At 42.6% G+C, this 241,725-nt stretch overlaps 1 protein-coding gene across 1 annotated transcript; it reads left to right on the top strand.

The window, feature by feature from the left end:
- Positions 1 to 18,310: 18,310 nt before the first annotated feature.
- LOC111141588 (docking protein 5) lies at positions 18,311 to 173,115 on the top strand. Its single transcript, XM_022494253.1, has 8 exons — positions 18,311 to 18,709; positions 86,881 to 86,988; positions 118,440 to 118,554; positions 118,640 to 118,759; positions 121,843 to 122,032; positions 138,139 to 138,274; positions 164,943 to 165,063; positions 172,612 to 173,115. Exons 1-8 carry the CDS (start codon positions 18,644 to 18,646, stop codon positions 172,674 to 172,676), a joined length of 921 nt encoding a protein of 306 aa, XP_022349961.1. The 5' UTR covers positions 18,311 to 18,643; the 3' UTR covers positions 172,677 to 173,115.
- Positions 173,116 to 241,725: the final 68,610 nt, after the last annotated feature.

The raw sequence follows: 241,725 nt of genomic DNA, 5'->3' as shown, positions 1-241,725 counted from the left end.
ATCCACTTCTGTCTTCCCATCTTTGTGTCTTTGTGAGGGAGAGCCAACCCAGTAGACCCAGAGAATCTCTCAGGAAGCAATTCCTACACCAGGACAGTGAGCACAATATTAACGCACCAACGATTATAAATCCCATACCTATATCCCACTAAAACCAAATTAAATGTGTCTTAAATTCACCTTCCCCTTAGCTAGATCCAATCACTTTATCCACTTCTGTCTTCCCATCTTTGTGTCTTTGTGAGGGAGAGCCAACCCAGTAGACCCAGAGAATCTCTCAGGAAGCAATTCCTACACCAGGACAGTGAGCACAATATTAACGCACCAACGATTATAAATCCCATACCTATATCCCACTAAAACCAAATTAAATGTGTCTTAAATTCACCTTCCCCTTAGCTAGATCCAATCACTTTAATTCCACCAGATGACTGGGATGTGTAAGAAGCAGGAGGTTGGTGGTGAAGGAAGGGTTCTAACTTAGTTGCGCCTAAACAACTCACTCTCACAAAATATGGAAAAACACAAAAATATATGTTTGTGGGAACATATGGCTAATAACCCTCCCTCATTCCTCACTATATCCCCAGTGTCTTGACCATTATCTGGATTATAATAGGCACTCAATAAATCTCTGCTTAATGATTAAAAAAAATGCTTAAGGAAGCAGTATGAAAGTAAGGATATATTTATGGGGGCGGGGTTGGTGCCCTCAGGAGATGCTTGTGTATATAGAAAATACTATTCAAGAGGCTGTTTTGTTTTGTTTTTAAATAGTATTCAATTTATTGAAGTTCAATAGTAGTAAATAATATTCAATTTATTAAAGTTATAATCATAAAAGAAAAACTAACTCTCAGGCTTAAGTTTAGCTCACAAATGTATTAAACTTAGCTTGCAAATATATCTGTGAGCTCAATATATTTTAAATCCAGCTAATAGAGTAATCACTTTCATGGGATCTCTGATAAATATTTGGTTTCTCTTACAAGCTTAAATGCCTCAAATATTTTAAACGGCTTTTATAAATTTAACATATTCGCATTCTTTAAGTGTCTCCCAAGAGACTGTATTAATAAAAATCATCTTTCTGTATAGTTATCATGTCTTTTTAATTTATGAATATTTAAGTTCACAAAAATTTTAAGTTTTAATTTTGTTAATGTGTTTCAAACGCATATGTATAAAGTACATGCAAATTTATTATTTACAGAAAGCTGTTAATACTATGGTTTTGTTACTCTTAAATTTTTAAGACTTAGCTTTAAGGTTTAAGAAATCTATTCCCATTGAAGGGAATATAGTTCTCATTCCCACGAACCAGAATGATCTGTGATCAGAGGCTTTGCCCAGAGATTCTGTCCACTATGAGTGACTACCACGCTGGGGCTCACCAAGTTCCATCTTAATTTCCTCCTGTTTTCGGAACTCCAGAAGGTGACTGAGTAGCCCTATTGCCCTGAATTCAAGTTTCACATTTACTAATTCATGTCCATTCACAGGCTCTGTGACTCTCACGCAACTTGGTCACTTGATGTAATTTTGCATTTGCTTTTTCCTTCCCCATCTTAAAAGTACATGGCATTGCTCTTTGCCGACTCAGACTGAAGCATTTGATGAAATTTTAAAGACAGAGAAATAGAATTTCTACCCAAGGATAAACACTCCTCTGTTGGATGAGCTCGTTTTTTAAAATACATATTCTCAAATTCGTACCACCGATGGAAATGTTGGGAATGATATCCAGTTGAATTTTGTATACTTCACATGGCCTTTGTGTGATTTGCATTTAAACTCATGAGGTCATTCCACTGGCAGCAAATGTCAGTTCCTTTCCTAAAAATAAAATCAAAGCCACCCTCCTGCTATTTGTAAGAATGTATCAAAGAATTTCAGAGAAGGAAAATGACAGTCCAGAAAACTGCCATGGAACAAAATAGGTGAGACTTCATTAAATGTGATAGTAATAGTGAACACAAATTTTAAAAATAACTCTTTTTTTTTTTGCTTGCCCCTATTATGATATTATTTCTTTTTTTCTTTTTTTTTTAAGATTTTATTTATTTATTTGACAGATAGAGATCACAAGTAGGCAGAGAGGCAGGCAGAGAGAGAGGAAGGGAAGCGGGCTCCCTGCTGAGCAGAGAGCCCCATGCGGGGCTCGATCCCAGGACCCTGAAATCATGACCTGAGCCGAAGGCAGAGGCTTTAACCCCCTGAGCCACCCAGGTGCCCCTATGATATTATTTCTTAAAAGTTTTTATTTAAATTCCAATTAGTTAACATACAGCACTGGGTGATGTACAGAATTGTCGAATCACTATTTTGTACATCTGAAAAATAACTCTTGATTGACAAGGTGCAGAAGAAATGAATAATAGATCTATGAATTGAAAATCTCAGGTTATGTAAATACATACTAATAGATACTAGAAGAGGTAGGATGGGAATGGTATAAAACAATGTGCTAAATTTTCCACCACAGATGTTTATATGCTTATAAAAGCTGATACAAAGGTCAAAAGTGATTATTCAAAGAGCAAGGATGTTGTAAACTCATCACTATCTTTATCATTATAATCTTGTATCGTGTATCATAGTAACAAAAGCCAGAAAGGGGGGGCTCTAGGAGAAATAAAAATTCATCAATTTTTTAACTTGTACAAGAAGTTAGACTTTCGAAAATAGATTAAATGTATTCACAGAATTGTAAAATTAACAGCCAGAGGGGATTAAAAAGAGGATAGTGTTGACTGTTGACTCCCCAAAGAGACCATTAAAATAACCTACAGATCAAGCAAAGCCAAGTTTATTGTTTATTGCAGTAAGGGACAGCAGAGTCTCTGCAGCATCTCTAGAGGGGAAAGTCAAAAGCGGACGTCTGTGAGGTTGTTGTGGTCTGATTTCAGCGGATCTTTCAGTTCAGGGACTTCATTGGGATTTGGCAAAGTTTGTGATGTCGTTGAGGAATGATGGATGTGGAAAGGTGAACATCTTGAAGTGAGTCTTTCGAGAACAAACAGTAATTTGAGGAAGCCACTTGAGCAATCTATTGTTCAGTAGGAAGAAGAAACTATTGTTTCTTGTCCTGAACGGAACAAGGGGAATAGTCTATTGTTTCGGTAAATGGATTTTCAGCAGATTCCTCAAACAAAAATAAAGTTATTTGCAACTCCATTTTTCTGGGCAAGAATTTCCTGGCATAATAAAGTCATGGTAATGTAGAGAGTAAAGTGGGTTAATGTAGAGAAGAGCTGTTGTCGACAGCATTTTTTAATATCAGCATTATTAAAAATTAAAAAGAAAATACAGCTTGTATATAAATGGGGGAAAATGAAATGTAAAAGGAGTATAAAATCAGAAAACAAAAATTAAGCAGGCAGGAGGAAGTGAATGTTAAACTTACCAGTGAATGTTAAAAATGAAAATGAGGGGTACCTGGGTGGCTCAGTGGGTTAAAGCCTCTGCCTTCGGCTCAGGTCATGATCCCAGGGTCCTGGAAAGGAGCCCCACATCAGGCTCTGTGCTCAGCAGGGAGCCTGCTTCCCCCTCTCTCTCTCTCTGTCTGCCTCTCTGCCTACTTGTGATCTCTGTCAAATAAATAAATAAAATCTTTTTTAAAAAATGAAAATGAAATACTATCTAGTGAAAAGATACATTCCATTATATACTAACTGAATACGGACAATTTTTAACATCATACCTATAGATGAAAAATAAAGGATGGACAGTGATGTCTCAGACCATCACAAGAACATTGCGAGGATGTATTATATTAATCTAAGATATTAGATTTCAAGGCACAATTTACTGATGTGAAGGAAGCTCATTTCTTGTTGGTGTTACAAAACTCAACAAAAAAATGCAATCATGGATCTTTACGTGCAAAATGAAAGGGCATGGAAATATATAAATCAGGAACTTTTGCGGATAGAACATAGGAGAAAGAGGAATTAAGGAAGTGTGTGGAGTTTGGGGTTAGGACAGGTATTGAGAGAGTGAGTTGGGTGGGATGTGGGAAGGGGTCACAGGTGTGGAGGGAAGATGAAAGACTGCCAAGGGGTCAGGAGAACGGCCTCCGTAGTCAGATGTGAGGAAGCAAATCGTAAAGTGAAACCATTTTGAGTATCACTGAGTTGTGTGGTCCAAGGAGAGAATTCACGTACAAGAATTCAGGATTCCTGGGGCGCCTGGGTGGCTCAGTCAGTTAAGCATCTGCCATTGGCTCAGGTATGATTTCAGGGTCCTGAGATCAAGCCTGCCTTGGGCTCCCTGCTCAGCGGGGAGTCTGCTTCTCTCTCTCCCTCTGCCCTTCTTCCCGCTTGTGTTCTCTCTCTCTCTCTCACTCTCTCTCTTAAATAAATGGATAGTTAAAAAAAAAAAATTCAGGATTCCTGACAAATCCACCGGTATTCAGACCCAGCTAGAAATGCAGATTCCATTCAAGAGTGCAAGCAGAGTGGGGGTCCACGTTTCTAGGAGTAGACCAAGTTAGGATCTTGAATGTCACTGGAATGTAAGGTGGCAGCCCATGTGACCTGGCAGGCCAACTTTTCGTATTTTCTGTGGTCCATGACAGAGCACCTCTAAGGTGGAGCTCATGATGAATCAAAGTATTACTGAGACGTATCAGTCAGTGTCCCAGGCTTTAGGAACCTCCAGCATCAGAATAGGCAAGCCCCAAACTGATCTGAGCGTAAGGATAGTGGCTTGGGGCTTAGCCAGACTCTCAGCAGGACAGGGATCCCAGCCTGTGTACACTGAGCAGACACACCTTCCTCTGTTCCATGCCCCCTGGGAGCCAGGAAGATTGACAGGTGAGTATAGAGGGGTTCAGCGGAATCAAAACCACATTACTTATTTTATTTTATTTAAATTCAACTAGCCAACTTCTGACTTCTTTAGTTTCAGATGTAGTGTTTAATAATTTATCAGTTTTGTATAACACCCAGTGCGCATCACATCACGTGCGCTCCTTAATGCCCATTTCCCATTACTTCATCTCCCCACTCACCTTCCCTCCAGCAACCCCCAAGTTTGTTTCCTAGAGTTAAGAGTCTCTCCTGGTTTTTCTCCTTCTCTGATGACTTCCTATTCTCTTTTCCCTCCATTCCCTACAAATCCTCTGTCCTCTTATGTATATTCCATACATGAGTGAAACCGTATAATTGTCTTTCTCCATTTGACTTATCTCACTCAGCATAATCTCCTCCAGTCCCATCCATGTTGATGCAAAAGTTGGGTATTCATCCTTTCTGATGGCTGAGTAATATTCCATTGGACATATAAACCACATCATCTTTATCCATTCGTCTGTGGACATCTGGGCTCTTTCCACAGTTTGGCAACTGTGGACATTGCTCCTATGAATATTGGGGTGCAAGTGACCCTTCGGATCACTACATTTGTATCTTTGGGGTAAATACCCAGTAGTGCAATTGCTGGGTCGTAGGGTAGCTCTATTTTTAACTTCTTGAGGAACCTCCATACCGTTTTCCAGATTGGCTGTATTAGCTTGCAAAACTACATTTTGCCACATATTTTAATTTTTAAAAATTTATTTACAGAATTTGAAAGACTTTGGTGTATTCAACTGGAAGTTTTATAACTCCACAGGAAAAAGACCGTCTCAAAATAAATAAATAAGACATCATTCAAAGACTCTTTAGAAGTGAAAGTCAAATTCTGTGAAACTAAGAAACACAATATTAATTTTTAAAAGATTTTGTTTATTTGACAAAGAGAAAGAGAGAGAGAGCACAAGCAGGGGGAGTGGCAGAAGGAGAGGGAGAAGCAGGCTCCCTGCTGAGCAGGGAGTCTGATGCAGGACTTGATCCCAGGACCCCGGGATCATGACTTGAGCCAAAGGCAGATGCTTAACTGACTGAGCCACCCAGTCTTCCCCCACAATATTAAGTTTTTACAGTTCAAGCGAAAAGGAAAAACGAATTTTTTCTTTCACTTTTATTTTGAAATACTTAAAGGACTTACAGGAAGTTGCAAAGATAGTACAGAGAGGTCCCCTGTACCCTTCACCCATTTTTTTTTAAGCAAGTAGGTTTTTTTAATTTGTGAGTTTCAAAACATTGAGTATTAACAAAATTAAATTAAAAGCAAACATGTAGATAATTTTTTTTTTCCTACAAGTATCCGTGTGTGAGTGTGTGAATGCATGTGCGCTTACGCATGTACTCAGTTCCTCCCGGGACACTGAAAAACTCCCACTAACAATAGCTCATATTGGGACACTCTGAGTTTGGCCAGTGCTGGGGACATCTGGCTAGAACTCCCCAGTAAACTGTGGAACAGACTGGCTGAGCGTGTGTCCTGCTCTGTCCCCGGTGTGCCCTGCCTGCCTTCCCCCACTCACCAGCACTGAGACCTTGAGCCTGTCTCTTAACCTGTGCACCACCGCTCTCTCACGGGTGACTGGATGGTGACAGCAGTCGCTGCCACACTGGGTTGTCGGGGGGTTCGGTGAGCGGATGCATCGCAAGCTCCGGTACACTTCTGTTCTGTACTCAGCCCTTAGGCCACTGTTCTTATACATCCGGTTATGACCTGGGAGTGAGGTCACAGTTCAGACATGTATCTGGGAAGCATATGGCAAGGAGAGCCTAAAGAATTTGCGTAGAATGAGAAATAAGAGAGAAGTCTACGGACTCCCAAAGAGCACCAGCATTTAATCTTTTTTTTTTTTTAAGATTTTATTTTTATTTATTTGATATAGAGAGAGAGATCACAAGTAGGCAGAGAGACAGGCAGAGAGAGAAGAGGAAGCAGGCTCCCCGCTGAGCAGAGAGCCCAATGTGGGGATGTGGGGATGTGGGGCTCGATCCCAGGACGCTGAGATCATGACCTGAGCTGAAGGCAGAGGCTTAACCACTGAGCCATCCAGGTGCCCCAAGAACACCAGCATTTAAGGCATAACAAAAGGAGAGGATCCTGGACAAAAACAAAAAACAAAAAACAACTAAACAAAAAGCCCCCCAAAAGAAGAAGCACTCTTAGATGCGGAAAGAACATTGATATGCAGCCATGATCACAAGGGAGTGGGCATTGGGACAAGCATATAATCGAAGATCCAAAAGCTGACCCACATGTGGGAACTGGATCTATGACAGGTGAGACCCCTCAGATTGATTCGGAAAGAGGAATGTCGTTGGTGGTTTCACGTGGAAATAAACGAATTGGATTCCAGTCTTCCATGACACAGTCATTCACAATGAATTAAAGACTTAAAAGTGAAAAGCAAAACTTTCAAGCTGGTGCAAAATGTATTGTAAAATATTTTGTGACATTAAGATCCTGAAAGATTTATTTAAAAAGACACCAAAGTGACTATGACAGAAATTATCAAGAAGTTTGACTCCATTAAAAATTAAAATGACTTGTGTAAGACTGGTGAATCACGGACCCATGCCCCTGAAACAAATAATACATTATATGTTAACAAAAAAATAAATAAAATAGATAAAAAATAAACTATACAATTTGAACATATTTTCATTTTAAATTCGAATTAAAGTAAATGTGTAAGATTTTACAAACAAAATAATTTGTTCTCAAGAAAGTTATTTTTCTTCTAAAATACTAAAATGTATTAAAAAATAAATATAAATTATAATTAATAAACTTAAAAATTTTTTAAAAATTAAAACTTCTGTTCATTAAAAGTACCATAAAAAAAAAGAAAAGACCTCAGGCCAGGAGGTTTTTATAACACTTAACAACTGACAAAAAGTTGTTAGCTAGAATACACTAACAAAAATACAGTAACATTCGACCCCACTTTCACCAAAGAAGGAAGTTTAAGATCTCATGTTGATATCCAGAGAGAAGAGCATTCTAGCCAGAAAAAGTGCAAAGACTCTGAGGCAGATACTTGCGTGTCTTGTCGAAAAATAGCAAGAAGGCCAGTGTGCTCTACCCACTCTGTTTATATGCCAGACAAAGACAGGTAAGAGTCTAGATCATTATTTCCATGTCTTGTAATTTAACCTTTGACTTAAGAGGCCAGCCAGCAAGATGCTTCATGAGAAAAAACTAAAATATTTAATCATATAGGGGACAGATTAGAGTGACCAAATGAATTTTGAGATTAAATATTTAGATTTTGACTAAATATTTATTTGATATACATATATCAAATAAATATCTGATAAATATTTATATTGAACTTTGATTAAATATTTAATCATATAGGGGCTGGTTACAGTGCCCAAACGGATTTTGAGAGAAAGGGACAAAGTATAAGATGAGCAAAATTTAAGATATTTTAGGCAATTCAATATTTAATTTATCAAGACCACATTAAGTAAGCATCTGCTTAGGGCCAGGCCCTCTGTTAGGGACTGAGTGAGAATCAAAGAGAAGAAGGAAAACCCCAACCTAGAAGGAGCCACACGCCTCGGTAACTAATAAGGAGAAGTGATAAACAATGTAACATGTAACGTCATAGTAAACATAATGTTTATTTGTTGACTTCTCATGCTCCAGACACAGAGCCTTCAACACAAGCTTAACCATCCCCACAGTAATCCTAGATGGTTGGTATTATTTATCCCCAATTTGCAGATGAGGAAATGAAATAGAAGGGAGAGTAAGTAATTTGTTTAGAGCAGGGTTTCCCAACGGCGGTGGTATTGGCATTTGGGGCTGGATAATTCTCTGGCGTGGGGCTGTTCTGTGCATCGTAAGATGTTCAACAGCCTCCCTGGCCTCCGCCCACTGGAAGCAAGTAGCTCCTCTCCCCCCATGGTTACGACAACCCAGATGTCTGCAGACCAGTTATCTCCTAGGTGATGAAAGGATCCTGCTGGGGGAACACTGGTTCAGAGACAGAGTACACACTGGGGTGGGACTTCAGACCAACTCTATTTGACTCTAATGGCCAGAGTTGCTGGTTGTATCTGTTTGTTTCCTTGGACTTCTTTATGAAGTGTACAATGTCTCTACGAACAGGAGTATCTTGGGTCCTACCCACTGATGTTTAACTACCTTCATTGAAGGCAATATAGTGTTGACCTCCAGATGGCTCCCATCAGAGGAAGAGATGCGGTGAAGCCATGGCAGACATTGTCTGAGGTTTCTACTATTTGTTCAGTATCTCAGGTAATGATAGACCATGAAATGATAAATAACAGCCTGCAGACACTGTTTGTGTTGCTTTAATTTCATTCACTCATTCACTCATTTGTTCATTCATTCATCGATGCCCACCTTGCCCAAGGCACTGAGGCTCACCATGGACAATTCAGAAAGGTTCCTCTTCATGCTCAGTTTTGTAGAGGGTAGGGAACAGACAGGAGACGTGGTAACACATCGTTCAACAAGGGAATGTCAATTTGCCATACGCATTTTGAAAAAATAAAATGGTTTTTTGAGAGCAAGTGACTTGGTTAGAAGGAGTGTGTGAACTGGGGATTCAGAGATCATGAGAGGCTTCTCAGAGGAGGTGACACAAGCTGGGGCATAATAACAAGAAGGAATCAGTCCTGTGAAAATCTGAAGGGAGAGTTTGTGAAGAGAGGAATAAGAAAAGGTTAAGACGTGGAGGTATACCTCGGGAACGGAAAGGTCTTTATGGATGGGAGGGGAATGTGCAGGGCAAGAGGTAGCAGACATCAGGGAGGTGCATGAGGACCCACGGGCGTGTTTGACCTTGTCGGACAAGGAGGAGTGTGGCTTGTATTCTCTGTGCGCACTTAACGTGATCTTCCTGAAGTCGCTTCAAGAGGAAGGCCAGGGGGCACCTGGGTGGCTTAGTGAGTTAAGCCTCTGCCTTCGGCTCAGGTCATGATCCCGGGGTCCTGGGATTGAGCCCCACATCGGGCTCTCTGCTCAGCGGGGAGCCTGCTTCCCTCTCTCTCTCTGCCTGCCTCTCTGCCTACTTGTGATTTCTGTCTGTCAAATAAATAAATAAAATCTTAAAAAAAAAAAAAAAGAGGAAGGCCAGGTGTAGTCCTTCTTTGAGCTAAACTGCGAAAGCAATATCCTGGGTGTCCCTGCCACTATCAGTTTTATGTTTTATGTTTGCAGTGATTTAAATGGACTGATGTAAGAGTTAGAGTTTGAAGCTTACAAGGGAAATCAAAGAAATATTTAAAATATGTTAGTTCAGTTTGTTGTTCTCCCTGCAGAGCTTCTGCAAAACAGACTTTTTATTGCACTTGTTCCTTAGAAGGTCTGTTGAGTGTTTGAATTCATAAAGAGCCCACAAGCAGCTCTAGTGTTTAAGAATTTTGATATTGTCAAGGTTTTCAGTGATTGTAGATTTTTTTAAAGAAGGATTTTATTATGGTGGTCATCTCCTTTCATGTTTTAGGCATAACAATTTCATGCCTATTGCTGGTAATGGGATAAAATGGAAATAATTTAGATGTCCATCAGTAGAGAAAGGAGAAATAAAACGTATTATGGTCAAATGATGAAATGTGATTCAGCAGGTTAATGACCTAGATCTACATGGATCAAGTGTGCAGGTCTCCGTGAAATGAAGAGGGGGAAAGGTAAGTTGTAGGACAATAGGTATAGAAAAATGTGATTTTTTTTCCCTGAGCTATATTGAGATATAATTGACACATTACGTTGAGTAAGTTTAAGGTGTACAAGTGTTGATTGGATACATTTATATATGGCAAAATGATTACCCCCAGAGCCCACAGCATGGTGGCATGAGACAGAAGGGGCGTGAGAATACTTTGGGGGACGGAAGATACATTTATTGCCTCGATTATGGGCATGACTTCGCCGGTGTACACGTATGTCAGAAACTGGGAAATTTTACATTTCACATACCCGTGGTTTGCTGTCTGTCGATGATACTTCTGTAACAAGTCATTACAGACTGTTGTGGTTGGTCATTGATGGGAAAGGCTGGGCCGGCAGCAACTTTTCTTCCTTACTAGGACATACAAAGTGGTGGTACACTTTGAAACGAAGGGCGTCTTAGATTTTTGTCAACTATAGCAGTAAATGCCTTTGGTCTGAGATTCCGGTGGCTGAACTTTTTGCTATTTCAGCTAAAAACACGCTAACGGACATAACGGACAAAATAGGAAACACTAGTAGGGGAATATGTCAAGGAGACTGTGAATCTGTGTTTAGCCATGTTAAGACGGTAGGGTGTTGGGATAACTGGTGACCCCCGTCATTTCCTTACGGGTCACTCTGTGCGCTCAGGCTTTTTTCTCTGATCCAGTCTTCAAGCCAGCAGCCCTCTGCCCTTGCTGGACACTCCGGCATTTAGCCTGGCTCATGGCTTCCCGGAATACAACCTCCATTTTCCCTCTTGCCCATCTTCTTGTAAAGCCAAGGGCCTGTGACTCAGCTCTGGCCATTGAGATAAAAGTAGAATTGATGTGTGCAGCTAATACAGTCACCAGCTGAAGAAAGCCTTCCTTAAACTTGCCAGTGGAGCTGTCTGTCATATTTTTTGGTCCATATGGCTGTCTTCCCCCCCCCTCCCCGCCTTACAATTCATCGACCCAGGAAGTATGTTTTCAAAATAAAACCATCCCAGACACAATTCACTGAATTGTATTTTATGAGTGAGGTGAAAGTGTTGCTGTTTGGACGCCACCACTCTCACCGGCCGAGCCCCATTCTGACGCAGGCTGCTTCTGTGTCTTTGGACGCGTCATTCAGGCTTTCTGCTTCGGGTCCCTCGGCTGCGAAATGCCAATAATATGACAGGGCTCATGAGTGCTGTGAGGATTAATTAACACCGGCAAAGTGTTTTGAACATAAGTCATTGCCCTCTTCACACGTTTTATCCGGGGACTTCAACAGAGTGCATCAACGAGGCCGGTCCCATTTATCTCTGTTTTCCAGATCATGTTGTAAGTCTCTCGGTGAACTAGGGAAACAGCCCTGGGAAGACCTCTGGACTGTCGACCTTCTGATCTTCTTGCCACAACCCTGGATACATGCTTCATTTTGAAAAGGGGCTCTGTAAATGCCGAGTATCTTTGTCATCTACTTACTTCTCTTGGTCTTTTTTCATGCGTTGGCCTAGATCTTCCTGGATTAGCTCTGCACTGACCTACAGCGGGGAGGGCTCTTCTCCTCAGAAAAGAAACTCAAATATCTGGGAGAGCCTAACGATCACAAGACTCCTTGTTTTTGGTATTCTAAATCAAGTTCACTAGAAGATTAGTTTTGCTTTTGTGTCCTTGGTTATAAAACTCAAGACGTGAGGTCCACCCATGCAGGAATAGTCATCCTACTTTTAGAAGTTGTATTTAGGATTTATTTATTTAAAAAAAAAAAAGGACACAGGAGAAAGTTGACATCTCCAATACTCCCACAACAAATAACTACCGCTACTATTTTAGTGCAGATATATTCGACCTTAGTTTTTTTATTTTTTATTTTTAACCCATTTTTTAGAAACCAGGCCCTCTTTCATAGATCATCTACAATACACTGAAAAACCCTGTTATCTTCCAGGGCTCATTCCCCAATACCCACTTTTCATTCTCCAAATCCAGTCACTCAGACCTTCTGGGCTAGATGTTCCAGATGTTCTTCTGTCTGGGACACATGACCCCTGTTGTCCTTGTCCCCACCATCCTGTCTGCCATCACTCAGATCAGAACACCTTCACCTTCCTATCCCAGCTTCCAATTTCTCCACCCCCGCATCTCCCAAAAGGGTCAGGTCCTGTCTCTTTGTCCTTCCTCAAACAGCATCATGTAACTTCCCTCTGTGCATAATTTGATACATATTTGAGTATTTTTTAAATGTCTGTGCTCCTGATGGCTCGCCAGCCCCTCAAGCTCAATCTGGTCCTTTCCTGTCTGCATCACTGGCTCCTCAGCGCCTAGTGAGCCTGGCTCAGATGAAAGTTGCTGGATGAATGAATGAGAGGGAATATCCTTTATGTGCACTCTAATGGCTCTGGTATGGCTTTGTAAGAGAATGGTAAATGTGACTCTTCCTGTTGACTCAGTTTCAGCAGAAGCCTCAAAAGCCCAGTGGGCGGGGGGGATTAGAAAAGTTTCTGAAGCCAAGTATTGGACCCTTTGTGCAGAAATTGCAAAAAGAGCAGCAGCAAACCATTTTGTCTGCATTCATTGACCATGCACCCCCAGTGAAATAAGCCATTGCGATTCAAGGGTTTAAAGAAGGAAGGTTCTTTGGCAGAGAGTTGGTTTTCTTCTCCCCATGAGACAAGGAGGGAAGATCTCTCCCCTTACTCTATAGCAGGGGAGTAATTTTCAGGTGGATCACTCTTGATCACTAGACATGAGTCTCTAGAAGCATAGAGGACACAAGGACTGGTGGTAGACCCAATCCTTAATATTTTAAAGGTGGAAGCCTGGGGTCAGCTGGTTGACTTGCCTTGAGGCAGAGCTAAGAGCAGTGGCCGCCCTGGGAGTGAACCGACCATTCACTGGCATGGACGATACTGAATAGAGTTTTTCCTTTGACCAGGTAGGGCTCGTCTTAGCATAAATCCACCAGGAGAACCAACTGCAAGGGTAAAAACCCAGCATGGACCTGGAACTTGAGACACTGGGGTGTTCACAGCCCGTCTGAGAAGGGCATTGGAGATAGAGTTCTTAGCGGGTGCATCTCTAAGGAACTTACAAAAGCTCCTTGACAGAAAGAGCAAACATTTTATGTCTTTGCCCAGAGGGCATCACCTCCAAGGCAAGACTTGGAGCAAGCAAAATGTTCCTTTCCTTCCACACCACCTCCCCACCCCGAGCTCCATGGAAGCCTATAGTTACTACATAGAAGAGGGGGCAGAGCAGAAAACCAGTGAAGGAGCCATCTCCAAGCCCTACCCTCCCAGTCCTGAACTGGGTTAAGGGATAAAACCTAAATCGAATGATATTCAGTGTTATATGGCTACTAGGCTGAGATGACTCTTTATGACCTCATAGTAGCCAAAAAAGCCAGAGACCTTCTGGAAACTCCATTCAGGTTTAGAGAAACAAATTTTCAATAAGCAAAGTTTAATGGGAAATGATCATACCAGGTGGATCCCAGTTCCTTCAGAAATTTGCTTACACGTGTGTACCTGTTTCCATGTAAAACATGTGTTTAGATGCAGACATATTAACATATGTGTAGATAATATGAAGATAGTTATCCATATTATCATAAATAATGCTGTTGTGAATATTCTTGTAACTAAATCTTTGTGCCTTTGGATGCATTTCCAGAACCGGATAAGCAATTATGAAAGTTTTTAAAAATCTCTGATAGATAGCACTCTGCTTCAAAACAGTTGTATCAATTGATATAAGTTTATATTTTCAGTGGAAGGTTCATTTCTCTTTTCTTAAAGATTTTTGGGTACAGGTCTTTAGAAGTAGATTTTTTTATTTGGTCTTACCACTTCCAGTTCAGTGTCCAGTCCACTTCCCATCTATTTTTTATTCATCAGAGAGAATAATATTTAAAAAAAAATACAACTTTCCTGGGGCGCTTGGGTGGCTCAGTCAGTCAAGCATCTGACTCTTGGTTTTGGCTCAGGTCATGATCATAGGGTCCTGAGACCGAGTCCTATGTCAGGCTCCGTGCTCAGCATGGAGTCTGCTTGAGATTCTCCCCTCTGCCTCTGCCCCTCCCCCTGTGTGTGCTCTCTCTCTCTCTCTCTCAAATAAGTAAATAAATAAAATCTTTTATATATAACTTTCCTGCATTTGGCTTTCTCAAGGGCTCTTCATTCTAGCTGGAATGCACTTTCCCAACGTTGCCCATAGCTTCTTCCCATCTTTCATGTCTTAGCTTAAATGTCACCTCCTCAGAGAAGCCTTCCCTGACTCCTTCTTACTGAAAGTAGGGCTGTTTATTACCACCCCCCCCCCCCACAGAGCACACCACTTCTGTTCTTTAAACTGTCATCGATAGTTATGTTTATCTGCTTGTTTTTTCTCTTTCCAACTGGGGCTACAGGCTCCATGGGGACAAGATTGTGTGTGTGTGTGTGTGTAAGCTTATTGTGGACAGACCAGAGCAGGTGCTTGGTCAGTATTTTTTGAAGGTAGGACAGAACCAATGAATCAATGAAAGACAGAAGAGACCTGCTTCCAGGTTTTCTCTCAGCTGATTTCTGTATCATCTTCCAAGTCATCCTTCCTTGGCTGGGTAAGGGCTGGTGGAGAGCGACCTGGCCGCCCAGCAAACAAGCTCTCTCCTTGGTGATCGCCAAATCATTTTCATTAGCACGGTCTCTCCTTGCCAGAGGAAAGGCTGTCTGTTTCTGGCCTCGCAGCAGGCGACGGGGCCAAAGCTCAAGCTATTTTTGGTAAAGACATCGGACGAGTGCCATTTCAGCCTCTGCCTTGGTACTTTGTGGTACTTGGTGAAAGTAACACCTCCTTGGGCCAAGCATGGGAGCCCATCATCTATTCTGGAGAAGTGCAGAAGCCTCTGGATTTCTGCACGTAATTTTCTGTCTTGGAGAGTTTTATAATAATAACAATAATGATAATAATTGGCTGGATGGGATACAGAAGGGATGGCATGAGTCATTCATATGTCAGGCTTGAGTGGGTTCCCACTTTGAAAATGGTGCAGTGGGGGGAACTGTGGGTTAATTCCTGGCTCTGCAATGTGACAAGCTTTTGTTCCTTATCGACAAGATGTCCAAAGAGGAGCAAAGTGCTACTGTATGTAATTCATTCTGATCTCACACTTACTTCATTTTAATGCAATCAACTCTTAGTCCCCCGGCTTAGACGGAGAGCAGGGGATTAAGTATACTCAAAATGAGTATGAGTACCACTGTTGGCAGAAGGGAGTCTCAATGCTGAGCAAACAAACAAATAAGCTTGAAGTGTTGGAAATGAGTTAAAAACAGGGATTGAAATAATGATTTTTAAAATGACTAATTTACTTATTTATTTATTTATTTTTGAGAGAGAGAGAGAGAGAGAGAGAGAGAGAGAGCGCAGAGGGAGGGGCAAAGGGATAAGGAGACAAGCACACTCTGCACTGAGCTCAGAGCCCTATGCGGGGCTTGATCTCAGGACTCCGAGATTATGACGTGAGCCAAAATCAAGAGTAGGATGGTTAACCAACTGAGCCACCCAGGTGGCCCAAATAATGATTTGTGCGTGTGTGTCACCCTTCTCCCTAGTGAAACTGAATTGTGTGTGACTGTATGTCCATTTCGCAGCATATAGGGGTGTGAATTGTGCACTGTGCAAGTCTATCAGCACAACTTATGTTGTATATCTCTGAATTCCTCTTTTCCTCTTCTGCCATGGTTGTGTATTACACGATTTGGACAAGTACAAGTGACTGTCCATCATGTGACATTTAATGGTTTGATTTAACGAAAAACAAACAAATAAAACCATATATTGGGTTCCGTCTTGCAGTAAAAAAAAAATCACTCGTCTTTTCCCAACCAGTTTGATATTTTCTAGTTTGATTCTAGTTTCCTCATGTCTGGCTTAATTATTTATGGATATGGATTATACTCAACATTAATTATCATGAGATGTATTTCTCAGTTTCTGGTTTTGTCAGTAATTACTTCTTTTTTCTTGAGCCATTCACCTCTAGGCCCTTATGCCTCCATTCCTTCATTCTTGGTTTCTGTGATACTGTTGATTTGGTGTACAGAGATGTGTTGGACAAATACCTTCCATGAACACGTCTATTTCGTGGCAACCATGGACAGTATTTTTTTTAAGTTCTAAGCCTTCAAAAAGAACTCACCCAATGATTTTATCATTTCATCCTTCTTTGGTGAGAGATTGAAACTTAAAACATCATTTATAGCAAATGACAACACCATGACAGAGCAAATGATTTATTAGATAATAAAAAGAGTTCTCCTCCCAGAGTATTTGCCTTTTGACTGTCCCAACTTAGTCTCAGTCCTCCTATGACACATTCTTGGGTGATTCTCTTCTTTATCTGACACCTACCAAACCAAAGTAACTAAAAGCTAGTGTTCTTGGCCAGAAAGGAAAGATTTATATAAGCTTACAGTTGAAAGGTCTTCAAATTTCATCTGGTCAAAGTAGTCAGCACTCAATAAATGAACTTTCTTCTCCCTAGCTCTGAGTAGGGGTCACCCAACCTCGGTTTGGTCCCTCCTGTGAACAAGAACTGTCTATTTCTGATGCTGTCTTTGTGCCTTTGCAGATAGGGCAAATTAGAAAGATCTTCCTTGAAGGAAGCAAAGCTGCCTCCCTCATGACCTCTGCTCTTCAGAAGGGCTATAGGACCAAGCTGGTGTCACACACATCTTCCCTCTGTCCCTGTCCTGCGGTACCTGGGGCAAGTCTCAATTTGTTGGAGCTTCAGTTTCCATGTGTGCGACGGTAGGGATCTCATTATGACATGTGCGTGATAGTACCTATTTCATTATTCCTTTAACAGGATTAGGACCCCGTCTAGCAGCCTGGTGCCCCATGAATGTCAGTGGGTATCAACCCAAGCATGCTTCAGGAGGGTCGTGCAGTCGAGGCAGTGAGTCCAAAATCTGTTCCCCTTCTTCATCTTACTCTATAGGCAGCCCCGCTTAATGGTTTTGAGGGTGAGCGCCATTGCTAGGCTACTGGGGCATAAATATGGGCCTGGCATTTACATAAGGGAGGACGTATCTCATGGGTGCAGGGGAGTTTAAGTGAGTTAATCCGTGCGTGCGGCTTAGAGCCTTGCCGGGCACCAGAATTTATCAAGCACCCGCTCCGGACGAGGCTTTGGGGGTACACATATTAATGAGGCCAAGCGTTAGCCCCTGGGAAACTTACATTCGGGCGGGAAAGACAGGCTCAAACAAGGAAAATGTAGCAAATGATATCACCAGGATGCCAAGGAAACTGGAGGAAGCTCTTTCTGTAGCTTAAGGTAGGGCAGTATCCCTCCCTGCCTATGCCAAGGTCAGGGCAAACCATGGCAACACCGCTACCCGCACAACAGAAAATCAGCCCTTCTCTGGTAAGAGATGGGGCTGGAGAGGCGGGGTGGGCGGTGGCTGTGATAAAGTGGAATTTCCTCTCCTCCTAAAATCAAACACCGGAGCGAGAAGAGAGGGCGCGTGCTCTCCGCAGGCTGTCCGCGAGGTGCGGGGGCGGGCCGGGGCGCGCTCGGGGTCCGGGAAGAGGGGAGGGATCGGAAGGGGAAGCGGGTCGGGCCAGGTGGGCGGGAGAGGCAGGGAGGGGTGCGGCGCGCTCAAGGGTGTCTGCCCGCGGGTGGCCGCAGCCGGGCGCTGGGACCCGCGCGGCCCCTCCTCCTGGGGGGGCCCCCACCCCTCCGCGGTCCTCCTTCGCTTCCCTCTACCTCCTTCTCCTCCCCTCCCCCCTCTCCTCCCCTCCCCCCTCCTCCCGGGCCCCTGGAAGAGGCAGGGCTGGAGCCCTGAGCAGCCGCCGCTCCTCCTCCCCGCAGGCCGGCGGATGAGTCAGCTGACGGCGGCGCCCCAGCCTCTCCTCGCCGCGCCGCGCGCTCCGCGCTCCCCCGAAGTGGCTGCGAGCCGGCCGCCCACTTTCAGGGTTTGGGGGACAGACAAAGTGATGTGCGCCTTCTAGAGCCGCGCCGAGCCGCCGCCGGAGCCGCTTCGCCGTGTCAACTTTCTCCCTCCACGTCTGCTCCCGACCCGGCCCTGAACCCGCCCCAGAGCCGCTTCGGGTGCGGGCGCCTGGGCGAGGGGGGTCGCCGGCCGTCCAGGATGGCTTCCAATTTTAATGACATAGTGAAGCAAGGGTACGTGCGGATCCGGAGCAGACGCCTGGGGGTAAGTATCGATCCTTTTTTTCCCCTCCCCTTTGCTTCCCTCCGTGCGTTCAATTGTCTCCATCCTCCGCCAGCATCCCCGGAGGCCGGCCCCAGAGTCGGCGGCCGCGTGCGGGCGGATTGCGCGGCGGCTTTCTCAGCCGAAATCCACATCGCCTGCGGCTGCCCCTGCGAGGCCAGGTCTCGGTATGTCATGGATCTATCTTTATCTCTCGGATGACTTGGCTTTCTGCTGGTGGCCGCGTGTTTGGCTTCAGGAGCCGCTGGAGCCCATCGCCTGGAAATAAATATTTCTCGGTAGCCAAGGGAGTCGGAGCCCAGAAAGCCGGCTAGGGGTGCTGAGTCTGCCGGATGCCCCCGGTGCCCCTCTTCCCACTCGCCGCCAACTTAACTTTTCCAGGGGATGGATGGGAGGCTGAGAAAGAGGGCAGGCGCTCTCGCTGTGAACTAGGTCGGTGACCCTCTGACCCCAGGGAGAATTTGCTGCCCAGCGGAAGGTCTCTTCCGGCGTCCGGTCCTGGACGATGACCCGCCTCTGTCCCAGGTGTTGGCCAAGGCGGTGTGGGCTGGCCCTCGGGCCAGGACAGCTCGGGGTGGATCCCCGAATCGGATTTTTCTCTGGTCCTTATCCGGGGTGGTGGACTTCTGTTGCTGTAATACACACAGGAAGCCCACTAGAAGATTCTTTGGGGTGGAACATAACACCTGGTGCAGAGCGGGCTCTCCCTAAATATGGACTATGAGAAAGAATGAATGCATCTGAGGGTACTTGTTGGGGACAGAGGTTGGCACAGGGATGGCTTCTCTCTTAAAACTCCTTCTCTTTTGCCCCCATTCCCTTTGCTCTGCCTTGATAGGACTTCAGAGAGAACTCATTTTGCTTCTCTTTGAGATTGAGTGATGAGGAAAGAATTCTCCAGAGACGGGGAGGATACTGGAATGATTTTTTTTCTCCCCAGATTCCAACCTATATCATTTCCCTTTGCCTTGTGTCAAATATTGTTGCTGTTTTTTTGTTTGTTTGTTTGTTTATTGGGTGTGTTTGGATGCTGGCATTGGGGGGCAGAAAGTTTAGTAACGTCTGAAATCATATCCCCAATGATGTTCAGTGGCCACACTGGGAGTATATTACAGTGATAAACTGAATGTCTTTCCCCACAAATACATGTCATTAGCACCTTTCTGTGCCTTGGTTTTTGTACTTTCTTATGTGTTAGATAATTTTACTGAAAATTGAAAAGAAATTTCAAAGTGCTAACCAGCGAGGGAGGATGAGAGGAAACATCTGTAATTATTAGAAACTCTTGCCTGATTTGTTTTGACCCTTTGCTTGCTTGCTTGCTTTTTTGCCCTGCTGGTTACCATGTTTCAGCAATTATGTCCCGTGCTATTGTGAATATATACATACATAATTAGGAAGAAATGTAACAGAATTTACCAGTCCCTATCAGCCCTGTGCAGGTTTCTTTGATCTTTTCTGCCATGCACATATTCTCATCAGCAGGAGCAACTACTGTTAGGGTACTTGCTTAACTTAGTGACTCATGCAAAGGGCAAGAAATAATAGGAGTTTTATGTTTATGATAACCTTAAGGGCCAGCTGAATTGTTACCCTTTTAAAGGGAGCACTAAAAACACCATTCTAATTTTAGATTTACTCCATCACGTCAGTTGAGGAAATTGATAAGAGACATCCATTCTGTGTTAGGGAGCATTCCAATAGGAGGAAGACATGCATTATTAATGCACAAAATGTGAATTATTCATAAGGATCAGGGTGTATGCCAAATTGTGACGCGTGGTGATTTATTTGAAAGACTGGTTATCCTAACTTCCTAGTTTATGGTAATTGAGATTATTTTTCTATATTATTACAGCTGACATAATATGGTTCTATAAATATTGTGCCAGTGTTTACAGACAGATATTTGAAGCAGAAGTAAAGGAAATACAATTTAGTTTGTACTCATCTTATATTGTACATACTGTATATTGGATGCCAGCAAGCAGTCTCCTCTCTCAGGATTTCTTCATCTTGTCTGTGTTACTACTCAAGTAGATTTGAGTATCTACGGAATGATGCTTATTGTTCATGGAGAGAAAGGTCAAAGATGTAATCAACAAAATCTGATTGTACTTATTAATAATTTATTAATACCAGTTTATTTTTTAAAAAGTCTTCTTATGATGTAATTGATTTATAAAATGAAAGAGGCTGATCACACAGTTGTCAGAAAACACTACAAACTGAAGTTTTCATGGAGGTCCCAAGTAATGAGGAAGAAGGCTTCAGGGAACGGTATGGACCCTTTGTCCAAAGTGAGGAATGTCAGTGGTATTAATCCAGTGTTCATAGAGCCTGGAACAGCATGTGTCTTGTGTAAATCTCAGCCAGCGCTGGGGCATCACTTCTAGTTCAAAGCAGGCACGCATACATGCTCGTTGGACTACAGGGTGATGTGTGACTTTGCCGTTCATAAGCCTCTTGAGGAACTACTATGACATAGTCATTTTATTAATGGAATCGGACAAATATCTGTGGATTAGAACCATGTTTGGGAGGGTTTATAATTAAACAAGAAAACAACCTTTCATGGTAAGCAGCTGTTGTGCCAAGGAATGTTCCCTCAGACTTGGAAAAGGAAGAAAGAGCCATTTCTGCTTCTATTACTCATGAACTCCGTGACCTTGACCTCTCTCGGCCTCAGTCTCCTAATCTGTACAGTGAACACTATTTCATGATGTTGGAAGTATTGACTAAGATCATATCTGTGAGAATGTAATGAATGCGTAGCATTGATTCTCACTGTGTTATTTGATGAAATCAAAGGTGAGTTCGGATTGGCGGAAGGATATGGGGATTATAAATCTCTTTATGTCCAGAAGTGTCCAATGGTATAAATGGTTTTTCAGATCTGGATGTTTTCCTTGAGTGAAGTTTTTACAAATTCTGTACATTTCAGTGATTTTACAGTGGGACACGAGACATTTTAAGACTATCTCCATTCACATGAATGAAAGATAAATGGTCACGTTTAGTTGGGATCCTATACAGTTTAAGTTGATTAAGCAGTCATTTTACATACAGACTTTTTTCTGTAAACATCAAAAGGCTTAATGAAATTCAACTCCTTTAACGCAAAAGTCTCCGTGTCTTTACATCTGCATTCTCCAGCCTAATCTCCATTGGTTCATGGAGGTCTCGAGCTGTGTCCTGGATGCAGGGTTTGCTCAACAATGTCTGTGCCACAATTTAGGGGGCTCTGGGAAGGGGGAAGGGAGCAATTGTCTACAATTATCTGGTGAATCCACAGAAGGCACCAAGAATGCATTCTTAGAGGCATGGTGAATCAGGCGATTTGCACGTCATTAACCTGACTGAGTTGGTGTCCTATAACTGGTGTCCTATAACTGGCCTCACTTGGTTTCTTACTTTGCAACAGAGAGAATTTCCAATCAATAATTGCATGCTTCTGAGTTTAAACTCAGACCTGTTCACCTCATCTACATGCAGTCTCTCGATTACTCGCCTTTAAATCACATGTTGATGTGTCTGTACACCAAGGGCCTCTTCTGTCTAGCCTGCCTTTCCCACCTGGACATTTAAGAGTTTCATACTTAATGCATCCAAACACTCGTTTGTTTCCTCCAAGCCACCTTCTCCTGGAGTCTGCATCTCCGCCACTAGAGGTCCCTGCATTTTAGTTGTCCTGGTTAAAATGAACCAGGCAAGCAAACGAATAGCAAGCAAACCTGTGTTGCACTTCTGTCTTCTCTTTCCAGTCTTCCCACAACCAATCCAGCACGAGATCCTGTGGGCTGTGTTTTTGAAAATGCATTTACAATCTGTCTTTCATACTATCTGCCACTCCCATCCTGGTCCAAGTCCCCATCATCTCCTTCCTATAATGTTATAAAAATCTCCTCACTTGTTCCCCTGGCTCTTCAAACCAACAATGCCTTTCCATGCAATTCAGGGGAAAAGACTTAGATGGGCTCAGAGGCCCTTTGCTGATTCAGAACCTTTTCTCTTGCTGTTACCTCTGGGTGGAATGCTGTTCCCCCCATATCTCTTCCCAGCTGGCTCCTTCATCCCCTTCAGTCTTGCCTCAAATGCCACCTGCTCCCTGAGGCCTTCCAGATACTTAATTTTATTTCTTGCCTCCTCCTCCCCCATATCTTTTTCTGTTTCTCTTCCCCCATATCCCTTCCATTTCTTCTCTCTAGACTTATCACCCCCTCACATACTGGACTTTATTTTACATGTTGATTGCCTGTATCCCTCAAAGAGCACATGAGGCTCTGCGGGGCTGTGACTTCTCTATCTTTTAACTATAGCTGAATGCCAGTGCTGAAATCATGCCCAGCACTACATCAACAGTCTTCTTGATGAAGATTTCTTGAATGAATGAATGAATGAATGAATGAATCACTGTGAACTGGTTTAAGAGCATATACTCTGACCTGAGGCTGTTAAAATCCCAGGTCAGCGACGGGTTATATGGATTTTTGGTGAGTTCCTTAATATTTGTAAGCGTCAGTCTTCTGTAAAACTAGGGAGACTCATAGTACCAACCTTATAGTCGGTCCTCATAAAGGGCTCCACACAATGCTTGACACAACGGAAACCTAATTCATGTTTATTACTGCCCTTTCTCACTACCACGGCTGTTAGGGATGATGAGGCTTAGGTGGTTATTACGTTTATTTACTGCTTCTTCTGGAATAACTCTCATCCTTAAAGAACTTGCTGTTTAATTGGGAAAACAGACTTAATACATGTGCAGTAATTAATGGATAAGCACAAATATTGCTTGACAGCGATGCTAGGTATAGAAGGAATATTTGCCTTTGTAAGATTTTTCATGATCCTTGGATACATGGAAAAGATCATCAGAGACAAAGAAACTCATCTCCATGAAACTTCAGTTTGAATGAGCTCATCAGACTAGGGGGGATTTCTGCTAATTTAGGGGTCTTTCTCTTGGGTGCTAGAGAATGGATTTGAAAAACGGGTTAGTTAATGGCCAGAGTTTAGGCAGAAATATTTTCTCACTCCTTTGCTTCCTTGTTTGACCAGACCCAGTATGACAAAGCAGCTACAATATTCCCTTTAGGGCTTTGGGATCTATAGATGATCCACAGATGACCCACCGTTTTAATGACAAAGTTATAGTCGTAACATCGAAATTCAACCATTCAGGAAGCTACATGGAGCACTGTTTTTCATCCTCAAGAAAAAGAGGCTTTGGGGATAACTTTGTAGTGGTGAAATTCATGATCACCTAGACTGAATACACTGGCCTATGTCCAGACCACTCAGCGTCTTGGCCCCATGTGAATCAACTTCTCCTATTCCTGTGTCAGAAGTGCTTTGCAGCTGGTATTTGTGTCATCTTTACATGATGGTCTGTGTGGATGTTATGATTAATGGTGCATAAAGTCCAGCCTTTCATCATCCTCACCCAAACTGACTTAAGCAAAGAATGGCCGATTTAGTGACTTCATGTGTAGACATAAACGAGATTACTGATGGCATGATTGTCCCCACGTCTGCCATATTTTGCCCCACATCTGCTATATTTTTTTAGCTATATTCATTGACTAGAAGTATTTATTTCTTAAGCAGCTTTGTAATTTTTATGAGAAATCATGATCTTGGGTATTTTAAGAATTTAGTTTTTCATTTGGGCTGTATTTGCTTTCATTTGTTTTATCGTTCATCAGATATTTATGGAGTGCATACTAGTACCAGATCAGGGTAAACCACCTTAAATAAGACAGGTCCGGTCACTGCCCTCAAGGGACTGATGGTCTGTTATTGGTCTTGTATTGTTAACATGAGATTAATATATTCACTGTACTTAAGGATGAATTAGTCTGAGTAATAGATACAATATTGAAGTGCAAAGATCTCTGCAGAAACCGCCCTGTTCTGTTTTTGTGAAATGAGGAAGGTCAAATTTGATTTTCCTCTTAACTCCAGGAATTTGATTCCAGTTGGGTGGAAATTAAGCCTTTGGAGAGTCTAAGCCGGGAAGAGATTATGGTGCCTCCTTCCTGCAACCTCTGTTCCTTTGAAACTCAAAATGAAATTGTGAGTTTAGAAATGCCACAGATATGTGTGAATGTTGAAGTTTTAAAATAGCTTCTTTCTAGGATGCAGATGGCTAAATTTTGAGTAAGTATCTGGAAGCTGATCTTTGCCAAGCAGTAGGGGGGCTTTCTTTATTTTACTAGTGTTCTGTGTCTTTCTTCACGCCCTGGTTCCCAGAGAACATAAATGTTAGCGTGTGTGTATTATGCTCTTGTGTGGAGTCCTTTAAGTAGGTTCTGGGGATAGAATGCAGGTGAACATTCTGGAGTGACGCTTTATAGCTTTTATCAGATTCCTGGTGATGTCCAGACCACCCTGCCCCCAGGCCTCTCACCTCCCACCCCCTACAACTTCAAAAGATTAAGAACCACTGTCTCATTTTTTAAATGTTTTTTTAATTTTTATTTTTCGATGATGGTAGAGTCACATGCAATTGTAAGAAATAATGCAGAAAGATCTCTCATACCCAGTTCCTCCCAATGGCAATATTCTTCAAGTATATACTATAGTATTACAACCAAGATACTGACATTGGTACAATCAAGAGAAAGAACATTCCCTCACCACAAGGTCCTTCTTGTTTTTTTTATAGCTTCCCCTACTGCTCCCCCTCCCACAGCCCTAAAGCCTTGACAACCACTAATCTGTTTTCCGTTTCTATAATTTTATCATCTTGAGAATATTATACAAATGGAATCATATGGCGTGTAACCTTTTGAGATTTGGGTTTTCTTTTTTCCTTTTTTCTTACTCAGCATGATTCTCTGGAATTGTTGTGATTGTTTTGGGTATCGTGGTTCATTCCTTCATGTCCCATGGAATGGATGGACCATAGTTTGCTTAGCCATTCATCTGCTGAAGGACATTTAGGGTGGTTTCCATTTTGGGGCTGTTACAGAAAAAGCTGATATAAATGTTGGTATACAGATCTTTGTAGGAATATAGGTTTACATACCTTCTAGATAAATGCCCAGGAGTGCCACTGTTCGGTGGTATTGGTATTTGCATGTCTAATTTTTTAAAGTAACTGCCCAACTGCTTTTCATAGTATTTGTACTGTTTTATGTTCACACCAGCAACATAGAATCCGGTTTCTCTGTGTTCCTGCCACCATTTCATGTTGTCACTGGGTTTTGGTGTCCCTACTATTTTTTATTTTAGACATTCTGATATATGTGTGGTGATAGCTCATTGTGGCTTTGATTTACATTTTTGTAATGGGTAGTAACCTTGAGCTGCTTTTCATGTCTTATTTGCCAACTGGATATACATTTTGATAAAATGTTCATGTCTTTTGCCCATTTTCTAATTGGGTTGTTTGTTTTTTTGACTGTTGAGTTTGAATGTTCTTTATATATTCTAGGTATCAATCCTTTCAGACCTGTGGTTCTTAAATGTTTCCACTCAGTAGGTAGCTTGTCTTTCCTACCTTCTCAACAAAGTCTTTCACAGAACAAAGGTTTTTAATTGTGATGAAATCCAGTTTATTCCTTTCTTGCTTTTGTGGATCATGCTTTTGGTACTAACACTTTGCCCAGCTCAAGATCCCCAATGATTTTTTTCTAGAAAAAAAAAATTTTTTTTTTAGAGTATTACCTTTTACATTCAAACCCATGATCCATTTTGAGTTAATTTTTGTGTAAGTTGCACATTTAAGTGTAGATTCATTTTTTGCCTATGGATGGCCAATTGTTGCAGCATGCTTTGTGGAAAAGTCTTTTCTTCATTGAGCATATTTATGTGTTTTTATTCTTAAGTCATTTATTCTGTTCCATTGCTTTGTATGCCCATATATATGTAGCAGTATGTCTGTATATGTCTATATGTATAGCTATACAATAATCTTGAAACAGGGTAGACTAATTCTTCCCACTTTATTTTCTCTTTCTCAAAATTATTTTAGGTATTGTCATTCCTTTGCCTTTTGATATGGAATTTAGAATAATTTTGACTGTAACTACCGCAGATATTGCTGAGACATGCTTCCTCCCTCCCTTTCTCCTTTTTTTCTTTTCTTTCTTCCTTTCTGACTTTCATAACTGAATTGATGCATTATTTCTTTCCATGGTGGAAATAGCGTACATTTGAAACTGACACTTTTGCTTGGATCTCAGCTTGGCCACTTACTGATTCTATGGCCTTGAGAAAATTGCTTATTCTTTCTGAAATTTTGCTTCATCATGTACAAAAATGAGGATAGTAATATACTTCTCACAAAAGATAAGTATATCAAACTCTTAATCCTGCACCTGACTCATAGGAACTTAATGAATGGTGATAATGTTGATTTTTATTTTTTTATTATTGAAAGATTGAGGTGATATTTGTTGTTCATTGTCTATAAGAACAGTAAGCTGGTAAAAATAAATTCACTCATCTCAGCAGAAGTGTCACGGTGTTGGTAATGAAAATCAGAAAGCATTTAGCTTTCCTCTTGCTGTTAACTTTAGTAATATTGGACTCATTTTGGAGTCACTCCTGAAACACTGTGTTAGAAAATATAGAATTGGCCCATACCTTTGATTCAAAGACTGATCACAGTATTTTTTGCCTACCTACTCTAATAGTGGCCCTCAAACCTGGGAATTGTATATCTTGAGAGAAAGTAATTATTAGGGCAGTCAGTAACATCAAATCACAAGATAAGAAAAATGTTATTTCTTAATTAACTTGTCTGAAAGAACAGATGCCTTGAAGTCCTTTTACTTTTAAAATTTTATTTATTTTATTTTGTTTTTATTTTTAAAAGATTTTATTTTACACAATCTCTGTACCCAGCATGGGGCTCGAACTTACAACCCTCAGATCAAGAGTTGCATGCTCTACCAACTGAGCCAGCCAGGCACTCCCTGAAGGCCTTTTAATAGGGAGAACACCGTACTTAGCTGCAGAGGCTTCGGGTAACAGTCTTATGTTTTATTGTATTCATTAACTTCATATTGCATTAAATTTTACATTTACCTTCAAGGGATATTGGTTTTCCATTTAAGATAAAAATGTGTAGCTTCCTCCTTAAATAAGCTTATTTAATTTAAAAAGTAAAGTTGTTTAATGGATCGCTAACTCATAGTGCAAGCATACCACAGAGTAGCAAAAATTAGGAAGGTAAGGGCTCCTGGGTGGTTCAATTGGTTAAACTTCTGCCTTTGGCTCAGATCATGATCTCAGGGTCCTGGGATTGAGTCCCACATTGGGCTCCCTGCTCAACAGGGAGTCTGCTTCTTCCTCTCCCTCTGCCTGCTGCTCCCCCTGCTTGTGTTCGATCTCTCTCTCTCTCTCTCTCTCGCTGTCAAATAAATAAAGACAATCTTAAAAAAAAGTATGAAGGTAGGTGGTGGAACTCAGTATGGCACAAATCCAAATGTTGGCCTATGCATGACTGAGCTTGGGAGACTCAATGACGATTATACTTCTCTTCTTAAGTAGGTTCCTCAACCCTTATATGTAAAGCTTATACTGACCATATTGCTTGATTCGATACAAATACTTAAAAAATTGGTTCCTAAGAAAAAATATCCCAGGTACTCAACACATCCTCTTTTAAAAATTCCATCTGATATCACCATAATGTATATGTTCCTTCTCACCCTAAAAACCTCCACAAATTTATCTCAAATTTGCCTAAACCTTTATTTTGTCTTTTCTTCACTAATGTTTACAGTGAATACTTTAGTGGTTAACAGAAAGAAAAGTAAGTCTATCTTATGAATGGGCTAACTCAAATTAAAGCCCTGGTTTAAGTTCAGAGCTTTTCCTTAATACAAGTTTCACTATTTAGGAAAGCAATTAAAGCCTTAAAATGCATTTTATTATCTTAAAACCACTCAATAAAAGAACTTTATTTTAAAAACCTTCAAGAAATCATACCTCTCTGAATCCCCTAGGAAAACTGACTCTTCATATGAACAATTTCTTTACTTCAGGTTTCCATTTCGTGGGCTAATCTGCAAAAGAACCACTTTTTAAGCCCAAGTTGTATTATACCAACATTGACCCCAGATCCAGATGTTACGAAACTGGGCTAGTTCTCAACATCCATGAATTCAGATGGAAAATGTGGTGTGAAGTGAAGTTTGAAAGGAACATTTCCTGGGGAGTTTGCCCTGAGAGGTCTTCATCGGTTTGAACAGATCTCCATTAATGGCTCCTCTTTTCTCTGAATTTCTCCTGCACGGCTCTCTCTTGGTCTCCAGATTTTAACTTTATAATTCCTGCCTCAGAACAACCTGCCAGGACCACCGCATCTAAAATGTCTTTTTCTCACATCCCTCTAGAGCATCCTTCTAATTGAAGAGTATGAAAAGGTTTTTAAAGATTTTCTTAACTTTTGCGCCAGATACTTTTCTTCATAATATTTTTGTAGGTTATTTCTTCTCCTACTAGGGTTTAAGTTTTAGGAGGCCAAAGACCTTAGCTACCTAGTTCACTCTGTATCCTCAGCTCTCTGCCCATAGTAAATGTTCAATATTTGCTGACCAAATGAATGAGTGATTTTGCTACAGATCAGAATAGTAGAATGAGATATTCACATTATATCCCACTTAATTTTGTTGTAGATTTTGTGCTGGAGTGGCATAATGTTCTAGAATTTCTCATAATTGCGGTTGGTATGTAACCTGCAAAGTCAGTATCCGGGAATATAGCAATTAATGCTGGAGGTTTAGACTGACCCCCTTAAAATTAAATCTTGGTTTCTTCTTGTGGTAGGCAATATGTATATTGGATTCAGATTAGAAAGTTCAAAGTTTGTACATTGAACAATAATATTTCCTTTGAACTTTGTTCCCAGAAATCTAGTTCCCAGAAGCAATCACTGTGAATATTCCAAAATAGTCTATGTATAGCTAGTTTTGTATGTGCATATGTGCGATATATAATTACATACTCTTCTGTGCTGTGGGCTTCTTATTCAGTGATATATCATGCTTTTCAATTATTAGGGTTCCAGTGTATAAATAAATTCTGTCAATTTATTTAATTACTCATTCTTCTTTCTCCCTTTTATCTGTTATTAAAGATGGGCATGAAGAAGGTGTTTTGTGCCCATTTTACAGATCACAAGACTGAGTGCCTGAGAGGGTAAGTTTTTGTCCAAGTCACATAGCTGGTATACAGCAGAGCCCAAGTTTGAGTCCTAGCTGCCAGTCGTTGTGGAATAGTTGAGTAATTCTTTTTCTTCCCTGTGACAAGCAGTGCCACAGATGACCCCTCCTCCCACCCAGTGGTGAGCATACTAGTAGATGAATTCCTAGAAGTGGGACTCAGTGTCTAAAGTGTATTTACACATAAAGTTTTATCAAAGTTGCCTTGCCATCTATGAGAATGCCTGGTTCTTCTCATCTTGCAAAAGTATGCTTTGAGAGCTTTTCCGAGGTTTTGCTAATCCAGCGGGTGAAAGACGGAGCCATTTGTGTACGGATTTTCTCCAGTCTGAGGTTGAGTTCTTGGCAGTTTTATAATTAGAATCTTTTCAATTTTGTCATCTTTTTTTCTTTTAGGGTAACATTCAACTTTAGTTATTACTAGGATTTAGTAAGGAAGCAAGGATTTGCTTTATTAGAAAAGCACCTTCGTGGGAAAGGCTATGCAGAAATCTTTCATGTAGAAGATACAGTAAATCATATGTTTACAGTGACTGTTTTTAATTTTTATTCTAAAAATAGAACTATAAAATTAAAAATTTGATCAGTATCTATTGGGTAACAAGATGTTTACTGAATCAAATAAATAAATATTGACTAATACAGCCTGTATATATTAATTAATGCAGCTGGTGTCTTTATTAACCTGGTCGTATTAACCTATAAGATGCTTCAAGTGGGTCTGGCTGGGAGGCGGGATGAGATAGCTAGATGCAATTTCTGAATAATCCATTTATGTGGAATATTAATATCCTAGATATTAAGAACCACAAGTCCTTGCTTAGTGCGGTATCTTGAACTTCTCTTCATCTTTTTTTTTTTTAAGATTTATTTATTTTATTTTAGAGAGAGAGCGCGAGCAGGGGGAGGGGACAGAGAGAGGGGGAGACAAGCTCACTCCCACTGAGCGCAGAGCCCGATGCAGGGCTCCATCCCAGCATCCTGAGATCAGGACCTGAGCTGAAACCAAGAGTTGGAGGCTTCCCTGACTGAGCCACCCAGGCGGAACATCTTCTCTTTTCTTCTTCCTCTTTGTCATGTAAGTCTTGTGCTCTTACTGCTTCCTTCCATCTATAATGCCCTTCCCCGAGTGGCTGGCCCTCACTTCAGTCATCAGCTTAGAAGTCACCTCCCCAGGGAACGGTTGACCATCCGGTTGCGGGTGTGTTCCCCCCCCCCCCCCAGTATTTTCGGTCTCATATCCTTTTTGTTTCATCCAGAATCACATTCCTCACGACTGTAATGATCTGTTAGATTACTCATTTCTTTATGTCTCATTTTTTCCCTACTTACCTCTAAACATCAAGAAGATAAAATCATCAGTTTTGTTAACGGCAGAATTCTCCATGGCTCAAGTAGTGTCTGGGCACACAGTAGGACCTCAGCCAACATTTAGGTACAAATGAAACTCTGAAACAACATTTGGCATATTAAATTATGAAGTAGACAATAACCCTCACAGATAATGTATGTATGTATTTATAAATATCAAGGAGCTCCAAGAGTTCTGCGGTGTTCCGTTGCATGATTTTTGGTTGTAGCCATTTTTCAGGATCCAGTTTGTAGTCCTTAGTGCAGGCCCGGCATGTGGAGGAGAAAAACCTGGCTGGCATTAACAAAAAAGGGCCTTTCTTTTGTTCTGTCCTAGTGCTGCCGGCCATCTGCTGTGACCAGAGCTTGTCATTGAACTTCTCACACCTCAGCTTCCATTGCAGCAAGACGGAAGTATTAATGTCTGACCTTTCTGTCTCACCACCTGTCCACCTCTGAGCCAGAGTGCAGTTGTGGGTGGGAAGAACACGCCCAAGCACATGAAACGTTCTGTTTCGTCCCAGGCAGGTCTTCCCAGGGCCCCCTAAGTGGAAAATAGAAGAGAAAACTTGGATTCCATTGAGCTGTTTGGGTCAGACCCAGGACAAAACCAGATAACTTTGTAAATCTATTATTTACCTTGAATTTCAAAAGATAGAGTTGACTATCTAGTAAAAAAGTAAAAGAAAAGAAAAGAAAAAAGGGAGGGAGGAAGGAAGGCAGTCCACTTTAGCTACAACAAAAGATTGCTTTTTTTTTTTTTTTAAGATTTTATTTATTTGACAGACAGAGATCACAAGCAGGCAGAGAGGCAGGCAGAGAGAGAGGAGGAAGCAGGCTCCCCACCGAGCAGAGAGCCCGATGCGGGGCTCCATCCCAGGACCCTGGGATCATGACCTGAGCCGAAAGCAGAGGCTTTAACCCACTGAGCCACCCAGGAGCCCCCAAAAGATTGCTTTTAAAATAATCTATCTCTGTGTGTGTGTATGTATCAGTTCTTTTTAACTAGTGTTTTACATTACATGTATGTGGCAAATAAATAGAACAATGCAAAAAGAATAGAGTGAAGAGGCAGTTTCGCTCCTACCCCATGCTTGTCTCACTTCCTAGGCATACCATTCTGGGCAGATACTTGTCTATTTTTGTAGAGATATGTGTGCATAGACATACATAAAAATGCAGGTGTTTTTGTATAGTTCATTTTGTACATATGGGTTCATATTTAATATTGTTGTATACCCTGTCCCTTTTCTTCTAATTTATGTTGGAGGACTTTTCAGCACCTTTTATGGATGCCCACTGTTCGTTTATTTGGCTGTTTCACAATTTCTTTAGTTAACACTCTTAATGGACACTTGAAGGTAATGTCTCGTTTTGGCTAATTAAACGGTAAAGCAGGGCACATCCTTGTGCATACCTGTATACATACACAATACTTTATTTCTAAGTTAAATCAAAAAAGGAGTTTCTCTTACAAAGTGGTGTACCTCACAATTTTGATAAATAGAGCCAATTTTCCTTCAAAGAGTTTGTTCCAGGTATGTTCCCACTGAGTGCTCAGGAGTTCAGTACTTGTTTCTGCCAGTCGTAACGTGTGTGTGTATCTGTGGGTGTGTGTGTGTGAGTGTGTGTGTGTGTGTGTGTGTGTGTGTGTGTATAACTCTTGAAGGGTATTCTCCTGCCTCCATTCCTCGGCTCAGTCCTCCACTCCCCAGATCTATTCGGCTTACTAGAAATTGATCACCTAAAAAAATATCAAACCCAATCCTACCCTAATTCTATTTTTAAATATTCTCAGATGCCTTCCCCTTACACGTAATTATTCTGTAATGTAATTCTATACTCAAGACACCCTGTGGTCTAGAGCCTGCCATATCTCATACCACCCATATCAGTGTTCAGATCAGTGCACCCCCAAATCGGTGCTAAAGGCAACTATGCCATTTCTAGTTCCTTCACTGTCCAGGCTTTTTCCTTTATTACTATCCATATGCCTGCTGTTTCATTGATTAAAAAGTTCCTCCTTTTCCTTTTACTTTCTCTATTTTTTTTCTCACCCCGAAAATCCCAGCTGGATGTCCTTGATTTGGAGATGCTTTCCCCGACACTATAACACCATTCCCCATCTCAGTGGTGGGAGGTCCCAGTTGCCACATGTATCCCGTTACATTTAAATTAATTGAAATCAAATAAAATTTTAAAAATTAAGTCCCCTAGTTAGACTAGCCGCATTTTAAGTGTTCAATAGCTAGATTTCTTTAGCGGTTACCATCTTGGACAGTACAGATTCAGAATATTTCCATTGTCCTAGAAAATTCTGTTGGACAGTGCTACCTTATGTTTCTTCATAACACTCATTGCTGTTTCAAGATACATGTTTTGAGAATATTGTTTTAATGATTGTACCCTCACTAGTCTGTGAGCTCCATAAGGGCACAGCTTGTCCTTGTCTGGGTCCTTGCTTTTTCCCATTACAGAGGTTCTACAATTGGTGAATGAATGAGTGAGTGAGTGAGTGAGTGAGTGACTCTTTATTGTGCTTCACTGATCAGTAGACCTTCTGGGAAGGGGCCGAATCCTCCATGCCTTTACCCAAGTCCCCTTCACATTCCAGTTGGGAGTCTTAGCAGAACCCTCATTCTTATAACATCATGATCCAGGAGGATTTGAACTTTGCCATTGGGCTTGATACTTCAGCATCCATTGCCTAACTATCAACAGGTTGCCCAGGATTGGGTTAGACCTGTGCAGTAGGCATCTTAGTGGACCTCCCAGATCTTCCTCCCCATCCCTCCACCCCCACTTGGAACTGAAGCCCTTCTTTCTCCAGCTGGGAGTGCTCAGAGTGGTTCAGACTGACAACTTGCAGCTATGCCCCCTGTTTCTCCCAAAGAGAGCTACATGGCCAAAAGCCAAACCTCTTTCCATGGGGCACAGCCTACACTCAAGACCTGCCCCATTTGGGATGACTCTGAGTGGGTGGTGGATCTTCAGAGGGCATTGTGGAGAGTGGGTCACAGTTGACATGCACCCTTGACTCCCTCCTAGGTATTGCTCTTGAGAGCCCTTCTCATTGAACTTCCAGAATTCAAATCTCCTTCTTAGAATTTGCTTCCCAGGAAACTCAACTTACAGCAATCTGACTTATAATTAAAAATCTGCAGCTTTAGCTCAGCCTTCCAAAGAAGGATCCCTGATCTTTTGTAATATGTTTTTGCTTGATTTGTTGGCCCACGGATTCTGATTTTTACCTATTGTTCTCAAAACTAAAACGATTCATTAATTTAATTTTCATAAAAAGTTTGGTGGCTTATTTCATTTATTAGGTTGTTAAAATGGTCCAGTCTGTTCAGTAGAATCATCTGATAAATGAATTAAAAAAATACCTTATCCACTTTATTACATTGAATCTGGACTCCATAAATTATTAGTATCAGCCTTGATTTTTTTTGTTTTGTTTTGTTTTGTTTCTTGGAGGAGGAAGCTCCAAATAAACAGTAGGCAAGATTTATATGCATATTACTTTAGCGTTTCTTGCCTGAAAGTCTTGATTTCAGTCCTTTTTCCTGCATACCTGTTCACACTGTCATAAAAGGGGAGTGCTGGTTATAGCTTTGTAGCCAGAGGGAAGATAAATGCTTTTGTCTGTGAGTGTGATTCTACTTTATTCCTGAACAGGACACTTGGCCATCACGTAGCCCACTCGCTGAGAGGAGACAATTTGATTTTTCTTTATAGCTGTCAATTTCATTGGGCAACTGTGAATTTCTGGGGAAATATATGGAATATATGGAAATAGATGGAGTTACAGAAGATACGCTGACTGGCAGATGTTTTGAGATTGATTAAAGATTTAGAAAGAAGTACATTTCCCCAGGCTGCTGGGCTCCCTTTTAATGAGATTGACAGTTTTACACATGGGGCTGAAAAAGTTCTTTATCATACAGAAATAAATGTCTAAAGTTAAATCCACTTGAGAGAGATGGATACAGGGTAAAGTGTATGTGAAGAAGATTGGACATTTTACTGGTGTTTAACTTTGAAGCTTATTTTCTAGAGAAAGATGAAGTCGAATATTTCAAAGATGAAAAAATCCTTTTGTTAGACTAATTGCTCTAATATTAACTCAAAGAGTGGGGCAGCTTTCCACGAGTTCAGGTCACGCATTCCAGGGAACTTGTAATCGTGATTTTAGATAGGCTTTAGGCACATGGAGATAAAAATTAGCAACTTTCATTTCATCTTCCAGAGGTTCAAGCTGAAAAAGCCATTGGCATATTGGTTGGAAAAATGACTAATAAGGAGATTATAAGAGTTATTAAAAAATATTTCTTACTATTCTCTGACCTAGAGAGGCATGCAAGTGAAGGTTATACTAAATATAATATATAAAAAGAATAACATCTTCAAGTTTTGATACTAGAGGATAGAGAAAAGAGCCAGAATAAATAGACATCCATAATAAAAACAGTTTGATACTGACTTTTCTGATCCCTGTATTTTACTGATGGGGAAACTGAGGCCCTGAGAGATTTCATGACTTCTCCAGAGCTCTGGCCCCTCAGGAACTGACCTGTGAGTCTACAACCTGGGGGCTCAGAGCATAAACTTCGGTGACAGGTGGCAGACAGATCTTTCTAGGCCGCAGACTTACTGTAATTTTGTTTATGTTTCTTAATCTCTCTCAATTTGTTCTCTCAGTTAATTGGTGTCTATAATTATGGTGCCTATCTCATAGGGGTGTGTGAAAATTACATAAAATAATTGATGAAGTGGTTTTCATAGCTTGTAGGCTACTTTGAAAAGCAGATTTTGAAGTTGGAGAGCTAGACTGCTTTGTTCCCATGGGTTTGTAAGCCACGGCCTCTGCCAGGAGCGTCGTGGGTGCTTAGTGAATCAAGGAGTGAACACCAAACACCAAAATATGAAGAGGCTGCTACTTGGAATTACCAAGGCTAAACTTGTGATCCAATTAAAATGTTAATTTAAATAGTCTTGTGTTCGAAGGACATACTGGTATTTTACCCTTTGAATTCATATTTCCAAACTCTTATAACTAAATTGTGAAATCATGTAATTGAGGTGTTGGTAAAGGCAGGAGTGGGTGGTTGAAAGGTGGTGTAATCTGTTGTAAGGTGAAAAATTGCCCACCGAAAATCGGAAGCCTTCAAGTTTTGCTCTGTTCTGCTTTACTCCATTGTTGTATCTTCTGGAAGATTGTCCTGATACCTTGTGGTGTATGAGAAAAAGCAAATGACAGAAAAAAAAAAGAGGAATTTTGGTGCACATGTATTCACAGAATATATTACTGTGTGGGCATAGAAAAGTGAAGAAAGAAATGGTTTCTGGTAGTAACTATTAAAAATGTAACCGTGGGGGCGCCTGGGTGGCTCAGTGGGTTAAGCCGCTGCCTTCGGCTCAGGTCATGATCTCAGGGTCCTGGGATCGAGTCCCGCATCGGGCTCTCTGCTCGGCAGGGAGCCTGCTTCCCTCTCTCTCTCTCTCTCTCTCTCTGCCTGCCTCTCTGTCTACTTGTGATCTCTCTCTGTCAAATAAATAAATAAAATCTTTAAAAAAAAAAAAAGTAACCGTGCTTTCCTCTAAGAAGTGGGACCGGTGCAGGTAAGGTGAGGTGGGTGGTCATCTGCTTTTTACTCTTAGGCTTTTCAATTTCTTTATTTACCTGTTTGCTTATGTATTTTTATGATGCACATTCATATCTTTTGTAGTATAACAAAAACAAATATTATGACCGTAATTGGCTATAAATAAAGAACAAAGAACATTGGTTGGGAGATGAGACTCTTTGTGAATTCATTTTATTTAAAAATATATTGAAAATGCATCTTTATACAAGGGCATATACTTACATATTGTGTTGTCCTAAAAGATATCATCCAGTAATGGCACTGACCTTTTCTCTTATGTAGCTGTTGGGACCTTGGACAGCAATGGATCATGTTCATTCATACGTAAAGCCACGCATTTGTCACTTCGACTGTGTATTTTCCTTTGCAAGAGAGCTAGCAAGGCAGCGGGACCTCCTGCACCTTAGCATAATTATTATGGCTTGTCAGAAACATTATAAGACATCTTCCCAATTAGAATGAAATATACTTTCCTTTAGTGATCATTATTAATGTTGTTTTAATTAAGAGCATTGATAGCTCAGGGTTTCAGCCATATCTCACTCGCTGTGGTAAATTTGAGGATTAAACGGTCTTTTCACATACCCTATTATCAGAGGAACAATAGCAGCTCTAGTCAGTCAAGAGAGAAAGACGGGACTGCGTTCTTATGCTCAGATATTTCAAGATGGCTGATTTGGTAGTGAGAGACAGTGGTCAGACTGAGAAAATGGGAAAAGGAGGCTGGGTCAGATTTTTAGAGCAAATGAAGCTGATTTGGAATTGCAAGTTACCTTGATAATTTGTTCACTTCTAGTTTCCTGTGTTATTTTGCAAGTGTTGGTGTTTGCTTTTATGTAGCAAAATTACATGAACTGTTTTTGAGTTGTGGTCCCAACGATCTGTCTAAATTGCGTAACCGACATATATTAAGACTATAATATAAAGCAGGGAAGGAGAGGATTGTGCCCCTCTGAGGTTTGAATCCAGTCTCAGCCCCTTACAATGTGCTGTCCTTGTCCTCAATTTATAGATGAAGGAGCTGGGCTTACAGGGAATCATAATCTACTCAAGATGGGTTAGCCTAAGTAAGAACCAAAGGAGCAAAAGAGTTGAGGTCCATGCTTGTCTCTGTTTAATCTCTGTCACACTAATGCAGGTCTCTATACACAGTCCTTGTAATTTTAGCATCAGTAATAGGACTAAACTGAATGCCTTGAAATGCTACTATAGGACTGCCTCTTTTAGATATTTTCTTGACCTATTTTATTTATCCAAGATTCTCTGAAAATGAGAAGAAACTTCAGACTTGCTAATGAGCAAAAGAACTAAAAGAACTGCATCTGAGTAAAAACCAAAATTTTATGACCATGTGAATGTCATACAACTGGCTTGAAAGATAGTGGAAAGACAGTACAGCTAGGGTGTCTGAGCATTCTTTGTGTGTTTATTTATTCCTTAAGGAATAGACCGTTGGACTAAGTGAGGTTCTATAAATGGAATCTTTAGAAGAATTTTAGTAACCAAGATCTTTTCATTCAAATTAAGTTTGAACACTGGGCACAATGAAAATAGGAAAGACTACATCAGTGTCAATAAAATGTTTCTGTCTTTTTTATTGTTACTGTTTTATTGGGTTTTCCAATGGTTTCCCTGTAATAATATAAACCAAAAACCCCAACATGAAATTATTATTTTAGTATATATACTTTACATTTTTTCCCATACCTATCTAAAATTTCACTTTGCCAAAAGCAAGGGACACAAGGGCAAAAATGAACTATTGGGACTTCAAGATCAAAAGATTTTGCAAAGCAAAGGGAATAGTCAACAAAACCAAAGACAACTGACAGAATGGGAGAAGATATTTGCAATTGATACATCAAATAAAGGGCTGGTAGCCAAAATCTATAAAGAACTTACCAAACTCAACACCCAAAGAACAAATAATTCAGTCAAGAAATGGGCAGAAGACATGAACAGACATTTCTGTAAAGAAGACATCCAAATGGCCAACACACACATGAAAAAGTGCTCAACATCACTTGGCATCAGGGAAATACAAATCAAAACCTCAGCGAGATACCACCTCACACCAGTCAGAAGGGCTAAAATTAACAAGTCAGGAAAGGACAGATGCTGGCGAAGATGTGGAGAAAGGGGAACCCTCCTACACTGTTGGTGGGAATGTCAGCTGGTGCAACCACTCTGGAAAACAGTGTGGAGGTTCCTCAAAAAAGTTGAAAGAAAGGAGCCTAGATGTCCAACAACGGATGAATGGAGAAAGGAGTGGGATGTATATATAATGGAATATCATGTAGCCATTAAGAAATGAAATCTTGCCATTTGCAACAACATGGATGGAACTAGAGGGTATTATGCTAAGTGAAATAAGTCAATCAGAGAAAGGCAATTATCATATGATCTCTCTGATATGAGGAATTTGAGAAACAAGACAGAGGATCATAGGGGAAGGGAGGGAAAAATGAAACGATGAAAGCAGAAAGGGAGATGAACCATAAAAGACTCTTAATCTCACAAAAAAAAACCAGGGTTGCTGGAGAGGAAGAGGGTGCGAGGGATGGGGTCGCTGACTGATGGACATGTGCTATGGAGAGTGCTGTGAATTGTGTAAGACTGATGAATCACAGACCTGTACCCCTGAAACAAATAATACATTATATGTTAATAAAAAAATTAAAAAGATAAAATTTCACATCCTTGCAATTATTACATACTTACAATGTCATAGTCTGTGTATAATATCTAAAATGGATTGTTTTCTATTACAAATATTCCCCCAAAGGGATACATAATTTTTAAAACCTTAATTTTGAAGTCTATAATACTCCATTGAGTAGGTACATGATTTACTTCCTAGTTAAAACAGCTAAATTGTTTCTAATTCAGATAACACTCAGGCTTATAATAACTTTGACCATGTTTTGGATTGTTCCCTTTCAGTGGAGGTAATTAGGAGGCTAGAAAGTGTGAATGTTTTTATGACTCTTGATATACATTGTGAATTAGCTTCCTTATGGGCCACACCAATTTACATCTCTGTCAGCAACACCTGAGGGAATGAAGACCAGTTTTTAAGACTAGAACTCTGGCAGCAGGCCACAGATGAGCTGATGTTCTGTTTGCTTTGCAGTCACCCATTCACTGGTGATAGGACTGGGTTGAGGATCCCAAGTTCTACAACAAAGTCATACCTCTAGGCCTCCGTACATGTTTTGGCTCTTAGCATAAGAATATACACAATGTTTTAGGGAAACAAAAGCAAAAATAAACTATTGGGACTGCAGCAAAATAAAAAGCTTCTGCGCAGTGAAGGAAACATTCAACAAAACTAAAAGACAACCTACTGAATGTGAGAAGATATTTACAAATGACATATCAACAAAGCGATAGTATCCAAAATATATAAAGAACTTGTAGACACCCCAAAAACAAATAACCCAATTAAAAATGGGCAGAAGACATGAACAGCAAAGAAGATACACAGAGGGCTAATAGATGAAAAGTTGTTCCTCATCAGTTACCGTCTGGGAAATGCCAGTCAGAATGACACTGAGTTAAACCCTCATGCCTGTCGGAGTGGCTAAAATCAACAACACAGGAATTGACAGGTGTTGGCGAGGATGCGGAGAAAAAGGAGCCCTTGTGCCCTGCTGGTGGGAATGCCAACTGGTGCGGCCACTCTGGAAAACAGTTTGGAGGTTCCTCAAAAAGTCGAAAACAGAACTACCCTACAATCTAGTGATTGCACTACTGGGTGTTTACCCAAAGAATACAAAAAACACTAGTTCAAATAGATACATGCCCCCCCCCCTTTATTTATAGGAGCATTATTTACAAGAGCCAAATTATGGAAGTAGTCCAAGTGTCCACTGATTGATGAATGGATGAAGGAGAAGTGGTGTCTACACACACACACACACACACACACACACACACACACACAGAGGAATATGATGCAGCCATAAAAAAGAATGAAATCTTGCCATTCGCAATGACACAGATAGAGCTAGAGAGTGTGATGCTAAGTGAAATAAGTCAGAGAAAGACAAATACCATATGATTTCACTCATCTGTGTATTTAAGAAACAAAACAAATGAACAAAAGGAGGAAAAAAACAAACCAAGAAACAGACTCTTAACTATAGAGAACACACGGATGGTTACCAGAGGAGAAGGGTGTTGGGGGATGGGGAAATCAAATGATGGCGATTAAGAGTACACGTCTCACGACGAGCGCTGAGTAACGTGTAGAATTGTTGAATCACTACATTATACACCTGAAACTACTATAACACCTCATGTGAACTAACCGGAATTAGAATAAAAATTTAAAAAAGGAATATATACAGTGTTTTGTGAGTTCCATAATTCAGGCCCTCTGTAAATTCCCTAACTCATTTAGGGGTTTTATTATCGCCAGAGAAAAATGAAATAGGCTCTTCGAAGTGGTGAGCTGAGCTGTGTTTAGCACATTAATAACTGCTGCAAGTGATTTCAATGAACTTTTTGGTTTCCTTTGTTCCAAAACTGGAGAGAGGACACATCATATCTATTTCTGAATTTTGAGCAAACTTCACATTCCTCAGTTAATACTCGGAGTGTGGTTCTCTTGTCATGCTTGCCAACAGTGGAAAGCATCAAATTTGGTTTTGTGGCTTATGCCCTTTATTGATTATTCTCCATCAAGAAAGCGATCTGCATCGACTCTGAAGTTGGGAAGTGGGAGCTTTTCTTAGTTGTGTCCTGAATGAAGGGTGCACCTCTGGCTTTTAGTCGTCTGTGCACAGCACTACCAGAAACCACATTAGCAATCGAGACCTATTTCATAATCATTATACCAGTGATCTGTTCCTTCCTGTAGTTTAAAATATTTACTACACTTATTTGCACGTGTGGGTCCGTGCATTTCACACATTCATTTATTTATCCAGCTCCTTTTTCTTGAGGACCTATTATGTGCAAGGCTCTGTTCTTAGTGCCAGTAGAGAAGTGGTGAATCAGAATAAACTGGAAAGATAGGTTAATGATAAATGCACTTGTTTAATCCATAATGGTAGTGTTACCGTAACAGTTTTGCACTATTTGATTTAAAATTTTTACGGGATTCACATGTCTGAAAATTCGAGCATTAAAAGTTAGAACGGATACACAATGAAAAGTCTTCTTATAGCCACAACAATATTATCCAAATGGGCAATCAGTATTACAGTTTGTTATGTGTTTTTTGAGGCACATAGCAACATACACACATACAGGTAAGTTCACATATGTGTTATGTTGTATACTCCATTTTTCCACATCTGTGGCATGTGTGCCTATAAGTTATTCTGCATCTATCCTGTGTTGCTTAGTAAATTTGGAACACCTCTCCTCATCATTACTTATAGAAGATCAGGCTCATTTCTTCTTTTGCCTGGCTGCATGGTATTCCATTGTGTTAAATATTATATTAACTTTGAATTCTTGAGAAGATTCATTATCTCATTTCTATTTTTATAAATAGCACTGCAAAGAACATTGTTGTGCAAAGGTTTCATTCCTTTAGACTTTATTTTTTTTCCTCAGTAAGTGTAATTGTGAATTTAAAGAGGAGTGAATTTTTAGGGCTCTTGAAAAATATTTTTAAAATTATAACCCGGAAGTACAGATCCACAGTGTGCACAGAATACTGTACTTTGTATAAGAAGTGGGCAGTGTAAGGCTATATATTAATATTTGTCTGTATGTGCTTGTGTTTGCATGAGAAACTAATAAATGTGGTTACAAACAGGCACTGGTTCAGGGGATAGAAAACAGAGGAGCCAGGATGATCAGTATATACCTCTGACAGTTCAAATTTTGAACCGTGTGAGTGGCTTAATTATAAAAATCGTGAAATTTCAATTTTAACTATGAAGTTAAGAATTGAAATGTAATTCTCTATTATACTGTCATTTTCAATATATGGATATGAGCAGCTTTTTTTTTTTTTTTTTAAAGACTGGTCTATTGGAAAGTACTACCATCAAGTGAAATGTGGGAAGTCACAAAGTCCACATGGCCATGAAACTTGTTCACTGGTAGGATCTAACTCAGAGGTTTGTTGCTTCCGTCCCTGACTCTTAAAAACAATGGAAAGGTAATGGTGTATTTCCCAGACCTCGGTGATTCACGTGTCCCCTCCACAGTCTTTATCATAGTTGCAGACAGCCTTGACTGGTTAACTTTTCTTTACGCTTATTACATTTTCCAGAAGTAGCCAATATGAAAAACCAGTGTCACCTTTCGTATATAGAAGCTGTGTTAGTTTGCGTTCCATCAGAGAAGCAGAACCAGGAGGAGGATTTGTTTTCAGGATTCATTCTTAACACATTTTAGGATCGGGTTTATGGGGTCTGGCTGTGTCCGATGCTGGAGGCTGACATCAGAAGTAAAGATGGACACAAAGTGGTAGGAAGCAAAAAAAAAAAACTGGTGCCTGTGACGACAGGCTGGGAGGCTCTGATCGACAAAGCACCTAATCCACCATCTTCAACAATGGGTGTGTCCTCCAAGGAAAAGATGGGAAGATGGTACCCATCATCAAGAAGTTAAACAGACACTTGGCCCAGGTTTCTGAGAAGCTGAAGGAGGATGTGGCAGGAACCGAAGAAGCTGCAGCCCAGCTGTTGCCTCATATCCACAATGTGAACCAACAGAGCCCAGACAATCCCTGACGGTCAATATGGCGCCCTGCGCTGAGCATCCAAGGTGTAAAAAAATACAGAGCTTCACCTCCTCCTTCCAGATCTTGTGGTCCCTACTCTGATCTTCTCAGGGAAGGCGATCCTTTGAAAAGTATTTCTAGCCTAACTGAGCTGACCTAATATGAATCTACCCCAGAAGGTAACGACCAAAATAAATGCCTTGAAAACTAAGCAATATTATCGAATTCTAACTGGACACATCGCTCACTAGAGGTGCTGATCCTGAACACCTCTCTTTGTTGCAGAGGAAGATTAGCACATTTTAGAGAAATTTTAAACTCATTACTAGCAACTGACTGGAACATTCTCCTTGACTCATTTGGAAGGATCGAAACGACAAAATGAGTATCTTGCTCACTGTGAGAGTCCGTGTTATTTAGTGCCTTTGCCAGTGCAGTTCTTTCTGGTCCTCCCACAGTTCAAGGAGTACGTGGTGGTGAATAGAGATGGTGCCATGCTCTGTTCACTTGTCTCTGCATGTTACCTTCTTAAGTAAAGGAAATAACAAGGCGGACGACAGTGTGGTAGACAGGAAAGTACAGAGCAAAGCTCCAGATGTGATTTTATCAGCTGTAGACCCAGCTCATGGAAGACCTGCCTTGAGTGCACCCTTGAGTGCATAGGTCATCAGTATCAAAGGCTTGTTGGCTCTTGAGGGGTTGGCTGGGAAACGAGCAGAGCCTGGCTCAGGTCTCTGAGGGTTGGTGGCCGTCTCCACTGATTGGAGTTCAGTTATTGCCAGGAACTGAAATGCGGGGAAAAGGGAGCTAGAGCAGCGTTTGGAGCAAAGATTAAGAATTCAGAATTGAGGGGCGCCTGGGTGGCTCAGTGGATTAAGCCTCTGTCTTCGGCTCGGGTCATGATCTCAGGGTCTTGGGATCAAGCCCCGTATCGGGCTCTCTGTTCAGCAGGGAGTCTGCTTTCCCCTCTCTCCGTCTCTGCCTGCTGCTCTGCTTACTTGTGATCTCTCTCTCTCTCTTTGTGTCAAATAAATTAATTAAAAAAAAAAACCAAACCTTGAAAGCTCTTCTTATAAAAAAAAAAAAAAGAATTCAGAATTGAAAACATTCATTTTGACATGCCTGTTAGACTTTCAGGTAGGAATATAAATGCCTAGAATGATGCCGGCCACTTAGTGAATAGTAAATATTCGCTATTACTACTGTCATGACTGATGTTATTATGAGAGCTCAGTATCTGTGTGTGTGTATGTGTGTGTGTGTGTGTGTATATATACATATATGTATATATTAATATATATACTTACTATGTATCAGCACTAGAGAAACAACATTGGATGTGTTCCTGTCCCTGTCTTCATGGTGCTGGTGGGGAGACAGATAAATACTCAGAAATTTTAATTGAGATCACTGGTGTGGGACAGTGTGGGGGAGTCACAGACACCATGTAGATCCAAATCATGGTTTTTATAAAATTAGTTATTTACAGCTTACTTAGTCTTTCCATATTCCTGTGCTCATCTATAAAATAAAGACATCAACTTTATTTTTATAATGCATCTAAGTGCTCAGTAAACATTAGATTGGTATAAAAAGTGCTATAAAATCATTTGTTTGTTATGAAAATATTTGTTGAATGTCAACCATGTGCCAGGAACTTGGACGGCATTAATGGCATAGTGTGAGCAAGACAGATGAAGACCCCGCCTTCCAGGAGATCCTAGAGGGCAGGGGTGGAGAACACATGGTAAATAAATGAAACGGTAGGTGAAGCTATGAATTACATGAAAAATTCAATATATTCTAGGGTTACAGTGTCCAGTAGAAATATAATGTGAGCGGCATGTATGTAATTTTAAATTTTCTGGATGACACATTAAAAAAGTAAAAACGAAACAGGTGAAATTAAGTTTAATAATTACTTTAATCCAATATATCCAAAATGTTATCATTTTAACATATAATAAGCATAACAATTATTAATGAGACATTTTACATTCTTTTTTCCTAGTAAGTCTTCAAAACCTAGCGTTTTATTTATTACAGCACATTCAAGTGCTTAGAAACTACATGTAGCTAATGGTGAATTGGAAATGGTTCATGGCTGCCATATTGGACAGTGCAGATCTAGAGTGAGTGGGTGCCTGCTTTGGATCGAGTTCTTGAGGAAAGGTAAGTCCTTATGACAGGAAGGATCCAGCCATATAAAGATTTGGCAGAAGCCCTCCATGTAGAAGATAGAAGTAGGCAAAGAGCCTAGGACAAAATGGGCTTCCTGTGGTAACTGGGAACAGATCTATAAGGCCAGTGGGGCCAGAGCCCAGAGGGCGAAGGGAATGGTTATATGAGGTTGAGGAACTGCATGGGGCGAGATCTTGTAGAATTTAGAGTCCACAGTGAGGGGTGTGGATGAATTCTGAGTGTGTTGAGACCTGGTGGAAGGATCGAAGTAGGAAGTGAAAGGATGAAGCTGTCACCAGCTGCTGGGAGGAGAGAGGATTGGTAAGACACAAGAATGGAAGCAGCGAGGCATCGGAGATACCTCCAGTCCAGCTTTGGGACTTCAGGGATGGCTTGGAGGAAGGATGTCAGAAAGTGGATTTCTCCAGGCACAGTTGTATTGAGATGTGACTATAAGACACAGAGGGTGTTTTTAGATTCATACGCTTCAAACTTTTTTGATGACATGATTCATTCCATTAAGACAACTCTAATACCTTTATTCTTGATTATTCATTATGCATGTGCTCTATGCCCAATCCACAAATTACAGTGTTATATTTTTAGTAAACTTCTTTCCTTACTTATTCCAGACACATAAGCAAATACAAGTTTTCATATTGTTTCCCTTCATGTGGCTGCATCCTGGTTTGGAAATGACTGTTGTGGATGGAGGGAAGGGCACAGGGGAAGTGAGGCAGCGTGATGGCAGCAGCTCAACACATCTGGAGGGAAGCGTGTTATAAAGGAGGTGGATGGGCGATGGCGAGGAAGTGTTTGGGGCTGTTTCTGCAGATCTGTGAGGGAGCTAGATCATGAAGAGTGTATATATGCTCTCAGAAGGATGCCGGCATATTTCTGTACACGATGGGAGGCCACTGGTGGGCTTTAAGCTAAGAGAGGTTAGCCACCATTTATTTGGTAAGCACTTTACATTCTCCTCTTATTTGTCTTTAACATACACAGAGCAAGAGCCAATGAAAGGGTTTAAGGCAAGATTATTTATTATGGACTAGAATATTCTCCTTCCCCTCTTCTCCATTCCTCTAATTAAATTCTCTAAATGGGAAACTCATGCCAGTTAAGACTATAGCTTGATCAGAGAGAGATTTTATTCCTGGACAGCCCGCATGCGCTCTCGCCCTGACCTCTACCTCCCAGCAGCTCCGGAAGAAAAACACTGCCTAAGGGCTGATCCGGTAAAAACCATCCACTTACACTGGAGACTTAAATGTCCACCGGAGCTTTCGGCAAGAGTACGGAAGCTTTTGAAAATACTGATTTATATTTCCTTTCCTTTGCATTCTTTGTTCTTTCACACCCAATGTCCTGGAAACAATGCTGCTGTAAGACACAAAGCTGTTCCTTTCTCTTGGCCATGGGTTCTTTTTCTCCTTTCCTTGATTAGGCAGAGGGACTGTGGGAGTGGCTGGCTCTCTATCCACACTCAGTAATTACCAGTCACACTTTATACTTAATCCTAAGATATATGCACTTGAAATATCATAACATTTAGAACAGCCTTTCTGCACTTTGTACTTGTATGATTTTTAGCTTCTCACTAGAATTAAAGAGACAATAAATAAACCCTTTCATGTTCAACTTCTGGTCATGGTGAAGAGAGGTGTTTTGTTGCTGATCTCTTTAAACCACAGCCAGAGATGTACACTCAGAAAATCACTTTATACTAATGACCAATTGGGCAAACGGACAATATTGCGAGAACAGTAAGAGAGATGTCACATGAGCTTTCTAAAAGGATTCGGCATGGGATCCCATGGCCTAGTTTGAGAGGGAACATTTCTCCGTCCCGATCTGCCAGAATCCCGTCAGGCCATCCCCTCCCTGCTTCGCTTGAGTTCACTCTGATTGCCCTAGGTTGAGCTGGATTGGAAGGCTGCATGGCTTTGTGCCCTCGCTGGGCCAGAGTAACAGTCCCCGTTTGGCCATTGGGAGCACATGCCTTCTATGAATGTATCCACTGGACTTCACTTCCGGACTTCTGAAGTCGAAAGAGCAGCCCGTCAGAATGGGACTGAGCCAGAGGGCTCAGCCAAACTGGCCGGATCAACAGTGCTTTCCCGTTGCACTGCACGGGACAACACAGAATAGCATTTCCCTCTGAGGACATTCAGAGCCACCAGACTCCCAACAACAGTGACAACATCGGCAGTAATAGCTACCATTCCTTGGGTGTTCTGTGTGTATCCAGTGCTCGGCTAAACATTTTCATATACTTCCTTATAAAGCCTTATTGTGACCTTATGAGGGATGTAGCATGACTTTGGAGGATGAGTGTGCTTGTCCTCGGTATGAATGCTGTGTTGACCACTTCCTTGTTCTGTGACCCTGTAGGAATGGCCTAACTCCCGGAGGGATGAGGTTCCCCATCTTTAAAAGAGGGGTAACAATAGTAGTGACTATCCAGAACTGCTGTATTAAGCAGGATACTGTAATGTCTGGCCCATAGTAAGTGCTCAGTAAAAGTTGTTGAATTTGCTTTGCTTACTAGCAAGGTGGCCGTGGTGGTTCCACAGCCCATATCCTTTCAGATTCTTAGCCAGTGGAAGAAAGAGATCATCTTTCTCTCCTAACAGTTGAAGAAACAATTCTGAGCCTGACCCTTCCTGGCCAGAATTAGATCACAGATCTATGATTGAACCAATCCTGTGGCTCAGGTGATGGGGTAGGCGAGTTGCCTTCAGCTAATCAGGTTCTTGTCTTGAACCCGAGCATGGTCGACCTTACCTAACCCAGCAGAGCCAAGGGGGTTTCCCAGGGAGAATCTGAGTGCCATTCACCAATGGGAGTGGATAGAGGCCAAGGGACACAAACAGTAGAAATCCACTAGATGAATGAATAAATAGTGAGCAAATTCCTCCAAGAAGCTTCAGAGAAACCTATTTCCTTACCTTTTCTTTCTCTCTTCCCTTAAATTTTCTTTCCGCAAATTATGCTTCCTCAGAGAATGAAGGAATAAAGAAAGATTTATCATCCTCCTGAGAAAACCGCCAACTGTAATGCAACCTTTTATATTTTCTGTGGGTCCCCTGAATATTGTGGCACATCAGTTATACTCAGACAATCATGACATTTAATGGTCATTAGCAGAAATGCTAAGGAAGTGACTCACTTGCACAGTTATACTTGCTAAGACATATGAATTGTGAATCTCATCATTATTTGGGTCGATTTGGGAATTCGATGCTGCCATTTATACCCTGTTTACTTCACAGTGGTAATGTAGGCAATGGCTTAAATATAGGCCCACCAACCCTTTACCTTGGGGATGGCGAGGGTATAAAATTGGTTTGGTGGGAATGTGTGGCATTTTTTTTTTTAAAGGTCTTATTTATTTATTTGAGAGACAGAGTGAGAGAGAGAGAGAGTGTGCATGTGTGCGCATGAGCAGGGGCAGAGGGAGAAACAGACTCCCTCCTGAGCAAGGAGCCCAATGTGGGACTTGATCCCAGGAACCTGAGTTGAAGACAGACGCTTAACTGACTGAGCCACGCAGGTGCCCAGAAAGTGCAGCATTTTTAATAGGAGTCTTTCCTATTTCCTATTTCAAAATACACTTTCGAAAGAAATGTGCCGTGAAAGACCAACTCTGAGTGATGGTGATTAGATGTTGGCCTCAGTCTCTGTGTATTTACTGTCACGTGATCCTGAGGAAGACAGTCCTGAGAACACCTAGCAGCTGTTTCAGCACAAGAACGTGGATGGAAAGAGAGAAAGGACGGAGGCAGGAGCATGGTTTTGTGGAACGGGAAGCCTGTTTCAGAAGTTTTCCCCCGACTATTTCACAACAAGGTCACCATCCCAGTAGGTGTGCTTGGTAGACACCACTGGACACGTCATGGATATCTCTTCTGCTTCTTATTTACCAACAAACAGATCCCTGGTTGGCTTGGGGTCATGGCATACCGAGCTAAAATGACTCCGTTTCTTGGTTTGGGTTCGGTCACTCCATAGGGCTGCTAGTAAAACCCTTCAGTAAAGGTCAGAGTCCTCTGGCAACTCATCTCTTACCCTTTTCTCAGAGCATAACATGGAAGGGCTGTCAGAGGTTGAGCAGCCATCTTGGGAGCACAAGCTAACCAGCCACAGTAACTGGTTTTCTGTTACTCAGTTCCTAATAAGTAAACTAATACTTACGGTGGTTTATTGAGTTTTAATTGAGGATGTGCTGTCTGCCAGGAACAGTGCCAAATGCTTGAACTTCATTATTTTATTCAATCCTTACTCCAACCACATACTTAATGATAATTGCCGTAGTATCCCTGTTTTACAAATGTGGGAACCGAAGCTGAGAGATTGTAAGCAACTTGTCCTTGAGGGGTTACGTGGGACGAAGGGTCTGTTCCACAGCAAAGCTTCTGCCCTTAAGCAAGACATAAGCTGGCTTTTTCATAATGGGCTCGTGTGGTGACATTGGTAGGTAAAACTGAATGAAATATAAGCTAAATAAACAAGTAAACACTCTGCCTCCTAGGAAACAGTCACAGCTACACTTAATTTCAGAAGAATATGGAAATCATAGATTTTGTGTGACCAGGTAAGGAGCAGAGAAGTTGGTTCAATTTCTTTGTCCCAGATATTAAACTGGTCATCTGGGATTTAGCTTTCTCAGTTCTTCTGAATTTTTAAGCAAAATAAGAATTTCAGTTTTAAGGGAAATTGATTGTAAAATATTGGTTCTTTTTTTTTTTTTTAATGCTCTTTGGACAAAAAAATTCTCCATTCCCATTTGCAAGCTGCCATTTTGTCACTCCTGATCATTGATTCCTTTCATTGATTCCTTCGACAGAGTGTGGACAGGTTGAAGGTAATTCAGAAGTGAGTCACGAAAGAGCCAGAGAATAAGACTTTCAAAGGAAGGTAAAAGATGCTGAGATTATTCAAGTCCGAGGAATGGGCCGTGAGTTGGCTAATTCATATCAAGGAATTTAAGCAACTGATGTTGACTAATTATCCTTTATTTTCTAGAGAATAGTACAAGAGGAAAATGGGTTTATTTTTTCAAGGAGAATAATTATGAAGGAATAGGAGAAGAATTTCCTGGATACTGGGCGTTACTAAGTTTTAGGAAAAAAAACAAAAAACAAAAAAACAGGAGAAAAGACCGTAGACTCTTACTTGGTAAAGTCTTTTAAAAAAATAAGACAGGTTATCAGAGGGATTTGTTTGTATGGATCGGATGACCGTGGATGCTCCCCCACCCCAATCTGGAATTGTGAGGCTGTGCCTCCTTTTACTGGAGGGGTCCAATAGCTTCACCCAACATTTTTGTACCCGCTGTTCATTGCAAGGTGCAAGGCAAGGGAAGGGCTGCGAGGTCCTGAGTGATTTTGGATTCTGATTACTCGAGAGGGTTTTTTGCCTCCCATATGCCAGCACCGCTCCAGCTAATGGACACATGCTTTGAACACAGGGTTCCTTTCGGTGATGCAGAAAAGGGGTTTCCCCCAGGGAAGTCTTGTCTCCGGCTTGACAGATACCAACTTGACATTTTCATCCTCTTTCATTACTCTGAGTCACTCTGCAAAGCCCTCCTCACTCCAGGACTGTACTGAGCATGAGAATTTGCCTTTTCCGCTTGTCAAAAGATGTCAAGAGTTTTTAAGAGTCCACAGTTGTTCTCCGGTTTTCAGACGGAGGAGGAATTCCAAGGATTCTAGAAATGGCAGTAGATCTCTTTTCTTACTAACTTTGGATCAGGTGCGCTTTAAAAAATTTGAAGCTTGACAGGGTCTTGAATATTCCCTTTTCTTTTGCTGAAGAACCTCAAGTTATTTTAAAATATATGGAGGGTTGCCTAGTAACCGCAGCTTCGCTAGCTGTGCAAGAGAAGTTTGCCTTTTTTTTTTTTTTTTTACTTTTGCTCCTACAGAATTGGCAGGTCAGGGAAGAGTGACGGGAGACAGGGTTCGCTGAGGAATTAATGAAAATAAGGTGTCTCTCTGGGATTTGAGGTCACACAAAACCGATGTTAGTGGGGACATGTAGCAGTAGGTTCCTGTCAGTGGTAATTAGGAGCAAGTTCAAGGACATCAGCTACTCCTTTATCTTTGTTGATGCTGAATAGTTTGAGTGAAGTGTGTTGTAGAGAGTTGAATTACGTAAATGTTCTGTTTCTTCCTTTTTCCCTCGGTCTGTCCTTCCCTCCCTCCTTTCCTCCTTCCTTCTGTCCATCCATCCTTCCGTCATTCTTTCCTTCCTTTTTTAAAACAGCGTTTATTAGTCCACTCACACTGCCGTAACAGAATGCCACAGATGGGGTGGCGCTTAAACAACAGAAATTTATTTCCTCACAGTTCTAGGGGCTGGAGGTCCAAGATCGGGGTCCCCAAAACGTTGCTATCTGGAAAGGTATCTCCTTCATCCTTGTAGACAGCTGTCCTCACATGGCCTCATAGCCTTTCTTCCTTGCGTGTGAGGAGAGAGAGATCTCTGGTGTCTCTTCCTCCTCTTACAAAGACATCGGTCCTGTAGGATTAGGGCTCCACACTTGTGACCTCATTGAACCTGAACCAGCTTAAAGGCCTTATTTCCAAATACAGTTACGTTGTGGTTTGAGGCTTCAACATGTGAACTCGGCCAGGTGGGTGAGGGGGTGGGTAGGACACACAATTCAGTCCATAAGGAACAGCATGGATACTGTTAGTGTCTTGTGGATGCGACTTTGGGCTCTGAGGTATGGGTTAGTTATAACGGATTTCATAACTGACTTTACTCCTTGTGTTCATTCTGCTTCTTTTAGGCTGGGGGGGGGGATCATTCATCACCCGTCAGGATACGGTATAGTTGGGCGTGGGGCGTCCCAGTGTGGGGGGCTGGGAACCCCGACATCCGTGGCTTCACACCACTGTGCCGCTCGGGGAGTTGCCTGGTTGGGAGGAGATGCCCTCTACCACTGACTTGCTGGGTGACCTGGACCAACTTCCTTCCCCTGTCTGGGCCTCCGCCTGCTCGTCTGTGAACGCCTTGCCCGGCCGGGCCCAGGTACAGATGAGGCCCTCCTGGCAGGCGGTGATGATGCAGTCCTCCAGGAAGAGGAGGACCGTGAGCCGCTCCTGGGCGATCTTCTTGTACGCCAGGGGCTCGAGCAGGGGCACCTCGTGGATGCGCGGGCACAGCGCGGTGCCCAGCACCTTGGCTGGGTCCAACCGGCTGCGGGGAGCAGGGCCGCTGGGCTTGTCCCCGCCGCCCCCCCCCGCCCCGGCTGATGTTGCCCAGGCTGTGGTAGCGCTTGTGCTCTTGCTCCGACCCCCGGTCCCGCCGCTCCTGCAGTGTGAGCGTGGCAAAGCAGCCGATGCTGAACGGTGTGCCCGGCTCAGTTGTGGCACCCGGGCCGCCGGCCTTGCCACGGCCTGCCGGGTGCGGGAGGCTGTTGGAGCGAGACAGATAGCAATCTCCTGGCTTTGCAGAGCCGGTCAAGATTTGCAACTGAATTGTCGAAGAGCTGAAATAATTGGACTTTGCCGAGTTGTATGGGGATGAGGAGAGTTTCATGAACTTCTTAGTTCAGGGGTCTCAGTGCACCTTCCCATATTCGGGGACAGTGTGTGTTCTCTTCCACCCCCCCTTCTCTCTTTCTCTCCCTCTGTTTTAACACGCTTTGACCTGTAAGGAAGAAGACTGAGGGAAAATTAAGGGAAGGGAACTTCTAGTACTGTGTGATGCAGGGAACCTTGAATAAAACATATTCAGTAGTTGCTGTCCCTGAGCCCGGAGCACGCCCTCAGGATAGTACGATGACCAAGACAAGCAAGGACCATACCCCTAGAGCATTCCTTCCCAGTTGATTAAATATCAGTCTTCCAGCCGTGGAAGTGCACTGAACTTGAAAGAAGTGTTTTTTTTTTTTTTTTTTTAGGGAAGGGACAATGAATTAATAGTTTACTGAAGGGCCGGGTTGATTCACAGCGGTTTTAGGTATGCTGCAGGCACCGTTCGTTCCAGGAAAGTCAGCTACCATCTAACCTTTCAGAGACAATGACCTCGTTCTTTCACTGAATGTTCTCTGGAGTCTCGGCCTTGGAGGAGTCATCGGCCAGCCTGTTCTGTCTTCTGAATTTTTCTTGTGTCCCCTTGAAGCCCCATGCCATGATCACCGTCCTTCTCTTTTCTGTATCTGGCTGACTCTTCCTCAGTTTCTCCCCATTGATGCCTCCTTGCTTGGCTTCAGGAGCATATGCCACTGTAATGCTTTATTATTAACTTTACATGAATAATGCAAAGCACGTTCTCATTATAGGAAGTTGAAACGCTACAAATAAATGCCAAGGCAAGTGTCCCTTGGCAATATCATCCTGCCTTTAATTTCTTACCAGGGGTAACCATTGTTATTAATTTGCATAATATAATTACTGACAGTCTCTAGGCATATGCGTAAATGTTTATAGCCCCAGAAACAGAGTTATTTGGTACGTGTGCTCTTTTATGTAAATGATACCTTGTGGGGAGTGTTCTGTAGGTTGTTTTACTTACAGAGAAATACATGTGCATAACCAGAGATCCAGTAGGATGACAACCGCATCCAGCTCGTGTGGTGGTATAAATTAAAAACAGTATCTGTCCACTGACAGAGAGCAGCCATTGATTACGCATGCTGTGGGATTCTGTATAGTCTTAAAAAGAAGGAAGGAGCTATGGAATGAAATATTCACATGTGTATTTATATATTATTCATTTAAAATCTTATTTATATATAAGATTGGAGAGATCATCTCTATAGACTATATATATATTAGTCTATATATACTATATATATAATATATAGCATATATAGACTGTGTTTTTCCTTAAATTGCTAATGACATGTACTGACATTTTTGACCTTTGTTTTTCCTGTATTAGACCAGGAGTGACAAGAGGGTAGGAGCTGAAATTTTCATTTGTGTCTTTCTCTAATCTGCTTTATCTCAGAGTGGGCTTTCGATAAGGGCTGTTGAAGAAGTGAAATAAAGTATTAAATGGGTGAATAAATGAATGTGTTATACTTGGGCAAATAAGCGAGGAACCACGATAATAAATATATTTTTTAAGAATCAGAAGTAATTTTGTTAAGTTACAGTACGTCCTGTTCAGTGGTCAGAATAGTTCCATGTTTGGATTTGGTTCTCAGACATGGAAATTAATCTTAAAAGGTTTTTCTGAAATTTAACAAAAAACAAAAAAACAACCCTATATGCATTATGTTCCTATTGCTATTGTAACGAATTATCAGAAACTTAGTTGTTTAAAAGAACACAAACTTACTAGCCTACAGTTCTGGAGGTCAGAAGTTGGACCTGGGCCTTTGGGGGCAAAAATCCAGAGGTCGGCAAGCTGTATTTCTCCTGGGGACTTTCAGGAAGACTGTTTCCCTGCGTTTTTCAGATTCTAGAGGCTGCCTTGTTCTCCTTGGTTCACGGCCTCTTCCTTCATCTTCAGAGTCCATCTCTCCAGTCGTTGATTCCAGTGTCACGTGTCCTTCTGCTGACTTTGCCCTCTTGCCTGTCTCTTGTAAGGAAATGTGTAATGACATTGTGCCCCCTCGGATAATCCAGGATAATTTCCCCATATTAAAATCCTTCTCTCAAGCCTATCTGTGACTGTCTTCTGCCATGGAGGACAGCCTCTTCACAGGATCTGGGTGTTAGGACATGACCATCTTTGTGGGGACACTTTCTCCTCTACTGTAGTTGATCTTGTTGTTATTGATTACTAAAATCTTCCTTTTTAGATCGTATAAGGGGGAAGATCCTACCCTTGTCCCTTCGGATGCAGATACGCAGAGTTTTGAGCTTGGGTTCTGTCTGCTTAACCCATTTCGGAAAGTTAATTTACGTACCCAGCAGAGCAATTGTTCCCTCTACTGGTTGCCAATGAAGAGAGTCATGGTTCAGCCAAGGAGAGCATACCCTGATGGGTTCCGTGCCTCCTGAGGAGAAGCTAGCTACCCAGAAATGTATGCTAGTGACACAGAGACGTCAGATTGGGCCCCGAGCCAGTTCTGTCAGGTGATGGCATCAACGTTGCGAGTTTGCTTTTATGCTATCCACGATGTGGCAGTGATTGGGCAGTGCCATAGCTGACAGCAGCCCCTGACAGAGCCCATCTCTTTCTAGCTCTTGTTACTTCTGACTCTTAAAGTGGACAGGGGAAACGAAGAGAAAGGTGTGTATAATAGTAAAATGTTCATTTGCAGTGTGTCATGCACCATGAGGCTAAAGATAGACAGCGTCTCAGAATCCGGCTCCCAGATGCTCCTTTCCCTGTATGTGATTCCTTAAGTGGGCAGAAGTGTGTCTGGTTATATAACCGTGTTTTAGTGGGAAGAGGAGCTATATTTAAATATGCATGTGGAGAACCCATTGTCAGCTACAGATACATATTTAATTACTGTAAAAAAATCCACAAATTTGAATATGATGTAGAGGTTGATTTTATTCAAATTAGGGTTCTAATTCAGTCTAAAAAGAACTGAACAGTGTTGTTTAAATGATTGCCTCCGAGGAGAGATAGTATGTGTATGAGTATCCATAACCCTGCTTTATTTAAAGAGGCTTTTACAGCAGATGGAAAGCTGTAAGTGAGGGAAGAAAGTAATTTGCATTTAACTCTTTGGAAATATTGTAGCTTTAGGGACATTTTGTTGTCTTCTTTGGGTCTGGTGTCTGAACTCCGTCTTCTTCTAACGTCCTGTGCTAAGACCTTTATTCTCACAAAACTCAGGTCCTTCTAAGTGATAGAGACGGGAATCCAACTCAGATGGTTTGACCCCAGTTCTGTGCTCTGCACTGACCCAAGATCAAGCAGTAAGTGAGGAAAAAATTAACACAGGCATTCATTCATTCAGTTACTAAAAAGGCATTTACTACTGACTACGATCAGTTCCGACTCATGGATGTGTAGGTTTTCCTACACATGGGTGTAGGAATGGGTGTGTGGTTTTCCCACACCAATCAGTTCTCCAACCCTCTTGACATCAGCTGCTTTCCTAGAATTCAATTCCATTCTGACACTAACTCTCCAGAGCTTGGGCAGACCCCCTAGGTTAAAGGCTCACCCACAAGACTGCCCACCAGTTCAGATGCCAATTGCAATAGTGGGTCCCCAATGTTACCCACAATTCTCTCTTACTTAGCTTCAAATTGGGGGTTCCATGACCCCTCCTTGGGTTTAATAATTTGCTAAGGGAGCTCATGGAACTCAGGGACACCCTTATTCTGGTAATGGTTTATTATAAAGAATATAAATGAACAATGAGATGAAAAGGTACATAGGGTGAGGACCTGAAGGGTTCTGAGTCCAGAAGCTTCTGACCCTGTGGGTTTGGGGTGTGCCACCTTCTGGGGGACACATTCACCAACTGCATGCTCTTTGAACCCCATTGTTCAGGAGTTTTGTGGAGGTTCCATTCCGTTGGAGTTGTTGGTCTAATCACTGGTCATTGGTGGTTTTCTCCATCTCCAGCCCCTCTCCCCTCCCTGGAGATAGAGTGGGGGATGGGGCTGAAATTCCAACCCTTCAATCACAGGGTTGGTTTCTCTGGCAACCAGCTCCCCATGAGTCACCTCATTAGCCTAGCCTCAGGTATGGTTGATGGGACTTATTATAAGTAACAAAGGATGCTCCTCACCCCTTTCACTCAGGAAGGGGTTTAAGAACTCTGTATTAAGAAAACAAGGATGGGGGCACCTGGGTGGCTCGGTGGGTTAAGCCTCTGTCTTCAGCTCAGGTCATGATCCTAGGGCCCTGGGCTTGAGCCCCGCATCCAGCTCTTTGCTCAGCGGGGAGCCTGCTTCCCCCTCTCTCTCTTCCTCTGCCTGCCTCTCTGTCTACTTGTGATCTCTGTCAAATAAATAAATAAAATCTTAAAAAAAAAAAAAAAAGAAAACAGGGATGAAGACCAACTAGGTATTTCTTATCATATCACAAGATCATAATACGGAAGATCAAAGTCTTTGCTGGGCTGTGAAATGTAGAAGTTAGATTTAGTTCCTGCCCTTCAAGAATCTACATGGTAGGGGGAACCCACTTTGAAACCAGCAATTAAGTCTTTAACATCTTCGCATTTATTCTGCAACACTGAATTTAAAGCAGGTTTTTCACAGAAGCAAGTTCTGTTTTTACAAACTGTTTCCCGGGCTCGAAATTCCTCCTGTTACCAAGTTTCTTGAAAGCCATGCGCTCACTTTTAAATATAACATGTTTCTTTGTTTTGTAATATTCTTTCCATTTCTTCTGTTTGTTCGAGAATTTGAAAAATAGGAGTTGCAAAAGCTCTGAAGAATTAGCAGGGTTGACCTGATTCAAATGTGACTTCCACCCTCTGTGCAACGTTAAACCACGGAGTGTGATAGATCTGAGTTCTAACCCCTTCTGTGTGTCTTGTCAAGGTTTTGTTAGCATTTGGTTAATTCACTTGGGTTAACTTGGCCTCTGTTTCTTCACGTGAATAATGGGCGTAGCTATGGATTCTTAAGAGGATCAGATGCTCTTCTGTAGGCGTTCCCTGAAACACAGTAATGCCATAGCAGGTTTAAGTTCTGAAATAAACTAGAAGCATCGTGATTTCGCAACATGCGATACCAAAATGGGCTCCCCTCTGTGTGCGCTGGAGTCCTCCAGCTTGACCTTGAATGAGTCTTTTAAGTAAATCCTGGCTCTAACATTCACAAACTGTGGCTTTGGGTTATTTATTGAGTGTCTCTGAGCTGTAGTTTCCCTCTTGGTAAAACAGGAATGAAAACAGATTTTCCCTTATAGGATTGATGATGGTGAAGGTGCTGGTTGGGATGGCAGAGTGATGATGTGGATAATAATGCCTCAGGGTCCTTGATTTTGGTGGGCACTGTGCTGGGCACCGGCGTGCATCACCTCATAGTGTCCTCTGTGACCCTCTATGGCAGGTACCATAATAATCTCATTTGTTCTGTTTTTTTTTTTTTTTTTTTTTTTAAAGATTTTATTAATTTTATATGAAGAGAGCACGGGAGAACGAATGAGTAGGGGGGAGGGGCAGAGGGAGAAGGAGAAGCAGGCTCCCCGCTGAGCAGGAGCCCAAGGGTGGGACTCAAACCCAGGACCCTGGGATCATGATCGGAACTGAAGGCAGATGCTTAACCAACTGAGCCACCCGGCCACCCCAATCTCGTTTGTTTTAAATGGAAAGGAAGGAAAATGTGATTTAGCGGCATTAATGAATGTGTTCAGATTCACCAAGGTAGGAATTAGCACACGTAGGACTTCAGTGTAGACTTGACTGACTTTTAATGTGCGCCTTGTCTCGTTTCCTGTTTTCATTGCCCTCTGGCAGTTTGAACTGCACTCTCTGGTGTGAAGATTAAAAAAGATGTAGTAGATATTAAATGTTGAGTATTTGTCCCAGACTAAATGCTGCATAAATACTAGGCATTTAATTAACATTGGGTTTATATTTTTACTTATCTGTTATAATCTTTATTCCATTACTGTTATTCCCTTTAACATTAAAACCACTGATTAAGAAATGATTAAGGTATTTATTCTCCTCTGCAGAGACACAAAAGTTAGCATTGCCCATACCAGTGAAGATGAGGGAGAGACACGGTTGCTATTATATCTGTTGAAAGGCAGAAACAAATTCTTCATTTAGGTCTCAGTTTCAAGTCAAAATATGACTTGCGCTCATTTTTTCAAATAACTAGTTTGTATTAAAAAAAAAAAAAAAACACCATGAAGTCTGTAACACCATCCTCTTGGGATTCGGTTAAGAAAGGGCAATAGGTTGTTTAACCATGATACTGTACCAGTTCATTTGAGAGTGAATGATGTCTTCAGTAAGTATTTGTGAATTTGGCTCTGCTGCGTAATCATCAATTTGTTTGATTTTATCTTTAAATTAATATTTGTTTTGGCTTCAGGGAGACGTGATACATTAGAAATTGCATATTACCTGTGGTAAATCTGCCTATTTCAAATTCTTAAAAGAGAATTCCAGGGCTTTTTTTTTTTTCTTTTTAACATTTTTGTCTTCGAAAATCAAGTGTGTTATAACTTTCATAAAGTGCACATTCCTGCCTACTGATGCTCATTGACCTAAAGCTTCTACTGACCATCAGACTCTTTTTTTTTTTTTTTTTTTAGATTTTAATTATTTGTTTTTGAGAGAGAGAGAGAATGAGTTGGGGGGGGTGCAGAGGGAGAAGCAGGCTTCCTGCTGAGCAAGGAACCCAATGCAGGACTCAATCCCAGGACCCTGCGATCACGACCTGAACTAAAGGCAGACGCCTAACCAACTGAGCCAACCAGGCACCCCCGAGCATCAGACTCTTGTTGCAGTGCTCATGTCACTGGGTCCTTTTTCTTCTAGTCAGTTGGACCAAAGGTATCTCAGTCAATCTCCTTGTCCTGTTCCCCAAATTTGTCCCTCATATGTTCTTCCCATCTCAGTCGATGGCATCTCCATCCTTCCAATTGCTTTGACCATGAACTTGAAGTCATCCCTGTCTCCTCTCTTTCTCCCACATTTCATTAGTCCTTCCTTAGCAAATTCTGTCAGCTCTCTGTTCAAAATAGATCTGGGATTTAGTTCTTAGTGTCCGTATTATTATCCCTATAAGTCAAAACTCCATATCTTATTGGCTGGACAATGACAGCAGCTTCCTAACTTGCTCCCTTGCTTCTATCCTTGCTTGCTTTACTTGCTTCTTTGGTTGAGATGATATTTGAGACTATGAATTAGAGCACGCCACTATTCTGCTCAAAATTCCACAAGTCTCAAATTTTATTAAGAATAAAATCCAAAGTCCATCCGTGGCCTCTGAAGTTTCACATAATCGTGCCATTTGCTCCTTCCCTGGTCTCCTCGACCACTTGTCCATCTGCTCTACAAACAGCATTGCTTTTGCTTAATTATGTCAGGCACATGGCCTCAGGGCCTTTGCATTCACTGTGTCTTAGAATGTTCTTTATCTGTAAATGGCTCAACTTGCTCCTTTACATCATCTAGCCCTCTGGGTGAACGACACCTGTCAGAGAGACCTGTGAGCAACCTCTGAAGTAGCACATGTCTTCTCCCATTGGCTTTACCGTCCATTTTCTGGCTTCATGCCTTTTCCCACACTGGTTCTCCAATTTTCCAACACCAATAGTGTGTCCAACAATTCCATGCAGTTCTGATGCTGATTCCTAGAGTTAGTGCAGACCCCCATAGGCTAAGGGCTCTGCCCCACAAGACTTCCCCAATTGCAGTTGGGATGCCTAGGCTGACTACAAATTTGGGGCTCCCATGACTCCCTCTTCAGGTTCGGTAATTTGCTAGAAGAACTACAGAACTCAGGAAAACTTTACTTGCCTTTGCCAGTTTATTGTAAAAGATGTAACTCAGGAACAGCCCAATTGAAGAGAGGCCTAGAACAGGGAATGGTGTGGAATTTCCATGTCCTCTCTGGGCCTGCCACCCTCCCAGCACCTTTACCAATCCTGAAGCTTCCCAAACCCTGTCATTTAGGGGCTTCTATGGAGGTTTCATTATGTTGGCATGATTGATTAAGTTATTGGCCATTGATGATTGAATTCAGTCTCCAGCCCCACTCCCCTCCCCAGAGGTAGAGGGAGTGGGGAGATGGAGCAGAGACTTCCAAGCCTTTCATCACCTGCTTGGTTCCTCTGGCTCATCAGTAGTCACCTCATGAGCATAAATTGAGGTACGGGTGAAAGGACCTGCTTATGGATAATAACAGATGCCCCTAAAACTCCTATCCTTCCAGTTACTCAGCAAATCCCAAGGCTTTTTGGAGCTTTGTACCAAGAACTGGGAACAAAAATGAAATGTCTATTTCTTAGACCACCCCCGCCAGCCTGGTTCATCTGGCACTTAGGTGTTGATGGTCTGCACCTGCTGGAAGTAAACTCCGCTCCGGCAGGGGATGATTTCCAGTTGTGTTACTGCTCTCGTTCAGCACCCAGAACAGTGTCCGATGCCCTGTAGACACTCAGTCAATAGTCAATGAATATATTGAATGAGATACTTAATTGAATTAAATTGAAATGTGAGTTAATTCAGGAGTTAGTGGAGGAAGACCACAGAGAGAGGCTGAGATGAGTAAACACGTGGTCCTTGAGAGTCAGAACCATGAAAGAGAAAGAGAGAGGTTTTCTGGAGAGATTTCTGCTTTGAGTTTGAGTCCTTTGTAACTCTCTTATTTCTTTAACTTAGAAAGTTCCATGAGCTTTGCGTGTCTCCTGGAAATAAATCCCCCTTCTCTTAGGCAAGGTTGAATGGGCTTTCCACTTGTTGCAAGCCAAAGTGCCTTGGCTAGCGAAATCCTAGTAAGCCTTGAAAAGTAAAAGAAATGTGCCTGGCACATGATCGGTGCTCAGTAAATATTTCCTAATGAACAAAAATACCCTCGACCCCTCACCTCTCAGCTGTGCCCATCCCCTGCACCTCTTAGATAAAGCCAAGTTCAATGTCTTCCCATTTTGAGGTGGTGGAGGGATGAGGCAAGGAACGTTGTGTGTTGGAAGAAGGGAGGACAGGCTGTGTAAGGAAGTCTGAGACTAGAGAAGGAGCCATGACAATGCTTAAGCAGGAAGAAGTGAAGGGACAGCTTTTCTTAGGGTTTTGTCCCCTTGTCCTCATATATCGGTCTTTTCCACTTATTAAGCAAATATTTACTGGTAAGTGTCCTCATTAGGATGCAATGAAACTTAACAGGATTTGCCCTTGAAATCCCTGCAGCTCTCAGAAACCCCAAATTCTGCTTTTCTGACTGTGTACTCTCCTTGAATAATCTGATTTTCGGAATCTCTATTACAGTGATGAACAGTGAAATACAGACCATCGCATCCCCCCCTCCAGTAACCGCGCTATGGAGTAGCAAGGAAGGTGTTGGTGGTACTTATTCCATTATTCATTGGGGGGAAAACTGAGATGCTGAGCAGTTAGGGAATTTATTTGCCCAGGATCACACAGTAGAAGGAGAGGAGGGAGAGGGTTTCAAACTCCGCTGCTCCCTGCTGTTCTTAAAGCAAATTCACAACACACATCCTTTCTCGGGGTTTTGATATTTCCCCTCTGCTGTGTTTATCTTTCTTCATAACTTAATTTTCGTTAAGATAATTAGTGTGCTCTTGCGCTTATAGCTGGCATTGATCTCTATCAGGTTAAAAATCAGACCTTAACAAGAAAATGAAAAAGGTTGGGTTTTTATAGCTTTTCATATGCGGTTCCCGGGTGTCGTGGGCTTTCAGCTCTTTGGAGAAGAACATTATTCGAGGGGGTTCCTGAGCTGGTGATGGTCACCGTCTGGTGAGAGAGCAGGGCCAAGCTCCTGCCCTGCTCACATGTTAAATATTCCAAGTGGCACCGCTCTGAAGCCCGAGTTATTTATAGTGGGTCTAATTATGAATGTCCTTGCCCTGAAGGAAGCGTTTTCCCCAAGGGTGGGAGACTGGCTCACAGAGTCTTGAGCTCCGGCAGGAGGACTTTACATGAGTCTTCCAGGTGACAGTGGGGTCCCGAGGAATATTGCCTGGACGTGAGAAATCTCACTGAATGGACCCAAATTGATTTTTCTGGACTTGAGCATTAAAATTCTTCATTTTTGTGTGCGCTTTGAGTGTATTTATGCGGGGAACAATTCCTGTCCGGGGCGGGGGGGGGGCGGTAAAAAGTCTCACTGAAGTGCCCCAAAGAGCAGGTAACACATACTTTGGCTAGTTTTTTATGATTTTGTTTCTTCAGGGCTTCTAACAATGGCGGGACGCCTTTCTGAGTGCGAATGAGAGGGAGTAAAGAACATCGTAGATGAGCATCAGGTTTCGAGATGTCAGGGCCTATCATGTAACCTTTGGGGAGTTTCATCATCGATAGGATGGCGACAGCGATCATAATACCCTTGTGGACAGAGTAAAATAGGCTCCGTTTATGTAGAAAGCCAGAGCGAAGGTGCTCTGTAAATATTGGCCGTTATTATACATTTGAAATTAAACCACATAAAACTCATGCCGCCTACTTTTACAACTTAAAGTGTATTACTATAATAATCGAGGCAGTCCTTTCACCTTTGGGGAGATCATAGAGGGGCTTATGTGTTGTGTTCGGGTCTTCTCTTGCTTCCCATTTGGTGATTTGATTTATTTTGAAGATTTGCCTGCAAATTTGGGGCCAAAGTCTGAGAAACAAATTGCTTTTTTATTTTAAGTGTGTGTGCTCCAGTGGGTGATTTTTCTGGGCAAGTTCCCTGTACGGGCTACATTGTTTCCTTTCTGTTCTAACCACTTGCTCTAAGTTTTACTGGAAACCTGGTTGCCTCTCCTGATTCAAGTCCCCCATCCCCTGCGCCTTCTCTGATTGATCTCTAGCAGAGAGGTCTGCCTAAAAGCCAACCAGAGTCTTTTAACCGTTCCCCACATTCCTCTCTCTTAGGTTCAAAGAGGTCAGGTTTCCAAACGGCCAAACTGACAGTTTTCTCCTCCTTCTGGTGATGGTGTTGGATAAAACCAGGCTGTTTCAAGATCGCTTTCAGTCTGAGGGGTGTCCTTTCTCTGCATTGTGAGGGACGAGGCCCCAGAGCTGGGACCTCGACAGTCTGGCGCCAGGATTCATGGAGTTCTAACTGGTGAATATTCAGGAAAGAAATGAATTTGTTCTCTTTGATCCAGAGCCAGCTGCCAGAGCTGCTGCTGGAAAGTGAAAGGAAATGTGGGGCCTGACAACTTGGGTATTAAGAACGTTAGAAATAATGATTGTCTCCTTAGGAATGAACTTTTTTGCTGTCAACTCGTAGTTATAAACCAAGTGAGTATTTGGCAGAAACTGAGCACAGTTGGTTTAAAAAAAAAAAAAAACCTTGAAAACACAAGAAAAGATGTCCAACTACAGCATGCCTCCTCGAGCCATGTAATTAAATTAAACTGTGTTATTTCAGAAATACCTGGAGCCGCTCCATCTTCCAATAATAGATATCTCCTCGTACACACGGCTGGGTCTGAACTCAGAGAAGGCGGGACAGCCGCCTGGCTCAGAAAGGAGCCTTTCTTTCTTCCCGAGCACCAGTGTCAAAGACAAGCACAGTTTCGCATTCAGAGGTAGAGGTGTTTTAAAATCAGTTGCTTACCTACCACCAGTGGGTAATGTCTGTGAAATAATGAGATTTTATTTATCACGATCAATGCTTATGAAGGCACAGTTTGCCTGGTCTCCTATTGTCCTGCAACGTGATTCAAAATCGTCCTGGTTTCTGTACATGTCTGATAAGGATGCTGCAGTAATTGTGCTTGGAGCCTAAAGGGCAATCCAGAGAATTCTCTCATTAGTATTTCTCTCTAAAATGGACAGTCAGAACAACTTGCCTAAAAACATGGGTTTGATCTTCTGATGGCACAGGAGATGTACGCCGGCCATGCAACCACAGGTCAAGGTCCAATGGCAAACTTTAGGGACCGTGTTTAAGAATTTGCCTTCCTTCTCTCTGGGCATGACGAAATAATAATAATTATTATAAATAAATATAAATAAATAAACTCTCTTAGAGTTGATTTTATTTTTTTTTTAATAGCTGTTGTATGGCTTGCCAAGTGAAGATACATTGACGTGTATACTCCTGTGCTTAGAATTCCATGAAGCTTCTTTCCATTTGCAAATACCCGGTTGTCCCAAGAAGCACATGCTCGCTTCCTTCCTCCCAGGAACCATAGGTTGTCCAGGCACTTACAGCTTCTGTTGCACATGCCTCTTTGTATGGTCCATGAAGAAATCTCCTAGCACTCATGAGCACTCGTCCCTGATTTTCCCTTCTCCTCAGTCCCTTGCAACCATGAACCTACTTTCTGTGTGTGTGGATTTGCTTCTTAGGGCTGTTGTGTACAAGTGGACTCACACAACATGCGACCTTTTGAGTCTGGCTTCTCTTCTAACACACTGCTGATGTTTTCAACTTTCATTCCTGTTTGAGAACTTTTGTTCCTTTTTGTGGCTGAATCCTAGTCCATCGTTCGGATAGACCGCGTTTTGTTTATTCATCAGTCAATGGACAGTTACGTTGTTTCTACCTTTAGATCATTGTTTTGTGTGGATGTCTGTTTTAATTTCTCCTGGGCATTCACTTTGCTTTTTCATTTAGCATCCTTGCCTGAAGAGACCATTTTGATAGATTCAGAGTAGCCTCTGACTTCTTGACAACTGCATAGTCATCTCTGGCATTTGTGTTTTGTTCACCAGTGCTCTCATGATGGGTATTCTAGTTGTTTCTAGTCTTTTCTAGTACGAATAGTGCTATGGGAACACTCTTACACACCCGTTATTTCACTCATATGAGACTACAAGGGTAAGCTCAATTTCTGGAATTACTGGGTCAAAGGATATGTACATTTTGGGGGAAGAGCTTGCCAAATTGCCTTCATGGAAGTTGATGGAACTGCAGTTCCATCTGTTATGAAGACCCCGAGGAAACATATCTGTCTGGATCTAGTATAAAAAATGGTTGCGATCTCCTTGGTGATTGGCTTGTTTTCATCTTATGGAGCACTGACTCATAATTCATCAAGTTTGTATTGTGTTGCACCATTATTGAGTACATGGGATGGTATTAGATTTTTACGTTGGTGTTTTACTTTTGCTTATCTCATGGTATTGCAAAAGCATTACTTTGGATCTTCAAATTCTCATTCAGATGAGTACGAGTCAACTTCCATTCTGACTTTGGACCTCAGAGCTCCGAAACTGCCATAGAGCCTGCCTTCTGGGCCAGGGAAGCTTTCCATTTTGGGTGAGTTTGAGTACCATCCACTACAGATAGAACATCTAGGGATAAACTGATGTTATAAGAGAAAGGAATTACCAACTTGGCTTCATTTCATAATGAACCAGAATGGGAATGCCTTTCCAAGGTCTTGGAATATTCAACAGCTTCCTACATGGCTTCCCTTTGGTCTAGAATTCAAGGAAGATGAAAGTTGAATCCTTGCCTCCACATAGCACTGGTGGAGACAGAGTCTTGGGGAAATTGGTTCCAATTACTTTTTCGTGGAAAAGCTCTCGTTTTCTTCATACTCTTTGTAAAGACAAAGGCATTTCTAACAAAACTTTGTAGAGACAGGTTTCTAAGAAAGCGAAAAGAAGGAATTTGTGTGAAAGCTACTGGCTCTGCTCACAATCTTATTTATTTTTTACGCATTCATTTATTTCCTCATTCCATTTGGGAACTTTTTTGTTGTGTGCTCGCCATGGTCCAGCCGTCAGAGTGATGGAGAAAGCAGGCACTGCCCTGCACAGAACTTATAGTCTAGAAGAGAGAATGAAAAATTACCATTCAGTATCATTTTTTTATGATGATGGAAAGTCAGAGTGCTCTGGGAGGATCTAGGGGAGGACTCTGACAATTTATTTCCTCAGCAATTATGGAGTCCCTTCGATGTGGCCAGCATTGTGCTGGAGCAGAGGATGAACCAGTTAAGAGTATAAACCAACACCTCCTGCTAATGGAGGTTGCACTCTCATAAGAGTGTCTATCACTTACGAAAGGTCTATTACTTTCCAGGCATTGTTCCAAGGTGCTTTAAATGTCGTAACTCATTGAATCCTCTCAAAAGCCCATTGAGGTAGGCATATTACAGTTACCCCATGAAGCCCAGAGAGGTTGATAACTCGCCCAAGGCCACACAGTGTGTGCATCGTGGAGTGAACATTGGAGCCTAGGAATCTGGTTTCTGAGGCTGTGCCCTGACTTCTGTTGGATGTGCTGCTTTGTGTGGTCTGTGTGGATATTGGCCTGGAGGTGACAAGGGAGGCTTTAGTGAAGGCTTCCGAGAGGAAGTAACAGGACAAAGGAAAGGTAGGATGTGATGTGGGAAGATTTTTCTCTGGGTGCAGGAAGGAAAGGGGGGTGGTTTTGGCAAAGAAAGGTACTGATGATGGGGGAGGCTGTCGGTGGGTAGGTGTCTGGCTTGGCAGGAAACTTCCATATCATGTGCACGCCTGAGCCTTCTGTGCCGGGATTGTGGCTCTTCTCAGCCTCTGTTGTGTTTCTTTTCCTACTGATTAATCCTTACCAGGCCACTTCTTCCTCTTGTTTTCCGTACTTGGGTGCCAGTGACTCTTCTCACCAGGCTGCAACTTGGGCGAGATGCCAGCGGGCTTGGCGACCTGCGGACTAGGTGGCACTGCCTCAGGCTTGGTCCGGACCTCCTGGTCCAGCACTAACTGCTGCCCCCTGACGTGGAAAATTCTTTGAAGTTTTGAGTATCTTGTCCTGGGACCACGGGCATGTCCCAGCTTGTTGGGATCTGTGTCAACCTGACCCCGAAGTAGTTCCAGCACATGAACAGCTGACTTTGATCCATTCGTCCTCTTGAATCTGGGATAAAGGCTGTACTTTTGAGAATACTTTTCTTTATCTAACATCATCTTTTTCTCAGCTTGGGCACTATTGCTATTTGGGGCCCGATAATTCTTGGTCGTAGGGGCCTATCCTGGGCACTGTAGGATGTTTAGCAGCACCCCTGGCCTCTACCCACGAGAGGCTGGTAACATCTTCCCAGGTGTGACAAGTAAATAATGTCTCCAGACATTGTCAAGGGTCCCCTGGTGGACAAACTTGTCCCCGGTTGAGAACCACGGATATAAACATACAGGACAATTGTTTATCATCTGCATTCTCTGTCATTCAATTATAGATATTTTTAACATGTTTATTTATCTGAGAGAGAGAGAGAAAAAATGAGCAGGGGGAGGGGCAGTGGGAAAGGAGGCAGCAGACTCCCTGCTGAGCAGGGAGCCTGACTCGGGGCTTGATTCCAGAACCCGGGGATCATGACAGACGCTTAACCCACTGAGCCCCCCAGGCACCCCTAGATATTTTTTTATAATCTAGGTGATATATAGTAAAAAGCCATTTCACGGAATTTTAATAATCATGGCTTTGAACATCTTTTTCTAACTTGTTATAATTAAATGCATATGAATGGTAATAATAAAATAATAAAAGACAATTAAGAAGTGAATATATAAAGAACAAAATAATAATAACATTAATTAAACACTTAGAAGTATACACAAACCTGTGCATAAAGTACTAGTATCACCATTTAAAAGCTGGAAACCCATAAGTTCCAAAGGGTAAGTTATTTGCTTGAAGTCAGACTGATGGTATTTTTATTAACCTTGATTAATGCCAAACTTCCTATTTTTAGAGCTTCAGTTGTATCTCTCTTAATATTGAATTATGATACAGCAACCAGTATTTTTTTATTTTTTGATCATTGTTTATTATTAGATGAGTCCACAATATGTTATTATTTTTTCTAAAGAAATATCAAAATTAAAAGATGAAACTTATATTTTGATTGACTTCTATAATTTTAGAGACAGTAAGTCCACAGATGCTGTTTTCAGCAAGTGTCTATGGACAGCACCTATATTATAACTTCTTTAATAATCATCTCATTCTTTTGACTGCTCTGATAACGGCTTAGCTACGTGTCACTTTATTGTCAAGAGTAACTTCAGTCCCTGAAGAGTGAATTCGAAAAGGAAATGGCCAGTGTGGCGGGACAAGCAGCTATAAAATAAAGACGGTTCTGAAGTGTGGCTTTTGTTCAGATGTTGGGGATTTGAGCTCAGTGCAGATCATAGTCTGGGAGGCAGACAGACCTGACTGCAAGTGTTGACTCCACATTATATTAGCTAATATGTTCCTGTGGCCACGGGCACATGGCTTCAGTCTCAGCTGTAGTGTTTTCACCCGTACAAAGGGAAAATTAATAGGCCCTCACTCACACAGCATGGGTGACACCTGGGTAATTCTTGTCCATCATGTAGTCGGTGCTCAGCGAAGGTTGATGAGGATGATGATGTGTTCCAGACACTGAATGTGCTGGCAGTGTTCCATACCACTCATCTGTAAACAAAACCAAACCAAAAGCAAAACCAAAAAAAAAAAAAAAAAAAAGCCCCAAACAAGCTAACCACCTTGCCAGTGCTGTCAATTTCACGTCTCTTCCCATCAAGAATAATATTTGCAAATATGTTTCTTTGTTGTAAATTGCCCGTGAAAATCTGTGACAGATTTCTCAGTGGCCACCTGGGTTTCCTACTCATGAATTCTTGGCTCAGAATTTTTTACAACATGACTGTTATTCTTCACCCTTCTGCCCTTTTCTGGCAACGTTTGTTCCTTGTGGGGCTTTTTTGGTTGCTTTTCTTTTCTTTTCTTTTGAAGAGTGCCTTTTCAACCGTGGAATTCATTTCTCTTCCTTTCTTGGAGAGTAACATTCTAATTTTCTGTACTGAGCCTTCTCATAGAATGACTTTTACTCAGTGTTGTCCCAAAAATGTGGAGGAGCGAGCCTTGTTGAAATGTTTCCTTCTGAAATCATTACAGTAAGTGCTCCAGAATGGAGCATTTTTAAATGAAAACCCCTATTTTTACATACGTATGTATGTATGTATTTATTTTTGCCATAGTGGGTAGATCTCTTTCCAGTTTGGTTAGAGCCTGTTTCTAATTATAGGAACATATTTGCTTTAGTATATAGGGAAATACAGTCATTTTGAGGTTCTGTGGTTTTAGAACAAAACCCTTGATTTTTGAAAACACTGACATGACAAAGAGCCACTGACATCTTCCTCCATGGCACAGAAAGTTAACATTTTGTGAAATGCACTTTTTAAGGAAAAGTGTGATTATATGATTGTTTCTTTGAAAAGACTGTCCCTCAATATCATTTTAATGTTTATATACTAAATAACCTGGACTTTTTTTTTTTTTTTTTTTCTCTTGCTTAAAGATGTTAAGGTTGGTGTGGAAATGTCAGATCCATTACGAAATTCTAGAAATCTCTTTTGAGTTCTGAGTGTGCCTTTTTTCCACTCGTTTATTTGCTCATTTATTTATTCACTCAGTCATTCAAAATAAAGCGATGAGAGCCTCATGCTTTCCTAGGTCCTGAGGATTCAAGGTAATTAAGATAAAATATAATTTTTTTTCTATATTCCATGTAAATAGTGGAAAAATTAACAAGGGAGATAATTTCAGATATTGATTTGAAGTTTGCGTGTGTGGGGGTGGAGAGTACTGTAGATTTGGGAGGTGGGAAGTTGCCTCTGCAGAGGTGACATCATGGTCAATTGTGAGTACATTGATGGTCTCAATTACTTCCACGACTTTCACTCTGAAACTTCGTTATCCCTGTCTGCCCTATTGGACCATGGGGGATGAAATATTAGCAAACTTAATACAGGCAGAGGCTTGATAAAAGCATTTTATTCAGAAGCTATAAAAAAACATTTACCTTCTGCGCTGGGGCAGGTGAATAGACATACCTTTTCATGTTCTCCTGTTAAGTACAACTAAGACCCTGGCCATTATATGTCAATCAAACCTGAGAACCTGAAAGGTGAAGAGAAGGTAGGCAAGGTAGGGAACTTAAGATGGGGGAACAACACAGTGTTGACTTTCCTGGGTTTTCTTTTTACCTCGTATATGCTAGACTTAAAGCTAAAGAAGTGAGTATGCCAGAAATGCCCATAGGTACAGACAAAAAAGGCACCCCCCCAAAAAAAAACCTTTTTTCCCCCCTCTAGCCAAAGGCCAGGAAATGAGGCACCCCAGCAATACAGAAAACTTTTGGAAAGTAACTACCCTGCATTAGCCAAACCCCATAGAATAGACTGTGGCCACTTTCTAACCCACGCCAGTGAAGGTGGAATAAGGATCCTAGAATTAAACCCTTGAGAGAATGTGTAGAAGAGTATAAACTTCTCCTATACCCTCTTAAGTGCTGTACCTGGGCACTGTGAATTAAGCTGACAAAAACAGGTGTATGGGAAAAAAGACATACAGATATCATTTATGCTTTTACATGCATGGGGACATCACAGAAAAGAATTAAAAATCCAAAGAAATGGTTAGGTTTGACATCTTATATACCATTTTAACAGAGGGTGATAAATTGGGGAGAAGTGACTAGACAAAGGACAAAGGGGATTTGAGTTGCCAGGGATGGTAAATTGTGGGAGGGTGATTAGGAAATGTATAGTATATTAGGGTTAGTAAGGTTTGATATACAGATTCATCGCAGTGCCATCTCTGGTCCTCCTGGCACAAGACGCAGAAACACCTAAAAATATAGGCTTATGTCACCTTTAAGGGCATATTTATGCCTTTCTCTTAGGCAGAAAGGGGTAGTACAGACAGCTTTTCCTGTGTCTGCTGTTTCTCAGTTGCCTTCGGCTCAAAATAATCTTATGCCGAAGTGACATGTTTTAGGGTAGTATATTGTGATCCCCTTCATCTGTAACAAGATGCTCTGTGAAGTGGTGTCTATGAAGGCCAAGTCAGGAGCCAGGACTTTCTTCCCCATTGGTTGATAATTAGTTCTCTCCATCGTGGTATCAGTAGAGACCTCATGGGGAGCCTGGACTTCTACAGTGAGGTCCTATCTCTTTCCCCACTGGGATGGTGTCAGAGGAGGCCTATGGGAGAGTCTGTACTTTGACTACTACCCAGTAGCAATGAGACCACTCCCAGTGCAGTGTGCATGAAGATCACATGAGGACTCAGAACTCTCATCCCAACTCAGGTCTAAGGAAGGGCCGCCTCTGGTTTCAACGATTCCAAGTTGGGAACCTGGATTTTCACTAATAGTAACAGGGAGGCACGTGCTGCCTCCTACCTCTTCCCGTGTTGGAGTGGGGTTGGAGGAAGCCAGCTAAAATAGACAGTTTAACGAAGATCCAGAAACTTGTAACACTCCATATGTCCACATTTGCATAACAAAATGTATTTGGTGTACCAAGAGAAGTCAGGAGACTTCAGGCAGTGGCTGTCAACACCGAGATGACAGGCATGCTAGATTTATGTGGCAAAGATGTTTAAGGAAGCGTGATAAAAATTCTCCCATGAGTAATTACCAACATGCTTGAAACACATGAAACAATTAGATTGTCTCAGTAAAGAAAGAGTTTCTTCCAAAAGAAATAAGATTGAAAGGAGAACCAAGTAGAAGTTTTAGAACAGAAAATATGATAATTAAATTAAAAAATTCAGTGGATGGGCTCCACAGCAGAATGGAGGCGATAGGGGAAAGACAGAACAATAGGAAACCCCCGATTTGAACAACAGAGAGAAAACGGACTGGAAAATTTCACAGAGTTTCAGGGACATGTGAGACCATAACAGAGGATCTAACATTCATACCATCCGAGCCTAGAAAGAAGGTGGAACTAGAAAAGTCCTGAAGAAAGAAAGTGTGACAGGAAGTAATGTGAGGAATTGCTTTGTCAGGTGCTGAAGTAGACAACCATCAACTTGGATTCTGACACCTACAAAGCGTCCTTCAGGAATGAAGGGGAAACAAGACATTCTCAGATGAAAGAGGGCTAGGAGAATTTGTCCCCAGCAGGTCACTCTGAAATAATTAAAGGAGTATTTCTAAATGGAAAGGAAAGGATAAAAGAAAGAAGAGTGAAACATCTGGGAGGAAGAAATAAGCCAATAAGCAAAAATATGGGTAAATACAATAGGCTTCTCCACCCCTCGTAAGTGTTCTAAATTATATTCTGTGATTAAAGCAAAGATTATAACACTGCTCTGGTGTAGTTCTCAATGTATGTAGACGGAATTTTTTAAAAAAGATAATCATAAGCCAGAGAAGTATAAGTACATAAAGGGTGATGAAGTTTATCCTAGAGAAATGAAGACTTCTCTTCACTCAAAAGTCTGTGTGTGAATGTTTATGGCAGCTTTGTTCATAAGAGCCAGAAACTTGAAATGACCTAGCTGGTCTTCAAATGAGTAAATGGCTAAAAGAACTATAGCATGTCAGTACCAGAGAGAATTAAAACCTGATGACTCTTCAGAGAAGTTTTCGGACTGGGAGAAGCCAAACCCAAAAGCACCTGAATGACTGAATTTATACAACATTCTTTTTTTTTTTTTTAAGATTTTATTTATTTGAGACAGAGAGAGAGTGAGAGAGACAGAATGAGTGGGGGAAGGGGCAGAGGGGAGTGAGAGAGAGAGAGAAGCAAACTCTCTGCTGAGCAAGGAGCCCAATGCAGGGCTCAATCCCAGGACCCTGGGATTATGATCTGAGCTGAAGGTAGATGCCTCACTGACTGAGCCACCCAGGTGCCCCAAATATAACATTATTACAGTGTAAAAATTAGAGAAATGGAGAACAGATTAGATGTCACCAGGGCTTGAGGAAGGGGTCATGCAGGAAGGAAGTAGGTATGGCCTTAAAAGAGCGACATGGAAGATTCCAGTCTTGTAGGAAATGTCAGCATCAGCATCCTGGCCTGGATATTGTACTGATATTTCTCAAGATGTTACCTTCATGGGAAACTGATTAAAAATACATAGGATTTCTCTGTAGTATTTGCTACCACTGCATATGATTCTACGATTATCTCCAAATGAAGGGATAGATTAAAAAATAAGAAGCATCTACATTGTCCTGCTTGTTCTCTGAGACTGCTGCTTGCTCCAGGAGAATAAGCTCCAGCTAACCTGTTGGAGAATCCACGACAATGTAAGACAGAGCTGAGTCACGCCTCGCACACTCAAGAAAATCTGTGACTTGGCTGCTCACGTGTGAGTGAGCCCATCTATGATGAAAAAATGAAGCCAGGTCAGATCATACGTCATATTCATGAGGAATGATTCATGGTTATTGTATTAGGCTACTAAGCTCTGTGGTGAGTTTTGTGCAACAGTAGTTAAGTGGCAGAGAAATTTCACCAAAGACCCAAAGGATAAAAGGAAGCAGCTATCTGAATGGTATGGGGAAAAAAGTTCTGGCAGGTTCTCTCATCCTTTGTCAGAATGGCATGTAACATTTTGGAGGCTGGTGTGTCATGTGTGAAACAGGAAGTGGTGGGAGATGAGGTCCCGCAAGTTGGCAGGGGTCCAATTGTGTAGGGCCTGGCTATGAAACTGGACCTTAGTCTTGGTGCTGTGGGTTTGGTGATCACTCAAAGACTGCTCTGGAAGTCACTTTGGAAGCCACAGTGAGATCATTTCTTTTTTAACTCCACCAAATACTTAGTTGAATACATACAACCAAATGACAGCATTCCACGAATGTCGTCTCTTGTTGTTATCACTGTGTGCTAGGCATTGTTCTAGGGTCAGGGAGACTTAATTATCTGTCTCTGTACACTGGAAAGTATGCTTTGTGGACTTTGCTTTGTGCACTGCCATTTCTTCTATGTTGGAATAGGGCCTACTGTGTAGTAGATGCTCAACAAATATTCACAAAATTAATGAGTAAATGAAGGGACCAACATGCGTGTTGTCCTTGTTTGCAGGCGGATCACCCCCTAACTGGGTGGGGTGAGTTACTGACTGCTCTGGAGGGCTCCCCAAGTAACGGAAGCACTTTAAATGCAGCCCTGTGGTGAAGATGGTATTATTAATTTATTTTATTTTATTTTTTTCTTTAAAGATTTTATTTATTTATTTGACAGACAGAGATCACAAGTAGGCAGAGAGGCAGGCAGAGAGAGAGAAAGGGAAGCAGGCTCCCCACTGAGCAGAGAGCCTGATGTGGGGCTCCATCCCAGGACCCTGGGATCATAACCTGAGCCGAAGGCAGAGGCTTTAACCCACTGAGCCACCCAGGTGCCCCTATTAATTCATTTTAAAATAGAAAAAAGTCTTGTATATACAGGCTCACGTAGACAATGTATATGTAACTGCCTCTTCATTATGTTTGATAATGTAATATTAATATAAACTTAGTTGTTTCATAGGCATGGCAGACTCCTTATATCCATCACCAAATTCTACAACATCTTTATAAACCCTGGTCTCCTTGCAGGCTTGCTCAGCTGCTGGGAATTCCATACTACTTGCCTGAGCTAAAAACCTTGGAATCATCCTTTGAGTCTCTCCTTCCTCTCCCTATGTGCAGTCCAGTCGCATCAGTGAATCTTGCTGGTTCTGCCTTCCAACAAGATGCAGATTCTGACTGCTTCTCACCCCTTCCTTGCTATCATCCTGGCCCCGGGACCCAATCTCTTCTTCAAGCCTTATTACAGTAGATCCTAAAGTTTCCCTCCTCCTGCCTTCAGACCCCTCCAGTTTGTTGACCATACTTCAGGTTATGTTACTTCCATTCAAAACGCTTCAGCTCACTTCTCATCTCATTCAGGAAAAAAGCCAATGTATGCTCATATGCAGGCACACACATCTTCCTGTCTTCTCGATGCCCTGTAAGCCCAGCAAAGACAGCGACTTCTCCCTGTTTTCTTAACAGCTGTGGCCCTGGTCAGTGCCTGACAGTGCCCCGCATGGGGTAGGTGCCCAGGAAATGTTTGTCTGATGAATTAATGATTGATATCAGCTCCCAGACATGCCCATACAGTAGCTAAGATTTTCTACTATCTTTTTTTTTTTTTAGGATAGTATGTGGATTTTTGTTTTTTGTTTTGTTTTTGTTTTTGTTTTTTTCCTAAAAGGCTAGTTAAAAATAGAAGCTAAATAAATGACTCTTACTGCCTGTGGCTTCTTGAGGTGGTTCTTTTGTTCCTCATCTTCCTCTCCATCTTCCTCACCCCTCAGCCCCTCTCACCCTGTCAATCTGGAGGACAGAGAGGAACCGGAGATGGAAGGAAAGGGGGCATAACTTTCCTCTCTCAGCGTTGGCTCTCCTGACACTGGCCAGCTTTGTACGGACAACCAGAGAGTTTCCCTTGGTGATGAGAACCGTTTGTGGCAGATAACTGATTCCATGAGAGTTTTTAACAGTTACGTATGACTTGTTTGATCATTGCTAAACTATGCGTGTCTGCATCTTTACAACTGAAGAACATAGAAAAGGGAGAAAGCCGCAAAATAAGGCTAGAACGGTAGGGAGGGGCTAGTTCTTGCAGGTTCTGGAATGTCTTAAGACTTTGGTTTTTACCCCAGAGGCAACGGGCAGCCACAGAAATGCTTTAAGCTACGGATTGATACCCTCAGATTAAGTTTTTAAAAGATCACCCCAGATTCCCTGTGGGAAACGGATTGAAATGCAACCAGAGGGAAGCAGGGCATCTCTGAACCTCAGGAGATGGTGACATGGGTCAGTGTGGCCATCCCCAGCGAAGCGCTAAGGACGTTCCCAGCTTAGCCAGAAGGAAAGTACACAGGACTTGGGTTGCTGGATTGTGTTAAAATATGATTATCCAAAGCTGGTAAAATCACAAAGAATGAACACGTTACACATCCCGCTTTAGCTCATTAGTTAAATGAAAGAACAAAGCAGAATATTATGAGTACTTCAAAGAGTAACCCAGGAGCCCACACATTTATGTGCAAAGTGAAATGAATGTTGGAAAGGAGGCAAAACCTTGCCTCGTTGGCAGTGGGGGAAGGAAGTGAGTTGAACCTCTGTTTCATGGGACAGAATTTGCCTCTTCATGGTCTAGAATTATGTTGCATTTCTATGAGCTATCTACAATTCAGATGCAGAATAGCACCCACAGAATCCGAAACACATAATCCTACAAGTGTATGTGTTAAGGAATGCAGTTTTCCATAAAAGCATGGATTTTTTCCCCAGTAATTGCATGTATGAGTGTGTGTGTGTGTGTGTGTGTGTGTGTGTGTATGTGTCTCTGTCTGAATGAGGGCTAGAGGGGAAGGGTCAAATATAGCCCACAATCTTAAGCAACAGGACTGAATAAAACTATACTGGACTTTGGGGGAAATTGGAGGGGGAGACAAACCATGAGAGACTGTGGACTTTGAGAAACAAACTGAGGGTTTTGGAGGAGAGGTGGGTGGGGGGGTTAGGTGAGCCTGGTGGTGGGTATTAAGGAGGGCATGTATTGCATGGAGCACAGGGTGTGGTGCATAAACGATGAATTCTGGAACACTGAAAAGAAATAAAGGGAAAAACAAAGGGATGCCAATTTCTACTCCAGTTTCTACTGGAATAGAAACAGGTTAAAAAGCAGGAAAAGCCTACTTATTAAACTCAATAATTTACTAATGGCATTTTCTATAGTATAAATATTATGTGACAATATCATTTTTAATAATAGCAATTTCCAGTTTACAGACATGCCACAATTAATTAAACCACCCCCGTGGAACATTGAGAGTATTTCCAGTTTTTATGTGGAAGAACCTTATTCCCATATGTTTGCATATTTCCTTAATTATTCCCTGAGGGGGGAAGTTCCTAGAAGTGATATCTCCAGGTCAAAGGGTAGGCGTAATTCTGCCTCTAGAAAGTTTGTGCTAATTTACCTCACCATCAGCAAATAGCTAATTTATTGCCTGTGGATGCTTATTAAGGCTTTTTAATCCTCTTTGTACAAGTTTTATTTTATGATTAATTATCCTGTTCTTGCTGTCTTTTTCTTTTTTCTTTTTTTTTTTTTTTTTTTTTGCTGTCTTTTTCTTTGCAGTGAATTTAAAATGTACCTTGCTACCCACTGTGCAATCTTCTCTAAATTAGCATTCCTTTCCTTACAAGTAAAGGTATAGGTAAATGATAGGCATGGGATCATGTTGTTTACTCATTAACATTTTTTTCCCCTTCATGAAATACATAATTCTGAACCGGCTCATTATTTTAGGGAGTGGCTTGGTCACAGCCTACAAGTTACCATTCCAGGGTGCAGAAGAAATCCTTGTATACGCTTCATCTATCATGTTCTGAAATCCCACAAAGATAGTCGTTTGTAGAACTGGAAAGTTGTAACCACCCTTGGTTTCAGAGATCTCCAGGCCAAAGCTCTCACAGTGTGGAAGGAGAATTTTGCAGACCCTGGCAGACAGGACAGAGTGGGGGTTATCTGCTGGGCTCCTTCCTGCCTCGTCTTTGGATTGCATGGTTGGGCAGTATTCTCTGTGGCCGTTGGGCCATCCTTAGCTACTGGCATTTGCTCCGTCTCGGAGTGATGGAGGAGCCTGAGACTGTAGTGGGCAGCTGGTCCCTTGGGTCATGCACCCAAGCCGAGGGGCGGGCGCTCCTGGTGAAGGGGTGGGTCAGCCCCAGCTCGGTGACTGCATGTGCCTGCGGGGAGCCAGCCAGTCAGGGTGTTTCTCAGCAGCAGCCATAACTAATTGAGAATAAGAGGTTGAAGTTTAGCAAGGCAAGGAAGGCCAAGAAAAAAGGAGGTACTCCTAATGTAGTTAGAGATACTTTTGCCTGTTTGGGTTTCTGGACTTTGTCACTTAAAGAGAGAAATTTAAAAAATTTTAAAATTTGTGAACATTTTTTAAAATTTTAAATTGTGAAATTTTTTTAAAAGCAAACACTTCATATAAATTGGTAGGATACCTTCGAGTCCTAGCCTGGGATGTTAAGACCCCAGTTGCAGACATACTCCCTTAAAAACCATCCCTGGAGGGATGCCTGGGTGGCTCATTGGTTAAGCAGCTGCCTTTTGGCTCAGATCATGATCCTGGAGTCCTAGGATCCAGCCCCGCATCGGGCTCCCTGCTCAGCGGGAAGCCTGCTTCTCCCTCTCCCACTTCTCCTGCTTGTGTTCCCTCGCTTGCTGTCTCTCTCTCTCTCTCTCTGCCAATAAATAAATAAAATCTTTTTTTTAAAAATTAAAAAAGTAAAAAGAAATAAAATAAAAACCATCACTGGAGATGAACACTTGGTGCCAGAGACATTACCAATGCAAATGTCACTCTGAAATAGCTAAGCTATAAAGTCGTTGTCCAGATGAAAGAGCATATGGTTACAACGAAATGTCTCTTTTTAGATTGGGATAAGCTTGAAAATAAACTTCGTACAGACCGTTCGGCCCTTGGCATAAGTGTGTGCCTCTCTAGGAGTCCCAGCTTTTCTGGGAAACTGCTGGGGTAATGGTTCGCTTGTTCTTCAGAGCAGGGCAAACCAAAGGTGAAATCCTGGCTTTTTTCCTGCTACCTTCATGCCCTGAAGTAATACTTAGGGAGTAACCTTCCTGAGTCTGTGTCCTTATGCAGTGGGCACAGTGGGGCACCTGCTTCCCAGGGCTGGAGGGGTGGGGGTTAACTGAAAGAAGAGAACGCACAAAAAGGGCTCTGCACTCTGCAGTGGGAAGGTTCTGCGGGTGCTACGTGTTGATATTAAGATCCTGGATGAGAAGTGCATTTGGTTTGTTTTGGAGAGGAGGTAAGAATAATGTTAGGCCGTGAGCAGGGAGGTTAATTTAGCAGTGTGTGGCTGAGGGTGTATCTTCACAGTTGCAGAGAAGGCTTTCAGAAGAGCCCACCTGATTAGAGAGAGGGGATGTTGGCAAAATGGAAAATCTACCTTTTCTCCCAGAGTGCACCTTGACTTCACAAAAAAAGATAATGATCAAAAGCTAACTATATCTGAAGGCTAAGAGGGGATGCTATGTTGGTGCATGGCAGAGCTCTCTTCAGGACAGTATCCGAATTGATTGCCAAGGGGTAAATCCCAGACAGTGGACAGGACTCAGAAGGGTGGTGGAAGACATAGAAAAAGCATCATGTCCACATGAATAATATAATTTTATCTAAGTAAAATTTGGGCTTGTGGGGAGATGGAGAGTATTTAGGGATTCTCACCTGGGCTGGGTTCCCTCCTCATTTTCTCTTGAGGGACAAAAGGATTTTTAGCTTCATGAAAAAGTCACTTGAGCTTCAACAGTTGAGAAATACGGCCACAGACCAGAGGTTGGCAAGCAGCATGGCCTGCTTCCTGATTTTTTTTTTAATAAAGTTTTATTGGAAGAGAACCACACCATTCATTTCTACTTACTCTCTGGCTACCTTTTGCTACAACTGTGGAGTTCAGTAGCTCCAACAAAGACCTATGATCATCAAAGACTGAAACATTTACCCTCTGGCCCTTTATGGAAAGTTTGTTGCCACTTGTAATGGACCATCGAGACCTAAGTGGTCACATCTTACATAGGCTTTCTGATTTTTTCATCAGTATACATGGAGGTGTATATAATTTCCAATTAAAAGAAATTTTGAGACCAAAATTTGCTTTCTGTCACCTTTATGACTGTCCATACGTTCTCCGGAAGCTTTATTTGGGCCTCTGTTGTTCAACCATTGTCGCGAACTGCTAATAAAATTGGGAACTCAAAACAAATTCTTACTTGTTTCGTCTGCTTTGTTGGCCCTGAGAGTCTTGGTGAATTTACCAGACTGTTCTTTGTTAGGAGAAGAAGCTAGTAAAAGTGTCAGTGATTTGAAACCAGAGCTAAGCAATTATTAAGGGTATCCAATTTTCAAGAAAGACAATGGAGAAAACAGTACAAATCATATGGGGTTTGGTGACAATTTAAGGCTGAAAATAGATGTAATAAGGCCACTACCAATAACTAGCAAGTGCACACTGAAGGAAATTGTCATGTAACTGCTAAATCTGGTGTCTCTCCACCCAGGTTGTCAGAGCTGTGTGATGTGCTTATCTTTTTAGCTTCAGCAGTGGCTCACACAGATTAACTTGTCCAAATCCGGGACTTTGAAGATATTCACAAAGCCTCATATTTTTCAAATGTGCAGTCTCCAGTCGGCGTACACTTGTCTCTAGGAGTGGTTCTACTTGTTCCGCCCGGGGACCCTTGGCAGTGTCTGGAGATAATTCTGGTTGTCAGCTGGGTAGGAGGAGTGCGCTGCTGGCCTTCAGTTGGCAAAGGCCCGAGATGCTACTAAACTTCCCGCAATGTGCAGGACACGCCACCCCCATCACTCTACGAAAAAAATAACTTGCCTGAAATATCACTAGTCCTGAGATTGTAGAACCTTGATGCGCGGGAGGTGAGCTATTTCAAGATGAAATGTATTCGACCATCAAATTCTCTAACAGTATTTTTATCATTAGAATCATCTATTCTTTATGTTTAGCGAGAACTACACTTAGCTGTTATCCTTGGGATAAAAATTTCCTCTTTTAAATAGAAAAAAAATTTAGTTCCATCAATTGACAGAAAAGCATTAGCTAAAAAGTGCTACAGATGGTAAGTCAATGTAGTATATAAAATACGAAGGAGATGGTTGAATGAATTAATTTTAAGGAGATGAAAAAAAAAAACTGCTGTAAACTCTTGAGTGGGATTGTTCTCGAATTGTCATCTTTTTAACAAGGTCTGTTACTCCAGCGAGTCCCACGTGACCATGTTCAGGGAGTCCTGTTTCATTCCCATGGAAGCGTACTGAGATATTTAGGGTAAGATTTTAATCCTCAGGTACTCGGTGGCTCTCCGAGAATTCTTAGGACAGAGAGTGTCCAAAGGTGAAGTTGTGAGTTCCTTGGAGCTCAACAGATTTATTTCTGCTTCTTTATCTCTCTTCAGCTCATGACAGCATCTCACACTGCTTGACTTCAAAGGCCTCTGTGTGCCCCTTGAGGGACAGCACACAACTCAGAGGCCCTCCTTGTGGAGCATTTGTTGGTGAACTCTTTGTTGGCAGTCCCAAGTGGGAAGCACTGTGTTTTGTGCATCTTTATGAATATTTATGGCCCGGGTTTGCAAATTACAAATAAAACACCTGGGGAACGTGTTAAAGAGCAAATTTGTCTGGCCCCACCCCAGGAGGTTCTGAGTCAGTAGACCTTGGCTAATCTCTAGGAATCTACATAATTAACAATTATCTTGAGTGATGCTGGACCAGCACTGAGAATCACTGATGCGTGATGTCTGGCAGAATGAGGAATGGCCTTGAGGGCACGATGGCTCCCAACTTTTGCATTATTTTTGTACCATGTGTTTGTATGTTACAGACATCCTAAGCTGCCTTTTCATAAGCCAGATTTTGGTTTTTCCTTCTTTTCTGATGAACCAACATGACGTAATCTATTCCACCGTGATTTCCCTGCCAGTAGGTGCATGTGAATTTATATAATAGTATTTTTGCAGTTGTTTGTAACATTGCACTTTTGCCCTTACTACTTAATAAAACAGAAGAAAAACGAAAAATGAAAAAGATCCCCCAAGCCCACTACAGATGGATCAAAGGTGGGCATTATTGGGCGTGCTGAATTCGAGGAGCCTTTAGCTTGCATTCAGCAGCCTTTGGACATAAGCCAGGAAGAGACTGGTTTGATTATGGAGAAAATGAACAAGTATAAAAGGAAGTTAGAAATGGTATCATTCAAGAGTGATTCTGAAAGTTGAGGCATAATTAGGAAATGTAAATCATCTTCCAAAGTGAACATAATGTTTTGCTACAGTGGATATATTTTTGCGTACCTTTAGCATGCTCAATTTCTGAAACATTTTCTGGAGCATGCACAAGAGAAAGGGGTGGCCAGTAGCACAATGACAGCCTATTTTCTGCACTCCTTATGGGAACAGGGTGACGGTTACTCCTGCTGTAATTACAGTCCTCTGGCGGTGATCAAATTTTCAGGGAGACAGTTGTCTCCTCCATTATTCAGACATGGCGTGAGATGTTGGTAAGACTTCTTTGTGTCAGCCACAGGACTGGAAATGTTAATTTTCATGGTGGGTTCACTATCCTGAGAATGAGTTTATGTTTGAACTTTTATCAGTGGCTCTCACAACTTGGCTTCTTAAAGTTCCTTAGTCTACTGTTTAATTAGACTGTGGTCTGACAGCAACAGGAGGAGGACTGGTATAGAACAGTTATTAAATTAGGCTGTAATTCTAAGATTTTGCTTAATTATGTCTACAACTCTCCATGTAAATATTTTAAGTATTTTATTTTGAAATAGTTGTAGATTTATATTCAGTTGTAAGAAATACTATGCAAATCCTGTACCCTTTACCCAGTTTCCGTGCTGATAACGTCTTCAAAACTAGAATGCAACATCATAACCAAGATATCGACATTAATACAGTCAAGACACAGGATAGTTCTCTTGCTGCAAGGATTTGTCTTGGTCCCCTTTTGTTGATATATCCGCTTCCCATCCCTAACCCCCGACAATCACAGATCTGTTCTCCATTTCTGTAATGTTGTCATTTCACGAATGCTATAAATGGGGTCATATAGTATGTATCCTTTTAGGTTTGGCTTTCCCCTCCATCCCATTCAGCATAATTATCTGAAAACTCATTCAAACTGTTGCAGTATTGATAGTTCAGTTGTTTTTGTAGCTAAGTAGTATTCCATGATACGGATGTACCACCTTAGTCCACTGAAGAACATGTGAGTGTTTCCAGTTTTGTGTTGATCCAGATCAAGGTGCTGTGAATGTTTATGTTCAGATTGTGTGTGTGTGTGTATGTGTGTGTGTGGGGGGATGTTCACATTTCTCTGGGATAGATACCTAAGAAAGCAACTGTGGGTCATATGTTGCTTGTTTAGTTTTTAAAGAAACTGCCCAGCTGTGTTTTAGAGTTCCTGTACCATTCTACATTCTGACCAGCAAAGTGTAAGAGACCCAGTTTCTCTGCATCCTTTTCAGCATTTGGTGGTGGTATTATTTTTTTTTTCAGCCAATCTGATAGATATGTAGTAATATTTCCTTGCAATTTTAATTTACATTTACCTGGTGGCTAATAATGTTGAACATTTTTTCTGTGCTTCTTCTTCATCTGTGCATCCTCTTTGGTGAAATGTGTGTTCATTTTTTTTGTTTGTTTGGTTTTTTCTTCCTTCCATTTTGTCATTGGTTTGTTTGACCCTTTATGTTTAGTATTAGGAGTTCTTTATGTATCCAGATACTAATCCTTTGTCAGATTCATGGTTTGCAGTCATTTCTCCCCAGTCTGTAACTTGTCTTTTCATCCTCCTAATAGGGTTTTTCACAAAACAAAAAGTTTAAGTTTTGAGAAGGTACAGTTTGGCAAGTTTCTCTTTTATGGATTATGCTTTTGGTGTGAAGCCTAAGAATTCTGTGTCCAGACCATGATCCCAAACATGGTCTTTTTTTTTTTTTTTCTTCCCTAAAGTCATATAGTTTTGTTTTATATTTAAGTCTATTTTGAATTTAAAATGAATATTTTAGGTGAAGGTGTTTGTTTGTTATGCTTTTTTGTTTATTTGGCTTTTTCCCTACAGATATTCAATTATTCCAGTGCCATTTGTTTGAAAGGTTACCCTTTCTCTGTTGAATTACTTTTCTGTTTCCATCTCCGTGCTTTTATATATCTTGTAAGTTCAATAACTATGTGAGATGAAAGCCAATAAAATCGATTTTAATTGTACTGTTTTACTGGTACCTCTGGATATTTAAGAAATAATAGTTCTCTTTCATTTAGTTTACAGTATCAATTTTTGTTAAAACAAAAATAAAAAACCCTCTCTTTCTCATGTCATTAGAAATTCCTTCTGAAATTTATTTCAAGTGATATACCTGTGGTATCCTATAGAAAGGTTAACATACGTATTATTGGTGTAGTATAATTTCCTATGTGTATTGTGTGTACTATTCGTACTAATACATTTTTAATACAATGACTACCTATATTATCGTACAGATGCGTACATCTATATTGTATTATATATATTTGTACCACATACTTACTTGTGTAATAGAAGTACTGTCATTAACTTGGTCCTTCCTTATTATTGAGGCTTTAGTAGTTTCTATTTATTATTATTTAAATAATAATAATAGAATTATACATTCAAAAGGATGAGGCATATGTCTTACCCTCTGTATTCAGAGCAAAACTTCAACGTGGAGTGGAGTTCATGTTCATTTTACCACCCCAAACAAAATGATTAATGAATGTTTAGTTTACTGAGTGAAAAGAGAAAAAACAGAATCTGTTCAGCATTGCAGACAAGTAGTAGCAAATCTGAATTCCTCATCCACCTGCCAGTTACTAATAAAGTTGTAGAAGGCATTTTAAATTGAGTATGGTTTGAATGGCCAAATGTTTTATGTGGACTTTTTGTTTCTTCTTAGTAGCTCAGAGGTTCTTAAGCTTTATAGTGCATAAAATTTATTTATGGATTGACTATACAAAGCCACATAAACATGGTACTTAGAAGGTGATTTAAGGATTAGGGAGATAATTGTGATTGGATACTTACGCACATGTCTGCACTTGAATTCAGAATTCCTCTGTCAATTTTGGGCTGCATGTGGGCTTTTTCATTAGGATAAATTCTTTTTCTCTTCATATTTGTTGTCAAGTGGCCGTTAGAGGTCGCCAGCAGAATATAAGAGTGCCACTCAGATCTCTGCTATCAGTGAATATTATCATTAATGTACATCCTTATTAAATTTTGGGTTAAACCATCTCATTTTATTTTGTTTATGGAGAACATTGTTTTTCATTTACTCACTAGCTCTTTGCACTTTCCTCTCTTTGGTATGATTAATATTTTAGTGTCTAATTTAGTCTATATTGGTTATTCCAATCAAGGTAGCTTTGGTTGCTGGGATCAGAACTCCATTCAGCCTCACTCAGTTAAGAGTTATGTTGATGGTAATGGGTTGCAAGGGACACAAATGATTTCTAAGAAAACCGGAAGAAGTCAGCAACAGAAAGATTACAAAGAACTAGAATGTCTCTTCTGCCTGGAGGAGAAGTTGTCTAGTTCTTTGTACCAGGTTCCACTGCCTAACTATTAGGCACATGGTTCAATATGGTCGCCAACCTCTGTTTATAACCTACTAGGGTTGACCTCTCAAATCAGCCTGTGCCTCAGTAATCTGAGTATCTGGGTGGGGCGTTCTGAGGGAGAATCTGGTTGGTGTTGATCAGTCTTTAGCTAGTCTAGTGTCTGGTCCAACTATCCAACCTCAGTTATGAGGGATGTCATATGACACATAGGGGCCGTCTCTTTCTAGGGCTGACAATGAAGTCTTCAGCATATATTGGGCCCATGGTTTCCATATTTAATTGCATTTGAAATAAGAGCGTGTACCATGAATGCCTATATTATTTGTGCTAATATGGGCTTTTTGTCTCTGGGACATTTTCTGAAATGTTGCTACTGATACTGTTATTGAAATGTTAAGAAATTTGCCTTCAAATATTCATTTTGATTGGATTCCAGTTCTTGAATGACATAATATGCCTGTTGTGGAAACAATTTGAGGGTTTTAAAATTTTATTTTCCCAAGATAGCCTCAGGCTTATGGATTATGAACACTTTACAGGTGAAAACCTCAAAAAGAAAATGTTTATATGCAAATGCCAGTAATATCTGACTCGGTGATGCTGAACTCTGTCTTTGTATTTCTTCCCAGATATATCAGCGATGCTGGCTAGTATTCAAGAAAGCTTCAAGCAAAGGTCCAAAAAGACTGGAGAAATTTTCTGATGAACGTGCTGCATATTTTAGGTGTTATCATAAGGTAAAACTTGATTGTTGTGGCTTTCTAGAGATCTGTTCACAAATAGGTAACCCGAGTTCATTGAATCTGAAAACTTGTCTAGATCATTTACCAGAAGTACAAATAATACTTTGTCCAAGGACAAAACATCTCTAAATTACTATTTGTTAATTGTTTAAGATAATGGACCACTGTAAAGTTACTCTTCTAAATTCCTACTATTTGTTGTTGTTTTTCCAATGTGTAGTGTAGAATTCACCATGTTCTTTTTGAATTTTTAATTTGTGTAGTAAACCCAACTCCACCTTTGAATCCCCCTCACAGTAAAGATTAAGTCTCCATGTATTAAGCACATCTAGTGCCTGAAACAGATTAGATCCTCATTTAGTGCTTGAAATGTGGGGTGAGCATGAGGGGAAGAACCTAGAAAACAGATGAATGGTGAAGGAGCAGGAAGTTCTGCTCATTAGTTTTTTTTTTTTTAAGCTTGATGACTAAATTTCATTCAGTCTTGCAGTTTGAACAATGGTCGTCAGCTTTCCTTGCTAAAAATAGTAACTGTGTATTAAAATACATCCTCTGGGAGTAGAAAATGAGGGAAAATACAAGACATACTTGGATTTACAAATTAACTATGTCTTTCTCTCTACAGGGTGATGTTTTTCATGGCCCTTGTTAATGGGCAGCCTGTGTCTTTTCTCTTTTCATGAAAATTTATAAAAATGCATGGTTTATCCTCTTTTCCCCCCAAGGTGCTGTTTTCCATTTTGGGAAAACACTACCCTTGTCTATGGAGGAATTATGTTTACTTTTAGGACAGAACATTTTAATTGTTTCAGTTTTCAGTCTTGAGATTCTGATCCTTATTTGATGAGATTTTGTCAGGAGTGGGGCTACCTGCCGTTTAAAATTTTATGTGAAACCAGTAGATTCCTTAGCACAGAAATTTGGCTAGGTGATGGAAAGTGAATAATCTTTCCTTTTTATGCAAATTCTCCACAGGTGGCAACTTTACGACTTCTTATTAAGGGGCTGTTGTTGACACCTTGATTTATCCAATAATGAAAAGCAGTAGGGCAAGCTGTATTCCTTTGCAATTTAGAGAAATAAAGCATATGCCATGCTTTATAGGCACATCTGTACATACATAAGGGGGAAAAAAAGCAGTAAGCAAGACTTCTGAGATAAGTAGGGAAGGGAGTTAAGAATTATATCTTCCATGTGAACTCTTTCCCCACCATCTCATAATGAAGTTTCATATTCCAAGGTCAGCTTCCTTCCCAGCCTACCATTAACGTAAGGGAGAAGGAACCAAAGGAAACCTCTTTAGGAGTCTAGAATTTCCTCCATCATTTCTCTTCCCTGTGCTACGCATTTACACTATTCAGATAAGGGTGTTTGTCCTCAGGCAAGAGTTGTTGGGTTGCAAATCTATTACATAGGAGCCATGATCCAGGAAGCCAGTGAGAGCACACCATTGAACCCTTGCAAATAATCTTGAGGCAGTCTCAGTATTTCTGTAACACCTGAAACTCCTGGTGTCCAGACATTTTGGACCAGGTGTATTATGTCCCAGTTATCCCACATGTACCCAGTATCTTTGCTAATAATAAAGTGGTGAACAATGATATGGGAATGGCTTGCTTCATATTTACTTGAGAGGCCTTGCCTTATAAGGGAGCTCAGAATGTCCCAGGGGTATTTGGATTATCTCTAGGACAAAAGGAGAGCCTTCTCCAGGTTTCTGTTCCTTAAATGATCTCCATTCCTTCCCTCCACCTCTCAGGTCCATCAAATCCTGGGGACCAGATTTCCTACTAATTGACTGTTTTCTTAATTGTTCTTTATTTCCTTCTCATTATAATTAACAAGGTCATCTAAAGGCTTCATCTCCTAGGTGGCCAGAAGTTGTGGTTCCGCATCAGCTCTCTCTTGAGAACCTCAGCAGGCTGTAACTTTACAGTTCACCATCTGCTACCACATGATGGCATTTTGTGTCACCCCAAAATTCATGTGTTGAAACCCAACCCCCAGTGGGATGACATTTGGAGATGGGGCCTTTGGGAGGTGGTCAGGGCGTGAGGGTGGAGTCGTCATGACTGGAATTAGTGCTCTTATAGGAGAGAGCCCAGGGAACTCCCTCCTTCCTTCTTCCACATGAGGACATAGCCATCTGTGAACCAGGAAATGGGGCCTCACCAAACACTGAATTTGCCAGTGCCTCTGCCCTGGGCTTCCCCAGCTCCAGAACTGTGAGAAACAAATTTCTGTTGTTTATAAGCCATCCAATCTGTGGTAATTTATTACAACAGCTCCAATGGACTAAGACACCATTATACCCTTGACTTGTCTAGTCATTGTGTGTGACCGCTAATGTTGATCAGTCCTTTCTCATTTTGGTAGAGTTCCAAGTAGAGCACAGAAATCCCTGATTCCTCACAATCCTCTATAGCGAATACAGAAAAATAAAGAAATAGGCTGTGCTTTGTTTACAGACCTTTCCATACCTATGAGGAGAAAAAAGATAAGTGAGGAATACTTTATAGGAACCCCCCAAATCCAGTCCGCCAGCAAGTGGTCTTGGCTCTGTGTTCAACATGAAGAGAGGCTCCAGACACTCTTACAACCTCTTTTGCTCCCACTGTGGTCCAAGCCACTGGGCTGCCTGATGGCTGGCCCTCCGCAGTGTATTTAAAACACTCATATCACATCATGGTCCTCCATGTAAAACCCTCAGCAAAGTCCTTTTTGTAACAGCCTACACGGTCACATGATTTGACCCCTTGTCCCCCGTTTTACCTTGTCTGCTCAGTCCTCCCATCCTGCTTTACTCTGCTCCAGGCATCCTGGGCTCTTTGCTTTCCTGAGAGCATCGTGTGTGTGGTGTTTTCCTTTTCTGGAATGCTCTCCCCACAAATATCCACGTAGCTCATTTTCCTGTGGTGTTCAGGTCGTTGCTCAAATTTCTCCTCTAAGAGAGGCTGTTCCTTGATCTTTTGTTTAAAATAGAATCCTTGGGGCGCCTGGGTGGCTCAGTGGGTTAAGCCGCTGCCTTCGGCTCAGGTCATGATCCCAGGTCCTGGGTTCAAGCCCCACATCGGGCTTCCTGCTCAACAGGGAGCCTGCTTCCTCCTCTCTCTCTGCCTGGCTCTCTGCCTACTTGTGATTTCTCTCTGTCAAATAAATAAATAAAATCTTTAAAAAAAATAAAAAATAAAAAATAAAATAGAATCCTTTGGCACACACCCTCCTATTCTGTTTTTCTCTTCAGCACTTATCCCTACATGTATATTTGTTTGGCTGTTTCTTACTGTCCTCCCTACACGACCACCATAAAATAAGGTCTAGAAGAGCAGATTTTGTGGGTGTTTGTTTGGTGGGGGAGTGGGGGAGAGGCATGGCTCACTATATAGACATATTTTAAACTATTGGTTAAAAAGCAATGAATGTTATCAATAGATGAGATAGAGTACATGCAAATGGCTTTGTGTCATATTTTTATTTAGCTTACCAAAAGAAGTCTGTACTTGAGACACCTGAAGCCAGGAAAAGGAATACTTGGTTTGAGGGATATGGGGTAGATGGTGATGGGGGCAGAAAAAGCCAGGGTTGGGAAGTTTTGGGAGGACAGACTCAAAAGTAAAACCAAAGTGGATTGTAATGATCCCCTCTGAATGTGAACCAAGGTAAGGGAAGATTGAGGACAAACTTGTCCTACTTCAGACTTCTACCTGCTGGTTTTGGAATTTAATATGTAAATCTTTGGGGACTGTGGTAAGCCACAGTCTCTTTCATCTATAATAATCATTAACCAAAGTTCAAAGCATTAGAATGGAAGAATTATCTACATTAAGCCTCCAAACCCTTGATGAGTTCCTGTAGCCATTCATCCTCCTTACTCTCTCAGATCTGATACATTTAGTATTAATCTCTTGGGGCATATAAAAAGCCAGAATAACTCTGCAATATGCATTTTTTATCTAAATGCTGTGAAATTTATGAATCTTGATAATAAAATACTGAGGTTATAAGTAACATGCTGTGACCAGATTTCAGAATTTATTTGCCTATAAATAAAGCAATTTCTGAAAGAAATGAGGAGCTGTCCATTATGCTATTTGATCCGTACAGAGCTGGTGTGGCATATGTAGCCACAATCCTCCTGGAGGAAAACTGTAGCATTTATGAGACCATAGTGCCTCTTTCATTTCATTCTTCAAGATATTATTAAGAAAAAAAAAATGCTGTGATGCCTGGGTGGCTCAGTCTATTAAGTGTCTGTCTTCGGCTCAGGTCATGGTCCCAGCGTCCTGGGATGGAGTCCCAGGGCTCCTTGCTCAGCGGGGAGCCTGCTTCTCCCTCTGCCCCTCCCCCTGCTTGTGCTCTCTCTTGCGCGCGCACGCGGGCGCATTCTCTCAAATAAATAAAATCTTAAAAAAAAAAAACTTTAAGAAAAATGATACTTTTTTGCATATCCGATTTCTATTAGAAGTTATAAAACAGGAAATTGACTGCAGAATTTTAAAATTTGGTGCCTTCCTCACTGAAAATGTAGCTAAGGAGGAGCTCATGAAAAAAATTAGAAAATAAATACATAAATAATGCACATACAGAGCAATTCATTTTTCATTTCTTTACCTCTTCTGTGACATTACCCTCAAGCACCACAGCTGTCAAAGATGGCTGTGAAATTGATTAACTGTAATTGCAACAATATTAATACTCCAGTGACTTTAAATATGCTTTCCGACCTTCTTGTTAAAGGCAAGTTCACTGTTTTCATTCAGGAAATCAAAGTTGCTCAACCCAACCAGAAAAGGTTGAGCGTTTCTATGAATAATTTTACTTTTTCAAGATGAGTGACAACTGGGAGGCCATCTAAGTGGAAGGAAGACCGTCTACTGTTTTTGAGACCAAGCCAAATGGTGGGGTGGGACCTATGCCAGACCCAGATTTGGGAAACCTGCTTTCTAATCCTGGCTTTGCCACCAGACACATATGACTGTTGTGTCATATGTTGTTGCTTCACTTGTGTGTAAGGGTGATCTCTGTTAAACGATAAGCTGAGGCATATTAAACATTTTAAGAGTTTACGTGAGCAAAAATTGATTCAAATTGTGCAGCACCAAACTGGATGTGGTAGGAGTCCCCCACCTAGAGGAGTTGGGGAGGGACTTTTATGGTGAAAAGGAGGAAGCAAAGTAAGGCAGTTATTGATTGGCTGTAGCTTAAAGCCTAGTTATCTGTGATTGGTTGGTTGTCCTTAGCATTTGGACATCATAACCTTGAGGCATTTATAGGCTCAGGATTTGGTTTTCTCCCATAGGCTCTCAGGGCATGAGAGCCACATTGGTCTAATGGTCTCCTTTTTTAATTAATTTAACACCTCCAAGACAAGTCCCGTCATGGTTTCTCCATCATCACACATGGCTGAGCTTGCAGGATTCAGTTCACTTTGGGCCAGAAGGACAGTTCTAACTGATCGTCTAATAGAGTGTTTCCCAAAATGTATGCCAGAGACTGTGAAAGAGGAGGGTTCCAGGAGGACGAGGGTTCTGTGGCCAAAGAAGTTTGGGGACTGCAACATTTCCATCCATTCTTTTTTCTTTTTTTTTTTTTTTTAAGATTTTATTTATTTAATTCACAGACAGAGATCACAAGTAGGCAGAGAGGCAGGCAGAGAGAGAGAGAGAGAGGAGGAAGCAGGCTCCCCGCTGAGCAGAGAGCCCGACATGGGGCTCGATCCCAGGACCCTGGGATCATAACCCAAGCCGAAGGCAGAGGCTTTAACCTACTGAGCCACCCAGGCACCCCTCCATCCATTCTTGAGAGTCATAATCCACCGTAGCTTATCAGAGGCTCTAAGGAAGCTTAGAATCTGGACACCTGAGTAACTTTGAGTCAGCATTTCCACAGTAACGGGGCCATGGAGCTCCCTTTTTTTATATCGTGTGTTCCATGAAGCAAAGACATTTAATTCTGAGGAACACAGTTGTGGATATGTATGTTACCTTGTTTATTATCTGTCCACTCGGCCTGTTGTTATTTCAACAGTGAGCATCTGGGGATGGTCATTCCTACTCTACCGAAATCACAGCATTAACTTATGTATCAAATGAGTACATGTTCATGAATGTATCAGAAAAATGAGAGACGCTCTCACTGCGAAGAGTAATCACCATTATTATTTTTGTCAGAGTAATGTGTTCTGTCATTCTGTCCTTCTTAAGTGAGCAGGTCACTTTCCAGCTCCCCAACCCATCGTCAGACCTTATTCTTGGTTTCTGCAAAAGTAGGGTTCCAGGTTCTTAACAGTAAGTTAACATCTTAAAAATTATTTCTCTGAAATTTCCACCAGCTTATCACTTTTGTCTGTTTGTCTGGGTCAGGGTTAATGTTTTCTATACTAATGACTCGTTCTTGTTTACTTGGCTTCTCTCTCTTCTAAAACTTTCCCTCTTGTGATGGAGCTGTCTATAATAGATCTTTTCAAAATCTTACCATATATCAAAGCATCTTTTTTCAATATTCACTCAACAGCTTTGGAGTCATTCCCTCTTTGTGCAAGAAACTACCTACCAGATCCTGTTCTAGAAGCTGCCTTCACTTGGGCCAGTGAGGGCATGCTTCTTCACATCCCCACAGATTAAATTGTAGGTTATTACTTGGAAGCTTTCCCCAGATAGTAAATGCTTCCATACTCACATTTCTTAGGTAAAGGTAGAGTGGATAGAAGGGGTTAACTATGGTATCCAAACTACATTTTCCTGTTTTAAGTACTCAAGGACGTAAAAGTCTGCACCATTGTGCCAGAGGCTCCTGAAATATGTTCAAAATTGAATGAACTATCTTTCCTACCTGAGCTTGGTCCCTTTCTCTAGTTCCATGCCTCAGTGTAAGGCACCAGATTCACCTAGATTCACCCTCTTCCTTACTCCCTCTCTTGTCTAGTCCATCACCATGTTTGCTCACACTCTTGCTGTTGATTGGATACCCTTCCTTCCGTGGTCCATGTGGCAGACATTAATCAATCCTTCAGAGTCTCTATTATGTCTTTCTGTCCCTGTGACTCTTCCTGACCCACCCCAAGGTAGCCTGTCTTCTGGGCACCTTCTGCCTGGATGCACTGGTCATATTGAAAGCAGTGATTTGTTTTCATGCTGGTGGCAGATTCTGTCTGGTTGGTGCTGACCCCTTAATCATACCCTTTCTTCCTTGGTGATGGGCAGCTGATTTTTAGCTGGACACAAGGCTACCCAAGGAAAAGACCCCTATGTAGTGAGGTATGACCAAATGACTAAATCCTGGCCCAAGTGTAATCAGGGAAAGTGATATTTCCTTCATTTCTTTTTCTTTCCTTTTGATTAGGAAATGGACATTAGCCATCTTGGCCCACAGTATGGAAAAGACAGTGGGTCGAGGATGGCATAGCACCAGGATATGTCCCATAAAAGTGTAAAAGAAGATGTTGAGGGCTGGTCTGTTCTCCCTGACACCTTGTGTCCTCATCTGGTTCAGGCTACAGTAACAAAATATCATAGACAGGTGACTCATACAACAGGCAGTCACGTGGTTCTGGTGGTTATAAGTCCAAGATCAGGGTGCCGGCATGGTCTGATTCTGGTGAAGGCCCTCGCCTGCGTTTCAGATTGCTCACTTTTTGGTGTGTCCATATGTGTTGGAAGGCATGAAGGAGCTCCTGGATTCTCTTCTATAAAGGCAATGATTCCATTCATGAGCACTCCACCTTCATGATGGAATCACTTCTAATACCATCACGTTGGGCATTGGGTTTCAACATATGAATTTTGTGGGGACACAGATACTCAGTCTGTAGTACCACAGAACACCAGGTAAGCCCTAGACTCTCTGTTTCTCTCATGTGACAGGAGTAACTCCTGTCGTATTCGGACTTCATAATCTTGGATTTTCTCTCATGTGCAGCGAAGAGCTGATGAGTTTACCCTCGTTGGTAGAAACAATAGAACACATTTTCCTCATTGCCCAGTGCACTCTGGGTAGGGAACTCCGTGACCACCAAGAGGACCTGCTGTGATCCTCTCTGTTGAGTGTGATTTCCTTGAAGGTGGGAACTGTGCTTTATTCAGCTTTACGTGTCCTTGGGGCCCACCACAGTGTTTGGCACAGTGACTGCTTTTGATCCCAGGGACACTGAGGGTACCTGGGAAATTATCTGTGACCTACTTATACTAGTACCGCATAGTGGAAATGTTAGGAGACCCTTTGGTATTTGGAGCATAAAAAGAGCTGTGTGAATCATACCAAAGCCTCTGTCATTGGAAATCACTGCATGGTTTTGTCCTACAGAGAAGACTGTCTAATAATAAAGACAGCCCTGTCACAGTTGTACGGATATTTAAATTTTTTTTTAATTTTTAATTTTTTTAAAAGAATTTATTTATTTGACAGAGAGAGGTCATAAGTAGGCAGAGAGGCAGGCAGAGAGAGAGAGGGAAGCAGGCTCCTTGCTGAGCAGAGAGCCTGATGTGGGGCTCGATCCCAGAACCCTGAGATCATGACCTGAGCCAAAGGCAGAGGCTTAACCCACTGAGCCACCCAGGTGCCCCCAGATATTTAAATTTTTAAAAATCTATATAAAATAACACACAGGATTAAAAAAATCAAATGATACTGAAGGGCTTATGATAAAAATTAACTCTTGTTTACTTCATCTCTCCCCTCCGATTGTGGGCTGAATTACGTATGTAATTCCTGTGGCTATGGCCTTATTTTGAAATAGGGTCTTTGTAGACGTCATCAGTTTAGGATGAGGTTACTGGGTTTGGTGTTCTGGTAAGAAAAGACACAGACATACTGGGGAAGATGGGGGCAGAGATTGGAAGGATTCAGCCACAAACCAGGGGATGCCAGGGACTGTGCCTCGGCCAGAAGCTAGGGGAGAAGCCTGGGACAGAGTCTCACTCAGAGCCTTCAATAGGAAGCACTCCCACTGACACCTTGATTTGGGGCTTAGGCCTGCAGAGAGAAGACATTGCTGATGTTCAGGACCCCCAGTTTGTGATGTTTGTAACGGCAGCCCTAGGAAGCTCATGCACCTCCCCAGACCTAATCAGCACCTTCGTAACTTCCTTTCATTTTCTTGGTAGCTGTTTCTGTAACTCTAAATGATATGTTTATCTCTCTCTTATTTTGTCAACCTCCTACATTATGAACAGATTCACCACGTTAGGAAGTCAGTGATGTGGCTCAGGTATACAGTCCCTCACCGGCTCTTTCCTTTTCCTTATGAATGGTGGTGATTACATTATTTTAAAAAACTACCGACTATATGTGCAACATTCAGTAATACACTTAAACGTCTGTGCCTTTTCCCATTAATGCTGGGAAGAACTTCTTGACACACAACCTCATACGATGAAGGTACCGTTGCCTCTACCCTTTGCTTGTCTCTGCTCCAACTTGCTGGGTTTTCTTCGCTTTCATATTATCCAACTCCAGATTATTGCTGCCTTGGAGAAAGGGGAGCCCACGGTTGTCACCCATTCCACTCTTTCAAGGGAAACTGGAAATGCAGATTTTTTTGGTGAGAACTTCTAACATGTAAATGTATTTGTAAAATACAGCACAGATCAAAGTCAAATGTCTCTCTGGGTTGCACTGACTTGTAGGCTTTCCCACCCCATTTTTTCTTCTTTTTTTTAGTCTTTAAGTTACCTCTTGGGTAATAGTAGAAGGAGAACGTCATCATCTTGCAGGAGTCCGCGTGAGACCGTGTACTTAGTAGGTTGACTGTAGCATGCATAAACTGCAAAAAACTGCCATATTTTGTGATGAATATAACATCTTACTTTCTTTCAGTTATTTACATTGGGCTTATGTGTGTGTCTATACATGCACACACACACATACACACACATACATACTCACACACACACATATGCATGCACACACACACATACACACACACACACACACATGCATATATGCATTGTGATGAGGAACTTCGCAACACTTCAGCTACAATAGTATTTTCATCAGAGCCACACACATTCATCACGAGGTATTATTTTAGTCCAAACACCCATTAAAACTGTCAAAGATAGGTTTATTCCGTATATGGCCCCTACAAGAGTAGAGGAAGGCAAAGAGAACCAAATCAGAGAGAAGGAATAAATCTATCAGGTAGTACAACCATGCGTGATTCAGGACTGAAGGTGCCGTCAATCCAAATTGTTACACTCAGCATGCTGTCTGCCCTGGGCATTGGGTCCCATATCACCTGTGAGTTGTAAAACAAGCTGGTTTCAAAGTGATGGCTCTGAATTTTTTTTTTCTTGAGGCTTCCTAACACCCTTAAAATCATAATTAAACCCATTGCCATTACCACAAACAAAGGCCTTGAGTGATTCTGTTCCAGCACACACCTCAGACTATCTCATGACACTCATCACCTTGCTGAACTTTTGTTCCACCTCAGGACATTTGCATCGGCTGTTCCTTTGGTCTACAAAGACTTTCCCATGGTTTCGTTTCTTATTTTATTTTATTTTATTTTTTTAGATTTTACTTATTTATTTGAGAGAGCGAGAGGCGGGGAGCACAAGCTGGGGGAGTGGCAGGCAGAGGAGAGCGAGAAGGAGTCTCCCCACTGAGCAGGAAGCCCAATGCAGGGCTTGATGCTAGGACCCTGGGATCATGACCTCAGCTGAAGGCAGACGCTTAACCACTGAGTGATCCAGGAACCCTCTTACTTTAGATATTAACTTAAATATCATTGCCTCAGAAAGGCCTTATTTGAACCCTCCATGCAAGTCTGAATCACATTTCTTATTAAATTCATAACACTTAACACTGTTGAAAGTATGTCATTCATTTATTTCTATACTTGTTTGCTGCTAGTTAACAGTACGCCTCAGGAACACACAGACAAGATCCTGTCTTGTGTGTTCAGCTCTGTGTCCTCAGCATCTTTATCAACATAGGGAATATAATAAGCATTCATTAGATGTTGGTTGAATTTGTGGTAGAAGGGAGAATACAGTACGCCATAGGTTTTGGGACAGAAAGGCTGTCCATTACGCTTAAATTTTGTCTTAAGTTCCTAATCTACAACATGGGGAAAAGATAATAAGACTAGCCTCCCAAGGTTGTGTGAAGATTTTTTAAAAATAATGTAAGGTGGGCACTTTATACTCTGTAAGCCCTTTGGAATAAATCATAAATAACGTCTTTAAATAAATGCATGTGCTTTTGGACAGTACCATTTAATCTAGAGGTTTTCCTTTGATCATTATAATAGCTGATATTTATTAAGGCCTTACTTTGTCCCAGTAAGCACTGAACAAAATTCTTCAGATATGTTAGTTCAATACAACAGCAGTTTTATGAAGCAGAGAGTCTTATCATTCCCATTTTCCAGATGAGGAAGTTCAGGATGAGTGAAGTCGAGGCACATGCTCAAGATTATACAGTTGGGCAGTGGCAGATTTAGATCTGGAGCCTAGGCATTCTGGCTCCAGAGCCCACATTCTTAACACCCATGGCACACTGCCTCCCTGCTGTAGAGTCTTTAGTTCAAGTACTTTGTTTCACTAGCCCAGCATTTAAGTGCATAGAAGAGCTGTTCTCACGGAAGCAGGAGTGGAGGTTGGAGTGAGGAAGAGAGATGCCCACATTCATTCTTCCCCCACTGGTCCTCATGTTCCCAGAGGCTCATAGAGATATTCCGGGGAACACATTTGAAAATCATCTGTTTACATTTTTCAGTGTTACATTTTATTTTGAGATAATTGTAGATTTATATGCAGTGGTAAGAAATAACACAGAGAAAATGTGTATCCTTTATCTGGTTTTCCCCAGTGGGAACATTCTGCAAATCTGTAATACAGTATCCCAGCTAGGATCCTGACGTTAATACGATCCACTGATTTCATTCAGATTTGCCTGGGTTTACCCATACTCATGTGTGTGCGTGTGTTTATTTCTGTGCAGTTTTCTCACCTGTGGGCTTAGTTAAGACAGAGAAGGATTTCGTCAGTGAAAATATCCCTCGTGTTTCCTTTTGTAATTACATCTCCCAGGTCCCTACCCAGCAGGCACTAACATGTTTTTTATATTTTTTTTCTTTTCAAGAATCATGCAGTACATAACCTTTTGAGATTGGCTTTCTTCAATTACCGTAATTTCCTTGAGATTGATCCAAGTTGTGTGTATCAATAACCCTTTTTATTGCTGAGTACTATTGCTTAGTATGGATGACCACAGGTTGTTTATATTCACTGATAGAAGAACATCTGGGTTGTTTCTAGTTTTCGGTTATTACCAATAAAACTTTTATTTCTCTGGGATAAATTCCCGAGAGTGCAATTGCTAGATCATATGGGGTTGTATCTTTAGTTTTATTAAAAACTGCCAAACTGTTACAGAGTTGCTGTGCCATTTTACATTCTCACCAGCAACATATGAGTGGTCCAGTTTTTCTGCATCTTCACCAGCATTTGGTGCTGTCACTGTTTTTTTTTTTTTTTAAGTCGTTCTGTTAGTGATGTCTAATGTTGGTTTTCATTTGTGTTCCTTAATGGCTAATGATGTTGAACATATTTTTATACAGTTAACTTACCATCTGTATATTTTTTTCTATGAAATATCTCTTCATGTGTTTTGCCAATTTTTAACTATTGAGTTTTGGAAGTTTTTACTTTATTTGTTTTTGGTTTTGAGGTTTTTTTTGTAGTTTTTTTTTTTTTAAATATAGTTTAGATATGAGTCCTTTGTCATATATGTGGTTGCAAATAATTTCTCCCATTCTGCAGCTTATCTTTTCATACTCTTAACAGGGTCTTTTGCCGAACAAAAGTTTTAATTTGGATGATGTCCAGTATTTGAATTTTTACCTTTATAGAATATGCTTTCATATCAAATATAAGAATTCTGCCTAGCTTTAGATGCTAAACGTTTTCTCCATTTGTTTGTTTGTTTGTTTATTTGTTTTTCCCCAAACATTTTATAATTTTACGTTACACATTTAAGTCCATGAATCACTTTGAGTTTAGTTTTTGTATAAGGTGTCGGGGGTAGGTTGAGTTTCATTCTTTTTACCTATGGATTTCCAATTACTCCAATGCCATTTGTTAAAAAGAAAGAAGTTTTTCTTTTGGCATTGAATTGCTTTTGCACATTTGTCAAAAATCATTTGGGCATATTAGCATGGATCTGTTCCTGGATTCTCTATTCTTTTCCATTGAGCCAGGTATCTATCTCTCTAGTAATACCATACCCTCTTGATTACTGTAGATATGTAATAATTTTTAATATTGGATATAATTATTCTTTTGTCTTTTCATAAAATTTTAAATAGAGCTGATCTGTGTCTATAGAGAACCCATGTTAGGATTTTGAGAAGAGTTATATTAAACCTGTATACCTCAAATTGTGGGCAAACTAACATCTTTTCTGTATCGTCTTTCACTTCATGAACATGGTATGTCACCCCATTTACTTGATTCTTTTAAAATTTCTTTCATCAGCATTTTGCAATATTCCACCTCCATATCCTGTGCATGTTTTGTTAAGTTTATACCTGATTATTTCATTTAATTTCCATGAGGTTTGAAGCACTTTTGGTTTAAATACTTAACTTGTGTAAACCAGTCATTTCTGACCTAGGACCTGATAAAACAATCATGTCATTTAAATGACTTTTTTCTTATCCCACAGTTATTTGACTTATCATTTGAAATGATTAATTGTCCTTGCATTTTGGATAGAGTCCCCAGTTTTTGAGAGTTTATGAAAATTTAATCTGCTTACTCTAACACTGTTAGTTTGTTTGACTTAGTTATATTGTTAAGAAACACACATATACACATACCAAAATAAGGATAAGACAAATAGAACATTAAGCTACAAAGTTCATTGATTATAAATACTTCCCCCCCACCCATGCATATATATTACATGAATTTCTTAAAAGCATGTATCTTTAGGACTTGATCTATATAGAAACACTTGACTATAATGGAGGTGCATACAAAAGCTCTCAATAAATGGCATCAAAAGAAAAAAGTGGGTTTTCTGAAGTTGGTGAAAAATTAGCCAAATGGTTTTGGATGTGGAAGAAATCACAGAATGCTGTTTGCCAAATGAGTCACTAGTGAAGGAGATTTGTTGTTGACAAAGGATGGAGATCCACTTCCTCCATCTAAAATTTTTTGGCAGATTTCTTCCTTTTGTTTTTCTCGTCCTCTTTTTTTTAAGTTATAAACATCATGCAGTAACAAATTTAAACAATTCTGAAGTGCATGGAGTAAAAGAAAAGAACCCTATCCTGGACCCTAGGCCCAGTCCTTAGAAAAAAATACTAATAGATTGTGTACTTTTCAGACCCTTTTCTCTATATATACAATGAGAAACATATTCACACACATACACAGATAATATTTTTAAAACAAAAATGGAGTAATTTATTATATGCTACCCATATTGTGTTTAAGAAGATTGTAAATACAGATTTCCCCAGGATATTCACTCCTTGTGAACCTCAAGTCCTTACATAACTTTTAGTAGGAATTCCTTTCCCATTCAAAATATTTTGGTTTCTGAGATAAATGTTTTGGTTTATTGTATTTATATAATATATATATATTTGTTTATATTTATATTTATAATATATTTATATTTATAATATATTTATATAATATATATGTTTATATATTTATTATTATAAAATATTTTGGTTTATGAGATAAATGTTTTGACTGTAATTTCAAGCCAGTAATTAGTGTTTACACCTCTTTAATTTAATAGCTCAGCAGTACACTTAAATACTGATAGACCCTAATCTGTTTAAAAATACCCAAATCAGTGGACTAAAGGGTTTCCAATATTTTGCTAATACAGATTCTATCACAGTGGAAAACATGTGCATCTGTCTTTATGTGCTCATGCTCTGATCTTTTTGGGAGAAAAGTCCTAGAAGTGATATTTTCGGATAACATCTCGCACCTTTAAAATGTTTGTAGCTCCTGCCAACTTGTCTCCAGATAGATTATCCAAAAATGCATACCCACTGACAGTGTAGGGAAGTGCCCTTCACTCCAAATTCCTTCCTATCAATTTCATGGTCAGATTTCCCAGTTTAAGCACCTTTTTTGGTGTGTGGGGGTTTTTATTTTCAAGGAAGACGCAACAAATGGATCATTTCAGTTATTTCCATGGACAAATAAAGATCCCTTCCTCGGGACAGTCCAAATTTATAACTCAGACAGGCACTAGTCCAATTTATTTTAAGTGACCAAGGGCATGTAGGTATTTTTGGAAAGAATGGAACCATCTATATGGGGACTGGGATATAACTGTCTAGACTGGTTCTTTCTTAAGAAATCTTTTATGAAACATTTATTTAAACTGCCACGTTCAGGGTCCTTAGGGGAAGCTAGTGGGCAGGGATGTTTTGGATGGGGACTTTTGATTAGAACGGAGCATATCTCTTCTTATTTGCCTGTCCCTGCTTCCCGGCACTGTAACTTCAAACCATGGGTGCTTTTCCGGGAAAGACGATATTGAAAAAGTTAAAAGGTTTGGAATACGCCATAAGAGATTTTTTGGAGATGTGTAACAGAAATGTTTATTAGGGTGTTTTCAAGTACTTTGAACATTTTCAACAGATAATAATAATGTAATAACCACAATAATAATAGTAGTTATTTTATCAATACTTAAGAAAACATTATGGACCCAGAAATGGATTGTTTTCATGTTGCTTTTATTTTCAGAGACAATCCACAAAAGTTAAAGGGGCTTATGCCTCTTCATTTTCAGTAAGATAATGGCCTTAATTTTTTTTTTTTTTTTTTTTTTTTTTGAGAATGAAGCAATTTGAAGCTTCCGCAGAGCTTTTCCATTTGCGTATACAAAGTGAATTGCTTACTTAATTCATTCAGTCCCACAAGGGGAAAAATAATTAGGATATAGCCTACAAAAGCAGAGCGGAAAATTGCCTTTTAGGTAGTGGTCTTGTTTTTACTCTGTAAACATAAATAAATCATCATCTGTAAATTACCTTCAGCAAAAGGAGGAGAAAAATGGGAAATCAAATTCTTGTTTTCCTAAATGGCTTTTGACTTTGCAGTACACAATATACTTTGCAGTATATTAAGAAATATACTTAATATTCCCACATAATGTTGACTAATTGCATAATTCTGACAGGAATATATCAATTCCTCAAGGGAACTTATGCATTTTTAAAAACCCCATTGTATTAATCTCCCCTTGAAACACCAGAAGAAATTTCAACCCTTTTCCGTCTGGTTCCAAAATAATCCATTTGGAAAATTGAATTGTGCAATTTGCGATTGTTTTCCAAGTTGTTAATGCAAAACTATATCGGTAGCAACTTAAACTTTTAAAGTGTGCCCACTTTGTTAATTGCTGGCTGTTAAACATGTATTTCCATGAATGCTATCATTTATGATAAATAACACATCTGGAGCATGGCTTTAAAGAGCCAAGTTAATTTGGCAGTCCTTTTTTGGGGGGAAATTCCTAATTGGATGGCATACTTAAAGATTTATCTGAAATTGGGGGGAGTGTTGAATATTTCTTTCCTTTGATGGAGTCATAGTACTTTGTGTTTTTGATATGCAGAAAACTAGAAACCAGGAACTGCATAGTGGCCACGAAGCTCTCAGATCTCTCCTTGTCTTCTCTCTCCTCGTGGTCTGACGTTGTTGTCACTTACTGCCTGGTGGTCTGCTGGCCTCCCCAGGCCTCACCTTCACCCTCAGGCCATGCTCCTATCCTTCCCGTGCCCGCCATGTATGGGCAAGCCAGCTGCTCACAGCTGATCTCCAAGGGTTGCCCTTCTCCTCGATTCCACATGAATGGCTCTCTACCCCTACTTTAATGGGGAAGAAACAGACATAAAGGAAATATACAAGTAAAAGATATAGTATGTTGATATGACTGATAAATGCTAAGGAAGAAATTAAAGCAGGGAAAAGGGATAAGAAGTATGGAATGAGAGTTTGCAATTTCAAATAGAGTAATCAGAAATGGTGCTATTAAGAAGATAGAATGTGAGGAGCTGGAGGTAGGGCAGAAGGGAGTCATGGAGGTATCTAAAGGAAGAGTGTTTCTAGGCAAAAGAAAAGCAAGTACCAAGTGTTCCTGCTTGAGAGACTTGAAAAGACCGTATAAATGAAATGGTTTTCAGTTGAGCTTTTAGGATAAGGAAAGCAATAAATTGTGCACTGCCTTTATTTCTGTAGAGTTGTATCCCTTCGTATAATGATGCCTGGCATTGCAGTAGACTGTATTTGCAGAGAGATGTTTAGGAACACTCTGAGATCTCCCAGGAACTGTCCATTAGATGAGCAGGACGTAGATGGATACCTGTGCAGTGTGCAGCTTTATTTCTTCCAGTCATGGAAGGAAATCCATTTCCCTTAGAGGAACCCAGAATCTGGGGGTGGAAAACACGAGGTTGGAATTTATCTTGAGAAAAGTGAATCAAAGTTTGTTCAGACTGATTTTCAGGCCGCGCCATCCAACATAATCAGACACTGGAGCCAAAAAGCACACCACCAGCGAGGTGGCCTTCTGTCGTTTCCTGTGTCGGTCCAGGAGCTGACCGCCTTCACCATCTGCCTTGAGTCTCTGATGAAGGAAGGTTGCCTCATTGCAAGCAGAAGATTTGACATCTCGATAAGATGGTACGCAAGTGCCAATGAAGGCTTGAGAAGCAAAGAATCACCAATATCCCTTCTCAGCAGGCACTGGAAATATAATCTGAGTGGACTCCTGTATTCACCTGTGCATGGTTTTCGTAGATCCAAACTAACTATAGTGAGGAGTTGGCGGTTGGGCTAACAGTTGGCTGGTTGTCCCTGCAGAAATGCCTAGGACGAGACTGATGATGGTGTCAGGTCACAAATGGCCTGGTTCTCTTCTTATGGAAGCTACCCGGTTGTGTACAGCAGCTCAGCTATTGGCATGTCGCCGTGGAAGAGTAAGGATGAGGATGCTCGGTGCGCCTGGGTGGCTCAGTGGGTTAAGCCTCTGCCTTCAGCTCAGGTCATAATCTCAGGGTCCTGGGATCAAGCCCTGCATTGGGCTCTCTGCTCAGCAGGGAGCCTGCCTCCCCCCTGCTCTCTTTCTGCCTGCTTCTCTGCCTACTTGTCATTTCTGTCTGTCAAATAAATAAATAAAATTTAAAAAAAAAAAGGATGAGGATGCTCAAATGTATAAGGAGAGTACGGTAGGCACTTACATCAGCTCGACAGACACAATAAATTCTTGATAGGTGAGCTTGCTCCCCTGATTAAACGCAGAAGTTACACAATTTTGAAATAATAGCTGAATAAGAATAGCGACTCTAGTAATATCTGTGATCTGTGCTTCCAGATTATTTTAATAAAAAGCAGAATGGGGGTGGGAACAGTAATAGCTCCCTCAATCAGTATTTATCTTGAATCTGGCAATCATAGAATATGGGCTTAGGGTAAGAGATCAATTATTAAGAAGAATAGTGTCTTTAAAACTTTCATTGAAATCTAATTAACATGCAGTGTTATGTTAGTTTCAGTTGTACAATATAATGATACAGCAATTTTATACATTATTCTATCCATCGTGTGACCATCGTGATAAAAAGAATAGCATTTTGTTTCAGATGACAGTCTTCAGTGGGTGCTGAGATAATGCCTGGACAGGTGGTTGGGGAACAGGACATTCACAGGATACCAAAGTGTCACCCAGCTTAAATACAAATGCAGAAATTGCTATTTTATGAGAGAGAGAAGTGACTACCCCCAGGTGATCAGACTGCACGTCACTAAAAGAGGAGGATTCTGACATTATGTATCTTCTGATATATGATGTGATGTGAAGCCCACAACATCCCTTCCAGAGTATTCTCAACAAAAATGTTATCTGAATCTCATCAACCCTTTAGATACAGCTTCCATTCAGAAGACATGCAAAGGGTAGGAAAATTGAGGTCACCATGGAAAAACAAACCTATCTAGAACATGGAATATTCTACCTGAAAACTGACATGATCTTCTCAAAGTGATAATGTCATTTATAAAGTGTGGGGACTCTTCTAAATTGAAAGAAACTCAGATATAAGAAATGCAGCACATGCATCTTTGTTGGATCCTGGACTGGGTGGTGGTGGAGGGACGTGGGCACAGCTCTAAAAGGCATTTGGGGGACTTTTAGGGAGCTTTGAAGATGGGCTGGTAATGACATAATACAAGGAGTTATTGCCCATTTTCTTAGTTGTGAAAATAGCATTGAGGTGATGTGGGTGATCCCTGGTATTGACAAAAACTATTTGCAAAGTTGTAGGGGTGATGTGTGTTTCTGTCTGTAATTTACTTTCAAATACTTCAACCCAAACCAAGTGTGTATGCAAGTGTGCATACACACACACACACCCTCACATATTTAAATGTAAAGAGAGATGAAGCAAACGAAGTAAAGGTGGCAAAATGTTGATAATTGTGAATTCTAGGTGATAGAGCCCATTGTATTATTCTTTCAGCTTTTCAGTGTTGGAAATATTCACAGTGAAATTTTCGAAAAGAATATGATGAACATAAAATTCACTAAGCAAAAAGCAAAGGGCAAAAGACAAAATTTTTATTTTTAAAAAACTAAACATAAGGGGCACCTGGGTAGCTCAGTCATTAAGCATCTGCCTTCCGCTCAGGTCATGATCTCGGGGTCCTGGGATTGAACCCCATATTGGGCTCCCTGCCTAGAGGGGAGCCTGCTTCTCCCTATCCCACTCCCCTATGCCTGTGTTCCCTCTCTCACTACCTCTCTCTGTCATAAATAAGTGAAATCTTAAAATAAAAAACAAATAAATGGATGAGAAAGAATAAAAAAAAGTCTGGGGCTACTGGGCAGCTCAGTCAGCTAAGTGTCTGACTCTTGATCTCAGCTCAAGTCATGTTCTCAGGGTCCTGAGATGGAACCCCATGTTGGGCTGTGCACTCAGCACAGAGTCTGCTTGAGATGCTCTGTCTTCCTCTCTCTCTGCCCCTCCCCCATTAGTCTTTACATAAATAAATAAAATCTTCTAAAAACAGCATAGAAAAGGACTGAACTAATTCCCAAAATGTCAATCATAGGAACTAATTTAAATTACTTTAACAGCTGTACCCAGAGACGATAGATTAGATAAAAATGTAATATTCCAACAGTATTCTTCTTAAAATCACTTATACATTTCTACCAGAGCTACATCTAAAATGAAGGCAAGCCAAAATTTTAAAAACCAAATGGTCATTCACAAAGTGGAATACCACATAGAGACCAAAACCTCTGAGACATATCTGAGACATATCTGAGTCAACCTGGAAGGACCTCACAGAAGTGAGGTTGGATGAAAGGATGTAGACACGGAAAAATACATATGCGATGATTCCATTTATAAAAAGCTTTTTAAAAGAACTAACCACCCATGATAGAGATCAAAGTCATGATCTTATTTGTGAGCAGCTCTGACCCAGGAAGTGGTGATAGTGACAAAGTGGTGATAGTGACAAAAAATAGTGGTGATGCGTGGTGGTTACACAGGTGTGTAGGCACGTAAAGATGCGCTGGGCTGTCTTCTCAAGATTTCGTTCCTTTACCATGTGTGTCCAATCCACAGGACTGGTACGTAATTTCCTATTCTGGGTGTCTCAAGCAGAATTGCCGTGAGCAGGAGCCCATGTTATAAAGCGTAGTACCGTATGTACCCACAATAAGCAAGTGGTTTCTGAAAAGCTGAGTTTTCTTCAATACTTTAAGATCCAAGTAGGAAAGATGAGTTTAGTTCAGATTATCTCCTTTTAATTTAACAAAGACTTTATTTTTACTTCGTGACACTGTGCAAGATTTCTCCTGAAAAATTAAAAAAAAACCAAAACAGCTGATTTGACTACTAAGTAAAACTGGTAACCAATGTCCTAGTTGATCATTATGTATTGGACTAGGCAATCTGGTCTGCTTTGTTCAAAAAGCAACATTATTGTGTAGCAAGATTTGAGAGGAAATCTCTATGAAAATTCCTGGCCAAAAGAAAATCGAACAGAGGGTCTATTAACTAACTTCTGCTGTGGCAACCATTCCAAAATTGTAGTAGCCTATAGCTGTGTGTCTTTATCTCCTGCCCTTGTTACAGGAGGGGTCTGGCTTGGCTGTGGGTGGACTGAGCACAGCTGGATTAATTTCACTCAGTTGAGATCCATCCATCTGTCTGAATGTACAGACAGATGAGATCCATCTGTCTGTACATTCAGAGATCCAGGAAGGTGGGGAACATTATGCTCATATAGTGGAAGGTTGAAGCTTAAGGAGGGTAGAACTGATCTAATTATGCATGCATTTAAAACATCTTCTTGGACAGGCCTATCAGGTCATGTTCTGTTAGCCAAAGCCAGTTGCATGGCCAAGTCCAAACTCATTAGCAAAGAATCAGAAGGACTGGGGGAGAATGGGTGCTTATGAACAAATAATTCCATAAATGGTAGAAAATGGAGATCACTACAAGGGGCAGATTTTACCTTTGGTCTTATTTTAAATTCCTCCAAATCTTACAGACAGAATTATTTTGCCAAGTCTTATCATTGCCTGATCTGTTCCAACCTCCATACTTAGAAGCACACTTTATGCATCAGAGAACTCCCTATTTAGTGTTATCTTTTACCAGCAGAATTTTTAAGGAACCACTGTCTTCTGTGAATTTTTAATTGCTCCATGATAATTTCTCTCAGAAAGAAATGGCCCCAGGATGTGCAAAATCAGATTAAGCCTGACACTAAGCGGGGCTCTTGAAAGTAAACATACAGTTTCTAGAGAAAAATCAAGCATTTCAAACGTCCTAATATTGACATTTTCAGTAAACTATGTAGATATTTCCAGACTTTTTTGATAGCTACCTGTTTTTTAGCTTCGTTTCAAGAGAAAAATCTCTTGAGCCGGTAAGCTTAAATATATTCTAGTAAATGAAAAGCGAGGTTGAAACTGAGAGGTCACAGGTTAATTTGAAAAGGTAAGCAGACTGGTAGCAGCCCCCCAGATAAACAGAGGTTATTTTAATTGCCTAACTTGGGATCTGCTATTGTTTTAGCATGGAGAGTATATAAAAGAATAGGTAAAAAAATATTTCAAGTCTATTTATATACCATTTTTAACCACAAAATTCAACTTCTTTTCTGCTTTCCAGACTCTTCTATTAGAGATGAAAAAGTGTCTGGACCTGCCTTTAGACCTCTCTTTGGAATAGTTCTTTCGTCCTTTAAATCCTATTTCTCAGAGATATTTCAGATTTTGGTCATGAGGCTCGAAATACTTTATTGTCTTTCTCACGCAGGAAATGCAACCATGACATGGGCAAAAAAGGCAAAAGGAAAACAAGTGATGCCTTTCAGAAGGGTGACCTTTGGGATTTCAAGTGGGAACCAAGCCTTTACCAAGCTTCTGTCACAGTCGGTTGTCATGCTTCTGCCAAGCCAATGGGAGCCATTCTGGATGCCTCTAGGACCTTTAGGTCCATTGAGTCCCCTGCACTGTTGACTCAATAGAAAATGAGATAAAATGAAACTCAGTTTCATACTAGGATTAGATCAATAGTGGTAGGTTTACGGTATTTTTCTTAATTTTCAGTCATTTGTCATTTATTCATTAATGCTTGTTGTCACTGTAACACCTCTATTCATGTTTACTTAATCTTTTGCTTTCCATCGGCTCACTTCTCTATTGAAGTAAATTCACCATAAGAGCAGATTTTCTTACTACCCTCAGCAGAAGGCCAGGACCTCTGGCCATCAACAGGAATTAGCATTTAAAAAGAATGTATGTAAGAATATAATGTTCCTAAGTTCTAACTAGTTTTTGCTACAGAATTTTTTTTTTAATGTGGTAAAAACCACAAAGCGTAAAATCTACCCTTAAAAATCTACTTTTTAAGTATACAATATGGTATTGTCCACTATGTGCCCACTGTTGTACAGCAGATCTCTAGAACTTTTTCACCTTATATGATTGAAACCCTGTGCCTGTTGAACAGCTGCTTCTGGTTTCCCCGTCTCCCCATCCCCTGGCAAGCACCATTCAAATTCCTGCTTCTGATTTTCCCTACTGTGGATGGATACCTTGTATGAGTGGAATCATGTAGTATTAGTCCCTCTATGACCAGCTTATTTTGTGTAGCATGATGTCCTCCAGGTTCATCCATGTGGTCACAACTGATAAAATTTCCGTGTTTTTTTAAGGCTGAGTAATATTCTGTAGTATGCATATACCGTATTTCTTAATTTATTTATCCATGGCCATTTAGGTTGTCTCCATGTCTTGGCTGTTGTGAGAAATGCTGCTATGGACATGGGCACGTATCTTTTTGAGATCCTGTTTTTATATATATTTATATATACGGTATACTCAGAAGTGAGATTGCTTGATCATGTGGTAGTTCTATTTTTAATTTTTTGAGGAACCTCAATCCTGTTTTCCATAGTGGCTACACCAATTTACATTCCTGCCAACAATTCACAAAGCTTCCAATTTCCTTTCTGGTTTTTTGTTTGTTTCGTTTTGTTTTTCTTTAAAATCATGGCCGTCCTCACATGGGAGAGGTGATATCTCATTGTGGTTTTGATTTGCATTGCCCTGAGGATTAGTGATGTTTAGCAACTTTTTATATACCTGTTGGTAATTTCTAGGTCTTCGGGAAAATGTCTGTTCAGGTCTTTTGCTCATTTTTTAAAATTGGGTTGCTTTTTAGCTATTGAGTTGTAAGGGTATTAAGCCCTTATCGGATATGTGGTTTGCACATATTTTCACCCATTCCTTAGGTTGCTGTTCATTCTGTTGATTGTTTTCTTTGCTGCACAGAAGTTTTTTGTTGTTGTTGTTTTGTCCCATTTGTCAAATTTTCAATGTTGTTGCCTGTGCTTTTGTGCCATATCTGGTAAATCATTGCCAAGGCCAGTGTTACGACATTTTTTTTCTTCTATGTCTTCTTTAGGAGTTTATACTCTGAAGACAGGCATTTAAGTCTTTAATCAATTTTGAGTTGATTTTTATGTAGGATGAGGACCCAACCACATGTGTTCACCTGTGGATATGCAGTTTCCCAACTCCGTTTGTTGAAGAAACTCTTCCTTTCCCCGTTGTGGGTTCCTGGCATAGATGCAGCCGCTGAGCTCCTTATTTTTTTCCATCAGTCTGTATGTCTGTCTTTGTGCTGGTTCCATCCTGTTTTGGTTACTGTAGCTTTGTAATATGTTTTGAAGTTCAGGAAGTGTGAAGCCTTCAGTTTCATTCTTTCTCAAGATCATTTGACTATGTATTCAGTGTCCTTTGTGGTTCCGTATAAGTTGTAGGATGGCCTTTTTATACCTGCAAATAACGCAGCAGGATTTTGAAAGAGATTGCATTGAATCTGTAGGTAACTTTAAGTAGTATGGAAATTTTATCTTATTTACTTATTTTTTTAAGATTTTTTCATTTATTTTAGAGAGAGAATGTGTGTGTTAGCACAGGGCTCGGAGGAGCAGAAGGAGAGGGAGAGAGAAAAATCTCAAGCAGACTCCTTGCCAAGCGGGGAACCTGACCCTGGGCTTGATCTCATGACATGAACTGAAATCAAGAGTCAGACACTTAACTGACTGAGCCACTCAGGCAGGTGCCCCAAATGTGGACATTTTAACCATATTAAGTCTTTCATTGCATGAACTAGGGATGTCTTCTCACTTATTTATACTTTATTTAACTTTTTTCAGCATTGTTTCATAGTTTTCAGTGCATAATTTTTTTCTTCCTTGGTTACATTTATTCATAAGTAGTTTATTCTTTTTAACATTATTGTAAATGGGATTGTTTTCTTAATTTCCTTTTAAGATTGTTCAGTATCTAGAAACACGATTGATTTTTGTGTGTGCATTTCGCATCCTACTACTCTACTGAATTCATTTGTTACTTCTGACAGGTGTGTGTGTGTACGTGAGAGAGAGAGCAAGAGAGAGAGACAGAGCTTTAGGATTTTCTACATGCAAGATTATGTCATCTGCAAACAGAGATAATTTTACTTCTTCCTTTCCAATCTGGATGCATATAATTAAAAAAACAATAATACAAAGAAACAAACAATAGAAACCTACCCAGACCCTTCATCCTCCTCACTAATATACATACAAGGATATGTATGTATACAAGCATGCATGTATAAACATTATTTTTTATAGAAATGGAAATAAACGGGTGCCTGGGAGGCTCAGATGGTTAAGGATCTGCCTTCAGCTCAGATCATGCTCCCAGGGTCTTGGGATCGAGTCCTGCATCAGAATCCCTGCTCCGTGAGAGGCCTGCTTCTCCCTCTGCCTCTCTCTTTCTCTGTCTCTCATGAATAAATAAATAGTCTTAAAAAAAAAAAAGGAATTGGGAATAAACCATGTCCACCATGGTGGTTTTTTTAAAAACTATTTCTGTTTTGAATATGATGTTTTAACATTTTATATTTGAAATTACAGTTTGGCTTCAGTTGAAGTAAAGCTGTAAGGATTTTGCTTGTGATGCTCTAACAATGAGTGTGGCTTCAAAGGAATACATAAATCCCAGTAATGGATTAAGCCCTTGCTTTGTTCAGATATGCAGGGACTAATTCCAGGTAGCCGAGTACTAAGACAACATTCTCATTCCAAACATGCAGTTCTCTTATTCATGCATTGTTTTCCTCTGACCGGATAATTTCAAAGGATTTGTCTTCAGGTTTTCTGGTTCTTTCTTCCGTTTGATCAGATCTGTTCTGAACCCTGCTAGTGACTTTTCAATTCAGCTATTCTTCAGGTCAAGACTGGTTCTTTCCCTGTACAAAACCTGTCCAAAAAGTCTGAGAGACTGGCTGTTTTTTCAAATATGCGGATCCCAACCTAAACTTACAAAGGACATGAAGAAACAGGAAACATAGCGCAAAGTAACAAATCTTTAGAAAATGACCCTAAAGAAATGGAAGTATATGAATTACCTGAAAAAGAATTTGAGATCATCATCATAAAGATGCCTCAGTGAGCTTAGGAAAGCAAATGGTGGCCAGATTAAAAGGGGGAGGAATGGAAATCTTTGGAATATTGATCTCTTTAGGTCCCCTGACTTTGCATGAGCTGCACAGCCTTAGGGGAAGGTGGGTGGGGAGACGCCAGGGGGGAGGTACTGCAGAGAAGGCTTATCCTTGAGTGCGCATGTCAAGGATAGGAGGACAAATGTTCTAACATATAAGATACTTCATCCTTGCCAAACAAGTAAATTTCTTCCTCAGAATCTTTGCACTTTCTGTTACTTCTTCCTGGAGTGGCTGGGCCCAGTATTCATATGATTCAGTTTTTCAGATCTTTTGGGTCTCTGCTCATATACTCCCTTCTCTGAAAGGACATCCTTATCCCCTTTCGTAAAATAGGAGACTTCTCCTCTTGGAGCCCACACAGAATCCTTTTTCAAATCTTTGCTTGTCCTTATAGCACTTCCCTATCCCTGCCTGGTGAAATGGTTCTTTGCTTATTTCCTCCCTTTAAATAAGAATAAACAAAAAATAAATATTAATATACAATGAGTTTTAAAAATTTGATGAATGAATGGGTTCCAAGAAGATTCTTGAAGAGGCAATGTGGTTCTCCTACAACTGTGTTTAAGGCACTCCCTCCTTGATGCTGTTACACCTTGAAGAAATTTTTACCTCTTATTTGTGAATCTCTACACAAAAATGACATAATTCATATAGAGTTTAGGGTGTGTCTTTTCTCTTACACTGTGAAAGAAAAATAAAATTTCTGACTACAGAGTCTCAGGAGGGACTTTTCCTAAAATGTTTTGAACTTAGTAAGAAATAACTTCTGAGACATAAGGAAAAGACAAATTCAAACTGAAGGTGACCTGAAGGTATTGCCTCTCCTTGGCCCTGAATGCCCGTCTTCTTTGAGGTCACATTGAGGGTCCAATGCAGTCACTTTTGATGATCAGATATGCTTATTAGCTCCCATTTAAAAATAATACTCGGGGGTGCCTGAGTGGCTCAGTGGGTTAAGCCTCTGCCTTAGGCTCAGGTCATGATCCCAGAGTCTTGGGATCGAGCCCCATATCTGGCTATCTGCTCAGCAGGGAGCCTGCTTCCCCCTCTGCCTGCCTCTCTGCCTACTTGTGATCTCTCTCTGTCAAAGAAATAAATAAAACTTTTAAAAAAGTAAAAAAAAATAAAAATAACATTCATATTATACAAGAACCTGAGACCTTATCAAAATCTATGTTTGCTTCAAAAGTGATTCTTTAGGGGCAAATTATGTCTTTGTAAAAAGAATATTAAAGGGGGGCCTGGGTGTCTCAGTTGGTTAAGCATCTGCCTTCATCTCAGGTCATGATCTCAGGGTCCTGGGATTGAGTCCTGCACCAGGATCCTTGCTCAGTGGGGAGCCTGCTTCTCCCTCTGCCTGCTGCTCCCCCTGCTTGTGCTCTCTTCTCTCTCTCTGACAAATAAATAAAGTCTTTTTTTAAAAAGGGAATATTAGGGGCACCTGGGTGGCTCAGTGGGTTAAGCCTCTGCCTTCGGCTCAGGTCATGATCCCAGGGTCCTGGGATCGAACCCCGCATCGGGCTCTCTGCTCAGCGGGGAGTTTGTTTTCCTTCCTCTCTCTCTCTGCCTGCCTCTCTGCCTACTTGTGATCTCTGTCAAATAAATAAATAAAAATCTTTAAAAAAAGGGGGGGGAATATTAAAAAAAATACATTCTGCTTTTATGTCTTATACAGGTTTTAAAGTGACTTGTAAATATACCTGCAAATATTCTTATAATTTTCACTCTAGCATGTATTTTGAGGAAGGCTTTGTTAATGGACTAGTGCAGACTGCAATTCTTTTGAAAGTAAAGAGTGTGTATGTGGGTGGTGGGGGGAAGGATGTGTGCAAGCACGCGCTCATTGAGATGTGATTCTGAACTGTTACCTTAGACCCTCCTAGTCCTTTGACACAACAGACATAATCCTGCCTGCTCTGTGAACACTCACCTCCCCCGAGCCGGGGGTGTTGGGTTGCTTATAATCTAAACCAATTTTCCAAATGGGTAATTGTGTTCTGACTCATGCAATTCTTCCTACATTTTCTGACCCTTTTGGGTGACATTCCTTCCTCGTTACCTTTAATGGATGTGTAATGAAATGACATATTTCAAAATCATCGCTGTGCCTCAGGTTAGGACTGCTTTTATATAATGTCTCAGTAGAGGGTTCAGAATAAAGGCTGGGGCACTCACGCGTTGCTTCACCCGTGCCCCTCCCCTCCACCCCACACCAGTGAAAAGAAAGAAGTCCTCAAATATGAGATGACCTCCCCGGCTAAAGATTCTCTGGGCTGAAAGTATTTAGGGTCAGTCTTTAGTATTTCAGATGGGTGAAGAACACAGCTATTAGGGTCAGGTTGCCTCATTCAGAGCTTGGTTCTGCCATTTTTTGGCTATGACCTTGAGCTCATGACCTTGACCTTTCTCATCTATAGCTTCTTCAGCTGGAAAATAACTGATAATATTATCTATCTTGCACAATGTTTATGAAGTTCGAATGAGACACATCATGTAAGACTGGTCTAAGCACAGTGTGTGATAAACGGTGCAGGCTCGATTAATGTTGACTCTCAGATGATTATCATTGATTCAGCCCATCAGTAAGTCATTGATAGGTGACTCACGTCTAGGTGGGTGTTGGAGAGATCGATGGATTAATTACGATAACAGATAATAGAACAAAGCTTCGTACAGCATACATGGGAGCAGAGAGAAGGCAATGAGTAATTCACACTGAGGTCAGGGCAAGTTTCCCCAAGGAAGTGGGCCTTGAAGGAAAAGTGAAATCTCCCTGGAGAAAGAGGCATTCACCTTGGAGAGGCTCCATGCAAGTAAGTTTGTGGGTGTGTTTGGTCTTTGGTTCATCAATCCACATATATTCATTGAGTTCTCACTATGTGGCAAGCACCATGTTAGATTCAGGGACACTGTGGTGAGCAAAAACTTAGGGAATTTTCATTCTAGAGGCAAGACAGGCACAAAACCACAGCCCATGTGGCTGTCAGAGGACCTTGAGGGCAAAGATGTCATTAGAAGATAGAGCTTGGAGACTCTGATTAGATGGAGGGATAGGGGGCATCCAGTAGGGCTCTGTGGGTAAGTGAGATTTGAGCTAAGACCCATAAGGTGGGCACAAGTGAAGTAAGGAGAGCGTAAGGAAGGCTCTGTGCCAGGAGAATCGTGGTGCCTGCTAAGGCCTGAACAAAAGCCAGTGTGGCTAGAACTTATGACTCATCCAGAAGGTTTAAGGGAGGAGGCTGGTAAGATAGCTGCAGGGAAGACCACAGAGGGCCTTGATGGTTACCCTAGGGCTTGGCTTCTTGTCCCAGGGCAATGAGAAGTCACCGAACTGTTGTTTTATGCACAGAAATGCTGGTATCAGACTTGTGTTTGAAAAGATCATCTGGATGCCATGTGTTTATAGTGAATTATGAGGTTACATGGAAGTGGAGACACCAGTAAGTAGTTGAGACTATTAGTACTTCTATTGGGGTATTGGCACAAAAATACATAGACAACGAGTAAACAGTTGCAGGACACCTGGGTGGCTCAGTCAGTTAAGTGTCTGGCTCTTAATTTCAGTTCAGGTCATGATCTCAGGATCATGAGATCGAGCCCCACATCAGGCTCCACACTTAGCGCAGAGTCTGCTCAAAATTCTTTCTCTCCTTTTGCCCCTTCCCCTGCTCACAGTCTCCCTCTCTCTAAAATAAATAAATACATAAATAAAATATTCAAAAAATTAACAGTTGTATCTGATAAACTCTGAGGGATTTGGAGTAGCTGGAGAATAAAGTCAGTGGTGTTGAGCTGTTAAAGCTACCTACTGAAGTAGGTAGTGCTGTAGCCAGCTTTGGGGGAATACTGATGTCTTAGTCCATTTGGGCTGCCATAAAAAATACCATAAACCATTAAACCACAGCAATGTAATTCTCACAGTTCTAGAGTCTGGGAAGTCCAAGTTCAAGGCACTGGCAGATATGATGTCTGGTGAGAACTTGCTTTCTGGTTCATGGAAGGCATCGTCTTGCTGTGTCCTCACATGGTGAAGGCAAGAGGGATTTCTCTGGGGTCTCTTTTATAAGGACACTAATCCTGTTCAGTAGGGCTCCACCCTCCAGACCTATCACCCTCCAAAGGTCCCATCTCTTAATACTATCTCCTTGAGGGGTAGGATTTCAATATGTGAATTTTGGGAGCCACAAACATTTGGTCAGTAGCAACTGTTAAGATATTTTATGCCAAGAAATTTGCATTTATAACTATAAAGAGAGCCGATGGAGGTTAGGAAGTAGGGGAATGAAATAATCAAGTTATTTCATGTGTGGAGAATGTTGGCTTCTCCACCCCCCCAACTTCTTGAGATAAGCATTCCTTGTATGTAGAATAAGATGAGAGAGAGTACTGAAGCCAAAGGCTGATGGGCGATATCTTCTTTTCTATAACACAAATAAGGGGAGGTCAAACTTGTTAACGTGCATCATTTATCTTGTAAGTACCCTGAGGCCACCCACGCCTTCTCTCAGGCAGCCGGTCATCACAGCCCTTGAACACAGCCGGGAATCTGGATGTAACTGAAGGAGAGGCAGCCATTTTGGAAACACAATAAGCCAATACCCTTGGTGGGAGGGGGGTGGTTTATAAAAGTGTTAACATTATGAAAGTTTGTAAGGGACCAAGCGCCTGTGGGAGAGAGGAAGGAAGGGGAGCATGTGTGATGGGGAAGGCTTTCCCTATTGATAAGAAAAAGGTGATACTTTGTAGGGTAGCATGCAGACTGTAACAGAGGCCCTGTGAACTATTGAGGAGCTCAGAGTAAGTGAGAGAGACTGGGGGAGCATGGAACAAAACCACTGTCTGTCTTGGAATATAAGACTTGAACCCCGAGTAGAGGGGCATTTGGGGGACTATTGACATTCCATTCCTGATTATCGAAGAGTGACAAGACTCAGTTATGAATTGGACCACCATTCCCTTCCTCCCATGGGGTGGACGGGTATAAGTTACCTTCACGGGGGGTACCCCAAGGGGTTGGAGTATTGGAAAGGCTTTCCACAGAGATGGGGATATAGTTCCGAGAACTATTCATTAGGGAGAATCTTCGGGGAGATAAAAACACTAAAATGAGCTTTCTATCTCTATGAAGTTTTGAGCCCATGCTATTTAATATGCTTTAGAAGACTTAAAAAGGAAGGTCATTCACTAACCTTCCTTGCTGTGTATGAAGGATAAAACAAACATGATTCACAGCTCTCAACAATGCACTTTGCAGTCAAGCAGTGTTCATGCGAGCTGTGCCTTCCACTCACTATGCCTCCCCGTAGTGCGGTGGTGGTGACTGGGCGTGTTCCTTCAGGGAGTGTGATCAGATCTGCACTTGTTCCTTTTCCAGGTTACAGAGCTCAACAACGTGAAGAACGTAGCTCGGTTGCCCAAGAGCACCAAGAAACACGCCATAGGGATTTATTTCAATGATGATACCTCCAAGACCTTCGCTTGTGAATCAGGTTCGTCCGAGGCAGGGAGGGCTTTTGCTCTTCGCTTTTAAGCAGGCACTGGGCACGCTTGTTAATCTTGTGGACGTTTCCACAGATCTGGAGGCCGATGAATGGTGCAAAGTCCTCCAGATGGAGTGTGTGGGCACGCGGATCAATGACATCAGCCTCGGAGAGCCTGACTTGCTGGCTACTGGGGTTGAGAGAGAACAGAGTGGTATGTAAAGAAAATTCTCTCCTTCGCTCTCTTGAACGCTATTTTTGTCCCACCACAAGACGTCTTCGTTGCGTGACATTTTTGAAGATGTAGGCAGTGTATGAAGGAGTAAAAGGAAGCCTTTAGCTGACCCAGATCCTGTATTACTATTTCAGTGTCTTTCTTTTCTTAATGTGTGTTCCGTGCACAAATATGGACGTATATATGAGTACCACCGGCTAGGAACCTGGGGGAACCTGCCACGTGCCAGTGTCTGTGGCCGATGAATCAGGTCATCGAATTTTCCCAGCAGCTCGGTGAAACAGCCGCTGTTCCTCTTCTCATTTTGCAGATGGGGAGACTGACGCTCCTGCTCTGATCCCATCAGCTCATGTCTGATGCACTCCTGCACCTCTAGTCCTAAAATACTGATTTTTACCACATAATGAGGGGTTTTGTTTTTGTTTTTGGTCTTAAGTTTTTCATTGAAAATATCTCACTGAAAGCTTTCTGATTTTTTATTTATTTATTTATTTTGATTTTTATTTATTTATTTTCTTGATTTTTATTTATTTATTTATTTGACAGGTAGAGATCACAAGTAGGCAGAGAGGCAGGCAGAGAGAGAGGGGGAAGCAGGCTCCCTGCTGAGCAGAGAGCCCGATGTGGGGCTCAATCCCAGGACCCTGGGATGATGACCCGAGCCGAAGGCAGAGGCTTTAACCCACCGAGCCACCCAGGCGCCCCAGATGTTTTTAATAGAATCCAAACTTCATGACTGTTTTCTCAGGTTTAAATCCACCTAAGTCCCGTGTTTTTGTTTTCGTTTCATTTTTTTGTTTTTTTGTTTTTTTGTTTTTTTAATTGAAACACATGAGCCCAAATCCTTGAGCTTAGCACTCAACGTGGGACGAAGTCATTTTAGGTAATAATGATCAAAATACCCATGAACATTTCAGCAAAACTCAGTATTGGTTTACAGTAGTAGCCTGGATGCGAGAGAGTATTTGTTTGCAAATAACCAAACCTTATGGCAGGGTAGATTGGATCCTGGAGTCCTGCTCTGTGGTAGCCTAGTGACTTGATCTGTGAGGATGGAACACACCAGAAAAGGCCATGAGCCCCCGGGGTTGACGATGAACGTGGCAGAGGTGGAATTGTACTGACCCTTCCCGTGTGCACACACTCCAGCTCTCAGTAAAAAAATGCCCTTGCTGTCACTTGGAACTCTGTCTTCATGACACGTTGACAGGCTGGGACCATTTTGGATGCCCCATATGTGCCGTAATCCCTCTCCACGGAAATGTTATTGACTGAGACTTACAAGTGCTTGGCTAATTCAGAAAAGTCTCTTTGTAGACTGGGAAGAAGCTGAGCTGTAGGGAAGCTGAGCCATTTCCGAAGGTCATACAACCAAGCCCTGGGCCCTTCGTTGCGTACCTCCCTGAATCAGGGGGCTCCGGGCTGAGAGGACGCACCTGTGTTGCCTCACGGACAGATGCCTATGAAGCCAGACATAGGAAAATTTGATAGGTTTTGATTTTTTAAAAAATCTACAGGGCTCAGGCACCCATTTTTTTACAAATGTGTATTTATATTTATGAAGCTGTATGCCAGTCGTGTGGCAAATGGAATCCAAGAACGGGCTGTGCCTAGGCATTCCCTTTACCATACCAACTGTGCCTCAGTTTCCTCTTCCATCAAACAGGAATAGGAATATCCCTGGCCCATAACTAGGAGGGATCATTATAAAACTCAACTAAGTCTTTGAAGGCACTTTACAATATTAATTTTCGTGACTTCAAGTAATTGTAACCATCACAGGCACTCTTACGACTGTCACTGTTGTTATTCTTGAGTGAGGTAGAGTTACAGAAGAACTTCTGAGTGAGTGAATTGATAATGATCTCTCTTACTTTTTACTTAAAGATGACAGTCTTTCTGACTTGTTCTAGAATTCCCCTGGGCGAGATTTTACTCCGTTAGAATATACTTTTAAAATAATAGTTGCCAGAAAGCAGCAAACAATTAGTTATCGGGAGACGGAAATAACTTTAGAAAATTGGAAAAAGAGATCCATGAAATCATGTAGTCATGACATTCCCATTGACTAAACGGAGTTAAAATCGACAAGAATTCTAATGACTTCCTTATTATAAAACAATTAATTTAGAATACCACTAATAAGGTCAGTGCCATACTATTTTATCAGATAATAGGCAATCTACCATCATGATGGGTAGGTGAAAATGTGTTTGCTGTAGTAATATTTTTGCTCATGTTTCGCTTACAGGTTTTGACTCATAATTTCCTTAATTAATGAATTTTCTAGAAATATAACAGAAATACCATGACTGAATCTGTGGGGATGAAAATTTGGTTGTAGTAATAAGCCCAGTCGTTTACTGAGAATGGTCTTGGTTAAATTTTAACAGTTGTCCAAATGAGCAAATGGGTATTCGTAATTGGCTAAGGAGAGTTCTTGTTAAAACTAATTCAAGTATATCCATTGGATTTTTCCCAAACCGGTGGTCAGTTAAATGCATAGTATCAGCATGGAGTTCTATTTAAATAACTTGGGATGTAGTTTTATTCATTTAGTTATGAAAATTATGAGTTGATCAATATAACTTCAATATCATTAAATCATGTGACAATTATTTTGCACCTGCATCTTTTGTGAACGCAAAAATGTGGGTGTAATTAATATGTACTTGGCAGGAAAGAAATTGTTTTTTTTTTTTTTTTTTTTTTTTTTTTTTAAGAAATTGTTTTTAATGGTTTCATTGCTCTAGTCTTTTATTGGCATACGTAATTTTTATTATGCAAATTCAAAAATTCTAAAAATGGTCTTCGCTCCTGTAAATAGTGTTTAGTGTATGTGGACAGCCAGACCACGTCATTATTATGTTACTTAACATGGTCTCCATTTAGAAAAAATCATTTTCGGAGACTGTGAATTTATGAGAAAGCTTATCTTCCTGAATGTTCAACCTAAACCTAGAATATGAGCTAGAATGATTTTGAAATGCCTCTTTGTTCCTACAATGTCTTTGATGTTTTATTCCCGGGATTTTAGAACTAACCTTCTGTTTCTCTCCCAGAGAGATTCAATGTGTATTTGACGCCGTCCCCTAACTTAGATGTTCATGGCGAATGTGCCTTGCAGATTACATATGAGCACATCTGTCTTTGGGACGTCCAGAATCCCAGAGTCAAACTCATCTCTTGGCCGCTAAGTGCCCTGCGACGGTACGGGCGAGATGCTGCTTGGTTCACTTTTGAGGCAGGGAGGTGAGTTTCATGATGTTCTTCTCCTTTTTTCCCTCTCCCCAGGGCTACGTGTCTGGTCCACCCTGCTGTGTGTTTCTGCAGCCGTGTTGAGCTATGAACCTATAGGGCTCGGCATGTTCTAAAGGAGCCATCTATGCAGGATGGCTTTATTTCCCCGGAGGGTTCTAATGCTTCATGAATGCTTCATGAATTTTCATGGCATGGTTTGATTCCATATCACCAACTGAAGTTGAATTAGGTAAAGAGGCTGAAAATGTACCATTTACTGGGTCATACTGGACCCACGCCAGCTACTTGGGTTTTGGAAAACATCCATATTGTTATTCTGTTTATGTTTTCTCTTTGGCTCACAGTGGTAGATGATCAGTGGGAGGGGCCATTCATTTCTGAAGGCGCCATTGACTGAGTTCCTTCCACGGTGTTATGAAGAGCCCTAACACTAAGAGGTTGATTCTAGAACTGGCTTATTGCGATCAAGACCCAATAAGCCCTTCTAGGGCTTTCCCTTTTTTCTTTCAGAAGTCAATTTTGGAAAGAGAAGAGGGTGCCGATAATCTTTGGGTTGATCATTAGTTAGAAAGAGATTCATTTAAGCAGGATCTCACTCTTCTCCCCCTCACGCACAGTTCCTCCCTCAGAATTTGGGCTCTTTATTTATTTATTTATTTTTTAACATCAGAGATTAATTTTATATTTTAGAATTTTAAATGACTAAATTTTAAGAAATACAAGTGCTTCTGTAACATGGCCTGACATTCATATTCAAACTGAAAGCAGTCAGCTTGTGATTTTGAAAAATCTTTGGTGTGTTGGTAAAAGCGAATGGTTCTTCCCAACAAGAATACAATACTTGATCTAAGGAGAGTGAAAAGAGAAGTTCCACACACCTAAGACCCTAATTTGTGTGACTATATGACAGTCATGCTCTACTCAACTTAGTCTGCTCATTCCATGATAAGCAAAGCCCAATTATCTAAGCTTTGCTTTTCAGAAATAATGATGCATTTGATTCTCCTACAACTCTCCTTGAAAGTTTTTAAGCTCTTTTTTCCCAAACAGCTCTTTCCCATTGTTTTATTTTTAAGTACCTGGAAATTGAAATGCTATAAATGAGTCTGTGAATCTCCCAGAGATGGCAAAGGTCCTCACATTAGAAAATAAAACTGTAATTTTCAGAGCAATGTTCTGTCAGAATTACTTGTTTATTATCCTTATGGGAACATTTCTGTAGAAAGATCAGAATTTGTTTGGGAAAGCGGGTATGTTTCCCTGTTTTGGTCTCAGAAATTATTTATGTATTAATCATTACCAGTGAAATCTATGTATGAAAAATGGTTTATGATAGAAGTAGACTTTTCTGTTGATTATATGCTTCATAGCATCACCCACTTGTGTTTCATATTGATGCAGAGTGGAATTCTGCCTTGATCAGGATGTGTGGGGCCTATTTGGGGTAGCCCTTATTCAAACATTAAAAATTTTCAATTATTACTTAGATTTATAGGAATAGTAATAGGAAGAGTACATCTTTCTATCACAATTTCTGGAAACTAAAACCTTAGTAAACTTCTGTAGTGTCTCATGACTAACATTAAACTTTTTCTGACATTATCTTTCAGGTTTTAATGTTACTCACTCATCTCTTGCAAAAGTTTAGTTTATTCTTATTAATCTAGTAGCCTGTTAAGGGTCTAGGAGATTATTTTAAAGACTGATCTTTCTCCTAAGTGTGATAAGAAACCACAGAGATTTTCTAAGCAGGTGTGTGTGTGTGTGTGTGTGTGTGTGTGTGTGTGTGTGTGTGATACCATATTTATATTTTGTGGACAATGGGATAGAAGTGGCAGAGGTACATATGGGGAGATACTGCGGTAGCTCAGATAAAAGAAATGGATGAAAATTATGGATATGTTGGAGACATAAATTTCAAAAATATTCCAAGGCCTTTGACCAAAAGCAATAAAGTGCTGACTCAGAAAATGAAAGCATTTTGTTCTATGACTTTATTCTCTTTATGGTGTGACCTTTAGGGTACTTTGCCCAAGCTCTCCAGCTGTTCAATGACTAGAATACCTACCACCCACACGCCACAGTGTTGTGTCTCAAATATTGTACAGACTTAGAACACTCGTACTTTTGAATCCTTTTCTTATTCAGTGGTCATGCTTTGTGGGGCTGGTGCTAACCAGAAGGCGAGTCCTCAGAAGGGAAAGCGTCGTCAATGTGCTCTTAGGATCCTGTTCATTTCTCCGACAGCTCGGTGGGGTGGAAGAAGCACCGACAGGAGTCAGAGAGACCCTAGTTTCTGACATCTGTTCTTTATTAGGAATTGACCTTGAGGGGCGCCTGGGTGGCTCAGTGGGTTAAAGCCTTTGCCTTTGGCTTGGGTCACGATCCTGGGGTCCTGGGATCGAGCCCTGCATCTGGCTCTCTGCTCAGCAGGGAGCCTGCTTCCTCCTCTGTCTCTGCCTGCCTCTCTGCCTACTTGTGATCTCTGTCAAATAAATAAATAAAATATTTTTTTAAAATTTTAAAAATTAAAAAAAGAAATTGACCTTGAGCAAAGGTTTTAACTTCCTTTTTAAGTTTATCCAAGTCATAACTTCCTCGAGAGGTTGTTGTGTGTAACAGCAGCGGTGCACGCAGGTGATCTGGAAGGGTGCTGGGCTTCTCCCCAGTAGGGTCTTCGATGTTTTATTATGATTACTTTGAGAGTAGGACTTGAGTTTGCAGGGTACTGACAGTGTTAAACACAAGGTAATATGACTATTTTATATTTTGCCTGAAATTCAAATAAAGATGAATTTTTATAGTTACCATCAAGATGCTCAGGATAATAAGATCATTTGTGTTCCCCCAAGCATGAAGGTTTCATATCACCTTGCTTTATTAGTGAAGATAATTTTTTCCTTGGCTATTTTTAGATGTGTTCAAAACAAAGCAGTTTCATATTAACTAACACAATTTTCTCCTTGTCTCCTGTCAATAAATGAAGAGAATTTAAGTCTCTCTACGCAAATAGTTTTCATGGGTCCAGCATGCATCTGCAAAGATTTTGCAGTTTTGCCCACCAGAACACAAGGAATCTCCCCCAGAAGTTTGAACCGGTCTTTTTTGGACAAGCTGTCAGCCTCTGTTAGAGTTGAGACTCAGTGTTACTCCTGTTCAGTGGCCCCACTTTGCTCCACCAAGACTGACACCAGGACACGTGTAATAAACTAGACAGGAACTGGAGGAAATGAAAAGAGATTGCAGCTCTACCCCATACTGGGTGTGGACCTTGAGGGAATGACCTCACTCTCTGAGCTCCATTGGCTGCCTGTAAAAAGGGCTACACAAATACCTAGCGTAACGCCTGGCATGGAGTAGACAGTTGTGTCAACCAACCCAACACAACAGGAGAGAAGATCATTGGCTCACACACCTGAAGGTCCGGGCGGTAGGGATGGCATCAGGCTTGGCTTGATCAGAGGCTAAATGACCGTAGGTTTCATCTCTCAGTCCTGTTTCTTCTAGGATGGCTTTGCTCTGGCTCCACTTGGAGGCTTCCAAGAACTTTGGGATCTTCTCACGCCCTGAGCCGATAGAAAGGAAATTCCTACCGTATATGGACCCTCACATTCCTGAGGGTGTCAAGTACTACACTGAGGACTTTATACAAAGCAAGCAGGGTACAAATACAGTGGGGTGGTTCTCCCAAAGCAGGAAGAGGGTACCGATGCCATCAGAAGAAGGATGGATGTAAGGTTTAAAATGGAAGAAAATCTTACAAAATGTGTCCAATACAGCATTTAATAACTGCCCAAAGCAAAGAGGGCAAAACCGCTATTGGACTGTAATTAGCAATATCACTCGTAATGGCACTGAAATACAGAACAGCGGTTCTCAGCCTGGGATGTGTTTGTCCCAGGGGACATTTGTCTATGTCTGGAGCCATTTTTTATTGTTACAATCGAACAAGGATGCCATTGGCGTCCAGTGGATGGGGGGTGCAGATGCTGCGAGCATACGCTGCTCGGAACTATCCCCCACAACCAATGGGAATCTGGTCCAATTATCCAGTTGGAAAACTCTGTCCCTGCAGGCATACCAGCCATTGAAAACAATCCCTGATATTTACGTAGCCGTGATTACATGAAGGTCACTATACTGAGTATTTCGCATGCACTGCCTCCTTTAAGCCATTTGCTGCTCATAGAAAGTAGGTAATATTACCGTTCTCATCTTAAAAGGAAACTTGGAGACCTAGATGACTGGTCCAGGGGCATTAGACGAGTAAATGGTGGATTGAGGAGTCGCACTCCGGTAGTCTTACTTCCAAACCCTGATACTATCTAGGAAGGCTGAATGTCGCGTCCATCCACTAGGTGAGTCTAGTTCTTCATGAACTTCTGTGGAGCTAGGGAAGAGAAGGAACGTTTTCTCATGTCGCCAGAGCACCCTAAAACCATTTGGATGTGTGCTATTTTCTTACTTTCTGGAACTTCCTGTTTGCTCTTTTAGCATTCCAGAGCCAGGATTGTTTGTCGCTCGTGGACAGCAGTATCGTAATCATAGATCATTTAAAGTCTTCTAGATGTTGTTTCTCCCCCTTTTCACCCAACAGAAGCAAATCAGATCATATCTCTGTTTTTTTCCTTGAGAAATCCAGCGTTGAAATACAAGCTTTTTAATAAGGTGCAATTGCCTGATTAATTGCCACTCCTTGGCCCTGGAGACAAAGAATGGTGAGATTACTTGGTGGGCCAAGAGACATATTGCTTACTTTGTTTGAGGTTTTTCTGGTCTTTTGTTTGTTTCTTTCCACTTGGAAGCCCTGAAACTTCAGTGAAACACATCAGGTTAGCAGGGGCTCTGATTTTTTTTTTTTTTTTTTTTTTTTATGGGAAGGTCTAACTGTGAAGATGGGAAGATCTAACTTTTAACTGCGTTAGAAGGTTCTAACTGCATCAACACGTCCCCTTGGAACCATTCTTGAAATGTGATTGTTTAAAGAAAGGTGGCAGGTGTCCAGTAAGTACCCCTGTTAATTTTATAGCTGGCTGCTGAGTTAGCATGCTCCGGTGTCAGGCTCTGCCTTACCACCTGAGTGATTTAAATTAATACCCTGGGTTTAGCACCTGCAGGAGGGAAAGAAGCCCAGGTGACATTTGGCAGAAGGTACTGAATAATTACCACACATGAGTGCTTCTCTTTACGAGCCAGAGAGAGTCTCTATTGTGCTTTTGACATCATTTTAAGAGAAATTTTTAGGTATGCCAAGTATATGTGAAAATTGACGTTGCATGTACAAATTACTTTTCTTGAAGGGAATGCACAAAGTTGTGAAAAGTTTTTTGGGTTGGATTTTTTTTTTTTTTTTTTTTGGATTAAAGGCATCTGAACAGCCTCCGAAAAGAAATTATTCATGTCTCGTATATATCACTCTGAAAACAAGTAATTGGTGATAGCTTTTCATTGGGGAAGAAAGTTGTTTCCCCCCTGTAACGGATGAGTTTACAGGATCACTCTTCTAATATAAATTGTTGCATATTCTCTTTCTCTTCTTGATTTTAAGCTACTTAGTAATCTCTCATTCCTGTGTATTTTAGGAGACATACACCCATTCTTTTTTTTTTTTTTTTTAAAGATTTTATTTATTTGACTGAGAGAGAGAGAAAGAGATCACAAACAGGCAGAGAGGCAGGCAGAGATAGAGGAGGAAGCAGGCTCCCCGCTGAGCAGAGAGCCCGATGCAGGGTCTGATCCCAGGACCCTGAGACCATGACCTGAGCCGAAGGCAGAGGCTTTAACCCACTGAACCACCCAGGCGCCCCTATGTGTCTGTTTTTTGTTTTTTTTTTTTTTTACCAGTACGATACTGTCTTGGTGATCACAGCTTTGTAATACAGCTTGAAATCAGGCAACGTGATGCCCCCAGCTTTTTCTTTTTCAACATTTCCTTGGATATTTGGAGTCTTTTCTGGTTCCATACAAATTTTAGGATTGTTTGTTCCAGCACTTTGAAAAATGCCATTGGTATTTTGATCAGGATGGCATTGAAAGTATAGATTTCTGTGGGTAGCATAGACATTTTAACAATGTTTATTCTTCTGATCCATGAGCATGGAATGTTTTATCATCTTTTTGTGTCTTCTTCAATCTCCTTCATAAGTGTTCTGTAGTTTCTAGGGTATAGATTCTTTACCTCTTTGGCTAGATTTAGTCCATTTCAATGTGAGGCAGGAATCCATCAAAATCCTAGAGGAGAAAGTAGGCAGTAACCTTTTCCACATGGGCCACAGCAACTTCTTTCAAAGCACATCTCCAAAGACAAGGGAAACAAAAGCGAAAATTTACTTTTAGGACTTCATCAAGATAAAAAGCTTCTGCATAACAAAGGAAACAGTCAACAAAACAAAGAGACAATCCAGGGAATGGGGGAAGGTATTTGCAAATGACAGTACAGAGAAAGGGCTGGTATCCAAGATCTGTAAAGAACTTCTCAAACTCAACACCCATAAAACAAATAATCATGTCAAAAAATAGGCAGAAAACATGAACAGACAGTTATTTAAAGAAGACACCCAAATGGCTAACAGACACATGAAACAATATTCATCATAAGCCATCAGGGAGATTCAAATCAAAACCACACCGAGATACCACCTCACCCCAGTCAGAATGGCAAAGATTCATAAGGCAAGAAATAATAAATGTTGAAAAGGATGTGGAGAAAGGGGAACCCTCTTAACACTGTTGGTGGGAATACAAGTTGGTGCAGCCACTTTGGAAAACAGTGTGGAGGTTCCTCAAAAAGTTAAAAATAGAGCTACCCTATGACCCAGCAATTGCACTACTGGGTATTTACCCCAAACATACAGATGTAGTGAAAAGAAGGGCCGTATGCACCCCAGTGTTCATAGCAACAATGTCCACAATAGCTACACTGTGGAAGGAGCCGAGATGCCCTTCAACAGACGAATGGATAAAGAAGATGTGGTCCATATATACAATGGAGTATTACTCAGCCATCAGAAAGGACCAATACCCAGCTTTTGCGTCAACATGGATGGAACTGGAGGAGAGAGATCGTGCTAAGTGAAATAAGTCAAACGGAGAAAGATAATTATCATATGGTTTCACTTACACATGGAACATAAGGAATAGCAGGGAGGACATTAGGAGAAGGAAGGGAAACATAAAGGGGGGGAACCAGAGGAGGAGATGAACCATGAGGAACTATGGACTCCAGGAATCATACTGAGGGTTTTAGAAGGGAAGGGGTAGGGGCCTGCGTGAGCCTGGTGGTGGGTATTCAGGAGGGCATGGATTGCAGGGAGCACTGGGTGTTATACGCAAACAATGCATCATGGGACACTACATCAAAAACTAATGATATACTGTATGCTGACTAACATAACAGAATTTTAAAAATTATAAAATAAATAAATAAGTAAAGTGCAATTCTTTCCTTTTGCACGAAAATACAAACAATAGTTGTGCCATTTATGTGGACTTTTATTCCCCATCAGCGTTTATCTCAAAAGTAATTTTAATTATAAAGGTAATGCACACGCATCATAAATATTCCTTTAATGGAGGCAGGTGTGAAAGAGAAGAGAGAGTCTCCTTTCTACTGTACAGAGTCAGCTTTTTAGTAGTCACATTCAAGAGATCTGTGCTAGGTGTGGGAGTGTGAACTCAGACAGGCAAGGCCACATCATACATAAGAAGCTTAGCCAGGTCCCTTCTGCCTCCTTGTTGTGATTTTAACATGTTTAATCCCTAAAGGAAAGGATGACTTTGTCGTGACCTTTGGGAAAAAGCTCTCGTCAGTACATCCTGTCGTGTGGCCATCATTTTTAAGAAAAATTGTATGTGTATTTTTATTTTATTTATTTGCCTAGCTTTCTTGAGGTTGTATGGACTTACAACATTAAGTGTAATGTGTACAATGTGTGTAGCAGAAGGACCACCGTGGTGAGCTCACTTAACACCGTCCCCACCTCACATCATTACCTTTTGTGTGTGTGCGGTTGAGAACATTTAAGATCTCCTCTCTTAGCAACTTCCAAGTATGCAATACCGTATTTTTCACGGTACTCACAATTCTGTACCATAGATCTCTGGAACTTACTCACCTTCTCACTTGGAGTTTGCGCCCTGTGCTCATCTCCTCATTTTCCCCACCCTCTAGTCCTCGGTCACCACCATTCGCTGTCTGCTTTTGTGAGTTTGGCTTTTTCATATTCCACAGACAAGTGAGATCATACGGTGTTTGTCTTTATCTGACTTATTTCACTTACCCTAATGCCCTTGAGGTCTGTCCATGGTGTTATACATAGCAGGATTTTCTTCCTTTTTATGGCTAATATTACATTGTGTGCTTATGTGTATATGTATATATTTTTTCTTTATGCACTTACATTGGTGGACACTCAGCTGCTTCCATGTCTTGGCTATTGTAAATAACACTGCAGTGAACATGGGGTGTGTTTATCTTTTTGGAACGGTGATTTCATTTTCTTTGAATATATACCCAGCAGTGGAATCGCTGGGTCGTATGGCAGTTCTAGTTCTAGTTTTTTGAAGAACCTCCATACCGTTTTCCACGGGGCTGTACCAGTTCATATTCCCGCCAACAGTGCACAAGTAGTTCTTTTTCTCTACATGCTCCCAGACACCTGTTATCTCTTCTGCTTTTCATAGTAGCCATTCTGACAGGGGTGAGGTGATATCCTATTGTGGCTTTGATTTCCCTGAAGGTTAGTGATGCTGGATGTATTTTCACATACCTGTTGGCCATTTGTCTGCTGCAGCCGTCTTCCTGCAGGCAATAATCCACTAGTGTAGGTGGCTCCTTTCTGTGGGACGGTACCTCACACTCTAGAAGGGTCTAGTAGAAATGAGTCATTTCCTTCTTCCATCAGATGTCTGCTGAGTGCACGCGAGGAGCCTGGTGTGGAGCCATGAATGAAACACACAAGGATTGTGCTGTTGTGAAATTCACTCTGTAGAGGAAAGGGGAGTATAGACCATAATAGACATTTTAAAAAGTAAAAGAGATGTTAGATTGTGTAAGACCACAGCAAAAAATAAAGTCATTCAACAGAAAGTGCCAAAGGAGTGGGGGCGATTTTAAATAGAATGAGTGGGACTGGCTTTGCCAAGTCAGGGATGCCTGACAAAAACTCTAGGAGGACTCGCGGGGAGAGCATTCCAGCCAGAAGAAGGAGGTTGGAAAAAGGTGCCGAGGCGGGTAGATGCGGAGCGTGCAAAGAAGAGCCAAGGACCTGGCATGACCCGGACAGAACAAGGGAGGGGGAAGCACCGTGTGTAAAGGTAGACATGCAACAGGGTCTGGCTATGTGGGGCTTGAAGGCCACTGTAAAGAATTGGGCTTTAGTCTTTGTTGGGGTGCCCCTGGGGGTGGCGGGTGGAGGTGGGTCACTGCAAGGTTTGCAGGAACAGTCCCCAAGACCTTTCCCGTTTCTGACACCAGCTGCAAGTGGAGGGATTCCCACAACCGCCAAAGGTTTCGTAATTTACTAGAATGATTCAGAGCTTACTGACTGTGGGAGGCCACGGTAAGGCTTGAGACGAGAACCAAACCAGGCCCTGACTTGTGCCTCCTTTAAAGGCTGAATAGCCGAACAAAAGGCTTAGGTCGATAAAGTCGAGTAGCACTGAGAAAGGGTCTGTGCTATGTGTTGTGCGCTCGCCTACGTGACATCCCACACATTCGCTAGTCAGATAGAGACGATTTGGCCGGGGTCAGAAATTCTTGGCTGGTCCTTGCTGTCCTTGCACGGGCTATAGACTACACCACTGTAAGACTGTGCTGTGCTTACATAAACTATGTCTTGAGTGGCCTTGAAGTCAGTACATCTGGCGCTAGAGGGTCTGCTATTGATGCCGAGGAAATAGATAATGGGAAAGCTTGAAGGATTTTCTGTGCTTGTTGCAAACTCTTTAGTAATCAGCTAAAAATAGACACTTTTCTTATGATTATTTCTCTTAGCTATAAAATGCCTCACAGCCTTGAATAAAATTGGCACTATTGGACATCCTCCTTGGTGCTCCTCCTGCCCCCATCTCTTTGTCTCTTAATTTCTTTTCAGCATCCTCTTACCCTCACGTTCCTGGTCGATTTGTCGCGCCAGCCGCGACAACTGACATCTATGAAACTCATGGTTAAAGCTTCTAACAGCGAAGGATACAGAGTAACTAAAACTAACATCAGCAAGGGAAGAAGTGGCGGGGTGGTGGGGGGGGCAGAATCCAGAGCAGTACCAGGCATAGAGCTCCTGTGTCCTCCCCCGGTGGAGTCAGAGCAGCATCCTGCCCTCCCATTAGCATCTGACGGTACACGTAGAGTATCACCAGCGAGGGAGCCCCCCAACCACAGTGGAGAGGTTTTACTGGGGCTTCATTACGTGTGTGTTTGATCAACTCATTGGTTGTGCACGTGGCCGATCCCATCCTCCAGGTCCACTGACGGCACGTGACCCAAAGCCTCACCCTAAATCCCATTCTTACCATTTGTCTAACCCAAGAACCCCAGGCAAACAAAAATTACCTCCCAGGTAATTGCCCATGCCAAGACTAGACAAGATGTTTTGGACAAGTTTAAATTCTTTTCTACCTAGGAAGTGGTGAGCAAAGAAGGGACACGGTCTGACTTTTTTTTCTTTTAAACTAGACTCTGAAGCTAAAACCAGTTAGGAGGGTGTCACAGTGCTCACGGTGAGGACAAGAGTGGCTGCAGGAACGTTGGTAACAATGAACGTGGGCTCAAGTGTTCGGATACTGAGATGTTTTGACGCTAAATCCAAAAGTGTGTACTGACTGGCCATGAGTTGGGGTTGGGGGTCAGGATCCTCCTGGTGCAGCTCAGACTACAGAGGAACCCCCGGCGGGTGGAGGGCAGCGTAGGGATGACCAGACTTCAGTTTCAGGCTTGTTAACTTCAAGGCTTGTCCCGCGGTTTCCCTCTGGTGCTAACCCGACTTTTCATTCTCCCGGGGATGAGAACACAGGTCGTGTTTGGGCTTAGATATTGTGAAAGCCCTTCCGTTTCAGCCCGCTGCTGGGAGAGCGTGATAGCAGGAAAAATGAGGGACAGATGCCCCCTTAGATCTAGGTCAGGGCATGGCATGGGGAAGCAAAAAGGGAAAAGGGATGTTTCTTTGACTTTACCTGTTACGTGATTAAGAACAGATATAATTAACAAACTACCACTGTCTCTTACACTAGCCATGTTTTATGACTTTGGATACTCAGTTTTGTTGTTTTGTTTTCATAAACTCTGAAGTCCCTATACGTGGGGTTAGAATTTAAATCTAAAAGGTAATAATGTGCACATTTAAGGGAACCTCTGGGAAGCCTGGCGACATTGGTGGTGGAACCAGGGGAGAAAGGATAGCCTGTGACAGTCAGAGCACACTCCAAATTTGGGGACCTTGTCTTTCCTCGCTCACCGGGCTGATGAGCTTTGTGGAAGTTGTTGCTAACTCTCCAGAGCACTACTTCACTGGGACTGGAGAAACAAAACCCCCCCGGTCGTTTGCGTTGTAGTTTTTACATAGTGAAAGCTGCTGCTATTCCTAAAGGGAGAATCCTATTCCTGAATTCGTATTTCTGTTCTCAGAGGTTTGTATTATTCTGTTTTCATAGCTTGTGAGCCTCAAAGACTCATCTCCAGCCACATACCTTCCACCCCAGGCATCTTTTCTGCTCCCCTGCTGTCCGGGGATGTGGTCACCTGAGTTTCCTTCCAAGCAAAAATGTGGTTGTGCCTCCCTCCTGAAGTTTTCCCTGAGGTTTTGACTTTTTAAAGGGTTAAAATAAGAAAAATAAATCCTAATTCAGTGCTTACCTTGATGTAGGAACCTTGATAAAGATAAAATACAGTCTCTCACTACCTTCAGAGGTTTGGGTGATCTTATTATTAACATCTGGGATATGAGGCCGTGGAAACTTCGAGAGGTCAGTATAGTTGACCCCGATTCCAACATATGAGGGAACTGGAGGAGACGGTCTTTTCTACCTCTCCCTCACATCACCTCCAGGAGGGCTCTGGGAAGCACACCCACATTTCCCCAAATGTGGGGTGATTTTTGTGATAGAGGCATAATATTAAATGAATGGGACTCGCACAGTGGTAGTATTTTTCTTCCCAACTACCTTTTTGATCCTTTTGATTAAATTACAGTAAAAAACATTTTGGTGGGGTGCTGGCACGTCTAAACTCTATTTTCTAAAACTTTCTTCTTCTTTTTTTTAAAAGATTTTATTTATTTATTTGAGAGAGAGAGAGTGAGTGAGTGGTGGGGAGGGTCAGAGGGGGAGAGAGAGAGAGGGAGGGAGAGAGAGAGAGAGAAGCAGACTTCCTACTGATCAGGGAGCCCGATGCGGGGCTCTATCCGTGGACCTTGGGATCATGACCTGAGCCAAAGGCAGTGGTTAACTGACTGAGCCACCCAGGTGCCCCTAACACTTTTTAATTTACCTGCGTTACTAATAAGGGAGCACACGTCCCGTTTGGGTCTTCTGACCCGAAGACAGGGTTCAATAATGTATTTTGTTTTCATTGCATTCGTTTTCACGTCTGCCTTCAATTTATTGCGGATCATACTGGCTTATGACTATGGATTTGGTGGCTTATGGACAATACATTTGTTTGAGAGAGAAGAAACCTGAGTCGATTTTAAAAATATTAAACAGGCGGCACAACGATTTGACGGAGAAAAGTTGTACGAGGGTGACTGACATTCCCAATAGCTGCCCCGTGCTCAGTGTCCTGAGTGGCTCCGTGATGCGCTGGTTTCTCTTTCCCGCCCTACTGGTCTCCAGGCAACACACACACACACACACACACACACACACACACTCGCGCGTGCACACGCACACACATGCACACACACTACACCAGCAGAGTCAGCTGCCCCCACATCTACAGCTGAGCTGAGATCCAGGCAGTGGCCCCAGTGACTGGAACGGGCAAGGCCACGCCGACCACAGGGCTGGGGCGTACTCCGCTTCAACCCGAATCCCGTCTGTGGTGAAGCAACAGCTCCCCCGCACCCAGAAGCTTCCTTCTGTGGACGGCGTCTCCACCGCTAACCCATAGGTTCGGTGCTCCCTCAGCCCCTTGTTTTGGGTCTCTTTCATTGCTTCTTGGCTGGGGACCTTTTGCCACCTCGGGGACATTTATCAATGTCTGGAGAGGTTTGGGGTTGTCACAACTTGAGGATACCACTGGCGGCTGGTGGGTAGATGGACCAGAGATGCTGTTCAACCTCCTACAACACACAGGAGCCTTCCCACCACCAAGGAGGATCTGGCCATGCACTATCGCCGATGGCAACGGTGCCAGCGTCGAGAGCCCCTGTTCTAAATTACAAGCCCCAAAGACCTTTCCCCACATTTTTCTTCAAGCTGGAGCCACCAGATCCCATGTGGTTAAGCCTCTTGTTTATTTCGTGTTGTGTTTCTGTGTGTCTGTTTTTCTTAAGGTAGTGTCTCTGGCACTCTGTGGCCACAGGTGCGGGGGGTGGGGGGGGTCACACTCCATTTGTTCACTTCACTCTCTCAGACAAAAGAATGACAACATTCTACAATGTTTTGCTCCTAATTTTGTGTCTCTTCTGTGCTTCTGATCAGTTTCTCTCCAGTGTTTTGTCTTCCTAAAATTCTTCGTTACTATGTAACATCGACACTGACCCCTTTCGCGGTCCATACTTTGCTTTATCAGGGGCTCCTCTGACCCAGTATGGCTCATTGTGCCCTGTTGTTAGTCTTGAACTTATTCACTGACATAGATCTTTAACCAAGTGAATTGTAAACTCCTTGAATAAAAAGCCCATGTCTTTACCTTTACATCTGTTGCTGAGGCTCTTATGATTTGCCTTGTTTGTACTGAATTCTTTCAAATATAATGTAATTGTAAATGTGAAAGATAACTTTTTAAAATTAACATATAATGTATTATTTGCCCAAGGGGTACAGGTCTGTGAATCATCAGGCTTATACATTTCACAGCACTCACCATAGCACATACCCTTCCCCATATCCATAACCCCACCACCCAGTCCCTATCCCCCCAACACCCAGCAACACTCAGTTTGTTTTGTGAGATTAACAGTCTCTTGTGGTTTGTCTCCCTCCCGATCCCATCTTGTTTCATTTTTTCCTTCCCTACGGTAGCATTATTGATTTAATAACTGCTATGCCGGGGTGGAGAGAGGAAAAGATTACCATAAATACACATGTTGAATGTAAGATACATCCTGCTTGCCACAGTGTCCAGAAATTCGAAACACGCACGTGCCCACGCACAAAATACACCTTGGCCCTGAGGCACTGTGGAACTGACTTGGATTCCGATCTCTTAAGTTCGATTATTAATACTGCCCGCCATGAGGTCATTTATTTTAGTTCTCATAATTGCAGTCCCATTAGTATTTTTCTCAGACTGGATGTTGGTGTGAAACGTCCTGGGCAAAGAGAGGGAACAGTTTCCAAAGTCGGCATCCGAGCCTGTGGGAACCGTTGCCCTCAGGGGGTGATTCTGCAGAATGAAGCCCCTCATCTCGGGGCGCTCACGCTGGTCCCCGATGCTCCAGGAACATAGGCTGTCCCTCCTGTCCCCCTCTCCCTGGTGTGCTGGGCCACTCACCTTTGTCCCATCTCAAGGTGTTCTCTGTGCAGTTCCTTGCCAGACTGTTCTTCCTGCCTTCTCTGCCAGAGCCCTGCCCTCCCCAGGGGGTCCGGAGAACTTCAGTTTAAATAAAACTTCCAAAAATAAATAAATAAATAAATAAATAAATAAATAAATAAATAAATAAATAAAACTTCCGCAAGGAAGCCCGGGTCAAGTTCTTTGTTATACCTTTGCCTAGCGCCGCCTGTCATTTCCCAACCCATTCTACAGTTCTTTATTGAGGGCCAGACAGAGGGCGAGCCGTGCTCTAGGCACTGGTCACGGAACTGTGAATGAATCAGGAACAATTCTCGTCTACACGGAGCTTACCTTCCAGTGGAATAACGGATGTGGAGATTTCCTTTGTGTACTCACGTATCCTGTCTAACACTTTCAGGACACTTGGGGGGTGGTTACTATCATGCTGTTTATTTTACAAGTGGAAATGCAGACGCAGAGAGGCTAAGTAGCACGTACGGGCTCACAAGGCTGGTGAGGCGCGACCCCAGCCCTGCAGTCTGGGGCCCAGGTTTGCTTATTTCACTCCCTGCTACATCCTTGCTGCGTGCAGGCGTCAGCGAATTTCCCACTGCTTTCTGAGCTCCTGATTGTCTTCTAGATTCTTGGCTAAATTGCAAAATCCATGGTTTGGAGTGATAGACTTATCCTGTAGACAGAGTAATTCTGGGGAAATTCAAAACTGTTCAGTGTGTCTATAGGGCCATAATGTTCTTATGTCTGAAGCCTTATCTTCCCAAAGGGCGTAGGAAAGGCTCAACTTAAACTCATTATTTTATCTTCTCTTGGCTCTGGGTTTCCGTCTACAGGTTTCTGTTAGCTCAGGCCATAAGGAAAGAGGGTTGGGACATTTGGGACCACTTTGGATGCTGGAACAGTGTCCAAGGTAAAAGTCAGTGGGTGAAGTGAGAAAAAAGGAATCCAGAATGATTTTGGAAATGAAAGGATCCATAAAGCCATTGTCTCTGAGGAAGGAACAGAATCTGGGAGTCATAGACTCCTTCTTCCACCTCTGCGCTGAATGATGTAGTTTCTACTGAGCTTCTGATTCATGGACAGTCCTGAGAACACAGTGTCCAGGTGCCTCTGGGAAAGTGGGAAGGCAAAGTTCTGGGATTACACTGAGAATCAAGAAAGCTGTTTATTAACCTTGGCTTCTTGACTGAAAAAAAAAAAAAGAAAAATCAGCACCTTGTTAGCCTCTTATGAATGGTTCCTGCCCAGATTAACAACAAATCCATTGGAAATTTTGATTCTAGTTAACGTCATTTAACCAACGTAGACAAGAATCCTGAATGTGTGTGAAATCAATGGGTCTCGTTGCGTGGAGTGTTCTAGGCTCCCCGTGCGTGGCAGTTCTTGGAGCTGGATTTTCACAAGCTTTTTGTTTTTGTTTTCACAGGATGTGTGAAACTGGGGAAGGGCTGTTTATCTTTCAAACGCGAGATGGGGAAGCCATCTATCAGAAGGTCCACTCCGCTGCCCTGGCGATAGCAGAGCAGCACGAGCGCTTGCTCCAGAGCGTGAAAAATTCAATGGTATGTGCAGAATCTCTTCCTTGTGACCCAGTGCATACCCTTGTAGAATGGAATCGTAGAATTTTTATGCTGAAAAATATGGCCTGCAGTATTTGAGCAGATGGCTTTCTCTTGTACTCAACTGTGTATTACTTGGATTAAATGCCATTTTTGCAAAGCCCCAAGAGCCAGCTGGTGGCACAGTGTCTGCACATCCCTGTTGATCTGCTTTGTACTTCACTTACTACTTGTGTATGTCTTTATCAGTTCGGGCTCCTCCAGCAAGTACCAGAGGACTGGGTGGCTTCTCAACAGTAGAAATTTATGTATTTCTCACTGGGAGGCTTGGTTGTCCAAGATCAAGGTGCTGGCCTATTCAGTGTCTGGTGGCACCGACTTCCTGGTTCATAGATGACTGTCTTTTCTGTGTCTCACTGATGGATGGGGCAAGGGAGCTCTGCCCTCATGACCTGATCTCCTCCCAAAGGCCCCACCTCCTAACCCCATCACCTTGGAGGTTAAGATTTCAATATATGAATTCAGGGAGGGAACATCATCATTAGTCCACTGTCATGAGTATGTTCATCAGAATTAATTTGGATGCATATGGACACCTGTAGATACAACTGTGTAGATTATCTCCCTATAGGTATATATTCATAGCTGTACCAGACATTATCATTTCAAATGGTGGTGGGAGCCAGACAGAAGAGGGCTGAAGGGAATGGGGGTAAAATATCAAAAGCTTGGCCAAGACCAGAAGACTGTTGATGAGCCTAAGGGCTCCACGTAGGACATCTCTTGATTTTTTCCAGGGAAGCCAAGGATTTGAGTCTGTATATAATATCTTGTAGTTTGCCACTGTTGGAAGTGAATTCTAGCTAAAACCAGCAAAAAACAGTAACGCTTTGTGGGCCAAGGGAAACCTGTGCAGAGACTCCATCCTGCCCAGAGCCATGCAACTCCCATCTCTGGTTGGTCAGCCTTCACGGACGTCGATTCATAAAGACAACACAAACACAAATACCCATGAGCACAGAGCTCCCTGGGATTACCTGCCCTGTTCATTGCATCGTACTAGAGACTGCACAGAGAGTTAGGATTGAAGTCTTAAGGCACAACAGTTAAAAGTAATGCAAATCATGCGTTGTGGCTGCACATACATGCATAGAGCCTCACATCTGGAAGGAAGTCTGCAAAACCAAAGGGAACTGGGCCGGCACGGTAAGGTTAGGGTAGTTTGAAAACGTATGATTTAAACATGTGGGATGGTTGAATTTAAAGCATCGGAAAAGCATGCCCGAAATATGATCTGTCCCAACGTGGCATCAGATTATTCCCAAATGACTTGTTCATGCAGTGGTCTGGGATTTTAGAGCATAGATCAGCAAAACTTTCTGTGAAGGGCCAGCCGGTAAATACTGCAGGCTTTGTGGAGTAAGATGTTCCCTGTTGCAACTACTTTACTACTTGCAGAAGCAACTCTAGATAAAAATATAATCTAGTGGCTATGACTCCGCTGCAAAGCAAATTTATTCATGGACACTGAATTCAAATTTCATGTCATTTTCACACATCATGAAATATTCTTCTCTTGATTTTCTCCCCACCAATTTCAGAATATTATTTTGAGCTAATGTAGTCTTGGTATCCGTTTCCCCTATGCCTACGAGTTCTGGATAGTGCAGTGGAGATAGATAAATGGATGGATGGGTGGGTGGCTGGTGGATGGATAGATAGATAGGTAGATAGATAGGTAGACAGAGAGACAGATGGCTGTAAGGTAGACTTCAAGTCCACTTGGAACTTTACAGGGCAACATTTCATTGCGTTAAAATTGTTTATCTGTTCCATTAGATGCTTTTAAGCATCTGACGGAGTTTTTCCAAGATTACCTTACTGGTAAAGCCGTCAATTAGCATAAATTGTTTTGTGCTTGAAAAGCAGGTTTGGTATGCACATGTTTTTCCATTTACAACCTCCTCATTACTTCCACTAAAAATTAATCAGGAATATGAGTAATTCGTTTAGATCATCCCTTTGCACATTTAACTGGAAAATAATGTTGTTTGCTCTTAATTTGCTGTATGCTTAATGAGTTCCGTAAAATGAATATGATTTTTAAAGTAACAACTTCCTGTTTTAGATGGAAATGAGTAAGCTTCTGAATCTCAAGGATGTTAAGTGGGGATTATGAAATGCTCAAAATTAATGTACGTGAATCAGTCCCTGATTTGGGGAGAAAAGAGACGCCCCGGGACAATAAAGCCAATGAAGACAGCCCTTCCAGCTCCGCGCTCCCCCCTTCCCGGGGTTACAATTCTGCATTTTCTGGTACCGAAGAAGGGATCCACATAGATCTGGCTATTTTCTCAGCTAGGAATTGCGTGTTTACCACTACTGGCTTGCTTCTCTGGGATAGTCCAGGTCTTAAATGGAGAAAGATGGTGATGCCCACCTCTGGGCTCAGCCTCATTATTAGGAATCCCTGACCCACTGTTGGCTGCCTCTGTTATAAAAATTCCCAAGACCACCTCTACAGACAGGTGCTTCCCCGCGGGACCTGCACCTCTTTGAAGTTACAGCTGTAAAGTGCATTGGTTGGGATCAGACTTGTGACCTGAACCCAGCCGCTGTAAAGAGGAGGTGTGTAGGTCCCATCACAGGAACAATAGTAGCGATAGGCTGAGTCATTAGGACACTCCAAAGATGTGTCCTACTCCCTGGAACCTATAAATGTGTCCTTATGTGGCTAAAGGGAGTCTACAGATATGATCAAGTTAGGGCTCTTGAGATGGGGAGATTATCCTGGCTCGTCCAGGTGAGCCGGTATTATCACAAGGGTCCTTATGAGAGGGAAACAGGAGGAGTAAGAGAAGGTGAAGTGACAGTGAAAACAGAGGGACAGAGAGCGAGAGATTTGAAGTTTGTATGCTGATGGCTTTGAAGATGTGACCCGAAGGATGTGGGTACCCTAAATGCTGGAGAAGGTAAAGAAGTGTTCTCCCCTGGAGCCTCCAGAAGGATCCAGCCTGGCCAACCTCTTGACTTCAGCTCAGTAAACTGGCTTTGGACATGTGGTCCCAGAGCGGTAAGAGGATACAGTGAGGTTGTTTAAGCCCCAAGTCATGTGATTTATGACCACAGCCTTAGGAAGCTAATACAGTAATGATATCCATAATAATAAATACGTATCTTGTGTCTGCTCTGGAACAAGCAGTATTTTCAGGACTTTCTAACCCGACAACCGCTGCTGTATGGAAGGCCCAAGGCCACCAGCTTGGAAATCATGGGACTCAAATTTGGAGCAGGTGTTCTGGGAGAGCCCTGCTTTTCTCCATATCATTCATGACTGGTTTTCTTTGTCCTCCATGAGATTAGCTTGCCGGTGTTCTAAAAATACCAAATTAGTGACCAGTGTTTAAAAATTGAGAGGTTTCACATGAACTCTGATTTCTTTGCTATCTTTGAAAAGTGAAAAAGTCTGACAGCACTCACCTTATACCCCCCAAGGCAACAACAATGAGATATGCCTGGTCTTATCTGCCCTCTTTGGGGCACTTGCCCACAGTCCCTACGTCCCTCTGTTGTTACTCTCCACAGGTTGGCTACCCATCTGTGGACTGCCGATGTCTGGCCTGTTTGTTTTCTATTCTTTCGTAACAAAGTCCCAGCGACTACACACCATAACACAACACACATTAATCATCTTACAGTTGCAGGAGGCCAGGAGGGTTGGCCTGGCTTCAGTTCCTCAAGGCTGCGATGCTTCAGGCACATCTCAAGGTTAGACTGGGGATGGGTCCACTCATGAGCCAGTGTGGTTATCGGTGGGACTAGTTGCTTGTAACAGTAGGATTGTGGGCCCCAGTTAGTTGCTGGCTGTGGCCTGGAGGCCATCCTTGGCTCCCAGAGGCCACCATCAGCTCCTTACTGCAGGGGCTCCCCCAGCCCACCACAGACTTCATCAAAGCCGGCAAGAGGGAAAGTTTCCTTGCGCACCGCAAACTGCACAATCCTATGTATCCTAAGCACGCAAGTGACATCCTGTCGCCCTGTCTGATGATTAAAAGCAAGTCACAAGTCCTTCCTATAGTTACGGAAGAGACCCACACAGAGACACCCGGAGGAATAGACCATGGAGGCCGCCATCTTGGTGTCTGTCGCCACACCACACAAACGTCCAGAATGGTATTTATTTAGTGGTTTGATTTTTACCTTTGTAAATACTTCCTACTTGAGGGTGTTTTGCTGATAATACCGTGCATCTCCTGGCCATCTGCTGTCCATCTTTAGTCTCTTCCTTCACAGCAGCCAATACTGTTTGCCAAGCCTCCTACGATATGCTCAGCACTTTGCTTGCTTTTTCTGTCATCACTACCTTAACTGGAAGGTAGACTCATTCATTCATTCATTCCTATTCATTTGTTCATTCAAGAATGTCCATTGAGGACCTGATGTGCTCTTCTTGGTGCCCCAGGATGTAGTGGTGAATGGACAGTAAGGCTCATGCTCTCGTCGGGCTCACAAGTCAAGAGTTTTGTTCATGACCTTTGACCTGGAAGGAAACACAGTCTCTGCCAGAGAGATGAGAAAACTCACTCTCAGACTGGTTCCGTCACCTGCCTGCGGCCACAGAGCTCCTTACTACCGGAGCCAGAAATGCAAGATCCTTATGTCTGATTCCTAAACCTCTACCCCTCGTCACAGTGCCTTGCCCCATCGGAGAGTCTGAAAGCTCTCCTGTCCCCACTATGTCTCCACTAAGAACTGGCTTAGTGTTTGCAAATTACCTTGAATATCAGAGTGCCTTTCGGAAAAATCTGTCAACTTAGAGTATGCCCTAGAAGATCCCTGTTACAAGAAATCCTGTTTCTTTGGGTAGTTTTGGCACCAAATAGCAATATTATATTTCAAAATCCCTCTCTCACGTTCTCACTTTTTAAAAGCAAAGTGTGGTTATTCCGTACTCTAGGGAGTGCTGGGGGGTTGGTGGCTGGAGTACTGGGAGGGAAGGACAAACTGTTGAATGAGATTGAGTAGCGAGAACTTGTTTGCTCACCAGCTGCCAGCTGGCCTGCCGGAGAAGCCACGGGGACTCTGCCGGGACAGCTCGGGACTCCCCCGAGCAGCTTTTGCTATTTTTGCCACCTTGGAGATCAGTGTCTGTGACAAAGTCTAATTTTGGACCAAGGAGTGGTGGTGTGTGGGATGTTCCTCATTCCACCCCTGGGCCTGTCATTTTTAGAATTTCCTTCAAGGCTAATCAAGTGATAAAGTAGAGGAAGACTAAATTAGCAGGCTTGCCCTAGGGGCTGCAGACGAGGCTTCATCCAGGGTGCACCGAGGCCCCAGGAGACATTGATACCGAGGCCCCGGGGTAAGACTTCTCCCCTGTGCCCTGACTGTGAACCCAGGCTTGAGAATTCATCTGAACCCGTCTTTGTCACTTTTTTGGGGGTTTGCCTGATTGATAGGTTTACTTCCGAGCTTGGTTTTGCAAAGAAAATGTAATGAATTTGTAGAATTCAAGTGGCATTCTTCCACAATTCTGGAAACCACAGTAATTCTTACTCAACCTAATTCAAAAAAGCCATAAACTATCCCCTTGGTTTTAATAGAGAGAGAATCAAAGAAATCATAGAATCCATTTCATTACTATTCAGACTCTGAAATAAGTTCTTCCTGGATGTTTTTATTTTATTTTATTATTTTTTAAATGTATCTAAACACTCTTCTCCCAGCTCAACCTGTCCCCTCTGTTCCCAAACCACCCCCTCAAAAAAAAAAAATTAAGTTTTATCTCTTCTCCTCTTTGTGGGCTCTGGTTAATTGGGTTCACTTATGGATTGATTTATTCATTATTTAATTAATTTGTTTGTTTCTTTGTTTATTGTGTACTGCTTAAAGCAATTATCAGCTTTTTCCCACTCCCAAGTAAACCCTTTTTGTATCCTGGCATAATAATTACGATTCAAAAACCTTTTGTCGAACACCTGTCTACTGCTTGCAAAGAAAGCATTGTGTTAAGTCATATGGAGAACATAAACATGAAAAAAAAACAAACAAACCCTGTTTTGAATCTTTACCGGAGCTTAAAATTTAGATAAGGAGTTACGATTTACACCCTCAGTGCATTCAGCGGTATAGTCCTGTGAGTTCAGTTTGCTACAGTCTCCCTGGAGGGCAATTTGTCCTTATTTATCAAAATTAAATTCACTTATCTCTTTATCAGCAATAATACTGCCAGGAATTTACTCTAAAGATAGGACAGAAACAGATGAAATTCAAGTTTCTTTCTTAAATTTGCTATGACTTTCGTTCTGGTATATTAGGGGGGAAATGTCATTTTCGGAGTACGTCCTTCCAGTCTCTTATAATAACCTCATAACTTGCGACGTGCAGTGGCGGATTTCAGTAGTCCCTTTACTTGGTTATGAAGTGCTGCCCTAGCTTATGCAACTCCTCTCCATAGCTAGGCTTCTGGGACCTAGCCATGGTCATTGTCAGCTGGTGGCTCTGTCTCCACAAGGAAAGGAAACAAACTGAATGATGCCAACAGGTTGTAGGTTTGAGTATAACTTCTGACACTAATATTGATGTTTAAGATGGTGGCGCCGTAAATAGGCAGCCCGTGGAAAGCCTGATGGTGGTAAGACAGCAGCAGTGCATGATGGGAACTGAAGATGTTCATATGAGAGCAGAGAGTGCATCTGGTTGACCAGATGGGCAGTGGTGAGTAATAAATACAGTTTTCCAAAATCAGTCATCACAGAGAGGGCAGAGATGGTGTTGGTACTGGGGATGGAGAGAGGAGTAGGATCATTTCAGTGACATTTTTAATCAATGTTGAGAAGTTAGGAAATGAGTGATGTATCCATCTCCAAGGGTTGGTGAACATTTTCTGTAAAGGGTCCGATAGTAAATATTTTATATTTGGGGGGCCACATATAGTACTGCTGCTTCCTCCTCCTCCTCTACCTCTTCTTCCTCCTTGACTCCCTCCCCCTCTTCTTTTTTACTTTAAAAATGTAAAAACCGTTCTTGGTTCTGGGCTATAAAACACAGGCCACCAGGATTTGGCTTTCGGGCAGTAGCTCACTGGCGGCCCTCTGCATCTTGGCTTTCATTCATAGACACAAATGTACTTTGATTATTAATCAGTCCCTCTCTTCCATACCATGTGAATTTGCTTTTTCTCGTAGGAGTTTACTGAAAGCAAAGCAATAATCCCAAATGCCTGTCAACAAAACCAGAGGCCATTTTTTATTTTAACCAGAATCAGTCATTTTAAGAAATCATTTAATAGGGGTTTCAGCTTTTGGTTGCCCCAGCAGATGTGCTCACCTTGTATGGCTCTTTTTTTCATGCTCTTAAAGTGTTGGGTATGACCAGGATCTGCCAACCAGAATGTTGCCTAGAGAATGCATTCAAAGGTGGTGCCAGGATGGGCTGTTGTCGCCAACTATGCAAGTTTCAATATTTTAAGGAGATCCAATTATTTTTGCGGAACTGGAAATCGATTACATGCTAGGTTCCTACCCAAATATTTATCAACCCATGCAAGCATGAAATACAATTCCTCCTCCACTATGTGACAGGGTGGGGGGGGAATAAAATTATCTATGGATTCAGCTTCAGGCAGTAAGGAAATTTTGGTGGAGTCCCCAAATGACCAGAGCAGGGAAAAGGAGTTAAGATGGCCGAAGATGATGGCACAGGTGTTGGGAGCTTATGTGGGGAGAACACTTTTTGTTTGGTCTACAAGTGATTGGCACAGATGATATCTTTTCAATTAAATTAATTCCCAGTGTTTACAGTGGAAGGTTTCACATAAAATACATAGTTGTATCTTTTGGAGAACTGAGACTATCTGGTAACAGCATGTCCACCTGAGTTAAAATTGAGTGGTAGCTACCATTTTGAGAGGATGAATGACCTTCAGGGCTGCCTAGTTCTTGTCGTTTCTTGTCATCTCAATAACCAGAAGACTTCACTGATTTCTGCTACCTGCATGACCCATGTAGACATTGAAGTTTGCAACACCTGCTTCAGGGGAACAATACATACCTCTTGCCCTTTAGATTTTTGCCAGGACACCTATGTCCCTGAGACCTCTTTTTATGGAGGATTGTGGCCATTTGCCTGGTAGCAGAGGCTGGCTCTTACTGGGGAGAATGTCAGAGTGGATATGCACCAGGGAATCTATGATGCAAAATGCAAAAAGTGTAAGTATGAATGTGTTCCTTGGTGATTAAAACCAGCTGTGTAGCCTCTGACAGAAGAGCAAACCAGACTTCTGTATTTTTCACTCAATAAGGGAAAAAAAAAATCACATGGTGAGCTTTTAAAGGCTCTATTACATATAATCAGTAGGATTACCCTAGGAGTTTTTTCCCAGCTGGGACACTTGTGAGAGTCAAGGTCAGCCTTCTTCAGAGCAAGATTGGCCTTGTAATTTGCAGGCCCCATTCACAATGAATACATAAGGTCCTTTGTTCAAAAGTTAAGATTTTTCAAGATGGTGATGGCAGGACGTCAAACCAAGCATGGGGCTCGGTGTGACTACAGGGGTCATCTGCCCTTGATGTTGGCCCTGATGAAGAGTAATGCCTGCATGACAGATGTAAACAGGACGTAGCCAGGAAAACTGAAATGTATAGTCACCCTAAACCGGTGATTCTCGGTGGCTAGCAGTTTTGCCTCCCAGGAGACATTTGGCAGGATCTGGAATCATTTTGGTTGTTAACACAGGGTTCGGGGTCAGAGGCCAGGGATGCTCTGAACATCCTATAATACGCAAAACAGTCCCCCACAACAAAGACTAACCTGATCCCAGATGTCAGCAGCGGGAGGTTGAGAGCCCTGTTCTAACGATTGGCAGTTTCTGCGTGAAAGCTGGGCCAGAAATTGATGCGTCACCGTGTTTGGGATCGAATGTCACTTCCGCTGTGTGCAGCTTGACCTCCCTTTGCCTTGTTTACTTGATGTGTCATCTGGGGGTGATAATAATAGTGTGTATGCCTCACAATGTGGTGTGATTCACACGGGTTAGTACATGTAAGGCACTTCGGAGGAGCATAGGAAGAGTCAGGTGTGAGCTACCATAGTGATTCCCTTTTTGCTCACAGAAACCGGCATGGATGAGCTGGGAGAAAGAGACTCACACTGTAGCAATGGCGATGTCCAAGGCAACACCAGGAATTTGGCTGATGGGGCTGAATGCTGTTGTTTGTTGTTTCCTTAAGATCTTCTGTGGTGTTGGTGCGAGCACGGCGGCATCAGACTGTGAGGTCAGGCCCCTGCCTTAGCTGTGGGGCTCCAGCAGGGGCTGGCACTCTGCAGGACCCTGTAAATATGCCCAGAGTGGTGATACCCACTCCGGAGTGCAACCGAACAAAGTATACCATATCTGCATGGCCCACCCGGGGCCACCGGGCCACCTCTCCACTCAGTAGACTTGTGCCCAGAGTAAGCATAAGACAGAAAACACAAACCACCCCTTTGCTCCCTGGGCTCAGTTCCAGCATGTGCACCACATCATGTCACAAAAGCATCTGCTTCTGGTGAGGGGAGCCGCTGAGTTCAGTCGGACCCAATGGGATTTTTGCCCCAGGCATTAGCTTCAAAATCTAACCGAGTAACTGGCAGGTCTTCTAGAAGCTGGAAGCCTCCAGAGGGCAGAGGCTAGGCTCCCTGTGTCTGTAATATGCTCGGGGCCTGGCACAGGACTTACTACATGTTTGTTGAATGAACAAAATCCGGGCCAAGTGGGCCCTTTTATGAGGATAGAGAAAAAGAAAAATGAAGCCCAAATACCAAATCCAGTTCCCTCTTCATGCCACGCCAAGGCCCAGGTTTCAAGCAGGTCTGCTTGAAGAGGTTGTAGAAAATAGTCCCCAAGGGTATCAATTTCAGTGCACGGATGGGGAGAGGATTTCCTTAGTAAAGAGGCATAAAAAAAGTTACCAGAAGCAAAGGGAGCAATGATTTTGTTTTATGCATGTGGCTGAGAACTCAGATGACTCTGAATAAATTGATGCAAATCACTTTCATTCCCCATGAAAATAACCGTTTGAGTGCATCTGGTGTTCAGCAAAATGCTTCCCTTGGAAATTTGGCCCCAAACGGCTGGCTTCACTAACAGTCTGCTTTCCCAAAGCTGTGGGTGACAATGGAGGCATTGTTTTAGCGAATCCCGTTCGCGTAGTCGTGTCTCTGCTGCACTTTTCCTTAACAGGAAAGCGGGCTTGCTCTCCTCCTCACTTTTTCTTTTCTCTGTCTGTCTCTCCTTCTCTTTGTGACATTCCACGGGGAAGCCTCTGCCGGGCTGTCTTGCCTTGACACGTCAGTAATACTCTGGGATAGCTTGGTAGCATTTCGGTGATGGGAATCCCCATCACTTTTCCTGCAGATGTCGGAAGGAGGGAGAGGGGTTAGAGGAAGTCAAGACAGCGCTTTGGGTGGTTTAAGCCAAACATCTGTCAGAGCCGGAATCAGGATCAGACTGCCGTGAGAATGGATTTCGTTAGGAAGCTAAGGAAGGACCACATGTTTGGCAGATGCTAATTTCCACTGGAGAGAAGGCCCCTGGGACCGTGGGGGTCTGAGGGCCTGGCAGAATCACTGGTAGCTTCTGTTGCCCAAGTTGGCAGGGGCATAACCCTCTCCTAGCAGCCTAGACTTCTGGCCACTTGCCGTTTCTCTGAGCTTTGGAAGTAAAATTCAGGTGTCTTATCATTCAGAACAGGATTTGAGCCCATTCTCTCTTTTTTTTTTTTTAAGATTTTTTTATTTATTAAGACATACAGAGATCACAAGTAGGCAGAGAGGCAGGCAGAGAGAGAGGGGGAAGCAGGTCCCTGTTGAGCAGAGAGCCCGACACGGGGCTCGATCCCAGGACCCTGAGATCATGACCTGAGCCGAAGGCAGAGGCTTTAACCCACTGAGCCACCCAAGCGCCCCAGATTTGAGCCCATTCTTTAAGGCCTTTGTAACCACTTCAGTGCTTTGTAGAACACACGGATGTGGTAGGAGCTTTATATCCAGAGTAATAAAGAGACCAGTCCTACATGCTGGCCCAGTGTCTTCGGCAGGTGACTTCACCACCCTTAGTGTTTGCTTCTCACTCTGTAAAGGGGGTTTTTATTAATACCTACCCGGCCAGGTGGGTAAGGCAAGTGATTTCTTGACATAGTGTCGGGAACTTACCCAATACAAATCAACCTTGAGCTGTTATTAGCGTTGACTTACAGTAAGAAAGGATAACATGGCAAAGGGGGCGGGATGTTACAGAGGTTTCTTACTCATTTAGTGATTCGGTCATTGAGCCCCATCTTACCTCACACCTCCTGTGTGCCGGAAGTCATGCCAGGTACCAGGCGTGTGACACACATGCGTATGAGGAATCTTCTCCCCTCCCCCCACCCACATGAAGGAGAGCTCTACTTCCAGGAGTCTCTTCGCTTTTTGTAGAGGAGGGAGGGCCATTGTGGAGGCAGATGGCAGGCCACTTGACCAAAGCTGGCCTTTAGCTCTCCGGCCATTTACTCTAAAATCCTGGGGAGCAGAGGAATTGTGTTTCATTCATTTTCAAGTTTCCAGCCCCTGGCATTACTGCATGACTTAAAAGTGATGCCCAGAGCATATAAATGGGCGCAGTGAATGAAGGAACTGAAGAACATTCAGTACAGAACTCACTGAACGGGGTCAGGGGAGAGGAAGGACCGTCAGGGAGTGTGTAAGCAGCAAACCAAGTTACGGGGCTTAGTCTAATAGCGGGATGATTAAAGTTGGAATGAGTCGCTCCATCTGGCTCTACGCGGAGGGTCTGAATGCTGTATTTCATTTAATTTTCACAGCTCTCTTAAGAGATGGGGTTGGTTTTTGAATCCTGTTTATTTTTACAGAAACACATGTATGTGACCCTTAACTAACTACAGAGATAGGATCGTAGAGATGATGATTGGCGCGACAGTATTTTCTGTCTTTGTAATTTATTTGTATGCACATACCATTCCCTCCTTTCCCCTCCTTAGCAACTCCTAAATCTTGTTCAGGAGTTTGTATTCTGCTTTCCTTGTTTTTCTCTGTACCCATGTGATCCCATACAAAAGTCCATATCTACAGACACACACATAGATACATATGTAACATGGGTGTTTGGAAGTCATTGTTTATATTATAAAATTGTAATTCTGTTACATATTAAAGCTACCCCCTGGGCTTTCTCATTTAATAGTAAATACCTAATGGAAATTCAGCACTTAAAAGACATTTATCATAAGTCTGACTCAAGGGTTAGCCAGCTCTGACCCATGAGTCAAATCTAGCTTATGCCTGTTTTTGTAAGTAAAGTTTTATTGGAACACAGCTATGCTCATTCAGTGAGATCTTGTTATGGCTGCTTTCATACTGAAGCAAAAGAGTTGATTCATTGGCTTGATGAGGGCGGTACAGCCTGCAAAGCTGCCTGCTCTCTGGCCCTTGACAGACAGGTGGCCGGCGTTGGTCTTATTCATTCTTTTTAATGGATTGCTTGGTATTTCAGGGAGGGTCTTGATGTGACACTCACTTATTAGCCTATCTATGGGAATATCAGATTTTGGGGGGTCACTAATAAACAATTCTACATCAGACATCTCCGTATATGTGCTCTTACTTATATATGTTAACTTTAACTGAGTTTCTTTTTTTTTTTAAGATTTTATTTATTTATTTGACAGACAGAGATCACAAGTAGGCAGAGAGGCAGGCAGAGAGAGAGGAGGAAGCAGGCTCCCTGCTGAGCAGAGAGCCCGATGCGGGGCTCTATCCCAGGACCCTGGGATCATGGCCTGAGCCGAAGGCAGAGGCTTAACCCACTGAGCCACCCAGGCGCCCCACTTTAACTGAGTTTATGAATGTTACTTTATTTAACTGAATGTTGTAAACCCAGGAGCAGGATTGCTGAATTAAAGGTTGTAAGTATTTTTAAATTTAAGTCGGTGTTGCTATATTGCCTTCCAGAATACTGGAGTACTTTGCATTTCATTGGAAGCACTATTAGGTCTGTTTCATAGAGGGAGAAACTGAGGCTCAGTAGCTCATAATTAGTACGTGAAGAGTCAGGAGAGGAATGTAAAGCCCAGGATGTGGATTTTTTTTTTTTTTAAAGATTTTATTTATTTATTTGACAGGCAGAGTTCACAAGTGGGCAGGGAAGCAGGCAGAGAGAGAGGAGGAAGCAGGCTCCCTGCTGAGCAGACAGCCCGATGTGGGGCTCGATGTGGGGCTCCATCCCAGGACCCTGGGATCATGACCTGAGCCGAAGGCAGAGGCTTTAACCCACTGAGCCACCCAGGCACCCCACCCAGGATATGGATTTGATCGGAACTGGCAGGGAAGATAAAATTTGGGGACTTTGCATAGATGGAAAACAGACTTCTAGAGCCCCAGTAGGTGTTTGTGGGCTGGGCACTGGGGGAAAGGGCGAGAGAGTGGGGAGGTGAGACTTGGGACAGTGCTTCTGCACCTTCAGAGTGCATCAGGGTCACCTGGAAGGCTTAGTGAGCCCCAGGTCACTGGGCTCAAGCACCAGTGTTTCACAGGTCTGTAGTGGAGAATTGGAATTTGAATGTCTAGTAAGTTCTCAAGTGATGCTGATGTTGCTGGTCTGGGCACCACACTTTGAGAATCACTGCTCTAAATTGACTCGGGCTCTGGCTCCTTGGTCCCTGGAAGAAATGGGACAAGTGCTAAAGACAGCACAGCAGAGGACTGCATGCCTTGATGTCCTATATACCTATAAAGATTCTCGGGAAGATATATGCCAATCAGAGAACACAGTCCTCTGCTGGGAACTGAGTGTCGTTACACTCAGAGTTCCCTCATTGTCTAATTATTGGACACTAACCACTCTTTACATGTGTTGTATCAATGGTCTGCGTTTAAGGGTTTGGGAAATCAAGATCATGTGATGCTCTCTCACTGAAGAACACTAGACCCTTTTAAGAAATCCTCTTAAAATCCTCTTTAAATCCTTTTCCTCCTCCCACACAAAGGGGAGGATACCTGTCCAACAGGTGGAGGAAAGGCAGGCATAGGAGCCTCTCTGCATACCTCTGTACACTGCCGTGAGAATGAATTCCATCTTCTCATGCACCACGTGGTTGCCCCGCAATGATGACGGAACTTTTTCAACATTTGCATCTCTGTTCAGGAGGGATTGGTTACGGCCGCTTAACGTAGCAATTAGAATTTTAAGCAGTTTGTATTGATTAAATGAATCTGCTTCATCAAGCAGAAAGAACCCCACAAAATGCAGCAAATGTAGTTATCTCAATAAATGACTCTCAGCACCGAACCATACAAGATAGATCTGCTGGTACTTACGGTGTGTTTGATAAACTTCAGAAATAGGGATTTGTCAGACTCGGGAAACAGATTGCATGCTCCACAAACACATGCTTGATCTTTATGTCTTTTTTCTTTTTTTAAGTATTGTCTAAAGCCACTGTTCTCTTTTAAGGGAGACATTTGGTCTGGATTTTGTAAGAATAAACCTAACATTTTAAGATTCAGTTCAAAACATATTTACTATTCATGAGATATTTGAAGTGCTTCTCTCTGGCTAGAGATCTGAAATTATGTTTTAGCTTCTTTGAGAACTCTTTTCTCATCTCCTTTTAACTTCTCCTGGATTTCGTCTTCTCGTAAGTCTCATTTGAGAAGACCCAAAGGGGTAGAGGCTTGGGGGGTGGGAAGGTCTGTAAAGCTGCAGTGTGGGAAGAAGAGAGACGTCTGTTCTGTCCAAGCCTGGTCTTGGAGGGGTGCTGTGCTTACACATAACCGTCAGCGCCCGATTCAGAGCTACCAAGTTCTTTAAACTGGTGAGTGGATGTGGTGCCATCGAGGGAGGAATCTGTGATTTATTCTGAGATGCATTTAGTATCAAAAAGAGACTTTTGGATTAAGAATTGGATCTGTGCATGATGTAAAATGAAAAGCTGCTTATTAATACATTCATTCATTCTACAAATATGAGTATCTACCTTGTGGCAGGTCCTGTGGTAGGAAGCAGGGGTACAGCAGAGAACAAGAAACACTCCTTGTCTCCAAAGAATTTGCTGCATTGTTGCGGGGAATGAGACGATCAACAGTAGACATAAATCTATCTATCAAGACTTGGCGTTTGCTCTGAAGAACATTACAGCGTAAAGCAGGAGAGAACGATGGAGGTTTATTGCTCTGATGGGGTGATGTGCTGGTAGAGGGCTGGGGGAAGTACAGAGTGAGCCTTCAAAATTTCTGAGCGCCCATTGTTCCAGCCAGAGGGGGCCTTAAGAAATTTTTACGGCTCACCCTTAACTACCCTCAGCTCTCTGCCAGAGTATTGAGGCCATTTTATGCTTTGCATGTTCAAGGTCAAGAAGGCTGTGATTTCGAAGCAGATAAAGTGGGGAGATGGAGGAAGTGGGGGTGTGGTCTAGAAGTAACGAGAAGCCAGGCACTGTATGACCTTGTAGCTGTGATAAAGACTTGGATTTTTCTTGGGGTGGGTTGGAAAATCATTTGAGGGTTTCGAGGAAGGGGAGATACGCTGACTTCACTTTTAAAATTTGGAAAAGACCCCAGGTAGGTGGGATAAGAGTATCAACAGGAAGAACATTCGGGAGCTCTTTCAGCCATCTTGGGATCTAGGTGAGTGCCGTGACATGGACCAAGATGGCGGGCTGGACATGGTGAAAGGTGGGGTGTTCTCAACACATTCTGAAGATTGGAAAAACCATATTTGCTGGTGGGTAAGCAGTCCTGTAGGCTAGAGAGTCAACAAGGTAGCCTCACAGGGCTTTCTCTGCTTTAAGCTGAGCAATAGGTAGAATTGAAGAACCATTTACCTAGAAGGGGAGGAGACTGGAGGAAGTCGACAGTGAGAAATGGTAATTCAGGAATGGACATGCTAAACGAGAGAGGCCTGCGAAGCACGTAGGCAGACATGGGATGATGCACACAGAAGTCCGAGGTTTAGGGGACAGAGGGGAGCTTCAGGTGTGCATTTGAGAACCATCATAGTGTGGATGGATGATACCCAAACCCACCCCGGTGATGAACCCTCCCTGTGAGCATGGACAGATAAGTAATTGTGGCTCCTTATTTTTAGGGTGGTTTCAACATCTCTTTAACAGCGATCTGCCTTTTTCTTTCTAATGGCTACAGATTAGTCTGTTGTACAGATGCCACAGTAATGTGAAAGTAAGACAGCTTTAAGAATAAAAACAAAATTATCAAGTCATCTACTTTTCTGATGTAGCATTTAAAGGTAATTTTTGAGTCACTCTAAAATCCAATTGACATGTAAATTAACATTAAATTTTAAAATTCATTTAAAAACTGACTATTGGAATAGTTGTTGATAGAGTGGGTCCCAGAATAACAACTGTGGTTAGCAGAAAAAAAAAAATGTTAAGAAGGAGATTGGGTCAGAATTTAATTCCACGATCACATCTGGTAAATAAGAAATAATTAAGGAAACGGGCAAACAAAGTAAGGCACAGACCAAGGATGGGCTATGGCACAGACATTAACATGGTCATACAGAAGATAGTAGTGTTTAGGAATGTTAAGGTCTGTACACAATATATTAAATGTAAAAAAGAGGATGGCACAACAGCATATCCACACTCGTGCAGTTTGTGTTTAATACACTTTACAGGGACACCTGGGTGGCTCAGTGGGTTAAAGCCTCTGCCTTCGGCTCAGGTCATGATCCCAGGGTCCTGAGATCGAGTCCCGCATCAGGCTCTCTGCTCAGCGGGGAGCCTGCTTCCTCCTCTCTCTCTCTCTGCCTGCCTCTCTGCCTACTTGTGATCTCTCTCTCTCTCTCTTAAATAAATAAATAAAATATTTTTAAAAATACACATTACGCACGCACAGTTTAAAAAAAAGACTAGAAGGTAATTATTAATATGTTAAAAGTTCTCTTTTTTCTTTGCTTTTGTTTTTCCTAGGTGATGTGTATAGGGCTAATTTCAAATCTACCTTATATTATTTTGTGTGTTCCCTGAACATAACAGAAATATATCACTACTAGGGAAGAAAGAACACAATTTATTACAACTTTTAAAGAAATGGACCATAAACAAAATGTGGACCTCCCTCCCACCCCCTTTTGGGTGCTGAGCAAAATGCCATCAGATGTATAGGCAGAGATGCCTTGGAGATTGTAAGCTCCCCAAGGTGGGGGAGAGGGAGACTTTGGTTTTAGGGGAACTTTTGGATTTTCTCTTTTTCCTACGGTTATCCATGTGCCCACACTAAGAGCTGTGTTCATCCTCATTCATTGAATGCCTTGAGTACTAACTGGGACCAGGTGATTATAAATATATTCTCTAAACATATTTATGTTTTTTGGGATTTAATTGGGTGGCTTTTTTGTTGTTGTTGCCTGAATATTTTTTTAAAGCTCCTGTCGTGACCCAGGAAGAGTCCAGTATCAAATATTCAGGTTTTAAAAGACATGAATGCTCCTAATAAGACCTTTTTCAGAAACTCGCTAAAGACAGTATTTTGATCGATATTGGGCTTAATTACAATATTGCTAAATTGATGGAACCCCACAATAAGCTGTGGATGTTCTGAAAATTAGCTGCGAAGTAGAAGCTATTTTTTTTTCTCTTTTTTACTGATGAAGTGGTATAAGGAATAAAAGGAGGTTAAATAACTAGCCTAGAGTCCTGCAATTATTAGTGGCAGCTCCAGACTTTATCCCGATTTTTGGCCAAATTTGGGCTCTTACCACAGTGGAGAACTTTTTTTTTCTCCATCATGATTGGTCCTAAGGACACAGGGCCGTGATTCTCAAAGTATGGTCCCTGGACCCGTGAGATCAGAACCATCTGGAGACTTGGTAGAAATGCAAATTCCTGGAGGATGGACCATCCGGGTGATTGTTCTGCTTGCTGAAGTTGGAGAACCGTTGACCCATGGTCTGGAGAGCAAACGTAAGGCATGTTTTCAAATGTTCTTTTCATCGGAGAATAAGTAGGCAGAAAATGAAGGCATCGTTCAGGACGCCCAATGGAGAACGTCAATGAACCGGGAGGGTGCTGTTAGCAAAGCTGACTGGTGAGTGGAAATAGGGAGACACTGAGATGCTGACTTTTTTCGGAGCACAGTTTTACTATTTCTCTCTTGAATTGTCCCTGTGACTCAACTTTGCCCACACTTTGTGCTTAAAATATCCACAGAAAATAAGTTGGTTTATATATACTTAAAACCGTGGATACTGTCAAAACTGCCTGAGCTCTGGAAGTCTGTCGGGTTGAGCAGACATCCTGGCTGAGAGGCGGCCCCGACTCACGGCTGAATCCCACTGTCAGACTGTGTCCTGGTTCCGTCCCTTCAGGAGTCAGGTGGAGTGGACGGAAACTTCCGATCTGATTTGCGTACGCCAAGTTGCTCTTGGCAAACCCCAGGCTCTCGTTACTGTAAGGAGCCTCCTGGCTCACGTTTAAGAGCCTGAGGAGGTTGGAGTGAGTTCTAGAAGGGCTGACCTGCCATTGTGGTGATGCGAGCCTGTGTCTGAATGGGTCCAGGCTGATGTCACACACACACAGCATACAGTACTCATGAGCCACCGCCGCAGCAGAAAGCCTCATCCTGTCGTGCTGTTCAGTTTCGACAAACACAGGGCTCTGCTGTAAAACAGCTGGAGTCCTGAGAAGGACGATATGGTGGCGTGTTCCGGCCAAGAGTCACCACTGCTCTGTACTCTGGGTCTCCCTCTCATAAAAGAAGTGTCTAAGCCACAAGCGTCAGCCAGACTCAAGGAAGAAGGCAGAAACCAAGAAAGTGGTTGGTGGAGTGGAGGACAGTTTTTTGTTTGTTTGTTGTTTGTGTTTCTCATTGAGAAGCTATAAATAGCAGTCATTAGAACTTTCTCCTCTCCCAAGAGGCTTGATACGTTTTGCCCATCATGAGGAGAGAAGGGCCCGGGCGAGCAGCATTTCCCTCACTGTGAGCCATGGGAGGTCTTTAAAAGGACCCGTCGGTGTTGTTGTTGTTGATAGTGGTGGGCGACCACGCGTGGGCCAGGTGTCGCTCAAGTTTACATGTCCGTTCCCCTGGGACTGATTGACTGGAAGTCGCCAGCCACTAGTTTATTATACCATGAATTTTTTAATAGTCTGTATGGCACACACTATCTGATCTTACTTTTCTCAGGACAGCTTACTGAGGTACCGTCCGCATACCATGCCATACGCCCCTTAACCTGTACAGTTTAATGGTCTCGGTATATTCACAGACTTGTCTCTGTCACCACATCGACTCCAGAATATCTTCATCGCCCCTAAAAGAAACCTGTCTCCCGTAGCCATCACCCGCCCAGCCACAGGCAACCGCTCATTTGCCTTCCCTTTCTCTCTGGATTTGCCGGGATTCAGACAACATAATGGTCTTTTGCAAATGGCTTCGTTCACCTGGTATCACGTGTTCAGTTTCATCCGTGGGGTAGCAGGTAGCAGGGCCTCATTCTTTTGTACCACAGTCTGATGACTTTTTATGTGTTTCCTTTCTTTGTCTCATGAAAAGAGAAGTTCTATGAGAAAAGGCACCTGGAGGCTCAGACAAGACGAGGGTGTGTCCCCCATGCCACGGTTCTTGTGGCACACACCGTAAACTGGAACACGGTCTCTGACTCCGTGGTCGGTCTCTCTTCCCAGCAGCATAATGTTTTTGTGCCTTCGAAACCCTATCAGTTACAACCAGTGATTGGTTGAGTATTTCTGGCCACTAGGCAGCGGCAGAACTCACTTAGCCTGGGTTAGGGAAAGACCTGGGTACATCCCTGCTATTTAGGGAGAAGGTTCGAGCGTTCAAGTATAAGAAGGCATTTGTTTGACTTTCACGAAGCCCGTCTTTGTCCCCCGGTGGGATCTTGAGCTAACAGTGCTAACAGAATGAGTAAGTGCGTGGAGTTGAACTCCCCAGCTGCTGGACCGTCCTGGCCGATTGCACGTCTGCACGTAGGCCTTGCTGCCGCTCATCACTTGAGTAGCAAAGTAGGAGGAAGCAGAGTCTCGTGACCACGACCCCCCAGCCAGTGAAAGCCACGTTAACTTAACCTGGACTTAGAGCTTCTGCAGGAATTCAGCCTTGGGCTAACGGTGCTTCTCATTGGCTGAGTTGATGAAGATTGATTTCTAAAAACTATCCCCTGCTGCCTGGGCAAAAGTGGGGTTCATTTGTTCATTCATTCATTTATTCCTCCATCCATTCTCTATTTGTGAGGCTTTTGGAGGCCCTAGTGAGGCGCTGAGATATGGAGAGAACATATATACTCACCGCTTTCCAGGAGTTTGTGGTCTGCCGTGGAGAGGGGGGGTGTCCAGCTGCTGTCAGCAAAACAATGAAATGATGGGAATAAGAATGGAACACGAGGGGTGCCTGGGTGGCTCAGTTGGTTCAGGTCAGGTCATGATCTCAGACTGCTGGGATGGAGCCCTGAATGGGGCTCCCTGCTCCATGGGGAGTCTGCTTGTCCCTCTGCCTCTTCCTTCCCCCATGCTTGTGTGCTCTCTCTCTCTCTCTCTAATAAATAAAATCTTTAAAATTTTTTTTTAAAAAATGGAACTAGAGATACCTGGTAGGAGCACTAGATGTCATTAACAGAGACGAGATGTCAGGAAAATGTTGAGGGGTTCCTGATCTGACTCCTGAAGGGAAGGTAGGCATCTGCCAGGTGAGCAGCGGGGGAATGGGGTGCGCACAGACCACACACAGCCTGTCTGGTACTCCATGTTTGGCTCACAGGCCCTTCTTTTACACTATGGGTTGGATTTACTCACATGCTCGCAAATGTTTAAGAAATGGCCCTCTGAAGAAAAGCGCCTGTGTGCAAACGCAGAGTTGGGAAGTGATCTAGAGAGACGGCTCTTTTACACCATCTCTGCCAAGTAGATGTGACCGACTCAAATAATCTCAGAGCGTGGACGATAGTAAAATAATAACAGGAAGCAATGAGTTTTGAGTAATACATCTGTTGTGACTTGAGTACCATGTACACAATTGTGTGTATTTTATATATACAATTTATGTAACTGTAAGTTTGCATGATTTAATTTTTATTGATGGCTGCATTTAACAACCAGCTCACAAACTCTTCGAAAATGTAATACTTGGCTTCCGCAAGCTGGTTCCAGCCCGCTCTCCTGCATCCTGGATTGGATTCAGTCTTTCACTTGGCAAGAGTGTGCCGAACAGCCACCGTTCTGAGAGCTGAGAACACATCAGTGAGCAAAACAAATACCAAAATTCCCTTCTGGTTCTAAAATTCTGGGTTTTAGTCACTGATCTTTCCAACGATCCTGGGCCTCCATGTTGGCTTTGGCATCTCCAAGCCTTGACTTAGGCCAACCACCGTCATGGCTCACTGGGCATATCGTCCCCAGAGCTGCAAGTTCACACACATCCAGGCATCTTAAGAGTCTAACATTTAGAAGGAGCAACGAAGGACGCCTAGTGTGACGTCAGACATCCTGCAGCCTCCTGCGTGCTGGAGGTGATCTGGGAGATGAACTAAGATGTGAAGCTCCTGGAACCCCTGTGACCCGGGGGAAGCAGCTGGGGATTCAGCTGTGTGCCTGGTAACTCCTCTAGCAATTCCTCTCTGATTCCCGTGTCCTCTTGTCACTCCCGCTGCTCAGATTTTGATGCCTTTTTCCTGTCGTCCCAGGGCCCCCAGATGTCCTCTGCTTTGTTTTTCTTTCTTTCTTTTTTTTTTTTTTAAAGATTTTATTCATTTATTTGACAGAGATCACAAGCAGGCAGAGAGACAGGCAGTGTGGGGGGCGGGAAGCAGGCTCCCCGCCAAGCAGGTAGCCCGATGCGGGGCCCGATCCCAGGACCCTGAGATCACAACCCGAGCTGAAGGCAGAGCCTTAACCCACTGAGCCACCCAGGTGCCCCTGCTTCGTCCTTGGATTGTCTTAGACAAAAGCTCTTGGAGGTTACAGACTATGCCTCAAAATCAACAAGTATTTGGCGATAAGCTGAATAAATATACTTTCCATTTTATTTGCTCAGGTGGCCAATCTCTGGAAAAATCCAACTTAGAATGTTCATGAGCACCCGTGAAGGCTGCTCCCCACTTGGTAGCCATGGTTTTAGGAGGCGATTGGAATTTAACCTTGAACTTCAATAAATTCAAGGTAGAGAGCAAGTAGGTGCCTGTCAGTAGGTTCTGAGAGATGGAGTTCAGGTCCTGGGAACCAGATGCCAGTTACCACCATGCTGTGTGAACTCGGGTGCTAATTTTTTGGCTTGATAGCACAGCAGGTATCTGGCTTGATAGCACAGGAGACTGGGCTGGCTAATCCCGTAGTTTGGTGTTCCATGATTGTATTCAACTTTCCTAGTAGTCGCAGGATGCAAAAACAATGATTTAGATCTTCTTTTAAAAATATAGAGAGAGTTCAAGGATACCTGTTTAATAGAAAGGTGGGAACAAGCCAGGCAGATGTGGTAGACAGTTCTACTTAAAACATCCTTTCTGTGTTCACACTGAATTCAGATGCATTTGATAAATTGGAGAATGATTCATTCTAATATCAAAGGGCATTGGTGCAAGAAAATGCATTGGTTCCCTTCCTGGGCAAGGGCAGCCCAGCATAGCAGGAGTAGAATTACAGCCTTTAGCAGGAGAGGGAAAGCCCTCAGTAAACTACGGCACAGACAGAGCATCTTCGAGCTACAGTTTAAGGAGATAAGAAATGAACAGAGCAGAGGGTGCCTGGGTGGCTCACTTGTTTAAGCGACTGCCTTTGGCTCAGGTCAGGATCCTGGAGTCCCCGGATGGAGTCCTGCATCAGGCTCTGCGCTCAGCAGGGAGTCTGCTTCTCCCTCTCACCCTCCCCTTGTCATGCTCCCCGCCCCCCTCATTCTCTCTCTCTCAAATAAATGAGTAAAAATCTTGAAAAAAAAAGAAAGAAAGAAAGGAAGAAAGAAAGAAGTGAACAGAGGGACCATAGGCTCTACCCAGAGAGGGGCTTGGCCACCTTGTGGAGCTCTGGACCAGGCTTTGTTCATGTGGCTACAGTCATGGGTGCCCACCCTTTGGGAAGAGCCTGGGCTCCAGCTGAATAGTCTGGACTTCGGAAGACAGCGTTTCTAACCAAACGTGTTTCCGTGTGTGTGTGTGTTTTAACAAGCCTTGCACACCCTCCAGCCTCCGAGCTGTCTCTCGGTGGAGCCATGCCTTTGATTAGAGAGCAGCAAACATCTTGAGGGGTCATCCCATAAACTGATTTTCCCAAAAGAATTGCAGATGGGAAGGTCCGTGTCCGTTACAGCAGAGACAGCTGTACTTCAGATTTTTATGGTTCGGGGTCATCTTTACTTCTTACTTCTTCATGTGAAATTACTATGATTTTTATAAACAGAAAAAGAAAGCCAACTATGTACAAGCATGGAAGGTTAAAAAGGAAAAAGGAGGAAGAGTGCAGCCTTTCTTTCTGTGTACTCGACATGACCTAAGTTTAAATCCTCTGAACACGTTGCTTTCTCTCTCCACCGGCAGCGCCAATGAGCGTCCATTCAGGTCCCCTGCCCTGGAGGCTGAGAGTAAAGCTCGGGGTGCCTTGCAGCAATAAAGAATGACGTGGGGGGGTGCCTTCGTGGCTCAGCGGGTTGGGCCTCTGCCTTCGGCTTGGGTCGTGATCTCGGGGTTCTGGGATCGAGCCTCGCATCAGGCTCTCTGCTCAGCAGGGAGCCTGCTTCCCCCTCTCTCTGCCTGCCTCTCTGCCTACTTGTGATCTCTTTCTCTCTGTCAAATAAATAAATAAAAATCTTTATTGAAAAAAAAAAAAAGAATGACGTGGAAACTTCCCTGACAGATATCTCACCAGATGACCTCTCACCCTTGAAGAATTGCATTGCTTAATAAGATTTTGTTTCATTATTTTTCTCTGGAGACAAGTAACATGCCCCCTTTTTTCCATAAACTATGGTAATCTTCCAAAGGGTTGAGGAAGAAACAGCCAGGCTGTGTCATGTTCTCCATTAAACATGATGTTGGTGTCATTGCATTCTTGTTCCTAAATAAGCTATCTAAAATACAGTCAAATCACGCTGGTCTGCGGAAATATATTCATGGTACTGTAGTGAATAATTTGACGGGATGGCTATTTCCTGAATGTTTTCTTTAGGTTAGATTGTTTTTTATTATGTTAAATAGAATCTGTTTTTATGAGGAAAATCCAATAACCAGTACCTTGGAAATCCAGTTCTCTTTATTTATTTATTTGTTTATTTCTGTGTCCCGTGTAAAGGAGGTTTAACGTCACCAGAAGTCACTGGTAAATAGGTTTCGGCTTCTTTGTTTTCATTTTTTGCTCTGAAGCTTTGAGACATTCACGTGCACAGACATAGAGAAACAACCACAGAACTTTTCTGTTAGCTCTGTTCTCAGCTCTTTGCCCTTTTGATTTGATAGGACATGTTTAGGGAGAAAAATGTCCCCATGAAACCTAGTGCTATCTGATTCTTCCGGGGGGACACTTTTTGGTAATTGTCCTATTGCGATAGGACTGGGAATTCAATCCATTGTATGTAAACACAACACATGTAAATTAAATTATCTTTGGAATACTTGGTTCTAATCTTTGTTCCAAGTTCAATCTCATCAACTAGAATGAATTTTGGTCACTAGGGGTATGAAGTCTCCTATTATTTTGGCTACACTGAATGAATGGATGGATATTAGGCCTGGATCTACCATATAGATGAGGTGTGGAGAATGGAGAGTTTTCTTTTAAAAAAATATTTAAATGAGGGATGCCTGGATGGCTCAGGGGGTGAAGCCTCTGCCTTCAGCTCAGGTCATGGTCTCAGGGTCCTGGGATTGAGCCCCACATCAGGCTCTCTGCTCAGCGGGGAGCCTGCTTCCCCCTCTCTCTCTGCCTGCCTCTCTGCCTACTTGTGATCTCTGTCTGTCAAATAAATAAATAAAATGTTTTAAAAAATAAAAAGTAAAAAATATTTTTTAAAAGATTTTATTTATTATTTGACAGATACAGATCATAAGTAGGCAGAGAGAGAGAGAGGAGGAAGCAGGCTTCCCGCTGAGCAGAGAGCCCGATGCAGGGCTCGATCCCAGGACCCTGGAATCATGGCCCGAGCCGAAGGCAGAGGTTTTAACCCACTGAGCCCCCCAGGCACCCCAAAAGTAAAAAATATTTAAATGGGCCTTGTAATTCATAATAATAATTATATATCCTTCATTTTTTCCTGTATCTAGTTTGTGCTAGATAGGTGCTGAGCAGGTACTGAACTCTAAAACAGCCCAAGTGGGCAGGCATTTAATGTCACTGCTTCTCATATGAGCAGTTAAAGCGGCATTACACTAGATACAATGGTCTGCAACTCACTGTTTCCCTAATAATACAATACATACATGTTTCATTTTTCATTGATGTGAATCTACCTTCCTCCGGTTTTCCATGGCCAAGTATGTCCTAGGGTCTCAGTGCAATTAACCAGGTCCTCAGGGACAGAGACGCAACCTGCCACCGGTTCTAGAGCCTTGCAGACTGTGTCTCACTGCGTAAGCTTGTGCAGATCTGTGTAATTCTGGGCACATTTGTAAGACTGAGGTGGGTTATTTGATATTCGGACAACTTCGGGAAATCAAACATCGCAGACAGTCACTTCTGTTAACACGTAATAAAACTGAACTGTGATGGCATTCAGAGCGGATGGAGATGAGACACTTGGCTCTTCCGGCTGTATTGTCCCCATGTACCTATCCTTCTGTTCAACTCCTGCCCATCCTTGAGGCCATCTTCTCTCTGAAACTTCCCTTGTAGGGTCAGTTCCACCAATGTGTCAGACCGGCCACTGACGACTCCCCAGGACCCGGAGACAACAGCCCCAGCGTCCCCTTTCCTCCCTCCGTATCTGGACCCAGGATCAGGCGCATGGAAGAGCAGACAGTGTTTTGTTCTGATCTTGTGACAGAACACCCAATTCAAATCAGCTTGGACTGAAAAGAGAAAATTGGCTCATATAATTGAGAAGTCCGGGGCTAGTTTCCAGGTTTAGGTGGGATCCAAGGTCGCCCCCTTTTCTTGGCTGTCTTCCTCTGAGTCAGTCCATTGGCTGGAATGCTCTCCCTTCGTTGTTCCAAGGCAGGCTCCGGCCCGTCTCCGGTCCCCAGCAACCCCACAAGGAAGCGCATTCATTCAACGCAGTGTGCATCTGCTGTGCACCTGCCACACGCCAGGAAATGTTCTCGACCTGGGGGAGAGAGCGCAATGGACCGAACAGACAAAAACCCTTGGCTTACCTCTGTGGGTTCTTTATTCCACAAAAGTTCTGATACATGTTCCCAGGGATTATGGGAACTGGCCTGACTTAGGTCACCAAACCATGCCTAGAATCAGTGGTGAGGTCAGCCTCTGCAGGTAGATTGACGGAGCTGAACCGGTGGGAGGGAGGTTCTCCGGAGGACAGTGGACAAGCTGTTGCCAGCAGGGGGAGGAATGGATGCCGCCAAGCGAGCAAAAGCAAGTAGCTGAGCCCCCCGGGGGGGAGATGCCCACCGACGGGCCCCCAGCGGCTCCGAGGTTCTACTCCCAGCGCTCCGGTTCTCTGCCAAGCCTTTTCCAGCCCCCGGGGTCGCTGACCTGTTCCTTTCTTCCCTTCGATGCAGCTCCAGATGAAGATGAGCGAGCGGGCCGCCTCCCTGAGCACCATGGTGCCCTTGCCCCGCAGCGCCTACTGGCAGCACATCACGCGGCAGCACAGCGCCGGGCAGCTCTGCCGCCTGCCAGGTAAGTGGGCGGGGCGGGGCGGGGCGTAGAGGCCACACCCCGGGGCGCGTCCTCCTTCGATCACCGTGACCTGGGAAAACTGTTTACAGTGCAGATCCCTGGGGCCTCCACTCCATAGAGTTTCTCGATCTTAGGAAGTGGCTGAGCAAACCACCTTGAGCAGACACCTGCGGAGGGTGTGGGCAGGAGGGGCAGGGGTCCGCGCTGCGAGAAAACAGGCTAGTGCCCTTGGCACCAACGGCATCCGCATCTTTTGGGAACATGCTAGAAGGCAAATGCACAGGCCCCTTCCGGGATCCTGAAAGTTCCAGGATCAGGAGCTCTGGGGAGGGGGCCCAGCCATCTGTGTGTTCATCAAGCCCTCCAGGGGATTTTCGGGAACGCCCACGCTGAGGAACCTGTGCTGTTGGAAAGGGAATCACCGGGCGGGGTCCCGAGTTCTGGTTCTGCGGGGACTCTAAGCAAACCCTAGGAGGCGTGCTTTCCAGAAAAGTGGGCTCAGAAAGGGGATGCAGAAGAGCCCATGGTGGGGACAGCAGGAATACTGAGAAAAAAAAATTTAAACATTTTCTTATTTTTTCAAGTGCTGCTCTTATGGTTTATAGTATGTAAGAAGAGCTTGTCCATGTGTAACTTATAAAAAAATAAATAGGCCTCTGCGGGGGACCCCTGCTGGAGAACTTTGCAAGATGCCAGGACTTAGAAAGGTGTGCGGAGGACGGCACCTGGTTCGTGTGCAGAAAGAAATCTGCCAAATGAATGAGTCTGAGAGCAAGTGAAGGGCCACAGGAAACAGAGGCCTCCACCATCAAGAGCTCCGCCTGTTCCCTGGTCACTCAGCCTTTTCAGCCCTTCCTGGTGGCCATTTCTCCCCCCAGAGAGCTTTTCCCGTTCTTTCTTTCCCCCCATCCTGGGTCACTCTTTGTCATCTCTGGGTCTTACCTTCTGACTGCAAGGTAACCCTCCCAGACCCCCTCACAGCTGGCCTGGGATCTTGACTATGTGTGGTCCCAAGACGAGGGTGCTGGCCGCCCTTGTTAGAGTCCTTCTTCCAGGGCTCACGTCATCTTGTTTTGTGTGACCAGTGGCCTCCTCTTCCAGGAAGCAGTAAAGCCAAGGAGAATGGGTCTCTTTTGTCCTCCTGATTTCATCCCCCAGTGCCTTGATGGAGTGGCCATGCCCTGAGTCTTTGATGAGTGAATGTGCACTGAGGGTCCTTATAGTCTAGTCTTTGTGACTCTAAACTCTGCCCCTTAGCAGGGAGGGGAGCACAGGGTGGGTGATCGTTTGTTCCCCAGCATGTTCAGAAAGTTTTGCAATATTTGAATTACATTATTGGCATTTTTCTCATAGGCGCATCTCCTATACTATGATTCAATTTTATGCAGTCTCCTCTCCTTAAATAGATTCATTTTTGTAAAGAAATTTGTATGCCACTGCCTTTATACTCTTAGAGCACCTGGCTATGTTTTCTGATATACAATAAGATAAATAGTAATTATCAAAAGTTTAAAGGAAATACGCATAACATGAATTCACACAAAGCTATTGAACTACTTTGTAACTTGACTTTCTACACTTACCGAGATGATCTTTACAAAGAAAGTAGGTCTTTCTAGATTGTGCGTGTCAGGCTTGCAAAACAAAGTTGAGAACCAAAGTGATGTAGGCTTCCTAGGGAAGAAATTGATAAGTGACCTTAATTCCTGACATACTGAGTGGTAATTTGCGAAGTCGGTTTGCATCAAAGGTGATGCATGGTGGGATTTCCCTAGAACAGCATGTTTGCAAAAAAGCACCGAAGAGTGAGGTAACCTGAACACCTAGGATATGCAGCAGTTTTAGAATTTATTAGTGAATATCCCAGAGCTTAAGAATGCTTAGGACGTAGAAGATGCCATGTAAAGGGCACACTCACCTTCCTCTCCCTAACTAATCTAATAACTATCCTTCACCAAAATGAGGAGACATTTATCAGAAATGATGAAGCCCAAGGGTCTTATCTGGACCCCAGTGTGTACTAATACTCTACAAACTCTTTTGGGGTTTCAAAAAACATCTGTTTAGGTTTAAAGAGGATGTCGTGGATACTGTTACACTGTATGCTCCCAGGGTATGTATGACTCTTCTGACATCTACCCTGTGGTTACTGGAAAGGAAACAGCTCTATTTCCAGCATACAGATACTTTTTTTTTCCCAAGAAAAACAACAAAATTTGCAAATTTACCTGCACGCATTAAAGCCCATATTACGTGTGGAAGGACATGCACAGCTCGCAGGTCCAGGATGGTCGTCAAAGATAGCAATCCGCTGATTCCAAAATAATAGTAGGAATAACTGTGTCTCTAAAAGTACAGCAGAGCTGTACACGACATCACAGTAAAGAAAGAAATTTGCATCCTTGGAGAAGTTCTCATTATTTCTTTTTATCGAAACTAGCATGTCACCCATCAAACAACTCATCAAAATTAAACGTGGGTTTATTCCCTTTACTGTTTTTATTTTGAATTATCCCTACAGTCCATCACTCAAAAGTAATGAGATTACTGTAAAATCAGGTCGAGTTTCTTGGTATAGATTTTTCAAGCGATCACAGTCATAGCAGTCCCAGAAAAGTAATCTGAGGATAGTGATTTCCTAGGTTCTAGTGAGATTAATGGCCATCATCATGAGAATGAATACCACAGATTTTCCGCAGAGCTCTTGGACTCTCAAGCTTTGTATTGATGATCTATAGGTTTTTGAAGATGATTGTGTCCTAGGTTTTGAAGATGATGGTTAAAGCTTCCCTTGGTTGCTCTTTGTCGAATATTAAGATCTTCATTGAACATGAATTTGCATTTGATTTCTTAGAGTTTCCCTGTTCGGCACACTGATAATACTTGGAGAACGCCCTAATATCTTAGAATATCTGTGTGCCTGAAAATGGCATGATAATGGTCTCAGAATTATTACTAGGATTTGCTTTCTGTTTGGGGACCAGTCATTCCATCCGATTATTTGCTTGTGCATGAATTTCGTTACCTGTGTCGGTGAATGTGTTTTATTTTGGTATTTATTTCGTACCAGTGTTAACGGAGAGATTTCTTCACTGTGTGTTCTGCCTAGATCTGTCTGCATTTGTGTTATCTTGTGGATCACTTTTGAGTCACCAGTATTCATTGAGATACAGGGCCACTATGTGGTCTGTGTCGTGTGGGACTCAATTTACCAGTAATTTGTTACCTTAAGGAAAAAAACAAGTTCTCAGACTACCTAAAATCTTATCAGAGGTGGTCAGTTCCATGCAAATAGGATAAGTTCATCTGTCGATGTGTCTATGCTATCTCCCCTCCTCCTTCCCTTCCCCCCACTCCCTGAATAAAGCTGAAACTGGAAGAAAATGAGTGACATCTTGGCCTGTGTGTGCCATACACTGAGGTCACGCTGCACGTGATATCTTGTTTTGATGATGTTTTTGAGTTATGGTCCCTCTGGCCAGCTCGTTCACCTGGGGCTATTTCAGGAGGACTTTTTTAGATGACAGGTCTGGAAGCTAACCTTGGAAAGCCCATAGACCCTTACAGAGGCACTAGTCCATCTGGTTGGAGAACAGGTAATTTCCTCTCCAAATTTAGTCCTACAGAGCCACCTGCTGGTTGGTTTTGGAATTATTTATTTATTTATTTATTTATTTAAGATTTTATTTATTTATTTGACAGAGACAGAGATCACAAGTAGGCAGAGAGACAGGCAAAGAGAGAGGGGGAAGCAGGCTCCCCGCTGAGCAGAGAGCCCGATGCAGGGCTCGATCCCAGGACCCTGAGATCATGACCTGAGCCGAAGGCAGAGGCTTAACCCACTGAGCCACCCAGGCACCCAGGTTTGGGATTTATTATTTCTGGTGGTGGTGGGAAGAGGTGCTGGCTTTGACACAGCCTGGTATACGAAGACATATTTAATCCACCATCACTGCCTCTCCTGCCCCATTTCCAGTTTTCATATTGAAATGCTTCTAGGGTTGAGCACCTACAAAATCAACATGTGAAAAGGGTTTATCATGAATCCTAGAAGAGACTCAGGAAAGAGAAGCATTTATCAAGTTGGACACTGTATTCAAGGGATTCTTTCAGGAGTGCATTGCACAAAATAACCCCAGAGCGGTGGGTTCCCAAGTGTGTTCCGAGGAGTACTAATTCCAGTAGATATGGCCCTTTCCCAAAACAGTAGTGTGGTCCAGTGATTTGGGGGGAAATGCTCCAAGTTAAGTTAAATTCTCCTTTTGGAGATTGAGAATGCCAATCACTGTTTTCAAGGTTTCGAGATGTCCTGCCATAAAGAATCTGTTTTATCTTGTTTAAACTAGAGCTCTGCAAATTTATTTGCATATGAAACCTTTTCTCTCCTTGTTTTAATCTAAGTAAACATGGACACACCATTAGAAAAGTACTAGATTTGTTCCTTACAAGGCACACAAGACATACTGAATGAGTATCTTTTCTGAAGATAGCCTTTCTTGAAGACCTGCTCAGGGGAGGAAGGAGCCAGCAGGTGTATCCAGCCTCACTGGGGGCCCTTCTTAAACTCTGTCACTTCCTTCTCAAAGTTATCCTCTTAGGAATCTTTCTCTTGCTCCAAAGGTTCTCCATCGCTTAATATTTCCAGAATCCTTCTATTGGAATTGCCTTGGAAGACAGTGTCCCTTGTTTAAAAACAAGAAGCAAATAGGCATCGTTTATCAGATTTGACTTCAGATAATTTTAGGAAATCAAAGACTGGTACCACAGGTTTGTGGCACCATCTCCCCTGCATCCCTCATGTTGCCGTATCTGGTTCTCCTGGCAACACTTTGAGTCGGAGAGAGCAGGACTGTGTTCTCCATTTCCATGAAGGCAGAACCTGAAACCCTTGGAGGTCAAGTTCTTGCTCAAGATCACAGAGCTAGTGGGTGAGGGACTGGTGTTAAAACTCCTTTCTTTCTTTAGCATATATTCTTACCTATGAGAATAAATTCTGCCACCATGGCTGTTTCAAAGGCACGTGTCATAGAAGGAAAACAACCCCTCCAGGGGACTGGTTCCTGCTCACGCAATTTGCATATTCATTTTAACGATGGTAGATTCCCAGAAGCAAGTGGCTACTTCAGAGACATCCACGCTGGCTTTTCACTATTAATTCTAATGCGGTCACATACATGGTGTGTGCATCGGTGGAGAGAGAATAGGTTAAGACGGGAGCAAAGGGTGAAAGGGTGACAGATAAATGAAAGTCTCAAACTCTCACGTCTGTCAGGATCGGGGAGGACGTGCAAACAGTGAAACAGGGCCTGGGTCGGTGTGGTGGGTGCCTGGTGGATCCCAGGGGCCCTGGGGCAGGAGACAGAACAAGAGAACAGGGAGATCGCACCTTTATGGAAGTTTGGAGTTATTTAATGATTAACCATCAGTTCTAAACATTTTATGACCTGTGCAGGCCAGAGAAGAGGTCTGGGTCCAGATGGGGTCTACAGGCTGGTCCCTTGGTGAGCTGCAAAAAAATGTGGGACAGGTCATTCCATCCATTTCCTGGCTTTAAGCTAATAATAGCACTGGCACCAAGCCAGAAACATTCCCTTGGCCAGTGTGATGATCGAGGTTGCCGGTGCTTCCCTTCTGATGTGACCCCAAGTGAATACGATCATTCCCTTTTCTCACAAACTTTTACAATCTAAGAGGCAATGGATGAAGGTTCAGAAAGGGCTTTGTTCTTGACTGAAGACTTGGGTTTTGCATCAATAATGTTTGTACACAGTGTACTTCGTATGGGAATTTTTATCCAACTGTGATAAAGGTGTATGGGATATTTACCTGTAGCCTCCAAATTCATTAAGTCATCCCTGCATCCAACATGGGGCTCGAACCCATGAGCCCGGGATCAAGAGTCAGATGTTCTACCGACTGAGCCCGCCAGGCGCCCCCTGTAGCGTTCAAATTCATTAATACAGTTTCTCAGTGTTACCGCGTGTGTACGCATGTGTGTAGTGGAAACGGTATAGGATCTGTGTTCAGACTGGTGAGGAGGTTGGAAGAAATGATTTCTTGTGATTTTGGACATCTTACTATTCACGCTTTTCTACTAATAATCTCTGCTCTTGCAGACCAGTGACTGTCTGACTAGGTTTAGAATTTCCCTGTGGTTCCGTGTTGAGGCTTGCAAATATCCAAATCCATGATTTCTTATGTCAGAAAGGGTCTTGACAGGTCTCATGGAGCTCAGGGCTGTTTGTGAGAAGGTAATAGAGGTTAAACTAAGCCATATGCCCCCATGAAGCTTTTTGCTTGGTTCCCGGTTTAAAAACATCATTGTCTTGAACTTGTTCCCGTGGCACAGCCCTATCGCTGCAATACTTGGGTTTGACGCACACGTGTGGTTACCAGACGTGCTGCCCTCGGGGTCCCTGGCTGGCTCAGTCGGGGAAGCGTCTGCCTTTGGTTCAGGTCATGATCCCCGGGCTCCTGGGTGGAGTCCCGGGGTGCTTTCCCTGCTCCGTGGGGAGCCTGCTTTTCCCTCCTTCTGGCTGCTGCTGCCCCCTCCTTGGGCTCTCTCTCTGTGTCAGATCAATCAGTCAATCAAACACACACACACACACACACACACACACACACACACACCCCTAACTTACTTACTTACTTACTTAAAAAAAAAATCTTTTTTCAAAAGGAAAGAAAGAAAGAAAAGTGCTGTGTTCAGTTGCGCTGGTTTTGCTCTGTCCCCTTCTGAGAACTCCCAGAGCCGCCAGCGCGGATTCCCGGGCTTGTGGCAACCCCCGGCCAGCAGGTGGCAGTAAAACCCCTTGTATAAAATCCTGCGCCCTGTCCACCGGGATGGACCAGCCAGGGCCTGGGGGGGCCAGTGCAGTTTTGCTGGAGCAAGTTTTGCTGGAGCGTCCATGCCCCTTCGTCCTGCATCCCCTGTGGTTGCTCTCACGGGGCGGGCAGCGGACTTGAGTTGCAGTGAGACAGAATGGTCTGCAAAATTTAAAAATATCTAGTATCTGGCCCTTTATAAACGAAGTATGCCCGGCCCCTGCCTTATCTCCCGCAGGCTGCTAACACCGGCCCTCCGGCCCTCGGTGTTGCCTTCCCCATGTCTTCAGTTGTCTTGGCTTGGAGCCTAAGCCGGAAATAATAAGGCCTGTGTGGGCTTTAGGGAGTCCTTGCAACAAAATTTCCTAAGTATGAATACAATGTTGCCTTCTTTCTAGTCGGGTTTCCAGAGAGGTACTAGACCAAAGTTGTCACAGTCCCATGATTCCTTCTCCTTCCCCTTCAATATCCTGCACATGGGAGCTGATGAAGAGAAAAAATTAAGGAGGAAAGTAGCGGCTAGCGGTCGGATCGTAGTTCGGCGCGAAGACCCCGTGCAAATGACATGTCAATCGCATTGTCTCTCCTGACTCTCATCTGCGTCTCACTGTGATCCCGTGTTGCATGTTACTAATGTCTGTGCTGCAGAAACCTGTTGCTAGCTAATCTGCTGGCCTGCTTTCTTGAAAGATAACCGCCGGTTTTAAATTCTTTTTGGAAAAGATGTCTCCAGCCCTCTGAAGCTTCATCGGACAGAGACCTTCCCTGCCTACCGATCCGAGCACTGACGGATGCTGCGGAGCATGGAGAATCGTTGTGTGACACACCTGTGATGTGTTGGCCGCTGCAGATCCACCGGGAGGCCGCAGGATGACGGCGAGGGGAGCCATGAAGGGAAGAGGCTGGGAGTCCTGGCGAATTGGGTGGTCATTGGGAAACTGCAATGCAATATTTGTCTTTTTCTTTAAAAAAAAAAAAAAAAAAAAAAAAAAACAAAGAAATCTTAGCGTGATTGAAACATGCTCTGTAGATATCGACTTTTTGTTCCCTCTTTTACAGCTGGACAGAAAGGAGTCAATGCCACAGAATGATTTTCTATTGTAGATACCGTGTCCCCTGCACTTCTCTGAATCTGTTCTTTTGTGGGTTCTTGTGATTTTTCCTTCTGAGTGTTTCAATTGTATGACAGTCGGTACTGATAATAAAATGGCTCTTCATTATTTGTTATCCGTTGATACCGTATTCCTCCATTGTTAATATTACGGTTCTGGTTAACTACTAGAAATTATTTTTTAATGATGTCACCAATTAGTTAAATCAGTGCTTTGACTGACTTTTACCTACTAGGTTAAGAAATAACCTCCAAGGGCCCTTTAGTCTTCTTTTCAGGGTTACAGTTTTGCTCTCACACCATCTTCCTCCTGCCCCCTTCCTTCCTTTTTTAAAAGCCTTTGTTTTGTTTGGAGTCCCTCCGTAAAACATTTTAAAATAAATGAGCATTCTTTACCCCCATGTTCTCTGGATTCTGGTGATCTGGTTTTCTCTTCTATCTTCGGTGTTTCTGAGGGTATGTGGATATCCTCCTCCTGAGCCAGGAGCCTTCCTGGCATTGTCCTTGATGTCAGTGCGACTGTTTTCCCATCTGCCTGCCCACTCCTTCAGCTGGTCTGTTCTGAGCATCTTTTTTCGTTCCAGACACGTTGCTAGATAGAATCTGGGAGAGAGGGATGAGGAGACGCAGGCCCTGTTACATCGGGGCAGAGGAGTATGACAGGGAAATAAAGTTGCAATTATAATAGAGAGTGACATCGGCTTAATGGGTCTCCAGTGGCCATGTGCCTCGGAAGATGCAGTCAGTCTGTGCCCCAGGCTTTCCTGCTAGGAACTGCCAGATGGGAATTCAATCTTGGAAGGTCCCGAGGCTAGAATGGCTATGGTTTTATAGGAAGCAGGGATGGTGTGTGTCTCGGTCACTGACCTATTGTTCCCTGATACGATACAGGGCATCGGGTTAAATTTGATACACAAATGACTAAGTGTTTAGTGTGAGTGTATCCCAAATATTGCATGGGATATAAATACACTAAAAAATTGTTCATCATATATCTCAGATTGAAATTTGACGGGATGGTCTGTATTTTTCTTTGCTAAATCTGGCAGTCCTATTTCCCAGGCTCTAGTCCTGTGCCTTACACATAGCTTATGATTGAAAAATACGTGATAATTGAATGGAGAGATGAATCAACTCTTATCCTGGGGATAGAATTCTTCCCATAAGGGAGGCAAGTTAATATTAATTATGTACTTTCTCAGTGCCAGACATTGAGCTAAGTCCTCTAAAATTATCATTTTCCCCAGAAAAATCTATCCTGTATTTTTTAGAGAAAAAGTGAATTTTACTCAGCACCAAGCAAGGGCCATAGAAAGGTTCATTTTCATTTGTGCTCCTTCCCAAAAGTGCATAATATCTCAAACTGGAGACTGACCAGTGAGACCCTAATGGACCTGCTAAAAGCCAAGTCCGCCTAACGAAAATCCCGGTCGGATCCGAGCTGGTTGGGGTTTATCTCAGAGGTGGAGAAAAATCGGGGGGAAGGGGGGTTAAATTCAGCTAAGAATTAGCAGATTAGGGACACGCAAATGACACAGTGAATGCCTTTGTGTTCTCTGGGTTCTGGGTAGCTACCTTCCACGTTATGTTAGTTCTTCCTTCTTTTCCCAGGTGTATTCAGGTTCATCTTTTAAAAAATCTGGTTTGCCACACCCTTTTGACTAGTCCTTCACTTCGTTGTCCTAACTCTAGCTGGCTCTTGTTTTATTTTCTGTCTCTTCTAAACTGTCTCATAAGAGGTTCTCCCTGGTTCCCTGTGCCTTGGCTGCCAACGTGGGGGCTCACCGTGAAGAAGGAGATAAAGGGAATGGAATTAAAGAAATAATCATAATTTTTAATGAAGTCAGAGTTGCTGAAGCAAGTCTAAACCTAATGAGCGTGTAAAGAAATGTCGCTGAATGTAGTAAACTACGCAGCAGAAACTCCTTTAGGATTTTTAAAAACTGAAACCGATCAACCAAAAAAGAGAGTTTTACTCGGTTTCCTAGTGGTTTTTTTATTTATTGTCAAGTGCTATTCTAAGTGGTTTCCCTGTGTGATCTTACTGAATCCCCACAACGGGTCCACCAGTTTAAGTATAATCCGTGGTTCCATTTTATAGATGGGAAAACTGAGGCTTAAGGAGCCTGAATAATTTAAAGAATATGTATGCCCAAGATCTCTTAGCTTTGTTGAAAGGTCAACAGAGGCAAGTTAACGTTCTCAAGTTTCTTGGAGCAAAAATTGTCTGAATGGGGCAAACCAAAGACGGCGAGGGGTGCTCCAGGGACAGGAGCCGGGGAGAGGTCCTCACAGAGCAGATGGGGAAGCAAAGGAAGGAGATTATCTGGTTGACTCTAGTTTAAATGCCTGCTTTATTTGAGAAAGTCTTGTGTCTGGCTGTGCTTGAGTTTTGTTGTCTAGGTTGCCCACGCTGCGACTCCGGCTTACGTCTTGGTTTGCTTAGTCAGCCGCTGGCTCATTAGCCCCAACCCCATCCTTGTTTAATTGCTGTAATGGCTACTAAATGGCAGACTCACATTGGAACCCAGGCCATCTGATTCCTGAGCCTGTTACATCAAGCCCTACCACGTGCTGCCTTAGGGGGCAGCACACTTCTCTCCAAAGGGTGAGAATATAAATATTTTAGGCCTGTGGTCCCTGTTTCTGCTGTATTGCAAAAGCAGTCATAGACGGTACTTAAGCCCATAGGCTCGGCCGTGTGCCAATAAAACTTTATTTACAAAAATGAGTGGCTGGCCAGATCTGCCCACCCTGTGGTTGCCAGCCCCTGCTCTAAACCATAAGAACCTCAAATACTCCCTTTTAGTAGTTTCAGGTTTGGAACCAAAACCATGAGAAATTTAAACACCATAATCTTGGGCCTTAAAGGGAAATTTATTTATTATAATTTATTTATTATTATTTCCCTAAATAAAGGGAAATGATTCTTGTTTGTCTTTTTCTAATCTCTAACCCAAGTGGTGACCATGCAATATAGGAAAAGGGGGAGGTTTCCAAAGCCGTGTGGATTTGTACACGATTCAAACCATATTTGAAAGCCCTCATGCCGGCATTGGAAATGAGCTAAATCTGGAGGTTATGCTACAGAATTCTTAGATGTAGCTGTTGTTTCTGCTAGAAAAGCAACATTTTTTTTTGGTGGGAGGTGAGGTGGGGGGGTTGGTGAGTAAAGTTATGTTCTGTGCATCCCCTTTACAGGCAGGGCCAGTGCTATAAAGATCTTTACTCCAGGGACACATGGGTGGCTCAGTCGGTTAAGCCGCTGCCTTAGGCTCAGGTCATGATCCCGGGGTCCTGGGATCGAGTCCCACCTCCGGCTCCTTCCTCAGGGGGAGCCTGCTTCTCTCTCCGCCTCTGCCTGCCTGTGCACATGCTCTCGCTCTTTCTCCCTCTCTCTCTCTGACAAATAAATAAATAAAATCTTTAAAAAAAAAGATCTTTACTCAGTTTGAGTCCGATTCATGTAGTAGTTTATTAAGATGCTTTTTAGGGATAAGACTGCCTGGGTTTCTGAAAGTCATTTCATGCATTTACCAAGTACTGATTCAGTATCATACCTGAATGTGCCAGGCTCTGTGTGGGAGTTCCCAGAAACTGTTTGGGTCCACTTATATGTGGATTTTTTTTCATAAATACAGTATCATAAATGTATTTTCTCGTTTCTTACTGTTTTCTTATTATAAGACCATAACGTATAATACATACAACATGCAGAACGTGTGTGAGTCAGCTGTGCTGTTGGAAAGACTTCCAGTCAACAGCAGGCTGTTGTAGTTGTTTTATAAGTTAAGGGGAAGCTATCACGACCTGAGAAGTCGTTCTCGGGTTTTCAGTGGATCAAGAGTCAGTGTGCCTTTCCCTTGTGTTGCTGGAGGGTCACCTGTGTTAACACAATCTTCTTCTCTCCAGTCCCAGCAAAAAAACCCCACATCCATTCTCCGATTCCCATTAAGACAGCCAGCTCAATACTTTGAGCTCAATACTTTGAGCATTAAATTATATTTTAATACAATTAAAGAGTATTTTTTTAACTTGTTTGTAATCACAAACTAAAAATGTGTCATGTGTTACCTCAGATAAATTCTCACATAAAACTCAGTAACAGAAGGGTTGTGATATATTCAATACCATACGCATAAAAGTCTATAATTCAGAGACTTTAAGTTCTCAGTTGCCAAAAAATGTCCATATATTCCGAAGAGTACATACCAATTTGACTCAATATAAGTAAACATCTCTATACTATTCTCACAAATCAATACCACGAGTGCATAACAAACCACTGGATCAAGACAGCCTGCCTTTCAAAGTTAAGAGAATCAGAAGGAACCCCTAGGAAGTCATTTAGCCGAACTCCCTCACCCTTCTACAGATGAGGAAACAAGTTCAAACACGATCTGCGACCTGCCTAAGGACAGACATTCAACAGTTACCTGCAGGACAACTTCTTTATACTACCTCAATCTAGCTACCTACTATAAAGCTAACTTGGTTACTTTTCTTCTCTCTTCTCTCAGCACTAGTTTTTCCAGATCATAGTTTAAATGATCACTGAGATCATTTAAAACACCCCAGAACTTAAGAGGTTTTGAGTTCTTTGGGTTAAACATTGGCGGCAAGTCTGCCCCTCTTCTGATGAAAGTCAGCGGTTGGCTGACTTCAGAGTTAGCCCATTGGCAGAATCTGTGATGATTAGGCTCAGCCAAGGCAGGACGCTGTGATAACCATTTACCTACAGTTGTGCTGAATCGGAGGGAGCCGCCCACATTCACTCTCTAAGCCTGTAGTTCTCGAGTGTTGGCAGAAGATACTCCTTCCGTGGATCTGGGACGGGGGTGGGGTGAGCCCATGATTCTGCGTTTTCAATCCATGTCTCTAGGTAGTTCCGGGACAGGTGGTGTAAAATCCCATCTTCAACCTTGAGAAGATAGAAGTGGAGAATTCTCATCCCTGAGATCTAGCCACTAGAGGCAGTCCGCAAGGTGTTCTTAATGAGGACATCGCCAAGAAGTCAGCAGGAGGAGCTGGGAGGTCAGGTGATGAGGAAACTGAGGCACCCAGGTACAACAGTGATTGTGCGTGGGGGCTGCCCACGGAAGGAGAGGCATGTTGGGGCTGCGGCTCTGGAAGTGGGCTCCCACGTGGCCTTTGCAGGGCCTCAGCGGTATTTTCTTTGTTGCTATAACAACTAATAAGGAGACTCGGTTTGGCCTCCTTTGCTTCTCTAAGATGCCTGGCATGCAAGGTCTTTCTGCACTGTTATTTTTCATGGGAAACCACAGCCAAGAGCTACTCGCGAAAAGCATAACGCAGGCTGGAAAAGACCAGCAGGGAGAGGAAGGAGCCAGAGTCCGGTTGCTACTGTTAATGACTCAGAACTCCACGCGCACTGAGCCACTCGCCAACCAGCCTCCCGGCCCTCCTCCTGCCCCAGGCTTCTCCCAGCCTTACTGCAAGAGCCACGGTCTTTCTTTGGCCTTTGGTGCGCGTTGCATTTCCCTCTGCTGGAGAGCGGGAGCTGCTCGAGTGGACTGAAGAGACTGAAGGTGGGTCAGGAACAGTATTTTTGGTCTGAGTTTTGGCAGACGGACCGCTCCGCTTTGTGTCTCTGTATTAACATGTTGTGTTTATTTGCTCGTTTGCCCTGGAAACCCCAAGAGGCAAAGAACCAATTTCAATTATTCGTCTTTTCAGTAGGTAGTTACCCTTCCTGGGCTCAACTGATGTGGTACGCGGTGAAGCCCTCTTTAGAAAGGGTCTGCAAACTGGCCAAAGTTGACCTACTCCCTGCCTTTTTTTTTTCTTTTTTTCTTTTTAAGGTTTATTTATTTGAGAAAGGGCATGAGCAGAGGTGAGGAGAGGGAGAAGCCAACTCCTGCTGAGCAGAGAGCCCGGCATGGGGATCGATCCCACCACCCTGGGATCATGACCTGAGCCAAAGGCAGACGCTTAACTGACTGAGCCACCAGGCGCCCCTATTTCCTGCTTTGTAAATAAAGTTTTATTGGCACAGGGCCATGCCTATTGGTTTATGTATCATCTATGGCTGCTTTGGTGGGATACCTGTAGACCTGAGTGGCTATGACAGGGCCATATGCCCTCTGCAGGAAAGGCTTGGTGGGTCCTGCTCCATATGAGCCCTGCTGTCCCCCTGCTGTCCCCCCACTGATGGCTAGGATCCCTGCTACTGCACGTGTCTCCCATCTTTAGCGTTACCTGTGAAACGAATGTTCTCTGTGGTCGGGAATCCTCTTCCCTCCCCCAGGAGGACCCGCTTCCTCCCATGGCAGAGGTCATTGTTTCTGCAGTTCCACTGGCCTAGAAAAATCTTACCTTCTTCCACTCTTGCAAAACAGACCCTTCAGACTGCAACTCCAACACCAGGTTGTCGGAGTTCCTTCCTGAGAACCCCCCAGACTGGATGAAGTGTTCCGTCCTAAGCTTTTACGAAGGCTTTGTGCAGAGCACACGTTGCAGTTCAAAATGACATTTTCCTGTGGTTGTCGGGTTGTCGGCCTTTTCCGTGCTCCTCAAGCTCCCTGAGAGCAGGTGTTCTATGTCTGTGAGGCTTAGCTTCGTACCCCTGGCACCAGACAAAATACCCGGTGAATTTTGTGGGTGCTCAATAAATACTCATTTTGTACATAAATGGAAGGTGGGTCCCCAACAGATGCGTCATTAAATCACGGGGTGCATGATCTGGGTTCTGCCTTGGCTGAGTGGTCTTGCTCTTACGGAGAAGTCGGTGCCGGGGATCTCCGACATTTCTGGAACTCAGGTGTGCTGAACATAACCCTTACATCATCCCTGTGAGGCAACCCGCCCCGCCCCCATTTTATGATGCACTGAGCCTTGAAGCAACTTGCCCCCAGCACAGTCTAACTCCAGTGTCGACACGCTTTACTTCTGCACTTGTGTTTCCCAAACTGTGTGCTAAGGTGCCCTGGGGTGCCGCAAAGCACTCACACAGGTGCCGGGGGGTATAGCTGAGTGTTTGCAGGAGAGAGTGGTCCTCCGCCTTTCCTGGACCTGTGGGAGCGCCTGCCGCGAGCGGCTATCCCGCGCCCACATTAGATCACACTAAATTCACTTCTGTGATAACATTTTTGTGAAGCTGGGTTTTGGGTACTTTCTCTGATAAAAAGAAGTGCGTTAGCAAGGAAAGAAGTTGGACACTGCACAATAGAAGGGCAACCGGTAAAACTCATGCTAATAACTTAGACTTTCAATTGTTCTAACGATGACATGAATAGCAAGTGAGAAACACAGGGATGCGTGAGGGGGAGCTTGGGAGAAGGGAGGACCGCTGACATTTCAGTTCCTTAACCCGCACTTCTTTCCTTCCTGTTTTTTGCACGAGGAGCTCTGCATTTTTGTTTTACCCCTGGTCCCACGGACTCTGTGGCCCATCCTGTGCAGAAGGAGCTCCTCGAAGGAAGGACAAGGTGAGCAGGACGGCAGATTACATTCTGGTGTCTTTCTGGGCATCTCTCCTGCTTCCACGCGAGGCTCCCACCCAGACACTGGTGCTCACTTTTTTAACCTTCCAGTGCAGTCCTTTGATAATTGACCTCTATTGAAGCCGCAGGGCACAGTCCCTGTTTTGATGGAATGCCCCAAGCCAGTTACAGGGACTGCCCCTGGGCTAAATGCTGTAGGATTATTTTCCTCCTCACTGAATTCCTTTTAAAGTTGTACCTTCATAACAAAGAAAGAAAGAGAAGCATTTGGTTATCAAAGGAAGCCAGCCCCCAAATTTACTTTCCTTCAGCGGTCATGCAAATCGGGAGCCAAAGGCCTAGCTGGAAAGCTTTGAAGATGAAGATCACAGCGCGCTCCAAGAGAGGCTTCAATAGGGTTTCTGATGATCCTGTGATACACTTGGGAGAAGGAAGAAAAGAGCAGAGAACAATGGAGAACTGGGCTCTGAAGTCCTAAAAGCCCAGTACCTCCTTCTGGTCCTTCCGTTGCCTGGGGGAAATGGCAGTTAATCGAGAAGGGGTCAGACAGGGCTAGACCGGGATTTGCCCAAGGGCATTCCAGGAGATGCCAGTTCAGGTTCCTAGAGGGGGATTGTGGGGACGGGGTGCGGTTTTGGCCTTCAGTGAATTTTTGGTAAATGCAGAGTCAAACCAGTTTTTTTGTTGGTTTTTTTTTTGTTTTGTTTTGTTTTTTCCCTCTGCGGACTTCTTGAAGGCGGACATTGAGTAAATGCAGTGTAATGATCTGGAGTCGGCCATACGAGGCAGAATGTTCGTTGCAACTAGACTTAACACCAGTTGGGCTGTTGTTGGTACTGAATCAGCAGCTTTCAGTGACAAAAGCAGGCGAGGGTAGGTCTGCTCGCTCTCACACTCACGGCCATCGGATACCATGTGCAACGGACTTGCACCAAATCTTCAAACACCTGCTAACAGTAACAGTACGGAAACAGTGATGTGGACCGAGGGCTGAGCTCCCTGTGCTTTCAGATGTTCTGATTGTGGTCAGGATTTCACTGAGGCAGACGGGATCATATTCCAGCAGCAAGACTGAGCTAAGGTTCTGGTGGGAGGTGTGAGAGTCTGCTGACTGTCACTCAAAAGGCGGACCTGTCGGAAATCCTCAGCCTGCAAGGGCACCATGTTGCCAGATGAAGGTTCTTAGGTTTGCAGGAGTCTTACTGCCTCATCCTGAAAGAAATCGGAATGTCTATAGCTTTCCAGAGTCCCTGGATTCATGGACACCCCTTTATTCAGCTAGAAAAACTACTTCTGGGGCGCCTGGGTGGCTCAGTGGGTTAAAGCCTCTGCCTTTGGCTCAGGTCATGATCCCAGGGTCCTGGGGTCGAGCCCTGTATCGGGCTCTCTGCTGGGCTGGGGGCCTGCTTCCCCCCACCTCCGCCTGCCTCTCTGCCTACTTGTGATCTCTGTTTGTCGGATAAATAAATAAAATCTTAAAAAAAAATTAAAGAAAAACCACTTCCGACATCCATTACGCTAATGCACAAAACCAGACCTAAAGACAGCAGAAGCCGCTTTTGGAGTGAGGAATCTGATGAGTATTTTTGTTTAGTTTTATTTTGTTTTTGCAGATCCCAGCTCACGCATTCTGGAATGTAGGTTTCCAATGAGGGTGTTGCACGTATTAAATATGGAGCTTAAAACACATGTGTACCTGTGTCATCCTCTTTGTTGTCTTTGCTAAGACATAACTTGCTGTAGAGACTACAGTAGTTTCTGAAGCTTAGGAGAGGCTTTTTCCCTGGAGCATCTTTTAAGATTGGGGTTGTGAGGAGCCCATTTTAGGAACTGACGGGTGGGAGGAAAGAATCTCGAGCCCGTCAGCTCCCGAGTGGTCGTGTCACTCCGTTCCACGCCCTTAACCTCTCTGTGGATTCTTGGATTCTTCCCTCCCTGATGTAAGGATAATAATAAAAGTTATTTTTAAGAATGCCGTGCAGGCTACTACAAAAGAGTACAAACTGGAAAAGTTCCAGAGAGAGCTGAAATGCAGACTCTTGGCCCCATATCCCCAACTACAAAACAGCAATACCAAGTCTCCTGTCTGTTAGGTTAAGACCCCCTGAAGTCGTAGGTGCGGAAATTCTTTGAAAATCGTAAAAATACTTCAAGTTTGGAGTTCTTCCCAAATCAAGTGCCTCTCCTCCAAGATGGCATGAAATGAGAGACTATGTTTAGAATGAAAGATGCTTCTGGCCTTGAAGCATGACCTCCATGTTGTAGAAGACAGACAAAGGGAATACTAGTGAATGAGAAATTGCTCTTTTCCAGAGGTTTTTAAGAAACTATCCTGTTTGACCCTCACTTACACATGAGTGGTGTTATTTTAGGAAGAGGAAGTTGAGATGCAGAGGGTTGGGGTTGGGGGGAGAGGGGGGTCAGAGAATTACTTAAATTCTCACAACCATTAAATAGGAATTGCCTTGAATTAGGCGGGTCAGAATTCTAGAACAGGCATTGTTTCTAGTAGGTTGAGCAATTATATTGCTCTGCTTGGCCTTGGTGTTCTTTGCTGTGCAATGGGACGATGTTGGCTGCCTTTCCAGAGTATGCCAGTGAGAATTACAAGTGGGCTCGTCACTATTTCATCGAACCAATCTGTCAGCAGTAGGAGACAGCATTAGTGTTTTGTTTTGTTTTCCTTTGTTTTGATTCAGATAATTAGTAATGGTCATATTTAAACTGAAGGCCAAATTCAAATGCTTGTGGGAGCCAGACAAGTAACAGCAATCAGGGAGGCTGGGCCAGGTTTGGGTAGTAGTGAAGCCCCGGTTCAGTGGGCCAGCTGAGGGTTGGTACGCAGAAACATGAGGCCAAGAGTTGCTAAATCATCAGGGTTTCTGTTTTTGTGTCTTTGGTCATTTCAAAGCTGGAATTCTGGATTTGTGAAATTTCCCAGCTTTTAAATATTGGAAACTAATATAAGCCAATAAAAAGAGGATCTGTGCTTATTAATGCCTCCCAGGTCCAAGGGTAGAAGGAAAAATAAATGTCTGTGAGCTAAAATCTACAGTAGACCTTCCATTGAAATCCCCAAATTAAATTGGGTTTGCACTGGTATCAACGATGGTTATTAGCTATTACTAAAATAACCTTGCAAGTGGGGACAGAGACCAAGAGTTGAAAGGGACGGGGAAATGGCACCATGATTCTCAGGGTAGGACAAGGAGACCTTTCTTCTTCTAATCTTTTTGTTCTAATTATTTAATATTTTTGTTCCTTCTCTGCTCCCGCCCCACCCCCCCCCCCTATCCCGAGCCATTCTCCAGACTTTAAAGCTCTGATCACTTAATTCATCTTCTTTAGCAATGGCAGCTCCAGAAATTTTGTCACAGGCGTGACAGTTCAGTAAATACCTCCGTCCAGAAGTTATTAATCGACTAGCTGGTGTGATGAAACCACAGATTTCTGGAAAGACCGCAAATGCTGGGACCTTGGTCTTTGCTTGAAGGTCCCTCAAATTCGTGGAAAAAAAAAACTTGTGTTTGTTGTTGTTCATCAACCTTCTTATGGAAAATCAAACTGATAGAATCCTGCTTTGGTGCTGGAGTGTTACTTGTTACGTAACATCTAACATCTGTCAAAACACGTAAGATCTATTTCTTCGAGTGGCAGTAGCAGATTGGATCCAACATTTAAGAATGACAAACGGTCATTGAAGCCAAATGACTCTGGGAGTGCTTAGAGGGAAATAGAAAATAAAGACTCGCCTCAGTATGGGAGGTCATGTCCCTGAGGGTTAAACCATGGACTGTGAGATCAGACTTCTGCTTTGTTTTCTCTCTCAACACTTCTGATATCAGATGTGTGGGGTTTTTTGTTGTTGTTTTTTTTCATACCAGTAACCAGGTCTGGCACCAGCGGGTGGTCTTAAATTTCAGTTCTGAAGCTGTGTCCCCAGAGTTCATGCAGACCCCATAGGTGGAAGGCTCAGTCCCACAAGACTGTCCCCATGTCAGCTTGCTGCCTGCATTTCTGACCCACTGACTCTGAATCAGGGATTCCCAGGACACCCCCTCAGGGGCAGGAATTTGCTAGATCAGCACACAGCACTCAGAAGACACATTATCTACCACGTTATCTATAATAAACTACCAGTTTATTATAAAGGATGAAACTCAGGGGCAGCCTAACAGACAAGATGCCCGGGGCAAGGAGTGAGGGAAGGATATGGAGCACATCATCCTCCCGGAACCACAGGATGGTTACAAACCCCTGTCCAAATACTGTTGTTCCGGGGGTTTCTACATAGGTCTCATTGCACAGGCATGATTGATGAGATTATTGGCCATTGGTGACTGAACTCCATTTCCCGTCTCTCCCCTCCCCAGAGGTTAGGGCGGGGCTGAAAGTCTTCTAATTATGTCTTGGTCTTTCTGGCAACCAATCCCCACCTAAACGCTATCGCCCGGAGATAACAAGTGTTGGGCAAAGACCAAACAGGAACTGTTGGGTCACAGATGACCCTAGGATTGAATCTTAGCTTCTACCGTGGTTTCTGCTATGTCTGGTAATGTTACCTGTATATGCCTCGGTTTTGTCCTCTCTAAAATCACTGAAACAACGTCCAACTCAGTATGACTGTGATCACTGTGTGAACTAAGAAAGCCCTCGTATCTGTTTTGATGGCTGGCCAGCAAGGGTGCACGACTCTTGTCTTCTTAGGTAGTCTGGGTATTCCTGGGACATGTCTTACGGATGTGAGGCAATTCCAGACCCGGCAGAATAGAACAGTGGCATTAAACGATCATAATACATTGAAACAATCAGTGTTTATAGCACTCCAGTTAATAGAACACCCACCCTTTTTATTTGAACAGTTTGGTGAATTTTCACAAATTTACACTGTCCTATAACCACCACCATAATTGAGATCTAGAACACTCTATCACCCCAGAATTTCTCTCCAGCCCCATTCCTGTCAGCTCCCCTGTGGCCCTGGGAAATGACGTATCCACTTTCTCACCCTGTAGTTTTGTCTGTTGTAGACTTTCCTATAAATGAATCATACAATATATAGTATTCTTAACTTGTGGGTAAAATTAATGTAATGTGTTACAACCAGCATTAAAAAAAAACCCAAAAAACTGAAATAGAAAATATCAGAATGATTCCAATTTAGTAACGATAAGGATATAGCTTTTTTGTTTTAGGGGTGTATGTGTGTGTGTGTGTCCTGTATCCTAACACAAGCGGCATTTCTCCCAGTGGGCCAGAATCAACAGAGTTAAAACAAAAGGGAAAAAACAATCCAGGGGAGCTTGGGTGGCCCAGTCGGTTTAGTATCTGACCCTTGATTCTGGCTCAGGTCATGATCTCAGGGTTGTGAGATCCAGCCCCACACTGGGCTCCAAACTGGGCTCAGTGGGGAGTCTGGTTGGAATTCTCTCTCCCTTTTCCCCCTCCCCGCTGCTCGTTCTTTCTTTCTCTCTCTCTCTCTCAAAAAATAAACATTAAATAAAGATTAAAAATCGTATTAAAAAAAAAAGACCAATCCTACTCTAATAGTCTTAAAATGCTCTCTGATACGTGGCCATGCTTCCATTTCACCTGTCATCTGAGCCAGATTTTGGCCAGAGGTTGGAGCAAGCAAAGCTAATGAGTTCTTTGCCTTCACAACCGCGCCAGGGGCAGAGCTCATGCATTATCTCGTTTAATCCTCCCCACGAGCCTGGATGGAGGCCTATCTGCCTTCTACAGATGAGGGTGGTGAGGCTTGGAGAAGCCAAGATCAAGTCTTCACAACCCGCTGAAGGAAAAGTGAAAATTCAAACAGTGGGAGATTAAGACGAACCATGGGGCATGTGGTTAGACGGTCGATAGGATGGAAGAAGGAAAAGAATAGGAGTGAAAATAGAACTTCAAAAAGCCCTATTTCTGGCTGCTCCTAGATTATCGAGCTGCTAATGGACAAATCCTCCTTATGACTCGCCAAGCCCTTGAAGGAGGTTGGGGGACCGAGCCGGCAGAGCAGATGTGTGCTCCGCCCACGGATAAGACGGGAAGGCGTCCAAACTGGGTAGTTGAGAGCACAGGTTTGGCCTCACACCCAGATTCTAGTCCCTGCTCTGTCACTTCTGGGTCCCTTGACTCCCTCACAGGACCCTCAGCCTTGCTAAGGTTCGGGCTCCTACGTCTCAAGACTTTGTGTGGATTCAAATAAAGTAGGGTTTCTCTGCGTGGGAGCTCTGCATATTTGGGGCTGGATCATTCCTCATCGTGGGGGGACAGTTCTGTGCCCATTTGATGGTCAGCAGTGTCCCTGACCGCTACCTGCCAGATGGCTGTGGTGTCGCCCCACCACCAAAAATATCTCCAGTTGTTGCCGTGTGTACCCTGGGGACACCGTCTGAGAAGCACTGAATGGAAGCAAACCCGATAGTCATTTGCCCTAATCCTGCACTAGCAGAACTACAGAATATTCTGTCAAGTCCTGTTCCTAGTTCTCTTCACAGACCCTGACGGTGAGCTTTGATGACCAAGAACAGTGCTGGGTTCCATGTGTCTTGCTATCCAGGGGAGAGCCCCCATGGAGCTGAGTTTTGGGGAGCTTGGGTCAGGAGAGCACCCTGAGGAGTTTTCTGCCCGCTGGGCTGCATCCAGCCACATTCCTGATGATGGGATAGCACTTGAGGTAAAAATTAGCAGGCCAGTGAGATTTAGCCCAGTGGACAGGTAGATGGGAACGAAACACCTATTCTTACTGGCTTAGAAAGACGCTGCCAGCATCTTGTACCGGCAAATAAGGGATTTATAAAAATGCATACAGCCTGGGGACCTGGTTATGGCCGCCATGTTAGCAAATACCTGGCATGACATCACTTCATCTTCTCCTTTTGCCCAGCGGCTGACACGGGGTGGAGTGGCCCAGATTCTCTCCTTCCAATGGAAACTTAAAACCTCTCCCTGTTCTCTGCTACACCCAAACTTTCCTGAACTTGAGTGGTCTTTTCAAAGATTTGGTCAATCCTTGGGACTAGAGAGTTTTGTTCTCTAGGAATTACAGCTGTTGAAGCCCACACCATGGCCGCCCGCCTGCCTGCCTGTCTGCTTGGGCTCCATTTTTCTCTCTTACTGGCTGACCCCTTTTCCTTAGGAACCTGACTTCGTGTGGGGGAAGCAACGATTCTGTTATAGGAAAGACAACATTAGGGTTTGAAGCCAACAGCCAAGAAAGAATTCTTGAGACGTCTTTGGTGCAAAATGGCGGTTTATTCAAGCACGGGGACAGGACTCGTGGACAGAAAGAGCTGCTGCCCCCTGGGTTGTGACAGGAGGCTGATTATGTACTATGGGGTTGAGGAAGTAAGGAAAAAGGGAGGTTTCAAAAGAACTTTCACATGCTAAAGAGAACCTACAAGATACCAGAGGCTGTGTCATTGTTCAGTTAAGGTGGTTTCACCCTCTAACCAGGCGTTGACAGGGAGATAGTTGGGAGATTCCTGGAAGAAAGTCACACATGTCCCACCCAGGGTTAGGGGGAAGTAGCAGGATGCCGCCCTGTGCTTTGCCTTCAGCCAGCTTTCTGCTCCCTCATCCATTCCACTTGAAATCCTTTTCCAGATGCTCTGGAATGTCCTGGAACCCAGTTCTTGCCTGCAGAAGGCTTCATTCCCCAGTAAAACAAGGCTTTGGGAGGCAAAACCTTTTATCCTTTGGCCTTGGCACTTTCCTCTTGATCTTGCCTGGAATACTGGCAGGCTGCCTGGAGGTGATGTCCTTTTCCTTCCATGAGGAGCAAATACACATGGGAAGGATGCCAGAGAGGAAAGTAGAAGGGGCATGGGTCCTCTGTGCACGCCCCCCTACTCACCGCATGAACAGCTGTACCAGTGCCCTTGCCTGGAATTATTTCATATGAAAAATTTCCCATGTGGGCAAGCCACTTAGATGGGTCTTTAGTATCTGGAACCAAACACAATTGTAATTGAGCTGTCCGGTATTTATTTCCATGGTGCTTGGCAAGCGTTGTGAGCATCACAACCTTGTAAGCCTGTAGTCTGAGCATATCCTTTTTGTGTGCAGGTTTCCTAGTTGATGGCATCTTTACTTGATGCCGCCCTCATCTGTTAGACACAGTAGGTACACGGCCTGGGGTGCCTGGGACCTGTGATACTCTTAAAGGCCCATAAAAGTCTCTTATGCTCTTTTAAAATCAGAAGAAAAATCCAACTTGGCTCACACTGGTCTTTTTTACAAACTAAGTTGTATAATATAATATTTAATATCATTTTACGGACGAAGGGGCCCACGAAGGCAGAAGTATTTATAGGCCCATGAAAGTCATCGTGTGGCCTGGGGCATCTCTTCATTTCAAGAAGGAATTGGTCTCCCTTCTTGTTCATTTTCTGTTCCCAAGTCTTCCTTCTGTGGATGCAGGACCACACCTCTGTTCAACAGAGGAAGCCGGGGACGTCAGAAAAGGCTTTTCTGTGTTCGCAGAACTAGGTTTGAGCCCAGTGCGGCCTTAGGCAAGTTTCTTGTGGCGTTGGTTGTATAAAATGGAATGACTGATTGATATGTTTACCCCACGGTGATCTGAAGGCCCGCAGGCACCGGCACTGTGTGCAGGCGGTGATCTTTGGAGACTCGTGGGAGTTGATACGCCGAGTCCCTGGTACTCAGTGTTGCTTTGAATTTCCTTCCGCATGGCTGTGAGCTCCCAGCCGGCTGCGCAGTTCCTTCTCTTTCGCTGTGTGACCCGTCGGAATTCGAAAGTGGTGTCTTCCCAAGATGGGATCAGCCCAGCTTTGGCAAAAGAGGGATGCCTTTGCCTTGAATTTAGTGAAGGCCCAGGACTCCTTCTCACAATCATGACTGAGATGCCTCAGTATTGCTTCGCAAATAACGTCATTCTATAGAAGTGTTTGTAAAACTCATTCTCTAAGCAAGACCATCAGACCGCCCTGTAGGAGCTGGTAATTCAAAGACCCATTTGACTCCCTTTCATTGGAAGAAGCTGTCAGAATTTCAGACCTGGTTTATTTTTGTTATTGTGTGTGGTTTTTTCTTTTCTTTTCTTTTCTTTTTTTTGTCTTATAATAACTCCTTTACAGACCTGTCTTTGAAGAAAGCAACTGGTTATTAGAAAACTGTGTATTTCCCCATTATAAGATTATACTGTGCCACATTGGTGCGCCTTGAATATTCTGTAGTATGTTATGAAAGTGCCAGATACCATTTGTATGCAAATATCTGATGCAAAAGATGAGTTTTCTTTATTTTTTCAATTGCATGCAGAAAAACACACCAAGCGAATTTGAGACAAACACAGGACAGATCTCGCTATGATAGGAAAACCTGGTGAGAGGAGAGGAAATTTCCCTTGTAGCAACTTACTCAGATTCTCTGCAAGAAAGAGCCAGGCTGCTTTTCTGCAGGAGACAGAGACTCAAAATCACCTTCCTCTGCTATCTAAATGTGCCCCTTTCCAGCCCTTCTGTCCCCTGGGGTTCAGGAATCCCAAAGAGGTGCCAGAGAGAAGGGTTTGCCCCTGGATCCCACCCTGGGGCAGGAGTAATTCCCCTGAAGCCTTGTTGATGTGGCGTGAGTTAACTCAGTCATTGCCAGATCTCCTCCCCACCATCCTGCTGTGTGGGGAGGCCTGGGATGGGCCCTCATGGGCCATCCTGGTGGCTGGATGTTCCTTTCCCTTATTTGATCCACGAGGGTGATGCCCGTGGTGTGCCTAGCAGCGCAAAGGGCACTCACTTTAAGACCTCCGATAGTTAGAAGTTCCAGACATATCCGACACATTATTAAATTATGTGAATAAATAATTTGGGGATGTTAGGAATGCTGGGGTCCCCCAGATATGTTCCTTGTTGTGTCTTTCATTTCATCTCAAAACACACTGTTTTGGTTAAAGCTGAACATACCCAGGGAAGCAGGGAGTAATCATTTATTGAATGATCATACTGTCTCATCAAAAAAGCCCAAAGTAACACTACACATACATTCATACCTTCATTTATCTATTCATTCCCTAAATGGACAAATGCCCTTGATACGTACCAAGCATCATGGGAGGTTGTAGGGAACATAAAGAATTACATATTGAAGTGACTTTTCTCAGATTGCTTAATACCACGGGGCAGAGCTTGAGAGGGAAGAGATAGAAGTTCAGCGTGGTGATCGGGCTCTGATGGAGGTGAGTCCTGAGTATTCTGGAAGCCCAGAGGAGGGGGACCTAATCCTAACTGGAGTGGCCTTGGAGGGCTTCCTGGAGGAGGTGACGCCTGAAGAAAGAAGACGAGTGTGGAAGCCTCAACAGGCATTGCCCCCTGGGCAGGTAGATGTCATAGGGGGAGGACAGGGGACACCCTAGAGGATTTTTGGAGCCTCAGAGGTGGGTGAGACCATGGAAGAAAAGGACAATGTTGTAAAACTCATGGAAAAGAAAAGGACGTAATGAGCACAGTTTGGTAGACTTAGCCGTCTGGCCGGGGCATAGAGAGCCCAGCATGGTAGCGACAACCGGTGTCTGGTCCCCAAGTGCCCCCTCTCCAGAGTGGCATGCATGAAGCCTGCCCATCTCATTGCCTTGTGGAGAGGCCTTTCTCCCCCATTTCAAGGGACTATTGGACAGGACTCGGTGATTTTTTGCTGAAGAGCAGGTGCTGTGATGGCCCAAAAGAGGCAAACCCGTACAGAGCCTGGACCCTTGACAGCCGTCCACCCGTTCAGCAAGTGTCTGCCAGGGCCTCTTACAAGCGTTAGACAATGGAGATGGCACAGTGAATAAAAGACCAAATTCTCTGCCCTCAGGGTCCTTATCTTCCAGTCGAGGGAAGTCGGAATAGGCCGTACTTGTGGCCTGGCAGCTACAGATGGGCGCTGCTGAGAAAGCCAGGCAGGGATGGCGTGGGGACCTCTGGGTGGGGGGCTGTGATTTGAAGTGGGGGGGGTCCTGGAGGGTTGCCATGAGAAGGTGAGATTGAGCAAAGCCCTGAAGTGGGTCAGCCTCAGAGTCGAGAGCAAGAGCCTTCTCGGAAGGCTCCAGCGAGGGCGGAAGCCAGAGGCAGGCATGTCAAGGACCAGGTACTGCTGGAGAGAAGTGGGCTTGTTGTCGGCAGGGGTTGTGGATGGGAGAACAGGTCAGGGAGCAGGGACCAGCCAGCTCTCCCCACAGCACGGCAAGGACGGAGGGGAAGAAAGCCCAGAGAGCATTTTGTTTGTCCTTGACTCGACCCAGTCCGCAGAGCAGGAGACAGCTGTGGAAGGTGTGGACCTCTCGTCCCGAGCGACCAAGGGATCTGTACTCACTAGGACAACACCTGTGTCGGTTCACTGATCTCCAACACCTGTCCCCTGTCCAGAGTCACCTTCTCCCCTTGTCCTTGTGTGCGTGTGTGCACATAACTGCATAAAAAACTAAGTCTACTTTTCACTGGTATGTTTGAATTATATCTCGGAACGTCCACTGGACCCATCACAGATTTGAAATATAAAGCCCATGTTGCATAACTCATCCACCATACTTTCCCATCCATAAATTAGTGGGCTGACAGGGATCCCTGATGCGGGGCCCAAGGATGCCACCTTCATTGTCGGTGATGACCCATTGCCTCCATCTCTGTATCTACGGCCGCCATCCCCAATCAATCACAGTATTTATTCCCGCCATGTTGACAGGAGAGGCCAAGGTCCTTAACGAGAGCCTTAAACAAGTCCTCACAGTCTGCCACTCTGACGTCCCCTGCCCCTGCTGTTTTTCTTCCTCTCCGCCCCCTCTCACCCTGGGTCGCTCTGTGTCCCACCTTCCTGAACCCTCCGGCTGCACCTCACTCAAGGCCTTTGCCCTGCCTGTCCCCTCCGCTTGACCGCCCCTCCGCCAGCCCCGCCCACCTCTCATCTGCTTACTTTTGTCAAGACCTTCGCTCAAATGAATCCTTTTCCAAGTCCTACCCCGATAGCTTTCTTTTAAAAAGGCTGCTGCCTACCTCTTCCCAAACCTCGGATCCCCAGTGCTCTACTCAGCGGGTCTTTGTTGTCCTTTCCGTGTATCCCTTTCTCACATGTCATGGAATTTCATCCCCTTTTCTGGATTTTGTCGTTGCTGCTGTCTCCCCTTCTTTGCCCCAGCCCGAAAGGTAAGTTCTATGAGGGCAAAGATCTTTGCTTTGTTCACTGAGCTAGTCTAACTGCCTGCGAAAGTAGCTGGCACACAGTAGGTGCTCAGTAAATGTTTGATGAATGGATGACATGTTCCTGAGTAAGAAAGAGAACAGTGCACGTGAATAACACCATTTCTGTGATAAGCTGTGGATTTATACATGTGTATATATTTCCACAGATACATGTGTGTGAGTAGCGAAGGCACACATGTGTATGTAATGAGTCTGTGTGTACACACACAGCTCAGAGGCGACACACAGAGCCTGCACATGAAGTATTAACATTCAGGTTGAGGGGTTCAGCATACATTTAAGCTTTTTTTTTTTTAATGAATGTCCATTTATATTGTCTGATTCTTGCAGGGAATAAATAACATTTTTATAATCTGGAAAACGTAAAATTTAAAAATATGGATTCTTGTTTTTTTTTTCTCCCCCCTGGGGTATTTTTTCTGACTTTGATTTTATCAAATGAGTTGGTTAAAACAAAGTGCATTTGGCTTTCTTGAGGTACTTAATTGCTTTTTTTGTTGCATGTCTCCATGAGGAAACCTTGTTGTAGGTCAGGTGTGTGGGGCCCAGGACAGACCCTATAGTTTAAGGTGCTTCCTGTCTGCGAGGATGTAGAAGTTCTTTCAACAGCGACGTTCATGAACTCAGCAGTGGAAACCCCAGGGAAGGGCAGGCTAAGTAGTCATTAGTTTGCTCTGAACTCCCTATTAGCTGAAAACCCTACTGCTCAACTTCCCTGGAATTACTAAACTCATGTTTGTGCTGTTGTTTATATAAGCTTCTTTTTTGTTTTCTTATTTAAACATTCAGTCAAGGGGCACCTGGGTGGCTCAGTGGGTTATAGCCACTGCCTTCGGCTCAGGTCATGATCCCAGGGTCCTGGGATCAAGCCCCGCATCGGGCTCTCTGCTCAGCAGGGAGCCTGCTGCCCCCTCCCCCTCTGCCTGCCTCTCTGCCTATTTGTGTGATCTCTGACAAATAAACAAATAAAAATCTTTAAAAAAAACAAAAATAAACATTCAGTCAAGTACATTGTGGAAACCACAGAAGTAGGTAAGAGACAAGAAAATAAGGCAAGCTGTGTACTAGCCGACTGCGTCTGACTACTTCCAACATTTTGGGGTTTCCTTTGTCATTTCTGTGCATGTATGTAGAGTCTATTCTTATTGCACAAATTATAATTATACCTTATCATAATTGCTTTTTTCATTCAGAATGATAGCCTCAGAGTTTTTAGATCATGAAAGAAATTTCAAACACCTGCTTTTTATTGGTTTCATATTTCAATATATGAATTTTTCCATGGATTTGTTATTGGTCCACTCATGAACATTTAAATTGTTGACAAAAATCTCTCCTGTCGTTGGTGGTGTTGCAGGAGCACCCATGAACGTTCGTCTTCAACTAGGAATCCTGAAAGTGGTACCCCTCAGTCAAGGGTATGTATTACCCTGGTCATTTTCACAAAAAGTTAAGACAAACTTACACTTTCTTCTTTGTTGTTGTTTGCTGTGACTTTCTCCTCGCTGTGAACAAATACTGCCATCAGGCAAAACAAAACTTTTAGGCTAAAGAGATTAATCCTGGGATACCACTCAGAAGAACTAGGCAGAGGATAACCAGGCAATGTCCCTTTCGGAATTTTCTCTCCCATGGCCTTGGAGTAGGGAGAATTCCTAACCTATTAAGGAATTGCTTTGTGCTGGTAGAGAACATCTGTGGACAAAGGGTACCACAGCCTTTCTTCTGTAGGGGACATACCTGACCTCGGTCTAACTTTCCACCTCTGTTTCCTTGGGAACCTGATAAAGATAGCATGCCTGCTGTGTTGGTCCGGGTAAAAAGGACCACTGAGTAGAATAGTTCATGGACCTGGGAGCAGACACAAGTGAGCTATAATCATACGGTGGGAAGCAGAACTCTGTGTTCCCCTTTGGGTGATGACTCTTGTCACTGGGTGTCTTCCTCCCATGGAAACTCTCTTCCCACTGAAGACCATGCTTACGCTGCACCCTTGGCTGACTCGCTTTCCTGGACCACATCTGCCTAAACGCCCAGTGTGCTTGATGGCCATCTTCTGGGTCGGCGTATTTAGTTAAGCCTAAAATGATGACCCTCGCTGCTGTTACAGACGGAAGGACCTGGATCCCAAGCCTGTGATCTCTCCCCCAGCTGCACACACACCCGTGAAACCTGGTTTTCTTGTTTGTAGAATAAGGAGGTTAGTAGTCCACATCCCCTCCCTGTTAGGTGGATGAGAACATAGGCCCCCAAATAGAGTCTGACCCCAAATTAAGCAGTCAAAAGACAGTGGTAGCAGAAATTGTGGTTGTTGCACAAAAAATAATAGGAATATTCTGACCTGCTGTTCTAGCGAGGTCTGGCTTCGCGGATGTAGGGCCATCCCTTAGAACGACCCCATGCTTGGATTAATGCTCTGCCATCTTTATCCTGAAATTCCTGGTCATTCCTGAACAAGGGTGTGCTTTTGCTGTTTGGCAGGGTTCTGGGCACCTCCAGCGTTGGAGCAGGTAAAGGATTCCAGCATAAGATAAGCCTCATCAATTAAACCTGTTTTCTACGGAGCCCAGAGAGGCAGCACTCAGGAGCTCAGGCCGGAGCTCAGGAGGTGGAGGAGGTAGGACTGGCAGCAGCTCGAGTGCCCATAAAACCTCAGGTTTCTTCTCTGCAACTCGATGGCGGAGGTGATACTCATCTCCATTTGATTGGTTAGAAACTTGAGGGACGTAGAATTTCCATTTCCCACAGTCACTGGGCTGGTGAGCACTACCTTGGACTGTTCTGGAGACTGAGCGGTTCAGGTCAGGTGCTCCAGGCCCACGGGCTCTAACTACTCTTCCCAGGGGGTCCTCTCTGCCTCAAGGGGGCTGGAGAGTCCATTATGCACATGGTAAGCCCTCCATGTTCCAGGCTCTGGAGACTTTATACACATCAACCCCTGCGCTCCCATGGAACAGCAAAAATGGTCTCCCTTTGTTTCTGTGGAGCTCTGGAGGTCCATAATATTGCAACTGCTCCAGGCACTGGGAGCCCGGTGTCCCTGTGATAGCCTGGATGTCCTCCCTAGCTTTCACAAGGACAGATTCATTTTCTGTGTCTCTAAGCTCTAATGATGCGTCTCTGTGGGCACTGCCCTTGGAGGCCTTATTTGGTGCCTTGACTGTTGTCAGACTTTGGCAGGAAAATGATTGTTCCTGCCTTTCAGAGTGAGGAGAGTTAGCTCTAAGGAGTGTGTCATGCACCTGATGGGGCCATTCGGGGGTCATTCAGGGGCTGCTTCTCTGCCATGTTTGGGAAGAGGTCTTCCAAGGTCACGGGTTCTAGACCTCTTTGGTCTCCAACTTCATCTGACCTAGTCCAATCATTTCTTGTGTTTTCAGGCAAAAGTCACCTCCTTGACTCCCAAGACTGATTTTAGGGCTCTGGCCATGGACCGCTGAACTCCTCATTTAGGGACCCCAGGTGCCTTTTTGGACTCTTTGTCATTTGTTGACTCCGTTAGACCTGAACCTTCATGAGGGCGGCCACCGTGCCTGCCTGGCTCATTCCTGAATCATTTGCATTTCCAACAATGTCTGATGAATAGTCAGCAAACATGGCTAGAATTCTGTCTTTGGAAAAATCGAGCCATGTACATTAAAGTCTGAGATGACCTACAAGATCTCAGACTCCCTGAGGTGATTCATGCAGATGTCCATGCATCCTAGGATATAAAACCTCCTCTCAGTGCTCTGGCATGTCAAATACCATAATCTCTGCTACAAAAATCTGCTGAGAATAGTTCAGACATCATTTGGATGTCTCCAGTGATAGTGAGCTCAATACCTCTTTGAACATTCCATTGATGAAACAAAGTACTAGAAGGTAGGTGGGTGGGTGGAGGATTGGATGGATGGATTCACTCATCACATAGATTTATTGGTGCCTTCTCTGTGTCAGGCCATTTTCTAGGGAAACAAGAGTAGACAAAACCAAACTCCTGTTCTCCAAGAGCCATATTCTAAAAGAGAGGGCAGACAACATTCGAATAGATAATTAACATGTCAGGTATGATTATTGCTATGGGAGAAGAAAAGCAGGACAGCCAGAGAGTATGGCAGGGATGGGAAAGAACAACTATTTTAAATAGACTAGGCAAGAAAGATTTTCCTGAGACCTGAATAAAGTGAGGGAGAGAGCCATGAGAAATCTTGAAGGAATTTAGAAGGAACAGTGAGAGCAAAGGCCCGGTGGCAGGAAGGCCAGGGTGGCTACCTACATCTCTATAAGTACGTAATTTTTCCCCAGGTTTGATGGGAAGCCATTGGGGGTCTTAGAAGGGGAGCAGAGTGGTCCCATTTTAAAAGGAACCTTGTTTTGTGGAGAGGAGACTCTAGGGCAGAAGGATGGGAGTGGAGATCAGTAAGGAGGTGACTCTGGTCCCCCAGAGGAGGGTTTGCTTGGACACATTTGTCCTTCAATCAGCCCAGCTCACAGCTCTGCCTCTCAAACAGAAAGATGTACTTTTCCCCACGGGAGGTACAGATATCCCTGCTCTTGGCACTCTGCTTTCTGCTGGCATGGCAGAGGAATGAGTCTGGTGCTAGGTTGGGTGCTGGATACATGGAAACCTCCTTCCCTGGCCAGACTGGATGGTAGGCATGGACTAGGTCTGCAAGCTTGAGAAGGCTAGATAATATGGCATTTCTAAGTTTCCTTTCAATTCAATTAAATTTCTCTCTGGTCCCCATCCAGATGGATTGATAGGCAGATCTCTCTCTTTCTCTGCTACTACCAGAGCTCGTGCCTCACCTGGGTTGTCCAAAGGTCCTGGGGTCTTTTGTTGAAACACTAAGAAGCGGCTGCTGGTTATCTCTGAGATACCTTCGGCTTCACTTCTTGTCCTCTGAGGTCTGGGTTCTACTGTTTCTAGGCTACATTAGGGGAATAGAAAATTGTGGCAAGGCTGGAAGTCCCTGTTGGAGAAGGATGACAGGGAGGTGGCTCTCATTAAGGGAGGATATATTTAAGTCAAAGAAATTAATCTCTGTGAACTCTTCACTTTTATGCAATCAACACAACACTAATGTCCTTTTTGGAAAGAGAGCATATACATAAGTAAACACATTTGTCTTCTTTACACACGGAGCTCATGGTTCTCTAGTGCCCCCTGTGGTAATTAACACATTGATCTTTACTCCAGCCACGCACACGGTAGCAGAGGAAGCCGTCCTGAGAAGCCAAGCGCCAATGCAGGGTCTGTGGGCAGCAGCCTGCGGGCGGTGGGTGGGATTTCAGTAAGGCTATTTCTCTTCTTGCTGGACTCCCAGCAAACCGGGACCGTCAGGGCGAGCCTGAGCCTGGGTTGTTCCGTTCTCCATGCAAAGTGTATGGAACCAGGAATTTTCTTTTCCTCTTCTTCCTCCCTGTGAAATAATGACAGCGGTGATTCATGTATCCATCAGTATTTATTGGAGGCCTGCGAAGGAGCGGGCCCTCCCTGTTCTCATGGAGCTTATACTCTTGTATGTGAGCGGATGGTAAGCAAATCAGCAAATACAAGTATCAGGTTAGGTTCTGTAGGCAAAAAAAAAAACAACTGATAGAGAATGGGAGGGGGAGGAGAGTCATAGGAAATCTTGAAGAACATTCCAGGCAGCAACAGTACAGAAGTCCAAAGTGGGGGCATGCTTTGAATTGTAACAATAATTCTTGTGAGAATTTACTTAATAGACCAATGAGTACCTAAAATAGGAAGGGTTATCGCGGAGTCTCATGATATTTCCTCTTCCATCTGCTTTCACTGACGTTCACCTGTGTTTTGGGAAACATGCTCAGGAATTTACGCTTCTCCGTCACGCGAGCATGGTGGTGGGAGCTGGCCCAGCCACCTGACAATGCCCTGGGGTGTCCTATCTTAGGGGACGGGACTACAGGTTGAGGGGAGCCTGGGTCCCTGAGCCAGTGGGAGCCCCATATAAGCTGTGACATGCTTCTCCTCAGATGTGTTACCAGAGAGAGACTGTTCTCCCAGAGTTGTACGTCTTATAGCGAATGAGCTCCACGGGGGAAGGGAAGCCTGAGGTGGGAGAACTCCAACGTGGACCATCGAGGTGGTCTCTGCACTCTTTGAGGTGGTGGGTAAAGCACCAGGCATTAAATTCTGGGTAAAATCTGAGTTAAGGGGAGCAAGGAGAGTTGCCAGAGCTAGGCAACTGTGGGCGGGGAAGTTAAGAGTCGTAGAAGAACAAAGGAGGGTTTGGAAGATGTTTGGTCTCCTGAGAATAAGTCGTATATAAGGGACTCTAAAAGGTCAGCAAGCAATTTGAAATCTGGGCTCCTTCTATTATCTACAGTTCCTTCTTTCTGTCAGCTGTCGACCTCTGGGGTTGGGCTTGGGTTTGGGTTTATATTTTCTCGGGGTTGTTTCCAAAATTGCAGGTGGCGATTTAAACATTTCCCAGCAGGTGGCGATGTTCTCATTCGGTAAAAAAAGGAAAAGGACCCAAAAGCCGTGAGCAACTTTTTGTTTAAGGACATCTGCTGGGTCCTCAGATTCCTGCCTAAGCCAGGGTTTATCGCTCATAAAGTAAAAATAGCTTACACACTTTTCCTTTTTTATCTATCTTAGGGTACTTTCCTTAGATCCTTGCCACACCAAGACCATGATATTTTATTCTGTAGCAATTGCTGTGCAAACCGTATACGAGGGGGAACATCTGTATTATTTAAGGCATCCTCTCTAGAAGCATGGCTGCAGGAGTTGGGGATAGGATAGAACAAAATAGAACAGGATCCACGTGCACATAGATGGGGGGGGGGGACTGTCGGGATGAGGGTAGCAAAAGTAAGCTGTGGCTCCCATTCCACCTTTCCAAGACCTGTGGATTCCCACAGAAGGTCTGCTGCCAAAAGACCCTACATTTAAAGTGATAGGATATGGAACCATTTCTAAAAGATTTTTTTTTTTTCAGCCTGTCCATTTGCAGAAACTCAGCACAAAAGCACCCAATCAGAAACACCTGGATGTTTCTGCACAATGTCAGCAAGGGGCAAATGGCAGAGCTGGGAGGGCAAGGTGGAGAATGAGAGAGAGAGAGAGAGCGAGCACCTGGCAGGCTGGCTTTAAACTGTTCATTTGTTTCTTTGACCCCATGGATAGTGGCCCCATGTAGATGTCCTCAACACCCCAAGTGACAGTATTGAATCAGGACACGTCCTTAGGAGTTCATGGTCAGCTCTCACTGCAAGAGCCAAAATGGTCCATATCATGGCGAGGACAGTAGGAGCAGGTGCACAAGCCCAGGAGGGGCACAATGCTGTGAAGGGCTTGTCGGGGGCCGCCAGGTATGAAGTGCTCAGCAAATGTTCCTAATTCTCCTTGGAGGTCCAGGTGTGTTAATAGATTCAATCTATTTATTCTGCTGAGATCCCCCCTCCCCCATTTCTGGTCCCTTCTCTCCGCTGTCCAGTTCTGTCCATTCATATACCTGTTCATTCACAATCTGCCTCTCTTCCTCTAATGGGAATAAACTATTTCTTCCCTTTTTCTTGGCATATTTCCTCCCTCTCCCTTGGCCCTCTGCCAGCCGGCCATGCTCTCCGCACAGCTCCCCTCCTCCTCCTCTCATTTATGGGAAGGTGATCATGGGCATGATTGCCTACAAATCTCCTGGATTTCCCATCATGAAAAATGGAGCAAAGAGTGATCCTTTTCTACATAAAAGAGTATCTCTTTAGGGTGGACCGTGCCCCACCCTGGGCGACATGGGGTAGAAAAATGGGGGGGATGCAGGAAATGCAGGCTAGAGCTGCTTTGAGCATTGGGCTCACCAGGGGCGGCGCACATGGCCTGCCTGCTACTGTCTTCCTGAAGGGGCCCCGCTGGGCATCACAGGTAGGGCCAGGTGCCTGGGACATCCTCCTCTTGGCCACAGTCTGTCCTGCAAGCTTCAGCTATGCCCAGCAGACTGTATTTTGCAGTGGAATTTCTGTGTAAGACTCCATCTGGTCTGTGGGTAGCTGGCTGAAGTTGATTTTTAGGCTGTAGGTTTTTTTGGTTGTTTGTTTTTAAGATTATTTATTTATTTATTTGACAGAGAGATCACAAGTAGGCAAAGAAAGAGGGAAGCAGGTTCCCCGCCAAGCAGAGAGCCCAATGTAGGGCTCGATCCCAGGACCCTGAGACTATGACCTGAGCCTAAGGCAGAGGCTTAGCCCCCTGAGCCACTCAAGCGCCCCTAGGCTGTGGGTTTTTTATTAGTGGGCCTAGCTTCCAGAGGTTTTAGCCACCTGCCCAGAGAGACAGCAACCCTGAAAACCAGGGAGGAATTTCTTATTACAAAGGAACACGCCCCTCCTCACTGGGCACCACCAAATTAAGCCACAGCTCTGAGACTCTCACTGACCTGCTTGGTAAGGATGTGGCCTCTAGAACCTTCCCCAGAGTCTGTGCTAAAAGGGCCTTTGCCAGCAGCTGGCTCTTAGAGCTGCCCATTCCAGGCTGGGACATTGCTCAGATCTTTGATTTCGGGGCATAGGGTCACCTGGGTGTGATGGGTGGGTGTGGTCTTGCCTTCCTGGCAGGCAGCATAGATGACTTGCTGTTCCCAAATCCCTTCCAGCTCTAAGTTTTGTGACTGGTACAGTCTAGTCCAGGCAGATCAGACCAGCTTCATTTATTCAGCAAACATCACAGAGCCTCTCAACACCATTCTGGGCATAGGGACTCTAAGATGAGTTTAGTAAAATTTTCTGCTGTCCTGGAGAATCTGTTAGAGTGGGGTAGATGCAGGCAATGCATGGCACAGACACAATGTATCAGGTGACAATAAGGGTGGGGGGAAAATGAAGGGCAGTGAGATGGGAAAGCTGTGTGATAGAAGTGTTATTTGGTGGGGAGCTGAGAGAGGGAGCAAGGCAGTGCTTTGGGGAAAGAACATTTCAGGCAGTGAGAATAGCATATGCAAAGGCCCTGGGGTAGAAGTGGAAGGAATGTTTTGGAAGAATAGCAAGGAATCCAGTGTGGCTCTGATGAAGTAGGAAGAAAGTGGTAGCAAAGAGGCTGGTGCCATGAGGGTGGGAATCACAAAGGATGTAAAAATCTTTGCAGACCCTGTCTTTTGACAGGATGAAATGTGATACTTCTGGAGGGTTTTAAGCAGAGGTGTTATCTAATCAGACTTCAACATTTTAAGAGGCTCATCCATTTTCCTTGTTTTTCTAAAGGAGACTATGCATGTGTATAAAATTGCATGTAAATATGTACAATTTGTGGTACAACTCATTTACCCGTGCAATAAGAAAGTCATTGGGGAAGCTGCTTTGAGGTTCTGACCCCGCTGCTTATCCTCCCCAGGGACATCTTAGCAGAGAGTGATGACCCATACCTTCTTTTTTCTTAAGCAGCAGCTAGAGGTGGGGATGCCTGAGAAAGGGCGGGAAAGGCCAGGGAAGGAACATGAAACACAGGCAAGGGAACATGTTTTATAAGATCTCCTTGATCACTGCATGGCTCTATAAGAATGCACAGGGAGAAGCTGGTGTTCTCATTACACAGAAAGCTTGTTTTTCCACCGATGCAAAATGACTCAAGAGAGAGCCTTCTGATGTTAATGAAGTGCTATGTGTATTTTTAGAAGAATGCAGGACAATAAAAGAAATAATTCATGATGAGACCACAGGATGTTTCAGATAGGATGCATGTGTGTGTGTGTGCGTGTGCGTGTGTGTGTATGATGTTTTTTAAATGGAGAGTTCTTCAAAAAATAGCTCTTTTTGAAAATGGATGTTTTGGTTCTCCTGCAACAGAGGTAGTCTGGTTTGGTACCTGGGTGAGCGTCTGCAGAGGGCACTTTGTACAAATCAAGGATCTGCCCGGTATCTTTGGTCACAGTTCTAAGGCTTGGCTGTAAAGCTGGGCTTTCTCCCATTGTCCTGCTCTTCATGGACCATCTCCGGAAAGTTGGCTTCATCTCACTGGTGAGGGTGGGGTTATCCGAGCTGTGGGGGAAATTCTAGGAGTCTTTCTTTGGAGTCTTTCAAGTAGATGATGAACCTGTGTTCTCTCGTCGAATTCATCTGGATTCAGATGTTTTCTAGAGGTACCTGAATAGTGCAGTGAGGTTAGCATCTGGCTCAGGTCCTGATCTCAGGGTGGTGAGATCCAGCCCATGTTGGGCTCCATGCTTAGGGACCAGTCTGCTTGGGATTCCATCTCCTTCTCCCTCTGTCCCCTCCTGCTCCTGCTCTCTCTATTTCTCTGAAATAAATATCTTTTTAAAATATTTTACAGGGTGCCTGGGTGGCTCTGTCGGTTAAGCATCTGCCTTCGGCTCAGGTCATGATCCTGGAACAGTCCGGGGATCGAGTCCCACATCGGGCTCCCTGCTCAGCAGGGATTCTGCTACTACTCCCTCTGTCCTTCACCCCACTTGTGCTCTCTCTCTCTCAAAGAAATAAAATCTTTTAAAATATGTTTTCTAAATCTGACTTGCATAGTGGACATATTTCTGATTTCTTCCTAATGTGATCTGAACTAGCAATGAACAGGACATGGGCCAAACAGCTGTCTATGGGGATAGTATGCAAAAGCCCATACTTTGGCTAGCTAGGGGAGGAGACCAAGGCAATCTAAATGTTAAGGGCAGCTCCCTCATGAGTCTTTACAGTGACTCCTGCCCAGCAGCCTGACCTAATCCCATTGTCCACACTGCAGCCATTAGTGGTGTTCCAAAATGGCTTACATGACCAAGTCCTTAAAAGACCTCTCATGGCTGTGACCCCAGGCCCTCTCCAGCCTCACCTGGAGCTCCTCTCCTCTGTCAAGTCTGCGTTGCAGCCACATGAGTATCCCCTCTTCCTCCCTTGTTTCCTCCAACAGTCACCATGGCTATGCGCATTCTCATGCCTGAACTTCTCACAACCTGTGTCTCTTAGCCTTTCCTTAATAACCCCTCTGCTGCCCCAGCCAAACTCAACTTAAACCATCCTTTCCCAGAGGTGTTCTTCCTGACCTCAGGCCCCCAGACTGCAGTGGGCAACCAGGACCCCAGACTCTTTCCCAGAACGTATCACAGCTGGAATCAAATAAATAAGTTTGTCCTCCGCCAGAATTTGATCTCGTCAAGGGTAGGGACCTGGCATGTTTGTCCAATTCATGAATATCAATCACGCAACGTGCCTACTACACACCACGTGCTGAAGAGATGTCTATGAATACGCGATCTCCGTCCCTCTGTGAGTTCTCTATTCCTGTTGGGGAGACAGACAGAAACACATAAACAGACAAGCATTAAAATCATTGCAAATTTTGGTAAGGGTCATAACGAAAACAAGGAGAGGAATAAAGAACAGTTCTTGGGAGTTTACTTCAGCCGGAAGGATTAGGGGTTGACAAAATATTAAGTGAATGTTGAATAAACGAAGAATGCTAAAAGGTTCCCAAAGGTACCAGAAGGTCTCTAAAATGATCATGTTTGTTTTCACGCTGAGGCTGTGGTGAGTGGGGAATCCCACTTGGGGCCTGGCACGAGTAGTCTGAGTCGGAGAAAATGTAGGGTTCAAGCCTGACTGGAGGAGACAGGCAGGAAATCAATTAACTGTAGGACAGCCTGTTAGGTATGCAAAACGGCCTGAGCATGGGGTAGAAATTCTCAACTCGGCTCTGCCAGTACTCCGTGCCTTTGGCAAAGCCGCTTGACAGAGCCATAATCATAACAGATAAAAATGCATTGAATGATTTCTAGATGTATTTTCCCAAGTATTTTACATAAATTGTTTGGATCTTCACACTGACCCTACGACGTGGTGATTATATACATTATTACTATTAAATAATAACGTAACAGCAATAATAGCCATAATTATTGTTACAACACTTTCATTATTATTATAACAATGGTATAATTATAATCATTGTATTATCATTATTATTACATGCCACAGACTGCTCTAAGGGCTCTATTAATATTCCTCACTTAATTTTCTCAGCCTCACTAGGAGGCAGTTACTACTCTATCTATTAGATTGTAAATTCCATGAAGCTCCACAGACAAGAGCCCGTTTGCTTTTCCTCAGTGCATCTCCTGGGGCGGCACCATGTTTACTGAATATCTGTTGATTCGAATTGAATCCGCGACACACCAAGTGGTACCAAATTCTTTACCCAAGGTCGCGAGGGCAATAGATCAACTCGGGTATGAATACTCAGTGTCTGGATCCAAGGCCCATGCAGGCAACTTTTAATTTTGGTTGTTGAGGTCTTGCCTTTGCCTGTGATGGTCTCTGAAGTCCTCTGTAGCTCTGAACCTTGACCTCAGAACCATGTCACGGCCCTGTGTCCTTGAGTGATCTGCCCACATAGGCTTGGGGTGAATCGGGGAGAGACAAATTTAGGGAAGAAGGAAAGGTATTTGTGAGGAAATATTCCCAGCAGTCTGAGTCCCCTTCCCAGTGTAGGAAAAGGGGTGGAAAGTAAAAGAGAAACAGCTCGACCATCTACTCAGCTGACAAATTGGAACATCATGGCATTCGGTCTCCAAACTTAATGCATGTGGGACGGAGGGCAGGCGAGTGCCAGACGAGGAAGAGTTCTAGCTCAACATTCTCAAGGTTGTCATTTCTTGTCATTCCCATAGGTTTCTTTTTCTTAGTTTAAAAACAGTACTTTTTTTTTGAACATTTGTATGTATGTATATATATATGTATGAATGAATGTACACATGTATGTATGTGTATGTATGTAGTCTCCAAGACCAACATGGAGCTCAACATGGGGCTTGAACTCATATGACTTTGAGATCGAGACCTGAGCTGAGCTCAAGAGTCGGATGCTTAACTGACTAAGCCACCCAGGCGTTCCTAAAAACACTACTCTTAAAAATTATACAAATAAAGTATGTTTATCACAAATGGTGACATAAAAGAACACCTTCAGATGGCTGCCACCCAGCATCAAAGATGCAGTAATGTATTGATAATGGACAAGCAACATTTGACTAGAATGAAATTTTGCCTTCAATTCTGGGGTATATGTGTAAAACTCTGGCAGCCCTAAATGGTGTTCTAAAGGCTGACGACAAATAAAACCATAAAACTGAATGGCATCCTTGTTGGAAGCTTAGCATCATAAGGCACCTTGAAAGAGTTCTGTCAGAGAATACTAGGGATTCAGTAAGACAAGTGAGACCACCCAGTCTGATTCACATCTCATTGTTTTATTTTCTCTGTAACAACTGTTCTTACCTGATGTGATCTTGCTCATTTATTTCCTAATTCAGTTGTCTGGCTCCTCCTATAGCAAGATGATTAAAGTTACCTTCATGCCTAGAACAAGGCTCATCATGGATGCTTAATTAGTGTCAGTTATAATAATGAATGAGTGACACAGATGAAATATACCTCCATATTCTGCCTCCCCTACCTGTCCATTAGCTTCCCTCTATCCCACCTAGATACCCAATATTAACAGCATAGAGTGTATCCTTTCAAATATTTCTCTTTGTTCAATATAAACAAACAAGAATATTCACTTTTTCTTAACTATTATATTATTAATGTTATTCCAAATCTTCTTTTAAAACTAACTCATCACAGGGATGCCTGGGTGGCTCAGTCATTTCAGCATCTGTCTTTAGCTCAGGTCATGATCCGGAAGTCCCAGGATGAGCCCCACATTGGGCTCTCTGCTCAGCAGGGAGACTGCTTCTCCCTCTGTCCCTCAACCCTCTTGTGTTCTCCCTCTCTCTCTCTCAAATAAATAAAAAAAATCTTAAAAAATAATAATCATAAAACTAACTCATCACGGCCATTCCTCCAAGTCAATCGAAATTGGTAACCTATTGATTTTTTAATCTATGTAATAATCCATAATATGAATAGACCACAAATTATCCTACCATTCCACTAGTGATACATATTCAGATTATTTCCACCTTTCCCATTATAAATAATGCTGCCACAAATACCCTTGAACATGTATCCTTATGTGTTTCTACTTCATTCCTATTAGTTAGAATCTCCAGATTGGGTTTTTACTAGTTTTCTATTACCACATAATAAATTACCACAAATATAGCTACTGGAAACAATATGCATTTATTATCTCACAGTTTCTATAGGGCAGGTATGGGTCAAGTGGGTCCTTTGCTCAGGCTCACATAAGACTACAAGGAAAGTATCTTCTGGGATGTATTCTCATCTGGAGACTCAACTGGGGCAAGATCCACCTCCAAGCTCACTCAGACTGTTAACAGAATTCATTTTCTTCTGGCTGTGGTACCAAGGTCTCATTTCCATGTTGGCTATTGGTCTAGGGCCCCTCTTAGCTCTTAGAGGTGCCCACAGCTCCTATCATGTGGCTCTGTCTACACAGAGTTCACGACATGGCTGCTTGCTCCTTCAAGGGGAACAGGTAACATTTCTCTCCCTCTGGTCTGTTAAGATAACCTAATCATGAGGGTGATATCCCATCACTTTTTCTATGATCTATTTGATTAGAAGCATGCCATATGATCTGCCTGCACCAAAAGAGGAGGAAATTACATAAGGCCTTGACTCACTGGGGGTCACTTAGGGTGTGCCCACCATAGGCTTGCTAGGTTAAATGATAAGTATAATTCAATATTTCAAGATGTGGTCAAATCACACAATACAAGGGCTAGAGATTCCCTTTCTACCAAAAGTGTATGAGCCTATCTGCTCCCCAATGCCCTTGGTGGTTTTTTTTTTTTTTTTTCTAATTTATCTATCTCACTCATTTGGTGATATTTAAGAGTTTTAATTGTTGGGGTTTATTTATTTTATATAGAATGATGTGTTTGCTTCAGAGCCCCAAGTAAATGGATTATAGCACAGACTAGTGCTTGATAGTTCAGGTGACAGGCTTGGTTTGACTGAAGCTCTACAACTGATTGGCTCTGAGACCTTGGGGCAGTTCTGCAACCCCTCTCAACCTCAGTTTTTTTTCTCTATAAAAGGTGATAACTATAAAACCCACCTTATTTAGCACTTGGGACAATTTCATGGGATAATAAATGTATGTTCCCTAACCTTGTGCCTAATAAATGGCTCTGGGTGGACTGAATGGGTATGACATGGGGCCAACACTACCAGCAGCAGCAGTACCTTCAACATCATTACAAACATTAGGGAACCCCTCCTTGACCAACATTATGGTTCATTTTACGGAACCATCTTGCTTGTTAGTATCTGGAATAAATGCCCTAGATTGAAACTAAGGGGTGGCAGGACAAATGTAGTTGGGGAAGTTATATTTCTTTAAATATGGATCTTTTTATCTATCTATCTATCTATCTAATCTATCTTACTATCTTTCTGAGAGATTAAGAAGACCACGAGTTAAATATAGAACTTGGGTCTCTGGCCTTTTGAAATCTTGCTTTTTGATGATTTCCCGACCCTATTTAGTAGAAAGTATATCTATGTAGAGCAGTGGCCAGCCATGTGTAAGGAGACAAGACTGGTTCGTAATTAAAACATTGGCTGAAGATTCGGATGAACTCTAATTGGAATCCTAGATTCATTTTATCTCTATTACCTTTGGAACTATACATTTTTCAGCAAAAGATCATAACTCATTAGAAGGCTCGACAGATACTCAGTGAACACAAGTCCACGTCCAAGGAACTTGGCTGCCACTGACGGAGACAATAAAGAAATAACAAGCATTTGTGTGACACGGTACAAGTTGGTGAGAAGTGGGGAAGGGCAAGTAAAATGGGAGTATTTTAGAAAGGAGATTTGGAGGAGGCTCCTTTGAGGAGGTAAATATCAGAGGCAGAACCTGCTTTGTTAAGGTTGTTATGAGGATTAGCTGAGCATATCAAGTCTTGAGAATAGAACCTGACAGATATGCTAGCAATAATCTCTCCCAGTTTTTGTATCCTTTCATGAGTAATGACACAAGTCTGTCCATACAGTCTTTCAATAAACACCCACATTTTGGAGCTGGAAGAAGCAGGGTTATGGGCATGGGTCTATGAATGTGTGAGCCAGAGTGCAGTGATCAGGAATGGGGAGGTAGATTTCCATAACTGGGCAGTGTGATTCTGGGTGAATCACAGCATCTTCCCATCTTGGCTGGACCAAAGGGAAAGAATGTGTGTGTGTGTGTGTGTGTGTGTGTGTGTGTGTGTGTGTGTGTGCCTGCGTGCGCATTGGCAGAGGGAAAGTTATTACAGCCCTAAGTCTCTACTTTTAAAATATTTTTACCTTCACCAGCAATTTCTTGAGAAACTGAGATTCTGTTCACAAGGTCAACCACCTCAACCCTTTGCTGGCAGGGGATGATTTCCTCTGCTCTCCTCTAGCCTTTATTTTTGCCAGCAATCTTAAGCAAACAGATGCAATGCCTTTTTCACTTGGACCGGGTTTGGGGTGGACCAAGCCTGTTACTTCTTGCCATTTGCCTCTCAGATGGATTATTTCATTTACTTGTTTACACAGTAAAGCAAAATCAATGCAAAGTCGTCTTTTCTTCCCCAGGACACGTGACTGTCCAATCCCAGTGGAAGAGTGCTTAAATTGCATGATCCATTGCTTAAAAGGGGACAGAGCATTTAATTACAGTTTAATTATCTTCGTGGCTGTGCGGTTCAGTGGGGATTGGGTTGGTGGGTGGGCAGCTGCGGCTTCTGTTGCCTTTTCTGAGAGTGAACTTGTTTGTAACACAATCAGATTCGCCAGTTATAGCTTCCCAGGCCCTATCAACTGAGAATTTCATTGCTTTTAAATTGCAAGGCTTTTGTTATCACTACAACTGTGAACCAGACAGCCAGAATCAAAGCAAAAAAGAAATGCTCCCGAATGAGGAAGATTGAGTCACAGCTTCCGTGTAGCCCCAGTTACGGAGAATGCAACTTTCTGAAGATTATTGGCAACCTCAGTTCTTCACCCACGATGGTGTTGGCTGCTTTATATTTGCAACTTCCCGATGATTATCCTCGGCTAAAGTTTAATTGTGGTCTCTCTGCATTTTTGCCACAGAGGTGTCTGAAACCGTTAATATAATCTTTTTTTCCCCTCTCACAAGGAACGGGAGCAAAAACTGTTTCCATACAAAGACGGTACAAGAATATAAGCATTGTGTAGATGACTTCGGAGTCTGTCTGCATCTGGCTAATAGGATAACAAAAATAGTTATCAGAGAGAAGAGCCAAAGAATGAAATGTCATTTCCCAGAACCTGGGCTACATTTCTATTTGTAATTTCAGCTGGGTGCACATTAAAGCACAATGGAGCCATCGGGAGCGCATAAACTTCGTGGTGAGAAAGTTGCCGCTCTTGGTTGTCAGCTGTCACTGGATGCGAAAGTGGGACAGCAAGCGCTGAGCTTGTCACCGTAAATTGGAGGCAGGGACAAAAAGTGATGAAATCTCAATGAGTCTTCTGGATTCAGCAAAGACTTTTCAGACCAGAGGGTCCGGGAAGATGTTTCAGCGTCTATGCCATCAAAATGGTTTCTTTTTCTGGCTTCTGCTTCCGAACTTGGCGATGACGATCCCGAGGAATCTGCCTGGTGTCCGCCTGCCACATCCCATTGTGTACTTTGCACAGATATTTAGTGCAAAGGGGGTGGGTTTTATGTGGCATTAGCGTGCTCTTACATGTAATAAAATGTTGATTTCCCATGACTTTATTTGCACAAACCTATCTTCACTTATTCATGTCGGTACTGATTTAGGGTTGTCGAATAACAAAATAAAGGGATAGAGTCCATCAAAATTCTGGAGACTGTCGTCTCCCCTCTCTTTCCTTGTATCTTCCCTAAAAATGCAGTTGCACAGAAAGAGAACTGTAGTCTGGAGAAGTGGGGGACCTCTTTTTGACCGAGGGCTATCTGTCAGGTAAGGGAATGGAGTTTTGTCTGATGTCTACCCTTGAAATAACTTTCTTTTCCCCGTTATCCTGAGAGGGAAGAAGATCTCCCCATCGTGACAGGAAAACATGGAGGGTGAGAAGCTGGGGCGCTTACACAGCTCAAACATATGGCCAGATGCTTTAGTTTCCTATTGCCGTGGTAGTGAATCGCCACCGATGAGGTGACTGAACACAGATTTATTATCTTAAGTTTGGGAAGTCAGAAGTTCGAAAATCAGTATGTCAGCAGGGTTGCGTTCCTTCTAGGGGCCCTAGGGGAGAATCTGTTTCCTTGCCTTTTGAAGTTTCTAGAGACCACCTGCTTTCCTGGGCTCAAAGCCCACTTCCTCTGTCTCCAGAGCCAGCATCCCAGAATCTTTAAATCTATCTCTGACCTCTGCTTCTGTTGCGTATCACTTTCCCTGACGTTCCATTAGACCCACGGGATAATCCAGGAGAGTCTCCCCCACCTTAACTTAATTACATCTGCAAAGTCCCTTTTGTCACATAAGGTAACATTCACAGGTTCTGGGGATTGGGACATGGACATCTGTAGGGGGCATTATTCAGCTTCCCATAATACCAGACCTATAGCAATTAGGGTTAGGAGAAGAAACCAACTCTATTCTTAAGGATATCTCTGGATGAAAGGGCTTAGTGTCCACAAACTTTTTGGAAATTTCTAGAAATATATATATATATATATTTCTCCTTGATTCAGGCGGATGATTCAGCCTCTGCAGAACCCATCTACCTCTCTTGGAGTGAGTAATTACTGCAGACACGTCCATGAAACCTTTCCCACCCTAACACAATCCCCCTGCATTCCCTTCATACCAGGAATCAGATCCCATATGTTTTTTAAAAAAGGTAATTGTAGGGACACTTGGGTGTCTTAGTCTTTAAGCATCTGCCCTTGGCTCAGGTCATGATCCCAGCATCTTGTGATCAAGCCCCATGTTGGGCTACCTACTTATCAGGAAGCCTGCTTCCCCCTCTCCCACTCCCTCTGCTTATCTTCCTGCTCTCAGTCTCTCTCTTTGTCAAATAAATAAATAAAATCTAAAAAAAAAAAAAAAGTCATTCATTCTAGAAGAGGGATGATCCATTCCCCTCTGGTTTTATATGCATTTCCAAGTTTATCATCAATTCCATGATCTGGAAATTATCATGACATGTGAAGACCTATGCTCACAAATGTTTGTGTGTTGGGTGGGTGTCGTAGGCAGAATTTTGGCCCTTGTGATATCCCCAGTTTTGTACCTGGGAACTTTATGTTATCTGGTAAAAGGGAGTTTGCTGATACAATTAAGTTTGTTAAATAGGGAGTATCCTTAATAGGCTGACCTTAAAATAAGGAGGTTATCTTGGATGATCAGAGTAGGCCCAGGGTAATCACATAGGTCTTTAAAATAGAGCTTTCTTCTGACTGAGAACAGACACAATTCAGAGTGATTGGAAGCAAGAGGAGGGATGAATCCACTCTTGCTGGCTTGGGAGATGGAGGAGGTTATGAGTCAAGGGATGTGGACACAAATGACCACAGCCAGTTGTAACCTCTGGAACACTGTAGTTCTTACTGCAAGATACGGGATGGGTGGTCTGGGTAGCAGCTGAGTTCATAACACACCCCAGTAACAGATTTAGTCCGTTCAGCCAACCCATGAGTTGGTGAAACTTTTTAGTCAACCTGTTTCTTTCAGGGTTACTCGGCCAGAGTCCTTTTCAGAGCCTGGGCCATGACAGCTATCCAACCAGTGAATGACAGAAATATTCCTTGAAAAGGACCACAAGTAGAGAGGACAGAAGACAGTGATGAAAACATAGACATAGCTACTGACAGAGTTCAGTAGCTACATTAGAAGTTGTGTTTTGAGTCCATCGCCAACCAAACCCATCTTGATTTTTGTGTGTTAGCTTACTCCTCAAAAATCTTTTTTTTAATAACTTCATGAAAGTTTAGCCCATTCTTATCCCATTCTAGTTACATGTGAGTACTGATACCAAAATAAATACTGTCCAGTTTCTGGTGATATGGGCATGAAATTCAGTATCTATTCACAGAACTGATGGTCTGGCAAGTGAAGGAAACACACTTGGTTTCCCAGTCACTATGCTTCTTACGTCTAGGTTCCATTTGAGGCATCTTGATTAATTGAGGTTTTATGGGTATGTGGAAGAGTTGCCATCTTAATCATAATATCCTTTTGAATTTCTATGTATTTCAGACCAAGTGCCCTGAATAGAACAGAGGTAAGATGCTTCTTATGGCTGTACCTTCAAGTGAGGGCCATTATCTATGAGTAAATTATGTATGTTTATTTTCCCATTATATCCTCAAAAACACTGTGTGATAGAGATTTGTATCTTCCACCTGCAGGAAAGTAATGAAACATGAAGCTAACTATCTTGTTTGAAGTTATTCACCTAGCAATGGTTTTATTAATCAAGAAGCTTTAGAAGCAGATGGATGGGTGGGGGGGGGACACTTCTAGATTGAGAAAATAAAAGGAGAATGTTACTTTGTGAAACTGAAAGGCTTAGGAATAGACCCAGGGACCATGCTATTAAATCTCTGTCTTTCTAGATTTCTTGTTTTTTTGTTTTATTTATTTATTTATATTATATATTATGCATATATAATATATATATTATATATTATTTATTTTGTTTTTTTGGATTCGCTTGATTCAGCACTCACATTTCATCCCTCCAAGCTTCTCTGTATATCTCAGATACAAGAAGGTCATCTATTTTATAATAGTCCCATGAAAAGCCTCAGGATTGAGTCTTGTTGGAGTGGAATTCCTGAACCAAGGTCAGAGAAATTCAGCTTGCCACTATGGCAGATGGTATTTTTCCCCAAATGGCCACAGCAATAACCTCTTCTGGTAGGCTCTTGCAAGAACCTTGCCATGACCTATGGAAAGGTAGCCTGTCCATTTTCTGGAAACTGGGTGAGTTTTTGTGATTGCCTCAGTGAAGAAAATGGTGAAAGGGATGCTGTAGGATGTCAAAGGCTAGATCATAAAAAGTGAGCAGGCTTGGAGCACTGGGTGTGGTGCATAAACAATGAATTCTGGAACACTGAAAAGAAATTAAAAAAAAAAAAAGGTGAGCATGCTTTCACCTGGATCTTTGTCTCTTAAAGACACTCACCTTTGCAATACTGCTCTGTTGCAAGGACTCCCAAGCCACATGCAGAGGCTACGTGCAGGAATTCTGGGCAACGGAGTTAAGGTCCCAGCTGACAGCAAGCACCACGCACCAGTCTTTTATGAGTAAGACGTCAGATAATACCAGCCCCTGCCTTGCAGCTGACGCTGACTGGAGCAGAGATGAGCTGTCCTTATTGAACCCCACCTAGATGGCATATTTGTGGACAAAGAGGGATGCTTTTCTTTATCTTAAGCCACTATATTTGGGGGAGATTTGTTATGCAACCATGTTAACAGGAACTTTGATCATATCTGAGTTGCATGAGCACAGCTGGAGTTGGAAACGTGTAGAATAGAAGTTCTCTAACTTTGACACTGAGTCATCTGCAGGGACGTAGAGTAAAGGGAGGTGGTAACACAAAAATTGAGAGGACATGACCAGAAGAGGAGGATGAGGAGTAATAGACACAGCAGTAGATACTCTTTACGGTGGTAAAGGAAATCTCTCAATGTTGTCTTCAAAATTCATTCTCTTCTTACTTCATGAGGATGTTCTTTCCATACCATGAGCTCCCCACAGGATAGCTGGGACAGAATGTAAAAATACAAATACAATATAACACGGAAGGTGATTATCCTTTCCACTAGAGCAGATAGTTGGGGACCGGCTGCGTGAGATAGTATGCATTCTGTTTCCGTCTCATAGCCTGCGAAGGTATAGTCCAGCAGGACTGACGTGGCTCCTGAGATACAATTCCTTGCCCTGGTGTCTGTAAGTCCAAGATCCAAGTCACATTTGATGTTTTCGTTGTTTATTTATGTAAGCTTTCATGTGGCAAAAGAGGAATCTGGGTCCAGAAGGCCAATGAAAAATGTTAATTGAATTAACTTGTAATTACAACCATATTGTATTTCTTCCCTGGTATTGGTCTCTGAGCATCAATGGTAGAGTAAGCACATGTTGATCACACGGATTTCACTAGAGCTTGGGGGGAAAGTGGCTGCCATGGCAGGCTGACACACTGACGATTTGTCATGAGCCCCCACGTGGGAATATGCTTCAGCAATGCCTTCTGATGGCTGCTCTGTGACAGAATCATGTATAATCAATCAATCAATATTCTACTTACTGATAGCAATGTACATTAATACATTTTAAAGAAATAAAATTCTTCCCAAGTTCTACGTGGTTATCAGTTGTCTTGCCAGTATTCAAGTGAGAAAATATATCTGGGAGATGTTTTTACATATTAAATGGAGTAACTGTTTCCCTGCCTCTAACTCTTCCATGCAAATTTGCTGATTCATCCTACCAGGTTATCTCTGTACAATTGCATTATTTCACCCGCTTCTAAGACAGAAACAAGCAAACAAAAAAACCCCTTAAATACCGATTCTCTGTTGTGTAAAGCTTCATTGGTACCTAAACAGCCTTCTGAGTTTTGGGCCCATCCTACTACTAGCCTTGTCTCCTTTGTGTCTATATGCTGGCTCAGGTGTCTGTCATTCTGCCCATGCTAATTCCTCTTCCAGAGGTACCTTCTCTCCATTATCCATATTTGACATGCCTTGTCAGTTTCCTAGAAATCTAAGGCGTTTCTACTATTTCCTCTATATGCCAACAATACTGCGTATTTAAATTTATCTATATATGTGTATATATTTATATTTTAATTATGTTGTCCATGCTTAAAGCACCAACTAAACTGAGAACTCTTTGACAATTAGATCATGTATAATTCTTCTTTGCATTCAAGGCATGCATTATAATAAATGATGAATGGAAGCGTAGATGGCTCACTGACCAAGTGAATTATAGTCAAGTTTGAGAGTATGGCACTGTCTTGGGTACTCCAGCTTTATAGTACTTTGAAGTCAAGTAACAGAAGTTCTCTAACTTTGTTAATTTTCGAGACTTCTTTGGATATTCTAAGTTTTTTGAGTTTCCAAATAAATTTTAGACTCAACTCAAGTTTTACCAAAAAAACCCAGAAAACCAAAAAACCAAAAACCGAAACAAAAAAACAAAAACAAACCACAAAACCAAGAGCCAACAGAATTGTGATTGAGGTTGTCCTAATACTACTGAGTGATTCTACCCATAATAGTAGCATATGTACCCATTTGCCTAGTTCTTCTTTGATTTCTCTTAGCAATCTTTTGTAGTGTTTACTGTAGACATCTTACCTTATTTTACTTCCTTCCTTGATTTCAGTTCCTTCGGATGTTATAATCCACCCAACGCTTGACTCCTTCCCTTCCCCTTCTCTCTTCCTACCTTACTCTCGTTCTTCCTCTACCACTCGCTCCTCTCCATCTTCCATCCAGCAAATGTATTTAAGTTGTGAAGGTCAGCCTGCACATCCTGTGACTTCTTGCTAGTGGGGTTTTCTTCCCAGAATCTTCTCCTCAGGTATCCCAGGCAATATATTCTTTTACAGAAGAATGGTTTTCTGAAGCTTCTGTAAAACTGCAGAAACTCCATGTTTCTCACAGAAATTCCTGGAGATTCTGGGTATTGGAATCTGGATGACAAACCTTCATTTCCAATTCTGAAGCTGCCTTTTGTTTCATGGGCTGTTTCTGTGGAGATCTCGGTGGGTGATTGGTTCTCCTCATTAGCATACATCCTTACCTGAAGGCCTGTTATCAGTTTAAAAAAAAAAAAAAATATATATATATATATATATATATTTCAAGTAAACTTAAATCTTTTTAATTTTTAAAAACTATTATATGGAAAAATTGAACTGATAGGGGTTTGTTTAATACTAATAAATGAAGAAATTGGTAGTGAGCAGAGCTTTTATTTTTTGGTTAAAAAAAAGTATATATGTTGTCATCAGGATTTTTCAGTTCAAGCTCCATTCATAATGATTTTAGGTTTGTTTGTATTTCATACTTGGATCATTCTAAAACATTAGGTTTAAGCATGAAATTATGGTTCATGATGATCAAAAATTGTCAAATAACAGTAATCTCATACATTCAACTAACAGATGAATTTTTGCTCTGTATACTTGTTAGTGAATGTATCATGTGTCTACTTATAATAGATAAATTTTTAAAAAGGAAGAAGGAAGCTTCATCATTCTCTTCCCAGAATGTTGTACAAGACAGATGATACCTCCCTTAGATGGGCAGCTAGGTGATTCCTTTTCCCAGTGAAAACTCGAGAATCTGGATCAATTTCTCTTCAAATGCCTTCTTTCTTCTTCACCAGAAAAAAAATATATATGCAATCTGGAAGAAGTCTCTTATCAGAATACATTTTCTCATGTTCTTATACTGGGAGATAAAGATTATATTCCTAAGAAATACATCTTGGTTTTTAAAATTTCTACTTTAGCAAATCCTGGGCAGATATTTTCCCTGTATTTTTTTTTTTTTTAATATTTTGAGGACATAGAACTTTCGTGAACCAGATGTGTAACTCAAAAACTTTGCAACTTTCAACAAATACTATCAGTTCCTTCACAGAAGGAAAAGACTAAATTCTAGTTTTGAATAAGGGATATCTGCTTCTCAGACTGTGAGATTAACCCAGGGCTTCCAGACTCTGACTGGTCTCTTAATCTCCTACTCAATCAGAGGTGGAAGAAGGTTGCATTGGGGCTGGGGGCTAAGTGAGTAACACATTCAACATTTAGCACTGCCTGGAATGTACGAAGAACTACAGAGTGGAGGGCTGGTGTGAAGCAAGTTCAGTCCTCATACTTGCCTGTACAAAATCAGATTTAAAAAGAGTAGAAATTGTAAAATCACTTGAAAAGAGATTCTAAAACATATCATTGTTAAAAGAAGATAACCAGTTATTTAGAGTTAATATGTGATTATCTGGTCATGTGAAGAAACCAATGCGTGTGGGGAGGTCCATGTCTGAAGTGTTCAGGGACATGAGCAGCGGGGGGAAGTAGTCACAGGTCTACAGGAAGAGGTTTAGGAAGACTAAGGGTCGTGATGCATTAAGCCTTGTGGAAATATTATCTCATGGAGAAAATGCTTCATAGTGATGTGTCAGGCAAGAAGACAAATTGGAATCGGCACATCTGCTTGGGGCATAGTGGGAAATGAGATGATGGCACAGCCATTCATTCATTTTGTCTCCATCTTCTTTACCAAGAAATCTGAACTTCAGTCTAAAAGTGTCAAACAAGCATCATTAGGGGAGAATTAAAGACATAGGACAGTATTAAAATAAGTCAGGGTTTGGCAAAGTTTTTCTGGAAAGGCCTAGAATCTTTAAATAGTTTGTTTTTGGGAGCCTTATCTCAGCACCTATTTAACTCTGTGGCCACAGCACAAAGGCTGCCTAGATGATCTATAAACGAGTAAGTGTGGCTGTGTTCTAGTAGCACTTAATTTAGGGAAACTGAAATTTGAACTTCATGTGATTTTCACATGTCATGCAAGGTCATTCTACTCTTGATTTTTTTCAGTGTTGTGGAACTATTTTATTAAAAATGTTTAGCTGTTGAGCACTGTAAGAATATGTGTTGGGCCAGAGTTGGCCTGTGGGCCATGATTTCCTGACCGCCCCCAACCCCCCGCCCCACTGCCAAAGAGATCACTTAGTCACTTTCAACGTGAGATGCCATTCTTTACTATTAAGTATAATAACGTACTGAGAAACTCAGACACGTGGCTAAGAAATCACTCTGCCATCCGTAACAGATGGTATTGGCTGAGTGAAGGATCAAATTTGGAGACAGACGTGTAGTCATTTTCTAAAAGGTGGTAAATTGTCACTTCTGGGAACCATAGACCAGAATGTTTGAGACCGATCACTGGGATATATTGGAATGCATTATTAAACAAGCAGGCGCACTAAGAATTGATTACTCCCTAGTGTGAGTTAACAAAAATAAATGTCAAACTTAAAAAAAAAAAGGTAAATCAAATTATCAAAAGAGATGAGTGGCATAGACAGAGATATATTGAGATGGCAGGAAATATTTGGCAAAATTTTTTCAACATATACTACTGGACTGAAGGAAGAAATCAGCTAAATAATGGCCCAATTACGTAGGGTGTGATTATCTTAACAATGGCCAATGTGTATTAATTGATGAGTCCTAGCTGGGTTGACGATATGAGATAACTTCTAACCTCTTACGATACTACATGCTAAATTAGATGCTTAAAGGCCAGATCAGCATTCCAAATTGCCTTTTTACCTGAATGTCTACTTGAATTCTAAAACCATGCTTCTCAAATTTTTAAATGACCTAAGTTCAGCAAGTGTTTCCAATGGAATCACACTGAAAAATACCTCAGATTATAAAATGATAGATGTAAACCAAAAAGACAACATAGAACAGGCATAAAAGCAAAAGTTCAATTAGGTTAAAACAAATTCCTTTATTAACATGTATAGATGGCCAAGTTCTTAGCACAACTGCCTTTGTTATCTCTTTGGTGTCTGTATGTGTGTGTGTTATTTTTCAAAAAATGGTGAGGACGTTTTGGTTAATCACAAACTCATTATTAGCCAATGGGTTGACACTTCTGCTTGAAGATGTGTGGTATGTCTCCTTTTCTCTTTCTAGTCCCTTGAACTATAATTTAGGAAGCTACAAAGTAAAGGAAGAATTGAGTTCATTTGTAGTTTGGGAATTTTCCTCATCAAGACGACAGCTTGGAAACGTTCTTGGTGGCCATTTTGTTTAGTGAGGTCATGTTTTGGATGGCTTGGCTGGGTTAAATTTTCATAACTTGGTTGCTCATAATGGGCCATCTGCAGTCTAAGTGTTGAGTTGATTACATTTTTGGTCCAACTCTATATTAAATGTACCAGACCATCAATGTAGGAGGTGACACAGCTTGGCAACAAATGCTATACTGATGATGGTAAGAATATAATGAAACTTAGGCTCTTGTAAGTTTCTAGCAATTCACTTTGAAGTGTTATGCAAATTATTTAAGGGCTTCGGATTCTTTAACAGAAACACCTGTGTAATTGGGAATGAGGTGGAGCTGTCACTTTTCTATATTCCTGACTGTATTCTTTCTTCTTGAGCCTCTGTGAAATAAGGATACATTGTTATATAATTATTATATAATTATATAATATACTGTATATTATATTATATACTGGGGAGAGGGACCAGAAAAAAATTATATATATATATATGTAATTATAAATAAATAAATATATATATATATATATACATATATATATATGTTGCTGACACAGTTTCCTAAAATCCTTATAATTTCAGTGATAGAGGTGTTAGGAGCTTCTTTTGTTTTATTATTTGGTCTGTGACCAAGGTTTCTGACACAGAGCTCCTAAAACCATTGTAATCTCCTGGGTGACAGGATTGTCTTTTGTTTTAATTCAGTGACTCCTGGATAGCTTCAGGATGGAGCTGTTCATCAAAAAGAGTAAGTGTGATTAGAAGCTTGGAACTTTCAACCTCTCTCCCCCTCCATTCTCTAGAGAGGGAAGAAGGGCTAGAAATTGAGTTAATAATCAGTCATGCCTTCATGAACATCCCTGAAGTGTAGAGTTCAGAGAGATTCCAGGTTGGCAAACACATCCTTGTGTTGGGAAGGTGATACACCCCAACTCCACAGGAACCAAAGCTCTCGAACTGGGCAGCCTCTGGACCTTGCCCTATATACCTCTTTGTCTGATCATCTGTGATCTTTAGGATGTCCTGTATTATATGATGGCTGGTAAATATATTATACCATTATAGTAACCTGAGATGGGGATCCTGGGAAATTCCAATCTGCAGCTAGTTTATCAGAAGTATGGGAGGCTCCAGCTTGTGATGAACATCTGAAATAGAGCCAATCTTTTGCCATTAAGCCCGTAACTGGTAAGATCTGTTGGTAACTCCAGAGAGATAGTGTTGGACTTGCATTGAATTGTAGGACACCCAGCTGTTGCTGAAAAATTGGTCAGGGTAAGAAAACCTACACATTTGTTGTCAGAAGTGGGGTAAATAAAGGAAAGCCAGCTGTTTTCCCATTTAGCCTCGGAATCCCTCTTAACACTTGGAGTTAGATTTGACATAGAAATGGAAGATTATCTGTCATGACAGGTGAGGTGATTTGTAGAGTTCCTTCCCATGTGAGTCTGTGGATGATTTCCCAAATCTGTTCTCATTGCTCTTTTGTTTTTTTGGCATCTGTCCAAATGCCCCTCTTTTATCAAATATTATATAGTAAATATTTATAGTTTGTCAATATTTTAACATTATTATTTTAAAAAAAAGATACTTCAAGACTTTCTAGGTTAAACTTTGGGAATTTTGCAAAATAGTCCCTCTGAATCTTATCTTGAAACAGCCATTCTAAAATGTAAAGGTGGATATCTAGAAATTTGTAATCAATGTTTTATGGAAATAGATAGTACAGAGCTCCTCCTCCCCAAAGATGTTAGGGTCAATCAATAGATCTAGGGGTGAGGGTAATTCTGTTACCTTAGAATGACAAATTGGGACATTAAATTCCCACTCTACATTCAAACTAACTTTCTGTCCAATATCCAATACCTTTGCAATTCAATATGGCAGTCATTCATTAATTTCAACTCAGTAGAGTACGGGTCTCTAATCTGGAGGCAAGTCAAACAATGCTTAATAAAGCAATTGACCACACTACCATTTTCTGTCTGTACCTTTTATTCAATACTTCTGTTCACCACATACTTCCTTCTTACTTTGTTCTTTTATGTTTCTTTTCTTTTTCTCCCCACTCTTTTTGTGTTCCCTTTCCTTTGCATTCACCTAAGCCACTCTGTGGCATATATCATAGTGGTGCACTCATGGAAGTAAAGACATATGCTGTAGCTGTCTGCCCAGATGCATGCAGATGTCTGTGTGTATGATATATGAGAGACATTTAGCAATGGTTTGAAATTCTACAGTAGCTTTGACTTTTGGTTCTTGGTCCTATTCCAAAGAGTGCTTCCCTCCTCCAAATACTGAGCTACTGGAGGACCTCCTTTTCTCCCTGGCAACACGCTAGTGGTGTAGGGTGCATACCTTGTCTCCATGTGTGCCTACAAAATTGTGCTGGAGGGCAGGCCCAATATCATTCTTAATTTTAATGCTTAAAGCTTTCCCAAATGAAATGCCATCAACATCATTTACAGATAGTGAAAGCAATGCTCTGGGTTCACAGCAGTGACCAATGAAATGGAGAGGTGGGGTAATTGTTCACATAGTCTGACTGGGGGAACTACGACAAGTGCATCCCCACCCTTAAAGAAAATGATGTGTTCAGCTGGGGTCTGTGTGAATCAAGTCACTGCGGTTGCTCTACCCCCCCGCCCATTTCACCTGATGTGGATTCTAATACTTCTCTGGTTCCTCCCCAGATAACCTCTTCTTCTTCCTCAAAATTCAGTCAGGTTTTGATTTGGGGCAATGAACTCTATCATACGCAAGTTACCATCTGCTAATCAGACTATCCATATATTATATTTACAGACTGTTTGGAATTTCTTCCTTGGGAAAAAGTTATTCATTGGAAGAAGTCTGTGGGATGCTGAAAAATCATCTTTTACAATTTAGGCACGCAGTGGAAAGATTTACAATGTATTTTCTCTTTGACTCCTTCCAGCTGCCTGGAGCAAACATTCATCTTCTGCTTCCTTTAATAGGATCTGACTTGTGACATCATGCTCTGAAAGGCTGCAGTTTAATGGGTGTGTTTTCTCTCACACACACATATGTTATGCAGAGACTCTAGGATTTCATTTTTATTTTATTTTTTAAGTCTGTAGAGGCTAGATGCTTTGGGACACCGTTCTCCTAGAGACGGGTGATGCCAAGGTAGCATTCTGGCTGGGTAGAAGTGCATCGTAAGTAAACATCCTCCCATAATGTACGCTCAGGGCCTGGCTTATACAAGGATGGCTTGTCTTGCCAGCTGAGTGCCACACTGAGTTGCTAACAATGACATTTATCTTCATTGAGTTTCCAAAGCAACAGGCTAGACGCATCTGTACAATATTGCATATTCATTTTTAAGGCAGGTATCCTTGATTCTGAAGTTGCTGGAATGGTAGCTTCAATGTGTTTGAAGCCTTTTGCCCAACATGTTGACCTTGGATGAAAGAATAACATGACACTATGCTTTGTAGAGAATTGTAGCCTATTATAAACACTCAACGGAGAATCAGGGAATCATTGACCCTTTGAGGAGCATGAGCAAAAACGGTCCTCAGAATGTCTCAATATCATGAGACACAGATGTATTCAAGTCTGGTAAGTGAGATGCTTGCTACTTACTAGAGAGGTGGGGATTTTGATCTGGCATGGCTTCAAAGAACTCAAGGTGATTTGTCAACGAACTTTAGCAGCATTTCTAATGCCTAAATTTGTTCTATGACATGAACATGTCATTAATTTTTTCCTCTTGTTTCTAAGAAAGGGAGTGTCAGTGCAAGCACTCAAAGTTTAATATCTCCACAATGTAGGGTACCTACTAGATTGATTAGCACTTTTTCAGCTCCAAGAGAAAAACTCAAATTCACTTTAGAAAATAAAGCTGAAAAGCTGAGGGTCATGTTGCTTCCAGGCCTGGGACCAGAGTCAGGATTCACACAATGTCAATAGAACTTGCTCTTGATCTCTCATCAGTTCATTCAGTAGGACTGAAATTATGGTCAATGTCTGTGTGGTGTACCATTCCACCCATCACCTGACTCCAGGCTCTCCCTCAGTGATGGCAATTTGACTGCTGTACACCCTCACAGATTAAAGTCTACCCAGAAACAGCAAGCCCCCACTCATTCTTACAGAATTCCCGAGATCCACTCTGATTGGATTTATGCCTAAACCCACTACTGCGGCCTTGAGAACACGGTGTGCTGAAGCTCGTGTTGGATGTTCCTTCAATCCAGGTAGACCCAGAGGGGAGAAAGCGGACTCCAAATAAGAATCCATTCTTTTGCTGAAGAACGGGAGGCCAACAACGTGCGCTTGGTGCTTTTATTAAGTATAGATCCATTATGGGTTGAATTGTGTCTCTCTCCTGCACCCCTAAACTCAGATGCTGTAGTCCTAACCCCCAGTACCTCAGAATGTGACTGTGATATGGGGATTAAGTTAAAATGAGATAATGAGGTGGGTCCTAATCCAATCTGACTGGTACCCTTATTTTAAGAAACGAAAATCTGGACATACAAGAAAGAGATAAATAAACAAGTGGTTAAGCCACTGCTATTTTAGGTGTTTTGTGGGGTTTTTTTTCAAAAATTTAATATCTCAAACAGTGCAGCAATCATCACCTCTTGAAGCATCTTGACTTCCATATTAAGATTTTGTCATCCTCTTCGGTTTTCCTCTAAAGGATATTATTAACTTGAATTCTTCAAGGCCTAGAGAATGAACACAGAGGAGGGCTGATTCTCAAAGTCAAAACAAATGGTTGAAAGCCAGTTTTTGCAATTCTTCTTATTTGCTTTCTATTCACTTGAACTTAGATCGTGCAAATGCAGCACAGAGTGCAATCTTTAGGGGAGAATTTGAAAGCTAGACACCATAATCAGATTTCTCTGTTCCTTCTATCTTTGATTCTGTGAAGGATCATTTCTGCTGTAGTGCTAGTTGTTTTATCAGCAGTATGAAGGACATTTTTTTTTAGCTGACACAATAAAAAAATACACCATTTAAAAAATAAATAATGCAGAGTGTTTTCAATACTTCTTTCAAGACACATAAAAATACCCTATTTCAATTATTTTATTTTAGCAGCTCTTTTAGCTGCTGGAATACTTGCTTCCAGGAGTTGTCTAATCTGCCCTCTCTTAGAAATTTGTCTGGTCTTTGAAATTCATTCCTGGTGTATGTGAACATTGCTATTGTGTTCTAGTAAGTGTAGGATATCATTATAGCATGTGTCAGTCACAAGAAAAAAAATTAACTTCACCACTCTCTATGTGTACGCGAGCTTAATAAATTCTAGAGAACAGATGTAGCTGCCAGTCTCTCCTTCTGCCACTTTCCCCAGTTCAATAAAGAAGTACAGATGGTTATGTTCGCTCTGGTCTCTTGAATCTTGGCATGAAGGCACTGACTTTGTTGATCTTTCTCTGGAAACTTCCTTTGACCCAAAGGACCATGGCAAGCTAAGTACTGCATGAGAGTGCCTTGTACAGATCTGGCCATTTGGAATCCTGAAGCCTTTAACGGTTGAAGAGCAGCTCCGAGTACCTCTCGACATTCTGCACGGAGAAACTGTCAAGTTATGTTTTCTCCTCTGCTTTTGATTTCTTACCAGTATGGTCTATGGAAGCCCAGGGCTAGGAGAAAGGTCATCTGGATCTTAGCCATGCCTTAGGAAGAGCCAGAAGTAATCTATCAGAAAAGCAGGAGAATCCAGGCATGGCTTCTAATTTTTCCAATCAACCAAGAGAAACCGAGGTCACCAAATTTTTGGTGGTGACAAATAATGTTCAAGGGTGTTAAAACAAAATAAAACATCCTAACGTATATATTCTATGAGATAGATGCAGTTTGGGTTCTGCTCTGTAGAAAATGCTTGTTCTTTGAGGACTGGTATCAGTGATTTGTAGTACTCATGGGTGTCACAGAGAGGAGTCCCACATGTTGAAAATCTGTTATACTTACATTTCTGTCCTTATGCACGAAATACCTGGCAGGTTCCTAGGTCATGGCCAGATTTTGAGCCATGGGACTATGACACCCAGCCCTCTCAACCTGGATTGGAGGTTGATGTCTGTTCCAAAAGTAAATACAACATGGGATACACACGATGCCCTAATAACGCATGGTCAAAATTATGCAACTATTGAAAGAGAGAGAGTCATCATGAATACTGTGCTGGGGCGATCAGTAGGGACTGGGACCGGCCCGGACAACCTGGCCGAGGAATAGGACACAGGCTACACAACCCGAACACCTCCCCATGTATCATGTCACTGAAAAAACGTGCTGTGATAACTCCTCTTTTACACAGTTGAGGCACGTGGCAAGGAGGCCACGATCGAGCTTGGGAAAAGAGGAAAGAGCATCGCAACGGGCAGTCTTCAGAAGAGGAGCCACTAGAGCTCTGTTTACCCGTTAAGAGAGTAACGGCCATCCTTCCCACCCCCCTGGGGGGGGGGATCTGCCCCCCGCCCCCCCCCCCGCCCCCGGCATAGCCTGATGTGGGTTCCAACAACTGGAGTGGGGTGAAGTCCGAAGCCAGCCGCGCACCCGGTCACCGCAAGGCGAGGGGGACGGCAGAGGCAGCCGCTCCAGATGCGCCACCAGGAAACGTGCAGGAGAGGCTCGTCTCGGGCCGGAGACCAGGAGATCTCAGCTGCACGCTGCCCTCCAGCATCTGAAAGGTTAAAGAGGCCTGCACCGGGCCCAGCCATGCCCACTGTCCAGAGGGCCTCAACACCACGCTGCTCGTTCCAGGCCGCGACCTTGAAAATAGCTGCAAGGGCAGAATCCCGCAGGCGTGCGCCCCACGGACCGGGCGGGGCCAGGAGCCTCCAATGCCTGGCGCTGGCGGTAGGCGGAGGTCACGGCCGGTGCATGACCTCCCAGGCCGTTCTAGACGCAGCTCTCCCCGCAAGTGAACAGGTCTGGAAGGGACTGCGGACCGCTGACCTGGGCCTGGTCCGCCGGCTGGGCTGCTGCAGGAGGCTGGAGCCGAACTTGGAGGACCCAGTCCTGCGGTTGGAGGGAGCGAGCCCAGTATCTGGTGAGCACCTGCGAGTTAGCGGGTGGTGCTGGCCTCTGTCCGCCGGTGCGGGTGCCTTGGCTTAAAGCCGCCCGGTGCGCCCCAGCTTTTTCTTTATGGAACATGGCTAGGCCAGGTTCAAGCACAGACACATCCCGATGCTCTAAATGTTATTGCTGGAGGGTTGGGGGGCGGGGTGTGCTCCGTGCTAATTGCTGTTCTAGAAAACAGGGTTCAAGAAGGTCTCAAGGATTACAGCTCCCCGATATCAAAGATTCCTGCCTTGAGTTGTAATGGTTTTCTGTTCTTCAGGGCTGCTTAAGGGGTACTGTGGAAACGTGCTGTATTTTATTTTTTAAGATTTTATTTTTAAACAATCTCTATACTCGTGGTGGGACTGAGACATAAAACCTATGTAAGAGTCGCTTTGCTTTTCCGACTGAGCCAGCTAGGCACTCCCTGTATTTTATTTTTAAAACTTGCATAAGATAGTTTGAAAACACCAATGGAAGTGAGTGACGCTACTCAATGAACTCTTTAGCTAGGAATCTAGACTTTAGAGCCAGAGTGCCTGGTTCCGATGCTGCGTTGGTGCTCTCTGGGAGTGTGATATGGCAGATTGCTTGTGTTCTTTGTGATACACTCCCTCATCTGGGAAATGGGCACAGTAATAATACCTAACTCTTCAGCTTTGTAAGGAGTGAATGACCTTAAATAGGTAGGACACTTAGAACAGGCTGGTGCATAGGGAGCACAAGATCAATGTCAGGTCTTACTTATTCCGCAGCTGTTGCTGGGCAGAGCTCAGAATTAACCTATCATCTCATTCACCTATGTGAACTTTTCTGTAAATGTATCATTCATTTGGAAAACCTGCAGCTCGGCCTCGCCATATTTATGTATCATTAGCTACTGGGTGTAAGGACAGGCGATAACAAGGAAAGGTATAACATCTATCGGAAGGCTATTATATCAATTTTGGGAGTGTTTCCTGTTGTTTCTCACTTGATTGTAACATATGTTACATACTGTATTCTGTCATTTTCTCTCTCTTTTCAAATTTTTTAAATAATTAACATACAGTGCTATATTAGTTTCAGGTGTATAACAGTGATTCAACAATTCTCTGTATCGCTCAGTGCTCATCACGATAAGTATACTCACAAATTTGGAATGCTTCTCAAGTTTGTGTGTCATCTTTTGCTCAGGGGCCATGCTAATCTTCTCTGTATTTTTCTAATTGTAGTAGATGCGCTACTGAAGTGAGCACTGTAATTTTCCAATTTTGAATTATATATATTTATTGAACGCATTATATATTTTTATATATTTTATATGTAAAGTATCTTTGGTAAGTATCCCTATATTGTATAAGTACAAATATATGAACATTTGCAACATAGTAATGTTTTGTAATATATAAACATATGCATATCCTTAGAGATACATTTTACATATGTATATATTATGTAAAGTATCATTTTTATATCATTTGAGATGTGATTTAGCTCAAAAGTGGAGAAAGATACAGATAATAGTATAATCAACACCTATGTGTTACTCAGATATAATAAATATTAACTTTTTAAAAGTTAATTTTTTAAAGAAGCAAAACACTACAGATGCAATTGCCTCACTCCTATTGCTCCCCTACCTGAGTCTTTTTCCCACCTCCAGTTAATGCTATTCTGAAGCTGCTGTGTATTTTCTACATCTCTGATTTCAGTATTTTAACATAGATGTATATGGCCCACAGGCCAATATTTAAAATGTATCATATTTTTTTAAGCAAGGAAAATAATATTTTGCTAAATATATCTTTCTGCAACATTCTCTGATCATTTCCCCTATTCACTCAACTTTTTTTTTTTTTTTTGGAGACTTACTTAGGCTGATAAATCATCCCTATTTCATTTATTTAATCATTGTGCAGTAATACTGTTGTAAGAATATATCCTGATGAATTTATCCTTCTTTCAATTGATGTATATATATATGTTGTTTACAATCTTTCTTTCGCACAAAGATTGGTGCGGTGTGTATGGTGGTGCACATCTCCTTGGGCAAATGTGTGAGAGCTTCTGCAGGGCACACATGTAAGAATGGAATTGCTGGGCTGTAATTCCTTATCTCACTTTTATATTTATTTTACAACAGATATTCTTAATTTTCAACTTTGAAACAAATATGATTACTACTTCATTCTTATGCTTTTGAATGAGTCAGCTGAAGACTAAAGTTTGAAAGGAAATTGAAAAATATTTGGCATTTGGATCTGCTTATCTGTATAACCCAGGATTGACTTGCAAGGCAAAAAACAAGAATAAATTGGATGATGAGAATCATAGGAGACTAGAGCTACCACTTCTTTCTTTCTTTCTTTCTCTCTCTCTCCCTTTCTTTCTTCCTTTTTAAACTAATTTATTTATTCAGAGAGTGAGTGAGCAGGGGGAGGGGCAGAGAGAGAAGAAGAGAGAGAATCTCAAGTAGACTCCATGCTGAGAATAGAGCCGGACTAGGGGCTCGATCTCGTGATCCCAAGGTCATGACCCTAGTTGAAATCAAGAGTTGAACCCTTAACTGACTGAGCCACCCAGGCACCCTAGAGCTACATTTTCTAATCAGTGTGAGTATGGTGTGCTCTTCAAAGCCATTGTTTTGCATATAAAATACTTTTACTTTAAATATGTCTATATTAGATTTTTATTTTGATAATACATGATTATACTTGAAAAGCATAAAAAGGAAGAGGAAGACTCTTAAATCTCCTGCACTCGATTTTAATCTGTAATAGCCACTACTTATACTAGCTCAATATTTCCCAAGTATTTATAAGAGAGTGTGTGTGTGTGTGCATGTGTAGTTCTAATAAATGGTATTTTAGTATATATTCAATTCTAATAATTTGAATTTGTATTTCACTCTGAGTTTTTTATGTACAATAACTAATTAAAGTGCAGTAATGGTATTTATGCTATTAAATACTGCATTATTGTCTTGCATATAGAGTCACTGATTAAATTAAGTGAACACAGAAACTAAGGCCTTCCTCAGTATCAGGCTTTCTTGGTTACTTCGAGGATACAAGTGGTCATGAAGTGTAGGTGAAGCAAGGAGAAGCCAAGGACTGTCACCGTTGCTCCCCAGGTCTTTTCTTGCTGTGTTTGGGCACGCGCCAGCCACATTTAACATGCAAGGTGTCTAAGAAATGTATGCAGGTACATAACTTTCATAAACATCTCCACTTTATACTCTGATAGCTACGCAGCTCATTCAGCATTTTTTAGGGAACCATGCCCCATAGTTCCATAGAGTCTGGATCTGTTTACCACTAACAACCCCAAGCAGACCAGGTACACTCTACTGAAAGCATTTCATAGATAAGGATTCTCCTATTAGTGAATGTCACTCGCAGATTTGCCAGTTGATTCATCATCGGTGTATTTTCAAGATTTGATCAGACACTTTACTTTCTTTTCTGAGACATTCGTAATGAAGGGGAGAAAAGATCGTAGGCTTGCTAGACTGCAGACACTTGACAATGACCATGAAATAATCAGTGGTCCATGGGTAAAGCCAAAAGTCTCGGCCCATAGGTCCCATAGCAAGACCAATAAAGCTAGTGGTGATCAGGTTTGGTACCTATTTTTCATTTTCTTCATGTTTGAGATAAAATTTTGATTCCTCTTTAACATTTCCAGGCAAGCTTGAGTTGTAACTTCTAGCTCCCGTTTCCCGTAGAGCTTGTCACCAACCCTAAATTCTGACCTTCAGGGAGTCCTCTGAGTGGCATGTTGGATTTGCTCTGTTTAATCCCACAAGACATCAAACCTACATTTTTTTTCAAGAGGTACCTTAGTAAGGGTCATAACTTATTCTGGTTCCTGGATGTAGCTCTTCATTTGTTCATTTTCTGCATAAACCTAAGCTGCTCTGAATGGAAGGAGAACTTAGTTGTTTCCTGTTGATGTCCACGTAGAAATGGGGATGAGAGATGGGGTAAGTTAAGTCACTGGGTCATTTGCTTTTCAGGTATGGAATTCTTCCACTGGAGCTCTACAATGTTTCCACTGGTCTGTCTTTTCCCCTGCTGAGTGTCCCACCTTGCAGAAGGCTGTCTGTGATCACACAGTTGCAGGCAGATGAACACTGGATGATAGGAATAGAGATGGTAATCATAGTTATGTAGCCTCTCAACAGTGGAGTTTTCACATTGAGAATGCATATTCTACTGGGCCAAACCCAAGAAAGAAATTATGTTTTGAAACAGTATGGGAAGAGAAAGCAAATAGTTAATTCAAAAGAGATAAAACAAATGAGCTTCAGAATAGATCTCTGAAATGATTATCACTGGTTTCCTTTGGAAAATGTTCTCTCCCGGACCAAACATTTCACATTAATTAGGGAATGTGCTGGAGATTAAAGCAGCAAAATGTCACTGTGTACCTGCCACATGACCTCACACCTGGTTTTCAGAATAACAGTGGAAACTATGCAAATATTAACCACAAGACATGAATGAATGACCCAGGGAAATGGGAAAGCTATTTCGTAATGTAAAGTTTAAACATGGTCAACAGCATTTGGAGGATACAGTCTCTAAAATTATGTATTTTTCTCTGCTCTGGGAGTTCCTGCCCTAAGGTCAGTTTTGTAGGTCCCAAGGGCAACCTGAACCAAGCATTAATATTGTCTTTTAGACAGCTAAGTGGTTTTAGACTTCTGCTTTCAGGTCTCAGACATTACACTCCATAAAGTCAGCATGTTTTTCTAATCAGATAACACTTACTTAAGAAGTAAACAATGGTCCATCAGTAACTTTGATGGCCGGAGGCATTTTCAAAAGGAGACACAAGAAAGCCCATTTAGTTTCATATCTTCCAGAATTTCTTAGTAGTACGAGACTCAGATGGCTAGGAATCTAGGATTTGAGGGGGTAAGAAATAGGATGGAGCTCAAAAAGGAAAGCCTTTGGTCTTAAATGTTTATATCACAGAAAATCATGATTATAACTGTTAAGTCAATCATAAGCAATATAGGTAAGCGGGTACAGGTCGATTAACAGCAAGAGGGGGACACTCTTCACTACCTGCATCTAAGAGCTACAAGAAGAATTGTGTGTGCGGGGGGCTTCCTAACAAGGCATGTGGTGACAATGACTCACATTTATGAGCACTTACTCTCTGCTGGGGGGCTTCTCCAGGAACTTCCAAAGCATCCCCACATTAACTCTTTACAGCAATCTCATGAAAGGGGGATAATTCTGTCCATTTACCTGCCATGAGCCTGATGCTCAGAGTCGGTAGGCAGCTTGGGGAAGTTTCTGCAGCTCCGAAGGGGTGGCATGATCCGTCTTTCATCCATCTGGTGCCAGAGAACTATGTCCTTACCTTCACATTGTGGTTGGTGAACTTACATTTTATAAGCACCTTATCTGATCTGGAAGTAAATATGGGTCAAAGATCTGAACCATTAATAACTGAAGGGGCAGCACAGGCTCCCAAGAGAACTTTGCATTTTCCACTGGGGAAACCACGTCTCTCCCGAGACAGCCCTTTGTGACCTGTGAGCAACATTTTAGGGACCAGATACACACAGGAGCTCACGGGGCATTGGGCCATAGGACTCTTGTGGCCATCAAGGATCCCTGATTTCAGATAGCTGACTTATTGGGTCTGGACCCTATGACTTTTATGACTCTTACATGATCTGTTAGACCCAGTGTCACCTCCTGGTCCTCATCTGTGACTCTGAAGCCACGCAGAGACCTCTGCCCCAGGGGACCAGCACAAGCAAAACATAAAATGTGTCTGTTTTATGAAATATGGGTCATTAAGAGATGTGGCCAATTTAGGTACCAAAGTAAATTATGGAGTGTTTGATTTTTTTTTTTAAAAGATCTTATTTATTTATTTGACAGAGATCACAAGTAGGCAGAGAGGCAGGGAGAGGGGGGCGGGAAGCAGGCTCCCCACTGAGCAGAGAGCCTGATGTGGGGCTTGATCCCAGGACCCCAAGATCATGACCTGAGCCGAAGGCAGATGCTTAACCCACTGAGCCACCCAGGCGCCCATAGGGTGTTTGATTTTTTATGTGTTATCTTCTTTGATTGAATTGCCAGTATAGAAATAGTAGCATTTTATTTATGATGAGTAGACCCCACTGAGCTTCATTGCTATTTTTGTTATAATAACTTTGATTCTTGTTCTCAGTAATTTTTGGTTCCAAGTAGCAGAAACCTAATGCAACTTGATTAAGTTTTAGGAAAAAAAAATATGTATTTGCACACATTGGTGTGTGTGTGTAACTATGTTGGGAGGACCGGGATGTCTGAAGAACTCAGTGAAGGAAATATACACAGATTGAGAGAATGGAACCAGAAACTATAAAGTTCAAAACTGAAGTTATTCTCTTTATCTTTCTAACTCAGATGGAATCTATTTCTGATGCTGGTGTAGGTATAATTTGTTCTGTCTCTGTAGCTAAGCCATCCCAACCTACCAGTGCACAGCTTTTCAAGTTCAGAGCCCACGTGAGTCTTTTAAATCCAATTCCAAAATCTCTGGAGTGGAGAATGTAAAGGACCTAATAGGAGTCCTTGGTGATCCTGGGGCGGTGAGGTCAGAGGGGGTCCTGCCGGCTTGTCAGGGCCCATTGGGAATAAGCCATTGAGAGGATGGGAAATGTTCTCCCCACGGAGGAGTAAGCAGGTGGGGGCAGTATTAGTGCAGGAGATTATGGCAGCCTCTGATCCACCTGTCTGGACATTACCTGGTATGAATTTGGATTTTTGGTCTTCTGATGCACTACCAGGGCTTACCGTCCACGTGATTCCCTACTGTTTGATGGACAATGCTGTTTGGAATTTTCCTCTGTGTTTGAATTAAGGAATTTAATATAGGGAATGTAAGTGTTGCACTTAAGGGTGTGGGTTTTACATTCAAACCCACTTACATTTGCAGCCCAGCATTGGGAGCTTACTAGCTGTGAGACCTCGAGAGAGTGACTGAACCTCTCTGTGCCTCTTTATTCAGTTCTATACAATGAGAGGAATAGTAGTGACTACCCATGAGTTTTGTGAGAAGTAGTTGTTTGAATACATGGGTGCCCTCACAACAGGTCTTGTCACGTCGGGTTCTCCATAGAGCCCTTATTTGGCAAGAGATTTTGTAAATTCTGAGATTTTGTAATTATGAGATTAAATATGCTTAAGGATTTTTACACATTAATTGACTGAAATAAAAGTCAGGAGATTAAAGAGAATCTAAACACTGAGAGGAAAATGAGCAAAACGGAGAGACTGCGAAAGCATTATGGTCTCGTGATGACTAGAGAGTGCTTTGGCCAGGTGGAAGGTCGGGTTAAGCTCAGCCTGTGGGGCCCATTCCTTGTTGGTCTCTGCTGTGGGATGCCCTTCCCCCATCCCTTCATGCCAGGATGGTCCGGAGAAAAGCCACATGCAAATTCAGTAAATTGTAACTGGGGAGAGCAATGGGCATTTTGGCTCCAGTGGCGTTGGAAAAAATTTGGGAGAAGTTTGGGTGGAGAACACAGGATGAGAGCCAGAGAGAGTGGGGTTAGCTGTAAATAGGAGGGTTTCTTCATCTATTCTGGCTGGCAGCTTTTCCACATGGGGGAAATCCTGGTGTGGACGATGGTACACTTCTGCATCCTGGTGGCTTTTCAAGTTGGCCTGAGCCCCTTGCCCTGCGGTCACTTCTGGCTTAATTGATTGCCTCCTCCTTCCCCCCAGCAACTGGCTGCTCCCAAGAATGGTCAAGCCTTGCTAAGGAATATAGAAAATTCAATTATAGTAATGGCAAAAATAGTGGATCATCTTTTTTTTTTTTAAAGATTTTGTTTCTTTATTTGAGATAGAGAGTAAGTAAGAGAGAGAGAGAGCACGAGTGAGGGGCAGAAGGAGAGGGAGAAGCAGGCTCCCTGCTGAGCAAGGAGCCCGATGCAGGGCTCTATCCCAGGACATCAACTGAGCTGAAGGCAGATGCTTAACTGACTGAGCCACCCAGGTGCCCCAGCAGTGGATCATCTTAAGTGAAAATGTGGGCTCAACATGTTGCGCATTTTATTTGCAAAGAGCTGGCCGACACTTTTGATCTATCAAGCGGTGTCATTGGTAAGGTGGGATAATAGTTCTTGAGTCTGGGATAGGGCTGCGGTTTCCAACATGTTGACTTTCCCATTCTCTCTTTCAGAACACCCAGCCCAGTTATACCACAGGCAGGCTGGGCGGTGAGGTGAAGTATTTGAAATGCGAGCATCGTGTTCTGCATCAGAGCAGAACTTACCACGTTTCCCCCTGGTTTGACTTTTCCAATTTGGTAAGAGAATTACTGAAGACAGACTGATTTCTGATCCTTCTAGAAGCAAATGATGTATTTAATTATAGGCTTTCTACCACCCTCAGTTACTTTTATTCTTTCAACGTTGTGGACTGACCCCATGGTATTGAAACCCTTAGTCAGACTCACGGAAAAATAACTGTGTAAGTTTTAGTTTTAAATAAGTACTCGAAAAAAAATTTAATTAGTTGTAGAAATGAACCTTGAATTATTTCTGTGAAATCAAATAATGGGCAAAATCACCTTCGGATGTCCTGTTTCTTATTAAAATTTAATTCAAAGATCAAGTTTTTTTTTTTTAGTCTGATGAAAGCACTTAGAAATGTTCATTTGTTCATTTGGCTTTACTGATTTTGAGATAAGCTTTGATAACAGAGTATGTTTCATTTTGCTGTGAGTAAAGCTTTGCTTTGCTCAAAATGCAGCTGTTTACTTTTTGAACTGATCAATATTATTACACTGTTGTTGTGTGGGTAATATATTACAGTGGTATTTACTGAAAGTCAGTCTTTCTGAAAGAGAAGAAAGTGTGGATCTGGTAGGTACCATCACCCATCATACCAGGAGTTTTTGAAGAGAACAGTGTTAAGGAGACTCGCTTTAAGAAAACAGGCATCGTGTCTTCTCATGTCTGTATCGCTAATACCCTCGCCTGTTGACTTGCGTGTAGTAGAGCCTCAGAAAACATGTCTGGTGTTGAATTAAGTAAAATTGGATCTTAGGTCTCCCAGCATCCTGAAGAAATGGACACCTAAAATTGAAATATGCAGATACAATGGCGAATGAGAGGAGCTGTCTTTTAGTCGGGGAAGATGGTACTGGGGTTAATAACGGTCATCATAAATAGAACAGAAATAACAATAGTAGCAAATCCACACTGGCGTTTTCTACATGCCAGCTGCTAAGCTTATAGTTTTCCCTGGATGCCCTCATTTGTCCTTTTGGCAAGGTGCTTGTAGTGTCCCTCTTACAGACGAGGGATCTGAGACCAGGTGAGCTCGAGTACTTTGCTAAAGATCTCCCCTGTGGGAAGTGTCAGAGTTAGAATTTAAATTCAGGCAGTTTGATCTTAGAAAATGCCTTCTTCACCACTGCTAATTTTCTTTCCTTTCCACATACGTTGGCCTCTACTAAAGGTCCAGTTAAAATTGATTAGCTAATATCCAACAGATTCTAGAACCTGTTTTTAAAGCCCGCGGAGACATAAGACTCATTGGAAATAGCAGTCAGATTCCTAACAGATGTTCAGGCACAAGATTTTGTTCTTCTTCCATTTATAATTCCTTGTTGAGCTCCCTCAAACCTCACCTGAGAAGTACTTGTTTCCTGGATTTATGGGTCCATGTTTTTTTCAGTTGAGCTATGAACTAGTTTCTCTGTGAGCAGCCACTCCCTGAGGGACTGAGGGAAAAGAAATATTCAGGTAGAGGGGTGTGTGTGTGTGTGTGTGTGTGTGTGTGTGTGTGCGCGCGCGCGCACACGCGCGCGGGTGTGGGCACATGTACCTGCATGCCTGTGCGTCTATATACTTTCTTTTAAAAAACTTAGAACTTGTAAGACTTTGAATTGATTTGGGAACATGTGCTTTGAAATACAGATTTTGCTGAGGTTTCGTGATATTGAAAGGTACTTATAGACAGTGAGAATGCATGCTTTTTCTCCAAGAATATGAGTTGGCTGTGAATCCCAAGTTTGTTCTACCATTCTGGGTAACAAAAGACAAAAAATACAAGATAGGATACCAACGGTGACTTTTTTTTTTTTTTTTTAAGATTTATTCATTTGAGAGAGAGAGAGAGAGAGAGAGAGAGCACCCCCTGGGGAGAGGGCCAGAAGGAATGATGAAAAGCTGACTTCCCACTGAGTGGGAATCCAAAACGGGGCTTGATCCAAGGACTCTGAGATCCTGACCTGAGCCAAAGTCAGATGCCCAACTGACTGAGCCACCAAGGCACCCCAAGATACCAATACTGTGTTACTAAGTGTGGTGGTGGACTAGAGAAAATAATGCTTTGAAGAATTAGAAGCTAAGGGGCGCCTGGGTGGCTCAGTGGGTTGGGGCCTCTGCCTTCGGCTCGGGTCGTGATCTCGGGGTCCTGGGATTGAGCCCTGCATCGGGTTCTCCGCTCGGCAGGGAGCCTATTTTGCCCTCTCTATCTGCCTATTTGTGATCTCTCTCTGTCAAATAAATAAATAAATAATCTTAAAAAAAAAAAAAAGAATTAGAAGCTAAAAGGGCATATCATTTGAAAGACTAATTTATGGATTTTCAAGAAAATTCATAATGAGAGATATATTTTGCATTATGACTTACTGTACCCAGGCATATGTGTATAGATGTGCACATATGTATGTGTATATATGCATGTGTGCATACATATATGTGCATGGTTATATGTAGAACAGACACCTGTCTGTTCTGTATAAAACAATAGTGTATGAGATAACACCTACTTTATGACATACGGTACATTCTGCTACTTTCAGTTATGTTTTCTTTATATTTTATTTCATAACATGATATTGGTACAGCTAGCAGTTGCACATTAATATAATTAGCAGGAAATTGAAAAGAACTGAGAGTACATATAAATATCCATGCCTTATACATATATGCCCATCTCTCATGATCACTAAGAACAAATGCTAGAGTCATTACAATCTATGGATCAAAAATGTGGAAACATTGGGGCACCTGGGTGGCTCAGTTGGGCCTCTGCCTTTGGCTCGGGTCATGATCTTGGGGTCCTGGGATCGAGTCCCTCCTTGGGCTCTCTGCTCAGTAGGGAGCCTGCTTCCTCCTCTCTCTCTGCCTGCCTCTCTGCCTATTTGTGATCTCTCTGTCAATATAAATCAGCAAAATCTTTAAAAAAAAATGTGGAAACATCTAAAAGGTTTTTGGTTCCAAGGGCAAGTTATTTCACTTCTATAGACATTTCCATTTATTTTACTAATTCTTTGAAGACACGTGTTGAATACCTGCTCTGTGCCGGGACCATTAGCTTGTCGTAAAGCAAACAAGTTCCCTGACCTCATAGATCAAAGACCAGTGGACAAATGAACATTGAAAGATGTCTACATTAACTATATAATGAAAGATTATGGGAGATGTCAAGAATATATATAACGTGTTCGATTAACACTTGAATGAGAAGTTTTAATTATTTAGTAATGCCAAAGAAAATTTCTAAGTAAATGAACTGTAAACTGAGATTGTGGGAAGAATTGGAATTGTCTGGGTGAGAGAGATTCGAGAGTAAAGTAAACAGGCCTGAATCTGGAAGGAACTCGTGTGAGAAAAAGAAAAATCAGAGACTGAGGCCGGAAGGGGAGTCTAGACAGATGAAGAGAACAGGTGGGCGTGAATCAGAATATGGGCCATTCTAAGCATAGAGGGGAAGTGTTGGGGGTGTTTCAGTAGGGTATCTCAAGATTTTGCTGTATTGTTCTGTTCTATTCTATTCTATTCTATTGCATTCTTTCATTTCATTCACGATATCTCTGCTGATGAATGAAAAATGGGCTGTAGGGAGCCAAAGTGGAATGAGTTTGAGCTAGATTGTCCCTGTGGCCACTGAGGCTTAGACAGTCTGTGACTCTGTAACCTTTGTATGACCAAACAGCTGTATGATTACCCCAGACAGCTGGTTTCTTTTTTGTTTTTGTTTTTGTTTTTTTTTTTTTTCCCCCATCATTTGGCTTTCAATGGTTGTTTTGGTGGACGAGAGAAAACTAATGACAGATCCTTTTCTAGGACCTCAGGTGATTGGCTGGTGCTATGTCTTCTTCCAATTTCTTTTTCACCAAACTAGACACTGGCCATCCTGACTTTTAGGAAGTTGGGGCATGGAAGGAAGCATGCTGCATGGACGACCAATTAGGTTATGTGTAAGCTAGCTCGGCCGACATAGAAAATAGGTTTTCAAGACCTACTAATAAAATTGTCTCTGTCTCTACCAATCAGAAAATTCATGGGTCAATTACATATAGATGGATATTTAAATGTTTTTTAATACTTCCTTTGATTTTTTAGAGGAAAAAAGAAAATAAATGAGTATCAGCTGCTTATTTTATAATCCCGTATTTCCAGGGTAGCTTCAGAGCCAAAAATTATAGCTAATCTCCTCCTCCTGTAACATTGAGATTTGATGGTCTGCATAAGACCCTACCTTAGCGAGGAAAGCTTATGGTATCTATATTTATTATGGGAGGAAAGTAGAACTCTTCATTTTAAAAGTAGCCTTAAAAAAGATAAAAGCTAAAATTAGTCTTAGAGTTATTAATCAGAACTTTTCTGCTTATAAGTGAACTGAATTCATCCTTAACCTAGTCCAGGAAGAAAAGGAAAAAAAAAAAAGGAAAATTCATTATCTTAAGACTTAAGAGGTCCTGGGGTAGACACAATTTCAGATAGATCTATGGGCTCAAATAGCATCATAGGAATTTTTCTACGTGTGTGTGCGTGTGTGTGTGTGTGTGTGTGTGTGTAGGAGTCTTCTCTCTCGGGCACTCTCTTTCTTTGTTGCGGTAAGATGGCCACCAGCCGCTCCAGGATTACACTCTACCATCCTCCTTGGTGCCATTTTTTAAATATTCCAGAAAAAGTCCTAAAATAAGTCTCATTTGTCCCGTTTAGGTCATACACCCCTCTTGGAACCCATCAGTATCACTGATGGAATGGACAATGCTGATTGGCTGGGGCTGGGTCATGTGCTTCAGCCTTTTTCACACATCACCCTTCTTCAGCAGCTAGGCCTGTGCCAGATTTACCCAAACACTTGGACTCAGAGAGGCAGAGCATCGGCTTCCTCAAAGGACAGTTTTCAGTGTTGAGAGGAAGATGTAAAAGGGACTTAATGTATGCACAAGAGATACCCCGGACCTTGTAGTCTTCACATGAACAGAACACTTCTCTCTCTGGCCTTTCGTTACACAGCACCTAGCCCACACTTTGGCACTCTTTGAAAATAAGTTTAATTCCTGAGATTCCTCTTATATAAAATATAATTTCCTACTTGCCCTATGCATTGTACTTAATCAAAACTTGATTATAGCAGGCATTGGATGGGAAGTAGTGTTGAATCTTTGAGTCCTTCAGGCTAACACGAGGGATTTAGTCTGATGAACCACAATGTTAAACGGATAGTGGGAGTGATTAGCGAAAAGACCGAAGAGCAGGGGAGCCAAGGAGTCCCCACTGCAGGGTGGTCAGAGCCCGTGACTCAGTGCCATTGACCTTCTCAGGCTTTAGTAAATCCAGTTGGAAATTCTGACAAAGATCAGTATGTCACCATCAAGAAGACATTGAGTTTGAAATGACCTTTTTGAATAAATAGATTAGAAAAGACAACAAAATTAAGCAGCAACCTTGAGACAGCCAACACAGAAATCTGCAGGGGGGATGACATGACCTTTGGGCTTCTGGCCTTCATTTCACTGTCCTCCAGCCACCAGATATTTTCCAGCTTCTTTGTCTCTCCTTTGTGAGGACTCTAGGCTTCAGTCACATTTGAGCATGTTAAGCTATTAAGTTTAACTGATCATAGTGAATGTTTCTGGCTTGGGATCCTTTTGTGCTATCATGTTGTGGATCTGGAAATGGAAAAGAAGTGGGGGAAGCAAGGCTTTGGAGTCAGGCGTCCCAGGGTTCATGCCATGCCTCTGTTGCTTTCTCACTGTGTCTTTGGACAAGGGACTTAATATTTTTGATTATGTTTCCTCACTTGTCAAATAAGGATACCTACAGTTCCTACCTTACACGGTTGTGTTATGTAACACAATTCATTTTACCAATGCTTAGCAAAGTGCCTGGCACATAGTGAATGCTCAGACAATACTCAGGAGAGTGAAAGTTGCTATCAGTTGCCTACAATGTGTTCTTCCAGTTAAGGGCATTATCAGTTTGTCTTTAGTTAGAATTGTTAGATGGACAAGCCCACTACTGATTAACTTGTGAATTGTAATCCTATATCATCAAGTGGGATGCCTCCTTTCTTTTATGTTCCCTGGGAAAGAGGTGAGGAGAAAGGGAAGTCAGAATGGTATGATTTCTCGAGTTAGAGGATAAAGAAAGAATGACAAATTGGGTTTCTCAACATCACTGACAGAGACATTTCCTCTGGATATACAAATGCTTTCTCAACTCTCTTTTTTAAATGAGTACCTCGGGTGAGAGGGCAGATGTGAGAATCAAGCACTTTATTCCTCCATTTTCACATAGACTCAAGTATAAAATGAAGATAAAATGTAGTTTTCACTTGTCTGTGCCAATGCATGGCAGTTCCGAGGTTTACAGCATCTACTGTTGTCAATACTTGGTCTTGGAATGCATTATTTAGTTTGGCTATGTTTTGTTTCAGCAGACTCACCTAATTATGGTTTGCTGAGGCTCATGCTGAAACCACTGTGAATTTTCTAAGTATATCCCAATCAGCAGTGGGGAAAATTGGCCTAGAAAACTCTTCTTGGCAGAAGGATAATGGCAGACTGGGATAACGAACACATCGGAAATTATTTGCATATGGATAATTGAGTCTTGACTGTAAGCAATAGTCATTTATGTACTTTTGCTGGAATACTCAAATAGTTAGTCATTTTACCAAACAAAAAAGAGATCAGTCACATCTCTGGGGGAATACCATCCCCCACAAAAAGGACAAAATTATTGCTGGATGAGGTTTATAGATGGCAGCTGGTTATTTGAATTGTTCTCTTCTTGCCTGGAAGATGGAGAGCATTACCGAAGATGTTTGATAACACAAATAAATGTAACCTATTTCAAAAATTTCTGAAATCGAAACAAATTTATATATGTTTGTGTATATAGACATGAATATTGATTAGCACTTAAAATCGAATTTTGTAAGTTTGGAATTAACATCTTGCGTCCCATCCTGTTTATTGACATACTCATTTTTTGATGTGCCTTTGTTTTTCTGAAATATGTACTTTTGGTGCTGTCAGGTCTGAAGTTCCATGATTTGGTCCCAAACTTTCACTTAACTCTATTTTTAGGATTGTAATACTATATGCAGGTCTAAT

Source organism: Enhydra lutris, unplaced genomic scaffold (assembly GCF_002288905.1).
Source record: "Enhydra lutris kenyoni isolate GAN:26980312 unplaced genomic scaffold, ASM228890v2 scaffoldscaffold6, whole genome shotgun sequence".
Taxonomy (NCBI): Eukaryota; Metazoa; Chordata; class Mammalia; order Carnivora; family Mustelidae; genus Enhydra; species Enhydra lutris.
The sequence above is the reverse complement of the archived record's forward strand: the minus strand, read 5'-3'. Positions and strand labels throughout refer to the sequence as shown.

What these genes read in the sequence shown, in the direction of transcription:
- LOC111141588 (XM_022494253.1), top strand. Translation starts at nt 18,644, where the DNA reads ATGGCTTCCAATTTTAATGACATAGTGAAGCAAGGGTACGTGCGGATC. An exon ending in AGAGCGTGAAAAATTCAATG is followed by an intron (nt 138,275 to 164,942) that starts GTATGTGCAGAA and finishes CCTTCGATGCAG; the next exon opens with CTCCAGATGAAGATGAGCGA. An exon ending in GCAGCTCTGCCGCCTGCCAG is followed by an intron (nt 165,064 to 172,611) that starts GTAAGTGGGCGG and finishes TTTTTGGAAAAG; the next exon opens with ATGTCTCCAGCCCTCTGAAG.